The sequence below is a fragment of the Syngnathus leptorhynchus genome, chromosome 3, assembly GCF_054491065.1.
Source record: "Syngnathus leptorhynchus isolate UIUO chromosome 3, UIUO_Slep, whole genome shotgun sequence".
Lineage (NCBI taxonomy): Eukaryota > Metazoa > Chordata > Actinopteri > Syngnathiformes > Syngnathidae > Syngnathus > Syngnathus leptorhynchus.
The window spans coordinates 15,433,210-15,721,567 of record NC_141197.1 but is presented as its reverse complement, the minus strand read 5'-3'; the positions used below and the strand labels follow the sequence as shown (position 1 = coordinate 15,721,567).

The 288,358-nt window shown below is 41.2% G+C and overlaps 6 protein-coding genes and 1 long non-coding RNA gene across 12 annotated transcripts; 4 read left to right on the top strand and 3 right to left on the bottom strand.

Moving 5' to 3' along the window:
• Positions 1-38,664: 38,664 nt before the first annotated feature.
• On the bottom strand, positions 38,665-58,471 carry LOC147059492 (uncharacterized). Of its 2 annotated transcripts, none has more exons than XR_015065712.1 (3): positions 58,278-58,471; positions 56,377-56,444; positions 38,665-39,285 (listed from the first exon to the last, which is right to left on the bottom strand). It is a non-coding gene; the product is annotated as an uncharacterized LOC147059492 (long non-coding RNA). The 2 variants fall into 2 exon arrangements; XR_015065713.1 differs by lacking the exon at positions 38,665-39,285 and adding an exon at positions 52,860-53,211.
• On the top strand, positions 39,450-49,712 carry loxl1 (lysyl oxidase-like 1). Its single transcript, XM_085907387.1, has 6 exons — positions 39,450-40,566; positions 44,422-44,530; positions 45,956-46,093; positions 49,172-49,328; positions 49,433-49,528; positions 49,593-49,712. The coding sequence occupies exons 1-6, from the start codon at positions 39,552-39,554 to the stop codon at positions 49,710-49,712; spliced, it is 1,635 nt and encodes a 544-aa protein (XP_085763513.1). The 5' UTR covers positions 39,450-39,551.
• A 441-nt stretch (positions 58,472-58,912) lies between the features above and the next one.
• Positions 58,913-61,479, bottom strand: LOC147059491 (secretory carrier-associated membrane protein 5-like). Its single transcript, XM_085907201.1, has 6 exons — positions 61,469-61,479; positions 61,207-61,358; positions 60,427-60,583; positions 60,065-60,166; positions 59,293-59,410; positions 58,913-59,089 (listed from the first exon to the last, which is right to left on the bottom strand). Exons 1-6 carry the CDS (start codon positions 61,477-61,479, stop codon positions 58,913-58,915), a joined length of 717 nt encoding a protein of 238 aa, XP_085763327.1.
• A 4,288-nt stretch (positions 61,480-65,767) lies between these two features.
• On the top strand, positions 65,768-104,581 carry igdcc4 (immunoglobulin superfamily, DCC subclass, member 4). 2 transcript variants are annotated; one of them, XM_085908497.1, is made up of 20 exons: positions 65,768-66,520; positions 81,322-81,636; positions 85,617-85,758; positions 89,194-89,330; positions 89,514-89,648; positions 89,986-90,138; positions 90,848-91,258; positions 91,328-91,492; positions 91,590-91,727; positions 92,096-92,278; positions 93,353-93,553; positions 93,629-93,727; positions 94,264-94,450; positions 94,705-94,832; positions 99,574-99,744; positions 99,905-100,039; positions 101,022-101,124; positions 101,209-101,389; positions 101,456-101,575; positions 101,707-104,581. In XM_085908497.1, exons 1-20 carry the CDS (start codon positions 66,454-66,456, stop codon positions 102,151-102,153), a joined length of 3,618 nt encoding a protein of 1,205 aa, XP_085764623.1. In that variant the 5' UTR covers positions 65,768-66,453; the 3' UTR covers positions 102,154-104,581. The 2 variants fall into 2 exon arrangements, with proteins under 2 accessions (XP_085764623.1, XP_085764621.1); XM_085908495.1 differs by having other exon boundaries at positions 89,197-89,330; positions 101,209-101,575.
• A 1,340-nt stretch (positions 104,582-105,921) lies between these two features.
• On the top strand, positions 105,922-274,358 carry LOC147059488 (uncharacterized). Of its 2 annotated transcripts, XM_085907955.1 has the most exons (10): positions 105,922-106,018; positions 106,131-106,210; positions 108,271-108,395; positions 118,163-118,258; positions 133,056-133,144; positions 180,392-180,512; positions 180,883-181,017; positions 223,510-223,656; positions 265,963-266,069; positions 267,805-268,165. In XM_085907955.1, the coding sequence occupies exons 6-10, from the start codon at positions 180,502-180,504 to the stop codon at positions 267,912-267,914; spliced, it is 510 nt and encodes a 169-aa protein (XP_085764081.1). In that variant the 5' UTR covers positions 105,922-106,018; positions 106,131-106,210; positions 108,271-108,395; positions 118,163-118,258; positions 133,056-133,144; positions 180,392-180,501; the 3' UTR covers positions 267,915-268,165. The 2 variants fall into 2 exon arrangements, 1 of the variants encoding a protein (XP_085764081.1); XR_015065688.1 differs by lacking the exons at positions 180,883-181,017; positions 267,805-268,165 and adding an exon at positions 273,018-274,358.
• Positions 115,497-185,355, bottom strand: unc13c (unc-13 homolog C (C. elegans)). 3 transcript variants are annotated; one of them, XM_085907953.1, is made up of 33 exons: positions 181,181-185,355; positions 175,716-175,738; positions 175,110-175,156; positions 173,513-173,591; positions 170,624-170,629; positions 170,317-170,388; positions 166,316-166,535; positions 165,677-165,904; positions 163,062-163,203; positions 159,775-159,944; positions 157,785-157,900; positions 157,028-157,191; positions 154,828-154,984; positions 154,483-154,551; positions 149,660-149,749; positions 148,060-148,188; positions 144,627-144,760; positions 142,566-142,651; positions 134,083-134,209; positions 133,030-133,126; positions 132,275-132,418; positions 131,745-131,822; positions 129,788-129,865; positions 128,844-128,870; positions 126,570-126,658; positions 126,081-126,218; positions 124,651-124,774; positions 124,450-124,512; positions 123,018-123,098; positions 121,558-121,705; positions 119,857-119,949; positions 118,087-118,246; positions 115,497-117,617 (listed from the first exon to the last, which is right to left on the bottom strand). In XM_085907953.1, the coding sequence occupies exons 1-33, from the start codon at positions 185,220-185,222 to the stop codon at positions 117,332-117,334; spliced, it is 7,707 nt and encodes a 2,568-aa protein (XP_085764079.1). In that variant the 5' UTR covers positions 185,223-185,355; the 3' UTR covers positions 115,497-117,331. The 3 variants fall into 3 exon arrangements, with proteins under 3 accessions (XP_085764079.1, XP_085764078.1, XP_085764080.1); XM_085907952.1 differs by lacking the exon at positions 170,624-170,629; XM_085907954.1 differs by lacking the exon at positions 170,624-170,629 and having other exon boundaries at positions 170,317-170,370.
• Positions 274,359-275,275: 917 nt separating the features above from the next.
• On the top strand, positions 275,276-281,628 carry onecut1 (one cut homeobox 1). Its single transcript, XM_085907570.1, has 2 exons — positions 275,276-276,596; positions 279,771-281,628. The coding sequence occupies exons 1-2, from the start codon at positions 275,522-275,524 to the stop codon at positions 280,061-280,063; spliced, it is 1,368 nt and encodes a 455-aa protein (XP_085763696.1). The 5' UTR covers positions 275,276-275,521; the 3' UTR covers positions 280,064-281,628.
• Positions 281,629-288,358: the final 6,730 nt, after the last annotated feature.

The window sequence follows — 288,358 nt, the reverse complement described above, 5'->3', positions numbered from 1 at the left end:
AACGCAAGTCAGAATTCCACGTGGAAGATGAAGTGTGGGTGGAGATGAATGGAATAAATCTGCCCGCAAAGCATTCTCCCAATCTAATCTCCTAAATGTTTGTATTCAACAAGCTTGTCACCTCTGCTAATCCGTGCCTTTTTGCTTACTTCTCATAGGACATAAATGCTGCTTTCCCTCATGTTGAGAAAAAAAAAAAAAAGAAGTCATGAATATTTAACACTTGCACTGACTCAAAGGGAATCAATACCGGCGCCAAAACCCAACAAAAGATTTTCTTTTTTTTTTCCATGTGAATATTGCCGAGACAAATACAAAAGCAACAACAGGAATTTCTTTTTTTTTTTTTTTATTCCAGCCGTGACTCACAAGCCTAATCCAACCTCAGGCGATTTGTCCTCCCACTAGAGGAGATTGAAAATTTTGACGTGTCTCGAGTCGCCACACGCTATTCAAATGGTGTCATTTATTATTCCTGGCCCCATGACAAATCGGGTTTAATATGATATGACTAATGTGCGCCAGTCTAATCTGTATTGCATTTAAAATATGCTAAACGTTGCCTGCATGTGTGTTCTTACGGTGCATTTAGATCAAGGGCAAATACACTGAAATGCGCCGCAAGTCATACATCTCCAAATTGGAAATATCTTGAAGAAATATGCCTCTCAGGCTGGGAAAAAAAAAAAAGTTCCAAGGTCTAACCATCAAGGAGGATGTCATGAGCGACTTCTACAGCAAAACGTGTAAATCTCAAAGATTTTTCTTGGCTGTTTCGATAGCAAAATTAAACTCTTTTAGCTGGTTCGTGCAATTCCTCCATTTGGTGAGTAGATTATTGGTCCATTTTCTATAGATTATGTGCTCATTTGAACGTGCATACAATTTTCTGAATTTGCTCCAATTTTGCAATGTGCTTGAGACCTGTGACTGAAGAGGCAAAAGTGATAGCAGAGTGACTTACTCCTATTTCTGTCCTGTCTGGGAAGTACAATGTAGCTAAATCAACATTAAAAAATGTTCTTGTTAAAAAAAAAAACATATGGATGACAGCTAAATAAAGCGCTTGCAATTTTTATAAAAATAATAAAACAAAAACACAGTGACTGCAATACATGATGAATATGATCGAGAAAGACAATGTAAGCGTTTAGTCAGATGCAGCGATTTCCTAAAAAGTCAATTTAGAAGCCTTGACAGTTTATATTTATTAAGTGCTGCTGTCAGGTCACATTCACTGTTTTAATGAATATGCAAACTCCCTCTACAAACGCAAACTATTTACTTTTTATTTACACCAATGCCTTTAAGACAGACTGACAGGAACAGATAAATTTAATTTCCATTATTTTCAATGGAAATAGGTGTTCTTGAATACTGGAATTACTTTTATTTGGAATGGATATATTTTATTTTTGGAATGGATTTCAACCTATAATTTCCTCTGTACTGTAAGTGTTATTTCTTATGTTCCCAGCTCTTTCTCACTCTCTCACCCAACCCAACCCCTCCCTCCCACCCCCCACCCCGCGCCCTCAAACTGCTGCAGCCCATCCTACCGTCCACGTACTCATTTTGGCAAAAGGGCAAAAGTTTTAAAGGCACAACCACTGGAGCGCTGCGTTGCCCACGGGAAGTGACTTTTGCAGCTTAAGGGGAAAGGTGACGGAGTGAGGCCAGGCTGAACCATCAAGCCGCGGCCTCTGTTCATTATCTATAAGTGAGCCTCGCTGCAGTCCCTTTGCCGGAAAGGCCCGGAGGATGGTCGGATGATAGATCACCACGGGCGCTTTCAGCACATGGTCATTGGGCGTGTGACATCATACAGTCGTAAAAGACCCACATGGAGATGTGTCTCGATTGTGTCAATGCCATATTAGTATCATTCAAACAGCTAGCTGGTTCTCCATTAAATTTCATGGCTCCCGTCCATCTGTCTGTCCATCTGTCCATCCAACTGTCCGTCCATTCATCCATCCATTTTGCAGGGGGGTGGGTAAACATTACATTATCTTAAATGGAATTGGAGAGTTCTGAATGTTTTTTTTCCACGCCAGTGATATTGAGCAGAATAATTCTGCCTTGAGATGTAGTTCAGTTTTTGACAGGTTTTAACAACCTGTCAAATGCTGCTGAACGTTACGAAGGCTGATGACAGGGTCATTTCCTGCAAATTGGGTTCTTGCAATTTGTCTCTCCTTGTTGACAAATCAAAGCATGTGTTTTTCTCTAACAGGAAACAACTTCCAGTAAGTAACTACTGACTACAGAAGGGATCGGAATCAAAAGGGTCGCCTGTTCCAAGTACTCAAACATCACAGTCAATTAGAACCTAATATCTACCCTCCTGGATAATGTTGATTTACTCAACGTGCATGCATCTGATCAGTACCTTAGGGAAAAATAAAATAAAATAAATAAATATATATACACACACACACACACACACACACACACACACACACACACACACACACACACACACACACACACATGTACTGCCCGTTATCGACTGCGGCAATCGAGTGCATCAACGCACCATTTATGCTCATCTCTTCCCACGCGCATATTCCCACAATGGCTCTTCTTCCTGCACAAAGCTCTGATTGGGCTACTCCAATTTAATTCAGGCATATTTTTGTGGATTAACCAGAATCAGCGTGCCCTTCGATCCCAAGATGCCCTTCATCTGATTGTCCCTAGATTGGAAACCGAATAAAGGAAAAGGTATATTTAGTAATGCTGATTTTTCAGCCTGAAATGAGCAGCAAAGTAAGCTCAAATTGCCAGGACTAGTTACGCTGGGAGAATTCAAAACTACTTTCAGCAATTGACTGTCACACATGGGAACTGAAACGTTTTGGCTTCATCCCTTGATGAGGGAAATGATGTATGTTTCTCATGTAAATGTCATAACATCACAATTCATCACGTTTATCTTATAGCTGTGTTACTGCTGTCCAAAAGCAGTCATTGTGGTTTGTCACCAACTGAAAGGAGCATCATTATCTTAACTTAACCTTGTTCTTCCTGGTATACTTTATTCCTTATTTCAATCACTTATCTTGGATCTTGGCACACTGGCTTCTGACAATGAAATGCAGGGACAAAATGTTCCCTCTCTATCTTCTTCTATTCTCATTGTCTCTCCATGCGACCAGACAAATGCCAGGTGCAGTTGGTACGCTTGTCCTCTAAATTGGGATACCGGGTCATTCAATAAAAGGCAGAGATTGAACTTTTCTCCGACTAACTTTGATTGGCAGAGCAGCTCATTTCTCTCTCGCCCCTCCTTCTTTTCTCTTTCACCTGTCACAGCTCTGTTCATCCCCCTGACATCCCATCAACTCTCCTTCCTCCGGATCAAAGGGATTAAGACTGCAAGGACAGCAATTGCTCTGCTCTACCTGGGATTTAATACAGCAAATAACACACATGTACACTAGATACTGTGCTGAATGCTGTTGATGGCAACAGCAAGATTGGCTTATGACTCAACGCATTATATTGATGAATAGTTGTGCTAGCTACTATGTGCAAGTATTCAAAAGAATAGACACGGGAACGTGACCAGCAAATCACAAATGCTTTCTAGGACAAATAGTTGACTCTCTGTATCGCCTGCCAGTTCCTCAAGTGTATAATTAAATAATCAAGTAAATCTTGAATGGACGAATCGACATAAGAGACAGCACTTTCATGCAATAGACTCCAGTCATGCCAAAGCCAAAAGGTAAGCAGAGCTGTAGTGTTACTGTGAGCAAACTCTGCACTCTGTCACAGTTGTCATGGTAACAAAAGCCTGCATCGGCACTGTGTAGGGGGAATGTAACAAATGGCTCATTTGCATAGACCTGGACAGCCCCCTGAAAACCGGCTAATTCCCGAGACTAGAAAAGTTAGCCACAAACTTGCTGTTAGCCTTATAGCATAACCACCCACGTCATTTTACTTACGCTATCATTAAAAAAAGATCAATGTTTCTAAATTACATCACTAAAATAGTACTGACTCAGCATTGCCGGAGAACCAACTGACCATGTACTAGAAGTAGCTAGAGAATCCGTAGTTTAGCCCCCGTCGGTATCGTCAACTGAAAAGGGGAGAAATGTCCGTTGACGAAAGAACCCATTGGGCTGTATGCTGTTGCAAGTTGGTAACTTTGGAAGTGTGCTTGCTGTATTGCAAATGATATATCTTGTCACGTTCCTTGGCACAATGATCAATGACTTATTTTACATATGGGATCATTTTTCCCTTTAATGAAGCTATGATGAATAATATGCCATATCCTCCCCTCCATTGCTGAGGTAACTATAAAGTAAAGATATGAAGCTGACATACACTGAGCGCTATCTGATTAGTATGTAACATACAAACGCAAGTTTTTAAAAAAAAATATAATAATTCATGGCAAGATAGAATCTCAGCCGGAATGGAAATGTCCCAGGAAGGATACCATTAATCATGTTTTCCACAGTCATTGAAGCATGCATATATTTCACCATGCACAGGAAATGATATTTACATATTGCTGAATGGTGCCATCAAGGCCTGTAAATCAGAACTGCTTCATCTGTATCGTCTTTGCAGGCCAAAATTTATTCAGTATCGGTCTGTCAGACTTAAAATAAAAAGAAACCAACTTTAATAGTTTTTCTTCTTGTTTAATTTGGTCCCGGTCAGAGTAGCAGACAGTAGACGAAAAGATGAATAAATCCATTGCAACCTCTTATCCAAACAAAACAGAAGGCAGGTTCCTTCCAGGAAAGGTTTTGACAAAAAATGAATAAAAATAATTTATGGTTGCCCATAAGATAGCAGGTCGAGCTGCATCAACAGAAGAAACTGAACAGATTTTTCTGCCTTTCTTGTCCTCAAGAATTTGCGGGTTCATACTGGATGATAATGACAGAAACATTACGACCAAACAACAATCCTCAGGTCCAACCTTTAAAAGTATTTTGTGAAAATGTCAGTCGCTGCCAGGAAGAAATTTAACAAGTGTATACTGCTGCCAAATTGTTTTTTAATTGGCCTCTTTATACAACCTGTTTTGTATTTTTCATTTTTATTTTGTCTGGACCAATTTTTCCCCAAATGAAAGGGGTAACGTTTGATATGGTTAGTAGCACCTCTTTAAAGTGTAATTAAGTGTAAATGTAAAAGTGATAGATAAAAAATTAACGCCTACGTGTTGAATTTAGCATGCTAGCATCTTTTCACGCCCTTAACCGTGATCGTTTTGATCATGATAATTACATGCATGTTTCCCTGCTCTTCTTTCAGTGCAGACTGATTTATATTTCTTCTTCTCAAGCAAAAAGTCAACCTTTTTTTTTTTTTATATTTCCGGTCATAAGCACCTCTCGGGGGTACGTCCATTTGTGTGCACTGATGAGATTCCTTCCGTGAATAGCAAATGCTCAGCAAAAAGGTCAGCACAGACACGGAAAAGGGGAAATTTTTTGTGACAAGTAAGGTAAATGACTTATTAAATCAGTAAGGTCTGAAAAGGAGGCTTGGTGAATTGGGAAAAGGATGATTAAAATACTGGTCTGATGTTTGAAATCGGCCCATTTCCCAATGCAAGAATATGATTGGCTCGACAAAAAAATACAGAAACGGCGGAAAGTTCAGTGGTGTAAAATACTGCAAAATTAAATTCATTCACTATTGTACAAACATAGAAGCACTTTATAAATAGTGGGAGTTTTCAAGAATCCACAATGGTCTTGGAAATATTATTATTATTATCATTATTATCATTATTGTCATTATTATTATTATTATTATTGTTATTATTATCATTATTATTATTATTACCATTCATATAGGCAATAACAATAACCATAAAATGCAAGTCACAATTTTGTCCTTGAGCCTCAACAATGCCCAAGTAGAAAATGTTTGAAAAGAACCTCACTTCACACACAATACATATAGCTAGCAGATTTTTCATTCCGACATTTTTCAGTGTGATGTAAAGCTAACTTTGTGTCAACAGCGACACAACAAACACTATTGCCGCCACGCTGCGTTGTGTATTATAGCATTTTTATCGTTGTATATTTCCAGTGGTGCAATAACACACAGCAGCAGCGTGTACAGTTCCGCTTTGTCGCCTTAGGTGCGGAAGCATGGTGGTGCATTTGCATTTCCTAACTATCAGTATTTGAATAACTACATATGACTCTTTGAAATATGCAAAGAGTGTGTTTGAATCATCAGAGCGGTGTTAAAAACTTATGACTAACGTGTGCTAATCACAGTAACAAGAATCAGCCATAAGTAGTCTCATTATGTAAGATGAATAGAGACAGATTTGTTTCTTTTTTTAATGTAGGTCGAGATTGATTTGTTACGCTGTGATCGGTTGGCAAGTTTCAGGCAATTTGAAGGGATGCTGACTCAGTGCGCCTAGTTTGCAGCTCTGATGAGTGACCTAGTTATGTGTGAAATTCATCTGGATTTACAGTGGCAACCGGGACTGCGCAGTATTTAATATTTGACACTCTACGACTACATTCTGCAGCCTTTTTCACACCGTGAGCTCTGGATTTTTAGAAGAGCTTTTGATGTGAAATGCAGAAACACAAGAAAAACCAAAAGGTCTGTTTTATCGCTACTTGGTAATACTATCCAACACATGCTATATGATATTTAGAATGTTAATGCTAATCCTTATTTTTCAAATAAACATGGCAAAGAGTGAGATTTTGTCTAGCCCAACTCACACACTGATCAGAGCTAGCAATTCAAGCGGAAGCAATAAAAGACCTATACTAGGAAAGTAGGCAAGAGCATGAAAACATACCTGCTGAGAGTTTTAACAGAAGCAGAAAAGCTAGTGGACCAAGCTCACAATGTCATCAAAGGATTGCTCATTGCGAGGGACCTCCTTGCAAGGGACAAAGGACCACCACATTATCGTGCACTTTGCACTTATGAGCACAAAGTAACATCCGTCCTTCCATTTTCTGAACCGCTTATCCTGTTTAATAATCCCAGATGCAGTACTTCAAAAGTCTTCCATGAAAACTGCACTAAAAGGAAAGACACGAAAAATGCATTTTTAATTCAATATTATCTGAAGAAAAAAGAAGAGCAATAAACTAAACTAAATTACAAGGAACTTGTACACTATCATGAACAGAGTACATTTTCCATAATGCTGCCTTTTAATGGACCTTTCTACAAAGACACTTTTAAGTCTCCGTTTAAGTCTGATGGTCTTGCATGTTCCTCTTTGAAAAGATGTATGAATTGATTTTATGGTTGCTACGCATCACAGACTCGATAAGTGCTATCTATCGTTTCACCCCAGGGGTGGGGTGGGGGCGGAGCTTCTAAGGAGTCAGAGACCCCATCTACTAGCCAATTATCTCATCAATTGAGTTTCTAAAAGCAAGGGAGGACTTAATTAAACACGTCTATAGTCGTAAGATGTTCGAGTCCAAAGCTTTCAAGGCCACAAGTGATGATGCAGTCCAGTGTGCTCTTCACGTCATCCCAGAGGTCTGCATCACCATATTGCTCTAATGAAATCCTACTCCAAAGCCGCTGCTGTCCACCCTGCTGCTCAATTAAATCCTTTCTATCAATGCTGATGATGCTCTGGAAATCTATTTGCTATTTTTCAACAGAGCTTTTACTGGACCGCTTCCAGGAAGTACTTGTCGGCGAGGGTGCTGCAGGTCCTTGAGGGATTTAAACGTTAGATCATGGACCAAATGCTAAATCACTTGAAAGGCAGAAGTATCACACAATGGACAAGATGTTCAAAATAAAAATAGTTGTAAAAGATTACGAAGCATAGTAGTTGGGTCTGAAAACTTTTAAGCCACTTTCTTCAATACCTTTAAAACTATTTTGCCACTTGCTGTCGACTGAAAATGACATCACAGCTAACATGACCAAACATACTCATGTGCATTTACTGTCCTTATTTGTATAAATTCACACTTGATTGGCGGCCCCCACTTGTTGCCTGACTTTTTCAACACAAGCAGGTAAAAGTGAATAAGCCCTTTAATATTGTTTGGCATTTTTCCAAGGTCCAAAGGTCCCTCAAATAACATGTCAAGGTGGAAAGTCATCACACAGGTGATTCCCAGCCTGCCCACTGCCTTTTACCCTACAAAGTCGTTCTTAAGAATTTTACTCATTGATGCGCATAGAGGCGAGTCCAGTTCAATCACGCTGCTGCTGCTCCATCTTCCACAGCTCCTGTCACCAACAACGAGGAAGGCTTCCACATCCCGACAACCAATTTGCCATCTCAGGGCTCAGCGAGCTTACGCACCCCCCGTCCCCGCCGCCTCACCTTGTGATGATGCACCCAACCCAAATATCCTACACAGCAGGAGGTGTGGAAGCGCGGTGCGATAAACTGTCACTTTTTTATTTGTTTGTTTTTTTGTGCTTGACAAGACCTCATGGTTGCCATCAAAGCGTTACTCGTTCCTCTTTTTAAAATAGCCACAGTATCAAAGCACACTCCCTTCAAACTCAAAACCAGTTGCGCAATATCTTCTGCCGTCCCCACTTTGCTAAATGTCTGCCTTTCATCACTTCCTCTTGAATAGGGCACAGCAGATTCGCTTTCTTCCGCTACTCAACCTCCCTGTTTGATCTCAGTAATACGGCTAATGAGGTTTTCCCCTCTGGAAGGAAACTGGCACACGCGCCGCCAAAGATGGCGGCACTCAAATTGTGCTGCGAGATGTCCACTCGTCGTCCAGGACCACCCCCAATCTGAGTCGGCAGCCATTTCGGAAACTATCAGGAGTGCTGACGATCGAGGCATGAGAATCGTATTTAATTGCCCAATGTTGGAAAATCATCAGAGTTTAAGAATAATGCAATATAGGTCAAAGGAGACTGACTTCAACCGGTCAAGACAAAGCCATTTGCCAAGTTCAGCTTTAGCAGGTCCACTTTTAAAAAATTATACATTTTTTGAGCAGCGATTCATCTTATTTTGCCACGGAAACAGGAGAGCAGGGGGATTTGTTTTGCTTGATTAAGTTGTGTTGAAACGCAATGCCATAAAGAAGGATTTTCATGACTTTGAAATATTCACCGCATAGTCAATTGTTTCATCGGTCATGCCCCCATTCCCAGTGAGTCGGTGTCCCCCATCAATTCCGTTTCGGCATACGTCAGCGCAAATGTACATACTCAGTAAAAAATGTTTTTTTTTTCTTTTTTATCTTTACAGTGTGGAATATGAAATGTGCCAGACAGATTTGTCTCTGGAGGGCTGGGGGAACATCTGAGTCAGCGGTCTCTGAGGCAAATGCAAACCTCTCCAAAATGCTAATCTTTGATTTCTTCCAGATTAGTGAGACTCAAGCTGATCTCGGGATGCAAGAAACACAAGTAGCTGGCAGCCGTCCTATTTCGCCTGAGCATGAGATGAAAAGGAAACTTGCGGCTGCATACTGTGATTGTTGAATTAAAGAAAATGACAGCCGTGGGTGATGTTGCCAAAGGAGAGATTTCTCCTCTTTTGTAAGAGCATTGGGTTTGGTTTGCATTTATAACGTGGCGCCCAATGAAACCCTTGTATCTCCACTTCAATCATAGTTTTGGATATTTAAAGAGGGATATTCTTTGTAAAGTACTAAAACGGGTGCGTAGATAAATGATCACATTTGTTTTGAAAGAAGAGTAAAGATAGAACGTGATTAAATACAGTTCCGGTTCTTCCTACAGTAACTGAAAAAAAGTTACAGGGAAAAAAGTGACAGACGTTGTCCTAAACCACGGGTGTCAAACTCAAGGCCCGGGGGACAAATATGGCCCACCACATCATTGTATGTGGCCCACAAAGACAAATTGGACATCAAATTCATATGTCAATACTAAAATGACAATTCTTTCACTTTTAAAAAATAGAGATATTGCTAGCAATTTTTATTACCATTTATATTTTTTAAATATTTGAACAATTTATATTTGTCTCTGTTTTGAAAACTAGTTATTCATCAGTTTGTTGTGTAGCTGATACAATAAATAATATGAGACGTTCATATATTTATTTGGGTTGACAATTTTAATGGCCCTCCGAAGGAAACTATGACTACGTTGCGGCCCGTGACAAAAATAAGTTTGACACCCCTGTCCTAAACTAATGGGATATCATCACAATCATTTTTTTTAAAGAACTCATGCATGTCTCAAAACTAAGACATTGAAGTATTTTGAAAAACACTGGCAGCTGATATCAGAAATCTCTTGACAATCTTTTTCTTTTTTTTTAATGGTGTTAGCAACAAAGAAAGGCAAATCCATGAATAGCTCGATTGCCGAAGCTAAGGTCACATCTGTTTGTACTGTTGCCCAAGGTTTGCTCACCAAAAAAATGAAAGCTTTTCATCCTTTTTGAAAGCGCTTATCAGAGCCGTGTCTCCTCTGTGCCCTGCTTGACAGCCATGTCCATATCCAGGCACAGATGGCATGAAAGAAGGCATGAACCATTGAGAAGAAGAAAAAAAACTGGGGCGTCCACCTCGAGGCTCACGAGGTGGCAGTAGGGTGGAACAAACTCGATGTTCACACCATGAGGATCCAGCAACTAGGGTGCCTTTTGGACTTTTCAAATCAACCAGAGTCTCTGCTGTACTTTCTTTGCTTTAAGGGACGGTGGCATACTGTCACTGTTCTATGAAAGCCAAGGCGAGTTATCCAAGGTCAAGTCTCAGTAGAAACTACTATCGACAATTTTTGAACAGTAAATGTGCAGGGGAAAAAGTTATGTTGAAGTCTTGATGGAGTATCTCCCACCTCAGAAACTTTCAATAACTGAATATGTTGACTAAACTGGGCTGTTAAAATGACAAGTTTGGAGAGTCGGCCTGCTTTATGAAACAGAGGAGGAAATGTTTTATTTGTGAATGTAGCTTAGCTTTCAATACAAAATACAGAAATTGTGCATCATTCAGAAGATATATTGATTTATTGTTGCTGGGTTGTTGTTTTTTTTTTTTTACTCTTTCTTGTCAGACATCTTTACTCAAATGGATGCCGGAATATTTGACTACTTTTGCATCAATTACCTCATGCCGTTCAGTGAATTATAATGCAATTCAAAAGGACAACATGCAGTTTTATAAAATGCATGTAGAATCACTACTGGAAAATCTTTATCTTAAAAGTTACAATGGTTTATGAAAAATGTCACTTTTTCAGCCTCAATGTTTCATTAAATCCAACAAAATGGATGTTTGTTTATCTCCAGCAGGTATGTCGTGGAAACAAACTCATTTGAAATTCAACTTCTCTGCATGTGAGACATCACCTCGGGGAAGCGAAATGGGAGAGTAAAGCAACAAATAGACAATCTGGCAAAGCATTTACTCAGCAAATTGCTACAAGTCTCAGGTGACATATCAATCCTATTAGGTGGAGAAGACTTGTCCCAGGTGCGTAACTCTGCCTCCAAGCGAGCAACCAGAAACACGGGTGTACACGACATGAGAGGGGGATGAAATGCAGTGCAAGTGGCATTCCCTCATTAGGTGCCACGGAATATGTTGACTAAGCTGGGTTGTTAAAATGACGTGTTTGGACAGCCGGCCTGCTTTATAAAACAGAGGAGGAAGTGTTTTATTTGTGACTTTTTGACATGTAGAGTCTAAGGTGAAATTGTGTTGGAGATGCAGCTCATTTTTTAAAGCAATGTCAATAGACGGGTGAAAAAAACTTAACCACAGCAAAACAAATATTATAGATCATTCTTATGGCGTGACTGCCAGAGAAAAGCCAAAGAAAAACTCCAAAACAGTTTTAATGAACCGAGTTTTTGTTACGTCACATATGACGCTGGCTTGTACATGAATATTTTGTTATTATTTTTCAAATATTATATTTCTTTTGAGATGTCATTTTCTTTTCTTAGAAACAACACAACATCACTCACCTAGATAATATATCATCTATTTTCACACCCCTGTCCCAGCATTAAGTCTGTTTCGGATTTCAGACGACCACTAAAGTCGGTCAACTTTTGTTCTTCATGCTGAAAAAAAAAGGAAAACGCCAAAGGAAGGTGTAGTATGTTTATCCAGCCATTGACAACTTGTACCGTAAATATAGTCAAAGTCAAGTGATGGTGTGTGTAGCAGCAGTGGAGTCTGCAATTAATGAAGCGTACGTATCTGATAATAATGAGTCGCAGGGCTCCATCAGAGGGTAAGGAAGTGCTGAGCTGGGAAAATAAACGGGAGTCCCCCAGGACTCATTTGAGAGGAACGAGGTGCTTCCAAATGCTCAGAGGCCACCGACAAAAACCATTACAAAATATACAATTATACATAATTACAGCCTTAAATTTGTGGACGAAGGGACTCCTTTACCTGCCATATTGGCCCAGGACTCCGCTGTGCCACTAATTACTATTCTCCAACCAGGTTAGAGCCTCCAACTTTGACCTCCTTTGAAACTGCTTTACGAATCATGTTTTAAAGCCTGCCTATCCACCCCCCCCCTTTTCTCTCTCTCTCTCTCTGTGTCTCTCTCTGTGTCTCTCTCTGTCTCTCTCTGTGTCTCTGTCTGTCTGTCTGTCTGTCTGTCTGTCTGTCTGTCTGTCTGTCTGTCTGTCTGTCTCTCTGTCTGTCTCTCTGTCTGTCTCTCTGTCTGTCTCTCTCTCTCTCTCTCTCTCTCTCTCTCTCTCTCTCTCTCTCTCTCTCTCTCTCTCTCTCTCTCTCTCTCTCTCTCTCTCTCTCTCTCTCTCTCTCTCTCTCTCTCTCTCTCTCTCTAATCAATTGTTATCTAAATGTCAAAGGAAAAGAAAAATTAAAAAATACAAAAATATAATAGCTCAGGATGCTCATAAGTTTTCCTGACTTTGATCATATAGGAGGGGGAAATTAGTTCTCAGTATGTGCAATATGTGTAATTTTGACTGGTTGTGAATAAACGACGACGTGTTGAGTCGACGCTATTTCATCTGTGGCTATTGACTCGAATAGCAATGTCTGGCAGCTAACAGGAAGTTGGAAGGTGGCCTATTTTTGTCACTGGCATAACATACGACGTGTTCTCCGTGTTACTTTCTCCAGTGATATGTGACTTATTTCTCTTCTTATTTATCAGATCTTTTTCTTTGGTCTCGCTGTGTCATTGTTTCCCCTGTGTTACCCTGACCCATTTGCTCCGCTCGCTGCAAAATCCAATATTTGTCGATACGCTCCCTGCCTCACTCTCTGTAAATATATTTTCAAAATCCCATTGATGTTTGTGTCTTTTTTCCTCCTCCTCTCTTGCTCTCATTCTCTTTCCGTTGGTGGCTTGTAATGAGATTGATTATTTTAATACAGACGGGCGGAATCAAGCTCTCCCGCACAAAATACTCTCATCCTCCCTTTCCGCAGTGTTTATGAAGTAGCGGAGTGAAGAGCCTCCGTTTTTTTATGTCGTGACGATGTCTGAGAGGACGTGTCAACGGACGACAAAACTGATTATGTGCCAAGTGAATGATGTTTCCTTGTGACATAAATCCAAGCGTCACTCGATAGTGGAAAATATAAATCTCGGTTCCCTTTACACATCATGTCCGAGTGGCTGGAGTCTTAAAAGTGCTCTGTCCTTTAGATTAATGTTTATCTGATAGGTTGGCCCTCTCATCTTGTAGCCCTACATCAAAATGGACAGCACTTTTGAAGGTAGGCCAGGGTTCCCAAACTCTGGGACTTTGGGAAACCCTGCTCTAGGCTAGGAGATGAAAACCTAGCACCGCTCTATACTTTCCATACAGAAATTGCAACGCTAAAGTCTTTAAAAACATGTTGGCAAAAAGAGGTGATAAAGAAACTCTGCGTGAATGTTTTTAATAACCTAAACTACAACTACCTGGAGGCTAAGTTTATCCACAGACTACGATAAAATGTCAGTTGCTAAAAACATACCACGCTTAGTGACTCTACTTCTAGGAAATGCCTTTTGGCCAATAAATGGCCATAAAACTGTATTTGGAGGAAATGGGAAAATGGTGCTGACTGCTGAAAGAATAAGAGACAGAACTGACCAATAAGTGGCGCTTCAAGAATGTACAAACTAAGCAACGAGTGCAGGAAGGCAACGTCACACTACCAACCAATTAGTCAGATTGTTGGTAACGACTGACATATTTTCTGATGACGGTCAGTAATATATGCAATAATGATGAACATGTAGACCAACCAATAGAATGAATTAATGACTGAATAGAAAATTGCAAAGCTGCCTGGACGGAATAATCCAAGGAAAGCAAACAAGAAGGCCCATTTGTAGTTTTGCCTACTTTGATTGACATGTCGAATAAGTATTGACTGCAGAAAAGTGTGACAGAACCAACCAATCAGAGGTTCTGACATTAATGACTAACATTTAAACTAACCAATGGCCGCAGGGAATGAAAGGCAGCTTGCGGACTAATGACGTTTAGCTCTCAAAAAGAAATGTTACAGAAGAAAAGTCGATGTCTGGTTACCAAAGGTGGCAGAGGTAATACGCTCGCCATTTGTTTTAGTTGCGGACAGGTTCATATTGTTTCATAATGAGGTCATGACTTGAGCTTGAGAATTGCTGGACCATGAAGCAAATTCTCCGGTGCTTCATCATATATTTAACAGTGATATAATATGTTTTGATGGCTCTTGGGAGTGCAAGAGTCCCAAAGGACTTTGTAGAAAAGGAGTTGTTCCAGCAGCTACAAATGTCAGCATTACTACAAGGTAGGAAGGATGGGAGCGCAGGATCTTAGCGGGGGGGGTATGGACGTGTCATTTACGGAGCATCGTTTTTTTATTGCTTTGCAATATGGATCTACACCCGGTGCTTCGAATATGAGATAAAACAACAAGACTGTGCTGTGAGCAAGCAAATGAATTGAATTTTGTGTTGAACAAATTGTATCAGGTGCCCGATTCCTTTGTGACAGTGTTGATGTCGTTAGTCTTTTTTTTTTTTTTTTGCAGTGTATCCTGTTGTGAATGAACGCCAAATTCAGATGATTAGATGGGGAACAATGGGGGAGGCAGATATTTGTGTCACCTGTTTGAAACTCATGCAGCAATCGGGACACGATTTGTGTAATTCATCATATTGGTGATGAAGGGCAGCCCAATGGATGCCCAATGCAGTTTTTGTAATAGAAATAGCATTTCTAAATAGAATTTCTTATAAATAAACAATATGCTGGATACAAACTAAAACAAAAGCAGATTGAAAAGCAAACTATTGTGTTTACTCTCATCTCCCCGTCTATCCAACATATACAGCATAATTTCCTTATACGCTGAGAAATCTTGCGATAAGAGCAGATGTGTCCTCGGCACTTTTATGATTCTATCTCGAGCTGACGCCATTTTCTTCTCCGCATTCTACGCTGACATCATGTTGGACCAGCTTTATAAAAACGACCTAAATCATAGCAAGTGATCAAGTTGGTTCAACCACATCTTGGTGCAGGGACAAAAGAACATAAACTGTGAGGCTTGCAGATGACCCACTTTGTGAAATTTCTCAAATTTATGTGCCCTCTTGCGCTAGGGGACTAAATTTTTCATTGCGTCATATGGCCGTCGCTGGTTTTGGAGTGGAAGTGTGTCGCAGACAAACGGGTAAACTAATGAGCATGTTTGGCTCGCCGTGCTGTGGCTTCTACTTTACTGCTGATAAGTGAAGACATTAGGAGCTACTTTCTAAGAATAATAAGCAGTTCGGGAAAGCAGAGTGTTTCCACAGACCCTATTCGAGCGCTGTGACAATCCTATTAAGAAAACACTGTGTGCTGTTAGCGTGACGTAAATTGGCTACAAGTAGCCTGGCCCATCTCCAGGCATGACTCAAGGTGACGGCACCGCCTCAAAGGCACAGAGTTACTGTCAAGATCAATACAGGCATATTGATGGCGTGGGGCACACAGCCATTTGTTTAATGCGGTGTGCTCTGTAATGCAACTAAACAGGAAGGTATACAAACTGAGAGAGCTACAAAGTTTGTTTGGGTTTGCAAAATTTGGAATTATCACATTGATACTTAGCCAATAATGACAATAATATTACAACGCAGCGATGGTGAAGTAATTGATACTCAGTCTACTTTTCCCCATTACAAAAAAGTTTCCCCACAATGCATTCAATTAACTTTCAAAGTTAAATCTCTTATTGGGATCAAGCATATCTAGAATCATTTGTTCCACAACTCTTGCCATCATAAACACAATTAACCATCAATTAACCGTACGAGCAATGTTTTAAAAGGGGACACATTATAGAAAATTGACTTTTTAATTGCTTCTATAGAAACCCGGAGTGCTGGCCAAACCACTGAGTGTGAAATTTAACAACCAAGTATTTGTTAGCTGACTATTTCTGAAAATAAAGTTTCTGAGCAGGATTAATAGTGGGTTGCTGATTTTACAGACTTGAAATGAATCTGTCATACATGAGTTATATTTCACACCAATCAGCGTTGATGAGGATGCTGGTGATCAAGCAGTCAATGTTGCTAATCTGCGTGAAGCGAGGAAAAGATAAGTGAATCTTCTAACGATGATTATCGCAATGCAACACAGTGACAACGTAATGATGATGCCAAGTAAAATGGCCTCGCTTCCTCTCATCTGTGACTTCATCTTTCATTTAATTAAATCTGCAGTGTTTCGGAATTACGGAGGTGAAGTAGACGAGATACGGGTCGTTTTCAAGAAAAAACTGGCAGTCGTGCGAGAAAAGACGTGAGCGAGCGAGCGAGCATGTCACTTACATGACTGCCAAATGAAGACACGATTTGACACAACGTTGAGTCGCAGATGAAAAAGATCTCACGACTGATTCCAAGTTTTTTTTTTTTTTTTTTTTTTTTTAAATTATCCTCTTCAAAAGCTTTCAATAAGCCAAAGGAGCATTGCTGGAAATTGCATCATTTTTTATTTTCCCGCTCTAATTGCACCGCCAAAGTATTTTGGGGAGGACGGGGACCAAAAAAAACCCCACAAGTGACGCACGACGCAACAATGACCGGCCGTACTTGAAATGGGCCGGCTTGTTTCCCCACCTTTGATCCATTTCCTGCACTGTGTGACAGTCTGGGATCCCGTTGAGAAAATTCCCACAATCCTTTGCCACAATGGCGAAAGAGTGAAAGAGAGAGAATGCAACCGCAGGTCAATGCTTGCCTAATGAAATGAATTATAGTTCAGATCTGCAGAACTAAGCTTGTGTTCTCTTTTGTATTCTATTCTTGCGCTCAAACTTTTATCTTTTAATGCAACCATTCATCTCATTGTCTAACACGGCGGGGTGAAAAAAAATATCCCGTTTCCTCACAATGGTGAATAAATCATAGAATCCAGCCGGAATCCTTCAGAGTGCTGTCCTGTGAGCTATTGTAAAGTCGTTGGTCAGAAAATACTGTATCTTTTTTGCCCTCGAGGAAAATTTATTGGTGTGAAAAAAAAAACGTCATTCAAAGATAACTCGCCGTTTAACAAAGCAAAATGATGACTTCATGACAAAACAAAAGCTCATGAGTGATATTTTGGAGAAAGCTTGGGAGTTATTGGCAGTCAAGTAGCATGGTAACCGTCCTCTGTCTACTAGATAAATGAGGCTTGCGCTAGGGGTTTTTATGTCTATGAGAATTTTCTAATTTTTGTTTTTTTTACTCTTCATAGGCAGGGACCAGCCAGCAGGGGGGTGAGACTGCCTCACTTGCCTGCAATGACCGCACATTCCTGTCATTCTGATGGCGCTGCACAAGCTAGTTGTTCGTGTGTCATAACGTCAAAACATTGCTATTGTGGCAAATTGAGCAGTTCCTGTTGTTCCCAATTTTTTTTTTTTTTTTATATAGAACGTTTCTCTACCGCCACGCAAAATCTAAACTCAGCACAGGAAGTGGCTCACTGTAAAACAAACAAATATGGCCGGCCGTGATTGTTTCCACTCGTTTGTAAAGATTTTGCTAGAGGTCGAGTTTGCAAATGATACGTTTTGGAATACAGTAGTTAAGCAGGTCATTCATCACTGATGAGTATCCGTGACTCTCACGATTGCAGAGTGTCACTCTCAATCAATACAATCGTATCTCAAGCAGTCAATAAGCTGCTCCTTTTTATGTCCGCTGCCGGTGATTTGCTCTAAATGTCTCACAAATCTGCACTGTTGACTTTTTTCACACAGATTATCATCACGTCACTAAATATTATTGCCATCTTAGAAGCTTAAGCAAAGATCCTGTCGACACAAACATCCCAAAGCAAATTCATTCTTTAAGTGGCTTGTCGGTTAAAAAGAATTAAAACTGTTTTTTTTTTTTTTTCTTCAAACGAACAGATTAATCCCAGGATGGGCATCACATTACGCATTCAATAGTCGCATTAGCCTCAATGATATGGAAAGCCGAGCATAACTGAAAATGTCAAGCGGCTACACTCACCGATGATATTTACACTGATTGTGATGCCGCGGGTCCATAAAGCTAAAAAACAAGGCTGTCTGAGTGACTACTTTGGCATTAAGCAGACACCAGTGGCGATAACAATCACATCAACGAGTCTTCTATGTACATTTGGCCGGCGACCAGCCGAGGGTTTAACCCCGCCTTTCGCCCAAAGTCGGCTGGGATAGACTCCAGCTCATCCGTGAACCCAATGAGGAGAAGTTGTACAGCAAATGGATGGAGTTTTCAATATGACCGCTAATAATTGTCATAGTTCATATTTTCGGAAGTAACAGCGACTGCTATGAAGGTACATATGCGTGTTTTACAAGCACTCACGTTATACCAACGTGGCCTCTCGGGTGCCGAGCCTTGAATATTCCACAGACAGAGTGCTGGCTGAAATATTTTACGATAATTCATGAAAATGCGGAAATGTGAGCCCTTCGGGAATGAAAGTGATTATATATATATTATTTTTGCTTCCTGCAGACATAACACTTTACACCCTGTTTGTGTGTGTGTATGTGTGTGTTGTTGAAAGAAAGTAATCAAGCAGTGACTTATTGGTCATAAAATTGGATCGAGGGACATCTTTATGGCTTTATCGTATATTACTGTCATTATTATTTTTTTAGGGTAAACCAGGATATGAGACTGGCAAATAATTAAAAAGTTAGTGTATAAAACAAATCCCTCATTCATAATAGTTTTTTTGCATGGTCGTATATCAAAAACACTTTGTACATAACTAATCATACAAACTTTTTATGTATGACTGTGTTTTCATTTTAGGGCAAAGTAATTTACATTTTATACAGGCAGTGTTTTTGAAGCCCAACAAAACATGTCATATTTATCTACAGCATCGAATGTACGTTCATCCATAGTTAGAGAAAATTCTATTGAAATTGTTGTGGGGATTTTTCTTTAGAGGCCTTTCATCTTATAAGTAGCCAGTACGCCATCAAAATTATTTCAAATCGGTATTTCCAAGTCAAAAGACAAGTGCAGTTTGGCATTCTTACCTGCAATTTGATGGTCGTGGATCATGAATAGAGGTCACTAATTAGCAGACTGTGGTCTAGACCAGGACCCAAACCTTTTCCACACAGAGTTAGACCTAAAGCCAGAAAGAGAAATTCAAAAAATTGAATTATCAGCAAAACTGTGCTAATCATGCGTAAACTGCGACTTCAGTTCTGTGTTACCTGACATTACAAATGTTTTTTAATTGTACCCGATGAATTTGTTTTGATTGGAGGTATTTGATTCCATACAGTTGAATAGCCAGGCCCTAGAAGTATGAGGGTTTATTATAATAATTATAATTACGAATCAAATTTCATTGTATAAATTGATTGGAAGAGGTGCAATCGTATGGAAGGCGAAACTGTGGCATGAGGGCTGAACAAATCTGATTCGCATCCACTCAGACTGAGAGCAAGGATTTGTTCTAGACAAAAGAGTCATTTGCAATTTGAGAGAGAGAAAGAGAGAGAGAGAGAGAGAGAGAGAGAGAGAGAGAAAGAGCTACGGAAAAGCTAAGACTCTAATTTCTAGTGTGTTAACGTCGACAATATTCCGTCCGATATAATCCTCCACGGCGACACGTGCTCCCTTTCCCTTAACGTCTTCGGGTCATACTGCTCTTTTAACGGCAGAAAACAATCTCGGGAACAACATGAATGTGCTTCACTCAGCCCTTCGCCGATCCTCGGGGGGCTCGTGACTCGCAACTTGCACCATCAAGAGTAGATGCGGTTTAATTAAACATTGCCAGCAATGTCACGGACCACGGGGGCCGCCGCCACTGCTGGCTTCAAATCACTACTTCCTTCAGTAAACTTAATTTAAAGACAGCGTTCCAGAAGATGACAACGAATATAATGCTGAGTACTGTGTTGTCATGGTTACAGGGCGAGTCCAGGACGACAATATACAGAAGGACAGGGGGGGGTAAGACGGATATGAATAATTATTTACCCCAACAACTTTTTAATTCCTATGGTATTTAGACTGACAAATAGTAATTACCGGTATGTTTAATGGGTATTCGGATTAAGAGGGGGATGGGGGGTAGGCTATCTCTCCTGTAAGGAGTCCTTGAAAACCTCATGAAGTATACAAAACGTGAGTGACAAGATGTTCATGCAACAAAATCAACAAAGAAATTCATTCTAATGATTAATTCTCCAAGCACATGCGGCAATGAATCAGGTTTATTACACATTAGACATTCTTTTTGTTGTTGTTGTTTTTAAAAATCATCCAAGCAACACATTCTTATCAACTTTTTGAAATAATATTACAACTAAGCCCTTCCATTATTTGCTGAGGATTTGCTATTCACAGGGACAAAAATAAAAGAGTGTGAGGCTGTAAAGCATAAATTCGGTAAGATGAATCAACATTTTTCACTTAACCCAAAAGTCTCAAAACAAAAAGGCAGAGTAGGCCTGGTCACGGCAGTGAGATTCCAGTCAAAGCCATTATCAAGAGATCATTAGAGCCGGCCCAGTCAAGCGGAAAATGGGATGTTCAGCTGTTTTAGTCAGGTTTAAAGGGCCGATTGCTTTTTGCATCAAGAAGTACCAAAAACTGAATGAATTCATCTAAAGTTGAATCATCTCTTCCAAGAATGAATCGGCCGCAATTTCATGGTTTCACTTGGTTTGAGCATTGGAACCAGTTGTTTGTCAGTCTATAGACTTTGTTTACGTTAACAATGAAGTGAAAATTCTGAAGTCAAATAATTCAAAATTTTGATTTACAAAACAAGGTCGAGGCAAGATATCAGCTTCATGACACTTACGTTCCGTGAACATGAAAAGATTGAATGTGTGAAGCGAGTCTAAGAACACTTTCATGATCAAGATTAGTATGTGCCTTTCCAGGTCTTGGCCAACCAACTGAATTTACTACAAGTGGAATTTAATTAAGTTTAAGAACGATCGGTTTTCAACACACTTCCTGCATCGTTTATCAGGTGAGCCTTGCTCGGTTCCAGTGTAAAGCTAACGTTAGCCTCCCTGGCTGACATCATTGCAACATGATGAATAGCATATAGATTAAGGAGCGCAATTCCACGTCGCTAATATGACTGGAGGTCTCGTTTTGGAGATATGGCTAATCTTTACACGGCTCTCCATCTCCATCACGGCGCCTCCCCTGAAGCCCGAAGGAGACGCCCAAGACCCCCCCCCCCCCCCCCCGTGCCCTCCTCCCCCCCTGTGACATCCCCATTAGAGCAATCCTGCTGATAAATGCCTTGTAGATTACACACAAAAAAAGAGGGGAGGCGCTTTCATTTCCAACATGCTTCTTCTTAGGGTGCACTCAAAGATTGGCCGTAGCTTTAAATCAAAACCGCCGCTCCTTCACATGCTGAGATCGTCATACGCTGACGATGAATTATGCATCGGGTTAATCAAGGCCTTTCAGCGGATGGCCCATTGATTGATGTCTTGGATACGGCTCGCTTTAAACTTAAAACGTGACAGGAACAAGCAGCACTACCGGCTCTCATTCACCTTTTCACGTTACATTCACGCTGCCTGATTCCAATTGAAGACTCTGAGTTAGTATTGATATCTTGTGTGACCAAGGGACTAATGTCGTTCTTTTTTGTGACTGGTGGTGTGTCGAACTGTGTGTGAAGATGACACAAAGGCTGATGAACATTTTGCCGGTGGCAAAAACATTCAGACTTAAGCGTGATTGTGCAGCACTACGTCAAGATTACAAAGGTGATAATGGACCCTCACTCATACACACTCAAACAAATCATGGCCGCCCGACTGCAATGCAATAACCATGCAAATTTTGCAGCACACAACACATCCGTTTTATTTGGCCTTTTTTGCCATTTCTGTGAAAACCTTCTTAACCTTATGATTTATTTATAGATTTGCCTGTGTTTTCGCTTCTTAATGTCATTTTTGCGCATTGACCAGAATGTGTGACAACGGGCTGTCCTGTTCTTCTTATTTTATTTATTCATGTGACGTCTCGTCCTTTCGCCTCACTCGGCCGCCGCGATGCTTTTTTGATAGCGGACCCATTCGAGGGGTGCACGTGCGACTGGCTCGGACAACACCATTAATCTCCCTTATCGGCATCATTGCTGTGTCCCCGGCCCTTGAAATGTGTGTTCTGCATTGAGGTAGCTTTGCTCAAAGGATGCTAAATAAACACATTGCTCCCCGCGGCATCGCCTTTTAGTGCAAACTTTACAGCCCTCCTTGGCTGGAGCAAGCATCACTCTGAGTGGCATTGACCACTTTGTGATTGTTCTCTCCGTCAAAGTGTTGGCGGCAGTCTCCCGACACCCAATAGCTTGACAATTTTGTAATTGCATTGTGTGATAAAAAGCTAATTAAGTTATAGAAGATGGCTTATCTGTTTTATTTTCCTCGCTGCTATCCAGAGGATGACCTCGATAAGATCAGTCAAAGGCTGCCGGTTGGGTTTTTTCTTTTTTTTCTTCCCTCTTCTATTCCACACAACCAACGCCTTAATGGGAGACACTTACAACCCCGGCGGATGGAGATGAGAAAGAGGCTCCTTGATGACAGGAAGCTTTACACTAGATACAAAGATACCAGACCTCAGATAAAAGACGGGAGAGCGCCAGAAGGCAAATCATGCGCCGACAAAGTTGGACTTCTTGTGATCCCATAAACAACTGATAAGACTCGAAAGCCTAATGAGTGGATTTACTTTGGTGACACTCGAAACATGTGAGCTGACTCGTGTCTTATGAGAGGAAATGACGGCGCTCACGCTTGCCAATTTGCGTCGGAAGCCACATAAAGCGACTTTGCGAGTTAGTCTTCCGAGGCGACAGGCATAAAACTAAATGGCACTTAGTCTAAATGTCAATACAAGTGTTAGATTAGACCTCTTTGGCACGCGAGTAGATAGAGGACTTGAGCTAGGCCGTTGTGTCGCTGTGACCTTTCCTCCGGGCTTTGCGTCTTTCTTTCTATCTGCAACCTTGCGCACTTACCACTCGAAACTACTTAAGACTCTGGAGTCACACATAAAAAGTTTTCAATGTGGTGTTTTTTTCGATTAGGCTGCGTTTGTGTTTTGGAGAAGACAGATCGTCTTTCACATTTGGCTGAAAATGACTCAATGGCCATTTCTCAGAGAATATAGAAACATCCAGTCTTCTGGTAGTTAGTGATAGTCTAATACTGTGAGAATTCAAGATAAATGACGGGCAGAAGTTTGTACCAACTTTTCACAAGCAAAGTCCAAAGTAAAAATATACTCATGTAGAGTGACAATTTTTTTTCATGTTTTTGGTTCTGGGCCATGTCCCAACTAAATTATTCATGTTCTTGTTTCTGGAAACACATGTATCTCCAGCCACTTGTAGCTAGGTAGAATTCATAGGGCTTCATCATAACTGCAAAACAATAAATAAATAAAAAGAATAAAAAAGAATAATAAAAATGAATGAATGAATAAATTAATTTTAAAAAAAATACATACATTCATAAATAAATAAATAAATAAGGAGGTGAGGGTCATGCACCTGACATTTTAGTGACAGAATAGTCCTTGCTGAAACAAGTGTCACATTTTTACTTTGTTTTAAACATAATTTTTTTGTAATGTAATACACCAATGACATCTTGTAAAATGTTTAATGAGCAAATAACCCCTTCACCATTAATTGATAATACATTTGATCACAATTTGTGGAGGTATGATACAAAATAACTTTTTCAGTTTATCAATCTTTATATAATATTTATATTTAAATTTATTGTTGTTGTCATTGTAAAGTTCTGCTGTTTTTTCAGTGGGGCCTTTTTTGGCTCCACTGCAAGCATGAATTAATAAAGTCAAATCAAATCAAAATATTACAAAAACATCAAGATTTTCTATTTCAAGTGACTGCAAGAAGAAAAAAAAAAAAAAAGAGTGTATGGCACATAACTTTACACTGCCTTGTAATGAGATTATCCCAGCGTAATGTAATTCAAGTGAAAAAAAGATCTGCCATTGTTTTGTTTTAATAGGATGCAAGCGAATCAAAAAGTCCTTGGCAAGCACTCACGATGAATGAGTACACGAATATGCCGCAATGTGCTTTTTTCTATTTCAATTCCTTTGGTGGCATCGTGGCTGCTTTTTAGGGGGAATTTGACAGTGCCCTCGGCATGCATTACCTAAATGAACGGTTATCCCAGCCCCTTGCCGAGGTCTTGTTTGCTTTTCAATAATTCACAATGTTCTCTGTTGCAAACTTCCACTGCATGCGTGTCACGTCTGAGCTTGCTTTCTGCTCCTCTGAACAGAGGAGAAAGATTTTGTACATGGATGTGGAGGACCCTGTTGCCAATTGCAAGTCTGCATTGGGAGGAAGTGAGGCAGCAGCACAGAACATCCACCAGAGGGCGCCGTGTTGAAAAAGGCTTGATAATTTAAAACCGGTTTGTTATAGTAAGCGAGTAAGCATTAATTTATTCTAGAAACGACTAATAAAGGCACAATTGTCCATTCGAAGAAATAAAATGACATAAATCGACTTGAGATTTGTTATTACTCACTTAATTTAGTTGTCTGAGAAGAATACAACCCTCCCAGGGAGCTAATTGCCAACAAAAATTCCCATAATTACAAGCAGTGTAGTTTAACCTTAATAGATATCTGAATTATTTGCACTAATTGGTTGCTGACATTTCCCCCCACAGTTTTAATACAGTATTTCAACTTCAGCATCTTCTCAGCATGGCTTTCATTAAGTAATTTCTCCCGATACCAAGATGTACAGAAATCCAATACTTCTGCAATATCACTGAAAAAAAATCTTACAGACAAGTAGCAACGTGAATGTAAAAAGAGCTTGAATAAGTCCAAGACTATTGTTACTAGCCAAACAGAAAAAAACGTGAAATATTGTAAATGACTCTCTGACTGAGTGAGAGAGACAAAAAGACAAAGAGTTAAACGTTAGGGACAAAACTGGTTGTGCAATGATGTCAGTTTGGTAAAGTGCAGGTGAGGAGTTCAAATAGTGCTGTCCTTTCCCATATGTTCGAGAGGAAGGCTCTTTTCATTTCACCTTAACCCCGTGGCATTTTCCATAATGTTCGTAGGCGCATCTGAACTTAATGCCGGATTATTGCTTTGCTTGCCTCCATCATCTTGTTTGATCCATCATCTTGGTCGTTCCTCATATATTGTTTGTTTGATGTCTAGCTGTACTGACAGGTTGTTTGTTCATTGGTAAGAAAGTATTCCTCTGATTTTGTTTCTTTGGTCTTTCTATCTTGTGAAGTTGATTCCATGTGTTTATTTCTATTTTTGGCATCGTCCTTCCACTGCGGCTCTGTCCATCTCTTTGCGTTACGATTCGTATTCAGTAGTTTTTTTGCAAAAGACGCAGCTCTGTAACTCGTAGGGTCATAATGGAGCGGAGGCCACGTGCCAGAGAAGTAATTAGCCTGTTGGGCAGTTAAAAATTTCTGCAAGAGAAGGTCTTCCAGGCGAGCCGTGCTGATGGAAGCTTTGTTCGAGTGAAACCTCCTGCTGCACGCACACAAAGACCAGCGTAAAGACTAATGAGGGAAACTGGAGGTAATACTGCCGAACTTGGATGAAACTACGCTCAAACTCAGCCACCTTCCACCGCACCCATGCCTTCGAGCAGCTATCCAACAATATTATGTTCTTTTAATTACCATCTGCTTTTATTCATGCCAATACTTATATTAAAATGTGGTGTCACACGGCCACACCCTCGGTCAGAGTCACTCATGCTTACCAATAGGCCATACGTACTGGGGGAAAAAAAAGAAACTCACCAAAACCAAATATTTAACTATAACCAATAATCGTTAAAACAGAAGCGTACATTATAACATTGTCGAAACATAAATGAGCATTAGGAGAAATAAGATCCTGCTATCAAATAATTTACACAATCAGAGTAATAAATGGGTAATAAACATCACTGAATAGTGCCAAGTGTTGCAGGAATAGTTATTTTTGTGTAAGGGGGATAAACATGACATGAGGTTTGCCATACAAATTAAAGTTATGGAGCGTGTTTAGGGGGAATTTTGCGGTCAATATCGTGCTAAACGATATTCCGAAGCATCCTCAAGTAATAGCGCACTCTGGCTGATCCTCTCATCTTTGGAGTGTGTCAGGTCAAAACTACCGCGCTTTCTCAGAGGTGACCTGTTCGGCCTAAATGTGTCAGCAGACATCAGGCCGACGCGCTCACACAGCGTGTAATCTGACGACTTTGGAGGGCACAAATGTTTAGCGCCGTTCAGAATGTCACACGCTGCAAATCTTCTGACAGTTTTCTTTAGAGGCAATTGGATAGCATTTGTAGTCCATAGTCTTCTGCCATAATGCCGTGCTAAAAATATGAGTTACATCATACGGCAACCCCCCCCCCCCCCGTCATTTTGCTCATTTCCAACTTTCCCGCGCATGTAATAAACGGATTATGAACAAGATGTATCCTCACAACGTCCTAATACAATCTACAACTGATGCGCTGTTTGTATTCATCATTTGCTCCTTAATTAGGTCTCGGATCAAAGCCGGGACAGGGGAGGGAGAGAAAGTTTTCTGGAAGCAAAGAAGAGAGAGAAAAAAGAACGACATAAGCAGGATGCCAGATCTAAAGCATCATTTCTTATGGAGAGCCTGCTGAGAGGGAGATACTGCACTCTTATGTAAGTCATCATTATGAAGACAGTGGGAGAGCGTCCCCCCGGCTTTGGGCGTGGAGCGGTAGGAAAGCCCATGCCATTTACTGGTGGGTAGGTGAGAGGGAGGGGGGAGTGGGGGTCACTATTAATGACCACCCAGGGGTAGGGAGTAACACTTGGGCGTTTTTTCAATAATATCGACATGAGCGGCCCGCTGCTGGCTGGCGATCATTCATCATGCGAGACGAATCCAAGACCCCTTTGGCTCCCTTATTGTCCTTTTTCTACCTCGAGCACACGGTGGGCTTTTTGGCACAAATCTATGCTCCGCTACATCATTACTATTCTCAGTGTGGTAAGAGACCATGTAAGGGTTCATGAATAGAAAATGCTGACTGTTTGAAATAAAGGGCAAGGATTCTGAAATAACAATTAGAAAAATGAGAATCATTTTTGATCGGTTGAAAAATGACTTGTCATTTCTTTACAGTCACTTATTTTAAATAAAAATCTCAAACTCCAATTAACTATTTTTCATTTTTTTAATTAAATTTCAATTAAAAAAATATCCATTACTAAATGTATTGATAAATTAAAGTATAATAATAATAATAATAATAATAATAATAACAAATAATAATAAATAAACAGATTTGCGTCCTTCATCCAACTACGGTGATAGAGCTGCTATCATGATTGACACATGAAATCAACCATTGAGTTGTGGCTGAAAAAGTGACTCTTTAAAATACAGATAGAGCAAAACTTAAAGATAATGTGTATTACACATTACATGAATTTCTGAATATGTTTTGCTTTGAACACCTTGCTATGTTTAATCTAAGAATTAGCTGAAGCAAAATAAAGGGGGAAATGAAGCACTAAAGTTAGAATACCATTTTCCCAGAGATGGCTCAGTCTTTACAAAAAAAGGTTACAGCCTCCAATTCCATGCTGAGGTGGTGAAGTGTAATTGCCTGCTGTTGCTCTCATAAAACTGCTGTCACTTCCTGTCACGGACCCCCCACTGTAACGCCCGCAAAACCTCTTCACAGTAAGCACAACTCACCCCGACAGTTGTGTGTATTATTGTTTTTGTCGGGGTCTTCCAAACAACCCCGCCTTGCTTATTATTATTACCGCCGAACCCATGACTGTGCAGGTCAGCAGCAGAGTCCGTTAGCGATCCGTTTTTGTTTGAGGAAACGTCTGACTAACTTCTTGACATTCCTTTCACCCTCCAACTCCAAAGCTATGGCCTCTCTTTCCGGGGAATGTTGTTTTGTGCATCACCGGGGTTTTTTGTTCCACAACCCGGAATTTCCATATCATGATGTGAAGAAGAGCGATGAGTTTTGTCTTTTATGCCGGCTGCTAATTTGTTGGCAAGGCAGGCATAAATTTGGTTAGAAAATCTGAAATATTCCAAACAGTAAAACATAAAATCATGGTGTTCTTTGCACTGCATCAAATCATATTAGGCAGATGTCATTGAATCTTAATTGGAGTGAATCCTACTGTATCACATTGAATTTTGGGTTGACTCCAACACCAAATATCCCAAAAAAGAACACAACATTTTGAATGTTATATGTAATTAAATGTAGCTGTCTGGTCTTTTCTGTCTGATGGATGTTTAATATGCATGGTTTCGGAAAGTGGGATGAAGCCTGACCGACTCCAATTCAAATCCAAAGGACAAGCTAGGTAGCTAGCTAACTAGCTAGCTAGCCCTATTCGATTATAACTGGACTGAATCGTATCAAATTCACGCATACTATGATCGTATCAAAATCTTGGCAGTGTAACGATCCTCAGTCTGTTTCAGTGACAGAGAAGGGCATCCCTGACATTGACTGTGGGAAAGATTTTATGCAACTCTCCAGGACACTTGGCCTATTTGCTGCGAAGAGCAAGCCAACGAGGGAAAATGTCAGCCAGAGAATTACACAAGCGACCAGCAGAGTACGAATAAGAGCGGCCAGATACAGCGATGCACCACACTGTAAGGAAATAAGTAAACACGTCACACGTTAAGCCTGCGTGATTTATTGCAACGCCAGGGTGACATTTTCAAAAGTGGCATGAAAAGTCTTGATTTATTTATTTTTTTAGATTTTTGTTGAAAAGTACACTGAGCTGTCTGCTTATCTTTCGGGGGGGCGGGGGGATCCTGCAACTCGGGCACAAGAGGAAACTTGATAAAGAAAGCGAGTAGTGCTTGATGCATGACTGGAATAATTAATCCAGGCCAGCTATGGATATCATTCCTCAACACAGTGGTCTCACGAAAGTCAAATGTTCTTTCTATTGTCTTTGTTTTTGTCACTGAAGGTGGCCAGCGATGCTAAACGTAAAACCCGATGATAACTATAAACACGGATATTTATTGGAACATTGCAACAGTGACAAAAGTAAGGTTCTCTGTTCTGGCTGCTCAGGTGAATATGGCTAGTCAAATGCGGACTTTTTTTTAAAATGCCCTCAAAACAGCTTTTTAATTCTCACCTGTACTCCAAATAGAGTTTAGAAAAGAGACGGGGGACAGAAGAAAAAAAAAGTCTGGCAAAGTAAAACTCAAGTCAGCTTTCCAGGTGCTCAAAAGCTTGCCAAGACGTACACAATAAAACTTGTAGAAAAAAAAGGTACTGAGAATTGCTTAAGCAGGATCTCTCTCTCATGCTAAATGTTTGCATATATAGATATATACTTTTTCTTTTTACACATTGAATACCCAAATCCTCTAATATCTTGAGTCGTTTTTGCAGTAAGTTTACAAGGTTGTCATTTTAAATGCAAACACCACTGAGCTCCTTCCTTCTACATAAAATGGCTATCATTCAAAACACCTGTATTGTAAAATGCAAATAATAACAGTAATTCTATTGCCTGGGATATGCCCTCCATGATAATCCCCTAAAAGTGATTGAGCTGACACCACCAAAATAAATCATGCTTATCGTGATTACTGTGAAACATTTCCCGCCCTTTGAATCTATTGTGAGGTTCGAGTTTGTCCACCCGGTGATCCACAAGAGGGCAGCAACTTGTTGACAGTCATTTTGGGGTTAGGGTGCTTTCAGGTAAAAGTTGATGGGAGCTGAGGCTCAGAATCAATTATGATTATTTATTATTTTTAGATAGACTAGGCATGTTGTGGATTTGTAGTATATATTATATAATAGCCATTAAAGTATGTTGCATTTACTATTGGGGTGCTTTGGAAGAAGACATTGAAACCTCCAGCTGCAGTGCAGCTGGAGGTGTAGGAGACATTTTGGGCCAAGTGACGTTTAACGTTGACGTTATATGACCGTGAAGCTGCACATGCAAGAACATGTGTGGTGCCGGTGCTGGTGGGGAGTTTATATTAACAAAGGAAATCTAAGTTCATCACCTCAAAACTTTATTTACTTAATAGCAATATTATGGAACTGGCAGGTCCTGAGAATAACTGTTGATGTTGTAATTAATTGCTCTATATTGGTTTTTACACTCGTATGACATCATCACTATTATTTTGTATGGGACATGTTGCTGTAAAATGCAAAGAAACAGATTGTGTTCCAATGTATATGTAAAAGGAGACATCATGTCATATAGTCTGGTCTTTCAGATGGAGTCCACATGTTCTATACATGCATGGAAAGTCTGAATTATGGCCGCTTTTGGGGAGCAATAAGATTTCTTTGCAGTCGTCATAAACATGAAAGGTCTCTAACCCCTCCGGGGGGGCAGCCGGTGCAGCACAGCGCACTGAAGGTTTGCACCCAAAGAGGGTTAAATTCACGCTCGCAGCCCGACCAAAAATATCCGAACCTTTTAAAGTGTGACCTCCACATGCAACACCTGAACTAAACAATTAGCATGCCCTTTGTGTATGTGCCAGACGTGCATGCATGTGTGTATATAACCTTGAGGGAGGGTGGGAAGAGTGAAGAAGGGGGGGGGGGGGGGGGGGGGACTGCAAGTACGGCGGTGTGAAATCGCCCAGCCCATAAAGTCTAATCAGCACTGAAGGCCTCGCATCAGAATGACTAATGAAATCTGGCCGGGGAGGCTGGTTCCCCTTTTAGAAACACAGCCTCTCGGAGGAGATAAGGCCAAAGAAAATAGTTGTTTCGCTCTTCTCTTATCTGTGAGAACTGCATAATGTAATCTGACTCGCTGGCGTATCAGATTCATCACTCTGTCCGGCTAAAGAAGGGAGGCGGACTCGATGAAGGTAGGTGCCGGAAAATAAAGAATGCCTTGCTTAAAAAAAAAGATAACCAATAGTGATGACTAACGTTAAAACACAGAATTAGTTTTTCCACTGCCCCATCATAGCGTAAAATGAAAATCCCCAGATAATACATTGAAACAGCAAAATCTAATAGGTTTGCGATCGCATAACAGCATATTGCAGCAGTCTCCGGATCTTGAAAAAGTAAATCGTTTAAAACTATGACACATCACACCGTATCGTAGCAGTTCCTTGAGACTTTACTAAAAGGCCCAAAAAGGAATTACTTTTGCAATCATATCACGGCATATCAAGAAAAATATTACGCTAATGCCGTCATATATTAGTCAGTGATTAACCCCATCCATCCATTTTCTATACCACTTGCCATCATTGGGGTTAAAATGGAGCCTACGCCATCTGATTTGAGCAAAACCTTGGAAACTTCGACTGGTTTTCCAAGCAAACGCAAGTCACATCAAAACAACTATTTACAATCTTACCAACACCCGGTGTCATGTGTGGAAACTAATTTGATTAAATAAGAACACAAACAAACCGAGGACTCGGCATGGCAGCGGCTTGTATCTCAATATTGGCTGTTTAAATAAAAAAAAAAAAAAGGATTACAGTCTGTGCCGGGACTAAGCTCTGAAAAATACAAAAGTAATAAACAGAAAATCACTGCCCTATCATTATCCTTACATTTATCCTCATCATAGATGCCATTCCGCCCCACATCAAACTCCCCATTGCTCAATTACCACTTTACTTTTTGGACCCTTATTTCACTTAGCATGCAAAGCGAGAAGCACTTTGAACGTGACGGCGCATCCGTTACGGTGCAGAACAGAGTCATTTGAATAACATTACGCTGGCCATTTGCGCTTAATATAAGCTATGATCAGCAAATTAGCCTTGGTGGAGGGTTTGGAATTTGGAGATGCCTTGATCAAAACACAGTGCCCCTCATTGGAGGTCTAATGACTCTCTTAGCGTGTGTGTATCCTAGAGTGTACCTTTGTAAAAATAGTTATATTTAAAGGGTCCCAAAAGATCCCCCCCCCCCTCCAGAAAACGTACTCAGTTGCAACGTCTGGAAATTTGGAAAAATATTAAACCTTGGACATCAGATTCACCAGTCAACACAAAATTTGAGCACGCCTTGCATTACAGGACCCACAAAAAGGTTGCAAGACCCAAAATGTAAATTATGAATAGGTGGCTTCGATTATTTTGATGGCTGGCGTAAACTGTGAATAGCCAGTGATTCCCTGTGTTATGTTTATGTGTTTGACTCTTTTCTCCTTGAACACTATCAAGCAGAGATGTGAGATGATTTCCGATGCAGTTGTTGTCCGTCTTTGTCGGTATATCTGATTACCGGGACCTTGTTGTGTCGTCTGGAGAACATTTCCAAATGGGGAGGGAGTGGAGTGGAGTGAACAAGTTGGAGGACAAGGCGGTAAGCCACACTTCTCTGGGACATGGAGACAACAAGACATCCGTAGAGTGGATCCTTTTCGGAGCACCGGTAATGAGGTGACAAAATCGCAGGCCTTCCCCCATTATCCCCAGGAAACTGAACGGCAATGGAATTTTACGAGGTGCCTGAACCCATCTTCATTTTCCGTGTTTCTTTTAGGCTTTGCTTCGCCACCGGTAGCCGTGCCCCCGCCATCCGTAGGTAGGTCTCTGAGAGACCTAATTGGTATTCCTCAAGCAGAGTCGGAGCCGCATCTCAGGTTCACCTTACCCATTAGCAAAGCCCGCGGGGCTGTTTGCATTATAATCTACGATTCAGATTGGGTATTGCCTCGTTGCCCTTCCCTTGAGGTTGAGCCGTCTGCGCCGGATGCTGTCGTCATAATGGAGGGGAGCTCAAATTGGTCCCCATCGTCCTGACCCCGCTTGGTTGGTTTGAGTCAACTTTGAACTCATTCGAAAGAGCAACATCAGAACGTGAATATCAGTGGAGCAAGATAAAAAGATTTTTTTTAAAAAGCTAATGGGAGGTCACAACACTGCTGAGCTCAGCATATGCTCCAAATCTTAGTCTTTTAGTTTCCGTCCAAATGAAGTTTTTATTTTGTCGTTACTCGCCGGCACAATTACAGATTATTCCAATAAACATGTGGTGTGAATTTCTCTCTTTCTTGAGAATCCATCTGATTTCAGTAAGAATAGCAAAGACGTAAGCAGGGAAATGCATCCAAAATTATCTCATGGGAACAATCAGGACAATCTTGGCTGAATCGAGCTCGGAGTGGGTCTCAGAGCCACATTTTAATTGACTCAACATTGGGTTACTGTACAAAGCAATACGGGTGGAGTCAGTCTTGGGGTTTTGCACAGACTTTTTTGCACAAATGTGTACTGCGGGGCAAGTTATTATCTTTACTTACAAGTTCCCAGCATTCCTAGCCTTTTATCTGCTTTTACTGCCTTTCCTGAATTTGAACTCAGGCCATTACACATATTGACCTCATGGCAGCAGGATCTCTGTAGTAACGGTCACTTTTGTTGCAACACAGTGATGTAAAGAATGAACAAATAACATTTTGATATTTGTCCCAGCTGATTGACCGTAGTCAGGTTTGATATGTACAGACAAGCAACTGTTCACACTGACATTACCGACAATTTAGAGTCGTCAATTAACCTAACATAGAGTATTTTGAGGATTTGGGTGGAAGTCACTGTATCCACAGGAAACCAAATAAGACGTTCCAAACCCCGCACAGAAAGGCTCGGGAAGAGATTCAAACCTGCAACCAGACGTGCCCGGTAAATCAAGGCTATATAAATATAATATATTTGATTTTGGAAGTAACTTGGCCAACAGCTCTCAGAAGATTTGCAAACACACTGAGAACACTAAATCAGTTTTCCGCGCTCATTCTCGACAAACCAAACCGTCACTTTGAATCTCGTTGAAGAGAGATCACAAGGTCCATTTGAACACATAAGAGTTATCTTACGCGCTGAGGGGCGTTTGGACACCGAGCGCAGGTGCCTGATGACTCTCCTTGAATGAAAATGAAATTAATGCAAAGCAGGTGAGGACTTCAAAAGGGTGCGGACGTGAGCGGAATGGCCCCCAATGTGTTTGCAATCACCGGCTTGAGACGCCGCAACGCTGGATGGAAGTAATAATACGTGGCTATTTGGTGCGAGAGTGAGCAAAGTAGATGAAAGCGAAAAAGAACGGGTGGTGTCAAGGGAAGGTCGCACGCCTTTGTGGTGCGGCCATTGCCACCCGTCTCCTTTCATAACTAGCGTTGTTGAGACTAGTGATGACTTCATTTTTTTCTTCATTTTTTTACTGGAAGGCATTTGAATGGAAATAAAGATTTTAGCATATGTTGTCCTTGGAAATGCCAACGTTGCTTTAGTCGTGTGTGTTTTTTATGTAGCTATGGTGCTTTAATTCAATTGTCTGAATGTCTGCATGCTGTATTCATCCGTGAGCAAAAAACTTTGTGTCTCTTAAAGTGGCCAAGACAGATGGAGTGGGATGAGGGACAAGTAATTGATGGCGAACTTTAAATTTGCACTTTAAACAAACACACCGCAAACTGATCCCAAAACACATTCAAATTACAACATTTCCTGCAAAAATAAATGGCTTGCAGATGATTTGATTTGGTAAAATATGTACTGAAAAGACACGTGCCAAGCCACTTCATACCTTCCGTTAAGAACCAAGGTTAAATCCCACTCCACTCTGACATGCAGTACAAATAGGCATGGGTGGATATCCGCTCACTCTGAGGCATATGAAAACCACGAGCAAAACCACAAGAAAAAACGTATTTTGATCACAGGTAAAAAATGGATTGATTTGAAATGATGGGCTAATAAAAACAGCTTTTTTTCCCCACTGAGCATGCATGGTAGGTCATGTGTAGAGTTCAAAGGAAAATAGAGAATTCCATAAAGTCAGATCAGTAACCAACTGATGTTGGTCATGTCTGGACCAGGAGGGCCAGAAGCTACATTAAAAGGTAAGCAGAGCTGCATTGAGTATTGTGGATGCACACAAGTAATATCAATGAGATTAGTTTCAGAAAGGTCAAGGAGGTCATTATTCCAAACGTCGGGAACAGTCTAAGAGGGAAGCGAGTCTGGAATTGACATCTGAAGCATTGCCTACCAATGCTACTGCGCCAATCAAATCAGATGTTTTTGCATAAATTAAGATGACCTCCAGATTACCTCTATGGTGACCCACAACAAATGCACAATATTACTTAAAGTTTAATAATGATAAAAGAAACACGACCTAAATACTGTTTGCAGTACAATGTTCCAGTCTTTGAATTAACGTTTTCAGAAGATTGTAAACAAAATACAAAGCTTGAACATTTCTTAGATATGAAAACAGATTTGTTCATCACAAAGCTCTCTGAAGTGTAGCATTATGAATCATTGAGCAGTCTATATTTGACTGTCTTTAGCAAGAACTTTACTGTCTTTAGCAATGGGAATAAAGTTAACAACCTGAACTTAGTGCTTCGTAAGTTGACTGACTAGTGCACTGTTTGGCTGTGTGACATTGTGTATTTTGATTGTTTTAACGAGTAAAATAGGATTTCACTGCTAGTTAGCACAAAAAAGGGGTCAGATGACCTCAAATTGGAGCTAGCTAGGGGGTGATTGATAAGTGCGCTATAGCTCTGTGACTGAGCATTCCACCACCCTTCTGTCACATTGAGTCCGGAGTTGACTGCCTGGTAGCTATGACTCAGCTGACATTAACTGCGAGTAGTAGTTAGACTGGTAACTAGCTAGCTACCGTTTTAGTGTGGGCTCATTGACTTCCAGATTTTAAGGAAATTATTCTTCTAACTTTACCTGCTAATGCTAGGCGCTTACTGCATAGTGATCAGTCTGAGAGGGAGAAATTCGCTTTATTTGTAAGATTTGTATTTGGGGAAAGAAAAATATCTGCACAGGAAACTTGACTTAAGATCAGCTATGAAAATGAACAAAAACTAGCGGATAGTTGACTGACAAGTGCGGTCGCTCAACTGTTTGAGAGACCAAGAACATTTCAGTGTCAAGACATCATGTTTACGCCAGAGGTTTACGGTCTATGATGTTAACTGCTTGGGCTAGCTAATTGAGGGTTCCTTTTTTTCAATGCCTCGTTGAGACAATATCCTTCCTTGTAAGCACCTAATCATAATAATCAGTGCTGCAGAAAAAGACAAAATAAAAGGCTCATTGTAAAAACATATTTTTCCCCGCAAAATCATGGGACTTCAAGGATGTTAGGCTTTAGCAACATTCCACCATAGCCTCATTCCACTTTCCAACCCTGGGCTCTCATCCCATTCTGCACAGTCACTCCTATTAAAAGCGCTTTTTTCAGTGTAGTTCTCAGGGGCACAACGTGACAAGGCACACGGCAGCAGAGACGGTGGAGGCAACACACAGAAATAAGAAAGGGGGGAAAAAAAAAACTCGGCAAATCTCGTTGGAATGTTCCACTGACAGCATTTCAAGACATTCCCAGTATCTCTCACAGCAGTTTTCTTTAGCAGAAGAAATATCCCCTGGGATCAATCTGTAATTAAGCACGAAGAGAAGGGGGGCAAAAGAAACAAAATGCCCCAAGCTGTATCACCTGATCATTCATCATTAATTGCTAAACGAGAAAGAAAAACAAGGCTTTGACTTGCATGCAAACAAGCTTCGAATAAATCACTCTGAAGGAACTACAACTTGATCATTAGGAATGTTTGAGAGAAATGGGAAACTGTCCCAATTTAAACATTTTTTTTGCTGAGCTTACACATTGTCTCTCTGATTTGCTTTAAATAAAACAACACAGACACATATGATAATTTTTAGTACATTGCTCTAACTGGCAATCAAAATTGGAACATTAGAAGGCTACATTTTCAACTCTTAAGACTCTTAATAACATTTTGTGCAATTCTGTTCATTATTATATTAAAGTAGCCAGAGATTGTTTGAAGATCAACTAATATTTCCCATTCAAAGAATGCAGCATATCACATCTACTCGTTTCCGCTTCTGAAATAAAAACTTTAATAGCAGTTTGATTAGTGTGTCGCTTCTGAAAATGGAGATGTAAAATGTGTATGTAAAAAGAAAATGTGTGTTGGGGTACATTTTCCCCTCCATTCAAAGCATGCAGCAACAGCTATTGAAATGTACTTCAGTCCCAATTATGACTATTGATGTTGGGTAATGTTAGAAAAATATTTTCCCCGTAAAAAGCCCACATTCCGATTCTAAACTACTTAAGTAAAGGCAAAAATCCGTTGTGGTCAATAAGTTAAAAAAAAAACTGATTTGCAACATGTTTTGTCTACCTCTACCTAGCTTGAACCTGTGAGTAGTATGTTTTTATTTAATCGTGTTTGTCAGTTGAAAACGAAACAAAAAACTTCAGAAAAACATGTAATTGAAAACCACTGAAAAGGAAATAAATCCAGATGTGCAATTTTTCCCTTGACCAAATGCACTAAAGTGCCGTGTTTCTATGCAACTAGAAGGGAATGTTAAGGCCCGGAGGAATGTTGTCCTTCCTTGGCTGTGTGACATCGCTGTATGGCCAGTGGCTTCCAAAGAAAACACCTTCCAAACTGCTGACTTTGATAACAAAGGGAAGGATTGTAGTTTTTTTTTTTGTGTGTCTGCGTGCACTTCAGAATGTTTCCAATCCCACGTGAGCATGTCGTCTAATGACAAGTCTCGAAACATTTGCGCAAATGAAGTTAACTCAAGTAATGCAGCACCACTTTGATAGGCTTCAAGCGTGTTTCGGATCACAGGCTCAGGGGGTCTTTTTGCGTGCTTGTGTGTGTGTGTGTGTGTGTGTGTGTGTGTGTGTGTGTGTGTGTGTGTGTGTGTGTGTGTGTGTGTGTGTGTGTGTGTGTGTGGGTGGGTGTGTGTGTGTGTGTTTGGTTATTGATGGGTGGGGGAATGTTTAAGTTTTTGTGCGGCTGTGTGTGTCAGGATATGGGAGGAGAAAACACGCACTTCCCACTATAACAGGGTTCATTGACTATAACAGTAATAATAATATTTTTCTATTTTACTGTTATATTTGCATTATAATTTTAATTTTATAATTATAATTAAATAAATATATATTTCATACATATGTATAATTTAAATGATAATACCAGTACATTATTATTTCTTTGCTGAATACATTTAGCATGTTAATTTTGGAAAATGTGAAAAATATTCTATTCTTAATTTAGTTGAGAAATTCATTTAAAAAAGATCCCATTTTAAGCATATTTGTCCCTTTAGAAAAAACTATAAGTTCATATAAAATACATATCAGGGTAAAAAAAAAAAAAAAACTTGTGAATTACAAAACAGTAATTAGCACCACTACTTTCAGATAACCAATGTACTGTCAAATGTAATGGAAAAAGACTCAGTTAAAGGAAACATAGTGTATATTTGTTTTAAAACATGTCACATGTTGATGTAGAGCTAACTAGCTAAAGCACTTCAACCCCCGATCTGATTAAATTATGCATTTTCAAGCATTTCCGGCATGTGTATGACTCCAAGGAACTCACTGCTTGTTTCCTTTCCCTTAGCAACATGTTCCAACCATGTGTTCATTGTGTGAGTATACCCGCTCTCTCTGACAGAATGCTCACTGTTACCAATTAAGGCCTCACATCTGCTCGTCATTATTGTGGTAGAAGTTTAAAAGGTAAAGTCATAGTGTAAGAGCAGTCGTATAAACACCTGTTGCTCACATATCTGTAAATGCGTGTCTATGCGACACAATGTGAAGAGTCCAGTAAGTTGAGAGAAGTGAGGTGTATTTTACAGTACATGCCTTTGCAGATGGTAATGTTGATTCTGGAGGCCTCACGGAGGGCTGGCCCGCAGCAGGCCAGGAAACATCACTAGCACTAGGGCCATGTGGGACCTCTCCTTAAAAACAGAGAAGAGAAAAAAACTGAGATTTTTTCACAGCTCATTGTGAGCAATCAGGCAAATAGAAACTTGCAGCGCTGCAGCAGCCAGGCAGGAGCGTCTGACGTTGGACAGACCACGTATTTCACCTTCCTCTCGCTTGTCAGGAGAAGACCTGCAGATGTGCCTGAGCAGAAGCCCGGCATCACCTCAACACCACCCCAGGAACCAGGACACTCATGTTCTTTTGACGGCGCTACAGGGGTTTTGAGTCGGAAGTCACAATGCTGCCTGTTGTTTGTTTAGTGTTCATCCTGGTGGGATTGGGGCAGGCCCAGAGTCAGAGTCGGACCTCCGGGCAGGAAGGCTCAGCCACTCCGTGGCGGCAGGTGATCCAGTGGGAGAACAACGGTCGTATGTTCAGCCTTCTTAACAGTGGGTCCGAGTATGTTCCCGCTGGGACCGACACGCAGGACAGAGATCACCAAATAGTGGTTGCCGATACCCCCTCTCAGTCGTCCCGTAGATCTCAAGGAGGCAATGTTCGCAGACAAGCGCCTTCACGGGGATCCTCTGAGACTATTCGCGGGCAAGCCAGGCATCCTTTCGGTTTTGGGCAAGTGCCTGATAACTGGAGACAAACGTCGGGCTCCACGGGTCGGATACCCTTCCAGCGGTCCTCCGGCACCCGAGTCAGACAATCCACAAGCTCTTCATCTACCTACCCTTCATCACCTTATAGCATACCGTCCTACCCTCAGTATCCCATTCCTCAACAGCCCGTGTACCAACCCGTGCCCTTTGACCCAAGTTATGCGGACGGATCATACAGGGCCTACGAGCCACCCTTTCAACCGGTTCCCGGAGGAGGTTACGCCGGTGGATCGTACGCCGGTGGACAGGGGTACACCGGAGGGGGGTATGGCGTGGGTCCGCTCCTACCTGGCTCACCAATGGAATACACAGATGACGGGTACCGTTTCTATCAGTCCTACAGCTATGGGTCCAACCCTGTGGCACCCCCACAGGCTGCCCAGCCTTCATTCTCGGACAGCCTGGACCGCAGATACACCCATAGTCTATACAATGAGGACCCCGCTGCCTCCGTACCCGACAGCAGAGTGGACCAGTCAGGACCGGCCGGCCAAGCACCAGTACGAAGTCCTCAGTATGAACAGTTCCCACCATTTGCAAGACCCCAGCCTCCCTTTCCGCAGCCTGTTCAGCCTGGCAGAAACTCTCCAAACTCTGCCATTGAGCAAACCAACGTTGGGAACATATACCAACAAGAGCAAAGAGGTAAATTAAGCTTTTTTGTTGCACTTGGAGTAGTTTGCAAAAATGACAAATACGGTGTATACATTTTGTTCTGGAAGTTGGTTCTCCGGAGAGGTTTAGGAGTTTGAGGTACACCTTTAAGTTTTTTTAATATTTCAGAGTCAGACAGACTAATACTTCACTGCAGCCACTGAGGGGATTTTTACCTTTCTCATTGAAATTCCTTATAGGAATTTGAATGATGCAAAAAGTTGAGCACTTGCTTTCCCGCCCTCCTAAATATGCAATCATCATTTCTGAGCATGTTTATCAGATGTCTTAAGCAATCTTTGTGAAAATCAGCCTCACTTTTTTTTTATGGAGGAAATGGGGTGCACATTCATCTTATGCTTTGTGCCACACTACTTTTTTTTTTAAGAAAGCTCAGCACACAAGAAGCACTGTTTGCATATGAGGGGGTGCTCTATGTGCTTCACGTGCAGTTTGGTAACAGCGATGGTGACCTCATTGCGTCTGGTAAGAGGTGTGGCTCCCTCCTGCACTTGGGGACAAGAGAGAGTAAACAAGGTTTGAAAAGGGTGGGTTGGGGTGAGAAGGGGTGGTTTATACAGCAAATCACCACTCCCCATAGGGAAGGGTGATATGGAAAGTCCCTGCAAGAGTCATCAAAAGTAAAAGCCCAAGTAAATGAAACGTGTAAAACAAGCAGTACTTCAGATAAACTTGTTTTTCCTACCAATCCCTTGAGATTAATAGGAACAAACTGTATGACGTGAGATTTTTTAATGTGTACGCTCAAAATTAACATGACAGATTTGTTTCTATTGGTCTGCGCTCATCCTCGCAAAATGTTCATTCATTCAGCAGCCAATGAGCTCCCAGCACAAAATGACATCATGCTTGCAGATGTCTTAGTGAGCTCAGTCGTCACTCTGGCTCAGTCTGTTAGAGGTTATGGGAGCAACAGCGGAATTAGTCCTCTAATTGCTGCTTCATAGAAAAGAAGGAAGTTGTTCTAGTACTGGTACTGTCCCAAAAATGAAAGTTTTCATGGTGTTGGAGGCAAAATGTACAAGTACTCAGGGAGACAAGACCCGAGAGTAGTAGTAACTCAAAGAAATATTTAAAAAAATGCATTTTAGAATAATAAATTCACAAAGGTCCTCAATAAAACAAAAAATTCTACATAATACACAAATACTGGAAATAAGATACGACGCAGTCAACAAACGTGACTGACAACAACAGCTACAATGAGCCCACAAACACCGAAAGAATCCAGAGAGCTAAATACAAGCAAAGTGATATGTTGGTATGCTACCTATTAAAACAGTAAACCTTATTTTATTTCCTGTCGGTTTACAAGGCAACACAGTGTGCCGTGAAAGCTGCGTTAAAACGATGAGTCACTTGTTCGTCTTTAATTTGACCTCAATAAATGTGAAATACTCTGATGTGTCGTTGCTCTGCGGCTCATCGTCTTTAGCTTAAAAGTATCTTAAAGGCAGGCCTGCGCGTCCTTTTTACAACTTCTTTGGTATATAAAATGCCTGGCAAGGTCTCCAAAGCGTGCCCCACTTAGAGCGTAATATGTGGCATTGTCACATGCTGCTGAGAGCCGATCAGCTTTGGTCCCTCCAAACACTTCATCCCTATAAAAGAGACCCAATTTCTCATTTCCAAAGATTAGCGGGGGCAGAGAACAAAGTCTTTTTCTTGGGTGGAAGCGAGGGAAAGAGAGTGAAAAAGCAAAACTGTGGTGGTCTCACACGGTTCTTACAATGTTTACATGGTCCGCCCCAGGAAGTGTGCCCTGTCCTACTACATCGGCCTCATACAGCGAGTGAGCGCTGAGAAGCCATGTTTGCATAAGAAGTGAGTGAGCCAAAGCCCTTAATTAAACTCACCTGCATGCTAAACACTCAGCAAACACAACATGTCAAAACTTCTTACGCAGTTACTATAAACACACCACAAATATTTGTCAAGTCACTCAAGATATAGTGTGCTTTTATAAACGGTTAGAAAATGAAAGTGCACTGCATCAAATAATCAAAGAGGATTGGTATAATGTGAAAGGTTACATAGCTAGCGTGTTGACAGTTGTCTTGTGACGCCATACACCGCCAACATTTTGTTTTGGTGCTTATATTGTTTGAATTGCGAATACAGAATCTTTCCAAATCTCTGATCACATCATCAAAAACTATCTATAGCTAGATACCTCGATATCTGTGTTGAAAAGACACAAAGGCATATCAATAAAAATGAACATCTTGCCCAATGGCTGGTTTCAAAGAATATTGAATGAAATGCGAACATGCTAGCATAAAGATTTTGCACCATGCCAAGTTTTGGTATATAGGTTGCTTTCTTGCTATACGTCAACATACCAACTGTTACTTAGATTTTTGTTGTTTCTCCTTAACTGCCACATGGCACCAAGTGGATACAACTTGGAATTTAAATGTTTCCACTGGCAAAAGTGCCTGGTCAATCATGCGGCAGCAATACCGTATCGGTGATCTACGTAATTAGAAATGACAAAAATAAACACCCTGCATCAGTCTGCTCACTCTGCGTATGACACTCCTCAGTCTCGGCTTTGCTGCAGCAGTCCGTTTGCTTGCTGCCCCCAGTCTCTCCTCTCATAAAATGTGTCTCCTTCTCCTTGTAAATTCAGGAGACGGTATGTCTCCACTGTTTCAGATAGACAAAAGAAATCAAACTTTTCTGTTGTAACATTCACAGTGTCCCACTTTGAAACAAAAAACCCAAGGAAAAAAAACCAACAACAGCACTGTGAGATAACTTGTTTTTCTTCGACATGCTCATTCTTCTCTCGCATCCCTTGAGTAAAGTATGACAAACTCACGCTGAATAGGAATAAGCCCTCCCGTAAACCAGCTTACATGTTTCCAAGTAGAGCTTCATCCTTCCCCCTGAAGGTAGAACTCATCAACCTCCGCATTTTTTATTAAAGGTTAACCTCAAGTGACAGGTTCATATTAAAAACGAGCGTCAGAGTAGATCACATCACATTAGCTGAGGCAGCGTATCATCATCTGCATAAGCCATCAGCCTGATATTCATAATAAGTTACATTTAGTTAGAGGCTTAGTGTGCATTATGTTCCCTTTTGGGACAATTTTACACAGTCACACAAAATATGACCCTTTGGCGCAGTCACCCCACACTCACCCCTGGTCTGGAAAGGCCTATGGAGCATCTCATTAGAAAAGCGTGATAATCATCTGGAATGTATGATAATTAGCAGTGGAAGGCTCTCGGCACCATGACCCATTCTTGAACCGCTGACCCCTTCGCTGTTGCCCCCTCGTGTCCTCCATCAGCGCTTTTATAAATGCCAGGAAATTAGAAAATGGTGACAAATATATGATGGGACCGGATGGGCTGGGTTGCAGAAAGATTGGAAAAAATTATCTGTGTCAGATAGCGTGTCATGGCCGACTTTGATTTCTTCAATGGAATATCTGAGACAGTCTATTATTGGATGATTGACTTGCAATTCGAGCGGATTTCAAAACAATCAAAAGTAATGGAATTTAAATGAATTTGTTCAAGAGTCAAACTGTCTCCCGCATAGTAAAACCACCAGATCTTTTTTTACCATCCTTACCAATTCTAAAAGTGTTCAAGGTAAACACTTCCAAGTAAAAAGATTTGAACCTCCAAAGTTGAAAACAATCCGTATATATTAAATGAATGAGAAAATGTATGATGTCGTGTTGGGAATGTTGCAGTCATATATTTTTAGTTCCACCATTTTTTGAGACATGACAGTCTCGATTGATTGTTGTGGTATCCGAATTTCTACTGAGCTTTGTGTTTTGTCTTTTCTTCATTATTCATCAGGGTTGCCTGACCTAGTTCCCGATGCCAACTATGTCCAGGCTTCTACATACATTCAAAGAGCTCGCATGTACTCGCTGCGTTGTGCTGCAGAGGAAAAATGCCTATCAAGGTAAAATTGATGTACCGTGTGTTGATATTGTACAGAAAATGGAGACATTTCAGTTCTCTCCTCGTCTTAGTGTAACTCTCATAATTAACATATAGACTATCTTGCCTTGTTATAGTATATTTCCCCCTCATCTGCCGTCGATTATTTGGGTCTTCCAAACAACAGAAAGCAAAAGTTGTTATTTATCATTCCAGATCCGATTTCTGGCAAGCTTATGTGTTAGATAACGAACGATCTACAGGTTTAAGTAATTTTCTGACATTAGTCATACTAAGACAATGTCCACAGACAGCACGTGCCTTGTATGCCTGACATTTATTTTTAATAATGGGTTCATTGCTGTTTTTATTTTTTATTTCATTTTTAATACATGGTCTTAAAAAGACAGCAAAGCCAAAACAGATTAGAAACAAGAATAATCTTAATTGACCTAGTTTTCATCGAACTTTTCGATGAAAAGCACAATTTACACCAGAACAGGCATTTGAGCTAGTCGACACAAAATTGGGTGGATATGTGAATCATACAGGAAGCAGTAACATATCTTAAAGACACATTAACAAAACTGAAAACTTAACTGTCGATTTTGGTGCGAAATTGCCATTTCGGTCATATTCTAGGTTTTACACTTGCCCAGATCTGCATGATGAAACATTTTTGGTCCACTCCACCTTCTAAATTGCCTATCGCTGCCTAGGCAGTCTAGACCATTTCAAGTATTCACCATGAGGGCCGTGTGTGAGGGTTTTTTGATTGAGACTTGAATTTCATTATATTGTAACATTTTTTGTTTAAAGTTACCTTTTAAAGAGGACATTGTAACTATAAACTTTTTTTTTTGGCAGAGAAAAAATAAAATCACGCAAAATACCAGACTACCATTACATTTAATGTCGTTGATCCCCCAGGGTGGTAATCCTTGCTCGAGCTGCCTAGCACTAAACTAAGAGAGAATGTGATGCATTTAAACAATCTAAATCGTGCTCATTTTTGAGGGCTTGAGGCCTCTTTGTTAAGTAAACCCCAGAGCCACAGTTTTAGTATGGCTGACTCTCCCGTGAGGACACCACCGAGATGACATCAGGAAGAGCACCCAGTCATCTCTCAAAGCCCTTTCATATCCTGTCTGAGTTTGCGGCAATCACCGCCAGATGGGCAGCCGTAATTTGCCGTACGCTCCCAATGAAACAAGCGCCATAAGATGAATGGCTCGGATCTTCCGCGGTTGAGATCGCGGCTCGTCTTATTTCGCACCAAAGTGAATCCTGTAACAAGAGCGTATATCATCTCGGTGGCTTGGCTCTCAACAGGCGATGAGATGCATGTAATCTGCAGGATGAATTATTTACCATCCCGCCTGCGAACCTTTCCAAGTCTTGCTCTAAGAAAAACAAACCATTTTTTTCCCCTCTGTTCATCCCTCAGCTCTGCGTACGCGCCGGAAACCACTGACTACGATGTCCGAGTACTGCTACGATTCCCGCAGAGGGTGAAGAACAAGGGCACTGCTGACTTCATGCCGAACAGGCCGCATCATACCTGGGAGTGGCACAGTTGCCATCAGTAAGCGCTTCATTGAAAATACATGTTGGTCATTGACAGTCACTTTTCAGGAGCCCACGAAAATGTCAAGTTTGTTCAACCATAAGCATTAGCAACGTGAAAGAAAGCAAGAGAGCTAATCGCGACGACTAGGTGCCTCATGTCTCAAAATACTCTCAAGTCAGGTGTCGTTTGTATCTCAAGGCATGATAAAGGACTACTTTGGTTATCTAAAGGCCTATAGCCTAAAAGTTTGCTGATGAATACCTCACTTGTAACATTGTGTCTATGTAGCAATGACCCTGGTTACCTCTTTCAATTTGGGGGCTGGCTCACCATGAAAAGCATTCTTGTTTTGACAGGACTCCCATCTAGGTGAGTCCCTTACAAATCCCGCGTGAGAACACAAAGGCAGATTCCTGTACGCCATGTACTATAAAGACATATTACTGGCGTCCTTAGCTCCGTCCGTGGAAATGTTTGACTTGGCTCGCTGAGGCCCCCGGTGAAACAAATTGAATGTCACTCAGGAATTCCGTGTGAATTCAGTTGGGTGGGTTGTTATTGCTCTCATTTTTATGACGGTATATTCCACGTCCTGCCAAGACGGGCCGACCGTCTTCACCGAGGAGGAATGCGAGCAGCCATTAGAAGATTGGCAGTGTTGTTGTTTTTTTTTTTTTTATATTTGTCAGTCGGCATTGACACACGCCGGTGACGGCGGCAGCTCCCAGGAGGCAGCAAGCCAAGGCAATCATTCCATTGACAGATTTGACAAATCAATCTTTTTTTGGAAAAAATCTTTTTATTTTTTTCTGTCAATCCGTGACACCCGATCACATAGTTGTTTGAGTGCCACAGCGGGAATATGGGTTACTGGGGCAAAGTGTTTGCTTATGCAAGAAGTCTCTTACTATAAAATCTGCTGGCCTACATTTCTGGTCAATAAGCTCTCCAGCTGAGAACTTTATTCCCACGTAGCTTTCTTACCATAGTATCCATGAGAAAATGCTACTTATTTTTGCCACTTTTATTTGTTGCCATGGCTACCCACAAAATTTTTGTGGGTTTACATCAGTAGTCTCTAACCAGTGGTCCTATCATAAATAAAAAATATCGATACATTAATATTTTTTTATTCCTTTCAAACTTGGGTGGATTTATACGTCATAATCGTGAAATCACGGCAGCATCTCAATCAATATTTGAACAGCTGAAGTAATGATTAAAATGAAAAAATACAGTATACAGTGTGTTTTGGTTAATCTTGAACCATTCCTTGCCCCTTCTGGACATTTGGTAGCTAATCTCTCTATAAATCAGCCACCAAAATGTTTCTATATCCCAATATCAGTTCATATTTGCTGCTGTCTTGATGCGTTACGTCATCAATAAAGATTAGCGAGTGCATTCCTAGAAGGAGCCGAGCCAGCCATTGAGTTGCGAAGATTGGCTCGTATGATGGGGATCATCGTCGGAAAGCTTTTTCCATTCTTTCGCTTTATCTTTGTCTCATCAGTGCATTAAACTTACTCAAGGAATTTTGGAGGTTTGTCTCTGTACATTTGTGGCAAATTCCAGCTTGGCCTTCATCTTACTCGTGAGTTTGCATCCTTCAATGGAGCATCTGTGCTTTTTGCCTTCTGGAAGTCGTTGCTGCTACTTTTAATTGCTTTTGGGTCTGTCCTTTGGTAAGCATTCAAACATGCTGTTCACTTTTCATGGAATATCTTGCAAAAGGATTTGAACCTTCCAGAACTTAAAATTTGGGAGACTTCAAATCCACTGTAAAGGAACGTGAAACTAATACTATTGGACAATAGGACTGATTCTATATTTGGCACAAAGTTGTTGAAGTATTTTGAACTGATAGATGATTATGATTTTCTGTCAATATAGGAAAATAGATTTTTAATCTCTTTACAATTGCTTGGTTTTCACATCAGTTGCCCCTAACTGGTACACAGATCCTTTTGACTCCCATGTTTTTTTTCCAAGCCTTACACAAACAGGCACACACACACATAATGCAATACATTGTATAGAGTATGTAATATACAATAAATGATAGTTTATTGCTTGTTTATTGGCAGCCTTGCACAGGCATTCCAGAAATGAAACAACAATGAAACACATGCTTTGAAATTTCATAACAAGGGATGTCTTTGTACCACACGAGGAGGTAATTGGTCACCACTGGAAAGATTGAGAGTGAAAATGATCACACAGACACACACACACACACACACACACACACACACACACACACACACACACACACACACACACACACACGTTGATTCCAACTTGCTTTCCAAGATGTTGTTTAGGTTTTCTTAAAATTAAAATGACCGTTCCTGTAAAAATGTTGTTGCAACATTCAATATAAAGCAATGTTTGCACAATCTCAATTTGTGTGACTTTAACGGTCCTTAGCGCTTACCTCACCGTAACTCTGCCACCTGGAGGTAAACTTCTATTTTATTACACATCATATTTACTGAAACTCACAGTATATTCTATAATGTCCTTTGTTCTGGGGAGTATTTAATGGGAGTTTTTAACTGATTCAAATGCCACTTGGTAATGCGCCTTGTGCAGTTATACATTATGAAAGCCTCTGAAGTGTCATTGTATGAAAGTTTCATTAAGGATTATGAAGGTAATTATTCCTCTTAAACACATCACGGCTTCCTCTGTGGAGTTTGCATTCTCTCCCTGAGCTTTGACTCCATCCGTGTATGCTGGCTTCCTCCAACATTCCAAAAACATACCGTACATGTTCAGGTCTGGTTCTGATCTAGCTCTATTGATGTGCCAAAGCTGCACAAATATGTGCATAATGTAAGTCTTGTGTCCCTCACGCACACGTATTTCTATTTGCAAAGTACGTAACGTGTTGATTTGTCATTAATTAACCTCCCTTGGCTGTGAAAGATCTCGTTCATGTGCGCACGTCACCGCACGGCATTACACACCAAAACACATGACTTCACGATATTTACATAAACACTGTACCGCTTCATTGGAATGAGCCGAACTCAAGTTTGCGTGAATGTTTGTTAGCGACCGCTTTTATTCTCCTTTGTCTTGCCGCAGGCACTATCACAGCATGGATGAGTTCAGCCACTACGACTTGTTGGAGGTCACCTCGGGTCGCAAAGTGGCCGAAGGGCACAAGGCCAGTTTCTGTCTGGAGGACACTACATGCGACTTTGGACACCTGAAACGTTATGCGTGTACCTCGCACACTCAGGTAACGGCAGCTGTTCACCAAACTGAAAATAACTGATAATTAAAAATAAAAAAATAAAAAATAAATAAATATTATATTGCAATATCATGTATTTGTTTGTTCAGGGTCTCAGCCCAGGCTGCTATGATACTTACAACGCCGATATTGACTGTCAATGGATCGACATCACCGACATCCAGCCTGGAAACTACATACTAAAGGTAAAAACTCCGTCATTTTTTCCCCACTTTTAACACAAATCCAATTTCCTTCTGTTTTTTTTAGCTCACAGTCAACCCCAAATTCCTGGTGATGGAATCAGATTTTACCAACAATGTTGTCAGATGTAACATCCACTACACGGGGCGCTTTGTTACGACAACCAAATGCCAGCTCGCTCAGTAAGTCCAAATTGATTTTTTCTTCAGTAAATCACGTTACCATAACTGTCTTGAACACAAACTTTGACCAAGAGTTAAGAAAACAAATTACAATACAATTAACTCCAACAGTCCATTTTGCGAGGTCAAATTTACCTAAATTTAATCTCCACATATTGATCAGGTGTACCTAATGTTTTGTCCATTAGCAAGGACTGTAAATTAGGTTTCACATCATGTCAACCTACCACTGAAGCACAATTTAGAAATGGCACTTTTTGCAACTCAATGAAAAGCATCAAAGTGTATCAAATTACTTACGACTTAGTGGACTTAATGGCTTCCTCGGCCAAACTATTTGATGATTTAACAAATTATGTTCTCATTCTTCAATTAAGATTAATGGCCTCTGAAACTTTTTCTATTCTTTTTTCGCCTCGAAGAAAAGATACAGAGGCGATGAACTTTTCTTGAGCTCGATTAGCAGTACAGAAGATGCACAAAGCGCCAAAGTTGGAAATATGCTCAGAAAAGCATTTCTTGTCTTTGATGAAAGAAAAGTGGACGAAATGGCTCACTTTGTAGAGAAATGAGTCAAAATTGCAGAAGCCGATGTGTGGAGCGTGACCTCCATTATATAAAGACAACTACTTGAAATGAGCTCATCTCTATCGTCTTTGTGTCTATGTTAATCCACATTACGTTCATGTTGCAAAGTCTTAATGAAAAAAAGAAATTGTTAAAATCCATCGTATTCACATTTTCGTGTTAACAAAATAACTTAAAGGAGTTAACAAGTTTGAAGAACGGCCAAAAGAATATCAACAGACTAGAGGCTGAGCTAGACTGGAAAATTTTAAATACACAATTTACGTTAAAACCCTATTGCAAATTTCCAACTCTGATATTTAGGCGTCATGGAATAATCCTTCAAATTTGGAATATCAGTTAACTTTAAATGAAATTGTTTAAATTCATACAGCATTTGTGAAACCCCAATCATAAAGATATTCTATCAGGTTTAGTCTCGTAATTCTCACTAGGGGTCACTGTAGTATTGAAAATATCTCTAGAGTATTGATATATGGTGATCCATAATGCCATTTGAACTGTGTCGCTAACCAAAACAGTAGCACTTTAACACTGAGATGGGTTAAAACGCAAAGTCCGACCGACCCAGTGACGTAAATGCGTTCCGAGTTGAACAATATGATGAAGGGAGACAGGTCCCATACTAAAAATGAATAAATGTTCTCTTCCCTGCTTACATTGCAGGTCTTGATAAGGCACTGGAAGACCAAACGAACAGCCACACTCAAGTGATCCTGACTGCTCTTCAATTGGAATGTGAATGGGACTTGTCGGCTCGCTGTACTGTGGTTGTTTGTTTGTCTTTGCTGTTTTTTTTTTTTTAGCGCTTTCTCAGATTCAAGTGGGATCCACTTTTGGCACTGATTCAATTGGTTGGGGTGAATTATTTTAAGATGGGGTGGGAAACCTACATGGACAGAATATTTGATCTGCAATGCCATGCAAATTCTAAAAACAAAACAAAAAACCCTTGCTGATGATAACTGCATCTAGTTTTTACCTACAATATATTCGGTATGGTCCTCAGAGAACTAAAATGGCCTCTAATACTCATTTTAAAAGGGGGGGGGGCAGCCCCTGTTTTATGTGACCATATTGTACAATGCATTTTTGTTTGCTGTTAGGTTATTATGCTATGAATCAACTTCCATACCCCAGGAGAGTCCTCATACTAATATCATCCTGACAATTTGCTTCCAAACTCTGCAAAAGTATGTTGTATTGATTTTAATAGGTGTGTGCTGTCGGGTCACAGTCCCTGCAGAGTTTCTGTTTGAACTATGAATAAAATAATGACCCGTGCCAGTGATGAAAATGAAGATGATGTAAAATTTGGTCTCTAATAGATGCACATTGGCTTTTTTTTGTCACAGTGGGTCATGCTGGATTTGGCTTTTGTAGTACTAATCTTGTTTAATGTGATGACAATACTTCTTTTAACTCTTCAAAGTCCATGCGCCAGTTAATAGCTTCGTACTTGAGGTAGTTCCTCAAATAGACACCGCAATTAAAAACTCTCTTTCCCCCACCCAAATGGAGAAAAAAAAAAACTCCCCCAAAAAAGTTACAGTAGTTGCTTAAATTCATTGATGCTATTCTTCACACACATACCATATTCCCTCAGATATCGGGCCCAGAATAAGAAACAAGCATTCCTCCCCAAATGGGTCGCTCAAATTATGTCAGTTTCAACAAGATATTGTGCAAGCAGTGTGTGAGAGAAGTTCCAGAACTAGTGTCACAAAATGTATATTTAAAAACCAAAAGAAAGGTTTTGCTCTTCTTTCTAATGACCTTCGTCCCGCCCAGCACGGCAATCTTTCTTTACTGTTGGAACTGTCAGATGCTATGGCTAACACATTTGATCCTAATCTGAGAACAAAAAACTCCCAATTTGTCTTTGATCTTATCTTTATCTTTTTTTTGAATCAGTACTTGAACTTTTTTGACACCATTTGTAAACAAATGAATTAACTAGTTCATTTGAACTCAGTTGCTAACCAGAACAGCAGCACGTAAACCGTCTTTAAGATGAGGTCGGGTTGTTGTCAACGTTCCCGAAGCAATAATGTTATGTGGGGGAATCGTCAGCAATTAAGATTCCAATCCTCAACCCTTATTGATGGACATCCCAGTGTTTTAAAAAAAGAAGGTGCTCTAGAAAACAAGGCTCATGACTATTGTACGTAAGCTGTATGTTTACACTGTCTTCTTCAACTACCAACACTGGTCAGATGGCACATATATGGTCATCGATGCCTTTTTTTGGAAGAATGTATGAACAAATATTCCACTGATGCATGACTGACTTAAATGGTGGTTTGGTTTTGATGTAGTTGTAACTATTTCATTTGTTCAGTCTATGTGTTTTATAGGTTATCAGAATTTGTGCGATCATGGGGTGAAATAAAATGCTACAAACTCACTCAGTGTGATGCAGTGCCAAAAAAAAACAACAACAGGAAAAGCTTCGAATCAAATATGTTTTATTATATCTTACATTACATTCTATTTGATTTTATTGTATCCATTTTCTGAACCGATTTTCCTCACGAGAGTCGCAAGTATGCTGGAGCCTATCCCAGCTTGTTCCTTGGGGTATTTGAAAGAAAACACATATAACTGTTTGCCTTCATATGTCTTATTTAAGTTTGCCATGTAAAAATAAATGAGCAAGCTGCACAAATATAGCAAAAGGTAGGGTGAGGAGGGGACAGCATGTGCTTCAGCAAAGTGCAAAGGAAAATTTTGCCCAAGGCACGCGCGGCAGAGTCAAAACCCAGCAGACACCCACTGTGTTGCAAAGATACGCGATATACATAATGCACACTGCCAGAGATGCCAATGCCAGCGTGGTTTCTGGGAAAACTGGAGCAGCGGGAGACTTGAAGTACAAATCAGCGCTGCAATCTCCACGCGGGAGCAAAGAGAAGCTGTAACGGACCAGAGGATTATGCAGAGAGCCTTTTGATATTTGTCTGCTTGAACTCGCGGTTAAAGCCTGTATTTAGGACGGAGCTCTAGTATGACATTTAACGCATGCATGTTACATTTATCAAAGACAACAAGGCTGACTTAGCTTGTTCAAATTTAATGCGCATATGCCGCAACAGATTCATACGCTGTACATTTTTTATGATCATTTATAAATGTTTCATTATATCACTTTCAATAATAATAATAATACTTCTGCCTTGGTGCTAACTATACAACCATTACCAGAGCATAATTAAAACATTTATTAATTGGTTAGCTTGATGACGGTTTTTCTGCACTCTTCTTGCATAGATTAGATTGAAATTTATTTTAATTTCTCTTCAATGCTGTTTGCATTTCTCTTTACTTTGTTGCATTATTAATGGGAGTGTGTATGGATATATATTTTTGCTGCTGTGACAATTTCTCTACATATGGTAATGTTGAAGTCCAGGGAGGCCCACTTTCAGTCAGACTTTTTATCATCAAAGCTTTGTGTAAATGTGTTTTACAGTAAGACAATAAAGAAGGCACGTCATGCTGTGCAGTGTTTATGTCGTTTTAGACCGTCAAAGATCAAAACTAAACTGTCTATAAATGGGAGAGCAAATGTTTTTTTCCCTCCTGCTGTGATTGACTGGCGACTAGTACTAGATTTATCTTCTCATCCAAACTCAGCTGGGATAGACTACAGCTTATCCCGAGACCCGAGTGATGATTACACTGCTCAATGGCAAAATTTAATCAGATTTCTTTTACGTGTCCCTAAGTTTTTTTTAGATATTTTCTTTTAAGTTTGACCTATAAAAACTTGTGCAATATATATTTTACAATGTGTTGTAATTCATAGCTAAAAGACCACATGTTGTTGACCCTAACATTTATTATTATTATTATTTTTATTATTATTATTATGAAATAAATAAATAAAAAGGGAAAATAGAAATAATGTAAATTTATAACTATGAAGTACAGTACAAATGTGTCCCTAAAGTGTGGATACATAGGGGAAAAAAAACAAAATTTTAATTTCAACGAATAACATTTTCAACAACATTGAATTCAGTTGGATTACCGTGTTTACAAATTCCATCTTCCATATGATTTGCATCATTTGTGATGCAAAGTGTGATGGGGGTTTTTTTCCAGGGGTTCACGCTATGTAATAATATCTTGCAATACATGGAAAAAATGGCAAGTGCAATCCCGTTTAGATGAAAACAATGAACACCAGACCTGTTGGGCAACATACCACAAAACAAACAAACACGTTCTGGTTTCAAGTTGGGTGGGAAATGTTATCTGCTTGCTGTTCAACCACAGATCTTTAGGGAGACAAATAACCCCCCGGTGAGTCACATGTCGGCCCCCAGTCTCCCCATTTTAGACAACCTATGTCGCAACAAGCGTTTTGCAGCTGCAAGCGTAATTGCAACTGAGGATCAAATGTAGTGAAGCGAGACTGATTAGATCTTGCAAGCGTACCTTCGCAGCAGGGATGTCACCGACGCCGCAAACTGCCCGGGAATTCTGTTACCGAGGAAAAAAATCAAAGGAACGCCAGGAGACACCTGTTGGTCTCCAGCTCGAGTTTGCAAAACCACCTCAAGCTTGTACATCGTCACGCTTTAACAGAACGGGAAGGAGCAGTCCTGATTTCAGCTAAGAATTTAATTTTTGTTTGAGAAGCCCTGATTTTGTGTTTTGGGCGACTTTTTTGTAACTGTGTATGGCTGGGCACCAAGGCCGCAGGTAATTCATCTTGCCACTGCACGCGTCCTGGCTTTGCGACCTAATTATGAGAATAAAGATGCAAAGGAGTGACTCTGCCATTTCTACGGGAATAAACTTATCGTTGCGTGGTGGAAGTAGGAGCTGCTGGCTGTGGCCGCCTTGAGCCAGTCGGTGGGCCTCATAACAAAGACAACTTAATTCCCTCATTTTTCCTCCTTTGCCAGTTTTATGGAGTATGTCCTCCAGTTGTCATAAATTCTACGAATTAAACTCTTCTCCTTCATGGCAGCTAATGTTCATTTTGAGCACTGCATTTTATTTCTTATTAAATTATTACATTTTTCTTGTATTTAGGATCCCGTTTTGTTTTTTTTCTGAGACAGACGGTCCCTTTGGTAGAGTGATTGGCCTAGCTGATATTTGTAAAGGGGGCATCACCCTGTGACTGACTGACAATTCCAGGGTGTAGCTTTAGTTTCACGATCAATGGATGGGCAACCAATGTGAGTAGGGGAAAATTTCAGTTTTATTATTTATAAATTTATTATCTTGCCAGAATTTAATTTCAAGACTTTAAGGATCCATGGACACCTTAGATCGACGATCATCAACCGGTGGCATCAAGTCCGGCCCGCCGAACCGTCTAATCCTGGATTCCATAATTATGAGAATCACATAGAAAAATAATATGTGATTTCATTTTTCTAGCCTCCATGATGATTATGTTCGGTAGAAATTCTGTCCCTCCAAGAAATGTAGTGGGTGACCACTGCCCCAGATGTTCGTTTTGGCTATCACCTGACAACCTGCTAATGCCTCGTCATTGGATCCGACACCACCCATTGGTAGCGCAAGGGTCACACGGTTGACATTTTTACAGCTGGCATCTCCGTGGCAACCAGTGCAAGATGCAGTCTGTTGCCGTAGATGACGACACAAATGATTGCAAATTGAGGGAAATTTCCATTGAAAGACTTTTCATGTACTTGAGGACACAGCGCCAGTCTTCCTCATACCGGTCACGTCACCCAGAGGATAGCAACCCGCATTGCGCCGAGGTGCGCTCACATGAGTTTCTTACAGGAGCTTCTGTTTGAAGCGCTAGCCCGGCGGACGTTGTCCAGACGGCAAACGTACGTGCGTGTTTGTTCAACCGCATGAAAGAACACACTATCCACATCCCCCCTAAGTTGTAGAACAAAACTCTCTTTTATGCTCTGTTAGCTTAAGGTCATATATGAGCATTTTAGTTGGGGAAAATACCCAAAACCATCATTACCACGACTTACCTTGCCTCACCCCAGACCCCTTAAATATACTTTTGACAAATCATGAAGAAAATAACTCTCTTTGACAACCTCTAAGCAATTGAAATGAAAAACAATTACCTCAGTGTAGACTACCATCAACTTGAGGAATTCGTTAAGGCAACAACTTCTGTGGGGGAGGTTTTGTACTGAAAGCAAAAAAAAAGTAGAGCAAAATAACTAACGGCAAGGCGACTGTGAGGTATCCCTGTAGAGCAATCATGTCTAAGTGCCTTTCAAAGATCATAGTTTTCTTCCTTTGACGGAGACAATTAAGAGTAAAAACAGTTGGAAAATTGTGATTTTCAATTTTGCTTCTAAATACCGTATTTTCACGACCATAAGGCACACTTAAAAGCCTTTAATTTTCTCAAAAAACGTAGGTGCACCTTTTAATAAGGTGCCCCTTTTGTGTGTGTAAAAAAAAAAAAGAACACTCGAAGCCAGTTGTTAGAAAAAAAACTTTTTTAAAGTAGATTTTTAGGCTATCAGCTATGCAGCAAAATATCCAAAGCTTGAAAAAATCTTAAAAATGTTTCAGTGATTTTAACAATACATGTCTGCCTTTGAGGTCCCCTCGAATATGTGTCGACATCACTCAAGCGTGCTGTCTATCCCGGAAGGTTACATAATAAAAGAGAAAATCTATATTTGAAGTCATGTTATCATGTTTAAGACCTCAAATGGAAGCTCTCTCTTGTAGTTGTGTGTGTGTTTTTTTTTATTGATTTTAAAAATAACCAGAAATGGGAGTCCACTTTTAGCCAGTGAATGATAGTGCACTCTTGGGTAAGATATGTGTGTATGCATGTGTGCTTGTGTGGCAATTAAAGCACTGCTTGGCTCTTGTGGGAATACCGCTGCAGTAAAATGTCATCCCGGTGTTGTTTAATTATTTCACTACCGGAGAGGAGAGTCCCACATAATCAATGCAAGTAAGGTACAATTTTTTTTTAGTCTTTGATGGATGTATGAATAGTTATAGTTATAGTAGACAATTTATTTTGTATATCTGTCTCGTAAAATGCAGTTAGGACTAAAATATATATATATATAAAAGTTAAAGAATACATATAACTTTTTTTTTTAACTAAACAAGATGAGGCTATATCAGAATAACAAATGGCATGCAATGCAGTCATGTTCACTGAGACAATTATTGGTGAAGAATAAAGAAAGGAAAGGTTCATCAGGCTTGAATTTATTTATATTTCATACTAAATTCCTTAGCGCCTCCCTGTGGACAAACAGGCACATAGCCAGATGCGGGTCACTGCTTGACTGTACATGGAAGTTTATAGATAAACATCACAAACTATATTGAACGACAGCTTTTAAAAAAAACTTACAGGACTCGTAATAAACTACAGTTCAGCAAATGTTTACTTGACATACCTACTCAATAGAATTAATGTTTTACTTAAATACATCACCTGCAATAATGCAGATTGTCTTCCCAGTGTTAGAATTAATATAAAGGACTACACTGAAAAGACCAAAACCCCTGGAAATCACTACAAAAAAAAACATGGCAATAAAGGTGATCTATTAATAAAAAAATAATTACGTATAAATTGTAAAGCGGGACTTTAAAAAATACCCAACCTACTAACCAGTTGTTAATAGGACTCTAATCTTCTACTGCAAAATATTTTACACATAATACTTAATATGTAGCCCTAACATTAATTTGGGGCGTCATATAATACTGTTTAATTTTGACAGCATTAAAAAAAAAAAAGTGGCAAACTGTATGGAAATCGCAATCATACACCTGAGGTAACATTTTTCTTTCACAGTGCAAAATTCTAGTAAATGTTCACTTTTCTTTGGTTAATGCAAGATCTACAATCCACAGTCATAAACACAAATCAACATTAAAATACTGAAAATAATAGTGCATTTAAAAACTATGCGACGGAGTTGCTCCATCAGGTGCAGCGAGGAGGCCGCTGCTATAAACACACATGCATACTACGGACCTTTTTTTCCATATGTCCTGTGTCCTGTCCGTCCACACCATTCCTCCGTATAATGCACATCTGTCATCCATCGCGATGTTTTTCGGTGCACACTGGATGACAGCCAAAACATCTTGCACGCCATAGTCCTCGTGCTCCACGGGACGCCGGCGTGTGACGTCAAGGTAAATACCGGATACAAAATAAACTTAAAATAATTTTCTTATTGTTTCTGAGCAGTTATTATTTCTGTATCTATGAATATCTCGTTAACCTTGTTAATGATAAAGAAAAAATATTAGTTTAGGGGAGGGGCCAGCGCTTTAAAGGTGGCCATCCAGAAGGAGCCAGCTACTCTTGTGGTATTTGTGACCCTAACCCTAACCCTAACCCTAACCCCCACAACTCACAGGAGACCACAGTGCCACCAAATGACACTTTGGCCGGAGCGCAAAGAAGCGAATAAGTTTGTTTTACAATGACGAACAATGAATTTCTAATTGTACTAGGGTTCACTGTATGTCACGTGAAATGTTATCAAATATGAACAAGAAACAGCATGAAAACACACTGAATTATTCATTTCAAATTCAAACCAGATGACGGATGAGGCTACTGTTCAAATTTTGGCCCCGACAATATGCATCATTTGCGTGTTACATCTGGTTGTCGTACTGCGGGGCTGAGTACTGATCCTGCATGGCACCGCTGGCTGCCCCCATGGCGGCCTGCTGGGCGGCCTGCTGGACGTGAGGGTTCTTCCAGGCACCTGTGGTCCACTCCTCCTGCGCTTTGGTCATGCTGCCACCACTCCCGCGGTAGAAGTTGTGGATCTGCCACAGGAATATCAGTGTAATTTAGCTACCGTCACTGGTTTGAAATAAAACAATCAAAATGCTTTTCTTGTTGCTCGTCCCTTGAAGGCTCGACTTTTAATTTTTCTTTATTTATGCCCGGTGCTAAATGAATGAAGTGGGACTGTGCTATCAAAGAAAAATGTCACAATCAATCTAAAAAGTTTGCTTTTTCACGTTACCTTAGTGAGGGCGATGAAGGACAACGAGGCGACGGCGGTGAACATGATGGTAGGCACCAACATAATCAGAGCTATCAAAATATTGTAACTGAAAAAGGAGATAGTGGCCAACCAGCCGCTGAAAGGGAGACAAAAAAGATTACCTTTCATGCATAAAAATGACTCACGATTTGATATAAGACAATATTATGGCCGTCAGCGCCTACTTGGCCATCTGGACATTAAATGCCCATCATTTAGTAGCGGCGGATAAAAGACTTTGCAGCACTTTGCGCATACAGGTGTGCATCCAAACTGCCCGTGGTGACATTTCTAAAGTTTATGAAGGCTGTCATTTGTGGGCATCAGGCCGAATCAGGCGCCCGTTAACGGCAGCTAAAAATCTAATAACAGAGCCGTCATAAAACGTCTACGAGGCTAATTCCTAATGGTCCATCACAGTCATGTTAATGGAAATGACAGACATTGTGACAAAAGCATGTTTCATTGAGGAAAGCAGATTATATGGTCTGCTTTACACATTCTTGGATGATTTATTGCTATACACTAATGGTTAAAGTCATCTGGTTGCAGTGAATGAAGTTTAGATTTGTCCTTTGTCTATTTAAAAATTATCAGTGTACGTTTGTAGAATTGTTATCCCTAAAATTCAGTCGTGTGTGCTCCTATGTCAGTTATTTATTTATTTATTTATTTATTTATTTATTTATTTATTTAAATTATAGCTGTATTTTACTTGTTTTGGGCTCTAGTTTCATTTAATGGCTCTTACCACACTCCCCATCCCGGGATGCCAATGCTTTGAATGATGCTGATGCCCACTTGAGCCATGAAGACGAAGAAGAAAAGCATGTAGTTGAACGAGCTGTCACTCCTGAGGGTGAAATATTTCAGAAATGACCCTACTAGTTAAATAATATTACCAGTAAGACAAAATTGATTTACCTGTACAGTGAATTGACAAGGATCTAAAGCCGGATATCAATAATATTGAAAACATGCTCAAACAATTTTCTGTCATCCGGTTATTATCCCACATTGTCATTCATATCATGATTTTATGACATAGGTATTCATTTTACAATGTGTTTATTCCTGTAGTTGTAATTTGCGTGCAGAAATTGCATCCCCTACCTGAAAGCTTTGTAAATGGGCCGGAACCAGCAGACGTATGAGCAGGGTGTGAACATGAGCAGCCAAATGATTGACAGGCCAAAATTGGTCACACCCCCTCCGCCGAACATCCACGCAAAGCAGCCCACGAGATTAACTGCCAGCGTGGCGCCGTTTACTAAGAAAAGAGAAAGGAAAGAAACGTCGTTGCATAAATCAGTTCATTAATTATCAACTGGATGGATTTTGCTTTTCCTTTGACTTTATAAGATTTTGTGGGGCCAATTATTCCAAATTATGTCATTGGGTAAAACATCATCAAACAAGACTTTGCATGCTGCATATTACTGTCATAACTGTTTGTGTGTATGTGTGTGTGTGTGTGTGTGTGTGTGTTTCACTGTATAATCTTACTTACAGTTGCATCATCGTTTCAGTGCAAAACTAACAAAGCCCGAGCATCGTTTTTAATGTAACTTTGGCAGTCCAATTGCTGCAGGGAAAAAGCTTTATAGCCGATCTTTTCGCCCTGCTTGTTCACGGTGTCATAAAATGATAAAAGCACTCCCCCTTAAAAAGTTGTATAATTCTATTCCAAAATGTCCCCGCTAACCTCATCAGTTCAAAGCAAGACCATCAACTCAGTCCCTTGTCTCGTTACCAAATTAAAAGAAACACTGTGGACAGGCTATTATTGCAGGAGGGCCCTTGTAAAGCATCTCCCCTCTTATCACGAGTGGCGAAGACAACAAATCGAGTTGATTAAATCTCTTAAGTGAAGCTCTTGAAAAGCGGACTCACGCATCCACAGGTGGTACATCTTTTTGCACAAGCTGCGGTGTTGCTCGGGGATCTCATCAAAGTCCTGGTAGAAGCACGGCTTGAGCGGAATGAAACCGGGTAGCGGCGGGAAGTTGGGCTCTGCAAAATAGATGTTTGAAATAGAGCAACCACTAGGAATAGCAGAAGAAACATGGATAACGTCATCTTCTTCAAATAGTTTTTTTTATTATTTTATGAAAGTGCTGATAAGTAAGTTGTTGTATTAGTGCCGTATTGGTACTGACCAGCCATGGTGACGTTCGATGCACTTCCAATCCCGTCGCTTTAGCCTGTCACAATGCAATTTAAGGCACAATGGTGTGATACAGGGGTGTCAAAGATTTTTTTGTTTCGGGCAGCATCATAGTCACAGTTTCCTTCGGAGGGCCATTATGACTGTCAACATTATATACATTAGAAGATACACAACAAACTATTTTTTAGAGACTCGTTAAACTGTTCTATTTTAAAAAGATGAATGGTAATTAAAAAAATGCAAGCGTTATCTCTTTTCTATAAAGTGTCATTTGTAATTTTAGTATGGACACATGAAGTGCACAATTTGTCTTCACGGGCCACATAAATTGATGTGACGGGCTGTATCTGGCCCCCCGGGCCTTGCGTTTGACATCTATGACGATCCCGCATGGTCAATTTGATGCAGTGTAATGCGGTCAAATACAATAAAATACTAAGTGCAAAAAAAAAAAATCATCCCATATCTATCTCATCCAAAATAATGCGAGAAGACGTGATTAATTATTCACTCTACAGAATGTATTGAGTGCTATTATGACTTGTGACCATCATCGCTGCAGAAGGGGGGAGGAGGTGAGGGGGGGTAAAGAATCGGTTGCTATTAAAGAGATGGAGGCAAAAGAGGCGCAGAGGAAAGGCGTCTACTAACTACCATGCATCCACACTATATGGGGGAATAGGCCTAAAAAAGAGGACATTGCAAAAACGACATATGGACAGAGACATAATCTTCTTACCTTCTCCCTTCAGAGAACAGTTTGCTCGTGTGGTTTCAAACACGTCAGGAGTAAAAAGGAAAGATCTCAAAGGGTTGCAGGAATGTGCAAAAAAAAAAAAAATCAATCAGGTATTAAAAGAGAGAAAAGGTTAAGTCAATTATAGTACGTACACCAGATCGTAGGGCCTGGTGAAATCCCAAATACCCACGCCTCTGACCTGTCAATCAAGCTTCCTCTCAAAACCATTGGGTGGGATTACAGTATTCTAATCCTTGATGTCACCGCCTCCCTGTCCATGGTTCTGAATATAGATGCAAAGTACTAAAGAGTTTATATTAACACAGAGGACATTTGATGTGCAAAAAAATAAATCTAAACAATTTTAAATAGCCAAATGTCAAATTCAGGTTGTCTCTTTGTTTGCTAAGATATTTCTTTTTTAATATTTAATGTATTTATTAAATTTATCCGAAGATAAGAAATATAAAAACTCTGCAAAATCAGATTTGACACCTTTTATTTCTTGTCCTTTAATCTCAGTTTTGAAATGCAATTCTTTAGCTGAAATATGAAAGCCCTTGTTGCTTTTTATTTTTGCATTTTTTTATTCAAATGTCATTTGATTTCAACAAAATGAATTGTTTATTCAACAAAATCCATCAAGACGTTTTTTACACCTGTGCATCAAAGTGATTCCATTAAACAGGAGGTTTTCCGAAACGAAAACACAAATAAATTGTACAAATTGCTTTTACACTATTCTAAGTCATACTTATGGTGGAAATCTGTAATGACGTAATTTTCCCACGTGAGGTCGCTGTTTCACCGTAAATAAACAGCCCTTTATTACTACTTGGAGTAATTCAACGTGTCAGAAATAAAAAAATGTCTTCACAAACCTATCACGAAGCATATTAATTCATTCAATAATAACGAAGTTGTACTTTAATATTCTATTTGCAAATAGAAAAAACGTAGCAATCAAATCATTGTTTTCCAGAAATTCCAATCCATGGAGTTTACAAAGCCTCAGCGGGATCTATTTATTTAAGTGTCTGTCAAATCATGAGTAAAAAAGAATGTCAAAGGCATTAAATGTGCCATAGAACAAAATTGATGAAAAGAAAAGAAAACTGGTGTTATACAAAAGTACAAAGCACTGTAATACATGAAGTCATTAGGCTGCACCGCATTAAATTATTCATAGTCTTAAACAAGAGAACAATTATCACTGCATGGTTACTAACCATTGTGTAAGCATGTATAATTTCTTTTGTACACACCTTTGAGAGTAAAAAAAAAAAAAACTGGCTGTCTACTCGCCCCTCCTATGAGCCTATGTGTCCCGTCATTGTCTTGGTCGCCATGGAGACGCCTTTCATCTGGACCAGGCGTACTGTCCGGGGAGAGGTTTGTCCACAGTACCGCTTCGGTGAAAGGCGGTGAAATAACACTCCCATATCCAAACAAGGACATCTTACTGTTAATTTGCTCACCATGGTCGATTCAAAACAGTAAGGAATATATCTTGTCCATTATTACTATCACTACATCCATCCCTTTTGGTATTCTTATTTCATTGGAGTGAAGTGTGAGTTGGACTGTATCCCAGCTGACTGGATGGATGGATGGATGGATGGATGGATGGATGGATGGATGGATGGATACAGAGAGAGGGAGAGAGAGAGATTCCATTTTACAAAATGATCACACAGGAAATGAAGCCAAGGTAATATTTTGCTGCATTAAAGAAGCATCAGTGGATATTTTTTGGCTTGCATTCAAGACACTCAACCCGCTGCTTTAAGCTGCCAAGAGGAACCAGTCAAAAGTTTGCTGTGCTAATTGGTCTCTGTGAGATCCGCAGATATCACAATTAAGCCAGCGTGTACGTCTAAATATGTCATGCCCTGGCCACCCGGAGTCTACAAAGTCCACTGAGGGCTCTCTTTTCGATTAGTGCAGTCACAAGAGAGCAATTGCATGATATTTCAATGACAGCTGAGTCGAGATGAAGTTCAACTCTTTGGGGATGGATGTTGAATGATCGTTAAAATCGTTTAGGAAAGGCTGTCAGAGTGGAGAAGTTGGGGTTTTGTTAGGTAGATGTGGAGGTAGGTAGAAGGTTAAAATGGGGGCGGGGCTTGAGTATTTGGGGAATGGGCTTTTTTTTTAGGATGTTAGGAAAAGATGGTGTGGCCAAAACACACTGGGATTTTTTCTTTTTTTGTGCACATGGCATAAAGCCATTTACTCCCCTTTGAAAGAAAAAGAGGAAATTACAGTTTGACCACAATCACATGGGACACGGCCATCCCATAATTCACATTTGCTTTAATCATCCACCTGGGAAATGAGCGCATCCCATTTCATTTCTTCAGACCAAATCAATCTCGCATCAGCGTGGAGAGACGTGCGTTATATTACTAAAGGGAGCGTCTCCATTAAAGCCTTTAATCATCGTGTCTTTGCTTACAGTTAAAAGGCGAGCGATGGGATTTGCCGCACATATGTGCTTTGTGTTGCCTTCACTGTCATGCTGCATTCGAGGCAATTTTCTATATTTGAATTCGGACAGCAGCAGAGGTATTGTATGCATAGGCTGGCTCTTCATCATTTTGTTTCCTCGTGGAGGATGTCTTTGTGTGAAAGGCAAGCGGCCAGGCAGAGCTCCAGCTGGCTGCCCGCAATGTGTTTGCATGGACGAGTCAGTGAAGCCTTCAGTACTCAGCGATTGATTGATTGGGATGCACACCACCAGGTTCCCCGCCCCTCCCCTTCCGCCTTCTGCCCAATCTTGTAAGAAAAAAATGTTTTTTGACAAAGGCTGAGAAAGACCCATTTTTTTTTATGCTGTGTGTGAGCAGGGGTGTGCACCATCTCTGTTGTAGAGGATGGTTGGCTTAAAGGTTTTGGGAAATGCATTTGCAATGTGGGGGAAAGTGGTTGCACCAACAGGAGGTTGAAGTGGGTGGGTGCGTGGCTGGAAGAGTTTGGAAAGGCACCTCTTTTGTGTGCGTGTGTGCGTGCGTGCGTGCGTGCGTGCGCGTGTGTGTCTGAATGGGTGCGCCAACTGTGTCGAGATGTTGAAGGGGTGCTCATCTTAAACCCTTTGAGAAAGGCAGGGGTTCGTGTCAACCATCTGGTTCTTGAAGGGGGTGTGGCTTGAAAAGTTTGTGGAAATGACCCTTTTATAGTGTGTATGAGGAAGAGCCGGCGCACCGCCTCTTTTGGGAAGTTAAAGGCTGTGCATGGAGTAAAATACTTTGGAAAAGCAGACTTTTTGAGACTTTGTGTGTGCAAGGAGACCATGTGACTACTTTGTCAGGCAATTCAAGGGGTGCGACCAAAATATTTGCAAAAGACAGGCAAAAGTATCCATTTTAGGGTGTGTGCTGTGGAGAAGTGGTGCGTCAACCTCGTTAGGGCATTGATGGAGTGCGTGGCTACAAATAATTGGGAGAAGCATGCCGTTTTGAGTTTACTCATGGGGTACGCCAAATCTGTCAAGAGGTTTGAAGGGCTGGTGGGGATGGTAATCTTGCAGACATGGGGGTGCACCAACTCAGTCAGGGAACTCTATTATTATTATTATTGTTATTGTTATTATTACGCGCAGCTTGCTCCAGTGGACCTTGTCCAACCAAGCCAGGCAGTAAGTCAGTGTCAGGCAGCGTGCACGCGCACAACGAACGAGCAGAGGTGCGTGCGTGTGCAAGCGTGGAAGTGTGTGTACATGGATATGTGTGCGCGCGTGTGCGTGGAGCAGCAAGCAGAGGCACACCACACACACGCACGCACGCACGCACGCACGCACGCACGCACGCACGCACGCACGCACACACACACACACACACACACACACACACACACACACACACACACACACACACACACACACACACACACACACACACCACCACCACACGCTACTCCAACATTGGCTCTTAACATGGCGTTGACTCGCCGAGGGACAAGACGGCGTTATTGTTGTCGGGACTACTAGAGAAGCGTGAGAGTGGGGTGGTGGACAGGAGGGGGGGGGGGAAAGCTTTGGCGCGGGGTGATAGACTTTCCCCTCCAAAAAAACAAAACTACCCGCGCAGACAATAGCAGACTGACCACCCGTGGACAAAAAGAAAATGCATCGCATGTGGCTGTGACGGTCGAGCCTGGCGCGTAGACACACGGACGAGGACACCCACGCTACCCCACTGGTGGACCCCCCCTCCCCATCAAAAGGCTGTCCATGGCGGTGGAGAGCACCCCTTGGCTCATCTGTGTGCTTTTGCTCTTTTGCGCTCCATCCAAGCAAGGTAAAGGCAACATTTTCATTCACAAAAACGCATGCTTTTACTGTTTTTTTTTTTTTTTTTAGTACTGGTGCACGGAGAGCGGGGTGACTCGTGCACCTTGCACCGTGCAGGACAATACTCTGAATACTGGACAGCACTCTCGATACTCTTGTGCCGCGCTTGCATGTATTGTGTGTCCCGTCCAGGAGTTGCAGCAGTTGCCTGCAAAAAGAGCAATGAGTGAGCTTCTAAAACGGGATTTGGGCAAGTTTTGTATTGTGTCAAATGGACTCGCGAGTGTTTTTTTTTTTTTTTTTTTTTAGGGATACACTCGCGAGCTAGTGCATCTTTTGGGAGGATATGACAAGTTAATGGCATTTACGTAAAAGTACGGTACTATTGTGCAGTACGGCAGAGGTGGACCCAAACAACAACAACCTGATTCAACTCGTACTTTAGTAAAAGTAAAAAAGTGCAATCTCTAAAATAGACTATCTGTAAAGACAATGTTTGTTTTTTTAATATAGTATTTTAATCTTGTCATATACATTGGGCATGACAAGTTTTTTTTTCTTTTTGTTTGAGTAAGATTTGTCAACATCTGTTTATTTTGATGAGATTCATCATGTCTATGTAATGAATATAAAAAGATTCTTTTGTTCAGACAATAAAAGTTTTTAGTTGTTACCTTGCTGACAGTTTCGAGTGCTACTCCAGTCTTCAGAGCTGTCGAAGCAGTCGAAACTCAGGAAAGTAACAACTAAAAACTTTTATTGTCTGAACAAAAGAATCTGTTTAGAATCTGGTTTTGTTCATTATGAAGACATGATGAATCTCATCGAAATAAGATATTGTTCGTTTAAATACAAACTGTCTTTCTTTTATGTTTACTTTGACAATAAATTTAAATGCCTCAAGAATTGTTCACGATTTGCCAAAGGTCTGATTATCGTAAAGTGTGTTGACTTGAGTTCAATGAATCTATATCATTTGTTGAGGCAGAGTATATAGCCATTGGACCAAATAATGAAATTCACATTTTACATTTTGTTTCACTGCTCTGCGTTAATTATAAATTACAGGAAAAAAATAGCAGTATGATCATGCAGTTGCTAACATTCTGTTCAGTTTTCTTTGGAATCCAGTCAATACCTTCTACATTAGTCTTCAGCAGAGCTTTTTAAATACAAATCATTAAAGGTCACAGATTCTTTTCACTAAGTTCCATTAATTAAGGTCAGTCAGACCACACGATTACATAATAACGTTCATAACAAATGTCCTCATCATTAAAATATAAATAAAATCAAATTTACATTTCGACAGAAAACAATCCCTTCCTGACTCATTATAATGCCTTGTAAACATCATTAGCTGAGTATTATCAGTGGACCCATCCACAGCTAGCAAATGCACTTTGCATTTTTTATTTCATTGCACCACTGCTTAACTAAATCACCAGCTGGTGCCTCAGTGAGTCTGGTTGCAGTGGAATTTGAGAGGGTAACTTCTTGTGCTTGCTTACCCAAAATTCATTCCACTGTAAGTGACCACTTTGTTGCTTTGCTTTTTGTTGGCACCACAGATGTGACGCATACGCAATTTCAATGCATTTTGATTTGTTGTCGTTTCCTCTGAATTTTGAGGTAATGTAAAATTGGAAATTTCATCACGCCTATTGTCTCGTGGCATATTGAGCACATGGTTTCTGGAAGGGAATACAAATGATTGACAATTTTCTCCGTCCGCTTTTCTTTTAACAGAAAAGCAGGAATATGTACACTACTTTTGTGCAATCTAAGTTCCCGCAGCTGTCACAGTAAGTGTCAGTGAAAGTTGATAATTGCACTTACAGCAGTAAACTCAGTGACCTGTGTATCGTTGTCATGGAGACAACTTGAAGTCCCGGCGTGGATGTGATGATGACCTAACCAAAATTTATTTTCGATTCGGGCACCTTTGTAGCTCTATTGAGGTGCCTATGCAGAGACAGAAATGAACCTACAAATATTGTACATTCTGTAGCCATACATTAGATTGTAGCTTTAGGGACCAAAATGACCTTCCATTATTCCTTTTATGGTGTACTTTACTGTTGAATAAGTTGATTGCTCAGCCATTCAAAGTAGTTTATTCCCAGGCTTTTATAAGATACACACGCTGGAGGTGTGTGTGTGTGTGTGAGGGGATTGCGCAACGTTTGATGCTAAGTCTTTTGTAAGATCCCTCCGAGGGCTGACACCAAGAGATGCTGCAGCAGCGGATGTAAGTGGCCAACGATGCGCAGGAATAGCCAACCCACACGGCCCACGAACACGGTGAACCGATGACCGTGGAAAAAAAAGACGGCCATCTCGTGGGGTTGAAATGAATGTGAGTTGCCATTGAAAGTTGTGCAACGGTGCGTCTGGTGCTGAAGTGGTCGCGGGATGGTATCGTTATTTATAGAGAGCTCAAACAACTTTAGCCTTTTTGTTCAAGATGCTCGCGTCTGTTTTGAGGATAGAGATGAATTTGAACCACACACAGATTCTGTGTGTGTGTGTGTGTGGGGGGGGGGGGGGGGGGGGGGGTCAGAACTTTTTACAGGTTTGGCCACAGAGTAATTTCCTCATACTATCAGCAATAAGGTCCACTGACCTGGTATGGTGATGGTTACACTTTCTTAATGAGCAGTCTAGTCAGGCAACGGGGTCGTCCCGTCTCCCTCCCGTTCAAGGACTTTGCTTAAGACCTTGCTGTTCTCGCCTCTGAGCACATTTGTTGTGACGGGTTGCTTTCATTACTGTCGTGCCTACCGTGAATCATGAATGGATCATAATTTTGCGCCATGTGCGCATTTTTGTGGAATTGAGAAACAGTGTGGGAACTCGGGGAGTGATTTTGGGACAGAGATGAATCAGCGGGAGGAGCCGACGGAGGCGAATTAGAGGGCAAGGGCTACGGCTGGATCCACAAACAAAGAGCTCGTTTTGTCCGTTCTAACGATCACAGGGAAATATGTCAACTTCATTTAACACGTTATGAAGACATGAAAGGGAGGAAAGCGGCCCCCCAGTGCCTTTGTTTCTACTGTGCCTCAGAAATTGTACAATTTGACCAACGTTTTCATTAAAGATCAAATTTTCTCATGTTTTTAAAATAGTTTTTACATCCGTATATTTGTGACCTACTTTCATAAAAATATCCTGTGGATCTAGAATGCAGTCCGGATTTTGCGATCATGCTAATGGGGGCGGATCTTAATTGCGGCTTGAACATGTAAACCTGCGTCTTCTACTTGTGGGAGCAGAACCAAAAACGGGCCAAAAAGTGAGTGCCTATAAAGATAACAAATCAGCCCCCACTGCCACAAAATGGATGTCTGGACACTACACAAGTGTTGTATTTGACAAGGAGAGTAGAAAAGCTAACAAAATTACTCCGACTAAAACAGAATGCTTAGTAAAGGTCAAATATAATTGATCTCAATGGGAAACTGTCATGGATTGCGGTTGACCTTCAATATATGAGCATGGAGTCCATCCAATGCGGTTGTTATTAGAAGCCAGACTCATTTCATCAACTAAGTGAAACTGCAGCACAGCAACAGTTGTATCTTCCTGTCATGTTCCCAAATAAATATAATTTCCCCCGTAGTGTTAATAGCCCTTTAATCCACCGTTTCAGCGTGAAAGTTCACATCTTATTAAACAGCTCATGAGTCATCTTTTTTTCTTTTTTTTTTTTTTAAGGGTTGATTAAGCTAACGGGATTCTTTTCTATAGTGTTCAGCATAACTTGTGCACATAAATTAAGAGGACCGTTGGTCACTGAGCGTAGATACGATGCCCTGATTGAACAGGTATTTTACATTTCTCATGTGTCAGCCATTGGTTACTGTCCTCTCAGTCAAGTAGTTATCATGCAGACTCCGAGAGTGATTGGTTCGGTTGCAGCAAAAATGAGTTTAAAACATTTGGTGAGTTTTGTGTTGTAAGGCGAATGATTAAACTTCATCACCATCTTTAGCAAACAAAAAAGGATCAAAACTCAAATGGTTGACCATTTAGTCTTGCCCATCTCTGGCTTAAAAATTGGTAGTAACTGGGAAAAGAACATCTGGATTGTTTAAAGATCAAACAAGTTTTCCTAATGCATGTTGCCGAATCAAATTGTCTCCAGGGCTTGAATTTAAAACGCTTCCCAGGTATGTCTTTGATTGACTCTTAAAAATTGCCAAAATGACCCTAAAATGTGAGCTTCAATTTTTTTTTTATTTTTAGGCATTTTAGGATTTTTGTTTTTTCATGTAAGACTTCCAAATTTTATCCTGCTAAATTAACACAACATTTTTTATTTTACCAGGATAATCTCGCAAAACGATGTATTTTTTGGGGGGATAGGAACAAAATATTGGCTCTGGAAGTTTCGCACGCTCTTGAGAACCTTTAATGGGTTGACTCATGTTCGGCTTGTTAGACAGCCTATTTCATCTTTTGCTTGAAACTAAAAAAATAAGACTTTCTGTGTATAGTAAATCCTCATTGTTAAACTTTTAATGGGTTGACTCATGTGTGGCTTGTTAGACAGCCTATTTCATCTTTGTCTTGAAAAAAAAAAAAAAAAAGACTTTCTGTGTATCGAAAAAACTCATTGTTATAGGCAGACTTTCCATGGTGCTGAACATGATTAGATCCTCTCAGTCCTGCCGAAGACAAAGAGTTGACAAATTCATTGTGTTAGAGTATGGTAGATGCACTGTATCATGTCTCTTGTGTCATTTACTGATGCTCAAACCGTGACATTCGCCCACACAGACGGTAATCAGAACCAACTTAGGATTTTTTTTGCCCACCTTCCCTCCCGAACTGAGAATCATAAATAAAAATGCAATCAAGCATGAAGAGTTGTTATCAAGCCAGGACAGCCATCCTGCTGTCAACAACATGCTGAGAATCCATTTTAGCGGCTGATGAATCTCCCGTCCCCGGGAGAGTTTGACGCGAGCGCCGTCACGCGCAAGGCCAGAGCGACGTGGCCGACGCGCCGACAGCCAAATGTATCCGTAGGTCGGCTTATTACGCGTTTGACTCGCGACCCCTGCTCACTGTCCACACGGACTAGACGGATACTACTCGGCACAAATTTATTACGTGCTCGCTTTGTCGCTGTTATTCTAAGGCCATATAAATCACCATGATGTGTTTTCCACCCCATGCTAGCCATGGTCATCCTCGTTAAATTTACATGTGGAAGAGTTGCATTTAAAAAAAAAAAACTACAAATCACAATAAAATACAGTATTACAAAATATACTACGTCAGCTCCAAAAAAAAGATCATAAAAGTCTGTCATTTTAGTCTGATGTGGCTGCTTCAGGGACATTTTTGGTCATTTTCAGGTGTCCTTCAAAGACATCTTGTTGAACATTTGGGAAATTCAGCCTTCAGAGTCAGGTTCCAGGTGGCAACATGACATCTGGTAGGCAATTAAACATAAATGGTCCCACAAAAAAGTCTTATGAACCCATGCCTGAATAACCACAGCGGTTGTTTTAGGGTTGTTAGACATTTCCAAGGTTTGATCCATTTAGATTTCTACCCAGTATAAATTGTTACGCCCATGTTCGTCATCGATGAAGGAATAGATTACTTCTGCACAGGCAGCATGACTTCAGTTCCCATTTCAATGACAGTGTGAATGGTTGAAAAGCTGATTTCAACCATAGTGTTATAAGTAGCTGTTCGGAGTGCTGTAATTCTTTATCTTTTATGTGTTTTGACGGCAGAAGGTCAAACACCCTTAATTAAGATACTTGGAAACTCTTTGACTTAATGAGGAAAATGCACATACCATGTCACCTTTGTAATTTACCTTCATACAAGTTGTAATGAAACCTCTCCACATCACAGTTAATATGCCCCCCTCCCCACTGTGCTTTCAAAGTACCACACTCTACCTCTGCTGCGGAAGGATTCCACTGTTGTATATAATTGATGTTTATCGAACAAAATATAAATAAAACCAAACTGTTATTTTTCCCTATGGTCCACAAGGTCAGACCTTGTCAAGTTCGGTGGCTTGTTCTTCTAAAGTTTGGAGCAAAAATTACCATATGGGATTCCTGTGGCTTAAGTGACTCGGTGCAATGTGAAGCACGGCAGTGGGAGGAGGGGGTTGGTGGTGTGGAGTGACTGAGTCAACCATTTATTCCTCACGCTGCACCAAGCAGAGTATTCAGGGAGCAAAGTCCACTTTCTTGCTTAAATATCATAGAGGATGGGGAAAAAGGTCGTTGTTTTTTATGTGAGGATATTATGCAGGTCTGACAATGTGGAGTTATTGCATTGTATATGTGGTCTGCGGAAAATCACACTGGAAATTTTTATTTAGTTTTTTTAAACAAAAGGTCTCTGATAGTTTTGGGGTCGAAATACACAAATGAAAAATAATTACTGCTCGTAGCAATCTGAATTGACTGATTGTGAGGGACCGAGTTTTCTCATGCAAAGAAGCCATGACTCACTGCTCCACTACAGTGCCAATGTCATTAGTTTGTTCTAATTTATTTAACTTATTTGAAATTGATCTCGTTTATTTGCTGTTAAAATGTATTTATTTTCCATAATTGGCTGGAAACCAGTTCAGGGTGTCCGAAAGCAGCTGGAAATACATTCATTCATTCAGCGAATGGCATGATTTGTATCTATGTTCTACTTTTATCACATAGCTAAGTAAAATATTATGTCTGTACATTAAAATTCATGGAGCACAATTTATGGTCCTCAAAAAGTTTGTGTCAGATGTGCGCCATTACTCCTGAGACTTAAATAAGAGTATATTGGACAGTGGTGCCTGAGGAATAGGCCGTGACACATTAGTTCTAAATTAGGCATGTTTGCGTGTGGCTGCATTGTTTTGTGTAAGCGAGGGGGCATCAGCTGTGATTTGTCAGTGCATTTTGATTTCGACCCTTGAGAGTCCATTTTAAATGAGGGTATGTATTATTTAAAGGTGCCTTTGGCTGCCTTCCATTTGGACGTGCTTGTGTGGTGCATATTTGGATTCATTTTATTTCTTGAATATCTCAATTGCCTTACCTGGATGTATTAAGGTTCAATAATTAATTGTTTTTCATCCATGTGGGTTCTTATTTGAAGGCCCGGCTGGCCTCATTTCACTGACGTGATGGTCATACTTAGGAGAACTGAGGTCTTCTTTCAAGTGCTTCTCTTAGAATTTGAGTGAGGTCATACTTCACGAATGCCTCCCCGCCGCTGTGATCCGTTTCACATGGCAGCTCAGAGACACGTCTCTTTTTTTTATGATTTTCGTCTCCCGTGGTCTCGCAGATCTTTATCTCAGTAGGGGTTATTGAAGAGATAGCAGAAAGAAGAAAAATGCTTAACTCGTTTTGTAGAAACGTTACAATTCCGTGACGCTGCATATCCGAGTGTTAATGTGATCTAATTTGTGTGATTGATTTATATCTGCGTCTCATACTGCAGTGGTTTGCTTTCAGAGTTGTAGAAAATGAGTTCAACTCATCCATCAGACACCCATTTTCTTTTGCGCTTGTTCTCGTTAGCGTCATGGTTGAACTGAAGCCTATCATAGCCGACTTAACAGAGAGAGTTCAGCTTATTCACACTTATGGACAATTTAGAGTCTTCGATAAACTTAACATTCATGTTTTTGAAACACCTGGAGAAAAGTTATGGATTCAACATTGGAAATTTTTTAACCGTGAACCAGAACTCTGAAGCAGACGTGCTAAGCTAACTATGCTACAATGTTGTCCATCACAGTCTATTGATGACAAAATATAATTCTGGGATGATCAGCAACTAAAAGTATCTCATAACGGCTCACAGTTTAAACCTCCCAAAGAAGGAAAACTCAAAAAAACTGCAATTAACACACTATGAGATACAGACCTCATATTCTGAGAGGGGATTTTTTGAGCAAAGGTTCTCAAAACACCCGCCTCGGTTCAAGCAAAAAAAAAAAAAGTTTCTACTCCAATGGTTTTCCATAGAAGGAAGCTTTTGTACGTTGTTGTGGACTCGTGTTTACAGCACGGCACGCTTCACTCAGTCATCTTCTTATAGGAGCTGACATTGTTGCCTATGATCAAGGGCAAAAGGCATTTACCTAAATAATTCTTTTTACCATGCTCTAGCACTCTTCTTCAGTATGTATTGTAAGTGCTGTACTTACATTTATCACCCGCACTCACCCGCCTTCAATTGCTTTGTCGCGCTTGTATGTGGAGTGATTGGAATTGATAATTTCGTTGAAGCATTTGAATCAAATGACATACGTGGGTGCGACTAGGCAGCTCTAACCTTTTATCAAAAATTTTAAAAATGGACCAAAATGTCAGGCTAAGCTTTAGTGCATTACACTCAATGGTGGTTATTATTTTAACTGTGCCGTCAGGTCTTACCTAAAAACATGTTTTCATAGTTGTCTCTCTCTTTGCGGAACGGTACCTATATTTTGAAAAATGTCAGTGAATATCTTGTGAGGACCATTCTGAGTTCCTTAGCTGACTCTTCAAGTACACTCAAATCTAAAAAAAATAGATATGACTTTTTCCCTACACATCAAATCATGTCCAAGGATATGACAAGAATAAGATCATTGAAATAAAGTAACATCTTCTCGATTCTATCTCACAAGAATTCACCGAGCAATCCAATTGGTGCCAGAACCAGAGCCTGACATTCACATATACACATTTAGCTGCAAAGGAATTACTTTTTTCCAGCAGAATAAGACATAGAAATGAGCATTGACAGGACCTGATATAAAGTAATGACTTGGGAATTAGTTATTTGTACAGGAGGAGCTCAGCTGGAGGTGGTCACGTGCATGCAGATGCGAGAGTGTGAATAATAGTGGAAATGTTGATTCGTCACCGCTACGTGTTCCCCCGGTGTCAAGCCGCAGTCTCATTTATCATTCTGGCGCGAGATGCACGGAGGCATTATTAAGTCTGTGCGTGTCACCTCGGTGAGCAGGGACAGGGAGGAGAGAACTGCCTTAGACCTTTTGAGATCTCTGCCCCTATGTTTTTGCTTATCTTTGCGCCTGTTGCTTCCACTTTTCTCGTGTAGCCTCTAAACACCTTTGGGGCTATTTATTTAAAAAAAAATTAAATGCCAGATGTGTCCGGCATTTTCCTTTTTTTTTTTTTTATCTGCTCTGAGTTAGTTGGAGTCTGACTTTTTGGTTCTTGTCATGGCCATGTAAAGGCCCCATGCTTGTGGGAGGCCCAACATCCAAGAGGGGCCCCGCCTCTCTCTGATTGGCTGACGCCAGGCCGGGATGAATGAGCACTGTACATAGAGCAGGAGGTATGAAGGAGGGCAGAGCTACCCCCCCCCCCCCCCCCCCGGCACTCTCATTCTTTAGCTTTCCCTCTGTCCACTTCTGTTCTGGTTCCCACACACATACACTCAATGGGGATGCCGCAGTTTGATCGCATCACGGTTTGCCCTTCCGCTCGCCATAGGAAGGCCAATTAATTATTCAGATGATGTAAAGTACAAGCTCGATGCTGTGCTGAACCCGTAAAATCAGCCTTCCGTTTCATTAGATACTCAAGGGTTAACCGGCAGCGCTTTGGTTTTATTTGTGCGAAGGTCTTAAAATGCCGGGTGGTCATGTGACCCAAGTCAAGGACCGACCCATGATATTTTCATGCGGATCCATCCGAAGGTGTCGTTTCTAGAACCGGCATTATTCTTTCAAGGTTCTCAATCGATAGGTGCTCTGTTTGTCTTCGACGTTTGGCCTCTCTTTCGTGAAGGCTTCATCAGTTCGTGCAACAAGGTTGGGTTACCATTTGGAACAGAAATGAAGAATTCCAAATCAAAGTCCCCTTGTTAAACCGTAAAAAGAAACGCAGAGAAATGCTCTTGCTAGTTGTTCATCTTTGACAACTTAAGATATTGTTACTAGCGGCTTGCAGAAGTTGTGAACGTTTTTGCGGAGATGAGTCGCTGTGAGAAGCGCATTGAAGTTTCGTCATGGGAGGAAACGCAGCTGGAACGTCTGCGCTTGTGATAGGGCAGCTGTTCACATTGTTGAGTGAATCATAGCCTCACAGCGGCTTCAGGGAAAAAAACATTGAGACCTCCGTATGAAGCGTTGCAAATCCAACGAGATCCGATGCAAGAGCAAAAAATATCTGGTTTTATCGCAGAGAGGTTTTGATTGTTAGTAGTTGATGCAAAAACGTAATAATTCTCGATTCATGCATTTTTTTTGTACCGTTGGTCCTGATCAGGGTTATCTGAAGTCAAACTAACTGGCAGACCAGATGTCTGAGCACCAAGCTCTTAGAAGTGCTAATGGTGGATATTTGATTGAAGTCGTCTTGTTTTCCTTTAAAGCACCTTGGTATGGTTCCACTTTAGAGGCTTGCCGAAACCTGAGCTTTGGTCTCGCTGGGGTCACCGGGGGGTCCACGAGTTGTGTGTTGACAGTGAGCCTGACCCGATGAAATGTTCACTTGGCAGCGTCACTCGCAATGAACTCACCCCGCCGCCCCCATCCTCTCGGATTTTCTCTGGTCTCTGCTTCTGAAAATCCTTTGAAGAACTTGAGTCATACATTAACAGAAAGAGACTATTTCAGCATGAGATTATTATTATGTAAAAATGTGACTTGCCAAGACTATTCGTCTGGATGCCGGAGCCACTCTGTATTCTGAACATTCTTTATATTTAATACAAATAAGTGACATATGTAATACTTTTTATGACAATGCTCATAACAGTAGGTTATCACGGGTCCTTCAATCTTCTGTTGTTGTTTTTTTATATTCATCAAGCGTTGATTGTCCTCTGGGGCGGTTCTGTTTCGACTTGTTTTGAGCCTTTTTGACTCTCTACAGCCACCATACTTATCGACAGATTCAACCCAAGTTGAGACCTAGTTGACATGTTCAACAAGTCATTTGTTAGCGTTATTATCATATTGCATTTTCGAGAGAAATTAATCTTTAAAAATTATCAGGATGTTTCTTTTTTTGCTCTCACCTAGATGTTTCTATTTTGTAATATCTTGTTCCTGTTTAGTCATGCACAATACCTTTAAAATAATTTATTACATATTTGTTAGTGGAATACGTCCTTTTTCAGCAATCTCACTCTTGTGTAAAATGGCAAAATGAGTACTTCAGGGAACCATTCTATCCCCCTTCCATTGTGCTCTTTAAGAGAGACACTGGCACTTATCGAAAGGGCATACATGCACTTTGATGGCTTCATTAACTAATATACTGCTTGTCTGTGTGCGTGTGAGCGTGCACATGTGTTGCATGTGTGTATTGCATATGTCCACAAAATCAGGTAATATGAAGTTGTCTGGACTGTGTATGTGTATACATTCAGTGTTTGACTCCCATGTGGTCTCTAGTAGGCCATGTCAAGATCGGTGTTATCTAGGTTTCATGCTCTTACGTAATAATACAATTTGGTCAAGAAGTATGTGGACAGTTTATATCATTCAAGGCTTATATTAAACTTGTTCGATTGATTAATATTCAGAACAATGGAAAGGTCCAAGGTCCTCAATGAAGATGTGAAACGAAAGAGTTTAGAATTCCACAATTTGTATAGAGATTATGCATAATCCAGCCAAATGCTACCAAAATACGTGGTAAAAATATTTCAATAAATGAGATATATTTTGATAGCTCATTTAGTTGACCACAACCCAATAGAGCATACACTTCCGTCAAAAAGACCACCAAACAAGCAAAAATGGAAGGCCCATTTTTTGGCACATCTGTTTCATCACGTACTGCTTATCCAACACAAATAGTTCCCAATCTCTTGCCTTTTGCCAAGTTCTCATTGAACTGGGTAATGGTTGTTTTAATGACTTAATGACACTTAATTACTGCATTTGAAATGCGGATCAGGAGCTTTGGAGCGTATTGGCCTCTGAAATAATCTTTACGTGTGTGCCTGGGGTGCATTTAAATGCACAAAATGTATACGTTGTCTCCATTATGTGCTTGTGTGAGTACGTGTGTGCGTGTGTTTCGAGAGCATCATGCAGCCTTTCTGTGGATTACCCAACCTCTTCATCAGGAAGTGAAGGCGGGGGGTCAGGCCTCATTTAATCAAGGGGAAAATTCCATCTCCCATTAACGTAATTAATCCAACACCAGAGTAAGAGAGAGAGAGATTCAGGACATCGACGTGTGTGTGTGTGTGTGTGTGTGTGTGTGTGTGTGTGTGTGTGTGTGTGTGTGTGTGTGTGTGTGTGTGTGTGTGTGTGTGTGTGTGTGTGTGTGAGAAGAATGGGTTCGCAAGAGTAAAGTCGGAGACTTCTATAATGCGCTATAAGAGGGATGCCTAGAATCGTAGTATAACAAAAAAAAAACAGTCTGTCACTACCATAACAAGAACTTGACACAATAGATTATGCAAAAACAATATCTTTCTATTCAAAGATAAATGAGAAACAGGAGGCAGACGTGTCACAATTTCTCATAAAGATTCATTCCCCCCTCTCAGAATAGGCCATAAAATAAAGCAGAGCATCCATCCCGGAGAAGATAGAGCAGCCGATTCATTTATGAGGATCAATAAATTTGCAATTTTTAGGAAATGTGATGCAAGCGCTTCTTCAAAGTTGAGCTAATTCAACAGATGTTGGTGCATAATGGATGAAGATGCAGTAATGGTGGAAAATGCAGCAGTGGATAAACCCAATGACCTGGCTGCCTTCCAAGCACAAGATAGCAGCTTTAAGCATCACCGTGTGTGTATTTAAGTGGTCTTTTAAAGCAATTCCAGCGCAGTCCATTTTGCCTGTTCTAGCCTCGCTCCTTATGAAAACCAATCACGTGTTGGCCGCCCGTCACAGATATTGAGTCTTCGGCTCCTTTTTATCTCTCACTTCAGTCATTAGGACCTTTTATCCGAAGATTTCATCCCACAGCACCCGCCCCTTTGCTTTCTCTGAGATCGTTGTGTTTTCTACAGAACTACATTAAAAAGCACTTGTAAGAAGCGGGGAAATAAACCAAGTTGAACTGTGAAGGTCAGCTGCTATTCGTTTAAAGACAAAGCAGGAAATTATAAAAATGACAAATGCGTTCACATATGGGATAGTAAAGGTAGACAAATGAGCACAGAGGAGCATCGTGACTGCGAGGGAGCTGTGCTGACCACCAAAATGGATTGCTTTATTTGATGTTTTTTTTATTTATTATTATTATTATTTAATGTTTTTATTGTTCTATTTTAATTGTTTGATTTTTTTATTCTTTCGTTTTTGAATTTTTATTTTTTTATTTTTAATTCTGATACCATATTAATAAACAGAAAATGTTTATAATGACACACACGTGTGAGTGTATAGTTTTTATTTAAAGCACACATTTACTACATTTAGTATAACCAACAAAGGCAGAAAATAAGATATTTTTTGTCTTTTGTGAAAAGACACTCCTCCCACGGGAGTCAGTCGTTTGATCAGTCATTCGTCATCAAAGTTAAAGTTAATCTATTTTTCTGCAGTTAAACTTTTTTCAATATGTCTCCTCACTATTATTTAATCTTTAAACTTGATCTGTAATGCTGGAAGAGTCTCCAGTTCCTTGTAGCGCTAAACAGGATAAAAGTCTCGAAACTGGATGGATACATGGCTAGAAATAGGGGGCAGGTGTTTATTTGTCTACAGTGGGTGACACCCTGCACCTAATTGGGAATGGAATCCATTTAGGGACAGTCACTATTTGAGGAAGCACGGTATTATATATGAGGCATGAAGTGAAACTAAATCGGAGGAATCCGTATCCTGTAACGTTTTGTTCCAGTTCATGTCAGTGCAATCCGTAAACAGGATTAAGAAAAGACAATTCCTCTATTCATAAATAATATTCACAAAATCTCATTCCATTGCCACTTGTGTGGCATCATGTGAGTCATCTCCTAACACCTCTGGCTCTAGGACTTGGCCGCTCTAAATTTAATGTTCTGGTGATGACATCCGAATCCTTTCCGAGCGGCGGTGCCCGTTTCATTCCCCAAGCTCCACTAGCTCCTCCTTCTTAGCTCCCTCACTCTGTCCACGATACACCCTACCTCTGATCTGTGTGTGAGTATGTGTGTGTTCTGCCAGCACTATTGGCTCCATCCAAGTTGTTGTTATGACATAACAAATAGCCCGATAGCCAAACTCGCAATAATCTAATCAGTGAAAAGGAAAATTGTTACGTTTGAGTTCAAATGACAGCAAATCAAATCCTCGCTCCACAATTGTGCTAAAACACACACAAGATGTATTAGTAATCTCGGAAGCATCCGGAGCTCTCAGGTGGTCTGGGGCAGGTCTATTATTTGTCTCCAGAACTCGACCAAAGTGAATCAGAACATTATTCCACAATACCACAAAACCATCAGTTCATTTAAACCAGGACTGAAATTGTTTACTGCAACATTCTCATGAATCTATTCTTCATTGTCTATTTTAATCCCCATTCGCATATTATCTTTTCATTTATCAAGACTGTTGCTTGGTTTTACACATTGTAATGTAATTACGCGAGATGATTTTTATTACAATGTTTGCAATGCTAATCCATCCATTTTCTGAACTGCGTATCCGCACGAGTGTGGCGAGCGTGCTGGGTTCTGGTTATCTTTCTGTAAAGCTATTAATATTTTATGTAAAGCACTTTGAATTGTCTTGTGCTGTATAAATAAACACGCCTTGCCTTCATTCGCAGGCCAGATGAGTCACTTCCTCCTTTTCCCAGGTCACCATGGGCCTTTTCTAGAAATTACTGTTCTTTTCTTTCCAATTCACAGATAAGCCCGTTTCGGTGGAGCTGAGCTGCGGAGCCGGACCCAGCCATGTGGTGTTGGAACCGGGGTCCCCTCTCACACTGGACTGTAATTTGGGGGCCAGCGACACGCCCCTCAACATCACCTGGCTGCACGAGGGCCAGCCCCTCCCTCCGGGGGGTAGCGACTCGCGGCGGTATGTCAGCGACAGCTCCCTTCTCCTGATGCTTTCCTACGAGGATGAAGCGTCCCGTCAGGCTCTGGAGGGAGGCTACAGCTGTGTGAGCACCAGTGCACATGGAGCCTTGACCAGCCGGACCGTCAATGTGCTGCTGGCGAGTATGTGGCTGTCTACCGTCTATGCCAGGAGTGTCAAACTCATTTTTTGTCGCCGGCTGCATCGTACTCATAGTTTCCTTCGAAAATGACTGTCAACCCAAATAAATGTCTGAATGTCTCATATAGGCTACACAACAAACTGATGATTAACTAGTTTGGAAAATGAATGGTAATAAAAAAAACTAGCAATATTTCAATTTTTTTTTAAAGTGAAGACAATTTGTAATTGTAGTATTTATTGACACAAAGTCCTTGCACAATTTGTCTTCGCGGGCCAGAGTTTCACACCCCTGGCTATGCGATGTACATAATAAACCAGAAAAGTTTTTTTCTTGAGAAGGCTCGTTGGTGAGAGTGCAGTAGCAATTGTGGTGTGTATCTATTTCCCATGGTACATCGGAATAATGCTTCTGGAAGCACACTCCATATAATTCTATAATTCTAATTCCAAAGTATCCTGTACTTCTTCTTTGAAGAACTTTGCAAGTGAACGAGTGCAAACAGGTGCTGGGAATACTGTAAGAAGTTTGTTTTAATAAGTGTGAATTAAATGTGTTTGAAGCGTGTGAGAGGCTCCCATTAAAAAAAAAAACTCTCAACAAGCACATTCTTTCAAACGCAACAGTCAGGAAAGGTTATGAAAGAATGTCCGCAGGTGTTTGTCCCTCGGGGTAGGATCGTCGTTTCTTGGCGGGACGGGAGGACAGACAGTAGCTTTTTAATGGTCCCCACCAAGGAGGGCCTCTTTGTCAGCGGCTCTTAGGAGGTAGTCTTTATTGAGTCATTAGCTTTGTGTAAAACGAGACCGTGTACTTTGCCGATGCCCGCGCTTTTGTCAGCTGTCACATGCCTATTTATAAGGAGCTCTTGTTTGAGGGACAATAAGGCGGGCGGGCGGGCCGGCACAGAGGATATGGGACGCGGGGGCTTCGTCATGTGAATGGAGGGGAGGCGGATGGTGCCGACAAGTAGTCATGGTGAAGGGAAAGGTCTCCGAGACCATTACGTGTGACCTTCAATCTGTTTGTGTACATGCGGTTTTTGAATTAAATCAGCGGCGGCAGTTCTACGGGGGGAGATTTGATCAGCGCATTGAGAGGTCGACGGCAAAGTGCTTTAACATTGACATTGAGCGGATGTTCTCCTCTTTGCTGGAAAAAAAACCTCGACAAAAAAAACCCCATATCTCACATCGCATCTGCAAAAGCGTATTACTCAAGCCACCTGCCTCGCTGATTTTTCCCAGTGGTGCCATGCGCAGGAATGTGAACGGGAGTGTGGATTTGAATGGAAACGGAAGCGACAGCATATGGCCTGCATATTACTTTCCATAATCGTCAAAAACAGCTTTTGACATTCATTGGCCTAGTTAACCTTTCCCCTTATGGCCTGGCAAACTAAGTGTAATTATATCTTCATTCCCGTCTTAAGCTTGCTGAAAATTGGATGCTATTCCATACTGAGTTTTTTTAAATGGAAGATGTGATTTAATGCCTAGCTTGTCTGCATCACAGTTGTGAAGTTCGGGTTTCAAATCTCTGGCTTTTGCGTCCTCTCTGAGTGTGGAGATTGGCTTATCTGAAAATTCATCCAGTAAACTGATTCCAAAATATGTTAGAAATGTAGACATCGTTGAGGACTGGGTAATAAATTCACTTTTCTGGTGCTCTAATTAATAGCACAGATGTGCTCCTGTGATGATGAAATGATTAGCATGTTGTAGTCTACTAGCAAGCTAGCTAATATAATTTGTTAAATCACCCCGCCAAACATTTTATCAAAACTACCTCCCATAAACCCAATGAGGGTTTGGCTCCATTTTTCAAGTTGACACTTAGCACCATCATTTCCGTCTTTCCCAATACTCCCAGTTACTGCTCCACGTTTTCATACCAAATCAGCACAATGTTTGATTGGGTTTCATCGTTTATCACTCACTCAAAAAAGAGGTCATTAGATGGATGCTTGCACAAGTGGAGGTGGGAGGGGGTGGGGTCAAAAAGCTGCAATCCGATAGCTAAGGGGCCAAAGAGTGGGGCCACTGACTGGCACTGATACGGAGACAGGGTGAAGTCATACTGCAAATATTACGATGGTGTCAGCCATTAAAAGCCATTAGAAGAACATGTAAACGATATGACATCCATGCAAGGGTGCGAGTTCTGATAAGACTCTGGTGGACTCGATAAATTCCAAAACACAATGCATTGCGTCTTGGGAAAAGATTTAATAGATGATACCGTGCCCTCTCCCTGGTCAGCTGTTCTTCAACTTTACACACTCAACTTAACACACACACTTTGGTGCCGATATAGTTGATGTGTTTACATAATGATGTAATAGATGGAAGCTGAAGTTTAATCATCAGCTTGTCCTCCAAAGTTTGCCAAACAGAAATCAATGCCAGTTCTCAGAAAAGATCTTATTATTTTTTTTCAAAGCTGTGTCCAGTTGTTATGAATAATAGTGTGTCAGTCGGCCAATTGGGAGATAATAAATGAAAAGTTTATGCGATAAAAACTGTAGAATCTCAAAGAACAACATCAATTCGTCTATAGCTCTCAAATGAAACACATTCATTTGAGAGATAATTCAGTCCAGCGTCAAGCTATTGTAACTTGTGAATAACATGCTAACATAATTGTTATTCGTTCACATTAAAAATACAATTGAAATCACAAAATGACAAATTCATCCAGAGCTGCAAAAATATTCTCAAATGTAACTTTGTTGGAAAAATTTGCAATTTGCGGATTGCCACTAGAATTTAGTTTGACTTCACAAACAGTTGAACACTTTTTACTTACAGTATAACTTGACAGCGTCTCTCTCTCTCTCTCTCTCTCTCTCTCTCTCTCTCTCTCTCTCTCTCTCTCTCTCTCTCTCTCTCTCTCTCTTTCTCTCTTTCTCTCTCTCTCTCTCTCTCTCTCGCTCTCTCTCATGTAATCCTCTGTGCACTTTGAACAGAGAATTGATGAGTCTGCACAATTAGCAGAGAATTTAGCTCTCAAAAAATCCATCAGTACTACAAGTAAAATGAAAATACACCACTTTAGTACTAATTATCTAATATTACTTTTTGTCTTTCAATAATTGTCAAAGTGTCATTTTAGTTAGGAATGGATACATTGGAATTTCCCTCCTGTGTTTCCAAAAGGGCTGCGGGCCAAATAGTTTTGTTCCCCCCCTCAAAAAAGCCCACAGGAAGGGGTCAAAGGTAAAATCTCTTTGAATCCACCCCCCTGTCATTGTGCTTGCTGCTGCCACCTAGTGATCAGCGTCATCTAGCAGGAAGTGTTCCCCCCTGCGTGTGAAAGTGCGAAACTGTGAACACTGGAGCCTTGCCAACAAATTCCGGCTAAAGAGACCAAGTAATCCCGCCACACTAGATTAAATCCCAGCGCTTTGTCCCAATCACAACGTTTAACTTCACTTAGTCTGAACGCGGTGCAGAGAAAACTTTGGAAAGTTGCTATTTGGTAGAAACCAAAGCTGAGAACAAGTGCCTTATTAAAAAGAATTATATTTCAGAAGCAAAAGTCAATGATCCCTGTGTGCACGATTAACATTTGAGTGCAAATGGCTAATTTTATTAGCAAGGCGAGGAAGAGAAAGTATGTTGATGTTTGTATGAATAAACAATTCACGAGCAATGTTATTAACGGAGTAATTGATTATCAAAATAATTGTTGATTGCAGCCCCACTGTATTATTCATATTCCGATGATAATTCTTTTCACATTTCCATTCTTCTGAGTCTCTGTTAATTGAATGATATAAGAAAAACACACTAATTTGATTTAATAGTGAATTGAGGTAGAACATACAAGTGGATGTCGGAAGTGCCTGACCACGCTGCCTTTCAAAATCGTCTGCTTCCTATATTGGCGCTGTTGGAAAGGGATTTGAGATAATTGCATCGCGTCACCTGGCCAGCGACCTACATCACATCATGTAACCGACATGCTCTTCTTTCGCAGGTCTGTCCTCCTTCCGTCAGGAACCTTCACTTCAGACAGTGCCTGCTGGGGGGGCTGCTCGCTTTGAGTGCCAGATCGATGGCGTGCCCACACCTGTAATTACTTGGGAAAAGGACAAAGTCACTGTCCCCCAGGACCCAAGGTGACTCAGCTTCAATTGCTATTATACCTCATATTTGTAGCCTTCTCTTTCTTCGACTGTTTTTTTTCCCCCTCTCAGGGTTTCGGCATTGCTGCAACTGATATATATATATATATATATATATATATATATATATATATATATATATATATATATATATATATATATATATATATATATATATATATATATATATATATATATATAAAATCGTCTTCTGATAGCATTTTGTGAAAACACAAGGGGTGCAAAACTCCAATCATTGTGCCTCATCAAAATGAGGTGGCAGCAATAATATGTCGTTTTTTTGCAAAAGATAAATAGTAGAGGCTTGATATTGGCCCCCCATACTGTAAGTAAGTGTAAGTACGTCACCAATTGTGTTGAAATTTCCGTTGTTTTAAGTGTTATAACGTAACGACACCGATGGTATTCACTCGCTTGTCTGTGTTTGTGGGATTTGCTGCTGATTTGTGCCGCAGAAGCTCAATTGATTCATCAATAAAGTAGCACTGTCTAGACTGCAAATGATCCACTTTTATATCAACGGATGTGCCCGTGAATGTCATCCCATCCCCTGGACTGATCGCAGTCATACAATTCCTGAGTGATGCATGTTGGTCATTTGGCTAAAACTCCATTAATGTCAAGTGTTTAATTTTTTTGTTCTTGTTAATGAATGACAAAATTGTGATGCATCACATTTTCTATTAAATGTCTTCAAGAGGGGTCTGATAGAATTTATGACTTGAATGCACGGTAAAATAAAGTGAACTCTATGCTTGTGCTATGACCTTGGTTATCAAGATAATTCAGCTAAGTGGTTTTTACTCTTTGATGAATACAATGAGCGTAATACAATGCACTGAAAATGATGGGCTTATTTTCCTTTACGAAACATTTTTCTCTTTTTTAAAATTGTATTTTCAAGGTGACAAATGCTGCTAAGAAACGTTGAGACACGAACGCCATAATTCTATTAGATGACGTGATATGTCTTTTTTTCCTGTCAATCAAAGGTTACGGTATTTTTCGGACTATAAATCGCGGGTTTTTTTCATAGTTTGGGTGGGGGAGCGACTTGTATGTGAAATTATTCACATATTTTTGAAATTCAAAAATCCGCGATGCAGTGAAACCACGATAAACGAACCGCGATGTAGCAAGGGATTACTGTAATCTGAACTGCAACTGCGGCACATATGCAGCGGTGTTTTACATAATGGAAAAAAGATTCGATCACGGGATTTAATGACTTGGAGTGACACAGATGGTGTGATAAAATAGTTGTTTATAATTATATGGGTCTGTGGAATCATTTGAAGTGCAACCGCCGTCAGCAGCGCGCACGCAGCATTTTTGACATAAAGGACGATCGATGGATTTAATGATTTTGAGGGACACAGATTGTTTGATAAAGGTGTTATTTATGTTATAGTTATTGGGAAAACTGTCAATGTTACGTCAGGCCCGTTCTCAGCCCTTTGTTTGTGTTAATGTCACGATAGAATACTTATCGTTTAGCCTGTTGTTGCTCGTTCATGTCTGTTCTTGGTGTTGGATTTATCCGAATAAATTTCCCCCAAAATGCGGCTTATACTCCGGAGCGACTTTTTATGTTTTTTTTTTTCACTTTGTGCATTTTATGGCTAATGCGACATATATTCCGGAGCGACTTTTAGTCTGAAAAATACGGTAATTACTGAAGGTTTAAGATTTTAGGGGATGTTACAGAGCCGCACAGAACATATTAAGTAATACATGTAAATCTCTTGAATGTAAATGTGTGTAAATAAGAAACAGTTTTGAAACTTTGTACTGTTTTTTAGCATTTTCTTACTGTATGAATCGTAGAATCATATTTTTGATTTAAAAGATGTGAGTGCATTGAATTGAACCTTATCGAATTGTTCATGTTCACAATATTTTTAAATATGTATTGAATCGTTTTATGTTGGGGTGAGATATCTTAGAAGGAAAAGGCACATATTTCATTGGTCAAAGGTTTCTCAGATAAATGAAAGTTTGGAGTCCTAACCACATGTTCAAATAAGTTTAAAGGCGATCTTGATACAGAGACGGCTCTTGATCTTGTTTGTTGCCGTGTTGTTTATGATTTGGGCAGGTATGCGGCTTATTTGCTAGCAGCCGGTCTGTCTCAGCCATTTGTTGGTGGTTTTCAGCATTTTTCGCGCCCGATTCGGCATTAATGGCTGCCGTAGCCCCGCGTGACCTGCAAGCAGGTCGACACTTATGAGGGCTCGAGGGTGAGATGAAGCTCTGCCACTTTAGCCGTTGCTAATGGCCTGTCACTAAGAGCTGGCTTGTTGTCTTCCATCACTGCTGCTATGATGCGCCCTTTTTGTTTTTTCCCACTGCCCTATTTCTCCTTTTTGTTTCTGTAATGTCCATCCTTTGGTTCTCTTGTTTTAACGAATATCTCCTGATTGAATGAACCAATTCACAACTTACCAGTCACATCCTCACAATTTTTGGAGTGGAACTTCATAAAGGACTATTGGGTGAAACTACTCTTCCTGTTTTTGCATTGTCCGTCAGCTGATAACCAATTGACTTGCATTTGAAAAGCAGCATGCTGACAATTGATTTTTAAAACTACTTGCTACTTTCCTGTAAGCCACAGGTTTGGCGCCATCTTGTGGCATCTTAGAGCATTAACCAAAGCGCAATTAGATGTTTTACTAAATGCTGTGGATAGATTTGACTGCGTAGAAATTTCTAAATAGTGAACTGGAAATTGGCCAGTGTTCACTGATTTGATGTATTCCTGACCTGAAAGCAAAATAAAACGAGTAACAGAAAAGTAATACTAATTGTTATTCTTATGTTCACAAAGTGATGTCCTTGCACAGCCTCTGTGAAATTAAAACGTGTTTTTTAAAATCTGAATCATCAATTACTCGACCAAATAAAAAGAGATTAATCGATTCTTAAAAAGTTTAAGTTCAAATGTTTTTTAAGAAGTACAATTTGTGTGATGAACAATTTTGGAACGTTTCCCCGACAATAAACATGGGTTCACAATGATAATTTTTTGTTTGTTTTTGATTCCACTTCTTAATAACATTGTTTCAAATTGTGACAAATGAACCCTTGTCCCCAAATATATGCCCGGGCCCTAGTATTTGTTTTCAGCAATATGGTAATCGTGATAGATTCATGCTGGACACCATGTGGAATTGCAGCTCATTTTTCAATTTAATGTTAATCGAGCAGACCTCGACTGAGTCCAGTCATAACTCTCACGTTGTGACTGCACAGAACAGTCTCCTTCTTTAACAAAGACTATCGACGCCCTGAGAGGACACAGCCGGAATCCCGCCGACTCGACTCGGTGGTGTCAACTCCCCATGTGTTGTTTGTATTCAGCTTCTGACTCCCGTCTTATTTTTTCTCATCTTCCCCTGTGTGAAGCAGGTTCATTTCCCTTCCTAATGGCGTGCTCCAGATTCTGGAGGTTACCGGGGAGGATGAGGGCGCCTACCGCTGCGTTGCATCCAACTCTGCCGGGAGGGACATTAGTCACGCGTCCCGGCTCACTGTCAGCACAGGTTGGTCCGCTGCCGAGCTTTGTGTTATAGTTGTTGTTCAAGTTTCCCCCGACAGTACCTGAGAATATTTTTAATAGTGGAGGATAACCGATATAGAGAGCCTCATCAAAATCATGATTTTGGCTGAAAGAACAGTAAAGTGATTTCAAGAGAGCCTTTGCACAACTGTGTCCGTTTCTCCAGGCTCCGCAGAAGCCCTGAACAGAGTTACGATCGTGGCTCCGCCTCAGAATGCAACGGTGGTGCTCGGCCGTCCAGCCGTGATGGAGTGCATGGCGCAGGGCCAACCCAAGCCGCTGGTGTCCTGGAGCAGACTAGGTAAACCGCCCCCATGCCTTGACACAATTATCGGCCTTCATCCCTTCTGCTGTCGATTACTCATTGTCTTCCCAGAAATGTGTGCATTCTCAGCTCTAACTTACACAAATAATGAATGACATCTCAATTGTTCCATTGTTCTATTATGCGGTGCTTTCCATAGGTGATTTGTCATGTCAAGTTCAAGCACACAACTCACTCCCACATATCTTTACCATTGTCATTTTGTTCTATGTATTTTCTTAGCTGTATGCTAGTATGCTAACCCAACAAACCAACAGATCACCGGATGGTGGCTTCTTATAACTAAAAGTGTTTATTTGCTTGCTTTGATCAGACGGGAAGCCTATTTCCACAGACGTGGTTGTCCTCGCAACTAACCTGGTGATCAGAGACACAAGGAGCCACCATGGGGGAATCTACGTGTGCAGGGCAAACAAGCCTCGCACCAGGGAGTTTGTTACCGCTGCTGCTGTACTGCATGTGCCTGGTAAGTGACAAATGCCTCTTGGGGTTTTGATAGCATCAGTCAGCAAATAATTGAACAGTGTTGAGCTGTAATTGTGTTCCACAAGTGACAGGTTTGGGAGATAAGGTACCATACTAATTTGAACAGTAATATTGACCAAAAAATAATATATTTTTTGATCTGCTAGTAGACGTAAGTGCAATGAATTAATGTCAAATTAAGGTCCAAGAAAATGCAACCAAACGGGAGCCAAACCAGCTGCATTTTTGCATGAAGAATATAAGCTGTGCAAACAGAAAATATTACTTAGCATTCGTTGTAAAACTGACGTTTTAGCAAAATAGTAGACATCACCACGTTTTCTTGGTTTCATTCCACGTTTGTCATTTTTCCACTTAACCTCTGTTTATGTCAGCCTCTACTGCTAAAGGCAGCAAATAATTGAACAGAACATTTGCTATTATGCCGTTTCTCTAAGGACGGAATACAGTCAAGAAGTAGCTCCCATTTGTTCGAACCAATTCCAGTGACACAATAGGCTACAAAATTTAATAGGCCCTGGAAAAAAACAAGACAAGAAGGTCCAGTAATAAAAGACTTTCTCAAGGCTGGCCCCACTTGGCATTAAATTAATGAAATCTGAAGATGTGATTACTCAAGCATTTCTTTTTTGGAAAAGAGCAATGTAGGTCAAAACATGATTGGGACACAAGTCTGCCTGTTTCACCAGCCCCTCCAGTCATTCTTCAGCCACCGGAGACGGTGTCCCTCTCCCGGGGAAACACGGCCAGGTTTGTGTGCAACAGCTCCGGAGAGCCCACCCCGGTGACGCGCTGGTTGAAGAACGGCAAGCCAATCCGCTCCCTGCGTCGTGCCAAGATCCAAAACCCTGGCATCCTGCTCATCAATCAGCTGGCGCTGGAGGACGCCGGCTACTACCAGTGCATCGCCGACAATGGTCTGGGCACCGCCTGCGCTACCGCCAAACTCACCGTCATTGTGAGGGAGGGCCTCCCCAGCCCACCTCGACGCCTCTTGGTAACCCCTTACTCCAGCACCACTGCCCTGCTCACGTGGGAGAAACCAGAGCACAACTCAGACCAAATCATCGGATACTCCGTGCACTGCCAGCGAGCCGCAGGTGGGGGTGGGGGGAATCGGGACTGTACGAGTGTCATGATGTTATCACTTGATTTGTATTACTGCTCAGGTTCAGACAACGTGGAGTACCAGTTTGCGATGAACAACGACACCACAGAATATCTCATCAGGGATCTTCTCCCCCACACGGCGTACTCCTTCTTTGTGGTGGCCTACTCCCCCATGGGAGCAAGTCGCCCGTCCGTGCCCGTTACTGTTGACATGCTCGAGGATGGTAAGTATTATACCTGCGGGAGATGAATCTCAATTCTGTATTCTGGCTTTGTTATTCTCTTGCTTGGAAAGACTTTATGGCCTCATTTGTCTTCCAGTGCCGAGCGCACCCCCTCAGCTGTCAATTGCCAGCACGTCGCCGACGGACATTAGGTTGATGTGGCATCCGTTGTCCTCGCAGTATAGTCGAGGGGCCGTCACCAGCTACCGTATCGAGTATAGCTCTCTTGATAATGGTGAGAAAGTCTTGTGAATAATGAACGTCAGGTCACTGTTTTCTTTAACTGAAAAAAAGATTTCAAAAATGAAATCTTAAGATATCATTTCTAAAATTCAACCTAAATTAAGGTAAAGGTTAAGGTTTAAGCACTAAGAGGCTTAAAACAAACACATTTTAAGATGACTATTCAACAACAAAAGGACCTGAAGTGTGGTTTCATAAGTTAAATTTGCTTATTTTTAAATTTAAATTATATTACTTGTTTTAAGTTTCATAAGTTGAATTTGCTTATTTTTCAATTTACATTATATTACTTGTTTTAAGTTCCAAGACTGCTGTAGATATGAGCTTAGTATTATTTCAGTCAATGCTATTTTCCCACAGCGGACACCGTCTTCTCGGTGGAGGTGGGCGGTAATGAGACCCAGTTCACGCTCAGGGAGTTGCAGCCCAACCAGGCGTACAGATTGAGGATAGCAGCTGGAACAGGTGTCGGCTTCGGGGTCCCGTCTGAGTGGGCTCAGCACCAGACGTTGGCCCACTACAACCACACCAGCCACCGCATGGGTAAGCCCGAAGACTTCGGACTTGTTGTGTGGGAATTCCCACGTCTTGGGTGGAGGATTTATGTGTTTGTTTTATTGAAGAAAGACATTTTGTCGTGTTAGGTTTCACAACATGGCCTGGTTGGTTTGGTCTGACTTGCAAGAAGAGCCCATTCCTTCCCCCCACCCCCTGCCCACCTCACCCCCGCCCCCACGTGCCACGCACTCATCACAGTGGAGCTACCATCCGAGCACTCATAGACATTAGTCGGCAGCGAGAACAATGCGGACGGAACAATGTGTCTGCCAGCCTTGGCAGAAATTGCAAAGTATTCAGCATCAGCTTGTCAGCCACTCAAAGCAGATAAAATGTAGGGCACGTATTAATTTAGGGGGGAAATGTAGCTAGGTCAAGCGCTTTATTAATTTCTACAGAGCAAGCATAATGAACGTTTGCATTTAATATCGCGCTAAGAGGTGTCAGTCAGCAAAGTGTCTGCCCACCACAATGAGACGCACGCTTATATGTTGGCCGCATGGCCGCTTGAAGCCATTCATTAGAAGACGGGAGGATTATCAGACTCGACAAATTATGTTTATTTTCCATTTAACCTATTCTACATGGAGGACATTTTCTGGCTATTGTCCAGATGTTCTTTTATTTCTTTCATTTTTTGGTTTTTGAATTTCCATCTGTTCCTTCGAGAAGCCCAAAATAACGTTACCAAAAAACAGCAAATGTGTTCTTTCGACAATAAATGTCCCACTAGAGTTGTCATTAGTAATGTAAAATGTCTGAACTATTTGTCCACCTAAATCCAATCAAAGGTCCCATGTCATTAAAATCCATTTTGTTTTACTGTTTCATAACAGGTCAAAATGAGTCTGTTACCTGATAGCTTAGAGCTAACACCACGTTAAAATGTGTAATTATAAGAAATTATAGACAACAATCCAAATATTTTTAGTACAGAAATGAAGGAGGAATCGCCCTTTTGAAAAGTATTTCCATTGTGTTTAATGAATCTACATAACATAGTTTCAGGTTATTGGTCGATCTGCCAGGACACTAAAACAATCATTCCCTCATGTCCAGTGATGTTCGCTCCTACTGAGCTGAAAGTGCGAGCGCAAGCTAGCACGCTCAACGTTACGTGGCAGCCCTCACCTAATCACACGGCCGTGTCCGGCTACAAGCTAACCTGCCGAGTTGTGGACGCTGACGGGGAGAAGACGACCCAGAATTACGTGGTCAGACTCCGTAAAAAGACCAGATACCATCTCCTCACCGGACTGGGTAAGATGCTTCTCATGTTATTTTAAATGAATCTCTACTTCACAAATCTTGTTCCATATGATACGTTTGTGTTAGTTCCCGACCAGCAATATGAAGTGAGAGTCTGGGCGTTCAACAAGCAGGCAGATGGCTCCGCTGCAGTGTGGAAAGGAAGGACCGAAAAGGCTGATAAAGGTAAGAATCACAGCGCACCCCAATTCAAACAGTTTTTCGTAGTCTGAAGTGTTTATATGAAGTTAAAAATAAAAAAGTTAGGAATCCTGTTCACTATTAATTGAAATTAAAATTGCCGGTGCGTACAGTTAAAAGGCAGTCCGAATGGACTTTTAACTGAATGTTATTGTTATATCATATGACTGCATTGAATCAAACTGAATCAAATCATTCCGCTTTGAGATATTCATACTTACCCCTATCATGCCACATTTACAGTACTGATAGTTTTTGTTATATTGTAAAATGACAACAAGAATCTCATTGCATCCTACCTTTGTGAATTGAGCCATACTAAATTGAATCGCAATAAAACTGAATTCTTCCAATTGAATCATATGAGACTCCATGTATCAATTTTCCAAGCTATGGATCAAATTATTTGAGAGATTCACAAGCCTAGTTTTTAATGATGCTCGAATTTTATAGAGCTAAAGGCTGCCTTAAATCAGGCAGAAATGTCAACATCCCAAAAATTGCCTATTTTTACATTCAAGCATCCTCGCTACCCATGCGGCCACCCCCTTTACCACCGAGCAGTATTCAGGCAGCGGCCAACAGCTCCACGTCGATCCGTCTCCGCTGGGAGAAACCTCGCTTCAGCACGGTGCGAATCATCAACTACACGGTGCGCTGCAACCCGGCTGGAACCACCAACGCCTCGCTGGTCACGTATCACACCAGGTGAGCCTGGATGTCTCTCATCATTTGCATCATCAATAACGCGTCTTGGCCTCTTGGGGTTGAGACAGGGATTATATGTTTAAAGAGAAGTGTTAAAAGAATGGATAAGATCCATGGTCCCCAACACTTTTTTGCACCACATACCATTTTATACATACATGGAATCTTTGTACTACAGTGAAGTGTTTTCACTGCACCCTCTACTTTCAAGTGACTCTTGACTAACTTTTTATACTTGACATGTGATGTTGCAGTGCTGCTCAAGAGATTCTGATTGGGGCGCTGAAGCCTTTTACCCGGTATGAGCTGGCCGTGCAATCCAACGGCATTGATGCCGTGGGACCCTTCAGCAGCACCGTGGAAGAGTCCACCTTTGCTGACAGTGAGTCTTTTCTTGGTTCAAAAATAAAAAGTTATATATATAGACAACACTCATTTGTTCAGATTAATACATACTGGGCAACATCCAGACATGGAAAATTGAGTACTGTACAGCAGCATTCCCCAACCTTTTTTGGCGTCACGGACCGGTTAAGTCAGGCAGGCAGGCAGGCAGGCAGGCAGGCAGGCAGGCAGGCAGGCAGGCAGGCAGGCAGGCAGGCAGGCAGGCAGGCAGGCAGGCAGGCAGGCAGGCAGGCAGGCAGGCAGGCAGGCAGGCAGGCAGGCAGGCAGGCAGGCAGGCAGGCAGGCAGGCAGGCAGGCAGTCAAAACACCACCCAGGTGTAGGCCAAGCAGGCAGTCAAAACACCACCCAGGTGTAGGCCAGGAAGGCAGGCAGGCAGGCAGGCAGGCAGGCAGGCAGGCAGGCAGGGAGGCAGGCAGGCAGGCAGGCAGGCAGGCAGGCAGGCAGGCAGTCAAAACACCACCCAGGTGTAGGCAGGCAGGCAGGCAGGCAGGCAGGCAGGCAGGCAGGCAGGCAGGCAGGCAGGCAGGCAGGCAGGCAGGCAGGCAGGCAGGCAGTCATAACACCACCCAAGTGTAGGCCAGGCAGGCAGGCAGGCATTCAAAACACCACCCAGGTGTAGGCCAGGCAGTTGACAGCTCCGCCATTTTTCACCCGAGTGTCCAAAACATGCGTCCGCACATCCGATGACACGACTGCAAAGTCCATCCTCGAACTGCGGCCTAGGGTCTCCTGGTGCCAAATGCACACATGGACATCCTTGTTTGAAACATAATGTTCATTATTGACAATCCGTGTCTAGCACAGAAGTCCAACAATAGAACATCGCTCGGGTTCATGTCGGGGGCGCCGTTCCTCCCAATCACGCCCTTCCTGGTCTCACTATCATTGCCCACGTGAGTAATGAAGTCACCCAGCAGATCGTCAGAGTCACCAGAAGGAGCGCTCTCTAGCACTTCCTCTAAGGATCCCACAAAGGGTGGGTACTATGAGCTGCTGTTTGGTGCATAGGCACAAAAAACACTCAGGACTCGTCTCCCGACCCAAAGGCGGAGGGAGGCTACCTTCTCGTTATTACAGGGACCGAACCACCCTTATCAGTTGGCTCGGCACCTTGTACTCCCGAAGTATCTTCCCCAGAACTTCCGAGGGACACGGTCGAATGCTTTCTCCAATTCCACAAAACACATGCGGACTGGTTGAGCGAACTCCCATGCCCCCTCAAGGATCCCACCATCGGAGCCAACCCACCACCAGGTGGTGATCAGTTGACAGCTCCGCCATTTTTCACCCGAGTGTCCAAAACATGCGGCCGCACATCCGATGACATGACTGCAAAGTCCATCCTCGAACTACGGCCTAGGGTCTCCAGGTGCCAAATGCACACATGGACATCCTTGTTTGAAACATGATGTTCATTATTGACAATCCGTGTCTAGCACAGAAGTCCAACAATAGGACATCTCTCGGGTTCATGTTGGGGTCACCGTTCCTCCCAATCACGCCCTTCCTGGTCTTACTGTCATTGCCCACGTGAGTAATGAAGTCACCCAGTAGCTCGTCAGAGTCACCAGAAGGAGCGCTCTCTAGCACTTCCTCTAAGGACCCCACAAAGGGTGGATACTATGAGCTGCTGTTTTGTGTATAGGCACAAACAACACTCAGGACTCGTCCCCCGACCGAAGGCGGAGGGAGGCTACCTTCTCGTTAATACAGGGACCGAACCACCCTTATCAGTTGGCTCGGCACCCTGTACTCCCAAAGTATCCTCCCCAGAACTTCCCGAGGGACACGGTCGAATGCTTTCTCCAATTACACAAAACACATGCGGACTGGTTGAGCGAACTCCCATGCCTCCTCAAGGATCCCACCATCGGAGTCAACCCACAACCAGGTGGTGATCAGTTGACAGCTCCGCCACTCTTCACCCGAGTGTCCAAAACATGCGGCCGCAAATCTGATGACACTGCTGCAAAGTCCATCATCGAACTGCGGCCTAGGGTCTCCTGGTGCCAAGTGCACGCATGAACACCCTTGTTTGAACCATGGTGTTCATTATTGACAATCCGTGTCTAGCACAGAAGTCCAACAATAGAACATCGCTCGGGTTCATGTCGGGGGCAACATTCCTCCCAATCACGCCCTTCCTGGTCTCACTATCATTGCCCACGTGAGTAATGAAGTCACCCAGCAGATTGTCAGAGTCACCAGAAGGAGCGCTCTCTAGCACTTCCTCTAAGGATCCCACAAAGGGTGGGTACTATGAGCTGCTGTTTGGTGCATAGTCACAAACAACACTCAGGACTCGTCTCCCGACCCAAAGGCGGAGGGAGGCTACCTTCTCGTTAATACAGGGACCGAACCACCCTTATCAGTCGCTCGGCACCTTGTACTCCCAAAGTATCCTCCCCAGAACTTCCCGAGGGACACGGTCGAATGCTTTCTCCAATTACACAAAACACATGCGGACTGGTTGAGCGAACTCCCATGCCTCCTCAAGGATCCCACCATCGGAGTCAACCCACAACCAGGTGGTGATCAGTTGACAGCTCCGCCACTCTTCACCCGAGTGTCCAAAACATGCGGCCGCAAATCCGATGACACTGCTGCAAAGTCCATCATCAAACTGCGGCCTAGGGTCTCCTGGTGCCAAGTGCACACATGAACACCCTTGTTTGAACCATGGTGTTCATTATTGACAATCCGTGTCTAGCACAGAAGTCCAACAATAGAACATCGCTCGGGTTCATGTCGGGGGCACCGTTCCTCCCAATCACGCCCTTCCTGGTCTCACTATCATTGCCCACGTGAGTAATGAAGTCACCCAGTAGATTGTCAGTCACCAGAAGGAGCTCTCTCCACTGCTTCTCCCTTCTGAGACACGTGGTCACACAAATTATTGACATTTATGTACAATTTTGACATTTTCAGTTTGGGTGTACTCACTTTTTTTGCCAGCATTTTCCACATTCATTGTTATATTTTGAGTTACTTTGAAGCAACAATAAATTTACTTTGCTATCCAAGCTCTACAGTGACTACTTAACATTGTATTAAAAGTGTCATTTCTTCAGTGTTGTCCCATGACAAGATATAATTAAAACATGGCAGAAATAAAAGGGGTGTAAAAATTGATTGCGTTACATAAACAATTTCACTTTTCAAGCAAGGCAATTTATCGGGTTATGAATCAGGGTGCTCATTTGGTGAATAGTTTGCATGGGGTCCCTGGTAGAGTGTAATCAAAAATAAAACATCCGGGAGATGCTAAAACACTTGTCGTAAAGTATCACCTTTGCAAATGAGTGATAATGACTTACTTGTTTGCTGTTCTCAAGTATTCAGATCGTTCTTAGCCCATGCGTTTTAACGCTATTTGAAATGGAGACAGCCGGCATTTGATTACAACCTAGAACCAACCTAGTATTCACTGCTAATTAATCATAAAAATGAACTATATGAACAAAACGAACACGATGAACTTAAATAAACTCGTCAAATAAAGTACAAGATGAAAAAATGCCAAAATGACTTACTTTGCCACGGGGCGGTCTGTTGAAGAATTGAACCACTGCTTCCTATGTGGTCGTTTTTTTTTCCGCACCTGACGCGTGTGCAAACAACGGAGCAAACACCCAACACTGAAACGCTAGCTCGCGAGTTCCCTCTAATTGTCAGAACCCTGTTTTTTCTCAACCCAGTTTTTTCTCAATAAAAATGAGTGGGGAAGCTGGACATAGGTGTGAGTGCGAGTGCGAATGGTTGTTCGTCTCTGTGTGCCCTGCGATTGGTTGGCAACCAGTTCAGGGTGTCCCCCGCCTACTGCCCGATGACGGCTGGGATAGGCTCCAGCACGCCCGCGACCCCGAGTGTGGGGACTAAGCGGTTCAGAAAATGGATGGATATATATATATATATATATATATATATATATATATATATATATATATAAAAACAACAAATGCAACTATTCATTGAATTTGTTTTTTTTTTATACTAATAGAAGCTGTTTATGTTTGAAGCGAATTGTATGTAGCAATGCCATGTTGGTTGCATTAGAAGACAGATTGTGTCCCGTATTATCTTCCCCAGCAAATACACTCGGTGAACAAAGAATCTTTGTTGAACATCCTGGTGCTATTTTATAATACTTCTGTTGAGACTATTCTACCATCTAGGTACAGCCTATACTGTATTGTCTCACGGGAAACGTCGTCTGTCGCAAGAGCCACCTTCCAAAGTTGTCATTTTTCGGACAGGCACGGCCACATTGGACAATCGTCCAGACCCCGGACGTTGTCCGGATAATTGGAAGTCCGGGAAAGACCGTATATTTGAATGGAATTGAGTGATGAATAGGGAGGGAAGGATGGACAGACAGATGGATGGATGGTTTCTAATGTCTGAAATCGTCTGAAAGTCTGAAAGTTAGATGCTTATGTATTGGATGGCTGTCAATCAAAGTTTGGCTCGGCAGGTAATATGAGATTGTGTGTTCAAATGAAATGACCACCGCCAAACTAGCTTCCCTTGCCTCCCACTCTTCGGGCTGTACCCAGGTGGCTACAATATGAGGACGCAGATGGTTGTCACATAGCATTTCCAAACCCCCACTAAGACAAACACACACACACGCACCCCAGCTGAGAACCTTATTTGTGGCTTTTAATTACCGACTGCTGCACCCACAGCTCATTCCCTCTTGTTCTGGTTCCATCAGGGCCTTCCTCTCCGCCGCAGGAGCTGCGCCTGAGCACCATCGACTCGTCCTCAGTGCTGGTGAGCTGGCGACCTCCACTGGAGCCAAACGGTGTCATCGTAGGCTACAGGATCTTGTTCAGCAGCAACCTGAGCCAACCCGAGCATATGTGGAAGAATCTTTCTCAGGATGGTAAGGAAGTAAACACTTCAGGATCTCCATCACAAGAGATGACCATTCATTCATTATTTTTTTGCACCTCCCTAAAAATAAAAATAAAGAAGCAGATACTAACATGATTGCACTTATTACACACTCCAAAACATTTGTTTCTATTTTCTCTACCATACAGGCAGCATCACCAGTATTGTGGTGCGGGGGTTATCCAGTGGCACCCATTACTTTTTCAAGTTGGGAGCATCCACAGAGGTTGGAGCCGGCCCTTATTCTCTTGTAAAGGACACTCACACACCTCCTGACCAATACGGTATGTGCCATTGATAACCCATCTGCATTCCTTTGAAGCAGAAATATCTTTTCCTCAGTTTTAGATATTTCTCATGTGTCTTAAAATATTTCCATGACAGTCATTTGCAGTAGGTCTTGGGGACTGTGTGTAGGTGGTGCACACAGTAAACACAAAAACACACATTTAATGTCAAGCATGACAGGTGGGCAGGTACTCCAGAGAAGACACATGGCTATTTATAAACAAGCCATTAAAAAGTCAATGTTCCATAATATGTCCCGTTTAATATGAAGTCTCAGTATTATGCTTATGTCGTCGTCATGGTCTGCTGTGCTGGCCATGATGCACAATGAATGGGAATGACATAGATGGCGTGTGTGTGTGTGTGTGGGGGGGGGGGGGGGGTCCATCTGTTTCCTTTCGACTCAGCTGCCAAAAGGATAAGATGGCATAAATGAATATCAATGACGAGATTTGAATGGATTGCTATTCAATTTTAGTCTTGTCTTACATAAAGAAGTGGCGTTCACTTTTACTTTATTTTGTTCTCTTTGCAAAACAGGAGCTATTTTGCCCACAAAATTGACAAATTTGGACCGTGTAATTTCTGGGAAGTAAATTGTGTAAATAATTACCCTGTGGATCTACTGCCCCTTGGTGGATTGTTGAAAAATTGGAAATAATACCTCAAACATTTACAGGCAGATGTGAAAATTGATTTGAAAAGAATCATTCTAAATGAAAGCATTGCGTAATGACTTGAGTACCTTTCATTTGAGAGCTTCTTTGTCACTATTAAGTCACAAATTAAATAAATGGATAGATTGTTTGGGGTGTTTTTTAATTGTAAGATGAGCCTTCAACAACATATATACAATCTGGTCTTGCAGAAAAAAAGTCAAGACAATTAGTATAAATAAAGTATAGATACATCTTTATGGAATATAAAATGCAGTATGTGTGTACATCTCGGGCACTAATACTTTTTTTTTTCCACTAGAGCTGGACATACATGCAGTGACAGGCATCATCGTTGGAGTGTGTCTGGGACTCATATGCATCCTTCTCTGCATGTGTTTCAGTTTCCGCAACACAAAGACCAGGTAATGCTGCTCACTCAAAAATTCTATCCCAAGCCCAAGCAAGACAATAAGAATGGGAGTCACTTTTATGTGTGCCTCAAATAGTGGGGGATCTGCTGGCCTGGACTCCACAGTTGTAACCCCCCAATACAGGAGAGGGGGCTACCCAAGTCCCAGCCGCGCACCAGAGTGCGGCAATTGCCACGAGCTGGAGACGCTAATGCCTTCCACCGGCCAAGAGTCTGGTCAGTCGTCGGCAGAAGCCCCCGAGGAGGAGAGCCTGATGGTGAGCACCCCCGTTTGTGTTTCATGTATTGATTCCGGCGCATCCCATTATCATCGCCATTTACAGGCTGCTTGGAACGGCTCCATCAGTCACAACTGGGCCAATAGAATCACCCGATACAGAGACACCGTCACAGAAGACTCACCGGGATTCATTGCTGGGGAACTCGATGTGACAAACAATGCGGTAAATGAACATCTCACGTTACGTAATCATCCGTCAACCGCCCAGACCATCAAAAAATGACCAGTGATATTTTGTGATGGGTCAATTTGTGTTGCTGCAACATTTTGAAGTGAGAAGTTCCGTCCTTGCAGGATTGTCCAAGCACATCCCTGTCCAATAACCAGGTGGAGGCCGAGGTCATCGTCCACTCTGAGATCTCTGACCCGCTCGGCGGAAAGGTCAAGGCGGACTGCCAGCGGGTCAAGGACTGCAAAGCCACCCGGGGCCCTTCGTTAGAACAGACCGAGGAGAACCTTAAACAGTCGGGGCCGAGCCAGCAAAGTCTTCCCTCGACAAGTCCAGCAGCCGAGGAACCGGAGGTGGTTCTCGCCGGCCCGAAGCGTGACTCAGCACTGACCAACGGCTTCCACTCGCCGAAGTCGCCGCGACCCTTGCCCAAATCTGGGGAAAACGGGGATGTTCGATGCTGCCCTTCAGCACAAGCAAAGACCAAGTCTTCTGGTCTCACCCCGGTTCCTTTCGTCACTTCAGGCCTGGTCCACCCTACCTCAGTAGCACACGGTTACTTGTGCCCGTAGTCTCCGCACGCCAAACGGAGACATTCTTACCAGGGACGATTGTGACTACGAGCCTCATTGTCGGAATTTCTTTTGTACCTTGAAGGCACGCTTTCATACATATGTAAATACATGATAGTCTATTTTTAGAGGTAGAGTGCTTGTTGTCGGAGTATGCGTTGTAACCATACATTCCTCTGAGCTGCGGAAGCAAAAAAAAAAAAAAGATTCAGCGCGGTCCTCTCAATGACAGGAACCAAAACGGAAGCGCCGGTCCAGTGGGTCTCACTGAGGATCCAAAAACAATTTTCAGAATGTCCAGCACCCGTGTCTCTCTCTGGTCTCATGCTGTCTCAGGGTCACATACAACTGGAATGTGTGCCGTCGTATCTCAGCGATTCAAACCACGCACGTTTTGAAGTGTGGCGTTTCGTATTGCCGTATCCTCAATGCACAACACTTGACTGCAAATGAGCCATTGAGAGCGAGATTGGGCTCATTCCATTCTGAGTTCTATGGGCTTTATTTTCATGTTAAGTTGTTAAGTAAATGTTTCTTGTTGAGTAAATAAAAAATGAACCGCATGTGATAACCCTGCTGGCGACTTAAATCTTTCCCCACTTCTGATGATTTGAAATTCAAATTAAATCTGGATTTAGACAAATATTCTTCTGGAAAATGTACTTTTTCCCTATTTAATTTCTTCGCTTCAACTTCAAAATGACAAAAATGGAGTTTGCCCACTTCAGTTCTTAGTGGCTCAAATGCAAACCAGTAAAAATGGAGTGTCATCTGATCCTCACACCCGTACAGACTTTAGTCAAGGTTTATTTGTTTTTTGTGTTTTCTATGTTTTGTTTTGTTTTATTTACAAAGAAGTGTTACGTCCACACAGTGTAGGGAAATGGAAAAATCAACAACTATAAAGTCGGGATATTACAACAGAAAGAATTGCCATGTTGCCAAAACCCATACCTTTTGTAAACCAAACAAAAACAGTTACCAGAATCAAGTACCAAAACAACAATAAATTCAGATTTATAATACGAAAGTTGAATTGAAGCCATCCTTGTGTGAGAATAATTGTAATTTTAAGTTAAAGTAAAAAAATGTTGTGAGAATAGTTGTAATCTTGACTGCAGACAAACCTAATCCCGCTATCAAGGGAATTACATTTGTTATATGAAATTACTCAATCATGTGGTAAGTATTTTAATTTGAACAAGTGTTAAATAATTTGTTACTTAGCAGTATTATGGGAACAGTTAGGTTTTTTGTAGGGGGGAGGAGTCATGTTGCGAGAAATGACAAAATTATTCTATAGACAGGTTTTTTTTTTCCGTGTCATCTTGCGTCGATGGTTGAATTCACAAATCTAGACACAGCTTTATTTTAGTGAAATTACAACTTGATACTGACATGTTCTAGTTGACTTGTCAGAATTATCCTCACGTGAATTTGACTTTTTGTCATTTTAACATCATCTGATAGTTTTTGTTGTTGTTCTTTTCATTGTGGCCCGAATACCTACTCTGTATTTTTTCAAATTTTAATATCTGATTTTGAGAAGCATGTGGAGCTTGGTTTTATCATGAGATGTTGCTGCCACCTGCGGGTATATAGGTCACAACAACAAAAAAAACATCCACATTCTTCAGGGATCATTTGGGGGTACTCAAAAGTAAAATTCAACACACTTAAGTTGTCAATAGCCAAACAAGTATTTGAATTGTAAAAGTAATGAAGTAAAAAAAAAAAAATGAACTGGTGCATTCCGACTCCTTATCAACCACACTACCTCTTTTTTTTTTTTTTCAGTTCAGGTCTTCGTTGTGACTTTATGGCATCAGTGTAGCTAGAACCTTTTCCAGTGTTATTCTTTTCATATGCCGAACCACCGCCAATTCAAACAGCTGATCATAGCATGGACCATGTTGCTGTGTTAGAGCTTTTGGGGATTCTCCTATACTAGGAATTTTCCACCATCGTCAAAATGGGGTCAAATGGTCCATCCCAAGTCTCAACCCATTTGTGTATTCTTACATTTTTCCAAATGTCCATAATTGAATGGTTACATTTTGCATTATGTTGATGCATTGTGCTGTTTCTAATGCTGCATTTAAAAGAAAACAAAACTGAAAAATGTGATTTTTACTTTTTTTTTTTACTTTACTCCCAGTTGAGAGAAGCACATGGGCAAATTCATCTATAACCAGCTTGAAGAAATTTGACTGATTATACCATACAGTAAAACATTTGTGTTATGTTTTTGTTGTATGAGACATCATAGTTTATCACAGCTATTATGGAAATTGGCATGACAATATGTCGGTATTTCCGCTAAAGAAAAAAATTAGTAATCGTGACTGCATTTTGTACTTTGTACTGTATTTTTTTTTTCAAACGAGAATCTCTGAGCAATTTGGGCAAATATGATGACTCAACTTCAGTCTCAGGATGCTTATTTCATTATTATGGAAAATGACTACATTTTGTGCTAGATAACAAATATATATCTTGATGAATGGCACAATACCCGTAATATAGATTTGGCGATTTGGTACCACCTGCAGGCCATAAATCTTTTTTTTTTTTGCCATGGTTGTGGTTATTCTTTTTTTTCTCACTTTCAATTTGGGCAAACCTTTTTCAAGTCTTTGGTTTTGATTTGCTTAGCTGGTTACCAACAATGGAACGAAAGTGTGTTTCTTATGTTTGCATGTATAATTGTGTTCTCACAGGTGGTACCTCAAAACCTGACCATGTACAATATAAGTACATCCCAATGCAATACAATTGACTTTTTTAATTTTTTATCACTGTACATAACAGGAGTAACACAAGTGGAGAAAAATGAATGTGTTCAAACCTTATCGCTGATGGTCACTTATTGGCCAGCTTTCACTACGCTTGAACTCTGTCAGTTCCATCTGGTACTGTATTATTTCATGATTGAGTTTATTGCAATATTTCTACACAGAACACACACCGACGCACGTTCATAACTGTAAATAAATATTGAATGTTCAGAGAATAGCGCCACAATTAATCCAAGGGAAATATTACATCTACATATATTTCCCAGGTACATTTCATTTGTGCATTTGTGCACCCCTTACCTCACAAAGGCTTTCTGTAATCGAACCTCTTCTCGTGATAATTTAATAGGACTTTGTACAAAAACACAACATTATTAAAGAAAAATGATCTGTTTGGGCTAAGGATGCCTTTCTTAATCGTTTATTAAATATATTCTTCCTGTCTGTGAGAGGAAATCAGGCTGTGTTTTTGCTTCTTTTGGAGTGATGCGCTTGAAGATGGGCAAAGATGGCAAAATAGTAACAATAAATTGGAAATTTGCTAAATACAACATTTATGTGAAAATCTAATTCAAGGAGAATTCTGATACCGTTCTTTTATTGAACCTCATAGAAGTGTACCTGTACCTAAATTTGTGACTGCTGGACATTGTTGTCATTTATATTTCAACCACAAAGGGGCAGTGTGGTCATTCCTAAAGATTTCCTTGCAGCAACCGAGATAAAAAAAAAAAAACAGAAGAAACGTGCCACTCCTATTAACAGTTTAATCTTGCAATTTGCGTGCTGTGGTGAGCTCAACAGACACGCTTTTAAAAAATGTATTTTGATGACGTTCAAAATATAAATAAGCCTGTTAAGGTGACAGTCAAGACAGACGGTTATGTTCTGACGTCACATGTCAGAATCCTTGGAGAACTCCAATAAAGGCGCATGCAAAACACGTCACTCATCTCTGCTCCGGTGACAAGGTGACATATCCCCCCCCTCCCATCATTTTAGTCACCCTTAAAACAAAAACGGTGCATTTAGGTGTAAAAACAACTTGACCGTTGGAGACATTAAATGTAAACTATATGGGCACATAGTGTAATATTTTTTTTGATTGCTTGCTGATAAATGTGTGTTCGCACTTGCATGTTTACATCATTGTTTGCATCTTGTGTATTTTCCCTCCAGCTGCTGAGAACCTTCCAGGCCGCATCGTCATTGCATTTCATCTGAGAGTGGAGCAAAGTGTGCGGCAAGTCAAGTAAAAAGTGAGATACTATCTGTGACAGGAAATAATGCTGCAATCACACCTTTCATTTTCTTCTTCTTCCATTACATTGGCCAACAACTTATTACTATATTTTTTAATCAGTTGTGCAAGTAAACTTTACTTGATGAATTTTTCAAACTGATTCAGAATCTGCATTCATTGCTTGACTACCTCTTATGTAGCATTGCATATAAGACAAACGTTCCTCAAGACAATGTTTGTAGTTAGTAATATTTAATGATTTTTTTTTTTTTTTCAATTAAACCCTTTGCATCAGGTTACCCGGACAGAGCATTTACTGGCTTTTTGATTCTCTTCGGTTTATGTCCTGCACTCATGCATTCCATTCTGCAAAATGACTTTCAACACCTCTTCCAGTTAAGATGCATTTTCCTCTTTGTCAGCGCAACTGTGGGCTATAACCTGCCAATCAAATATTCCCTAAAGCAAACAGAGACAGAATTAAGAAGATTGCAATGGAAAGATAAGGGAGGAGGTAAATGAATGAAGTCTGGGAGAGAGGGATTTGGAAAAAGTCAACTTCAATTAGACTTCTTATCTCCTGCCTTAAATTCTACATAAACATCCAAAATGGCCACTAAAATGAAAGGTTGTGGGGGCACAGCTTGCCAAAAAAAAAAAAAAAGGCAGGAAACTGGCACTAATCCTTCTGGAGGGTCAAGATTTTGCATTGCTTTTTACTACTGTCAGACAAATTTCTCTCATTATATACATTATATGTCTTATGTTTCGTCCCATATATCGATTCTTCCACTTTTGGACTATATTGTGTTATTTTAACAAATCAAATTTAACAATCTTGTCACTTATTTCCCAAAGATTTCAACACTCCATTAAAGTAGACCTTACGCCCCTTCCACACACACACATTTTAAAAGAGTTCCGAGTCTCTGACATGCTTTTGTCAAATTGATATTTGTGTAATTGGCTCATTTTAGCGGCTCATCAATTTCATTCTTTGTGCCAGTCCTCGTTTTGCTCTACATTGCCGGGCTAAACGGATGCAAGTGCTGTATTTCACAAGCTAATGCTGTTATTATAACCACTGCAGCTTTGCTTACTTCCTGGCATTGGCAGTTTACAAATTCACGTAATTGCTCACTCAGAGAAATTTTCAGTTCTCAAAAGATGTTGGAGTGCCTCTTAAATGTCACACTTGAAGAATGGGCAGGCACTCCAGAGAGCAAGTACAACATGTTATCCTTTTAACTTGTATTGACAACTGGCTAAAATGGTGAGTGATTCACCCAACATGAAAACCAAGATGAAATGTTTTGGATAAACCAGCCAGCGTTTGGGAGAGTAAGCAGCCTTGCTGGCAGTTCCCGATGCAGGAAAACTTAGTTCCACATCGGCGAACAGTACAGGCGGACTCTCAGAGGGCCGGCTGACCCACTTTTCAGCTCTCCAAGTAAGCGTTGCGCATCGTACTCGGCCCATTATCTCAGCTGCCGACCTCGCGCAACGGCAACAACGCATGGCGGCCATTAACGGCTCATCCTGAGAAATATCATTACAAGTCATTTGTCTTTGGGTTCTACCGAGACTGTCGCTTTACTTTAGTCTTGTCATTGGATGTCTGTGAAAGAAGCAACTAAGCTTTCTGTTATGAAACGTGGAAAAAAAAATTTTTAACGAGTATTTTTTTCAAATAAATTGGCCTTCAGATCATGTGTAAAATTGAGCAACAAAGCAGATATTTTATAAACACAAAAAAGATGTAAGCTGTTCTGAATTTTACCAAATTGCGACACCCCACTCACCTAATTTACATAACAACCTCCTCACATGGGAATTCTCTACTCATGACTCGGAGGCTGGCCTAGGGGAAGATTCGACACATTCAAGAAGTAGCAAATCAAAGCCAAAAGTGAAGTGAAGTGGAGCTGTGTTGTTTTCAGGGTTAGCTTCTGATAAGCAGCACATATTACAATGTTCATTGGCATTATGAAATTCTTACATGTTACATGTAATTCTTACACTGTAAAAGTATGTCCATTACAAATCAAGATCAAGCTCTTGCTCTGTATTGTCCAGGTGTCCCTAATGAGACGTCGCATCGAATCACCTTTTTCCGAACGTTGACTGCCCGAGTTGGCATAAAGGTCAATTCGAGTGAATATCGTGAAGGCAGCTGATGTCCGACTGATCTTCACATCAAGGTACTATGATATATGGCTGTTCACTTTCATGTCAAGTGTGTTACCATGGTAACCCAATAGGGCTGCTGATTATTTGAAAGACCGTTTAGGCGTAAAGTCCATATGTTCATGTCATCGGGATTGCGATGCTCAGTGAAGAAAAGACACAGTGTAACTAATCATTCCGTGGTCTTTATGGCGTGAGGAATAGTTTCTGGGCTCTGAGTGAAAATAAACACAGGGCTCATTGCATACAAGAGAGTTCCATTCCATAAAGTTTAGCCAACAGAAAATGTGACTGTGAATTGACGGCTTGGCTCGTGATTCTTTGTCTGCTAAACTGCTGGCACATTAAAATGTCATTAGAGATATCGGTCGCATTCAGCGGGGTTGTCACTGCCTGGTGTTCGTCGAATGTGCTTTGGGAAAGCGTATACCTAGAAGTAGGAAACCTGTCGTTTCTCCTGATATTCTTAAAATGACATCCATTCTTATAATTAGACTTTACACAATGGAGATTTTTGGGAGTTATTAAATTAATTACCGAGCCACTCATTTTGTAGACCAGTAAAAAACATCTATGTCTTGAATTTGGATGTATTAGTTTTTTCGCTAAAGAGGGGTTTTGGTGAATGCGCATATAAAACTGGTGGGGTTTGGTACCTCCAATAAGGTTAAGAACCACTGCGTTAGATGGACAGATGGTTGGATAGTTAAACCAAATAAACAAAAAAAAAAACACCTGACGAAGAAAATGAGTTGTATTGACACGAGCTGCAAGGATCACACTCCAGAGGCAGACTCAATCTCGTATCGATTTTCCCCACATTCTCCAGAGACCGCGTTGTCCTTTTGGACTGGAGCTCGTCTACTCCTAAGGGGGTTGAATCACATAGATGAGTTGATTGCAGCTGCAGTTTGAAGAGAAAAAAAGGGTCAAGTTCTGCTGCGAGATGAGAAACTCGTCTGAGAGAGGGTGAAAGTGATGAATGGAATTCTGCTGAGCGCACACACTCACTTTTGAGGGATTGCCTCCGTAAAGTTAGAAACTCGTATGTCCACATGTGGGTTTGTGGAGCACCTCTAAAAATATCGATAGTGCTGACATAATTATCTCGGCTCACATACGTACGCACATAAATCAGATGAAGGCACATGAGCCAGGTCACTTGTATACGAGATTCGTCACTTCACACTATTGTGGGACTCGAAATCATGATCAAATGAAATAAAAATGGTAAATTAATTATGATGATGATGTTGAATAAAATAAATTATTAAAATGATGTGTTAAAAATAAATAAAAAATAACGGCCAAGTGAGATTCGAACCCTCTCGGGAAAATGGCTCATGTTGAATGTGCCATTCTTTACTAACTGAGGTAAACAGTGACTTACTATTCAAGTGGTGGAATGATACTAAATCATAAGAAATAAAATGATTAAATGCAATAAAAATGGTAAATTAATTATGATGATGATGTTGAATGAAATAAATTATTAAAATGATGTTTTAAAATTAAAAAATGAATACATGAATGAATAAAAAATAACGACAAAGTGAGATTCGAACCCACTCGGGAAAATGGCTGGTGTTGAATGTGCCATTAAGAATGAATGGGGGATTTTAAGGCGCAAATTTGCTAATTACGCAAAAACGGTAAATGTTATGAACAAATAAAATGGTAGTAAACATGCTGTGAATTTTTGGAACGTGTGAAAGTTGGAATGGGGTGAATCAGTTAAAGCATGTGGGAGTAGTTAGGTGTCAAAAAAGTGGGAGGAATAAGTTGTTTAATAAAAAAATAAAAAAAATAAAGTAGAAGAACAATACTGTGAAGGCCTTCACCTTCACACTAATAAAAACAAAATAAAAAACATGTTTAGTACCAAATTTTTTCTGAGCTTTTTTTAATCTGAATATCTAGATAAACTGTATGTCATCTTGTATGAATGCTGATGGTGGGAATATGTCCATTATCGTTTTGGCAAAGGCAAGGTTGGATTATGGGTGATGTTGTCGCCCCCCCCCCATAAAACATTATTAACAGCACTGATAATGTTTTAAAGAGGGACATTATGGAAAATTGTCTTTTTAATTGCTTGTATACAAATGGTAGTTTCAATCAAGTAGCAAATTAAATTGCATAACAGTTTTTTTTTTTTTGCTTTTTTTTTTTTTTTTGAGCTGCCTAACTCCCAAAAATGCACAAGCCGTTCAGGAATGACTAATTACTAGCACCACACGCACAACTCCGTACACTAATAGAGTCCACAAGTGAGGTCAAATTCCATCAAGTTTATTTTACATGTAACAAAAAGTTCCTCTCGACTGCATATACACTCCCCACCCCCATTGACTGAAATCCATTTCGTGTACTCGACATGTGATCCTTCGTGTCGTCAGCCGTGTGCATTAGCGGTATAATCCAGATCACATATATACTCACTCTTAAGGCAGTTTTTTTTTTCAACAGCGGCACTCTGCATGTCATACATCACAAAAGACAGGATATGCTTGTCCCATTGTGGCCATTACCTTGAATTGCGTTCAATGACATATAAAGGTTCTGCTGTAACAGCGAAACCATTATTTCGACCTTTCTCGCTCCATGCAGCTCCCTTGAGTCATGAGCAGTAAATAAATAATACAGTTCAAATATTCATCAGCAAAATTATACCTGCTCAATTTTTTCTTTCATTTTTTTCCATTATTTTAATTGTAAGCATTTTAGTATGAAAAAAGATTAAAACTACAAAAGATGCTTTTTTTGTTTCCACTGAAAAATAGCAAATGAGTAAATAGTAAACCACCAGTGGGTAGAGGCTCAGTGTTCCAACTGTTTAAACTTTTATAAACATTATCTAAGCTACAGTTATTCCAGACATGACACCAACATTCTATTCCAGGTGAAAATAAACACAATTAATCCTTACGATTACTTGAAATGCCACCATGTTTGCAGTCCGACATTCTTCGGGAATCTCAAATGCCAAGCGCTCGAGCACATGCACACTTAACCCCATAAGTAAATATGCACGGGCGCAAAAAAATAGCCTCACAATATCTTGATATGAAATTATTTATTACTATGGAAATGAGGCACTCACCTTCAACGTGGAATATGAAGAGTGAAAGGTGGCGCGACCCCAGCGACTATGATTAATAGCAAAACTGTCAAAGTGGCATCTGAGATAATGCTACGCTGGCATTTTGACTCGACAGCCAGCATATGCAAACGTCTCCATTAGTACGTACGTACGTAGTTTTTATGATGCTTTCTAAATATTATGGCGACATCGTGCACAAATTCAAGAGGTATTTTAAAATAAGCTATTTGTCATGATTAAACATCTGAAAGCTCACATGTAAACTGAAAAAAAATCAAGACATGTTTGCCTCATGTGAGTCCTGCATGAATATTTAAAACGCTCTGGTTTTGACTTATTTAAATCAGGCCGAGTGCTCGTGTTTCTCTTTTTGGAGAATTTAAGTCTTTAGTTATGTGCATTGAAACTTTATTGAGATGCTCTCGTTTTGCAGTGAGGAGGCAGTTCATGAAAACAGTTGTGCAGTTGCTGCTTTTCAATCACTTGAATAGGCGGATGCATTGAGGTGTGGAGACGACAAAAATGCTTGGAGACACATCGGAGCAAAACAAGACTGTTTTGACAGAGCGGAAGTTAATTGATCCAACACTGGCAGTTACGAAACCAAATTAACACAAATGCCTTGGGCTGTGGCATTCGGCAATTTCGGCTCTGTCAGTCGACAACCAAAAACAAAATACTCCATTACATGTAAATTTTATGAACACAAGTCTCCCATTTGAAGGATATTGGTGACCATTCATGTACTGGGCCTCTGAGGTAGAATGTGCCCCAAATATTCTGAGACAGAGAATCCTCGCCAGATTTTGCCTTGTGAACTAGAAACGTAAGAGGGCCTTCGTCAAACTCAGAAGCGCGTAATACTTCAAAATCATTCGAAACGAACTGAAATTTATCTTATCGTAAGTTCTGATTGATAAATGAATCAATTAAATGTGTGTGTGAGTCAGCGGGGCCACACTGTTGGCCCGCTGCCCCCTTGGCCAAGAGGCCGTCGAACGGAGACTGCCGAGTGGAAAGTGATGACACCCGTGAAGATGTAATTACGCGAGGAGCAGATGGTCTTTGCAGGAGGACGCGCCTCCCTCCCGGTCGGGGGCGCTCGCCACCCTCAAAGTGAGTTGAACCCCTTTAAAAGGGAGCCTGGCATGCGAAGTTTTGTGGAGGTGCTCCATCTCTGTTACAGCTGCCCCACTGCAATACATCAAATCAGGGGCAGGAAATAAAGACGCTGACTCATTGTCGGGATTTAGCTCCTTTTCCCATGCTGGTCAAAATCTCATAAAACAGGCAGTGGGAACTCTGAAGTGTTCACCAGAATTTTTATCGGAACCCTTCGTGACACGCGGAATATTTGCTTTTATTAAAAAGTAGCTTAGCATACCAAATGTGATGCTTTGGGATTCATTCTCCAAATTTGAATCAAAGCAGGGCTTATTGCAAAAATACTAACCACAAAGGCGCAAAACAACAAGTGACCTGCCTTACAAAGATCTGTTTTTTAATTTCATTTTTAAGAATAGCATTATATTTGTGTCCTCACTCGCTTCTTCTGAATTCCAATATATACGATTTTCCTCATGCGCACTCCCACAAGGATGAAGACGCTTACTGTGTGCAGCCATAACCTTTTATCATCTGGGTCATGAATGAGAAACATTGTGTTGTTCGTTGGGGTGGAAATTTTAAAAAATATTTCATAGCCAGAAAGAATGTGTCAAATCTAACTTCATGCGGAGTAATTAGGGATGTCACCGCATGATTAAGTGGAGTCCCAGTGCAGGGAAAGAAATATAAGGTGCAGGCATTTATCTTTGCTCAGCCCCAACAGTCCAGAAAGTTTCGAAATATGTGTATCATCCATTTTCTGAATTCCAGATGGAGTTATTTGTCTTATAGATGTACCATGAGTGTAATCGACTCACAATCGGAATAGGCGTTTTAATCTCAATCAAACGGGCACACGTGTGTCAGTTGAGAAGAGCGTATTGCAGGAATAAATGACGCTTCCCCGACCTCGTCGGCAATTGTTTGACATAAAACTGCCATGCGGTGGAATCAATTACAGCATTGTTTGCGCCCATGACATGACATGGCATGGCACAATGCATGGCTGCCCCTAGAGGCTTCAACAACTCCATCATCAAGGCTGCAAACAGCAGGAGGTCAATGGGACTCATCTAATGGCCTTATGATCTTGTTTTGTTGTCACTCAATGACAAAGATGACGAAGGTTTGAGTCGCGATGCAGTGCTGTCCTAAACCAATGCAGACTACAACAAAATAACATAAAATTCCATCCATCATTATTTTATTGGTGGTGTAGAACTGCACTGCATCATACCGACCGCTGCTTCTCGTGTTTCTCATATTTTATGACACATGTTAATCTATAGTTAAATGTCAATGTTAATTGAAATACATTGCGGAATCTTGAATTGGGCTCTCGTATTGGAACTCGTTAAATTGTGCAGGTATGGGTGGCCGAAAAGCGACTGAATTGTTCAAAGCAGTATTCATAAGTAACGGACAATTCGTGGCTAGTTTTGCAGCGATTCCAAATTTGGAATCGCCATTTTACAATGCCGCAGAGGTAACAACAAATCAAAAATGCCAAATAACAATCAGTATGCGGATAGCCTAAAGCACATTTGTTTTCTTATTTAGGGCTTTGCAATTGTTGTTTTTTATTATTTGTATATGTTTACTTTAGCAAGTTGTATCAATTTTATAAAGTTTCTACACTCTTTGAAATGATTCACTTTCGAGCCTGTTAAAAAATAATCTGTCTGTGAACGAGTAATCCATCCCTGGAGGTAAGCCCCGTCAATCTTTCCCTTGAAAAATAAACAGCATCCGTCTTTGAAGGGCACAGCAAAGTCCACGTTGGATGCTACATATAGACAGTTTGTGTATATGTTGACAGGTATACACACAAATATGTGACTATACCAAACTGCTGAAAAAGAAACCAACATTAAGAACAAAATTACAAAGAAATCAACCTCTAAAATACAATATTGGTTGTTCTGCATATTACAAATCTGCAAACAATATCTGCCCTCTAGTGGCAATCGGTGATATTACAACTTAAAACAAGTGTTGATCTCTGTATGTTCACAGTTTGTCACTCCGATCCGCATATTTGCATATGTTCCCCATTTTTACCTAAATGTTTTCATATTTTGGATTTTTCTTTTTTCTCAGATTTTATTCCCGGCCATTTGTATTGTATAACATATATCTAATGTTTATGACAATGCTGTGAAGTCAAGTTTGTTTATATAGCTCTTATCACAGACAAGTCTCAAAGTATTTTGGTTATTTTTGGTATGTTCATACAATAAGTTGACCTTTTTTGGAAATATTATTTAGTCACATCATGGTGGGAGAATACATGTCTTATAGTTTCAGAATCGACTTCTTCCATTAACACAATTTTATCGCTTATTGCTTTCTTCCCGGCTTGGTGTCAATTTGCGCATATCTCCATATTTGGCTGAGAATGCTCTTCCTGGGATGAGAAACGAATATTTCTGCTTTCGGGCTGATTGGCGTTATCTGGTCGACCCCGCCTCTAAGTGCTATGGACCGAACGCTCTGATAACAGCTTTACAAGACCTATTAAGTGCGTTGCTAAAAAATTGTCAAGGGGTGTGATGATTTTTTTTTTTTAATATATTGCCCGAAGATCGGGATCGCTTTGTGCTTTTCCATACAAGGTTAATTGTGTTATCAGCATGCTTTTCACCTTGCATTTATTAAACTAGCTACTATGTATTGGTCTTTAGTCATTATGTGTACAATATTAAATCGGAATATACTGGTAATATAATTTTGAAACCATGCAAACATTTGACTCTCATTTATAGTTGAGTAAATAAAAGAAAAAAATAATTAATTAAATATAATGTGTTGGAAATGATAGCTCAAGTGCGTATTTGTTTTGCAAAATGATTGAGATTAGTGACCACATTTGCACATACTTTATGCACATAGAAGAAAAGTAGACTTTTTGTACAATATCTCACTAAATATATTTACATGACATACAATTTGCCATCAGTGCAATACATAGGAATGTTGCATATTTACCAAAATGTTAAACTCTTTCCTTTTTTAGGAAGAAGAAAAGTAATGACAGAAGCTGAGTGTTTTTTTTCTCTCTCTCTCTCTCGCTCTCTTTTAAAGGAACATGTGCAACTCTCATTTTGCTATCATTACAGCTTCACAGCAAATAAAAAAAATAAAGTCTCGGCATCACCCTATGCACAGTCGGACCACATGTACATATATAGCTCCATATATGGAATGGATTGTGTTTTTTTGTACAAAGATTCTAAACAACTTTGGCAGTTTATCAGGAACTAAACTGATCCGAAAATATATGAAATAATGTGCCGTAGGCTTGCCTTCCAAAGCTCATGTTCACAGTGGTCATTCAGAAAGGCCAGAAGCTAACGGTTTCAAATAAACATGGAAAAGGACAACAAACAAATGTATCCATTCTTTCTGGAATCTGTTGGTATGGTTATAAAATTGCAAACACCTATGAAGGTTTAAATAGCAGTCATCGCCATTTCAAAATAATATAAAAACAAATGTTATTTCCTGGTGCTGGACTTATTCGATTCAGAGTTTGAAGGGTTGGGGGGGGGGGGGGCGGGACCCTGCTCGGTGTTACCGTGGGAACATGGGAGAGACGCCACCGAGAAACAACATGCAACAGAGCTGGGTGGGAAAAACAAAATCAATTTGAAAAACAACTTACTCCACAACAGTGCTGTGACAAACAAATATATAATGTAATAAAATAAGAAACTTTAAAACAACAAAGTGTGAAACACAAAAAGTGAAATATACAGGGGAGGGGGGGAGATTAGACAACAGTTCCAGATTAAAAAAACAAAAAAAAAGCAAAAAAAAACCATTATAAGGTTTCCACAGCAGTGTGGGTGGAGAAAAGTACAATGAATAAGGGAGTCCGCTACAGTGCTGGGTGGCCCAAAAATGAATTCATTTTCTTTTTATTTTTTTTTTCCATAATAGTGTTGGATGGCTCAGAGAAGAAAGGGTTTTTTTTTTTAGAGAGGGAAGTGAAGAAAAAATATGAATTACAAAAACAAGGGTGTAACGAGTGCAATGTGTCAAGAATAAAAACAATCAATGAATACATAAAATAAATTTTGAAAAGTTGAGTGGGAAGTGACGTAAAAATAAACAACAAATAAGAATGCAGGGTAGCAGAAATGGAAAACTATCGACAGCAATTGAAAAAATGCAACAATACAACACTGCTGGGTGGCAAAACATATTTAAAAAACAAACAAACAAGACTGACTCTGCAACAATCAAACGCCACACAGTCATAAAGTGACTTACACCGGATAATCGAGCAGATTTTTCCAACATACTAAATTCATCGCCTTAATTCCTGTACGTTTTGTTCTTTTTTTGTTCAGTTTAGTTTTTTTATTGTTGTTATTACACCTCCACTGGTTTGGCACTTTATTGGAACAAATCTCAAAAAAGACTAAGTGTACAAAAGGTATTCTGTCTGCTCCAACGTAACCGGTAGAATATAGTACTTAATAGTAAGCATACGGTCAGTAAACACTTGTACGTACTTGAGTAGTCAAATGAACATTCCAACAGATGTTTTTTTTTTTTTTTCTTACGCACATGCACAAAAACTAACAAACAAACAAACAACTCCTTCGCAAACTTCCTGTTTTGGATCTTCTCAAGTAGAACAACCCTCCACTCATTCTCATCTGTAGGACAAAACCCACTGGGAAGGAATACTGCATTTTATTTTTTCCCCACACACGCACCCTTTCGGTCGCATTACGACACTTCCTCGGCCGAGCGCGTGTCCGTCTTGAGACGCACAAACTCTTTGGCCACCTCGTCGTTGGTCCTTTGCGAGAGTATCCGCATGATGGTGAGGCCCGTCTCGTCCATGGCGATGCTCTTCACCAGCGGGTAGCAGGCGGCGCAGCTGCCTGAGTCGGCCAGCTCGCGCAGCTGGATGACGGTCATGCCGATGATGCGATCCTCGCGGGCGAAGCAGTAGTCCTTCACCGACACATGCAGCTCGTATGCCTCCGGCCCGTGCTCGTTGCTCAGGACGCTACGGGGGCGAAAAGGAATGCAAAGCTAAGATCTCAAACTAACATTGACCTTTCGTCTTCTCCATTGCACCATTATTCATGACAATCGTACAACAATGAAAACTGCTTTCCTGAAGCTGCAATGGTAGTGGACCAATTCTTTAATTTATTTCATTTATCCTTCCTCCAGGTGAAATTTCCTGGTTTCCCAATACTTTTGTCAATAACATGTGAAAAGACACTGTTGTTTGGTTGATTCAATCTTGTTTCTTGGGCTAAATTGATGATCTAATAAACCCCACGGCCATTGTTCTAATCATTCCTTGGAACTCAACAAGTGTTCAAATTCTAATTAGGATGCTTGTGAATCTATAAAGTCCATAAAAATGGCAGCTGCCCTCTGATAGCTTGGCTTAGATTGAGTGGAGATTGCCAGCACTTAGATTCATGATACGCGTCTCCCTACGGTGTCTTCCCGTCATTACTTACTATTGGAATGTTTCGTTGTACTTTGGAGACCAGTTGTTGTTCTTGGTCTTGGTGCTGAATTTGCGCTTCTTGTCAGCCAGGTGCGGCCCGATGGCGTTGACCTCAACGAATGGCCGGAACATGGCGGTGGTCTGCCATTGGAGGTTGTTCACGCCGACCACTGATACACAAGGTAAGGCGGAATCAAAGCTCTGGGTAGTTATGACAAGTAAGTAAAGTACCCTTGAATTGGAGGACTTAGTGAAAAGTTTGAAGGATATTGTAAGAAGCAAGCTTATTGCACGTAAACTTTACTACTTCTGGCAGAAATCGGCACCTATTAATCTTTGAAGGGTGGTGTAGTCATCTCATAAGGTGTTTGCTCAAGTTTTGACCTTGTGGAGTTTTCATGCTATAATGACAAATCATCAAACTTTGCTGCTGTGCATTGACAGAAATTGTCTGTTCAGTGCAGTGATTCCCAACCACTCGACCAAGTTCACTTAATTACTTTTTTTTTTACTACTAACGAGAAAAATGTCAATGCTCTTTCACCAGAACGCAGAGGTTTCAATTAATATTTGTATTCATCAGGTACAATTTATACAACTGAATAATATATATTTTTTCAACTAAACAGGTGCAAATTTTACACTAAATAATTTAGCAAGTTAAGACAAAATCATCATTAATTTCGAATACTTTTTGTGACACTTATGTTTGGTAAAATACATTGCGAGACACTATTAGTACAAATCACGTTTTTAGAAAAAAGTCTTCTGGACAAGTATTTTCCTGACCACTGGAAATTGCAAAAATTACTCCAAACTAAGCCAACATGGAAAATGTCCTTTGTGTTTTTAAGCATGCTTCATTTTTGTGGGTCTACTCATGCTAGACATGCCTGCCAAATTTCACATTGCTCTATGCAACTGGCTTTTCAAGCTGAATTTTTAAAAAACAAATCCAAAGTTGGACGAACTGACTTTTGTTGAGTGGAAAATATATGTTATATACACGGTATTTTTAGATGTCCAGACAATACCACAATGTATTATTTGCTCTGCACCATGGAGACAGACATGACTGATTGGCACAGTGGCTGTTTCAGACCATAAAGCAATCCGAATGTAACTTCACTTTTGATGTTGTGGCTGAGAGTGAGCACTAAAAAGGGCTGATGATGGAAGATTAGGGCAAAAAGCAGCACTCAGCCTCTTGTGTTGTGTGGTGTAATAACACACTAATGGCACACCCCACATGTCGTCATTACAGTTGCTGACAATGTGTATCATTCAGGGAGATAAAAGAAGGAAACAAAAAATGTCCATTTAAAAGAATCAGCGCAGTGAGACGGTGCGCAGCAGCAGGGGGTAAATGCTTAAAAGTCATCTGCCTCCTGTTGGTAAGAATGACCATTAATCATAATTGATTGGACGGGCTATTAAACAGCAAGAGCCCCACCCACATATTGTAAGTGTTTTTCTTTCTAGTGTTTACTGTACCGTAAATGACATCATTAGTGCTCTACTGTAGCTCACTACTGCCAAGCATGATTTTCTTTTTCAGGGGATAAAAATATTATTAGATTTCCAGAAATGGCTCCCCCTATTAATGCCAATGCCTTCCCCCGTCTGCAGTTGAGTAACTGGCCTCCTGAGCTAATACGGTATATTTGTTTCTAAATGGAGCCATTTCCGGAGCCCCGGCAGCACAATCATATCGAGAGTTCCTTCAGGCGAGCCAGCGCGAATACATTTGAATCGAAATGACGGGCAATCCAAAGCTCACCCTTCACGCTGACTTTGTGCTCTCCGGTGCCCGGGTGAGAGATGAGGTTCACTTGGATGGACACCTCGCCCACCGAGCCGTTGCTTGACTGACCTGAAAATACAAAGTAGAAAAACAGAGTGGAATTCAAATTATGAGACGTAGCCAAGACTAAAACAACAACCAAACAAGTTAACCCCCCCCCCCCATAAACCTGCAGGGGAATCAACAACATTGGCCTAACATTTCCTTTTGCTCAAGGCTGAACAAAAAAAATGAGGACAGTGACAAAAAAGACAAAAAGCAGACATATTCAATCTAGATTGAAGCCTAGGGAGAAGAATGTGGTGTGAAGGCATGTACTAAATAATAAATATTCCTTCACAGTGAGGTCATCTGCCAAAATGCCAAAGAAACACCAAGACAAGTAGCCAGAGAGGTCCAATCCCGATCAGATTGCTGAGCACGTCCGCTTTGCAGCAAAGTGAGGACGGATGGCGAACGCCAGAAGGCTGCGAGTGGGCTCTGGTACGACGGATGATGGAGCATGTCTGGCCCATAGCTGATCGATACGTGCCAAACACGCCGCATGTGTTACGCCACTAATGAAGAAACAAGCCAAGTGATATATTGTAATGCTACTCTGATTGGGAGGGGTCCTCGCTGCATAATTAAGATGAGAACTTTTGGTAAAACAAAGAAAAAACATCACAGCACTTTTAGCTCATGAATGTGCTAATACAATTACACAGCTCCTACATTCCGGCTGAAATATTACACTCAGCCATTAGTTTAATGCTACATTAGGAAAATTTAATCATCCGGGAATAGAATTCAAGTTCAAATCGGATGTCTAAGGGACTGAATATTGATAATGTGATAAAGCGCATTGTTGTCTACTATTAGATATTGATCTGAATTTGCAATGCATTTACTGACAAGTTTAACCTTTAATATGAATCACTATTCTAGCTATTCTATAAAACATTGCTATCTTTATCAAGTGGCTTCTGCGTTTAGCATCATAGCCTATTGTTGGGTTTCAATACCAGGTATTTTTTCCAGGTGGGGAATCTAGGTGCAAAAATACCCAAGTATGACAGAGGTTTTGTCCACAAAATAAACTAGGGACCTTTAAGGGATGACGCACTTAAGTTTGTCTTTTAATCTGACGCTGGCGCGACAGACTTTACCTTCTGTGGAATAAATTAGTGCACACCGGGATCTAAATGTGTCGCCGTCATGAGCGACGGAGCTGTTGTTGATTAATAAAGCAGCATTGGCGAGCCAGTGCCTCGCCACGCTGTTTGCTGACCTAATGTTCATCAGCCAGCTCACCAGCTTCACTCTTTTCCAACACGGACTGACTGGTTTGCTGTGTCTATATCGAAAGGCAGGCCGTCAGTTAGCAAGGCAGGGCTGCTCGTTCTGCCTGGCTGCCTGAGTCGATGCAACCCATGTGTGTGTGTGTGAGACATACACTTCAGCAACTTGGGCTGAATTCCCTTTTGAACATAGGAGGTGTTTCATGTGCTTTACACAGGGAGGAGGAGAGGTCGATATAAACAAAATGAAACTGGAATGAAAGTGGGGCAGTGATGATGAAGGGAGAATTTATGAATTCATAGTATTCACGTATTCCGTGCCTCTGACAGTTATGCTACTACAACAACATACTATCAAAAGTAAATTAAATTTGGTTGCTGTAGGGGGTTGTCTTACCTTGAGAGGTTTGGGTGCAAATATATTTCTTGATCAAGGCATCTGTAGGTTGAGTGTAAAGGCTAAGAGCATATTTGAGGGACTTCATATCAGGGCTCTTCTCCAGGAAGGTCTTCTTTAGACCGTTTCCTCCAGCATGGAAATATTGCTAGAGGAAAAAAAAAATACATTTTCAGAGTATACATAGGACGCCGTGTTGTACGATTGTTGCAAATGGCTCGGGGGATATGTGGAACCGTTGCTGTTTTACGCACACGCAGGGGGTGGGCAAATGCATTAAGCCACATTTGCAGCTAATTAGCATGTATGTAAATGTGATAGAAGCATAAAGTGAGAATAAAAGCCACAATAGATTTAGTTCCGCTGTGTGTTTCGAAATCATTTTAATTTTGGTTACATCTGTCCACAAACATACCTTGATAGACAGTTGCTTTATTGGTTTAGGATTTGGCATGAGACCTGTAAATTATTACATTTTGTTCTGAATCCAGGGCAGGGCATGTATCTGGTATTTATATGTTTACTTACAACTAAGATTCAGCAAATGGATGACATTTCATTGTACTGCAATTGACAGCCAGTTTGTATCACGCATTATTGCAATTCACGGGACTGAAGTGGAACAGTAATGGCATTTGGTTTTAATTACTTTGTTACAAATGCTTGTTTAACAGCTTGAAATGATGGCACAATCACTATAGGGAGAAATCTACCTCCATCAGTGCTTGGGCCAGTGAGAGCTATTCTGGGCTTTCATAATCTCTTATTTTTATGTGCATTCCATTAGCTGAAATGCTAATAAAAGACATTTCCAGCATATCAAACTTGGTTGGCGAGATGGAGCAGCTGCCTCTCTATCATTCTATACAGGGCGGAGGTTAGGGGGAAGCAAATGTACATTATTGGAAATATGTCTCCAGAGCTCACATTCATGTCATGTGTGGACTCTTATATGCTTCTGCGCATTTTTCTGTCCATTAGTACAGGCAGGTTTAAAGTTCAGTGTGATTAAATCCTAGCACATGTAAAATCCAGCTTCTCTGAAGGACATAAGATTTTATGTAAATGATCCTGTCGTTTTCTTTTAGCAAAAATGGTTTAGATTGTAACAAAAGAGGAAAACAAAAGAGTTGTGCTCGATCACTCTGATTGCGTAACTTCCCCAAAGCAATATTGAACTGCGCTAACTGACTGTTCTTGATGATAATAATCTCGCCAACATGATTGATCCAAACCACAGGGTAGTTGCCTTAGAGTTAGTGCAATCAATCTTTTTTTTGCTGCGCCACAGCGCCCAATGATACCAACAAGTTTACCTCTTCATCAGAACTGTCTGTGGTGACATCACAAAAATGCCCAAGAAACCTCCCGGATAATTTTTTTAATCAACCACAGTGGCTTAAAAGGTCAATTATATGTTGGTTCTGGGTTAATATGGTTCCCCCGAACATAAAACTCACCTTGATAGTGGGAAGCACGAGGTCCATGGCCGCGCACTGACGTGGAGTCAGACTCCTGGCTTCCTCGCGGATTACGTGCTCCTGCGGAGGGATGCGAACATCAAGATAAATTCCGATAAAAAGTTACGATTTAATCGCTCGTTGAACTGAACCATAACTGCAGGCGTCGCAATTGACTTCATTGTGACATTTGATATCAGGATGGGAAAAACTATTTTAATCACGAGAAGCACAAAAAGTAGTAGGATGTTATAAAATGGCTCAACTTATAATGCAACCTATGCTGACATTTATGGTGCAGTGCAGAGAAAATGCACATCCGGTCCTTAATATACGAACCTGTAGATGAAACACAAAACCTTGCCTGACTTTCTTATTTTGCATTTAATCAGAGACAGCTTTCAATTGATTTCCACGAGCCAGCGTGAGGCTGCAAACAATTTAATCAACATCACCGCTAAAATGCAAGGCAGGTTCCAAACCGCGCCCATTTCATTTTTATCGACTACATGAGGCAAGGTAAACCCAAACACACAATGACGTGGTAAACCACCTTAAACAGTCAGATGAGTCCTTTTTCCTTATCGAGGAAAAAAAACGAAGGGCAATCGCTGCAATTATTGGAATTCAGATCCAACGCTCACATACTGACATGAAAAATGTTGACCAAGTGAACTCCTTTGCTAACTAAAACAGCAGTCCCTCCCGAGGCAACAGCTTTTCTATGGTAAAAAAAAAAAATGTTTACTGCAGTTGAGTCATAAAGGCCCCTGGCAACCATTTGTTCCAACAAATCCTTCATACGAGATGATTATGACTCATGACCAGCATTAACAAGAGGATGATAAACGTCTTTAACGCTCGAGGAAAGGTACAGACACACGCCCATCTGTGCGCTCCTCTCCAGATGTCGCTCCTCCAAGGATGGCAGAGTCTCACAAACAACGGGGAATAGTTAACTATTCAAAGGAATTCAAAGCATACATTAAAGCGGGCACCTGTTGCGTCATTTGCAGGTTAAACGCTGACCTATCAAGCTCTCGTTCCTCATGTCGCATCAGTAAATAAACATGACTGGCTTGACTGGATGATGCTGAGATATGGTAGTGGTGGACACATGTTATGTTTTAACAGATGTTGTCAGCTAGCATTCCTTCTTGGACGTTGCATAATCTTGCTGAGCACGGTGTGAATACAAGCGTGAAGCATATTTTACATGCACTCAATGTTGCACCGCTGCAGCTAAAATCCTTGAGGACATGCAGAAAAATGTTGACCTAATATATTAATTGGACCACATGATTTGTGTTGCGCTTTGAGGATTTGTTTCTGGATTTGTATATGAAAATGTAAATCACAAATTACCTGAACATAATCCCATAATATAAATCACCCAAAAAGATTTATGAAGCAAGTGAAGAAACTGGATTACCTTCAATTTGGACAATTGTCCCAAGTCCTTTGCCGCATTGAAAATCATCTGAGCTCCTTGCTGCTGGAAGACAAAAGACACTTATTTGCCATATAAAACAAAAGAAACGCATGCTACAGTACATTACCATGAAATACATTATTGGCATACAACAGAACCAAACCAGTGTAAAAGTTTCTTCTCTGAAAAAGAAAAACTTACACTCTGGTCGCTCAGCGGCGGCAAAACAATGGTCCTCTCGATTGTGTTCAGCACGATCTTCCAAAGCTCTTTGAGAACACGTTTCAGCACGGTCTTCTCACAAATCTTGGCGAATAACATCAAACTGCAAAGAGGTGTTGAAAAGTGTTTTAAATGCTGCTTGACATCTTCATAAATTTGTTTAGATTAGTCAAGAGCTTATGAGAGTGACTAGTCACTCGTTACGCTATTTTCCAACTTAAGTCAAACATTTGCTCTGAGTAATTCACCATGAAGTGTGTGTGTAGGGGATTCCTCCCCCCAGTATACGATTCACACTTCATCTTATTACCATGAAAATTCCTTTTACAAGTCAACATTGGTAAGAAAAGAATGTAATGGAGTAACAACAAACAATAACGAAGAGTTAAAAGGGCCTTGCAGTCTGTTGGCCGCTTGCCATCGATGCCACACAATGCTCCATGGATCAATTTTGCCCGAGTCAAGAAACCGCCGCTTAATATCATCGTGGCAGACCAATCAGTCAAACCGGGCGGAGTGGAAGGATTCCAAGTTTGGGCAGAGCGATTGTTGGTATCTAAAAATATATCTTGAAGGCTGCTCCTGTTAAGATGGTTCATTTTAGATTTTAATGAGCGAACGGCCTATCATTAATATATGAGCGAAAATAGCAAAAATCCACGAGGATAATTGTCATTGACACAAAAGGTTCGTAATTGCATTAAGATGCGAAAAGATGAGGGCAAATTACTTTTTTTCCATTTTCATATTACATAGCATTCTGTGAATATAGAATATATCTAAATATTTGGGGGATTGCCATAGATTGCTTACGTTTGAGTAATTCATGTTTTATCATGAGCCCGCATCTATTTAACATTTTAGAGAGGGGCACCTGTTCAGCCGAGTTTTTAATCACGGCATGGCTCGATCCTGATCTCCCTGAAATAGCCGGGGGTATACCGTAATCGCAAATTGTATTATTGAATTCAATGATCACTACCTTCAGGGGCAGAAATGAACTCCTACTGTACCCCTTTTTGTCGAGGTATATTATGAGTGAGGATTAGCATTTCCGTACCATAAAGAGGATTCCCCCTCTAAAATTCTTTTGACCTCAATGCTTCTTTGACAATGGCTGAGAGGGATTTCTAAACCTCAGATGAACTATTTATAATCTCAATGGTTGTTTCACGAATGGCTTGTCTTTCACACAATCTGTATTTCCCCACTCATTGTTGCGTGAGTTGTATTACCAAGAGGTATACATCGGTATTCATGTCTCTGCAGGGAGCAAGGTTCCCTAATAGTCACAGCTGTACAGGACTGAGCAGCAAAGTTGTTCAAACTAGGCCCGTCATCAATTTTTTTTTTTAGAGGCTTAGCGTATACAAAAAAATATTTGACAGAGCGCTTTAGATGATACCTACTTTTTATCGAGGAGGTCCATAAGAGGCCGGAGGACAGTCTCTGCATCCATAGCGGCGTTACTTCCTTTGGCCGAACCTTTCATCTGGACCAGCTCCTGGTTCATCTGCTTCACACAGTCCTCGATCACCGGTTTGAAACTGAGGAACAGAAATGGAGCATGTACTTGTTTCCGTATGATTTGTGATGACATTTTGGGGACATGCTTTTTGGAAAACAAAACCAAACTGCCATTCAAGGTTTAATAGCAGTTGGCCTATTTTTCAGGAACAGGCTAGGTCGCTATTTAACTCGATAACAATCCTCCGGTAGGTAAGACAGTGTGATGGAATTCCGTATATTTGCCACACAGTTCCTTACTCCCACATTGCAAATACATGCATTCGTGGAGTCAAATTATAAATGAAGATTACGGCTGTGTGATGCAAAGCAGATTAGCGGTGTAATTAGTCCGAACGAGAAGTTTGTACATGGCTTGCGCTAATGCTCACCTGGAGCCCAAGACACCGCTGAGCTCATCCAACACTGTGTTGAGTTTGTTCTGCAGCTCCTTGAGCAGGTCACTGGCCTCTGCATCCAGCTGTCGCGGTACAAGAAGAAGATGGACAGTTACTGCATGGTTGCACTCTACAGAGCTGCCACACCGCCTTACAACTCTGCAGGATGCCTTAGCTGGAATGAAAAGGGGTGGGGGGAAGGGGTTTGGTAACCTGTTTGCCTCCCGCTCGATCTACGTGCCATCTGTGCCGAGCGTCGCTCTGAATACAAATGGATGGCTCCGAGCCGAGCGTGGCCATAAGACATGGTGTTGGCAAAGAAGAAGCAGCCAGCTAGAAGGCGTACACATGGGTGACGCCGCGTGCACTAGTGCGTGCCGTACAGTAGTCACAGCTGAGAAGGTAGGGGATCAAGGAAAGAATAAGGCAGTGAATTCCTATATGGTCTTAAATGAGTCTGTCATGTTTTCCCTTTTCAGTTGGCCATTAAAGAAAAAAATACGGTATAAGCTGGGGAAATAGGCCACGCAACAAAAACAGCCATCTATTCACTATCTGAGCCACTTCATTTGGATTCCTAATGCAAAATGCAAAGACCGAGCGATGCGCCGATTCGCATCAATGTCCTGGCGACTGTAGTTGGTTGGTAGGAACAAAACATTGGTTTATAAGTACTGATACCCTAACAAGATGATTAGCAGGGTAAACAAAAACAAGATGATCCAATTGAAGTTGAGAATTAAATAACATATGTACACTGTCAGATGTTATCGTTCTCTTGTTCTGATTCAGTCATATATTTGATGCACTACTGCCTGGCTGCCCGACGGTCACAAGTAGCAGATGTTGGTGCTCACCCTTGAACTCAGCTTAGAAAGCTTTTTCTTGGGGGTTCTTTCTACAATTCTTTTTTTGTTTTTACAGTTTACATTTTGTAGAAACCCAGTGATAGTCTTGGTACTATGCTGATTTATTATAGCTCAAAACAGTGAGGAAGCATCTGTCACAATGGCCTGGTCAACATTTTTTGCTTGACCTTCAATCTGTTGTCTGGTAGTCTTTGGAATAGATTTTTTTTTCTCTGAGAATCTTAGTGAGGACAATACAAGCTTGGTGTTTTATACCCAATGAAACTGTCATACCCTGGGAGCTGAAAATTAAATTCTGGCTTCAAATGATCATTGAGACTTTGGTCAGAGGTTACAGTCTTGCCTGTAATGTCGTTTTCTGAGAGGTCGTCACAGATCTTCCATATCATCTGCGGGTCATGTCTGTGTAGCTTCTTTTTCACATTTTCTTTCAAGAAAGACTACGAATCCTTTAGTCCTGTCGGTTTTCCGATAAAGTTTCGAGAAAAAAACATTCGGAAGTAATTTAAATACCGTAGTTTCCTTGAATTAGGTATAACTGAATATAACCACAAAATCCTCTTGTATGAATCCTCAAAATCAAAAATGTCCATCCTATTCTGGTAAACTAAGTGAATTCAAAAGAAGCTTTGAATCTGAACTAGCGGTTTGTGGCGGTCACCTCCCGACTGAATAAACTCTCCTTTGGCTTTCAGCCTATCAACAGAAGCCAAGCTTTGCTTTCATTTGCCTGTTTCAACACTTGCTCGTGAGGAGCCATTCTGAATGCAGTTATTGAGTAAATAACGGGTCGATGAACCACTGTTTAAACCAAACATCGCCTACCAAATTCTGAACAATCAAGACTAAAAGCAATCTGTGGATGTCAGGAAACTAGGTCAGCGTCTGCTTGCTGCGTCATAGCTAGGAACGTGAAGTTAGGTGAGTGTTTGTCATGCTCTTGAAATCTTAATGTGAACATTTGTAGCTGTAGCCTGGATGACCTCATCCAAACCACAACCAGACTAACTTAAAATGTTTCTGTGCGGGGCGGGGCGTGGTGGGGGGAGGTGGTCAACAAGCTATGGCGCGTTTCTTTATTTGCCAGTGTTAAAAGACTGGCAAAGAGGTGGGCAGGAAGCAAGATAAAAAAAAAAAAAAAAAAGATGGTAACGCATGTTTTTCCAATCCACTAACCCTACAGTGCCAGTGATGGTGAGGTCGAGCAGCCTGTCCTGAGGGGAGATGGGCAATTCAGATTCCATATGCTCTGTGGCACATGCTGCTGGAAGTGATTCATACTAAAGGGGTGTGGTGGAGTGAGAAAAAGCGCATGACAAGAGGCGGCATTCGTGCTTTTTTTGGACATCATTCGTAAAATGGCGGAAAAATGGCTTTTGGCGGGTCCTGTTACACACACCTTACAGAAGGACACAACCCCCTCCTCCTGGAGAGAGAGAGCACATAAAGGATATTGGGAAAAGAGGAATGGGGTATTGAGAAAGGTGGGGATCATGGACCGGGAGGGTGGGAGGGGGCATTACCATAAAAGACAAAATGCAAGGCGAGACAGAAGGTGTTAGATAGTTCGAGAGAAACATGCACTCAAGTCAGAAGAAACCACAGGGGCTGCATCTCCAGGGTCGGTGGTGAGACGCACACATTTCAAGGGTTTATCTATTTGATAGATTTGGGGGAAATCGAGTCCCGCCTCGCCTATATCTGGAATCCATCAGACAGGGCTTACCTGACCTAAGGTCTTTCTGATTAGGTAATGCAGTACCAGCAAACTGATTGACAAAATTATGTTTAAGGTATGAAGGTAGGGCAAGCAAAACTAGGCAAACAGATCACAGCTGACGAATACAAACCCAGATTTCAGCCTGGGTTTACTAAGTTAAAAAAAATAGCTGCCCATTGACCACAATGACATACCACTCTTTGGCATGGTTGGCGTAGTCACAAATGGGATAAGTGGTGAGCAGTTTGACGATTTGAGATTGCAAGTGGAGATGAGAGTCGGGAATATACGACATTAGCTAACTGACGAGGCAGATTAGTGGACAAGGCTGCTACACGGAGAAAGCGAGCAAAGGATTACAGCACAACACTATCGGGGTCAATGCCTTTTCACTTTCAATAAATGTCACCCAAAATTATCATATACATAATCATGACCTAGCGCTTATTTCTCAGACCGAATGCGCCGGTTTCTGCCTCCATTGCTAGCTGATAGCGAGTCTGTTCTGGTGTCCTTGAAAACGACACGGATTCCCTTCAAAGCATCAGGAATCTGACAACCAACCACTGCGCCTTGTCCTCGTATTTCATTATGAAGGGCAAAAAAAGGCAAAAGAGACAGACCTGCTTGCCTCCCATTGACTCGAACATCTTCTCCAACTGGACTCTGAGCTGCTGAATGTTGTTGAGAAGAATGCAGGGCTGTCGAGAGGGTTAGAAAACAAATGGGCATCAGCGCACAATACATATTTAATGTTTACGTCTCTCTAAAATAAATGACAGCGCCCCACTGCACAGAAGCATCTTGTGAGGTTCGACTCAAATGTCAACAAAAACAAAAACAAAATCACACAATTTGCAATGATCCATCAGTTTGTATTTCCCCGACACATCATCTATACAAGAAATGCGTCTTCACAACATTGTCAGTCAGCGGAGTAACGTAATACCACAGGGAGAAGAATGCCTGCGCTGAATAACCCCGGACAATATCGATTTTTTGTCTCCCTGACAAATTTAACAAATGACGAACATTAATCACAAAACTTTTAATGCTAGCCTGACAGTCATTCTCATTTTTAAGTCTGGCAAACATTCCGCGGTGCTTTTACAAAGGAGGCGAGATGTAATGGATGAAGTTATGATTGTGTTAACCACACAGAAGTGATTGTTGCCTTTCAACCCCCTAAAAGCAGACCGGGCGAACGTTCTGCACATGCAGTAATGACTCCATCTTCCTTTGCAGTTCTCCTTCTTTGGATGGAAGAGCAAATTTGAATTGAGTTGTTAGAGAGTGAAGAAAAGGAATTCTCAGAAGGCTTAACTGGTAGAATAGCGGATGCATCTGTGGAATATGTTTTTTTAAGCTGAATATTTGAGTAATCTTTCTTTATTCATCTCATTGAGGTCCCAGTTTGCCTTGCACTGAAAGTGTTTGCCGAAAATAACAACACCGTGTCGAAGGACTCTGGTAACAACAGTCACTGCTCACCTGTTGTCTGGTTTTGGTCATGTGACGCTCACAAGATGTTTGACTTGTCATCCCCTCGGATCTTGTTTTTAAACTGCCAACATTAGATTAATTGAGATCCAAGTACTAGATATGAAGACATACTGTACATTATTGGAAAGGTTATCGCTGAGCATCTCAGTTTTTTTTTAATCATTGGCCATGTTTGAGGACGGAATTTGTGTTAAGTACGTAGAGATGATTACAGAAGGTTAGCAATGTACAAATTTTGTTTATATTGCTGCCATGGAAACGTAACTTAGTGAAACCAAGGAGCTATTATGTCTCATTTTCTTTTCTAAGTATGTGCCCTGCCAACGACTCACACCCACACATTGTAGCATAATTCTCAACATGTATGGTTCATAACGTTCACAATACAGCATCAAGATGAAAAAGTACATAAATTGGCTACTTTTATAGAACATCTCTTAATCTTCACTGAGTAGCACAATGTGTTCCTGACAGGTTGACTGATTCTATATGCGTGGGGGGTGTTTGTTAGGCCGTTCTTTTTCTGCTCATGACATTTATCAATGCACTGCAACAATACTTGTGAGTATATCTTTGAGTCATCTAATTGCATCTCCGCATTTATCAACTCTGCGTCACAGTACAAAGAAAACAAACATCATTATCGTGATTGCATTGTAGTTGATGGATTACTGCCACCGCACCGCTCGGATGCCTTATAACTTTTTTTTTTCTTTGTCATCCATTTGTCGAACAGGCTAACCATTTTCTCCGGAGTCAAAACATACAGAAATAGTTTGTAACCATTTGATTTATATTTCACTGCCACTGCAAAATACTACTGGGGGTAATTTGGGTCCTAAGAGGGACCCAAAGTTGAATCTTTGCTCATCTGTCACATTAAATCTGACACAGAGGCCAGAAAATACAACAACTTTGGGCCAACAGATGAGTAATTACGCTTTAAAATGCATTAGGGCTCACCGTGCTAAACTCAACCGAGAATAATTCCATTTGCAGTTAAAGTTGGATAGACTTAAAATATTTATCCTAGAATAAAAAGTTGTCACATATTTGCATACAACACAATGCACTTACCACGTTCTCCTTGTTCAAATACAAAGGGAAGTCCTTGGAAATGATTGCACCATACTGCAGAAGCACTTTATTGATAGTCTGCATGAAGGGAGAATGGGAGGGAGAGAATCAGAGTTCTAATTAGAATTCTTTGCCTTTGTCTTTAACGAATCACAGCAATATATTGGAAAAAAATACAAGCAGCTGTCCTCGTAGCATGAAAGATCAATACAGTCAGTACACAATGTGATGCCAGTGGATTTTTTTTTAAACTTGGTTGAAATCAGTAAACATAAAAAGGGTAATCACCTTCACATATATAGCATGTATTTACATTTTATGAGCAACAGTGATGACCTATTTTTTCTAGACTTCTATGATGGTTATGAATGTTATATCAACAAAAACAATATTGAACCAAAGTCTGTACAGTGAATATATAGTAGTAGGCTTTATGATGGCACAGTTTGAACTTGGAACATATTTCGACTTTCTAGTTGAAAAATAGCTTCAAAAAGCAAACAAATCTATTGTCGGACAAGCAATCTGACCTTGGCAAAGCGGCACATGAAGTGAGCCAGGGCCTGGGGGTTTGGACACTCGAGCTTCTTGATGATCTCAAAACTCTGGTTGAGCTGCGTGAACACGTCCACCACAGAACAGGAAAAGAGGGCGTGTTCGGACGTCTGCTGGAACTGCGGAGAGAAACATCAAAATGTAGTCTTGCTTTATCCGAGTGTCATGTCAGTTAGAACTCTGAAAAAACTCGAATCCACTGACTGAGATTTTTTCATGCATCCATCCAAAATTCCTGTCAGCTTTCTTTGATGTATTCACTTTTAATTATCTTTGCAATGATGAATGACAATGATAGCAAACTAATTTGAGCTATGAAAAATAAAAGAGGTCATTTAAATTTTTGTACATTTTTCTTAAAAAATAACTCATAAATCGCATTAATATAAAATATACAGCAATACTGACAGGAAAGAAGGGTGCCAGAAGGCAAACAGATATATTCCTTGTTCTCATTCTCTAATATACTGCCAGCTCCTTTTTATTCTTCCTTGAAATCGCAGTTTGTTTTTGTTTTATTCCGTTCCATTCATATTCTTGTCGTGCGTGCAACCCGAGGCAAAGAGTGTCTCTTGTCTGTGAAAAATTCCTTTTTATCCAAGAGACTCTGTCCTCCTGGAGGAGCACAATTCTTCTTAGCGGGGTTGTCCTTGGTCCATTTAAATAAAGCAAGGAAGTCATTGAGAACTACAAGGCGTTTTTTTTTCTGCTCTCTTTCATTTTTACTCACTCCGTCTTTCTTGTCCCTCTCCAAAGCGCCGTTGAGGAAATCCATGGCCACATCCTCATTCTCGTCGAGCCACTGAATGACAAACGGCTCAAACCACCTCAAGAGAAAATAACAGGTTTGCAATATGTGTCATGATTGTGCTCGGGTGAAGTCAGGTGAAGAAATCGTTAGACTCAACATGGTTTTATTTGAAGTTCATTTTAGAAGACAGCCGTCAGCTTCCACTTTAATAGACGACTTCAATTAGTTGCCTGGTGCAATTTTGCCCTTCAACAAATCCGCTCATCACTAGGTGTCTTTATTAGCATTACGACCGATAGCACCATGTGTCGCGGCAGATGTCTTTTGCACTCATGCATCTTTAAAGTGAAAGTTTATGGTGGTACTTCAACATTTTGAAGTGGTAATATATCCTATGTCTGACTATTCATTTTGGCAAGTGAATATCTTTTCTGCCCAATGTGTTGATATTGAAATGCTGAAGCAGTTTTTGCCAGAATAACTTTTGTAAAAATATTTTATATTAAATATATCAGTATTTTAATGACTGATGGCCAAATACTGTACCAAACAAAAATCTCAAAGGTACTGCTAAACTTCTGCTAATACTTATTTTTATTTTCTGCGACCTACCCCAGGGTTACTTTTCCTTTATGTCCCCCCCTTTTGTGTATTCCATTGAACATTGACATAATTTAATTTATGATTCTCCCGCCAAGAGTATTAAGTCCCAGACAATGTTGCGTCTCCCGCAGTTGTCCAACTGAGCTGATAAATCAGCTGCGCCAAAGTCATTGATTGACGTTCCCCTCCTCTCCGTCATCTTGGAAATGCATTAAACCGTATATTGAACACATGCTTAATTTTCTGCGGCGCCTTAAAGTGGTCTCTGAATTAACGGATGCAAAAATCTTGGCACAGTTTGATCACAATTGAATTCCATAAGGCTATTTCGCACCGATAAATCACAACGACAGCATCGGTTCACCCGTCATCCATTTTGAGTATGTCCAGTGTTTGTACAATTTTAAGAAAAGAGGGCATGTTACTTACAGAGAATATTCTGGAGGAACCCCCTTGAAGGCTGGCAATTCACGCACATATTCATTATGAAACCATTTGACTTTGAAGTGAAGATTCATGTATTCCGTGCTTTTGCATAAGCGGTGCTTATCGTGCTCTGAAATGCAGATTAAAACACAGGGAAGGGAAAAACGGTTAGTGCAAACACTCCATGTCTAAATTGTAAATCTTGCAGAAAAAAGGATGTTAATTTCAACCTATAAAATTATTTTTAAGTCGCTCAAAGTCCAAATAAATGTGCAAACGTATTCACTATAGATACGTATGAGACTTAGGTAGTCGTGTTTGATTTAACACAAACATCTTCACAGGCACAATTATCCCAACAGTCTGCAGCTATTGAAAGCTTTAGAAAATAAAAAGCAGCCAAAAGCTCCCTTTTGAAAAGCTCCAAAGCCCTTGAATGACTCCAGATGAATCCGTCCTTCTTTGGCTGACGTTGCCGCTGAATAATTAAGTGTGGCTCATTTCAGACATTTTGGAACAATTAAACCTTTCTGTGGGATCAGCTCGTGATTGAATGTAGGGATGGTTTCAAAATAAAAAGGTGAAATCCAAACAATGACTTTCAACCATTTACCCCAAAAAATATTTTCAAAGGTTTTTCATGTGACGGTCACTTGTTGCTAGGTACAACTTGTACAGAATGATCATTTTTAGGCCAGTAAAATAATTGCCATAAGAGTTTGATTTTGATTTTGGCGCTGGCCTCAAGACAGAAACAGGAAGTTTGTATGACCAACAGCAACTTTATGGACAACTTTATGATGTTTTTTTGATAGGAGGAGTACACATCAAGTCACTCCCCAACTATAGGAAAAGTGCTCATCTTGAAAAATAGTGCTATATCTAAGTGATTCCAAACGTTTGAATTGTACCCAGTGTATATCTCGCATTTGAAATATGACTAAGACTATAAAAACAGCATATACAGTAAGTGCTGAGCTGTTTTTTTCTTTACGGTCTCTGCAGTGGAACGACAAAGGTAATGGTGCATTTGTTTCGTCTTAAAAAAGACCATTTTAAACCATCACTTGAAATATCCCCTAAAATTGAGACTAAATTGTCTTCATGTTGTGAGTAAGCACCTTTTACTAGCAATGCAGTGACATCATTTCTGCATCAGTCTTTTTCCTCAGCTTTGAATCAGAAAACTTTCTTGGGTTGGCAATAATTATCAATGGAAAGTGGATTGATGTGAATGGAATAGTCTTAACGTCAGAATAATTTTTAGAATATTTTAATTCATCTGCGTTTGTAGCCTTGAATTAGACTTCCAATACAGAACGTCTTGGATTTACAACTGAGTTCTGTTCCAATGGCGGCAATGTAACCTGAATTTTTACATTAGTCACAAACCGATGTAGTTTAATTATACTCATTGTAAATATATGTATGAAAAATCTCTGCTATATGTTAAGCAATCAAATTAGAGCTCGTACGTACGGCGTAGGTAAAAACCGTCGAGACCGTGTTTATGGTCAGGGCATTGTGTCAAACAGAGCTCAAGACGTTAGCAATATGAAGGAATTAATCTATAGCTGCTTTCATTTAGCTCATACCGCCTTGACGTTAACTGAATAGACGGTTGGAATCCAGCTCGTTGCACTCAAGCTGTCACGCCTTAATCCTGATAAGAGCCATGAGTGCTTAGCCTGATGAATAGCGCTAACTAAGCCTGCCATCCTACACTCTTCTTTAAACCCAAAGAAAATATTGCCGGGTGCTTAAAGTTCCATTTTTTGACATACACACGCTTGTTGCATTCAAACAACCAAAGCAATACAGATTCTGAGGGCGATGAGTGGCTTTTACAGGAAAAACATCAAAAAATAGAAGCTGCACAGCAAATGTCACGTTTGTTTTCATTGTCATTTTATCATGAAGCCACAAGTTGTGACACAACAAAAAAGCTCACTCTGCAGTTTGTGGAGCAAAGCTTTTTTATTTCCTTTGCTGCATGCTTTCATTTTTACTTCCAAACTGTTGCGTTCGTTCAAATTGTATATGAATTTTGACAGTTTGGCAGGGATCCCAGGAGCCCCAGTAGAGGACCTTTTTAAAAGCTCTGCAATATCCTTCCTGAAATGAAACCAGACAACGTTTTACAGTTACTTGCCCTCTGGGATCGCTGCTCCCATCCACACCCTACCGTCATGGGCCAATTGCTTTTGACTACACAGAGAAAAGTAAAAGTTCACTTGGTGGAAGATTTGATAGTAGGTTGTTTTTACAAGAAGGCAAATCCAAATCCTCCACAAAAATAACTCACGAGAACTTTATTTTTAAGGTTTTCTTGATAACAGCCGACATCCCTTGAATTTTTACATGAATAGGAAGCTTGAATATGCAGACTCCACACATGTAGGCTAAGATATGAACTCAGAACCTTATACCATGAGGCAGCTGTGCGAACCACTATAGTGCCATGTTCCCAGTTTTGTCCAAACATAAACACAAAGTCACCTGGCAACCTACGAGGAGCAGATGCTTGTTTTAAAGAAAAGGTCAGCAGGTGTTTATCAAGTGTGTGTTTGCATACATTATAACGTCATGAATGTTTTATCCATCCTTCTGAATTCCTTAAGTCAGTACGTTTCAATTGTGGAGTGCAACTGTTCTCGAAATGGTCGGAAAATCACAATAGTGGTTCATGGCACTTTTTAAGTTTATGAAGTTGAGCTCAGTTAAAGCCCCCCCCCCCCTTCATGTCTTCTAAAACCAACCAAAGCAGGCTTGACATAGAAGCTAAAGGGACCTCTTCTTTCATTCATTGGCACTACAGCCCGGGGCCTTGGAATAGAAGGGAGAATCCGAGGGAAATGAAACGAGGCCAGCGGGAGCGGTGCGGTAAAACACGGCTGAGGCTTCGTGACTTCTTCCGAGTGAGTCATCAGCGTCATTTTTAGAAAGGCTTTAAATGATTTACATCCGACAGTTTCAATCGGGAATGTAAGCGACAAGTGACTTTGTTTGTGTATTTAATAATATACCCTACGGCGCAACGCATTAACAATTAAAACAGTTCCTTGCCTTCACTTCATCCACTTACTGGCAATTGTAAGCTGCGGGTACCTAATGAAGTGTCCGGTGAGAACAATCTTCTGAGGCCCGGGCCCGTCACCACGCTTGTACTGTCGCTCGTGAAGGTCAGTCGGTGCATATTCATACTTGCTTATGTAAATCCATTCTCATGAGGTCCTCTCCCGCCGCAACACGGCAAAGCAACCGCCTCCATGCGCATGTTTGAATGTTGAACAAAGACGAGAGAAGGACACCCTGCAATATGCTATTCTCTTTTCTTGACACATCATCCATTTATGTGGTATTTTCCTCAAGTCTCTATTCAGTGGATGGGGAATGTTCAGTTCAAACAATTGTTGCTACGACAGAAAGTGATGGGAATCCCGTACTGATTCCAAAGACAAAGGTTTGTGTAGAGTAGATATCCTGAACTTGGCATTTGCCTTGCTCTTAATGTAGTAATGACTAATCACCACAACAAACAGTATTTTTGTCCTGCTTCATGGTGGTTTTCCAAAACGTTTGGCCGCATGCCTGTAAACAAATGTTCCGTTTCTTGCTAAGCCTGTGATTGGGAAACAAGTTCTTTTGTGACCCCGCTGGTGGTTAAACAATGCCGACTTCCCTGAGGGAGGAGTTGGCTCAGCGTCCCTGGTGAGGATGTCATTTTGTCTGAAGCCCCCCCACCGGGACTGATTGACTCACATGGGACCCATCTTTGTTTCAATATCTTTGATTTAAACGGCCTACGTATGAAATGTCGCGGCTCACTCCAATTAACATCCAGTCATCCTCCACAGGATTGAACGGGCATGCGACTATTTGCAGTTTTTAGCTTGACTCATTTTAAAGCAGCAAAACAAGAACTGTTTTCATGAATACCTTTCATGAATCGATTCAGGAATTGATGCAATTCAGTAGCTAGCTTCTAGTAGCTAGCGCCTTAGTTATCCCTCCCAAGCTCAAAGATGTATTATTTGGTGTTTTGGCAGCCAATTTCAAAACTGGATGACTGGAGGCATATACAAAGCGATAATGCCATTAATTTGTTTTGTGCAAATTGGAATTAAAAAAAAAAGTGGCTTGAGGAAAGAATATTTTTTTTATTGAAGCTGTTGTTTCGAATGTCATTAGGCATACCAGCAACAGCTGCAAATATAATATTTCATGAGATGGTAACCATGTTCCAATTATTTGCCGCCTCCATCGTCCTGATACAGCAACAAAAACAAACATCTTCCTCAAACTCTGATGTCTCTTATAAATGCAAATATAAATTTGCTAACCAAAACAGCAGCACCTACTATATCACGTAAGCTCACTCATTTTGCAACCGATTCTGTGTAGTAATACGCCAGCAACGGAATCTAAAATTCAAAAACCCAGGCCAGACCACACACATTCCATCGAGTACACACTGGCGAAAAAAACAACAAAATGTCGCATGTATAACAAAAATAAAAAAGAGATGAAGTGTAGCAATGGAAAGCTGTGATGAGGTTTGGTGAGACAGACCACAGCGCTGATGAATTCATGCTACGGTAACTACAGCAATACGTCATTCATTTATGTTTAATGAAGCCGCTCCAAAAGGCGGGATATGAGGTAATGGCCGCCAGAGTTTTGCACAGTTAAAAGATGCGCTTTAGTAACGGCGATGAAATATCTTTACGATAGCTTTGCAGCATTTATTCTCTGAGCTTTGAAATATATTCCAGTCCAGCTCTGTTTTAATAAAAGAGCAAGATGAGTTATGGGAACAACTATAATATCAGTATAATATACTGTGCATATTGGGCTGCAGTTCTGAAATGTAATTTGAATTCATTATTTTTTTTTTTATGAATATTTGATCACCTATGGAAAACTACTACGGGTTAACGCTAGTGTATTTGAATTTTGCATACCGAGCTTCTGCACAGAAAAGTCTTTGGGAAGCGAAAGAAACTGTAATTGCCTCGCACTCCAGTCACGTCTACGCCGTAAACAAACATTTTGCAGCTCAAGCGAATGTCACAGCTGGTGATATGCTTTTGGCAATATGTCAAATGTTTTCATTTATTTGAAATGACATCACACAAAAAGTGAATATCAGTGCAGCAACAGGGGACGGGAAAACTCAAGCAGTGCAAACACAACTATCAACAATATTTAAACTCTCCGGGGCTTTTAAGATGGAGGTAAAGCAAAAATAAATACTGTCGGTGTTTTTATTGCGTAATTCTGTTACTATTTCATATTGAGACAAACGCTTGGTGTTGCACTTTTTTTTTTGATTGATTCAAGGTGTTTGTATCAAGTTTTTGTTTGGGTTTTGTTGTTCATTAAATAATCTTCCATGTATTGGATAGTTTACAATAAACTGTGTTTTTACCCATTTTAATTTTCAATAAATCTTTTTCTGTTTAGATTAAAAAAAAAAGCAGGAATTTTTTTATTGCATTTTTTAACTTACTAAATCAACTTCAACAAAATAGTAAAACGACTGAACTCAGTTGGAACAAAATCCATTTTGGAACACTGCTTTGTCTGGATTTCACAACTATTATTGATTTAGGATACAGGTGACATGCATGGTGAGACTTGAGCGGCTTCTTTTTACGTATTTGGGGAAAAAAAAGTGGCCTATGAAATTGACTTTGCACTAAAACCCCCCTCTGTACCGACGAACATACGAATGAGGAAGCACAAGGAAGTGTGCTCATTCATTATTTCACACCCTCCCCTTGTGTCTTTTTATGGCTCTCTTTGTCCTCTCTCTCGCACATTCACATTCACACAGAGATGCTAATATTAGCATCATCCCCGTTTTGTTGTTTTATACTGCCGCACCGCCACCACGGCCCTCTTTGCAGGAAGCAGGAGATGCTTCAAAGCCTTGATTAATTCATGCTCATGTGCTGGCACGCGTGCTCCATCTTCTTATTCTCTCCTATTCATTCTTTCTCTGACGCCACATAGGCGCGCAAACAAACATGGCGGCATCCTTCAGGCTCACTTAGCTCTTCTTGCATAATCTCGACCCCCCCCCCCCTCCGTGACTGACTTCCATTAGGTGTCTGACACCAGCAGCTCAATTCTTCTCACTCCTTGCATCCATTATGGCTCACTGAATGAAACAGTGCTACCTTCAACACTCAAGTGTGAAGACATCCATACGAGGCCCATGGAAAGTAGATGTAGAACAAGCAGCCCCTTATGTATGTCACAACTATAGTGTATATGTGTGTGAACATGTTTTTGTGTGTGTTGTACGGCTGCAATTGGCAGCGCTTTCATTTTGGTAGCTGGTTGCCATAGCAACGCAGGACGGTGTGGCATGGAGAAAGCAGCAGCAGCAGCAGGTACACGCTGTGGCTGTGAGGGCATTAACGACCCTCGATATTTGAGTTTGACATCTCTGACTATCATTATTAGAGGAAATGTGTGCAGAAGGTACACATTTGCACGAAAAAAAAATATATGTATATATATATAAGAAAAATATAGTTAAACATTATATATTTTAAAATATACATGAAATATAATATTCATCCATCCATCCATTTTCTGAACCGCTCTGTCCCCACGGGGGTCGCGGGCGTACTGGAGCCTATCCCAGCCGTCATCGGGCAGTAGGCGGGGGACACCCTGAACCGGTTGTCAGCCAATCGCAGGGCACACAGAGATGAACAACGATCCGCACTTGTACCTAGGGGCAATTTGGAGTCTTCAATCGGCCTACCAAGCATGTTTTCGGGATGGGGGAGGAAACCGGAGTGCCCGGAGAAAACCCACGCGGACACGGGGAGAACATGCAAACTCTACACAGGCAGGGGCGTAGGTGGACTCGAACCCGCACCCTCCTAACTGTGAGGCGGACGTGGTACCCAGTGCGCCACTGAGCCGCCATAATATCATATTATTTATTATAATTAAATAAAAGCCAAAGAAAACAATTAATACATCCATCCAAATTTCAACAGCTTGGAAATCTTTATCCTCATCCTCCATTTGAAATTTTTCGCACAATTTTTTTCTGATTGGCTCATCCTGAGGCATTCGGCATTGTGTGAACACTCGCTGAAGTAACCGCATACGGTTCTTTGCGAGGGTAACAAGATGACCTCAATAAACGGGCTCGTAACTATTTCATTCAGTCAATTAAATGTGGTATTGAAGATGCCAACCTGTCCTTGGTGGCAGGGAAAATGCATCCCGACAGACTGGGAGGCATTCTAGATCCATAAAGGCTGACTTTGACACGAGGGGATCAGGCAAGACAACTGAGGCGCACCTGTGTATAGCATGTGCTATGTGGCGACACCATCTTAAATTGAATATTTGCGCCCTTCCGATCAAAGTCAGTCAAGATTCTCAGACGTTTCAAAAGGGGACTCACACTGGAAATCATCCATTTTTACTTAATTATTTGGAAAATTATAATAATGTATCATCTGTTCATCCATCCATTCCAATACCTTGATTGACAGTTTAAGAAAACAGTTAGCCTAGCTTTTGATACAATATGTAAAAATGTGTATACTTTCAAAGGTGGCGAGCCCCGCATGTGTAGTTTAACACATCTATTGTTAGATTGATTCAAAAGTCTCTTCTGTATCCCACTGACATGCCGCCGATCCACATATCCTGAGGGGGTGTTGATCCGCGGGACTCTCACCTAACAGGAACAGCTTGCTCAATCACCTTCAGGAGGTATTTGCTGTCTTTCGGGGGAATAAGATGTTGTAGCAAGAGCTTTGGCTTTGGGATTTTAAGCTAGAAGCCACGTTTAAACCTGAAGCATCTGTCTAGTGGCATGAAAGCAGCTCAGAGATTTGTTCCGTGATGGCTGCCTCGTTTGAACAAACTCTAATTAGCTTGTTGACACATGACACATTTAAATTAATCAGTTTAATTAAATTGTTGTAATTATTATTTTGAGAAGTTTTGAACTCCCTTTTTCAGGTTTCAATGACAGTCCAGAAAAGTATTGGTATTTTGTTACCACAAAGTGATGGATTATAGAATAGATGGATAGAGTTCATATTCCAGAACCATCTACTACTAATCACTTAGTCACAAATGTGTGCCACAAAATGCTTGGACCAAAAAATAAAATCTGTTACTATTGTGAGCATTTGGATTGTAGCCACAATCAGTTGAAGATCTCGACTCAGATTGTGTGAATCAATAGTGTGTAATCAGTGGGCAGTGTGGATGAGAGCAGCTGATGAGCTCTATTGTGACTACAGCAAATGGACTTGAGGTTAGGATGAATGATGAATGAATGAAATTGTCGATGTTACCTCGTACTTGATGAGCGCATTTAGTAATTAGTGCTTGACGAACAAATTGCTTGAAACTTAAATATAACGAGCCAACATTATTGGTACATTGTATTGTATTGAAATACCAAGCCAATATTTTTTGGAATGTTTTAGACTCACCCTCCATGGCGTACTTCATATCCAGAGCAAAGAGGTTCCATGTAATCTCCGCGCTGATCTTACCCACGTTGAGCTCCTGCGGAAACCTGTCAGAAATTGAAATGGATTATTTTCAAATTCATTGCCTGAGAACTACAACTTCTGCTAGGTGACCCAAGAAGAAACCGTAATGATTTTGCAAAATGATACGGTTGACAAGGTTTCCCGCTGTGTAACAAGATTAAATATTATGACCAGAGAATAAATGAATGTAAAGAATGAATTTATATCATGAGAAATCTTGGATTATTAACAATGGCAGGAATTAATACCCCAAAAGTAAACACGCTGCAATGTCTCCTTTCGTTGCACTGATCAATATCATTGATTAAGTGGCAAATTATGACTGATTCACTTTCACTGATTTTGCATGAAATGCAAAATATCTGCTGATCCGATCCAGCTAATCAGGTCTGTCCCATATGAAACAAACATTAATTATGGGTAATGAAATAAGAATAAATCTGAGATAGAGGCAACCAAACAATCTGATCCTTGGAATTCTGTCGAGTGGCAGTTAGAGGTTGAATGCAAAACATCAGCGGTTTAATTATCTGTCTTCCCGGACAATGATGGGAGGACATTAATACATGAAGGGCTCCCTGGCTGGGGGAAAGGTCAGTTCTCCGGGAAATCCTTCACGTTGATTTTTGCAAGCACAAAGTATTGTTCCCCAGCGGAAAGCATAATGCCTCCGATGTGCAAAATAAACACTAAGCGAGACGAGGAGGCGGATTTGTAATGTGAGCGGCGAACGAAGGAAATAAAAAAACGATCCCTCGAACAATCATTCCTCCTGCTTTCATGTCTATCATGCTTTATACCTTTGGCATACAAAAACAAAATGTAAATCTGTGTGGATGCGTTCTACCGCTATGCGAAGTAAACAATCTATATGCGGGATATCTGTCTTTCTTCGGGAATAGTCTCTAAAGCTTCTAATCTTTTGTGGGCATCATTAAACACGTAGTTATCGCTGCAAGATAAAAATCCATCTTTTCACAATTGAAAACAAATTAAGTTGCTTTTTATTATTTGGCATCAAGCCCACATTAAAGTTTTACCATAAAGGAACGGTTGGGGTCCTTACGGTCCTGAAACTTGACCACAGGAAGAGAAAATGGAGGAAACAGATATAATTATTGCAGAGCTATCATTAGGCAGTGTGGGAGAGGCTAGGCAAGGAAGCTCAGGGCATAAACATTCGTAATGAGCATCGTAAATCAGCCACCCGCAGAAGAAAAGAAAAAGAGCTAAAAATATGAATGCATACAAAAGGATGAGAGGGTATGGAAGATGCTTAAGTGGGGCAGCAATGGGGGGGTGCGGGGGGGGTGATCATTTGCTGCTTTGCTGAATTTTGCTGTTTTCGTGGAATGTGCAACAAGTGCTCAGCGATTACAATCTACTATTTAGTCGATGCATTGTTAAGGAGCTATTCATATAAGTCGCAAGACTGATGGTATGAATTGCCATCACTGAATTGCTTTGGTTGATTACGAAATGAAATCAACATATCCATCCATTCTCTGTAGCGGGTCCCCTTTTCAAAGTTGCGAGTGAGCTAGAGTCCATCCCAGTTGAAATATGATCAAGAGACGAGGTATCCAGGCAACCACAGGGCACATACAGTGCCATAGTAACAAATGGACACATTTGAATAGTCTTCAATTACCTTAACATGACTTTTTTTCATACTATGAGAGCAAGTTCCACTGCAATGCATTTTTTCCTTGTAAATGCAACTACCATATAATAAATAATGATCATTTAAAACCCTAACCTTAGTTTGAAACTCGTTTGAAACCATAAGCCTAGTTTGAAACCCTTATTTTAGACCCCAACCCTAGTTTGAAACCCTGACCCTAGTTTTAAATAACAGTAAATGCAGTAGAGATTTTTGACACGCTCTCAATGTCAAAGTAAAATTATTATTTTTTTAAAGAAACAAGTGAAGGTACTGTACCGATTTTAATGATTGGTATGACCATCCCTAGTTCATGAGTGTATCGCAGTACATACTGGTTGATGACGGGCGTGTAAGCCGTCCTGTCCTCGTCGATGACCGACACCATGAGGGTGATGAGTTTGGGCCAAAAGTCCAGATTCTTAATGGATGGTCCCTGCTCCTCACGTGGGAGGTCCTGCTTCCGGCTCTGCAGGGAAGGAAGTCAGGAAACCTTATGCTACTTCACCGAGATGACTTTCTCAGACCGCAGCAGAATCATCAACAGTGTATTTTCCATGCAAATACATAGCTCCACTGACAATGACAAATAATATTTGACATAGCCTCCCGGGAATTGACTTCTTTCGTTTTCTCCATTTGTTTATGTAAATTGTTGGAAACGGCAAAAGCGGTTCGATTGTGTTCCTGAATTATTTAGTACGAATTATCTAACAACCTTCAGCGTATTGACTTTGATGCAGCACACAGAGGAATTGGAATTACAACATGCATTCATCTATTACTTGGTGTCGATGATTAACTTTGTATTTTAGGTGCCGTGTCAAAAAAATTCCGTTGCATGTTTCGCAGTGTGGGCTAGGGTGAGCCAGTTTAATCTCACTCGAATGATGACGATTGTGTTACACTCAATTCTGGGTTGCCTTCCTTTTAATCATTTGGCTTTGGGATTGCCAGAGTAATGAAATGGGATTACGTCATTCAGATAGACGCTTCGTTCTTATATTTTTCATTTGCATTTTCTACTGTGTTAAGATGTGAAAAATGCTCTGTGGCTGCAAAATATTCAGAGGCACTTTGAGCTTTCGATTCCCAACTCTCGAGACTTGGGAATTGCTCGTTTAGACTCTGCCAACGTTAACAAGCTGGAGACCCAAAAGAAAACAATAATATTATACTGTGGAGAAATAAAAAGCAGTTTATATGAGGGTGAATTAAAGGGGATATTAACCTCTGTGGCAAAAAAAAAAAAAAGTCTATAAGCAGCCAGTCATTTTTGTTTTCTATTCACAGCAATTGCCAAGTGTGATTGAGTGGCTCATGTTGAAGTGGTGCTACAGCAAGTGAAAATACGAGTGATATGTGGCCGGGTCGATAGAAGGACTTGACCAACAATAAATCTTTGAGCCAGTATTTCCTAAACCAGTCAAATTTCAGTTCACGCAGTTACAGATACTTTTATTTGTTTTTGTAGACCTTTGGGTTGCTCATGTTTAGATAGTAGTGATTTGCTCTTGGTCGCCGAGGTAACTCATAACTATACCGGCTCGTTTCGTATTTTTGACAGAAACATGGCACACGATCTTAATCAGACACTTAGGCACTGTTTTCATTTTCTTCTTGAAGATAATTCTTCAAAATGTTTTGCATATTAATCAACTTGGGAAATGTTTGAAGGTTTAAACACTAACAACCAATGATAGCAATGGGAGTTGCTCGACGTGCGTGACCAATCTCATGTTCAATATGGAAACATGAATAATGAAAAGAAAGTCCCTGCAGGGGGGGTTAAGTCAAGGAAAATTCTCGCCGCGCAGGTACGAAAGTGAAGGACACGTTTGAAGGTTGGCACTACGGGCTGCATTTGGTATTCTGTTAAAACTCCCTTTGCTCACTTGTATTTGTCTCAAGTCACAATAATCACAATGTTGGACGTGATGAAGTTGCATGCTGTTATTTCTTTTTATTTTTTTATTACACAATCTATGGGGGTCCCAATTTGTTGCTTCAGCATTTGCATGCAACTGGCTCCCCGTGAAATTCCCTCGTCAATTCTCACAGTGAAACTCCAACTTAGAGTCCAAATGGAAGGATTGCTTTCTAGTAACGTCCTTGATTTCATGGAAAGGTGTTGGCAAGCATAGCTGAAGTTGAAGTTTTGGATGGAAGGAAAATGAAGTCTTCTCACAACTGATTAGCTGTCATTTAAAATAGAATGGCACAGAGTGGACGTCTCATTAGTGTGAAATTAGTCCAACAAATGATTTCAGTGCCTCACTGTTCCAACATTCTTGGAGGGAAGTGTAGTGAAAAAGGTTCACAATGAATGAACCACATTTTTCCCCTAACGTTGTCATTTACCATGACTGATCTCTCCGCATTTTCTTGTTGAAAGCATCCATTTACCGTGAGGATGCTAGAATTCGTTAAGCCCCAACTCCCCCCCCCCCCCCCCCCATGTTATTTCATGCCCGGTCGGAAGCGGCCAGCTCGGCTGTCACGTTACGCAAGACGCCTTGTTGTGTCAGGGCTACGTCTCGGCCTGCCTCGTAACAAGACGGGGCTCCCAAATGACTTGTAACCACGGCGACAGCGAGGGTACCTCGTGTCTGTGACCACAATAATTTATAGTCACGTTGGGGTTAGCTTTAGGGCAGTGCCTTTTTTTCCCCCTTTCGTCTAAACTGTCTACACTGAAACAAGTGTAAAAACGTGAAATTAGCAAATGTGCCTACAGTATCTCGCCCGAGTGATAATTGCCTGCAACACCTCTGGCAGTTCAAAGAAAAGGAATGCTTGATCCTATTATAGACTAAAATCGGACATCATCGTCCGTGGTGTGGCAGTCATAAAAATTCAGAAGAATCGCCTGATAATCCACCCAGATGTGGCCAATGAACGCCCGGATGTCTTTAGTGCAGCCAAGTGAGGCAGTGTTTCTCCGTTGGCTCATTTAAGAGCCTCCAGGTGGTCCCGGCAAGCCGGCGATATTCATGAAGACTTTCAAAGGTGGTTATTTTTGCACATTGCATAAACACTGCCTGTTGCTTCGTTGGTCTCCTTTGAGTCTTTGGCACATAATTTTTATTGCAAACTGGAGGTGGGAAATGATGTGGCATGAGAGACAGGTTGCGATTTGAGCTAGTCTGAGCTGTTAAACAGGAAGTAAATTTGAAGTGAATATTTTATTCAGTTCATTATTAGTCTCACAGCATTAGGTGTAAATTTTGTTTGACTTTGGAAGCAAATCTTTGAGATTGCATGAGGGTGTTTTTACTAGCATGCGTTTGCTGATGTTGTTTTTGAAGCGCCGCGACAACGCAAGGGCGCTCATGCGTTTAATATCCCTACAAATGCAATTATGTTGCCACAAATAATGTTCACAATAGCGCTCGTCTTATTGTTTTGCTTCACTTTACACTCCGCATTAATAATTACGATTTTGAATTATTGCTGGATACGCCAAAACAGTTGTGGTTTCAATTGCCATCCGAGAGATTTATCATTGCTATTTCAACAATAGCTAGTTGTGTTTATTTACTCAACTGCATTGTGTTTATTACAGGCAAAACTTTTATATGATAGGATATATTTTATTTGTAGCACAGTTCCTATTATCAGTTTTCTAGTTTTAATTTAATAATAAATCCCATAATTTGAATAATTTATCCCAGATGTGACAACCTCTAGGCCAACATTTTTCCCTCTTTTAATGACGTTTAACTTAAAAAATAACCCGTGTACACGGTCAAGATGACAACGGCTTACCTGGTCCAGCAGCTGATTGTAGAGCTCGTGGCAGTTATCAAAAATGTATTTGTACGTGGAATCCAGGCAGGCTTTCACACAGTCCCTAACCACCTGGCTGGCTCTGGGCGGACTCTGAAGCTCTTGGACCTACGCAAACACACACACACACACACACACACACACACACACACACACACACACACACACACACACACACACACACACACACACACACACATGCACACGACCGTTAATGTAAATGAAGGCTTTAACTCTTTGAGTAGATTGTGAAGGTCCAAGACCTATGCTGGAGGTAATCTCATCAACCACATCTCTTAGTCTTCAGTCAAGGCCAATCAAATCACTTTGTGGTCTATACATGTGAGTGAACACTTGACAAATACGTACTAAACTCGGGCCCTTTTGTCGTCCATTTTACGAGTACACCATCTATGATATTGCACCCGTTCTGTGAATACATTTTCAAAGAAAGCAGCAATTCTGGCCCATTCAGATCAATTAGATAACAGGGCCTGGAAGAGCATTAGTTTATTCGTGTGCTTCAACAGATTTGTAAATTTTGTAATCCCTTAATGGACTAGCATTTCAAAATGTGTCCTGCTTGCTGTCCATGTATAATTTGTGCAAATTATTCATGTTCACTTACTTTGCTATTTTAGTTGTTAACTGCCACACAAAGTATTTAGACAAATGTATTGAGACCGCTTATTCAAATAGGATCTTTATGGTTTTATGGTAATTCACTATGTTGCTGATGTCATGGTATCATCTTCCATTTTTCAACAGTGTGTTTATATATGACTTTCTGACAGAAAAGGACAAGCCACTTACATCCATTATGCATACTACAATTGACGTGCAGCGCAGCTCGTGCACATGTAAGAATGCTCAACATGCTCGTGACAACAGAGCAAAAACCATGGCAAGCCAAGGTGAAATTTTTCCTTCCTTTGCTCACATATGCCATTTTAGCTATGCCTCTCTGAGCTTCGGCACCGCCACCACCAAGTGGGAGCTGAATGGGCCTTTTCAAACACACGCCCTTTAGAGAAGCGGGGGTGAGGAAACAAAGCGTGGAAGCTGGAAACGTTTTTAGAGGCTGTATAGGATCCATCGCATAAGCCTTCAGTCAAGGAGTTGGTGGGAACAAACATTTGCTTTTCAATGGCCTACAATGTTGTGGAATGTGGAGGAAATTGTGAGATATCAGAAATTGTGGGATTGAATTGAATACGGTGAAATGAAAGGAGCCCCAAATCAATGTTTACAATGAAACGCTGGCAGGATTGTAAGCAAGCGAGCAGTATTGAGCTTCAGAAAGTCAAGGTTTTGCACGAAAAGCTCAGATGTGACAGAACGTTAGGTATTACTGTGCTCCATCATCATTTAACACTCTTTTCATTTCTATCAACTTTTTTTCATAATTAATTACCATACCTACACAATAACACCCACAATAATCGATACTGGTAGACAAGGCCAAGTCTGCATAACTGGACACCACACTGGATTCAGAGAATTTATTTTTTGGACCTACTTGACAAAATAAAATTGAGTATATTCAACCAAAACGTTTTTTCCGTGGGGAGATTGATACCTTCATCCTGAAGAAGGTGATGCTCGTCAGAAGATCTACAGTTGACTTCAAATCATGGAGACGATCTTGGTTTCCAGCGGGGAAATTGTCCTGGAATAGGGAAAAGGTCAAATAAATAAACTGATTTCAAAAGCCATTACCACTTCACTGTCATTTAGGCCCAAAATATTAAAATGGATTACAGATTAACGCCCCGCAGTCATAACCGAATGAATGTCCGTCCAATCGTTTAGCAGACCAGGGAGGTCTCCTGTGATGAAAACTTCGATTTCGGCTCCATGAAGCCATCAGGCGGTGCACGGAGTGTGACGACGAGCATTTAAATCCCTTGCAGCATTCCGGCACCCATACGCTATTATCTTCTTCCCTCTCCCGCTCGCTCGCTCTGCTCTAATACAATTTTGCCAGTTTCCTCTGCCTCCTCTACCTTTTAAAATCAATGAACAGCCAACAGTTGGAGCATTATTCTCAGCCACGGGCTTCGCTGCCAAAACACACCTAGGATCAAACTTTAGCGGCACATGTGAATTTAATAATCCAAAATGTGGTTTTCAACAAACACGGATTAGATTTGTGAAAAATCAGCACTGGATGGTGACATCTGTCATAGTTCCTGAAATGACCGTGTTGGGGCAGCCAACAGCAAAACATGTGTTTAATAATGCTATCATGGTTTGTACTAAAAGGCTACGCAATTCTACTCCGTGCTGTATTATTTGTCTTTCGGGACCTCTTTGCAGTCGATTCACTGGAGGTGGTGTTATACTTTGCATGGAGCCGTGTTGTAAGACACTTTTTTGGGAGTGTGTGTGTGTGTGTGTGGGGGGGGGGACACCGTAGAAATTCTGTGCTAGGATCTCTTTGAGTGCTGCATTGTGACTTTATGCATAGATGTCTCCGCTTTGGATTATTTACTAAATCAAAATCATATCAGCAGCAAGAGATCCAAACATGATTTGCTCTCTAAGCCGAAGCATACGTCGATGCGATTTCTTATCACCTCCACGGTGTCATATTCAGTGACACAGTGACACGATATTTTAATCGCTGCAGCTCTGTCAACTTTATTCCTATCAGTAGAACAATGATAAATTGGGTGGAGAGTCACGGTGCAAAAAATGTCTTTTAATCTCATCACGAGGTGACGTTTATCAACAAGAAGAATGTTTGCCTGATTTTATTTGTACATTTGTATTTGACTTGAAACATACTCCTTTCTCCATTGTATATATTTCCTGTCATGATGAACACAAAACTGAAATCCGTCTCTCCTAATAGACCAGTAAATATCCCTCGCTGGAAGATAGCTACATTCATTTTATAAAACATGCCAAGAATGTGAAATAGTTTTTCCTCACCTGAAGTCAATATACCGCGCACGGTAAAAAACAATTTGTAACAAGTCTGTATGTTGGTACGTCTAAAAAGCAGAGTGTATCCAGTTCTGTTGGCGCGAATTTTTTACCACATTTTACCTAATGTGTCAAAGTTTGTGAAGAAAATAACCACCGCGTTTTTACTACTGAGGGAACTACTGTGCCAAACAAACCATAAAAATGTTTTTTTCCCCTTCAGCTGACTCTAATACAACACTCACTCAAATTTAAGGGCACAATTCCCACGGGTGTTTGCTGAACAAGCGTGACTTTATATCAATGTGTCCAAACAGCGAGCAGGATTTCAGAGAACCTTGCAGATCCCCCGGGGGACGGCGCATAGGGTACATAAGGTGTCACCGTACATCAGGTCACTTTGGTCCACACTGATTCAAGGCCTCTTGTTTTATAAAAGCAAACTCAATCTCCCACGGAATGTCATTAGGAGGGGGAGAAAAAAATGGCTGGGTGAGCCAGATGGGAATCGTATTCCTTTCCAATTGTTGTGGACTGGCTTTGCTCAGAGAGAATGAAAGCGAGAATGAATACTGCGCACATGTGTGTGTGTGATAGGGACGCAGCAGGGTGGTGCTGGCAGGTGATTTTCTGTGATTTTGTTGTGTGTGAACGTCACTGCCAAGAAACCGGTTCACGGGAAAATAAAAGGCGCAATCAACACACACCCACACGCGCACATGCACACAGCATGCCTGCTTTCAATCTAGTCCTGTCATCTTTTTGTGCAATCACTTCTCCTCACATTCCATCCTCGTATTTTGTATTGTTGCCCGCATTGTTCCTCTTGTTGCTGCAGCATCAGCTGCTATCAAGGTGCTCACCCACTCGTGAGTGGGTTCACTACACGGCGCCACCAGCTGTACATTTGTATCCGAGTGGGGTACTCAGGTGCACGCATCCGGAGAGGGGATGGCAAAAAAAGAAAAAAGGGGTGAGAGGTCATAATGTACCTGCATGTGTACGGATGTGGGTGTGGGTGTGTTGGAGCTAACAAGATTAGCAGTCATGGGATTGTTCTAGAAGCTTATGTACTAAATGTGTGGAATTCAATCTGCCAGAGTAGAATAGGGCAGCACCTTTGGCAGACTGACGAGCTTTTCCAACTCCACTACTGGAGATGCAATTCTATTCGATAGCTGGAATCCAGCTAGCTGGCTGGGTTAGATTTAGATTAGATTAGATTAGATTAAATTAAATTAAATTAAATTAAATTAGATTAGATTAGATTAGATTAGATTAGATTAGATTAGATAGATAGATAGATAGATAGATAGATAGATAGATAGATAGATAGATAGATAGATAGATAGATAGATAGATAGATAGATAGATAGATAGATAGATAGATAGATAGATAGATAGATAGATAGATAGATAGATAGATAGATAGATAGATAGATAGATAGATAGATAGATAGATAGATAGATAGATAGATAGATAGATAGATAGATAGATAGATAGATAGATAGATAGATAGATAGATGGATGGATGGATGGATGACTGCCGATCTTCCCAACCACCCCAACTTTGATGGTATATCAACAGAAAAATCAATAGGACTCTCACTTTGGCATGGAATGATAAATCCAGAAAAGTTTAAAGGAGATTTGTTGGATGTTACAACCAGCGTGCTGCTGCCAAGAAACCCAGCGGACGCGAGGCCAAGTCCTAATTGCGATAGCATCGCTGTACTGTGCATTACTGTAGTTTATTGCACAAATAGATCACATCGATGCGTAGGGACACCCTGTGAGGTAGATAATGCACCTCCCTAGATCTGCCTGGAGGGTATAAAACATGAAAGAGTGGCACAACGCCTGCACTTGTCATCCAACACGTGGCGTGTCGCTAACAGGTCAAGTGGAAAATGCTCGACATACAGTGGAACATCTGTGCTCGGGAACAAATGTTGGAAAGTCACCAAACTACTGACCATAAAGAGTGAATCTACATACTGTAGCTGAAACAAACAGCCAATAGATGTGGGGCAGAGTCCTCTGTGGGAAAATATTCCACTGAACTGCCACTTTTCATTTTGCACTCTGTAGTTTTCTCTGCATGCATGCTCCCTGAGTCATTGGAGGTAGCCCATGACCTTGCTTGTTGGCCTGATATGCAGGAATAAGATTTCAGTGTTATCATTCTTTCAGGTTAAGTTTTTAACAATACCACTAATACTTGCACTTCAACATATACTTGCCCGTATCGAGCTTTAACTGTCTATAATGTCTTTTGATTGTCACAAGATATCTTCAGGAGTCCCCAAAAATGACAATATCCCATGTTTAGGCTCTGTTCCAGTTTACACATCGCAAATCATTATTGTGTAAATAAATTAGCTGTATCTAACTTTGGTCCGAAAACGTCAGACATAAAGAAAAAAACGTTTTAGCAAATTCAGCTCCAAAGCATCGACCCGTTGTTTTGCTAGTGGTTGTGGTGTAAACAGAAGTCCTCTAACCTTTTTTCTAAATTTGATCAATTGGCATATCTACTAGGTCAGACCTGTCCATTGATAGATACCAATAGTTAATAGCTGAACAGTTCAACTTGACAACCAAAACGCGTAACAAGTCGTGTGAAGACTTATTTTTGTTTTCTATTCTGTAAAATGTTAATAGCTTAAGCCTCCAGCCAGTTTGGTTCATGCTCTTGGCCACTATTTGCCCCAAAATGGTCTTTGAATTTATAAACAGCCCACAGCTACGTTCCAGTCGACAGGACATGTGGACACTCCACAATTCTGTGTGTGTTCATGTTTATAATCCCGGCACACAACCACTAAAGTTATATTGGGAATATACAACATTGTTTGCAAACATTTTTTTAGTTGGATGCTGTTTGACTTAATTTGACCAGCAGGCTCACTTATTTTTTTCCCTTCTGGACTCAGTAATGTTGTCTTTCTATAATTTGCCCAAAGTAATGTTGTGATTGATCATTTAGGCCTCTTCAAATGCCTCCCCTCTGGCTTTTGTTTTCTTCCGATGCAATGACACGATGCTATGAAGGTTACGCGTCTGTGTTTTGATTGACTTTATTACTATGGGACCTGAGGGGTTATCATGTGAGGCGTTGTAAGGTGACCTTGATTCTGTTTCATTTCACACATACACATCCACATTGATGTTGATAGAGTGTTCTTGATGGTTTACAGAACATATTTGAAAGCGGATATGAACATAAATGATGGGTGGCTGTACAATTTATACCACCAATGAAAATTCTTTTTAATGGGACAAGGATAGAAGACGTAAATATAAAACATCTCAGTCTTATTTTACCCAGAATGTGCAATATATTGAAAGCACTGTCATTCATATCAACAACCATTTTAACAATTGCTTAAATTGTAAATTTGCTAATGAGTTGGCTAATAAGCACATTTCCCATCACGCTGACAAAGTAACAAAGAGCTGAGACTTACCCGATATTTGGACAGGTCGATCCTCAGCGAGTTGTGCAGCTGATCCAGTAATTTCACAAATTTCTCCCTCTGTCGAGATAAAAAATCGATTACGATTTAGTCACAACTTGGAATTAATTGGCCAGCACACACAAATACTTGAAAACATTAAGAAATGCAGTCTTTTAAATGCTTAGCTTGACTTCAACCAGCAGAAGTGCAACTGGTTTATAGCCTGAAGAAAAATGTGACGTCAGAGAGGCCACACAGAGCTCTCATATGGAGAATTTAGATATTACCCTTTTGGTTGACATCTATTCCAATTGTTCCAGATTCACATTAAAGCGTGATCGCTCCGAAACTCACCCCAAAGTTGGAGGCGGCGAATCGATCCGAAGCTGACGCGGTGGTTGTGGTGGTAGTGGTTGTGTGGGCAAAGTAGGCGTTGATGTTGGCAAGCAGGTTGCTCATCACCGCCGGCACACTGGGACACATGTACTTGGCGGACAGGCAGGAGAAATGCCTGCCATGGAAAATAAATGGCAATTATACTTGTGAGTCGTTTTGGGACGTGGACACAATTAAGAACAATAAACCCGGAAACAATTTGAAACGACGCAAATGAACTCTAAATACCTTGGCAGCTTCATAACTTTATGAATCGGTCTGCGCTTAAGTAATCACTGTATTATTGATGTTCCCTCTGATGAGTGATTTCGTATTTGAAGGATCCTGAATGAATAATGCAGAGGTGTGTTGTAAAGCAAAGGTGTGTATGTGGGAATACCCTTTGCATTAGAGATGAAACAAATCAAGCTGCTTGGACAGTAAATCAAAGCTTTTTATTGTTGGGGTGTGACTATAACCACCATTTTAGTTGTTTATTTGTCCATTTATTTACCAATATAGTCATTCTGTGTATCTAACAGAATCGGAATTGGAATCGGCATGTTACAATCAACATAATGTTACTAAATTAATCCATCATATGGGCTATTCAGAGTTTGGAATTCAGCTGATAGTGTACCCTGAGAAAACTCTTCAAACTCAGCTAATTTATTTTCTAAAAAAAAAAAAAAAAATCAACATTTCTACTTAAGTCAACATTACCATGGAAACAGGAGGGTAAAACATTCAATTTGCAATTCTCCTGTCCAACTCATACAAATAACTAAAATTCATCACATACTTTTCCACTGCACCCAAACAACATTTCTAAGCGATAAAAAGCATCATTATACATTCATGAACATGAAATAAGTTCACGCTCACACATGCATAAGGCCGGGCGTGAATTGCAGAAACTCAGCCACAGCCCAGAGTTTCTCTGAAATGAGGACGGTATGCTAATACAAAAACATGAATGGTGCAATCTGCATGACTGCTCGCAGGACCTATAAAACTTTTGCTGTTCTACATTGCAGGGCATAAAAATGAAAATGTGTAGTCATCCCCAAGTTCACGTGAATGCAGAAAAGAGTATAGCAAAGGTGAAGCACCCTGCTGAATCCAACAAAACCCCTGAAAATAGCTGCTTTGCTTTGCCGATGCTTTCACCGAGGAGATTTTCTCATTGCAGCATTTTCTAAGGGAAAATGTCTGAACTTGAAGCATTATTATGCTTCCATTGTAGAAGAGTTCAAAAGAACATGCAGTTTTCACATCCGACTAAATTCTCGAAACAGGCTGCACACAAACATGCTCTGATACAAATGCCTACTTAATTACTCTGCTTTCAAACGCCAAATTAGCCAGAGGCGATTGTTGTGAGGGGTGCGAAAAAGAAGAACGACGTAAAGTGACTGATGATTGCATCTGTTCTAGTCCTGTGGTGCTTCGATAGTTAAATCCCGAAAGCCATTACTCCCTCTTAGTGACTTCTTTTCCCCACTGAATATAATCTGGGGGCAGAGGAGAAAACATTTTCGGGGAGACAGTTATTGAACAAAAAAAAGTGGACAGGTTGAGCCTTTTAAGTATTTATGGTGAGTTGTAACATCCTCAACAGGTTCTGAGTTTGAAGCGTTTAAGAGAGAAAAATGTTTGAAACCCAATCAATGAGATCTTATAGAAACTGATGTATTCTCCGTCACATTTGTGAGAGCAGCTAGGCAAAATGTGAGCACAGGGTAGAACGGTAACACTCCGAGCGTTGTTGAGCCTCTTTAGGAAGACATATTTCCAAACATTTAAATCTTCTTGGCCTTTGAAGAAAAAGTCACGATCTCTCCGCTAGAAAGGGTAAGTTCCTAAGCACATAAATGGATGGACGGATGGACAGAAGGACGGACAGACAGATGGCGAGACGAAATGGGATCAATCAGTAAATAGTTTGTGCGTATTTACAATCAATCTGACCAAAGCAGATTTCAAAGTTTTTGCTGGATGCCAGCAATGAATCAATCAAGCTTAGAAACTCAATAGTCCTCAGAGCTCTGATAATGCTGAGGAGACACTACTGTAGTCCTCATCATCTTCTTCCTTTTCTCTTTCTGCCCTCCACTCTGTCCGATGAGACAGTGAGCGATGTCTGAGGTACGGGACCATAGATCAGGGCGGTACTCACGTCATGGCCTGATAGATGGACTCCACTCCGTATCTCATGGCAAACTCGTCCACTATCTCCTGGGAGACGTCGTCAAAGTAGACTTTCCACGCTTCTTCGCCTTTCACCTTTGGGATCTTCACCACACCATTGTTCTTGCCCTCGGTCAAGTAGTGGAACAGGTTCTGCAAGTGGGATGGGAGATAAGGACACGGTGATGGAGAGTGGGGTGTCAGTGTTGAACTGTAGCAGATACAAAGCGTCAATGTTGACACACCTTTACTTGAAATATATGGCCAGTACCATGTGTAGTATTTGAAGGAGTAGAAGATTTGGTGTGTGCACATAAATAGAAAGAATCCCAAAAAACTTCAATTAAGGTGAGTTGTGGCAGATCCCAGCTGGCCTTGAGCGAGAGTCGGGGTTCATCCTGAATTGGTTGCCAAGCCACTCACATTTACAATTTCTGCTCATATTTCTGCACGCATTAGAGCATCTGTTCAACTCAAGGCTCGCAGATGAAATGTCTTGCTGTCAACTGAAAGTGACATCACAGGAAATAAGGGCTCCCTATCTAGTATCTGAGCCACCATCAAAACTGTCAAGATAATTTAGAGAATAATACGATCTCAGATTATACTAATAAAAATATTCGGACACATTGGTTGTGATGTCTGCACTGTACGAACATAAGAAAAATAAAAGCTTTCAAAAATGTTCAAACTTTTCTCAATCCTGTGACAATTTATGTATAAAAGTTTAAAATAATCAAGGTTACCTCATGTAAACATGTGTACTGGCCGTGAGGTGGCACTACATTTTCCTCCCCCTTCATCTCCACACTAATCTTGAGTCTGATTGCACCGGATACGGCCGACTTGTCGGTCCTCTTATCTGTAAAACACAACCGGCGCGACTTAATACGAAACAGAACTGAGGGTGTGATTGGAAACACTCAAATAATAATCACACTAAAACAAACTCTAGTTAAAAGTTTTACTTTGTTCTTGAACCCGTATTGGACATTAGGTGTCAAAAGCTACTAAACGTAAAACTATGTGTGTCATGACAAATTCCAGAGTGTAACATTACAGTGCAGTCACAGTCCTCTATTGTGTAAATGTGTCCTTGAATGCATCATAACAACATGACTTATAAAGCAGTGCCCATAAATCAACCAGCATCTATGAATTACATTGTCTAAAGGCAGAAGAGCAATGACAAGAATTATTGATTGAATGACTTCATGTACTGTAAAACATCAATGCTGTCGTACTCTTAAAAAGTGTATAATCAACAAGAAAACATTAACATTAATCATGTCAGGTGTTATGTAAATTGTGGCACACAATATTGACCTTCTGGTCATATTTCAGCATTTCCCCTTCTAGCAGTCATAGTCAGGAGTCCCGGATCTGCTTAGAAAACTATTTGGTCCAACAATCCTATGTATTTGTTAAACCTGTTCAATTTACAATTCTGAGTTAGGCTGAGACAACATTTAAATGATTGTAGCATAAACGTGACGATTTACAATCAGGATACAACCTGAAGCTTTCCACAAGTCATTCAACACAAAATTGTTATGGAAGAGTCCAGATAAGATGCGAGTCTGCCAAGCTACTTTTTTTGCGAGTATTGTAAATAAAAGCATGCACGGTAAAACACACAGTTAGTCTGTTGCTAAACTGCAGACATCAACGGTAAACAAAGATAGCGACATGCTACTCCTTACTATGGTCAATAATTAGGTTGCAAAGCAAATGCGTGAGGTCTCGTGCATGAGAGGCACTTAAGAGGCTTCAAGAGGAGAGCAGCTGGATGGGTGATCACCCACCTCGGGAAAGGCCTTTTAAACATTCATCACGGGTATTTAAAGAAACTCTGAACCACGCCACCGGGCACGGGGTCACTCGCAGCGCAAATGGCTTCCATTTAGTGAGAGAGACAAAGAATACTTTAGCTCCAGTCTGCACTCCTCTTAAGCCGACATTTGAACCAACGGCAGGGCGGAAATAGGGGAACACTCAGGATGGGAACCACAGAGCCCATGCGTTCTTTGGTACTTGAGGAGTATTGATGGGCTCCCTTGGAACACACTTGATCTGACCATAAATTTATCCTGCTATCTTTGAGGATAATGGTTATTGGATGGGAGCGGATATAATGGTTACACTGTGGCTACTGTGTAATGGGATTTTGTAAGAGAGGCCAGGAGAAGGAGATCTATTTGCTTGTCGAGCATAAACTTCGTGGCCTGATGAATGGCCGATAATGATGGGAAATTAAAGGGACAGCATTTTGATTTTTTTTACTTAAATTATTAAGTTGTGTAATGGACTAAAAGGTGCATTTGTTTAAATTAGATCTACCCAAAGTCTTTATAGTTACTGGTTATCCTCCTCAAATTTTCAGAGAATATTTTCCTAATATCCTACACCGAAATACTGCTCCACCCATGATGGTTTCATTATCTGCCAACTCTGTTAAAATGAATCGTTGACGTCTGTAGCTGACAATGGTAGTGAATGAGTTAATGGGAATTGTAAATTTATGTCTGTACTTGTAGTGTTCAGGACAGCAGAGAAGGCTTTGGTGGCCCTGGGCACTCCACCATTTTTGATGTTTGACGCTTGAGGTACTTTTGGCACAGCGGTATTTCAGGCTTGGTTGCGTGCTAAAAGCCACAGTTTAGTAGTTGGAAGAGTTGCTGCAAGGCATTTTGTTGTCACCTCGTCTTGCGTGTCATTTGCGGTTACAAAACTTACCTAGATTGTACCAAACATCCATTTCCCCACTGAGCGTGCGGACCTCGATGATGGTCTGACCCAGGAAGTCATCGGACTCTCGCTTGAAATGCTGCTTCACCCGCGACTTGATGTCGTCATCCTCATCCCACACTCGCACCTTGATTCGATCCGTGGCATTGTGACATTCGCTTTGGGACGACACAAGGAAAGACACGTCGGTCAAAGCAATCAGTGGAAGACGATGCCACGTTTGGCTGTCAGCTCATCGGGTCAAGGCGTTTAGCCGAGCAGAATGATTTGATGTTGAATTCGCAATTGGAGATAAGACGCACATTTCCGAACCCTTTTGTTTTATAAACTGAGAACAATTCTTGCCTGTCATGAGATAAAAATCTCTGTGTGAATGGGCACGCATTTCATTTGTGTGTATGCCGAATCTTGTTCGCTGCCTGTCAGGGAGCGTCACCCCCAAGACGCCTCATGACCTTTTCTCTGCATGACTCTCTCGGAGCGCATGCGAAGATCATCAGAGTGGAGCTGGGTGTTACACAAGAATGACTGCGTCGCGTTCACAAGGAGGATTATCTATTTGTGAAAACATTGTTATGTGAAATAAATGTCGCTTCTGTCCGACGGGCTAATGCATCCCCGCCCAATACTTAAAGAAGGGGTCAGACCGTCCGCCCTCGCAATTATAGCCAACAGATTAGGACGTGTACTAATGACATCTTGGGTGCAAAATCCACCGGAACGCCAGCCGCAGTATTTCTGCGCTAATCCCTTTCTTTGGGAAGCCCCGCATGATTGCAGCTGTGCTCGTCTTGGATTTTGCTCTTTGCTAAGCACATGGTAATGTATCACTCTATTAATCTACATCCCTGTAGTAATAGGAAAGAGTTTTATGACAGCCACCGCTGGAGCCTCATTACAGGTGTGGAGGTTGCATGCAAGTGCCAAAGGCAGCAAGTTGCAGTTGTTATTTCCATCACAGAGTTTCATTTGATTGTTTTGCATGCACAAATATTTACTGTAGATGCACAATTTCAAGATTACGTAAGAAACTAGCTTGTGATATATGAGTATTATGTCACACAAGCGTAGTTTTTCATTTTTATTGGGTTATAATAGTGGCAATAAAGTGTTTTAAATTGAAAGATTTACCGTCATTATGTCTTTACTAATCATAGACAACTGTGACTTCCAACTTACAAAATGAGAAACTTCACATCTCATGCAGAAAATATAAATAATTTCGTTGTTCTTGAAAAATGTGCTGCTTTACTGTACAAAAAAAATCTGAAAAATTCACATTGTTCCGTAATGCCCCAGTCATAGTTGATCTTAATCTCAAAATATAAGATATAAGGATGCACGTAAACCGCCGCGGGAATGATTAAACCCAAGCCCTTCACCCGAGCGTAGCATCCTGGCAAGTAAAACGACAGCTGAGCTTGCGCAGTGATTCATAAACACCGTCAGACTCCCACATTATGACGATCACGGTTGAGCTCGGCGTCAACGGTTGGCCAAGCGCTTGTTGTCTAGCGCGGGGCATCAAATGCATGAGGAGATTTGTCGCTATAAATCTGCTTTCGGAGACAAGACCTGCTTGTTTTTATGTTGATTGTTGTACGTTGATGAATGCCACCCGATCCCATCCTGCTGCAACTCACCTCGATTTATTAACTCGTATTACCGAAATGAGTACTTGACAGAACGACACTTGAACTGGAAAAAATGCTTGAACTGTTCTTATTGTCGTGGGATAACAATTTTGAGTTTATAACCAGATGTGTGCTGACGTTTGCGTGATTCAAGAGCATTCTCACAGCATCCGAATACAGTGACCGGCCTCAATGCATAATATGCACGTCTCACTGGCTACAGATTTATCAACATATCAGTTGCTGAAGGGCTTTTTGGGAAGCAGAGCTTTCCATAGAGCAACTGAGGACAACCCTTACGCAAACGCTAGTTTGTGAGTCATACGGTATCACCATGCCACATATTTACATGCACATTAAACATGAGATTCTACGGATTAAAATACATCCTCCGGTTCAATCATAATTTTGTATTTAATGAGCTGTACTTGTTGCTTTTTTTTCAGACTGCGAAGGTAATTACCGAGTTAGTTACTGTTTGATGAAACCTGGCTGTTTGAAATGTTTGACACTTTTTCAACTTTTGAGATGGAAAATGAGCAAGAAAAATGTGCCAGTCATTAGAAATTGCAACTGTTAATTGCTTATTCGCTATCTCACAGACTTTTCATTGACTTATAATAATGAATGATTGCCATGTTTGAATAATTATTGAAAAATTCTGTGGATTGTGTGCAAATAGTGTTCTTGTATTTTGTTAGTGCTCTACGGGAGAAATGCTCTATAAATAGAATTCACTTAAAGTGTCCTCAATGCCATAGTGTGAAATTTTAGTGATCTAATTCTAAACATGTTTGATGACGGTTGCTCAACTTCTCTGAGCATAAATGGCTCTGAAGCCAACTCCTCGTTGATGCAATGCGTCTTCACTTAATGCAGCAACATTAGCGATATCTTCATCATCAGCTATCAGCACAAAGGAAGGTGCTCAAAAGCCATTAGGCTGACAAAGACACAGGTGTAAACAGATAAGACCCCTTGACTTGTTCCACTTATGACTCACGGCTGGGGTTTTTTCAGCTCCAAAATGGGTAGAAAATGATTAAGTTGTGCTTTAATATGCACGCTGCTATTTGCTTGTGTATTGTTGCTATACCATTTTATCTATAGTCTTAACCGGAGACAAATGCAATGACTGCGCCACAAAAGCCAAGGACAAGAGGACAGAAAAGCAGATATTCAGCATGTCGCCTTCCTCTTGCACACCACGTGTTGGTCACAGTATTCCCTTACTTTTTTTTTTTTTTGCTGTTATTATCAAGCAAAAATAGAGGCAGGTAGCTAGTAATCAGTCAAGAAATGTCTGGGACTATTACACACCCTCTTCAGAGTAGGAGAAAAAGAGGCAGATAGATGGGACTCTTGGGGAGGACATATTATGTCACCTGCATTTTATTTGGTTGGAAAAGACACGCGGATAAGAACTCCCGTGCATACCCTGGCAGGACCGGTTTTAGCAATAGCAATATTGTGCGGCAACTGCTAAATTACAACGTCTATCAAATTGTGCTCCTCTAAACTATTAATAACCCAGGTCTGCATGCTAAATAATGGATTAACCCCCCCCCACCCCCCAAAAAAAAAAAACAGCCTTTGCTGGAACCAAAGAGAGAATGAATTGTGCAAAAGTAGTCTACTTACAAGTAGAACCTCTCATCCCACACTGGATTGAGGTTGCCAAAGATGGTCTTTGTCCGACGCTTGGTCTTTCCCACCTGGACAGTGACGTATGGGTCGCTTGAGCCCGTTTTATCCTTGGCCTGGAGCCCTTGAGCACTCATGACTGGAAGAGGAAGAAGTGAATGATGCTAAGAAAAGTGAAGTTCTCAATTTTATGTACAATGGCTTATGGTCTTGCTGTTATTGTCATGGGATTGCGGATTCCCTCCTTCAGTGGTCTATCATTTTGATGAACCAGCCCTCTAGTGTAGTATCAGTGCAAGGATTGGTGCTAAGCCTGTGGTAAATGTCAGAGGTGTGTGTGCGCACAGACTTGTTAAAACAGTGGTGAAGGTATTCCAAGATGTAATTTTAAACTGGCTATTCTAAGATGCATTTTTTAAACTGGGTTTTAGCTTTGAACTTTGAATTTGCATCTTAACAAATGGCCATACAAGAGTTTCTACTTGAAGAGCCATTATGCATTTTTGTCATAAAATAGTTTTTGGTAAAAACACCGCAAGGCTCAGTAGTAGGCGTGTCCCAATAATTATTTGGTTGAGTCATTTTACATTTGATGCTTGGACAAGCAATTAGCAAGTACACTTTAATCCAATCACACATGGATTTAAAACTCACCAGTAAGTTTGGAGAAATCATCGGCAAATATGTTTTTTTTAAAGTTTCGAGAACATTTGTCAAGCAGCAATATTTTTTTGCTCACTTCTTTTGTTCAACTTCATGCTTGATAGCCAGCGGCTAAAAATTAAATAAATAATCAGCTCTGACTTCAGTGACAGGATTGATATTCCTTTCATTTTGCACATAGTGTCAAATTGATCTATAATTAATTATCTGTCCGAGCAGCGGACTAGTGATTCAGAATCCTATAGTTCTATACACATTGAGGACGATGCAAGAAGTAAGTCAGTTATATTTCAGCGCCATAAAGGGGTGATGGAGACACTGGGTCATTAAATATGCAATAGACAAGTTAAATAATTCAGTTTAGATGTATATCCAGGGCGTGACTCGAGAGGGTCGTACCACGGTGACCTGTTTACTCCCAGAGTACACATAAACACGATGTCTTCTGTGGTAGAAGAACATCATCCAAAAGAAACAAAGTATGTCTTACAACCTATTTCTGTGTACGTTCCAGGGAAAATCTCTGCTGTCACTAACAGATTGCAGTCACACTAACTTGCTCAATAAAGTCCAGCCAGGATTGAAGGTTTTACGATGGCCCCTTGGTAATCTAACCTTGGAAGTTGCTGTCTGATGAGAAACTTTACACTATGTCACTTGGTCCCCATCGTAGTAAAAAAACTGTGTGTTGATGTTCAATTTGATTAAGTGTTTAGGAATGAATGGGTCCAAATTAAAACACAGACAGCGTGTGTCTTTAATGACACACACTTATATGTACTTCTGGTACTTCTGGTGATATGTACTTCTGATCTATATAGTAGATTCTTCTCAGCTTGTACCTTGTTGGAAAATGAAACAACACGATGGCCGGTTATTAACTACTCTAGAGATTTAACAGTATATGCTAAAGAACTGAGAACATGATAATGTTAAAAAAAATCATCATCTACTGCAGATCCAAGATTTTATTGATGTTAAATTAAGAAGCATAGAGGCAGAATAGATCTTGGTAGCTGTCTGGGAGCTGCGGACTCAGTCGTTGCTTATTTCATGAATGATGACTAAATAACCAATCAATACCCGCATTCTAAAAAGGGAACATTCAATAGGTTCTTGGGATATCGCCAGCGGCAACCCTTGGTTTTTCCAAAAGATTGCTCTCTTTCTGTTTTCACTCTTCCAATCCAATATTGGCGCTCTCTATTTGTGCCTTACTTCCTTGGCCTCTGCTGCTCTCTCATGTATTGACAAAGCCAAAACTGCAAAACGAGCACTAACGGACCTAAGCCTGACAAACAGCAGTTACCATAGAGATGGATTGGGATCCTGAGAATCAGGCTACCCTGCTGACATTTCTTTTCTATTGTTGGCCCAAGTGTCGTTCACAAAAAGGGCAAAGACCGGGTTTTGTTTATAGGTTCCTATTAAGTGAAATATCTGTGAATGGGGAATTTTTATCAATGGCACTCTGACAGTAGCTAGTAACGGTCTCTGCTGTCATCATTGCATTTTTACTAGAAAGGTTGGCAAAGACGATAAAGTTCATGACGAGGGACGGATCGTCAATTTCCCTTTACAACCAGCAGAAAATGTTAGGTTGTATTAAGCATGAAATAACCCATGAAATGGAGAGAGAGCTATCCCGAAATGTATGCGTATTTAAAAAAAAAAAAGAAAAATGAAGGTGCATTCAAGAGCTGTCGTGTCAAATTCCATTCAGGCACTTGACATTTTGATTGGCATCTCAAACTGCTTGCTGGTGGGCTCATTTTCAGAGCTCACCGTGTAAATGTGTATGAGGATATCCTGTTGCGGGATTAACCTGGAGATGAACTCTACAAAATCTTGCACATTGGTACTTCTGGGAGGGTTTTTATTTTAGGCATGTTTAACATTTGCCAAAAGCAGCCAGCGTGTCTCTTGTTTTTATTGGAGCTACAGCTTACCAGTGATGCTGATTTTAGCCGACCATTTGGAGGTGCCGTCCAGCACAGCCTGCTTGGCTGTCTTGAGATGGCTGGTGAAGTCCTCCTTGGAGATGTCAAACATCTCCTGGATCACTTCAAACACCTCGGGTCGGTTCTTCTCCCGGATCTTCATTCGCTCCTTCATAGCCATGATTATGTTTTGGGTCTTGTCCTCTGCCCCGTGTTTGGAGCTCTTCTCCACTGCCCCTAAAAGAGATGGCAGATTTGGAATTATAGACAGAATGTGTCCCCGAACAATAGAGTAGCTTTCTCTGGAGTTTAATTTTTTTGATGAACTGACTTTCATCCTCAAAAGGGCTCATAATTTAAGATTTGATTCATCTTTATCAGATTGATAAGGATGAATCGTTGTTTGAGTTGGAGAAAAATTGCTATGCTAATATCACACTGTTACAAAGCATCACGTTTAGGTGTAGCTAATCTCTTTAACTGTGAATAGATTGCCGCTACCATGCTGCGGCACTTTTTTTTATTATCCGACACTGTTACAAACGGGACATCCCTGATTACAATGCCGATTGGATAGGATAATGTGTGAAAGTGTCTGAGCGAGACAATTTTTCAATTGATTGTTGACGATTCAATTTTCAGACTTACTCTGTAAACAGTCTGCATTGAGCAGGTCTTGGCACTTTTCGTGGCATTTGACACCACATTCAGAGCAGCGCATGCCTTGGCGGGCGATGCCCCACAGGAGCCCCTCGCATTCATGGCAGTAAGTGGGTGCAGTTGCCGTCCACACCTCAAAGTTGTGTGGTGTTGTTGAAGAAATCGGGTATATCAAGGCCTGCAGGGTCTTCTTAAAGACGTGAAGTTTCTGAAAAGAGCAAATTAAAAACGTGTAAGGATTACCATAGATTAAAGAGATTGAACCAACTCAAAATTCACTATTTTCTCTACGCATGCGCAGCTGCGTACCCCTGACTATCACCATGCAAGTTGGCTTGATCAACTTCTAACTATAGCAAAGTTCAAAGCGTATGAGAGTAAATCAGACTTCGATCTCATTATACTCAAATTAACAACATCTTTAGCCCCAAAGGCTTTGTTCCAATTGACTGGTTGGCAGACTGAAGCCTCTCTGTGCCAAAACACTCGTTGACAAGTCCGTCTTGACAGAAACCTCCTCAAATAGAATGTTTTACTGCAACAGTGGCGCCATCAACAATGGGCAAGCCCTGCCAATTCCTGACGGAAGAATCGATGTGAGCTTTAAAGAAGGTTTTAAAAATGGGAATGATCCAGATTGAGATGGAGTGAAAGTGGTGGAAAGACAGGCAAGATAAATCTCAACTTGTGCTCTCCCCATGTGTTAAACAACTTTAGAGCAGTTCACACTGCCCACTTGTACAACCAAATGATTAAATGCTGCCAGATGACGAGACAACGAGGCTAAACGCGAAGACTCATGCAAAGAGCTGAACTCTAGTGGACCTTTAATGAAATGCTAAGGGAGACTTGAGAGATTTCTCTTTTTAATCTAAAGGCAACGAGATGTAGCAGATGTCTAAGATTTATTCACAGCCTCTGTAATACAGTTTGACAAGATTTTTTTCACCCCATTGTTGATCACCCTTGCTATAATTTGTGACAGCATATTTTGATACTTTTCAGTCAGTGTATCGTGTTTTTTTTTTTCATTTTAAACTTCAAAGAAATGAAACAGAGATTTACCATGCAAAAAAAACAATTTTAGGCTCAGATCAAAAATATGAAACAGAATACAGGACTGAACATTTTGTTGGATGTTTTTACGTGGACTGGAAGTCTGGTAACGGGATTTGCACAGAACATACTTTAGCTTGTTAGCCGCCACAATCGATGACATATGCACACGATTCCTCATGAATGAAAATGGAAAGAACAAATACCCAGTACAATTCTCATCCACTGTGCTCTCAATGCTGCCTATCACACCACTCAGCAGAAGTGTGAAGAGCACTGGTGTGAGTCACCCTGTGAGGTAACCCTGGCTCCGTTGTGCGAGACACCAACAGAACTGTTTGACAGACACAGAGTCTAACTGAGCGCAAGGCAGTAGCAGAGTCAAAACCTTGAATCCCCTTTGACCTTTCCCTTTCACCACCTGTTGTCTGTGCTGTCTGCTACTCTGTCCAAACAACCACTTGCAAAATCCAATGGTACATTCAAGTCACATTAGTTTCTATTTCTACTTGTGTTGTAAGTCTGGAAATGGGTCTGAAGACCACTTTTTGGTAGGGCTTGGAATCAATTCTCTTAACTTTTTGTGATCTTGGTCTTGCTCTCAGCTGCTTAGGTTTTGGCCTTGCCTTGGTCTAGAACTGACTTAGTCTAGGTCTTCATTTGATCTCAACTCTATATAATACTGACCATATAGAACAATCGATTCTTGTCCTTAAGGAATTCATGCTTTCCTTGGTTCATATAGAACAATCGATTATTGTCCTTAAGGAATTCATCAGAGCAATTAGATGACTAGATCCTTATCTTCACAGGGCTTCCATTAGGGAGCTTTAGGTGTTGAAATATACTTGACAGATAAACACAACCCAAATTCTTCGTATTGATGTTGTCAACACAACTGAAAAGCTGTGAATAGCTGACACATACACAGTTTCACTCTGCCCTAAAAAGCTCATCAACTGGAAACATGATTCAGATGTCTTCTACGTAAGCTGATTTGAAACATCCATTTAAGGTAATACAAAGTGGTAGACAGCAGCCATTATGTGTAAGATAGAGAGACATCTCAAACTTGGGAGTTGAGGGGCAGCTTGTTCAACGTGCACGCCCAATCGTTCATGTCAACGCCACCGGACTGCGATGAAGAATTACTCCCTGTCTTTCTCCCCTTCCATTCTTCTTTCATCACCCTTTTTCTCCAGATCCACTCCCTAACGTCATTTGATTGTTTGTACGTAGCTCTCCCCCCCTCCCCACTCGGCCACCCTCCAGCCCCCACTTCTAGTCCTCACATAGAAGCACTCTCCTGGACTTAATGCAGCAGATAAAACTCTGACATCTGCTCGGCCTACTTACAACAACCGCACAATCTGCAGCCTTGCTGGGAACTCGACCACAAAAATACACAACACTCTGTTTGCCCTCTGTCTGAATATACTTCTCGACAGCTGCCCCTTTAGGTCCCTTGCTTACAAGGATGCACAGTCTCAAATTATAAAAGGGGGCAGCCCGGCTCCACTAATAAACACAATGAATTTTTCATGTCTTCTCCCCCATCTGGATTTTCCGTCTTTAAAACCCTTTTAATCTCCCACACTGCTACCGCATATCATGAAATAGTGACCTCAACTCCAACAGACAGCAATCCCTTAATTAGTCAATAACGCCATTATCTTCTTCAAAAGATACACACTTTTTCACAAACCAACAGTTCTCAATAGACCTAATTCATGAGTGTACTTGGGTTGCCAGTTGTTAGCAATGTTGTTAGCATGTTAGCAATTCTCATTTGAAATACTAGCCGCTGGCGTCAGGGCAGGAAGTGAAATGCTTGTGGTTTTTGTGTGCTCGGTCACCACTCGTTAACATACTGACTGTTAACATGCTAGTTTTTCCAGCAATTGTAGCTTTTAGCATTTTTCTGTTTTTCGTATTTGCAAGGCAAATGTTAAAATCAGTAGACAGGACAAGCATTGGATACTTGATCTTTGGAAATGCTTCCATATTTAATGCAGGGAGTTCAGTTCTCACGTAGCCTCAAGTTAAACCTGGTTTGCCTGTTGTTCTGCAGAGAAAGTGCTCTCACTCCTGCCTGCTGTAAATCCACCTCTCCCTCTGGGAGAGACGAATTGCAATCAATTAATACAGAGACAGCTTTGGAGGTCACCACAAAAGTGTCTCTTCCTATTGACTTTTACATTCTGCCTGTTCTCTATTACAGTAGCTCGGCCTTCCATGGTTGCTGGGTTTTTTATTAATAATTACTGGATGTTGTCAAATTTGACACAGCAGTAGCAAGTTTTAATGAATGGCAGAAAATATGTGAATATGTGCCAGACATGCAAGTAGGGTTATTTCACAAAACCTAATGAGGACAAACCAAGTTTAAAAAAAAGTCAAATCTATTACGCAGAAATCCACCATTCAAGTTGAAAACGATGTTTAAAAAAAAAAAAAAGGCAATTAATGATGAATTACAGCAAAATTTCATACACATTTACTAACAAGAAACATGAACATAAAACTGTGATCTGACTGTCGTTAATACTGTGTAAGATCGCACACTTTATTTCTGTTTGCGTTTTTTTACATGCATCAGTAAGTGCTACTGTTTTGGTTGTCAAGAGATTTCTAATAGGCTCAGCACTTTAATATTTCATGTAATTGTGTGAACAATGACATCTATGAAATGAGGTAATGACAGACCCAGGAGGACTATTTGTTTGTTTCCAAATGGCAAAAGGGAGCTGTTTATTTGGGGGGTAGGCATTTATTTCTTCGAACTGGCACACAGCGCTGATAAACAGAAGATGCACTTAGGTTTCTTTTAAAACAACCATCTCCCGTGGCTTCCCCAGTCTGGGGAACAACCTCATCTGAGAGCTCAGCTGTAACCAAACAATAAAGGCCAAGCGTGCACAGCGGGTACTCACCAAGTCCTCGTTGTTCAGGGTGGAGCGATTCACCAGAGCAAACGAGATGCCTGCCTTTCGAGCAGTGAGGGTCTGTGAGCAGAAGTGGAACAAGGTGCGTGGTGATGAGGAGCAAAGAAATCAGTGACCTATTTTTGAGAGATTTTCTGCAATTCATCACAGACAGACAATGCATCTGCACCAACATGTAAAAATAAGTATTCAGCTGGGAAAAGTAGTTCCACAATCCGTACCAGCGTCCTGATTAGATTCCACCTTTACAAGTATAGTCTAGATTAACTTGAGCAGAGACACAAAGGAATCTTACCAAAGCCTGCGGTTTCCAGGAGTCCACCAAATGAGGATGAAAGAGAGACACAAAAGAATTAGACAAGTTGCAGCAAGTCAATTAGGACTGAAAGCACTAACGGCAGAGTCGTTGTTTTCCAAAGTGAGCGTACAAGTGTCTTAACTGCCATGCAGGACTGCTGATTGTTTTGCTTTACAGCCTTTAGGCAGATAACTCGTCATCAGAGATCACAAAGCCCATTGCATGATGTTTTTTTGTGTGTTTTTAATCCATCCATGCACTAAATATTACTCATTTGCAGTCATGCTTGACTTTTTTCTCTCAAGCTCGCCGTCGAGTGAAGCTTTTTTGCTTATATGTTCAGCTGTATGCTCTGCACAATCATTTTAGAGAAACACCGAGGGAAACACACACAGACGGACAGTACGGGTGAAGCCAGCTGTGGTACATACACCAACCTGACGCATACACACTTGCTCGGATGTTCACAAACACACAAATGGTAACACGCATATAGACTGGGGTGGGAATCGCAGAGGAAATTGCAATGCTGTACACTGCCAACTACGTATTATCATGGTATCGTTGTTATGGTATGAATAATTGATTGGAGGGGGGGTCAGCTAGGATGGAAATAGAAGTAACTCGAATACGATACATCAACCGTTTTTCTCCTAAGGACCAGTTCACAGTAGTACAGTTTTCTCAGACCGGCAACTTGACATGTGCGTACGTGTATTACCAATCAAAAACAATCGCCGATCACAACTATGCGCTCAGCTGCAAAAAACAAACAAACAAAAAATATCTCCACACGATTTATTCTACATTTATTTATTTATTTTATATTTATTTATTTATTTATTTATGGCCATACCAGTCCACAGACCAGTACTTGAGAACCTCTGCTTTCGATATTTTGTCCCACCTCCAATATAGATGCAGAGATACACGCACACACACACATATATATGTGATAATGACATTTGTTTTTAAATGAACACCCTCTGAATCTTTGAACTCATTGGTGACACACACACACACACACACACACACACACACACACACACACACACACACACACACACACACACACTACGGACACTGACAGCTGACAATAGTGGACCGGTCTTTACCACCAGCCTCTTCTATGGTAAAGATCAACAGACGGCCATGGAGAACAGTGGAAACAACCTCTACATGAACTGCGAGCGTTGATGTAAGTTTTTTGATTATTATTATTTTTTTTTAATCAACATGCACCAGCACTGCTGAGGTTGCTGCAGGCAATCCGACATGACTGATTGGATCTGATCAGTGGCGATATCACTGCTTTTTAAATCAATTTCCATAGTTGGATTTTTTTTTTTCCTATTTGTACGTCTTCATACTGATATGTTGGTGAACCCCACTGCTGCTGCCCTGAAGCAATCATACAGCAGATGAGGGGGGGGGGATTGACAAACGCATGACAAGAAGGGGGGGGGCCGGGCACCAATTTTTTTTTTGCTGACTTCATCCCTTGTGTAAAAGGCTTGTCGAGCGTCACTTTTACATGATTTAAAAGTCGCACACCGTTAAATCAAGAGTCAATGAAGTCTCTCCCGTAGATATATTTTTGGGTTGAGTTGTCAACATTTCAAGTTGAATCCAATAACAATCAGAAAAAGTCATCAAAAAAAGGCTGAAATCTGACAACTCACTGAAAAATATCACCCATAGCTGTGATGGGTCTTGTGTAGGAATGGCAAAATATACACGCAAAATCCCAAAAAATTAACAAAAAAAATTATAATAATTAAGACAACAACCCATACTTACCAAGACAATGTTGGTTATTAATTTCATGAGAGACATGGACAAATACAGCATCAACTCATGTTGTTCACTGTGATATAAACATTTATCAGCATCCTTAGTAATCCAAGCATTCAAATGCACCTATTCCATGAGTTTGAAAAAGCCTCCATAACTGTTAAGTATTTAAGTATTTTTTCAAATGATTTTTTGTTACATGATTACGGCTAAGGTACATGATGATGAACAACGTATGCACACAAGAGACGGTCACAGACAAACAAGAATAGACACAATTATCGTCATTGTTGTTGAGAGACGTCGACCGTGTGTCGCTAAAGTGGAGCGTCGGGTTTATGTCGGGTATGTTATGACACATTATGTGCCAATAAAAACAAATGTGGGAGCATGCTCTAACAAATCTAAATTTCTGTGTAGCTCAAACACATCACTGTAGTCTCTGCAAAGCAACCAGTTTACACAGCGAGCGTCGCCTAATCCACTGAGGTTTGCACTTGAGTTTCATCACTTCATTATACAATGCCAGAGTACTGCAAATTTCCTGACTAGATTATTTGGATCCGTTCACTTCATTTCTATTGTGCAATGTAGCCGCCGGGTGCCATGAATAACTGACAAGACGACTGATCACATTATTAATGAATTAATTAATATGGCATGCATCGTTCAAGACAAAGCAGTCAACTTTTTGAATTCTGTAGCTATTTTTTTGTAGTTCATTTGTTTGTTTATAGTAAATAAAGATTGCACGACAGTCATTGTTTGACACATCTCTATCGTGTGATGGAGAGTGTCGTAATCTTATTTTGATTTTGAGAATTATTTCTCATTGTACTGTGTTTCTATTGTGCAAGGTGGATTACATGTGATCATTTCGGATATTTCCATAAGTTTCGTTTTTAACCACTCTACGGGACTACACGCGCACTACACGTTGTTATTCAGGTTGCCGGTAAAGCTGCGTTTCTATTCCGCTCTTTCAGTTGATACTCACACAATGTGGAGTTCCACCAGCGGGACACACCATAAGGTCACTCAGATAGCTTTGACATAAATCACACACAACCCTGTTAAAGACAGATGACTCACCAGGTCTCGGACAAGAGGCACAGTCCTTTTGCGGCGTAAATCTGGCATGCTGTCAATACCGTAAAGAATACTGCCGGCCCTAGAGAAGGAGACAGATTTAAAGTGTATTAATATCATAATAATGCCACGCGGGGGGAGACATTACTACTATGAGGACTTTTGATTTACGCGGGCCAACAAGCACCATGGATCATGCCTCCTGCCTTCACCTGTCTCACCTTTGGATAGGACTTCATTGCAATCCATTGTGGTACTGCTCTAGATCATCTTAGCCACATCGCTGGCGTCGGGTGGGATCAAGTGCCTTCAAAATCACTTTTCAGAAGAGCCCAAAAATAACATGTTTGTTCAACCATTGGCTCATCTGTGGCTTCTTTAATGCTCCTCCAGGAATTGTAGTAACAGCAGGGGTGTTTTTGAGAATGTAGTTTCTTTGCAACAGATGCCAAGGAATGGTTGGATTTTAATTAAAATTTAATAACCGACCAATTATATTCATTGCAGCACGTTTATTTCAGCAATCAATTTGTATCGTGGCGACACACCCAGAATTTCGATTTACGTAGGAACCGACACCACCGCAGCAGTCAAGTCATTATGTTGTGACATTAAATTCAATTCCTGTATCCCATTTTGTCGAGGATACCAATTGTTTCTGTCGTTGTGACATTTAGGTGTTGATTCAATTCTCTCATGGTGCCCTAGGCCCGATCTGCATCCTTTTCCCCGCCGTCCCACCAGCCTTGTTCCTGCACTAGCAGGCTCTGAGCGGCATCACCTAAACTGTCACTCAAAGCCTCTCTAATGACCTCGACGGCAAGTTCTTCCTTTGCGCTACTGGGGCTCCTCAAGCCTTTTGTGTCAGGCCCCGAGTTACACAATGTGACGAGCAGCCGGGCGGGCCCATGCCTCACCCCAGGGAGGGGGGCCCTTTGACTGCTTCTATGCAAAGGTCGTGCTCCGGATGGCCCAATTGTGAGATGGGGTCATGTAGGCTAAATAGTGGTAACCTTTTTTGGTAACTTTTGGAGATTTGCAAACAGAAAACTGAGCAAGCATGTGGATCAAATTTCTGGCTCATAGGCTAGCAATGAGAATTTTGCTTTATCCTTTCTTTGTGGAGTTTGTATGGTCTGTCTCTGCTTGCCTGGGTTTTGTCCAAAAACATATCCTTGGTGTATTTAAGACTCAGAATTGTTCCTTGATGGTACCGTGAGTTCTTTGTGTAAATACATGTGGCCTTCGATTGGTTGGTGGTCAATTCAGGAGTCAAGTCAGCCAGCGTAAGCAACACTAATGTGGAATATTGTTTTAGAAATCATCAATTCCCTGGCAACCAGTCCTAGTACGACTATGCCTCAACGTGAAGCCCAAATGTTTACAGTCCACAGAAAATAAATTGGCCTAACTGTTCTAATACTTTGTGTATCGCTTGCCCTAGTTCACAAATTCTAGAGTGTATACTGCCTTAACTAATTGGGGTGCCTGGCAGTGAAACAAAAGATCCTGTCACATTTTGCTGCCTCTGTTTGTGTGGTAAAATAAAAAACAGTCCAACCAGAAACTGTGAACCGATTAGACATGAGCTACCACTCACCCTCCAGACTGCAAGCCGAGCAATTTGGGGTCCAAAATACTGCGAGGCTGCAAAAGAAAAGATAAATGCAGTGTTAAAAACCACCACAGGTTCCGAATTACGTGGCCAATCACGAAATGGCTCATTCATAACAAAACACCCCCCACGTTCAGCAGTCAATTCAGGATAAACTAAATGATGGCCGAATAGAAGGAGGAGAAGACGGAGAGCACAGCGGGAAGGGAGGGAAGCACCAAAGGCAAAAATGGACCAAATTATTCCACATCAATGTAATTTGTGGGCTCAAGACTGAAAATGATGTCGCTCTTGGTGCTTCGGGCCCAGATATGCCTATTGTGTAATGCTCCCTGTTCACTGACCAAAATAATATGACACACAAATTCCTCAGGAAAAAAAAAGGAGTAGCGAAAAGGATTATGACTGGATGACGACATGGATTTTTTTTTTTTTTTTTTTTACACACGTTGGATTTTCTTTTGAACACCTGACAAATACAGTACACTGATTTTTCACATTTGGTTTCTGGATGACACATTCCACTACGCTTACACAAACACATGCACATGCGTGAACATCACGTGTACAAGAAAAACAGTGACTTAAAACCTGAGTATCCAAACCACTGCAGTCTGAAAGGAGAAAATGACAGCAAATTCAATCAAGGGCATCTTACTTGCATAAGCAATTAACGAATGAATAGGGCCATAACTCATTATGTGAGGATAATGGTAATGTCACAACATAGACTTTTTGGTGTATTGCAATACATCATTATAGATTTACAACTAAAAACTCATCAACGGTCTTAGATGCATGCAAATCTAAGGCTTTGTCACTTTTTGGCCCAATTTGATCTTGATTATAATTTTAAAATACATGGCACCTTGACAGGAATATTTTTTTTTATTAGAGACGGTATAGATAATAGTTGTTACTGAGTAAAGCAATTAACACACACCTCAAAATGGAACATATAGATTTCTATATTCTAATGACACAGGAGGGCTGAGCCAAATGAGCAACCATGCACGTTAAATACCTCGGATCAATGCAACACGATATAAACGGCATCTTTGATCGAACGTGTGCACCTGAATTAACAGGCATGTTGACACGCTACATTAGACGGGTGCGAACGGTTTGGTATCGGATGGCAATTTTTGCAGAAGAACCTGCTCGGAGAACTTAGGCCGGACCACAGAGACGTAATTAGTCCACAATTGATCGGCATATGATAGATGGTGGTGTTGTCAAAATGTTATGTACTACAAACTACACACAGGTGATCATAAGAGGGTGATTAAATTGCAGCCGTAACTACAACAACCCCAGGCAATTTGGTTTGCTGTTGACATGCTGTCAAGAGGACTGCTCAGACAATTAATGATTTAAATGTGACAGCACAGAACTACTAAATCTGCTGTTTTCCCCAGGAATGCAATCATCTAGCAAAAATATCAAGGAATAAAAATGAGGATTGGAAATACTGCTGAAATCAAAATAAGCCCTGAAACTTGGACATATCCTAACTCTCAAATATTTTTCACCCAGACAATTGTAATCTTTTCTATTTTGAGTCATCTTTCAATCAACGCTGGTGGTTCCCCATTGAGACTTTCATCCTTTTTGTAAACATGGAAAATCAACACAGTGTAACTTCTTGCCTTGCTGTGTGGCCAAAGCCACAATATATCGGATGTGGCTGCACCCAAGCGGAGGAGCAGCACTCAGCTGTGTGTGCAGGCAGCGCGGACAGCAATCAGCTAAGCTACTTTGAGCCGGAGCCTGACAAGATTGAGTCATCGCTCGTCCACAGTTGCACGAGATAAAAGCCTTACAGCCGGTTGAGATGAACCTCATTTCACAGGTGCCTTAAATCTCGCAGGGGGCAAAAAGTAACAAAGATAGCGCCCAGGTCTTTTCCCATGCTGTGGGCAAAGGTGTTGCACGAGTAACAATGGCAGTAAATTTAGCATCTTGGAACCGACACGCGTGATCACACCTCGCGTAGATCAGCGCTCACCAGAGCAGAAAAGCCTGCTTTTGGCTGATAGTGGGAAATACACAACATTCGCTCCAGGATGAACACACTAGACACACAAATATATGCTGGTGTGTTTCTATTTACTCATACAGGCTGAGGCGGGCGCACATCGGGGAGGAGAGAAAAAAACAACATCCTTAGAGCGGGTGAACCAATTGTTACGTAATGAAAAAACAAGCCCCCAATTCAGTAATAGCTGCATGACACAAGGCTGTACTGTAGTGACGAGCTTTAACCTTGTCTCAAACTGATGGAAGGGATTTTACTGATGCTTAGCACGTCAGGTCACATCTTACCAGAGGATTTGATAATGCCATCATCAAAGGACAGAAGTGGGATAATGAAAGTACAATAATTCCATTTTTTCACAGGGTTGCTAGCAATTGCATAGAGCAGTATTTACGAAACAGAGTCAAAACATTTTCAATGATAAATTAGCAGTCAGAATTGTCGATCATCCCTTGAAGTGCAAACCTTTGTGGCTGCTGCCGGTGGTTTACTTCAAGTGCCAGTGCTGTTCTCAAAAGAAGTGAGGTCATTGGGTTCAGAAAGAATTGTAGGCATGAAACCAGCTAAATAATGGTCTTCATGCTCTGTTGCGCACCCTGGAACTGACACAGAGGGACCACACTGAGCGCGAGGCTACCGGGCCATGCGAAAACTCAATCCCGTTTAGTAAGTGACAAAGGATAATAGCAAGATGCCAAAGGATGACATTTTCAAATGGTGTCATCAATAAAAGCTATCAGCAAGTAACTGTTGTAGCATATTTTAGAATTTCTCTGCTCACACAATAACAAACAGTGCGTTTCATCTGAAATGAAACGAATACTTCAGTGGGTAAAGTGCTGAATGAGTCAGAGGGATCAAATGAAAAGTGAATTAATGTTTGTTGTCTTTGCCTATCGAGACTTCAGAGTGTAGGATCTGAGAATGTAATTACTGATCTTGGCAAGCACGATGACAAATCGTTGAAAGTATTTTCCGCAACCTGTTGGGTTCTTTTCAAGTGGACCGGCTTCAATGAGGGTTTTTGTTCTGATACGAGTCAAGTAGTTCACCTGCCAATGAGTGTTGGCAAGGGCTACTCAATGGCACTCTTTTGACATGTTGGGTTGTCAACCCAAGCGAGGTGGCGGTTCTGTAAGAGTCCTCATCAAGATGACTGTTTACCTTCATACGTTTTTTCATTGACAAACCACACAATGAAGTCGCGAGCTGTCGTGCATAAAGTGACACTGAGGTATTTCTGGGTGGAAACACTTTCAGGAAGAAGGAACAGACAGATATGGTAATCAGGCAGCTGTTGCGAGTTTAATTGACGTCTGCACATTGCTCAAAAAGCTTTGTTCTTTGGCTCTAAGCTTTAGTTCCTTCACACTGTCTCAGATGGCGACTGACAGATTTGGCTCTACACTAAGGTCAATTAATGCTGGATATCAACTGCAGGTCTAAGTCACCACTTCCAATTTACTGTCTGTTCGTTTTTGGACAGTATTTCCCAGAGGTGAGGGATAAGAGTCAGAGCAGATCAGCCTAAAATACAGGTAATCAACTAGTGATCACAAGTTCAAGAAATCTGAGTACTGATCCAGAGCTGATGATACCAAATTGAATAATACACATCCAAACGAGGCCATATGAGAAAAATTATTACAATTTCTCATCCTGAAGTCTCAGAGTCCAGTTTATTCCTGTAAACTGCCAGTGTCCAAATACCTTTTCAGCCATGATATGCCCCAGACCCAGAATTAAAGTGATCGTGTAGCCAAAATGACAGCACACACATTTTCATATATGTGTGGAGGTGATGCCGCTGCCAGGCTGAAATCATAAAAACTTCAAACAAATACCTCTACCCCAAAGAAAAACCTCCTCAGCAGAGTTAATTAAATATCTGTCATTTCTAATACGGCAAACGACTTCCATGAGAATTAACTTGTGACAGAAAGAGAGTTGTGTTGGGGAATTCACAGCTCTCTGGGCCCTATAATCATAGCTTCGAAAAGACCCTGGAGTCATTAGTTGCGGGTTGCTTACAGCATTCATTACATGCTGAGACTTCAGCACTGTTGAAGGAGCAAAGCAGGAATGAACAAGCCCTAAAAATTGCACTCACATTAACTTAACCTTAACTTATTTTAAATCTCAATTTATTATTTTACACATTTGCCGGTTACTGTTGTGAGAATAAATTTATATTCCATTTTTCAATCAAAACAGGGCTTAAAGGGGATTTTTTGTCGCTATGACTTAAACATAACTTTGGATTTTTCAACAGTGTAGTAGTTTCGTAATACCTTGTTCTGATTTACATACAAATTAGTTTTAAGTTACCACCTTGGAACACAATCCCATCATAAACAGTAAACCCCTGTAATAATCTACCCCAAGACGTCTTTAAATATTTGGCTGCTCTTCACAGTAGCTCCTACTTGTCCAAAAGTGCATCCAATAAACGAAGCAACTCAGTACAGATGGTGAAAAGAGCGCCATAATTGCAAACACGTGCATGCATATTCCACCCCTCATTAGCTTGACACTTTCATCCTATGTAGCCAATGTGTGTACTCTTCATGAGTGCACTCTGATGCGTGCTGGCTGCTCTGTGTTGCGAGCTGTGAAGGGAGTCTCAGCAATGCTGCCTGCCACTCCTGCCAGCTCGCCCTTCTTCAACTGGCTATAGCAGTGTCTGTATTCAGATGCTAATTCACGCTCCCAAGGGCATTCTGTAACCAGGTCAGCCTTGCTTGGAATATTTATAGAGGTCCGCCTCTAGTGAAGTTTGAAGGAGGTACACCCTTTTTATGCTTAGTGCATCATTTCTTAGGAAAGTGTGGCTATGAAAAATGCAGTTACAGTGAGAGAAGAGCCCGTGGTATTGTGTAGGTGCTGGCCCCAGATTTCAAATTTTACTGATTCAGTAGAGCCATTTACACCGGGCAAGATCCACAAACTTTTAGAGTGTTTGAGTTGTCTCGTCAGGTCTTCAGAAACTTTCCCAAACAGAATATCAGGCTCAGAATTTCTCCTAGACTTTCAGAAGTACACGGGGGGGGGGTCCTCGAATTATGATGGTACCAATGTATAGTGCGGCCCTTTAAGGTTACAAACGACACTATGAAGTAGTTTCCGCATGTGTGTAAGGTCAATCAGGATTTCGGAGCAGTAACATTAAGGTACTTTTGACGAGGGATCATGTCCCTTATTTCATATCCTGTCTCTTTGTGTATTACAGATTAGTACTGTGGAAACCAGCATGAGCATGATGTCGATGGTTTCAGTCAGTCAAGAGGAAAACATGACTAGACAACACAAACTAAAAGGAGAAAACTGCTCAAACTGTTTATGTCAAAAAGGTAAGAAAAAAAACAGCCAAAAGTCAGTAATCCGCTGCACGGTTTTCTTACAAGTCTTATGCCTGGAGTCTCATGCATGCATCACCCCGAACATGCAACACTGAGGGGTGATTCAGTCTGTTAGTAAGTCAGTCTTGTCAAAGTGGCACTTCTCTGTTAGTGGAAATAGTCAACACAAGGTAAAATGCAGTGTCAGAGATTTCAGTAGTGCGCTGATTATATATTTTATGCAACTGTGGTTACTGACAGTTGATTCGAAATATACAGTACCGTATGTAGGCACCCTGTAAAACTTGTATATCAAATGAGCTCAGCCTTCATTGCCCCAGTAGCCTCTTTACGTTTCTTTTTTTTTTTTTTTTTTACATAGATCAGTGGATTGCCAAATGCGTTCTCATCTCATGCTGCCAAATAACAAACCATTTAGCTTCATTCACATTTTAACGTGTCCCTCACTTCTTACAAGCAAAATACAATTTGATGTCATGGTGGTCACTATAACCAGGTCAGTATGATTTTTTTTAATTCCAAAGAGTGATGCAAATACATCTTAAAGTGAAGCTCTGTGAGATCAAGGATGATAATGTCTTGGGAGATTTTTGTCTTCCCTGCATGTTGTCAGAAGCTACTATGTCAAAGTGATTGTAAACAAAGTGAAGGAGTCCTACCTCCTGCCAGGATCTGTTGCTCCAATTCAGCCATCTGTTTCCGGTATGCCCTCAGAGCAGCCTCTTTGAATGTCGGTCGTACTCGTTTCTTTGGTGGTGCTTCTGCAGCTACGGGCTTCTCCTCATCTATGCTTTTTTTTTCATCCTCTTCATGTTCCACCACTTTCTCAGACACCTCAGCAGTCTCCTCAATCAGCTCCTCGATCTCCTCGATTTCCTCTTCACCCTCTTCCATTTCCTCGGTGATGTCATTGTCCTCTGTCTCATCAGGTTCCTCGACATCCAAATACTCCACCATGGCATCGTATTCGGCCGTGTCCTCGGTCACGTTGGTTTCATACTCCTCACTGTACTCCTCATCAAACTGCTCATCCAATCCGCAGTCGTATTCTAGGACATGTGCTTCTTGGCTTGCTTCGGTGTCTCTTGTGGTGCTGAAATCTTCTGTGATCTCTTGAGCGACATCATTGTCCTGAGAAGCTTGGATGTCCTCGAATGCATCATTGTCCTGAGGAGACTCACATTCTTGCACAAATTCTTCAGTTTCGTTAACATTAGTCCTGTTCTCCAAATTAGCGAGAACCTGTTCCATCACCTCAACGTAGTGGGTCTCGCCATCTTCTGATTGTTCAACGGCTTCCGTCTCTGCAACTTTTTTCTCCTCCTCCTCCGGTTTGTAGTAAACAGGTTCTTTGTGAGCAGGTGGGTCTGGTGCAGAGGGCGCGTTGGAGGTGGAGATTGTGCGGAAACGCCCCATGAATGAGGGAGATGGATTTGTGGGTTCTTCAGGAGGTGCGGGAGTATTCTGAGGGCCAGATTTCCACACGACCTCCAGAGCTGATTTAGCCCTTTGCAGCGTAGAACCAAAGCCAAAACCAAAAGACTTTTCACTGAGGTCTATACTGAGCCTGCTGCTCCATGACTTCGGTACTTCTTCGACTTTTTCAGTTCGAATCTCACTCTGACTGCGGTACATAGTTGAGGATTTACTTTGAGTTTGGTGAAAGCTGTGATTGACATCGATTTCAGGAAATGTTTCCTTCGGAACTGCTTTTGAGGTTTCCTTGTGGGCATCTTTAGCAACTACCTTTGGACCATCTGGAGAGACTACCTGAGGTGATTGACTTGGAGATGAAGCCTGGGTGGCTTCTTTGAGCGACACCTTTGGGGTCTCTTTAGAAACTGGTGCTTCTTTGATTGGAATGCTGGAATCTTTTTTGGGGGGTACTTTATTGTTGTTGCTCTCCTTATTCTGTACTTTAGTAATCTCTTTTGGCAGTACCTTCATAGCTTCTTTGGTAACCTCCTTAGAATCAACTTTCTGTGTGCCTTGTAGGGGTTCTCGGACAGTGATCATCGGAGACTGTTTCGGGGATTCTTTTGGGGACTCTTTTGGGGACTCCTTGGGAGTTGAAATTGGGCTCATTATCGGGGTGATTTTAGGGCTCTCTTTTGGTGACTCTCTTGGGCTTTGTTTGGGTGTCATCTCCTTTGAAACCTTTGGGGGTGCTCTGCTGACTTTAACTGCCTCACTGCAAATAACCTTAGGCACTACTTTAGCTACATCTTCAGGAGCAGGCTTTGTGGAGTATTTAGTTGTAGGTTTTGAGTTGTCTTTGGGGAAGGACTGAGGAATCTCTTTCGTTGATTTCTTCTCTTTTTGGATGGCATTTGAAGTCACTTTAGATGAAGTCTTTGCAGATGTTTTTATAGTTTCCTTTTCCTGTATTTTGGGGGTTTCATCTTTAATTTTAATTTGTGTGTTTGTCGTTTTAGTGATAGCTTTTGAGGTATCTTTAGGTGATACTTTTGCACTTTCTTTTACTACCCCCTTGGAACTCCCTTTTGACTGGCGCACATGTGCTTTGTTGGACTCACGCTCCATAACGGGTGTAATAATGTGGGTAGTAATTGGTGGCAGGGTAGTCTCTCTGTCAAGCATCATGAACTCCTCCTCCCCTTCAAATTGTAAATCAACTTCTTGGCATTTAGTGATATTCTCTGGAAAACCTGGAATGGTAGAGGGGTCAAATGGACTGCTGACCTCTATGGACACTTCCAAACCTGAATCGGCTCCTTGTTCTATGTGATGCCAGTCTTTCCAAGGTGAAAGATCAGCTTGCAGAGAAAGTTGGGAGCCACTGTAGTGGCTTCTGTCCCCAGACATGCAAACGAGTCCATTGCTCACCCCGCTGTCAACAGTCTCAGTCGTCTCAATCTCATTGTGTTCATAAGGTTGATTCTCGTGGCTGAGTGGGTGAGGGGGGCTAGCATACCAAGAGGAAGCCATGTCCTCTTGTTTCCTCTGCCACAGTTCCTGATCTGAGGAGGATAACAGAGAGCAGCCATTGGCTCGCGTAAAGTACTGGCTCTCTGAAAAATCCTCAGAGTATGACTGGCAAAGTTTTGAACAGTCCGATTCCGAGCGGCTTAGTTTGGGCGTGGAATAGTCACTCTGAGAGAGCCAACCGGAGGTCACATCAGAGTAGTAAGCCTTCCCGTGCTTGTCGGGGTCATAGTATGTGTCATCGGCATAGTGAACTGCACCTGAGTAACTCGCTTCCTCCCCTGACCGGCTGTGGTCGTGGAATCGTCTTTTCTCCGATTTGCTCTTGTGAGCGGGCTTTGAAATCACCATTGCATATTTGTTTCTGCTTAGCTCATCTAATTCCTTGTCACTGTCCATGGAGTCCCAGTCATCGCTCTCTACTACTTTGTCTTTCGCCGATACCTTAATATCCATACTTTCGTAGGTTTGTGAGGAGGACATTGCTTTGTCCTTTCGCTCTTTTCCTTCCCGAGTTAAGCTGTCGGTCGAAACGGTAATTCCAGTTCCTTTAAGTTTATAGCATTTTTTCAAGACTAAATCCCTGTCTTGGGGTGTTGCAAATATAACTATAATGGGACGAGGTTTGGCATTAGAACATTCTCGTTGTTGTCCTAACCTGTGAGCAAGCTCAATTTTAATAGTTTTATGGGCATCGGCGAGACCCATTTTATCTTTTAGTAATTTATAAATAAGATGTTCTGTTTTCTCTGACCTTTCTTCTGGAACATTGAGGAAACGCAGAGTAGAATTATTGGCCTGGTGGCTAATTTGTTTTATGTAGTCGTGGATGTCACGGGTTTCCTTTCTTGACTGCACAAATCCAGAGCGCAGTTGCTCGATCTCGCTCTGAACTACTTCCACGCTGCTGGAGATCTCGTCAATCGAACTCTTCAGGGCGTTGACGTGGCCACGCAGCTCGGACAGTTCCGTCTCTATTTGGCTGATCCCTTGAAGTTCCTTGAAAATCATCTCCATGACATCCTGTGTCTGACTGATGCATCCAGTGGAGGAGGAGCCGGGTTCCAGAGTGGAGCTCTTCTGCTGCCGTCCCGCCCGGTCCAAGGACTTGCTCCGGATGCCAAGGGTCTTCCTCCAGTTGCTCACCTCCGAGTCTGAAGAGACACATTCCTGACTCTTTTTCCATTTCCTCAACTTGCGAAGAGCTCCCAGCCGGAGAGTGTGCAGACTGGAGCGTTCCACTCTTTCACCCTCAGAGCTCCCGTCGGAGGGAGCCAAACTGATGAGGCTCTTCCGGTTCCGTCTTACTGGCATAGTGTGCGATTTATGCTCATCCAGCCTCCGTATTGGCTTCGCGTCGCTCAGTATGTCGGAATAGCTACTGTCGATTGAAAGAACCTCGGGAAATATGCTCTCATTGTTGTTATTCAGAAAAGGGGCGGTTTTAGGGAGTCCATTTGCGATGGCCACGCGATAACTGAAAGTAGGGGACAGGGATGAGCAATCGTTCTTGCTGTCGTCGTCCTCCAGTGATACGTTACGTGCTGAGGAGCATTTGGAGATCTTTTTAACAGTGGTCTTCACTGTATTAGACAGCGTTGGATTGTTTGCTTGTAGGTCAGTGGTCAATTTTGTTGGCTCTTTATTTTTACTTCTCTCTTTCTTCTTAATTGGGTTTGCCAATTTCTTTGTAAACATTCCTTTGCAAATCTTTTTAATGTAAGCTGATATAATCTGGATGAGGGTAGAAACCATGGATGGCAACCCTGAAGACTCTGTAGCATTAGCAAGAGAAGGAGTAGATAAAGAAGAGAGCTCTGGCACTGTGAAGATTGTTAACTTGTTTTTGTGAAGAGCAGACCACTTTTCTCCAGGACCGTAGGGTGGATCAACTATGGGTGTGGTTTAAATCCAGTAAAGTTAATCCCCCTGAAATGGGAAATAGAAACTCATTAAAGTTCGGTTTTGCCCTGTAACATAGATGATTTATTCATACAGCCATACAGTACAAGCAAACATATCATTTGTCAATGGTAAAATGAATGAGAAATGAATGAAAGGCAAAAACGATGACAAATTATTAATTTTCTCAAATCAAGATCCGGCGTAAGACGAATGGAGTTGTCAGATGCACTGCAGCACTTTCCATTTATTGATTACAATAGCAAGTATGACGTATGAACTAATTAAACATTGAAAGTTAATGATCTGTGCTGCCATTTGTTCCACGTGCAAAGTCACGGTGTGTACAGCTTAGTATTCGAATCGATCATGTGTTGATAATACATGTGTGCAGCAGACTGTACGCTTGCAACTGCAGCATGTTGAAAATTTAAACAGTCTGGAGAAGCTGCTGGAGCCGTTTGTTTACCAATGAGAGAACCCGGTCAACTGAGTCGAAAGAGCGGTGTTTGTCATCCAGGGGTTTTGACAGCTGCTTCATATTAGTCCCGGGATTTACAGTGTTGATACGACGGTCTACTACAGCCTCATTCCTACAAAGACCTGCACTTGTCAGAAGAGCTGTAAAGCATAGACTCACTTTTTGGCTTTAATGGAGAAGGACATCAGCATGTACTTTCAGTTGGAGTATGTATGGTTGTTGGTTCTTGCACTTTAGATATGAGATTTGGCTAGTTGTCATTTTTTATGTAAAATATAGAGAAGTGACATTTATTTGTGGAAGGGTCGAACATCTAAAGTCAAACCCATTCGGATTATTTGAACAGCTTTTGCCCAAGGAAAAAATGGTCTTAGTCTCTTCTAGGTTCGCGCCTTTACACTTTTCAATACATTTGTCCAGTTGCTGAAAGTGTCAGTAGTTTTTGCAAAACTCTGTTCTAGTACGTAAAAATGAACACTAAAAATCACAACGGGACAGAGACATAATAAAATACTCATCCTAACTTCAATGGCAAAATGATAATGGGAAAAATAATTAATATCAGATTCGTAACTGTCATTCCCAAATTAACGTTATTAAGGGTATCGTTAAGTTACAAATCATCCTTTACTTTGACAACACAGAGTATATTGTTGCTTCAAGTGAGTCCAGTGACTATATGTAACGTCTAGTTAATGTTCATGTTCACCCTCTTTTCTTACATCATTGTTGAAGCAAGCAAAAGCCAAAGAAAAAAGCAAACCAATGTGTTCATATGACTAAAACTGCTGTGAAAATTGCTTGCCTGCAATACTGATACCTTTTGTGAAGTTTTATATTACTATGTTAATTGATACAAGTAACAAGTTGCCTCTATTTTTTCAAAAAAAAAATATATATTTTTCATTCTGATTATTCAAAAACTGTCAGTTGAGTTCAGAGATAGCGTTCCATACACCTTGCATGAAAAAACAACAACAAAGATTTGATATGTCCTGACATTGCCACACATATCAAGAAGTGACGTAATACTGCTGTCTGACTTTGATTCGGTTAATCAGCATTGCGCTAAGGGTTCTTTGGCACACCTTTTAAAGTGCCTCATGTCGAGTTAACCCATTAACATAATTCCTCCTGGACTTCTTTGTTTCCATTTGAAACATCACAAGCCGTGCAGTTAAAGTCCACCTACACAACTTCTACTGAGTGACCTCCTCTGGAGACAGTGTGGGCACAGATAGCACTTGATTGACATCTTCCATCCACTGTTCTTTTCTTTTTATTGGATCTGAGTGTCTGATTTTTTTAAACTTCATTATCATGGTATTAATTCAGAGGCCTGGAGAGATATAACGCTCTTTATAGTGCTCCATTTTCAATGCCAACTTTTTTTTTTTTTTTTCAGCCAGCCTCATCGGAAACACTTTTGAGTTTTGATGGCAAGGACTTTAACTACTTTTTTTTATTTTTTACATATTTCCTCGGGGCTCTTGATTGGGGAAAGGACAGACAAAATTAGGCTCACAATTTAGAGGGCGAAAAAAAAATCTATTTCTAATTATTGCCACTGCTCTGAGTTCTTGTTGTATATTAATCATATTATCATATATCGCCTACGGTTTGGGCTGTTGGCCCAGAATTATGATAAGAATTCTGGGGGGGTGGTCCTCAGTTCATGACAGACTTTCTTTAGTATGGCATTTCTTTTGAAATATTGATAGAAACTTCATTGATAAAATGATGATATTGATGCTGCATGTATATTTTGAAGTCTAGCTAACGGCAGTTTACCTCAGGGTCCAATGATTGGCCTCGTTGGGCACATTAGTACGAAACCCTCAGGAATTACTCGAATCCTTCTACAAGATTATTTATGACAATCTGATTTGCACACATTTATCGTGTTGTCTAATGAGTAGTTGTCGGTCATCTCGAATGGAGCATTTCTATAAACTCACCCCGAGTAACAAACCTTCATAAACTAATGAGCACCCTAATCTACACTCCCCACAACCCTACAGAACTTAATTGCCAGTTCCCCACTAACTGTTTAACTGCCCAGCTGCAACTTTACTGTTGTGCCTTGCTACCTCATTCATCGTAATCCAATAAAAAAAAAAAGTCCAAAACACTAATCACCTGACCAGCTCACGGCATACCAAAGAGGCAAACACATTCTCATATCCGAAGGGCGGCACAGGTTGATTGCCAATTATTCTCCAAACAACCTCTTGTCTACGAGTGTTGTTGACACCTCCCTCAATAGCATTTCCCGTTTCGACATAAGTGCAGCCAGCCAGCATTTTTACACGCTCTTGATTTCGTTCCTTGCTCTTACGTGCATAAAAAGTTAGTTAGTGCTGTTTAAATCCCCAAATGAGCAATTGACACATGGCCTAAATATACCCCAAACTATGATTCCAAAATACTGTACTTTAACATTTCCCTTAGCACCTCCTCCACAGGTCAACATAGACAGAACAGAACATATTGCTCATGGACACGTTTTCAGAAACAGATAAGGAGGTAGCCGGTTGTTTTGTTTCCCACTTGATGGGTGGGCGGGAACACCTGTAACCAAGCTATTTGTAGACAATCCTTTAAAAAGTCAATTTACCCTAATATATGTCCTTTAAAGTGTGTAAGAGTAGATGTCATGAGTAAGTGACTGATGATCCATAACCAGTTTGATAATACAATCAGGAAACTATCATTATACATTCATCAGATGAACCAGTTAATTGGAAAGGGAAAAATGTCTAATTTAATCTCACAATCTAAAATAAGTGCGTTCCTTTCCAGCGGTTTCCTGTATTGTGACTTGTGCACTGAAATGAGAGTAATAATTGAATATGATCTGCACACTTGAATTATACAATGTAATGAGCAGAAAAAGGGAGGATACCGGAGCCAAAGTAAAATTGGGGCAAATAATGAGTGAAATGAGGTCAATTAGAATGAACAAAGTGAAGGAAAAAGGGGCGGGAATATCTCTGTGTTGTCAGTGAATTCAGTCATGAATGGAAGAATGTAAAAAAAAGAAAAAAAATCAATAAACGTTCATCTTATGAACAAGGGCCGCCCCTCACCCCTCTTCCCGATGTCTCCTGGTAATAGATCCAGTCTCTCTGCTCCCGTTTCAGGGATAAGCCTCGCTGCTAATGGATGGTTGCTTTTCAAACATGACGATGTAGTATGTGACCCAATTCGCCAAATCCAGCCGTCCAACTAAACATATTTTGAGGGCTGTCAGGAAAGTTCCAAGACTGGAGTCACAAACGATACATCCAAACTACAAGTTGTTTTTTCTTCAAATTAACTCCTCTGGGGTCTAATGGGCTTCCTCAGGCCCTCTCTGCCATCCCTTAGATGCCTGCCTTTTCATCCTCTGAAAAAACAAAACAATAACTAATTATTCAATTCATAGACACTATGTTTCACATTGATTGCTTATGTGCAAAATAGTTGCAGTGACATCATGTCTGACATGACAACTAAGTCAAATCTTTTGTGAGCTGCATATGGAAGTAAATGTGTCTGTTTGAATGGCTGTTCAGTCTCTGCGATATCAGTTTGACTAATTTGAATAATACCGAGTTTGGCTGGTCGCCATGTTCCTTTCGACCAGAGAACACAGAAACCAAAAGCCACCCAGAGCTGCATTGAATAGCGTTGACTTGGCATCCATCCATCCATCCATCCATCCATCCATCCATCCATCCATCCATCCATCCATCCATCCATCCATCCATCCATCCATCTTCATTACAATACATCTTGTTCTTTTCTAGTGGTTTGCATGTCTTCCTCTTTTCGGTGTTTCTGGGTGTGAATCTCAAAATATCGGGCCATCCGGTCCAGCTAATCTGTTTTAAGTCTAGTGTATACTATGAATGTGAACTGTGCTTATCATCTGAAAGAATTTCAGCTCACCCGCGACTCTAATAAGGATGATTAAAATGGCATGGCCTTTGACACCTCCCCTAATCTACAGTTTCTTAAATGAACACGCCCCGGCCCCTTCATGAGGAAAACATAAAGCACGTTCCATGTCCGCTTGCACACGCCCACAATCACAGTAAAAGAGCGGTCGTCTTCAACGAGTGCTGATTAACAATTAGTGCACCGCCTGGCAAAGCTCCATGGAGCCAACATCCTGACATGTGCATGTTAGGCGTTGACAAATGAAGCATTCAGCCTCTTACCCAAGCTAGCGTCGCCACACAAATGACTCAATAATACCCGCGAGGTATCGCCTGCATTGTCCCGTTAGGGTGTAATGACGCAGGAATTAGGCAGAAGGGATGAACGATGTCTGTATCATCTTATGCACCCCATTTGCATTTTATCAGTTTGACCGCCGCATCCAGCAGACCAGCTGCGAATGCAACGATCATTCATTACCAGCCATCCTATGTCAGACAGGTGAAATGATCTTACAGCTCAGCTGATCGCCCTCTCAATCATTCTGGCCATAGCATAACGTGAGTGGCTTTTGAGAGGTTCTGATCTTGTATCTCCGTGTGTATAAATAACCTCCAGTTTGTCGTTTTGTATGGAGACGGCATGATAATAACTGCATAGATTTATTGATGGTTAAGATTTCGGTCTGTGTGTGGAAGTGATTGAATAGCAAAACTTGTCTGCAGCCAGCTGACATGGTGTCGATTCAGTCTCAACTACCGTAATTTCTGGACTGTAAAACGCACAAGCTAAAATTAGGAAAAAAATCCTGTTTTGTTCACGTATAAACCATACTGGACTATAAGACGCAGGTTATTATTTTTTTAATTTTCATATATACAAGAATATGCACAAATCATACAATATCATGAAAATCATGACAAATCCACAGATAAGGTGTGCAGTATTCAAACTTGTGCAAAAGGTAGCATCTTAATGACCGGAAAATACGGTAATCTGATTTTAAAAGAGAAACCAACTTGTGAGTTGATAGTCGACGTATGGACAATCATTACCTCCTCAATTTTGCCACCTTATGACATATTTTTGCTATATTTAGTGACTTTTCTGACACCTCTAGCTACTTCTCCTGGTGTAATTGGAGACTTCCGGAGATTATGACTCCCTCCAGAGCAGATGTTCACACCTTTGCATCCAAACTGCAAATGAACAACACCGCCACTAGCGAATTTAACAGCAACCGGGCAACGGAAGATCAATCATGGAGAAACGTGTGCAACATGTACAGTTTTTTTCATAAACACGCAGATAACAAAATGTTTACTTGGTCGAAATTCATTACACATGACCAACTCTTTCATCTTTGATTATTTTGCACATTACTTTGTCTTTTGGTGGTTTTTTTGCATGCGGGCAATTAGAAACGGCCGTTTGCATCGTTGTGGGAGTGAACACAGCTTACTTGCTTCCTGGCTAAAGGAAACTGCTTCTCTCAATACTTTTAAATTCAACTTTTTTCACGGGTAGGGGATTGCAGCAGTCAACCTGTTTAACATTTCTTTGGCTTATTTCGTTTTTTGTGATCGCACCACAGAAGGTTGCCCTTAATGTCAAAGAGGGGAAAAGGGTAAATGGAACATCTTGCGACAGGGAAGCGGTAAATAAAGTCACTGTCCTGACAGCTCAGCACAACATGGCTAAATCACCAATAAGCCCACATCAATAATTAAAGCAGTGAAACTGAGTCAGCTGCCTGCCTCCAAGGCACACACAAAATAATATTTATTTCCCTTAAAAACATGGCAAGAAATAAATAGGTTTTCTGGATGGAAAGTAAATGTAAATATTTATAGTATGTCCCCTGAAGACAGCTGGAAACTGTTGTGATTTCTGAGGAAAATAGCATACTATGTTTCCTTCAATATATTTCATTGATTTTACTGGCTCACAAATTAAAGTTGTCCCCTAAATCGCCTGACTTAACAATTAATCATTTCTAGTCAGTGTGAAACTGGAAGTGTTGACTCACATTTACTTATCCCCCCCCAAAAAAATCAAATTTATGAGGTCCAGCCGAAAAATAGTCTCGCGTGTGTGTAATGAATTTCTGCGGTCCTAGTGCCAGTCCAGTTTGGGAAATCACCAGAAGAAATTAAACAAAGAGGGGAGCCACACCTTCTCTCTGGAGCAAGCCCGAGGCCATCATTACAAGTATCCAGGGACCCATTTCCTCCATTTCCCTTGAGGGGCATCTGATCAGCAGAGCACTCTCAACCACTCCATTTGTCACACAGCTCTGCAATATGTGTGCCACTCTCTCTTGCTAACCCATTTCTCCCAATTGCCAGATCGGGGTCATTTGTGCTCATGTTTTAGGATTGGGTGAGCGGTTGGGTTGGGGGGGTGGTTACTGTATACGCATGTGTGTTACGTCATGTCTCCAGGAGCACATGATCTCACGGATTACGGTGGAGTGTGGATGAATGTGGGCGTGTGCGTCGCATCTGGCACATGCATGCACACACATGTGCATGATTGCTTTCTGTAGCACCCATGCAAGAGAGAGAGAGAAAGAGAGAGAGGGGGAGAGGAACACACCACTGTGACGGCGGGGTGGGGGGTTAGCATCTTCAGATCATATTGCCTAGATTATAAATCTGCATTTTTTTGATGAATCAAAAGCATTGCAATGCTTTGCTCATTTTTTTTTAGGAGCAGGACGAGTGCTTGTCATTGCAGCCGCAAAGGAGAGAGTGCATGGCATGTGCACTGATTTTTTTAAAATTTATTTTCCCTCTTGAAATAAAATGAATGCCATCTACATGGTCCCTCCGCATTCCGGTCAAGCAGCATGTCATAGATGCAATGACAGGATCACAGAGAGAGACAATGGCTGGATAAAAGGTGGTGCTAACAAGAAATGGCTCCATTCATCCTCACGCACGCTTGGAGATGTCACACGCAAAAAATACCTGTTTGCGTCAAGTTCCCGTGCAGGACGCCGGTGGCCGGTAGTGGTGGTGTTTCCGAGTCCCCGCGTTCAAATGAGTGCTGTTCGGTGATGGTGGCGAGGTGAGGGGAGGAGAGCAGAGGAGAGGAAAGGAGGGGAGAGGAGAGGGAGGGGAAGAGGGCGGCTGGGTGCGCAGCTCACGGGAGCCTCTCACAGAAGCGGCATCATGCTCGCTGGGTGCCCGTCAGACAGCACGCATCCCGCAGCCGCGCCTCCACGTCTCTCCTCCTGCATGTTTTCTCACCCCTATCCCCCCCCCAAAAAAAGCCACTCTAACCTCCTCTATTGTCGGTCTTGGGTGTGTATAGTCCGAAAGGTGGATGCAGACTGGTGGTGGTAGTAGTGGCAGTAGTAATCGGGGGAGGCAGACAGCAATGAAGATGCTGCTGCTGGTGCTGCTTCTCCTCCTTGCTGGCCAGACTGAAGCTCAGCTCCCCTGCTTGGAGAATGTCTGTCCCCTCCCTTGCATAAAGCTCACTCCCTCGCCATCCTCCCCCTTTCTCTCTTACTCGCTCACTCGCTCTCTTTTGCCACCCTTTCTTTCAGCACAAACCGAGATGTACAAACTCATTGCAAAGACCAGGAAGGTGTAAAAATAGGCATTAAGGCGAGAACATATTGTAGTGAGAAAATGAGAAAACATGAATATCTAGAATATTTCAGATTCAAATGTAGAAGAATTGCTTTGTTATTTGCTGGTACACTGGTATTTAAAAAGTTTAGGGTCACTTTGATTGTCCTTGTTTTTGAAAGAAGATTTTTTTTTTTCCTGGACAAAATTTCTAATTTATTACATTTTATTAACAAAACAGACATTCTGAGTGTCCCCGAAGTTTTGTATTTTCTGTATAGTATGAAAAATTCAAGGTCATAATTACTAAACAAATCACAGAGAACTAGAATGAGCAAACTCCATTTTTGTCATTTTGCTGGAGAGTGATGTGAAGTTATATCGCTGCAGTAAAATCTGGGGCGGGGGGTAATTTTGTCTTTGTGATTTATAGGGCTATCTATCTAATCAATCAGTCTTACATGAAAGATGATAAATGTTCACTTATACTAACATGCAGATTCACTGGCACCCAACTAAGAGTGCGACTTAATTTATGAGTCTTTTGTCAGTCTGAAACATACTTTCTGGGATATTTCTGCAGAAAGTGAAGCCATATGAGAGTTGGCACAGTGTTGCACGATTGTATCAAAAAACAGTACATATGGCAACATTAGGACAAAACCTCAATTTAGATCAGTATTTATCTTGAAGGTATGTCTTATTTTCATTTCTGCATGTAACTTAAAAATGACAATGACAACAAAAAGGTTAACCCATGTATTTTTTTTCCCTCCCAAAATATCATGGTATCGTGATTTACAATGTCAATTCCCATCACCGAGTTTCTTATGTGAGCCAACCTCGAGTTACTAAAACTAATCCCCTATGTTGATACACACTTGCACAAAGCATACACACACACACATGCGCTATTCTTATTACATCAACATTAATTGCTCATTCGCCTCGCACATTAGTCACGGACGCACTCTGGTGTATTAAATAAAACCCGGCGTCACGGTGTAAATATAGAATTTCACAATTCTAATTGTATTGATAGAAATAACACACCTTTAAAAATACTGATAAGACAAGTCGGTATGTGTGCACCCCACGTTCATTGAGCCCTTCATTTTGTGATGCCAACAAATGGAGAGAGGTCACGTGACTCCCCCCCTCCCCTCCCTCTCTGTCAGCTTGCCTTCCTCCAGCAGCCACTAATTGTCTGGCCTCCCAGCGAAGTCACATCTCTCCCTCCCCATTCCCTCGCTGTCAAATGGGAGGAAGGAAAATGTGGGAAGATGGAGAGAGGGAGGATGCTAGTGGTCTGTGCATGGCCCCCTTTCACCTCCTGCTGGTGACGGCTGTGACTGCACCCTCAAACAAATCTGACCGCTTTGACTTTTTTTTTTTCTTCCCCCGATTGCTCAGCCAAAGAGAGCAGAAGAGCAAGTGATTTATTTAAGTAATGTGCCGTGCTTCACTTGGAGTCTAATGCGATCCAGAGTAGGATAATGAGAAGATTAGCTGTGTCTGAGAAAGACCATAATGGAGGAATTCGGTTGTAAAATATTTGTCTCGTCAGTGCGAATCCATTTTTTCACTCTTGTCTTTTTGTGCGTCGCGGTGTAATATCGGAATTCACTTTGTTTGTAGCGTAACGGCTGCATACAAATATTCATCCCGATCCGTAGCGGTGATTACATCTTGTCTTTTGTTTTCATACTGAGTTTATTTCACATCATAGCTCAGATTATTAAAATTGTCTTCAAGTGCTGCGTTTTGCAGTTGACTGGGGAAATAAAGAGAAGCAGTTCTTCTTATTACTATGAATTTGCAGCCCAATGTTTGCATGTTGCAACAATGAAAAAAAATAAAAATCCACTCTGCTCCAGTGACCATTTAAACTCCATCCAAAACCATTAAACTGGATTTAATAAGCATTCATTTGCTTTAACTCAAATGGGCCTCAAGAGGTTTAAGCACTGTTCCAAACTGTCCACTGTATTTTATGAACTGTACGGGCACTACAGAACTAGAGACTACTGTGTGAAAGACTTTCATGCAGAAACATCTTCATCTGCCTTGGGCGGTCGTTGTCAAAACCCAAACAGCAGAGCAGTATTGAGATTTGTTGGATGGACGCATTAGCGGCATACTTGAAATTGTCCAAGCAGTGGCTGTGGGGGTTTTGTGTGTTGGCTAATATATCCATGTGCCACATACTCTCAGTGTACTGTCTGAAAAGTTTTTCTATGTGTGGGTTAGTGATGGGCCGGTACCAGATTGGTTATACTTGACTTATTCTGCAGTATCGGTCTCAACAACATTGAGCAATACCAGGTTGCCCTGTTGTGGCTGTTTTATGATCAGGGGCTAGAAATAAATAAAATACAAGGATAGAAAATTGCAATTTGAAGGAAGATTACTATAATTGGGTATTTGCTAACATTGTGTTAGCTTCTGATAAGCGCCACATACTTGAATGTTTGGCTAAAAAGTAAGTGTTCAGAGAGTTTTATTGAGACACCCGGGAACTCTTTTTAACCGTGTACACAAAAGTATAATTCATATTTCCTTCGAATACTAATAATTCTGTGTGTGACAAAACGAGAGGCAGAAGACTAAACCACAGACAATCACGTTCAATTCAAACAGGCTTCAAGGCTGTGACTTTTTGCATTCCCCAAGGTCACACTTTCAGAGACATGAAGCTTTCATCTTAACCCAGAAGAAACACACACACGTTAAAAAAAAAAAAGATGAGTATATATCGTTCAAGCGTCTTCCAAGACAGACCTTCATCCTCTGGAGGCACAAACGCTGCAGCATCAGCGCTAATGAGACAAGCAGATGGCCTTCATGTTGCTCCTTTGGAAGTTCAAATCCCTCCGTTGAAGCGTAAAGGGCTCACGTAGCACTAAATCCATCACATGGTCGCCGGCTTAAAGGAAAACATTGTTTTATTTATGATGAGAGGAATCCCCGAATGCCTCGAAGGATGACACCGCATTAACGTATGCTGCCTTCAGCTTCATCATTATTTTCATATCTCCTTATCTCATCATTGGTAGTCAGCGTTATTGGAGGAATATACACTCGATGGAAACTTGATTTGGTACCCCCGAACAGAGGGCTATTAAACCCCAAACAATAGGCTCCAGTTTTTGCTTTATCAGCAGTTCTGTAATATTAGTTGCATTGTTTTAACCACTTTTCTCTGATCATTAAAATGTATTATATTTGATTTACAAAATAACTTCATGTCCGCCTTTAGGACATATAAAACTGGTGTATGTTTGGATGAATGGATAGCATTAATATTTTATCATTAATATGTTTTTATGGTACAGTACCATATCAGTTTAACAAACTAATTGGGGGGAAGGGATTTTTATTTGATTTGACTGTATTATTGCTTCGAATGCAAATCACTTTGTGTCATTTCAGGGCAGTGTTAGTCACATAATTTAATTTGTCTATTTTTTCTCTAATCAATCCAAAAACATAGCACACCTCTCAAAAGAACGTTTACAACTTTGGCTTTCCACAAGAAGAGCACAAGTTGTACAAAGCTTTAACAAGAGACGCTGTCCAAAAGACATGTTGGACCTTTCACACAGGGCTTCACATGGGTGGAACCAATATGGATTTCTTTAAGCCTCCACGCTGACTCTTCTTAGTCATGCCGGATCAAGAAACGGCAGCGACCTGGATTTCAGACAGCATTTGGAGATGGAGTGTTCTCTTCGGATCTTCTGAGCACGATAGAGATGCTCCCAAATCAATGGGTGGGGGCTTAAGTCCTTGGCGCAGTCAGAGTCTGCTGCCCGCTTTGCTCGGCTGCTGCATTGCAGATAAAAATAACAAAAGTTTATTGCAAGGTACCTTTTACCGTACTCTGCTTAACAATTGCACTTGACTGCTTGGCATATAAAACAAAGAGAGCATCAAGTACCTTTAATTCTGATGCTCTCTGTTTCATTGAGATTTTGACAATTTACAGTTTTGAGCAAAAATGAGGGGCGATGGATGGATGGATGGATGGATGGATGGATGGATGGATGGATGGATGGATGGATGGATGGATGGATGGATGGATGGATGGATGGATGGATGGATGGATGGATGGATGGATGGACGGCAAGTGTTTTTATGCTTAGAATTTTCATCCACTAGAGTCTGACTGGCTTCATGAAGATATAAATTACTTCCAAGGAAATTTGTGGAAGATCGTTCTCATAAACCCGATAATTCAGCCCAAATGCGTCTCTAATTTTATTTTGTTTCTTCTTATTTTTGCTTCTCGCTGTGCCTGACAGGCAAAAAGTCCGAATGATTGCTTCTATTGAGCAGGCTAACTCGGAAACTAACTCAACCGTTCAGTGTTAAAATAAACAATCAAGTTCTATTTTGTGAGTTGCTAATTTCTCTCGATGGCTCTCTGAGTTTTTTGCCGCATGCCTAATTGTCAGCTTTCTTAACTGGCAGACTCACCGTGTGAAATTACAGGCAACATTATTTGTACAGAACAAAGTTTGAAGATGGCAGATAATTGCACATGCAAGGAAGTTTGCCCTCTCCTAATGAAGTCAACGCCATGGGCAGGAGACCGGCTCCCAGTGGAGTTCCTCTGACAGTGCAAGTAACTGCCACCTAAAAAATTGCTTTTGAACTCTTGTAAAGGAATCATTAGGGAAGCGGTCCAGCTTCAACCGTTATTTCTGACCTTTAAAGGCGCCAATGAATGTCTCACCTTTGAATCTCATGCGGTCGGTCCACACTGTTCACTTAATCATATCCTTCCCAAGAATTTAAGGGTTCTTTTTAAAAAGTTGCCCTATTTGTGGCCTGAAGAAAGTTTTAGTCCACCTCAAGCTTTTTGACAGGCTTTATTTAGCAAAAACCACAAGTCACAGTCTTACGGTTTGAAATCACGTGAGAAAGACGCAATAAATCAGTAACAAAATTAAAAAGCATTTTTAAATCACATTCTATCCATAAAAGCTTTAACAAGCCTATTGTGTCCCTGCCATACAATATCTTACTTCTGAGGAGCAGCGTTCCCAGCAGCACGAGCGACTGATGCCACAACGGGCAACGGCCGTTGCTTCAGGGGGTCTCCCTTTTTATTTATTTATTTATTTATTTATTTATTTTTTCATCTCCCAGTGCGCTTTGTGATTCTCGTTATCTCGCTCCCGCAGCCCCGCTGCGCGACTTAAACGGCAAACAGGAAGTGCTTTGCTGACACGGCGATGCCCCAGACACCGCGCACTCTTGCCGAGCTCATTTGAATGATAATCAGAATCTCACTCGCTCTCACTCATTGTAGAAACATTATAGCATTGGCACCTGAGCGCGTTCCGGTGTGTGCGTGTTTAATATAAAGGGCATGGCAACATTTTATGGTTATTTTGTGTGTATTTGTGGGAGGAAATGAAATGCGGCCTCATTACTGTATAGGCGTCTGTAATGCCTTATGACGATTATGCGTGGGAGAAACCTTATGGTTATGTTTGTGTGCCGTACTGTTGTAATATAGTGTATATATTACAGCATGCCGTAAAGCGAGCTAGAGCAATGAGGGCAATGGAAATCAGAAGCGGCTTGACATTATTTTTAATTGTCTGAATCGCTGCTACTGCTGCTGTGTAGTGGCTGAGGGAATGCTAATTATGCTAATGAGGTGTTCCAAACATGCTTCTGGAGAGTAAGCACCTGGGCACACCAAAATTTCATAGTTGCACACCAATTATGTGAGGTTAAAATAATAAACGTGTCCAGTTTGTGGACTGGAAAGCGGAAATGTTATGGGAACGTTAGCGTTCATAGCTAGCTTAATGCTGATTTTCATAGTCCGAGCTTGATGTTGCCTCCAGTAAACCAAGGGGGCTCTTGAGATACAAGCAGAAATTTGAGATACAAGTACATCTGGCCACAGTGTGTCGATGAACCAATTGTTATGACTTTTAATAAACCAAGTGCTATTTTCAGTTCCGTAGCAATTGTGATGTAAATTGCCGCAGGTGATTTGTCACCACGCAAAGCTTCCAGAATTAGCCTCCGTTTGGTACACACTGATGTTTGTGCATGAGTCTGTTGTCCTAGAATACGCCTGCCCTTGCTACAACAGACTAATTATGTTCCAGCACGTGTGATGAATGCGGGCCGGCTTTGATTTACTTCACCGCTGCTCTTACAGTATTCATAGGCTCGTCGTCATCGGACGCATGCATCAAGCCTCCATTCCCCTTGAGAGCAATTATCGCCGACTTCTACAGTATGGACCCGAGTTATTAATCTCTCTGTCGACTTTTGCCGCGACAATACAGCACTTTCCGCCGTTATTTACTGGATGAGTCTGGGACCGTTGCTTTTACTGCAGCCTATAATTGCGGGCGCAAATAAGCTGACGTCAAGAAAGCCCCGCGGCTTGCTCGCTCGCTATTGGCGAGTGTTGAGGGACGATCAACTCGATGGCCGGTGGAGTGCCTCAGCAGCAATGTCATAATCCACTTAACAGACCCTTGTTGAGGCTGCTCTTTCTTTTTTGGAGAACGTGTTATGCGGTCCGGCTATTAAGAGCCGAAGAAAAGCTCGCTTGCTCCTTTGATGCTCACTTAACAGATTTCTCGAGTTCTTCGTTTTGCGAGACATCGATAGAAGAATGAAATCACTTTTTATTTTTTTGCATTTAATTGATTTTCCACTTTTAGCTAATGACAAAGAGCATTAAAGAACATTTGATTTTTTGCATAACTTGCTGTTCTCCGACAAGCTGAACAGCAAAAAAATCACAATCGTGTTTAATACATAAAAGCACTTTCTTGTTCGTTTATAATTTGCATTTAAACAGTCCTTTTAATCTTTCTGCTCACATCTTGGAATCAATAGACCAAAGACATTATTCTGTGAATTGCCAGACAAAATGGTTTTATAGACTCTGAGACGTCTGTTGTGAACCAGTAACACTGCACCCTCTCCATCTTTGTCACAATCTTCTCTCATGCAGAGTTTTTGGCAAGGTCAACAAAATGTGCGGGTAAAATATTTCAAATATGTCAAAAAGTTTCCAAAAATGATAAATGACTTCTTTTGCAAGGAATAATTGGGCACTTTGGCAATGTTCAGTGCAAATCACTTTGTGATCACCCTTCTTGTTATACTCTAAACAATGTGAAATTAATACGATTTACGTTTCTTTGTGAAAATGATCTTTATCAATCATTTTGAAGTATCAATTGACTGTCTAGTAGTATTTTGCGTTTCTCATGCTCTAATAAACAGGAAGTGCAATATCCTGGTCATGTGCGAGCCATTGATTAGTCATACGTGGTGGTGGTGGGTTCCTGGCTTCGTGTGGTTGTTATTGTGCAGCCAACGGAGGAAGTCCAGAGAAAGGCCATCTGTCACGCTCTCACCTCGGCTTGCTTTCCGAACCCCCGTCGTTGACCCTGTCCTCCGCCGCCTCATAACTAACCTGACTCACCACTGTCAACCGGGCCAGTAGACATTCTGGAAATGTTGCCTCTGGTGGATCGTGTTATTGTCAGTAGTGACTCCACCCACCTGCAACTGTATGGCAGTTTTAGGAATGGTGACGGTTTTTGTCTCAGGGGACAAATGAGTGAGGATAATTTTTTTGTGTGTGCGCATGAAGCTTGAATTCTGGGTGAATTTTACACTTGATGAGTGGGCAGGCACTCGAGAAACTGTGTACAAACAATATATCGCCTTTAATGCATAGTTCATTGACTTAATGGTAAACCACATCAGCATTGAAGATGCCATTACCCTTCTTGTCACAACAACTCCATCGGCAAATCTCGTCGTACGTGAACATGTGACATGCTCGACTTTGCGGAACAACGCAATGTTTTCACTCTGTAAACGTCTTACTCCGTCGCTGAGGATGTTCCCTTAAGTGTGTGCGGTTCAGTTGTGTTGTGCAATGCATTCTGCATTCCTTCAGGCGCTCAGAGCCGTCAGATGTCATCTCGAGAAATTATGGATGGGATGAACGGATTCCGAGCGCCAGCCAAGGTCGTGTATCGCAACATTTCCGTGTGTGGATCATCCTTCGTCGCTGCACGTTTTTTGGTGTTACATATAATGTTCATTTTAAACAACCGATTTTTTTTTTAAAAAGCGGACATGCAGAGGAAACAATGGTAAAATTTTTCTTACTGCTTGAATGCTTTTTGAGCAGATCAATGAGGAAAAATGACTTTCTACACATTCCACACCACAAGATAATCACTTAGGATAATCTTTTCAAGGCATCTGACAATCAGGCCTTTTCTGACTTTGATAATGAAAAATCTGAGCCAACTGAAAGAGACAACCTTTGTTTGTGCTGAAGGAGCATGTTTGAGCATGACTCATGGCGGCGGCTCTTCATGTGATAAACATATTCATGGTATTTGCTTTACGTAACCATGTTAGCGTAGACGCTTGTGTACTGTATGCGGGAGACAAATGTGTGCAGATGCAAGCGCTGCAATCTACAGTGGAAGATGCCTTAGGAGAGGACATTCCCGATTCTTCTTTGGCTATGAACGATGTGGACGGCGAAGAAACGCCACAAGTTGTCTGTGATAGCTGGTGACATCTCAGATTACCGGTCAACGTGAAGGGCATGCGCCACCGAAAGCGACATGGTGGAATTAATTGATGGTGCCTGCAATTGAAGTGCTTCTGACATAAACGAATAATCAATACAAAGTCTTTTTCACAACTTTGCGCAAACATGTTTGGGTTGCTGCCACTGTTCCCTTCGGAGTATGTACGCGTGCATTTGAAGATGCGAGGGGGGGGTTGCATGCCCCCCTGGAATTCAGGTGGGAAGACTGAGATCATAAAAATAATGATAATGACTCTGCTCTTCCTATTTTGTCTGTGTGACCATCTATACCAAGTCACGAGGTTTCTGGTGTGTGGTTGCCAGAGAAATGAGACCGATGGGACTTAATCTGGCGTGACACTCGCCCACGTCTTGTGTCCCCCCCCCCTTCATCCAAGCAACAGAAACATTCACGTGACTTTCACAGATAAAGTGAATGTGCAAATTCAAAATGAACACTTGGGGAGGGGGAGGAAGCAAATTGTTCTTTTAAAAGGAAAAGACAGGCAGTAAATTTCGAAAACACAAAGTAGGATTTAACGAAATGAAATAAGTGATTGTGTCATTTACGTGAAGTCTATTTTGTGTAAATACGGGAAAACAGTAATAGGGATCAAGTAAAAAAGTCTACTCAGTTAAGGCTGGATTTACACTGAAATGCCCAATTCCAAATTAATGCCAGCAATTTAATCCAAGCAGCCATCATACATCCCATCCGTTCATATGTTGGTTTTACAGCAACTGCTAAAGGCTAAATACTGCTTACAACCACTAGACGGCATTTTTATATGATCTCTCGAGTGGTTCCATGATGTCTTTAACGGTGATGTAGTGTCAAATGAAACGTAGCTCTTTGGCTTTTTGCTTGCACCGCACCATTTCAGAGTGTTCACAGGCAATTCCTCACCGCAACATAATTAGCTCCACAGCTTCAATAAAAGTCAATTTGCGAAATTGTACAATGCCGCTTATTGGAAGAGAGACAGAAGAGACAAAAACATTGTGGCAGGATCATTTCTCTGAGAGGCTTCCAGTTGTCAGAACCTGATAGCTCGTAAACTCTTTCCTCCGTTTGCCACACTTCCTCTCTGGCAGCTCCCACCTCACCCGACGCCCCTTCTTCATCCTTCCCTCCCAAATCCCCCAAGGCAGATCGGGGGGCTTCTGTTTCAGGAAGGAATTTCCAAGAGGATGAGATGAATGAAGAATTTGAAGATCACAGCTCCGATTTCTTGTTGCTTTAGCCCTTTCTACAAACAACCCGCCCTCCCTCCTTTCAGGAAGTGCTTTTGAAGACATTGGAAAGGATGTGGTGATGTCTCGTGTGTGTGTATGTGTGTGTGTGTGTGTGTGTGTGTGTGTGTGTGTGTGTGTTTGTGTGTGTTTGTGTGTGTGTCTGTGTTTGTGTGTGTTTGTGTGTGTGTGTGTGTGTGTGTGTGTGTGTGTGTGTGTGTGTGTTTGTGCGCGTGATTCTCAAATTAGAAGCTTCCCACAAACTCCACTTGAGAAAACCCCTTTTTACGATATGAGGCATTAACGTAATCCATTTGGTTTAGTAACCATGGCAACCACAGTTGAATGACAGCATATACATAAATTAATAGAGTAAAGTGGTTGCTTGCCTCACATTAACCGGGCCTCACTCGATCTATAACACTGTCACATATGTATGGACATTGTTATTTTTAGACTCTCCGAGAAACGGCTTATGTTGTTCGCTACAAACCGTTTAATGACTGGCTCCATTATCAGATTGAATGCCGCTTCGGCATATGGCGTCAAGGTCAATACCTATTGATGAGTGTGTTAAACCTCACAATTCTCTATTTCTGTGTAAAATTCCCCCAAACAAATTTGATGATCATCCTTGGCTCTTTGAGACTATTTTGGGATGTTCCGAGTCCTATGTGTGTTTTCCTATCCATCTTATCAGAATGTAGTTTCTGAAAGTTAATTTCACTCCACTTAAACTCAGGAACCACTTGATGTTTTAAGAACAAATAGCCTTTTTGTAGCAGCCTTGGCTTTGTAATTTTCCATCCACAACGGTTAGGTTAGGCTTAACCAATCTCCAAGACATGCCATATTGAAAGTTGGCCAAACCACTCAGGGATGATTGACAGGAGCTTGCGATAAACATCTGCAGCTGCTCCATGATCACCGATTTCCAACTGACTACACGTGCGTACTTCCCCAACAGCCAACAAAGATTCAACTTTCCAATCTGTTTCCGTCCGTCTTTTGTGAGGATAGCATCTCATTCCAAAGGACATCTTGAGCGGTGCTTGAAACCGAGCCACTCCGGAATGCGGCACAAATGAGCAGCCTGAGATGAAAGAAAGCCATTTTATGCAAGATCCCGTTTGACTGATTTCTTATCTACCGACATCCTTTGCGGTGTCTCTGAATCCATCTGCCTTTTTGATCCATTGCCTGAAACCAATGAGAAACTGATAAAATGGAGCATATGGTGTCATCACTGATTACAAGGGAACAGGTGGAAAACCAGAACATTGTCAATTTTTGTTATTATCTTTACCTCTGAGAGTAGTGTTGGTTTTGTCTCATCAAATGAAAAATGCAGTTTTTGACTCATATTGGAAACTTCTGACGATTCCCCCTAAAACAGTCTTTTTATAAACCCCTTAAAATGATTTGCTCGATAAATTGTTAAAACAGTTTTATTTTTAAAATAAAGAAAAACTCTGCCAAGAAGGGAAATTGATCTAAATTGGCCATCTTGTGTCAGTCGTTGTAGAGAATGTCAGACGTCAATCGGGTTCAATCCTTCGAAATGAACACGCAGAATCTGCTGCAAGACATGAACTTATCCTCCAGACAGTCAACACTGGTTCGAGTTTAATTGCATTTGGAGGTCAGCGTAGTTTGTGGCCAAGCGGAGGCGTCGAATGAATGTGTGTTTAAGACCTCGCCCGCATTCATCAGTGGCAACTGGTTGTGACAGTGTGCGCGGGCTTGCAATCATGCCTGCGGAAAACTTTCAAAAGTATTACCATGGAAATGCTTTGCAAAAAAGAAATTGGTTTCTTATTATTAGTATTGGGACTCAGACTTCTTGTGCAGAAATATAAAAGTCAGATAAAGCCTTGTATTTATCTTTGATAAATAAAGACATTATTTTATTATTTTATTATTTTATTATTATAGCTCCAGACCAAATTGAGCAAACTGTTATTATGAGAAAGCCATTTTTTCCTTAAGAGGTTAGATAAGTTCAGGCTTAATTTACCTCCCAAAAAAGCAAAATGCTACGCGTCAAAAGAGATGTCACAGTGCAAATTACCTCCTTGGCATTATCTATCCCACATGGCTTATAAAACAATTCAATGCCTGAATGTCAATGTCACTCATCTTCTAATTACTACAATCGAGTGACATGAGATTGTTTTTATCCTCCGTGTGGAAGCATGCATTGAGGCAGATCGGCTCTGTCTCCAATCGTTTCGTTTGTTTGAGATGAACTAAAGTAATGTGATGGCTAAAAATTTGAAAGGGAAAACATTGAAACAAATAAATGTATTATTTTATCCTGTTTATCACATAAGTGGTTCTTTCTTTCTTTCCCAATTTTCCAAGATGAACCTTCAAATTTTGACGACAACTAATTTTGACATCCAACAACGATTAAGTCGTATGATGTAACCGTTTATCGTCCATGGGGTGTCTCTTGATCTGATATCATCTGACTGATAAATATATCATTGTCTGCGTGAATTATCAAGCTTGTTGAATGGTCAGATGGGTTAGATGAATAATGTAGTATGAGGCAGCTTTAAAGAGAATACAGAGAAGAACCTCGGGGTGAGTTGCGTGCTAGCCTGCCATGCCTTGCAACAAGTGTAAAGCACGTTCAATAGGACCTGCTAAATAATAGAAGACGATGAGATTACACCAGATGATTGCTGTCATGTAGATTGTTACGATAGACAAAGGCCTCAGGAGGACTGTTAGATTGGCTCGGACCTACTTGACTGTACCATGAATAAACAACGCGATCTGCAAGATAAGTGCTGTTTGTTCGGTTTTATCAGGAGCAACGTTGATATATATGTAGTGTGTATATAAGTGTGTGTGTGTTTATATATATATATATATATATATATATATATATATATATATATATATATATATATATATATATATATATATATATATATATATATATTTATACACGTCTAGTAATACTTTAACTGAAAAGATCGCCATATGCAGTATTATGACTGTAATGTCATCACATTTGTACTTTGATTATGTTCACCTATCGGTTTATCTTCGTTCTCGTAATTTCTTTGTAGTCCTCATTGCCGTTCGTATGAAACCACAGCAGTTAAAATTGATTTATTTTTCTATCAGCAAGTGTTTCCAAATGAACTCCAGAGTTTGTAAAGTGCCCAAAAGAAGTCTAATAACTTTAAGTGTGTGGGAGGTGAGATGCTAACTGTTTTTGGGGTCGACCCTCCACAGGGAGATGTCGAATTGGTGCCTCGGGCTCCTTCCGGGTCCGAGGTGGCATTGGCTGTCTTCATTACCGCCTACACTCCCTCAGCTGGATGAAAAGTGATTTAAGGAGATTTCATGTTATATAATATCTGGTGACAGCCCATCTTTGACAGCATCAGCCAGAGGGGAGAGGGCCACGTTGGTGTTATAAGGCAAGCGTGGTCTTCTTGTAAACAATGAGAAATAACTGCTGTCTGCAAAAAAACGGCGCTCATCACCACACCACGGTGACAATAGATGTAAATATGGATTAGAGTGATGATGAATTTTATTTCCCCCGGGAGATATATTTATATTTTATAGATATATTTATTTATTTATATATTACATTCCCAATGTGATGCGTTGGTTCGGTTTCCGCGAGCGGTCCAGTGTGTGAGTGAATACTTGATATTTTATTTGGGTGGGAGATGCAAAACATAAGACTGCTTACCCCATTCCGCATACTTGTTGAGACCCCAAAGTAGACTCCTCCATTTTGTTTCAATACCTTTAGAACAATAATAATGAACAATCAATTCCACATGTATGATTAATTCTTCAAGCAACCTATACCACAATATGTCAACCATCCAAACCATTGAACTACATCATCTTTTACAAGTTTATCACTCCTCCCAATCATATTTTACTTTTGTGGTGAATATCCTGTCGCTGAGTGATGTCTTGAAAATTACACAAAATCCTGCTATTGACATCCCCTTTGCAGACCTGTATTATGTTTCGATTTAAATCAATATTTGACCCATGGCCCAGTTGCCTGACTTTGAGCGTGACTTTGGCTTTCTATCTTCATGACGTACAGCCGGACTGAGTGTAATCTCTCTTCCTCGGTAGCTCCGAGCTATAATCCCCTGTGAGATGTCTGATGATTCCTAACCTTTTGAGCTCCAACTGGTTTCCCTACCGTGTACAACGCAATTTGAGAGTCATTTTAAGTGCATGACTTCAGTTGGGGAATTGAGAATGTTAAGTCTAGAAATGTGCATTTTCAACAGCCTCTTTGCATATTAAATAAGGATGTTTAAATCCTTTAGGATATTTTTCATCTGGCATCATTAAACACGGAATCCAGCAGTAAACATTTCAGTGAATCCTCTAAAGAGATTCAAGTCAAACCCATTTATCGGTTCATTATGTATGATCAGTATACTGTGACGTGGGGAATTAATACAGGTCACGCTATTAAAATAAATATGTTTGAAAATATTTTTTTAATTTTATTTCATAGATTAGTTTTTTTTTAGAAAAAAATACTATTCATGGGATAACTTAGATTAATTTTTTCAGTTTTTTAAATTAAAAAAGACGTGTATATTCATCAACAACATGGGGAATTAATACAGGTCATACTATTAAAATAGATATGTTTAAAAATGTATTTTTTATTTTATTTCATAGACTAGTTTTTTTATTGCTATTCATTCAATAGCTTCAATTTATTTTTTTCATTTTTATAAATAAATATGTATATATTCATCAACAATTCTTAAAAAATATTCAAAGTAGAATTAGCTACAAGCTAATAATCATCAGTATTGTCAATGTGTGAATAGACACTAGATGCTAATATACTGCCAACTAATTTAAATTTAAATGTCATTAAATATATTCCCAATGTACCATTTACATTGAGAAATCATCACCTTAAAACCGACTGTGACTTTTGTTCTCAACCTCGAAATCATGAGTTCCTATCCAAGTGTTCTTACTCACTTTATGGATGATCTTGCATACGTGTGCAGTAGTGATGAGAGAAGTGATGAGTCGCGTGTACCACTTGCTGACTGCACGCTGTCTGCAAAGGAAATGGGAACTGGCGTATAAAATGCGCACAGCATCATCTTTACTGCCAGATCTACGGAAATCTTCCAAATGGACAATTTTAATACTTCACTTACTGCTGAAATGATGATGTGAAAGGAGTGAATAGAGCTTATGTGTCAAATCATCCAAATGATTTACAACAGAAGACAAACTGCAGCACTGTGCCGGCACTTTTCAAATGTCACATTATGCCACAAAAGTAACTACAAAGGCCACGTTTTGGAGCGTGGAGTTGGCCCAAGGCCGAATAACCCAAAATGCAAGTCTATCTGATTTATAGATTATTTATTTTAATTATTTTTTTATTTTGCTTCAAAACCCACTAATTAGATGCTCTTGGCGATGAAATCCTAAAAGTATTTAGGTTTCCAGTCATATGTAGGGCATTCGTGGGTGTAATGATCTAAAATTAACCGAGTTCTTGCTTGGATATGTGGAAATAATCCCTGAAAATTCAAATCACCAACTTCTAAATCTATAAGAGCATTATGTCATATCTTTTGGGCCCAAATCAAGAGTAAAGTGAGAAAATCCGCTGAAACGGCACACTAATCGATGAAATGACAAACAACTAGCACGCTATAGTGCACGTAACATACAACACGCACACCAACTCAAGGACCTGCAAGATGTAATCTGACAGCGTTAATCCCGCCAGCACTGTACAAGTGGGAGAGTAATTCTCGCATCCAAACTCGGGATTAACTCCACATGGAACACACACATCGTGTACAGTACACTCACTGCGGGCGTCCACATGTGCACATGTGCATGTGTGCAGGCTCACACACACACGCAAGATTTACTGTCGTTTGAAGCCTGATGATGAAAACACTGTGAAACCACACACGTACTGAGGCAAAGTTGTCATCTGTACTCTTCCTCCATTTCCCGTCTCTGTCATCCGTCACCTCGCCCCAATGTTTTTCCATGCAAGATACACGTAGACTATACAATCCATAAAGTGGATGATGTACATTATGCGAGAGTACAAGTTCCCCCGGAGGCCCCCTTTAGCATCAAGCTGCGGCAGTGCAGAATGTTGTTCACGTTCCTCGTAAATCGCGAGTGGAGAGTCGAACAGCTTGCTCCTACATCGTAATCCTTCTCCACGCGCGTGTGTCTTGTTGCCAGCCCCAAACAAATATGTCCTTGTAAGTGTTGTGCATTTGCATCTTTTTACATTTGGATTTTTTATTGTGTAGGCATGCACAATGCCAATGTTGGCATGTTAATATTCCACGCGGTGTCCGGCCAGTCTTGTGACACCTGGTCATGCCTTCGAGCGCCAGGACTTTGCTTGTCTCCCTCCCCACATATACCACAAACATGATATACTGTACCATTTATATCCAGTTCTTTTTGTGGTGAGTTTAGCAGAACTTTAATATGCTATGAAAAAAAACACAAAAACATTGACGTTTTGGTAACGATGCAACAACGATGCAACAATTCTTTACTTTCTGTTATTATCGACGTGATCTCATAACCGTGACCCAATGTTATGTGTGGTTAAAAAAAAAAATGGAAACATTGAATAAATGCAATCACAGCAAGACTGTATACAAAATATGATATATATGTATATAGATGCACAGTATAAAGATCATTTTACCATCCCTTCTGGCAAAAAGAATGTCTTCACAGGGCCAAGTTAGTTTTGATATTGATCTGCTGTGAGAGCGAGATTACTGATTGTTTGCTCCAGTAGTATCACTGGCTCAATTTTGCTTTCGTATTGGTAATCCATGGCGCTGTCCCTGGTGCTGAAGTCAAATGCGTTATCCCTGCTTCCTGTCAGGCTCACCTTCGACCTGAGCAATCCCCCGAGGACTACGTATATGTGCACTATAAATATCCACCGCTGTGCTATACTATAGCCTGTAAACAAGCATGCAATGGCACGTGAAGCTCGAGTCACGTGATATGTTGTGTAAAAGGACAGTTGTGCTGGCAAAACAAACAAATTGCTTCCTTGTATTATTTAGTGCCTGAAGGTACAAAGTCAGGTCCTGTTGCTGTCATGGGAAATCAAAACCTCATATATGTTCCATGATTAGAGAAGTGATCACGTTGTATCACTTTTAAGTGTTACAGAAATTAGCAGGATTACTTTATTCAAGACATTGCTGACATTTCAAATTGTCTTTGACCTCTATGGATGATAAGGATTTTGTTACATCTAAATCCACGACAGAGCAAAGCACAACAGATGTAATCCACCCTCTAATATATACTCCGCAGAGGTCATCTTCACTCGCCGAGCGCTTTGTCTGAAAAGCAAAGGAAGGACAGAATTGATATTCCTTCCGCTGCATGGAATTTGCCAACTTTTAGAACTTCAAGGAAAGATTGTTGCAAAGTCTGCACACATTTTCTTCTCAAGGACTTCAGTTGAACGGGAATTCCATTTGGGAGACATACAAGATTGTATTTTAAGAATATGTTATTGTGCCACGTATTGTGGACTTTAAGACATTAGACATATTCTATGGACAAGCTAACTTGCTATCTAGCTGTTAGGTATCTAGTTTTCGAGCTAACTAGCTTTGCAAGCTAGTATCCATCTAAGTAGCTAATATATCTATCATTATTTATTATATCACCAGCTTCATCTGTAGTAGCGATAGTAATACATTTCAACCCTGTCATGTTGATAAATGTCGTGACCACAATAATTTGAAATGGCTCTAGATATTAAGACTGCAAAGAAGAGTTAAAAAAGAAATGATTGCCATGATTGGTGTCTTATTCCCAACCCTGCATTTATGCTCAATATTGATGTTCCAAAGTGTAGTTGCAAGAAATTGAAATATCAATTTTAATGTACCATTTATGATAGCTGCAGATGGCAAATCATTGCTGTAGCGAGGGGAAAAACGTAATGGGAAAACTTCTCGGCAAGTGTATTTGATCAAAAACAGAATCCGCAGTGAATAATTTCGCTTGGGTTGCATTTTCAAAATCAATCCTGTGGCTATTTGAGCTCTCATTTTAATACATATATTCACTTGATATTAAGTTTTATAGCACAGTCAGTTATTTGTCAACCTTAAGGTTAAGACAAGAAATGGATATATTTCAAATACACTTTTGTATTCTATCAAAATTATATTTGTGGTTCAACGCACTTATTTCTGTCCTTAATCACTCTTAGATGACTATAAAGAAAGTAGAAGCTATATAACTGATACTTGTTTGCAAAATTAAAATACACACTGGCCTTGTAAGGTTCCTTCTTCTCCCGAAGAAAGTTTAAAGCCACTCAGAGGACTTTAACCAAGATTGCAGCTTGAGAAGTTTAATTGGGCTCATCCGACACAGACAACAATCACGAGCAAAAATTAAATATCCATATATGAGCTTGAGCAAATGTACTAAAAGCATTTTAATTGAATCACAACCCTCTAAATGGAATTTATTGTCTCGTCACAGCATCCTCGTGACCAATTTGCATGACTGCAGTCTGTTGATCTTATTCTGAATATTTAATTATTGTGCCGACATAACTAATTCATAGGACATAAACCATGTGCATGTTTATAGACTCTATCTTCGTCCACAATGTTGTATCTTTTTCTATGTGATTGTTTGTTTAGCAGTAAATGAGGATTCGAGTCATAAAATCGTAGCATTACTGTGAAAGCGGCTTCCAAAAGTATTTCACAGTTTGCAAAATGAGAGGAAAATAAAGGAAAATGATTGCTTCAAGTTTTTAATCGAGGCCATTCTAAAAGTTCTCCTCTAATTTGCAAACAAATGGTCGTTAGTTACTTCTCTTCACCTCAATCTGCTTCATGCCGCCCTCCAAACGTATTTATTGAAGAGGGCGTGGAGGCCACTTCCAGTTCAATTAAGCAGAGCGCTGGTTGGCCACGTTCAGATACTTGTGTTTTTCACAAAGGTCCGTAAGCCTCTCCAACTCAGTGGCGGTTCGTGTCCAATTCCCAACAGCGACGGCATCCAAGGGCAATTTTGGCCCTGATAGTGAGTGGCCGCTTTCCAATCCCAAATAAATGTGTGATGTCACTTCCATCTTTTCATCCTTTGAAAAATTTGCCTGCTTTTATATTTGAACACAGTTTGCCCATTAACAAAGCATTTAGCAAGTGTATCCGAGTGTGAGTTCGATAATCCCTCAAAGGGATTATATAATAAGATAAAAAAAATGTTTTAATTAAATCTATTTTGTTTGGTGGCATATTAATTTGTGACAGGTGAAGCTAATTGAGTTAAGAAAATCGAAAGAACAGTAGGCGATTTTTTCCTACCTCCGTGCGTTCAGTCATTAGCCCGCTGTCCTGATTAAATTACTATAATTGGGTTTATTTCAAGCAGAAAAAAATAAAATAAACAAAAACATGCTCTCCTTCAGAGGCCTTTTCAAATTTAAAGGGGGCCTATTTATTTATCAATCTATGTATCTATTTAACTGAGTGTCAGGGAACTCCATGTTGCATGATTTCCAGACAGCCTTCACTGCCTCGTTTGCAAATACGCCGTCATTCACAATTTACACGCTTTGGTTGTGTCTAAACAAAAATAAAAAGTGTGCCTGACTTAGCATGAGGTTAAGCATGAAAATGAGAATCGTGCCTCTTGTTGGCAGCTGTCTCTTCTCTCTTCTCCAATACTTCCCTGCTACATCTAATAAAGTTCCAGAGCACAGAACAAATTGAATCGCCATGTTCGTCTTTCTCTCACAGCCTGTGTTTGTTTCCACTTGATTGGTTTTGTAAATCCAAACTGCCCAACAAAGACAGCAAAGTGATGCCTCAACACAATGTAACTTCAGCTTTATTGAAAATGTTACTTGGTTATTCTTGTTTCTTAACACCTATCATAGTTGTTTGACATTTTTCAGTTTTACGTTTTACAGCGTCCCAACAAATATTTAAGTCTCCATTTTGTCCACGCCAAGCACACGCCCTTTCCTCAATCAACATCTCGCTCATGATGGGCTTTCCTCTTGCCCTCAAACATAGCGGCATGCTAATGAAGACAGAAACCCTGAAGTGCGGCTTTCCCAGTGTACCTCGGCAGCCAATGCTCCGCTCGCTCCCCCGCTTGTCAGCTATGATTATCAGCAGTGCCCGCCATTCGCTTCAGGAGCTTCTATTTTCAACCCCCACCCCAACTCGTTTGCGAGCGAGCAAACATGGCTGACGCTCACTTGTCATTCTGATGTAATCTGCCCAACTCTGATTGTTACGATGGGCAGAAGAAACGAGATCTCCTGAATGTTCCATTATGAAAATGTTGTTGTCGGATGCACGTAGCTACTTGTCTTGATTGTGTTTGGATGGCCAGAGGTGTAACATTAGTAGAGCCAAATGCCCCAGGAAATTGGAACTCGATTGTCCTTAAATCTGCCACGAAGGCTGTATCAGCGCCACACGACCCCTCCCATCCCATAATGCTCTTTTAGCTAGAAAGCGATGTTTATAATGAACTGAAATTTTTGCTTTTTACATTTTTTATGTATTGCTCAGATCTGTTAAACCGCCATTGAGCTCCTGTTTTTAACTTTAACTGCTTAACAATCGTATTAGTCTGGATTTACAATCCAGGTCCACGAGGAGTTTGTAAAACGTCTTTAATCGAGGATCGAAATGGATGTCGCGTATGAGGCTAGTTTTTATGAGTTACTTTTCTCATTTCAAACATCATACTCTAGTTCCAGAATATTGGACCGTTAGGTCATATCAATGTGAGACCAGCAATAATGCAGAAATGATGTCATAGGCATCTTATTGGCGTCTGGGGATTGCTATGCTAGGTCATGAAGTGGGAACCAGTCCTCGATTTGTCGTCGTTGTGGTTGGTGGGATCACTTTAGTCACAGTATTTTACCTTAAAATGTTTAGCTATATATAATAGCTTCGTATAACATCTCTCTCGAGGGGAGGGGCTAGTCAGCAGTGCCGCATCTACATGAGACAAGGCCACACTCTAAAACAGGTTAATTTCAGCTCGGCTATAAAGAAAGGGTGAGAAGTGTGCGATAATTCTTGATTTTTAATGAAAAATGTCAAAGGAGTTTTATGATAAAATAGGAATTGTTTTAGATATGTTATCAATATTTGGCCTTGGTGGAGGTCCTCACTCCAGTGAAGTAAATAACTTCCTGTTGGACTTTTTTTTTTTTGCTCCACGACGAGTCAAAGTGTAGAAATCTCATTTACAAGTGAGCGATTCTCAGCAGAGGTGAAAAATGGATCTTTTTTTGCTTTAATCTGATAACGCGTCAGCCCGTGCCACAACATGCCGACCACAGTAATGAGTCCGCCACCTCCAACACACACACACACACACACACACACACACACACACACACACACACACGCACATCCAGCGTCAGTAAGGCAGCAGCTGGTGCGGAAGCTGACAAGTGATGAGACCTACAGAGAGATAAAAAGTACATGCGATGTGACCACAGTGACAAATGCGCTGCATCTCATCCGGATGACTCCAAAGTGAGCGTGGTCCAAGTGTCAAATCGACACTGATGTTAGATACACAGAGGAAGAGAAGGAGCTTTAGTAGACTTTGATTCATGGCCATGTTTACTGCTTTAGAGTGGTGTCACCTTTCATCACAACACACAATCCGTTAGGTACGCTTGCAGGTGATACCACTTCTTCCTCTTCTTCATCAAAGCTGTTTAGCTTCTTCCACACAGATTTCCCCCACTCAATATAAAAGAACAACATTTAAACAGAGTTGATGCTTTTCAACAAGATGAACTCAAAAGCCACCGGAAGCCATATTAAGTTGAATGATTTTATTTACATTATTATTTAAATAATATAACATGTTTGTTGCATCCATTTTGCCATTTCCTCTTTAAAATTATTATTATTTTTATTTTATTATTTAGCTAATAAATTGGTTACTTTAATTATTCTTAGTAAGAGCATTTTTTAGGTCGAAATGTTCAATGGTCTAGTTCTGCTCTTTAGCTATTGTACCATTCTAGCGGGAGCCCAAACAAAAGTGCAGGAACACTTTGACCTAAAATGTGTTGTCTAAAAGCCGAACAAAAAGTCTACTTTGCAAAACCTGAGAAAGTCTTTATGCTTCCCCTTCGCTGCACTTGAACATTAGTCATTATTTCTGGTCAGTACACTGTAAAGCTGAGCAGTTAGAAGCCCGATGGTGCTTTGTGGGCCCTGAGGCCATTTGGGCTACACTGAGCTCATCCCTTCAGTTCTGGCATAAGCTCCCTCTGACCACTTTGAATTGGAGATCAAACTTCACATTTATGCTGTACGCATGAAGTTGCATGTCCTTGTTTCGCTTCAGACTAATTTTTCCCGATGGTTTTACGTCGTATGACAGGTTGGTGCAATTGGATACACTTTACATGAGTGCTCAGCAGGATACCTGTCATCGTATACGAACGCATTTATTAAATATTCCCCCTGGCCAGTGGTTGAATTTTAAATGTTAAATTCATGACTTTTCCTTAAGACTTGGTCTTAATACTCAGGTATTGCAAATCTATCCTCATGAATGAATTTAATCAGCTAACCTGGGTTACAAGTTTGGATGGGTTTATTTTATGTATGTAGGTGTTTGAAATCTGAAATCAGGTGCCGTGTTTGTGTGTTGGCCATCAAGACTTTTCAAAAATTATGAAATTGCCCTTGAACTATCCACTGTGAAACATTGTAGAGGCTGCTTTACAACTTTAGGTACTGCTTGGGTATCTTGAGTCTTGTAGGGTATCTTGAGTCTTGTACTTTTAACATTCAACCTTTTAAGTGCTTTAATAGCTGATCCAGATGCACCTTTGACTTGTACCTGAAAGCAACCATGCTCCTCCTTTCTCCATTAGTTAACCTTCAGGGTGTTTTTATACAGTTTACCGACCGTTGCTTTAATTAATGTATCTCGCGGCTGCATACCATACATATGAACGCTGAATTAATGCAGACATGACCTTACTTTAAATGCGGTCATCTTCCCTGTTCATATTAGTGACACTCACATGGGGCAACAAGTAACCCCTGTAAATGATCATAATGGTCTTAATGCTGGTGGGGCAGCTTTATTTTATTTATTTAAGATGTGTGTCCCAGTGCAACAAGGATGTGTCATTGGATTTGATTGAGATGCATTGAAACAAATTATGAGCTCTGTGGACGTCTGGTGGATGTTAGACAAAGTTTCATTCATAATGTGAACATCAAAGCCTCTGAATTATATTGGATTTTTTTTTATATTGTCTCACTGGGCGGCAGCACAGTTTTTTGGGGGGGGTTTGGGACAGTTGTCAAGTGCACATACTGTATGTATGTATCCACCTGGTTGAGTCTAGTGCGTGACTAGCACCCCCCATTTGAATAGAATAAAAGGAGCCGCTTTGATATGGCCATGATTGATGTCGTTTGTGACGACTCTCACTACAGCGCAGCCCTCCCTCTTGCAGATCTGCTACCATGTGTTCATTTGTGAAATTACCAACATTGTGTCTAACCTGCCTTCGCACACATATCTGCCAAACACTGCGTCATATTTATGGCGGTCACGAAAATCCCAGTGAGCTCTCAAATTCATCTGTACGTTTGGCAGGCTGATTCTTGTCCTTTTGCCAGGAAAAATCTGGAGATATAACAGTTCACTTTGACACATCAGCAAACACTAATATTCCCCAATCCACCACAGCCACTTTCGCCTGTAATCAGAAGCTAATGCGAATCAAAACTGAGTTCTCCTTATCTTTTGGTTTTGAAATGATAACGGGTGACACACTTGGGTCTTTCTATATGAAATGGAAAAGGTCCTTTTTTATTATATATCTTCTTTAAAAAAATGCCAATCTAAACCAGATAATGTCATTCCATTGCATTTTTATTTCAATTTTGTATATTTTTAAACAATTTTACACTACAGTATGTTGTCTCTTCGACCGGGGTCTTAAAGTTATGCAGATGCTCGGCTTGGATAAGAATTGAAATTCTCTCAAATTGTCAGCGGCATTCCTCTCCAACTTCCCGGTGGAGAGAGGCAATCAAGAATGGTACCGCCAATTATGTTTACGCGTCTACGCTGAACTCCATTAATACTTCATCTAAATGCATTTTTTAGTTTGCTCCCTACCAAATTAATGACAATGCATGTGCGTGTGTTTCCTATTACGGCATTATTAGATTAGATAAGATTAGATGAATGCTAATTCGCTCAGTGACCTTGCTACCCATTGGGAGGGAACTCTGCTGTGGGTGTGTGGGTTTGTTGGGGGGGGGCGTGTTGTGGGAGTTGAACACCCACATCACCCATGTCAGATTTCTTTTTTTTTTTTTGATATACTTTATTCATATTCCATATTGAATTACATACAAAACAGAGATGCCATTATATCCTTTCATTTCATCTGAATTGGACCTAGTGGTGCCCTAACCAACAGATGTTGAGCTCCTTGTCAAAGAAGAGCAATGCCGCACTATTCGGAATTCCCAAAGGAACGTCTTGCCTGTCACGAGTGTGTGTATCTTGCTTCCCTGGAATGCAGCAACACATTAAATCTCACATGTGCGAGTACGGCAGCGAGGGGAAAAATAATGTGGCAGGAATCCACTTGGATTTGTGACATTTCTTCTACAAAGTCGTATAATGAATTAGAGTAATCAATCAAGGGTCATTCCATTGTCCCTGAAACGTAATTAGCCATCAGCTCACAACTGATTAAGTTCGTTAGTCCTAATTATTGCTTTGTGTCCGGAAACTGGTGTACGACTTCTCTGAGTAGTTAAATTGCAACTATATTTATGTCAAAGTCAAAAGTCAAAGTCCGCTTTATTGTCAATTTCTTCACATGCCAGGCACACAAAGAGATCGAAATTACGTTCCCCACCGTCCCACGGTGACTAGACAGTACACAAAACTCGCACCAAATAGCACAAAGAGTAAAAACGAACAGACAAAAACGTAGTCAAACGGTACTACGAGAATTCCGCAAAAAAAAAGTAAAAATGTTCTTGCGGTCTCTATAAGAAGAATTTACAAACCACGTCAAACCGGTCAAAGTTGAAAGGCAAATCTCAATTGTTTTATTTCACCCCAACCCTAAACCACCAAAACCTCATCACTGTCCAAATACTTCTGAACCTAACGAGAGCCTCCATACATAGCAACTAATGTACATACTGTATGATCAATATTATGATTTGCCGAACCTCGCCTCCGCGGCAGGCCGAGCATCCGACCAATCAGGATGATAAGTCGAGGTCGCCCATGTGCTCTCGCGCCAGCCTCACGCCGAAGACTGTAATTTATGACACCACCGGGGCAGGCTTGCTCTGACACAGTGACCAGCATTAAACAGCAGTGTGTGGACACTTGTGTATATACTGTATATAGTCTTCACTAGCCTACACACAGACACACACAATAAACAGCCTGGGGCCACTCATCCATTCCAATTGCAACAACTCGTGACAAGGCTGACGTTGGCCTTTCCCTGTTGCTTGAAGGCTAAAAAAGTAAATACCCTGTTGCAGCCTATTCCGTTGTGCGTGCAACAAAAAAAACTCAAACCAAAGCAGCGCTTGCATTTATTAGTTGTATCATTTATTTATTTATTCATTCACTTTCATGTTTCACATTCAGGTATGCATGATGTGATAAAAATTCAGTTTTCAAATTTTGAGATCACATCACAAAGGTAATTAATTTTTTTTATGTTTTGTTTTCTCAACTGGAGTTTTTTTTCTCATGCTTATGAAGAGAAAGGGATTTGTTTGGATTCAAAACAAAAACAAAATCAGCAGTATTATCATGTCATAATATTTGACCTTTTGGTGTCAGGGGTTATTAATGGACAAAAGAGGCCAATTGCTTCTATACTAAACTCATCCGAGCATGCTTTTTATGGACCTCTCCAACTTGTCCCACAAAGTTGCCACAAAATGTCTTCGGAATTACGTATTAGTCAGAAATGCATAGTCGTCGTCAACCGCAATGGATCTCATAATCTGAATTTTCACTTGCGATCAAAGCCACACCTGACTACAACTAAATTTAAAATGGCTGTCCATAGTCTCAGTAAATTACGGTCATCATCCCTACCGCATTAAAATGTCAAATTGTGTTATCAAGATGGCACCTATGCACTAGGTATCAACAATGAACAAACCTCTCAAAATCCAATACGTCCCCCGCATGTCCACAATGTTTAACTCAAAGGTGCAATTTACCAATATTGTCACTCTTTTCACTTCTCAGCCTTCCTTCAATCCATTCCACTTTTCGTCAATACTCCCTTCCCCAAATTAGCTCCCGGATTCAATTTGCTCACGCGCACCCCCGTCTGTTTGGCATCAACAAACAGCTGACGACCAGTTTTTGTGAATCCCTGCAGTACAAAGAAAAAGATATGTGTCGACTCAGCAGGTAGCTACCTTCCCCGCCAAGATTATTTGTCATTTATTTATTCGGAGTAACATCACCTTGCTCCAAAAGACCCTGCCCTAGTGCCAGCCTTTGTGTGCTGATCGAGGAGAGGATGTTCCCAGCCATTGATGGAATGTGTGGGGAAACGCCCCAAGTGATGGCGACAGGGTAGAGTAGACAGGATAACAGTGACCTCTAGTTGTCAAGAGCGACACACGCAGTCTTCTGGTTTCAGCCATTTAGTAGTCATATACATATTACATCAAGATCTGTGGTGTCAAATACGAGGCACACAGGCCAAAACTGGTCTGGTAAGGCTTCAATTTGGACCACATTTAGTAGTTAAACTCAATATATAATTAGGACCACCCCCTCATTTGAATAACCGTTATTTCCTTTTGCATTGCAGGAAAAACTACCAGAATATAAAATACATACATAAAGGTGAAACTAAAATAAAATAAAAATGTATATATATATATATATATATATATATATATATATATATATATATATATATATATGTATATATATATATATATATATATATATATATATATATATATATATATATATATATATATATATATATATATATATATATATAATTGAACGGAGTTAAAAAAATGTATATATTACCACAAAAGGAAAGTAAGCCACGACCCAAACAGTTCAACCTTCTCAGTCACGTTAGTGATCATTTGCCATCTGATACAATCACAAGTAAATTGAAATCGCTGTAAAGAAAAGCCCTAATGGAAAAGGGCAGGTCAAGTGCTGTCGATCCGCAGGTCAAGTGCTGTCGATCAGAAAAAAATTGCTTTAACTTTCGCTACACAATATGCTTCTCCAGTATATTGAGGTCAACGAAGGAGGCCGAGTGGCATAGTTACTCTTAATGAGATTGCTGCCATATCAGACCACTGGTGTATGATTGTGGTTACAAATGGGGTGAAAGTGCAATGTCACGGGAATACGACCATATTATTTACAGGAAAAAAAATCTCCATTACAAATCCAATGCAAATATTAATAAAGTAGTTGCAAATGAATTGTAAGATTACTATAATAATAATAATAATAATAATAATAATAATAATAATAATAATAATAATATGTATTGCTCATATTATGTGAATAAAATTATATTGTCATTAGAAATAAACTATGATTTATTATGAATGTCTTATGATAAAATATTTGTTATCAAACACACCTCTGGCTGCAAATAGTTGCAAAGCCACTTGACATCTTTAGATGGCACTGTAATACAAGTGATGAGTTACGTATTTTTCCTGCTTCATTGAGCACAACCTGCTTTATTTTTTACCAGTGCTGCACTGCTTTTATTTGCGTGCATCTGGAAGGTGCACATTAGGCTCAGCTTTTCATTCTGCAGGCGGCCAGTCATAGTATATACATTCTTCCATCGTTTGCTGACATTTGCACATCTTGTTCATGCATGAATTAATGCAGAGAGCCATGCATATTCACAAAACCAACACTCTCATCTGGTGATCTCCCCAGGAGCTCTCGACATCACTCAAGCACTTTTAGGCTTAAAATAAAACGTGTCTGACATACTCAACGTCATGCAAATTATTCACAAATGTACAATTGTCCTTCATTCCCTATGGATAACAATTCCTATACTATGTTTATCGCAGTTCATCAGTCACATTGATTCTAAAGACTTCAAAACATTAAACATTTTAAAACACACAAAAAAATGTTTAAAAAAATAAATAAAATGTTAAAAATAAAAACACACAAAACTACAGTTTTAAAAAATATTTTTAAAAGGATGAAGACAAAATAAATGTAAAAAAAAAACACTTAAAAAACTCCAAAACGTTATATGAAGAATCCAAAACATTGAAAAAAAAAGATTTAACAAATTATGTATTAAGATATTCATTTACTAGGGCTTAGGTCATAATGTCTACAGAAACAATGAGGACCTTGCAGCATAATGACAAAATGAGCATTTTTACTCTTAAAAGAAATCCTTTGCAATGTTGACATGCAATAAAATTAGGTGTAAACACTTTTTCCTTGGTGCAATAATAAACTTGTCATATAGTCACAGTTGCACAGTTTAACCACTTAGAGGAGCTCTACCTCCGTAAAGGGCTATGAAACTAGCCCGACTTGCCTGCCTTGGACTCCACTTCATATTATAAATATGTGCTACTCTTTTTTTTTTTTATCAGTATGCGATCAAGGATGTCACCTTACAGCTTTGACTGAAGAGTTTTCACGTACACGTTATCTACCATTTAGGAATGATTAATTCACCTGAAAGATGTTCTTTGGTACATGCTGCTGTTTTGGTTAGCAACAGACTCAAAATAGGCTCAGCTCTTTAACAGTTGTTGTTCATGAAATAAGACTTCATTTCAGTTACTTTCTTTTGTTTTGCCCTGATGGGAGAAAATAATCTATTTGAATGAAGAGTATATTTGTTTTATTGTGTTATTTCAGTTATTTTGCAGGTATAAACTACCGCCCCCTTACAAAAATGAAGGCAAACTGACATCAAACATGAGAGGAAGGGACTTAATGCCACATCCAGTAAAGATGGTGCAGGGCCCGCATTTTATTTACTTGGCCGCATCAGGAAGCCACATACAGTAGTATTCGGAAGCCTCTTTAATTGCTGAGTAATGGTGCGACTGCTCGCAATTTGCGCCGGCGAGCAAATACTTATATCGCGCTTATATCAAACAGTAGCCTGTAAAAACATGACATTTACAACAGAGTGCTATAAAGCTGCGTAAGCCGATCAATAATCCCGCGCACACACACACACACACGTACACATGCAAACGAGCACAATTCATGATTTAATGTCAGGCTCGCCGCATGGAGCCATGCAGCAACACAACACATACTGGTCCTTGGTCACTGGTCATGTTCAGCGTATTTTGGGAGGATAGGGGGAATACAAACCCCTATCTTGCACCGTAGACTTTAATACTATACCATATTTGACTATTTTACACCACACAAACACTCTATAGTCTTTACTGCGCTAGCCCACTGCTGCACTATACCATACTGTAGTAATACGAAGGCATCGAGGCACTCTGGGCTATCAATCAATGGTGCGTTTGGCAAACAGCAGCTCCTCATGCCATTAACTTTCCCTGCTGGTGATTGGATGAGCAAACACACTGCAGTGTGTGCCTAATGTGCTCAAGCACCATCATCAAATCACACACTTTAGCCGCCCGGCGTCGACTATCAGGTAGAACAACATTGTAAACGGGCACAGGCGTCATTTTGTGCTCCGGGCTGATAACACATCAGCCACATTGCTTTGCCGTCTGCTTGTCTGCATCCTGTCTGTTGATGTTGTACAGCTGCACACCGGAGCGGCACTTTCCTTCATCTTTATCTCCCAAATTCACTTGCCATTATGGATTTCTGATCAAAGTGGAGACTTTCACCTTTAGAGGCAGTGTTGACCAATAAATAAAATGTACTATTTTATGCAAATTGTTTTACTTGGATAAATATTTAATTCGGTGTACATTATGGTTATATGACAAGTCCTAAATGATACCTTTTTTAACCCCAGGTCCCCAAGCTTAATGCTAATACACAGTGCAAAGTGCAACAGATGGGCTAACTAATAATGCCAATCTTAACACAAATGGTGGAGCAACACGCATAGACTGATAATATATTAATCTTATACTGCGTAAAATGACTAACAAACTTAGTTACTGTACGTCTCTATTCATTTATACTTAATAATTATGGTCTGTCTATTTTTTTCCTCTCTTTTCTTGATAGAGCTTTAGCAATGATGAAAATGGCAATGACTCATCAGACTACTTTGACTTTTAATCACTGGAGAAGGGATTCAGCAATACATGCAACTCCTTTTGATACAAGGGTGGTGGGGGAAAAAAAATGTCGCAAACCTCCAAACTTCACAAGGTAGGACAACTATTACATTCTCAAAGTAATTATGTTGATATCGTGCCTTATGATTGAAGCTCTCCTGACATATTTGTGAGGGGAAATATTGCATGAAACATTAATGAGATCTGTCACATGTATGCATTATTAAAGCAGGATGCACATAGTGCACATCAAAGCTGTGCTAAAATGAACGATCTGTTGGTTGACACAAAAAAGAAAACTTTCTCCTGAATGCTTGCGTCAAAGACTGTGAACTGAATAAAGCAGTCAAAATTCCTCAGACATGCTAGACAGTAGATACAACTGCTATTGTTAAAAAAAAAGAGAAGTGTGGGAGGCGGGGATGGAAAAAATAAATAAATGGATTAAAAAAAAGAGAAGAAAATGCCTCTCGGTGTAAACGCTGCAATTTGCCTCTCAGCTGGTCGAGGCAGCATCGACAATGGCTAAACAGCTCAGAGGCACAAAAACAATCAATACAGATTCTCTGCTCCATCCCGAGCCCACCTGCTCTCTGCTCACAGCCCCGCACGGGGGGACCACACCCCCACGACCACCCCCCCACCCCTCCTTACCTCACATCACTGCCACACACACACACACACACACTTATACACACATTTTGCAGCAACGTGACTCTCACACAGATTAAAGTCCTCACCTGGTGAAAAGGAACATTATGCAACAACTCACGTCATGTGCATTAGGTTGTTGTCTTTATTTAAGCTCACACACTACTTTGCTGAAATATCTTGAAAATGATGAGGCTAAGAAATCTTTTACATGCATATCGACAATCCAAAATGCTTCCGGGACAACGTTGTGACGATTGGACTGATATTGATTGGAATTCATTCTCATGTCATCATTTAAAATGTAAGTTCGGGATAATGTACATAATCATCACACCTGTTTTTTGAGTTTAGTTTTATTTTGCTTTGTTTGACACTGCTGCCTACATCCACGTACTTTAAAGGTTGTGCAAGAAAATATCCAGATAAAGGAAAGCGTGATTTTTGTCCAACCCATTTCATTTGTCTATTTTTAAGTAAAATTCCTGCAGTACATTAATATGTCTGTGACTCAATTTAGCTTAATGCAAAATATTTGAAATCATCTGTTAACAACAAAGAACAAAGAATTTCCGATCTAGCAGACCTGATGACAGTCCATTGTTCAGGTGTCCTCACATCACTAGCATTTTTTTCCCCCCGCTCGCCTCGCACCCATTTGAAGCCCACTTCCTGTAAGCCCATTCCCTCTCACGCTCCTCTTTGACTCGGGTCTTTTTCATATTCAGTCGCCGTTGACGCATGTGTCAGGCACGAGGGTGCAGGTTGAACTGATTACATCAAACTCCAGCGTGGTGAAAGAGCACAAAGGTGTCAGTCTGGGCTCTGTGATGGGAGATCAGTGGAACAGTAATGCAATGGTAGTGAGTTATTAAATGAATAAAGAGGGGGGAGCTGCCGAAGAGTATTGATTTTCCACGGCTCCCCGAGGCTTCGGGGCCTTTCAAGGCAGGGGAAGGACACACACACACACACACACAGATATGGGTACACATATGTGCACGCATATACAGGCAAGAGGAAGGTTCAAGAGTGAAAGGATAATGGCCTCACCAGTTGCAGTCTCACTTAAAACACAGTTTGGGCTCTCAAGGTCTCCCACTGGGCTGCCCAACGCCTGATAAAAGGACTCATTCTGATCCGCCAAGGTTTTGTTCCTGCAATGCACTCGATGTTTTGCGAAAGAGGGAGAGAGGCGGTAGTCGCGCCGGTGCCAACTGTTTTCGCCACCTGGGTCTCATGATACACCAAAAAAAAAAAAAAGGTTATAAGAAGATTAAGTAAATTTATAAAAGCCCAAGGTGCTGAATGGCTTCGTCATGGTTAAGCGCAACGATTAATCCCAGAAGGGGATTCAAGTCATTCAATGAGAGTATCAAACTGCTGTTTTGTTCTGCGAAAGCTGCATTATTACTCTATTATCTAATATTATCTATTAGAACGCTAATCGATGAGCAATAGCCTTGCTCATAAAAACCCATTGGCATGAGTGTAAAGACGTTTGTAAGAATACAGTACAGTGAACACTCATTTACCAAGAATGATAGGAGACTATATAAAAGCTTTTTTTCAGTTATTCCCCTCCTCTTTTTAAACATATTTCAACTTGTCAAAACACACTTCTTAGCACCTGTTCTCATATTGATAAAAGTGTAGTTTCAGCTAACACAAATGTGCTAACTTAATGCTGAACAAATAATGCCAAACATTTTAAATGGGTTCATAGAAATGAAAAGTTTTATTATTTTTCTTCCTCTTCTTTTATTCGTCTATTCCAATACACTTCATTGCTAACCAGGGTTAAGTTAGAGTAACCAGTTCTTCCAAATTCTTTCACCTACTGCAATGCTACTGCAATGAACTGCAGTAGTTACCAAACAAACTAACAGTTAGCCTAGCTTCTTTATTTCGTCTTTCACTTCTGTTCTTTCTAATGCTTTGCATTTTCTGACAGTCTGTGTCACCACACTGCCTCTTGCAGGTAAACCTTTGTAGGTTTTCGGAGGCTACTCGCAATTGTCAGTGACCAACCCAAACACTGCAATAACATTTTTAAAAATCTGTATTTGGCCATACTGTTTGTCCGCATTGCAGACACACACTCATCAATTCTTCTTCGACGACTTCTTATATTCCTCTTCTCCCATGTGTCATTTTGATGAATGTGCAGGGCCTTTTCAGTGGGTGCAAATGTGAATGCACCCAGATCCATCTTGATTTGGGGAGTCAATCAGAGTCCATAAGGGGAGGGTCCATGTCCATCTGTTAGCCGGAAGTGACACGGGCCGCACGGACCAACACAAAAGGAAAAAGAAAGACCCCCGAGACTTGTGCTCTGACCTCTCTGTGGTGTGTGTGTGTGGGTCATACTTTGTGTGTCCGTTGCAATTTCTCAGTCATTATCTCCTAATTTCTATTATGCTGTTTTACATGCTCATATATGTTATCTTGTAAAATATCAGGGCTCACCTAACTTATGGAGCTAGTCTTCACTGATTGATTATGAGGGCGACCTGGCCAAATAAGGTATCACAACTATCCAGCAACTATTTATGTTTTGTAGATTTTTAACCCGTGGAAGCAATTTGACCCACGATTTGCTTGAGTGGATTAAAAATGTACTCGCTCTGTTTGTAGGCGTAAAATGCATGATACCTCATGATCATGAACGATATTCAGCTTGTACTAGGAGAAAATTGAAAAACTTTATTTCCCAAAGTATGTCGGTGGTCGTTCAGGGGTTTGAAGTTGCAAATGCAAATCAAGACAGAGCGCTTGCAGCCTTCTCAAATAGCGATGACAGAGAGACAAATAGAAGAGACGCACAAAAACATCCCACCCGATCTCACACGCTCACGCTGTTTCGACAGCAGGGGTTGGGAGATGGGGGGGTTAAAAAAAAAAAAAATAATCAATAGTGTACTTGCCACATACAGATGAATTTTTCCAAGGAGTTGTGTGGTTGGCTGAGGGATTCCACATTTGTGCATTCGGAAGAAGAATGACCTCTCAAACCTTGAAAGATGAACAACAGTGTGAGTTTCTCTTTGCATCTTTATGATGTTTGGACCACAAAATCTCCCCGCCCTCATATTTTGTATTTTGTTGGTAGTGTAGATCTTTATTTGACGACAAAATTGCTTCCTTCTGAGAGAACGATGGGAATGCATCTAATGCAGCTGTGGAGATTGCTTCCATTTACATTCATGCCAGAAGGTAGAATTTTTCATGTGGAAAGATCGTGGACAGCAAAGTACAACTTTTGACATTAGTGAAGTTCTGCCGGACTTCCTCGCGGCCTGGCCTCCCTTCAGAAGGTTGCCGATGGGGAGCTTCCCCATTGACCGTGTCCGAGGCTCCTAGCAGCGTCTGTTTGCTTTGCTGTTCAGACAGTAATTACAGACAACGGCTCGCAAACGTGTATCCACAGGTGCCATATATCGAACAACACGGTGGGGATTTAATGTAGTTAGTATGGGCTGTCTCCCGCCGTGTGTAGCGTCTAGCATAACCCAACAAGGCCGGATAATGCGGAGCAGAGCGATCGCGCGATCGCGCCCTCTCGCCTGTTTTAACATAGGATCCTTTAATGCAACCCTAACAATGTTTGGCGAGTATTTTTAAACGAAATGAAATTGCAGAGGCGCCACCCCCGTCTGCCCTGGTCCGGCGTGGGATACAATTCCCGCCACCCCCCCGCTCGAGCACTCCCCTCATCGTGCTCAGAGAGGTTGTTGGAATTTTAACTTCGACTAATGATGACAGAGAAAGTGCTGCTCCCTCACAATAGGATTACATTGCGAGTGTCATGCTGTCCAAATGTGCTTTAAAAGATGCAGAGGTTCCAAACTTTTTAAGCGATTAACCCCCCCCCCCCTTGCAAAAATGTAGCAATGTCCTTTTGTATGCGATTTAAAATGAAGCAAATTAGTAGTACATAAATTGGGTTGACTTTGAAAATAAACCATAGAAAGGCCCAAAATGAATTTTTTGTCAAATCTATTTAAAAAAAAACAACAACAAAACACACCTATAAACTGAATTGAGACATATTTGGAGACATTTTATGGTGCTTTAAAAACAATTTCTTCATCACACGTCGGTGAGTTGTTTTTGTCAATATAAAACAACGATCAAGATTTATCGCTCACTTTACCCACCCTATTTCTCGTCTTGCTGAAATCAGCCTCCGCAATGACAGCTACAGATTTTTGTGCATAACATAAAACTCAATAGCCAAGCATTGCTCCAGCAATCACTTGAAAGCCGGCCGAACTATCACAATAATTGAATGAAAATCTTCTTCAGTTAGTGAGGCTCACTAACACATTTTCAGATTAAGGAAGCTCACAAAGAGAATACTTGGCTGTCATTTCACACTTGAGTGTCGGACAGGTAATTAAAGATTTATTTTTTCCCGTTTTATGATCCTTTTACTCTGAAAGGTCCCCAAAGAGTCCCTCAACACGGACCTCTTCTGTTTGTCTTGTCGCACAAGCTTCGGCTAAATGTCTTGCGTGTGAGCGTGCATGAATGTCACCACAGACTGTATCACCCCCTTTTCCATGTTTGGTGTGACGAGGGGGGCGGGGGACTTTGGGCGTTGAGGTCAAGGGGGTGTGCTTTGACATACTGACGAGAGAAAGAGAGGCCCCGGCAACGAGAAGGACTTCTGATGTTTGTCCTGTCAATGACTTTGCTCAAGGGAGGGCTCCGTCTCCAACGGCGCTTCCAGTGGGCTCCTCTTTGTCTGCCTGCCTGCCGCTAAGTGAACCTGTCTGCTAGCTCGTATTAAGTGCCAGTGAAGGTATTCCACCAGATAAAAAAAAAAAAAGGGAAAACCCAGGGGTACAAACGGCGGGTTTGCTAATCAGAACCTTTTTAGGCGCAAAATACGAGTCTGGAATTTCAAGGTGTCGCACTCTTCCACATGCTACTTCATTCCGCACCGTTTCTAACTTCAAACAACATACTGTACGGGGAGAAATGTCATACCAGAGGCTTATAGAAAGGTCCACAAAATAAAACGTGCTCGGTGAGAGAATCTCCAGCCGTCGTCGTGTGTTGTGTGCTGTTGCGTCGCGCCAAGGCTTCTCGCGCCTGAGTGTAGCCACGCAGAAGCCACAAGATAGTAATCCATTAAACAAGCCTTCCATCTGGGGATTAGGTTTGGCCATCACAAGATGGCTCCTTCAATCTGAGAGCGGGCCAAGGCGCGGGTCAAGCACTTAGTAATAAGCTCCAGTGTGCTGTAGTGACTTGTTACCAGGGTTACCCTGGACAGCGACACCTCCGCGAGCGCGCGCGGCTGCAGGTGTTTGTGCGCATGGCCGCACACGTGCAAGTCCATCATCCACTTTCTTCACTTGCCTGAATCTGCGTGGCTTGTGTTGACAAGGAGCTGTGCTTCCTGTCCTGCGGACACCCCCCCAGAAGAATAAATGAATGGTTCCATTTAAGAGTGCCGCTAGTCTTTTGAGAGGGATTTAGTTGTCAACAGAGGTGGAACATGTCTGGCTGTCTTGGCGCAGAATGCTGATGCGCCGTTTGTCTGGGTTGCATGATGGATGACACGCATTGATGCACAGCCTCTAAGCGATTGGGGAAGATTAAAGGTGTCTAATTTACGCCATGTTTGCTCACCTTTCTATGGGTTGCAATCAGGTGGGAATCTTAATCAAAGGGAAAAAAATTCGATGAAGGATGTTGCACAGTCGCAAACTTAATTTGGGGTATTGTTCACCCAGCTTGTTCTTTCAATCAGCTTTGAGCAACTAGGAATCCGGAACAACACTCTCAGTGGCCCCTTGAATAATTAAAAAAAATATATATATATATATTTTTTTTTGTGGGAGGCAAATAAAAAACATGTTTCATATTTGGGTATTCTCGGGCCGGCCAGATCCTTATACCACTTAATTATCATGTCGCACTGTAAAGTTTTAAGTTGCAATATTACGATTGACCCCTAGATGGAAGTATTTTTTGCCTTTTACTACAACTTTAGTAGGCCTAATGCGTTTTTACAGATTTGAACATGCAGGACAAATGTAGTACCCGAAATATAAATTTAGTATCGTAAAGTTTCTCTGGAGCTCAATTGTGAATAATAAACTCGGCAAAGTCTTTGGAAGAGTTTTCTTCATACTTTTCTGCACTGTCTCGCCTCTTCTTGCCTTGTTTTTATTGAAGATATACACTTAGAAGATCTCCTCTCAGTACTTGAAGTGCTCTGAGAGGTTCCACATTACAGCTAAAAAAAAAAGTATGAAAAAAAGTATTGATCATTATATAGGAGTGCAGGATGATGACTTGTATATTTGCTTGTTTTTCTCCTCGGGCTCCTTTCAGCACACAGAATCATGCAACGTGAATGCGGCAGATGATTTTGTCCTTGATTGATTTTTTTTCTTTCCTCACAGTGCCAGCCTGATTTTCTTTTGATGAGCCGCTAAGTGATTTAAGTTTGGACAGGTGGATAAGAATGCTCTCATGTCTTACTAGTACATCCAAACATGTTTTAGCCGCCACTAAGATGTGTATGAAACCATAAAAACAAACTTCTAATGGACTTTATAATGACGGAAATAATCATTTGGAAAGTTTGTACTTATTTGCGCTCATACTGACCCAAAAAGTCTTTAATACTCCGAAATACAAATTTGGCTTTCAATTTTCAGTTGAATGCTGCAAGGCGGGCAAAGAGGCGGCTTACACCACTTCAATATGGTGAATGGATTTGTTCCCGAGCTTGATTGGTTAATAATGCGTGCTGTATAATGGAGAACAGACCAATAGAATTGATTTGCGGGGAAAGAAATGTGAAATTGACCGTGTTTGGACATACGAGATTTCCACATGACAGCGATGATTTTCAGGTCACAGATTGATCAACACGACCTGTGAAGTTTTAGTTGTCAAGTGGCGGCCATTACTTCAATACTTATTTTGCTCATTGTGATCCACATTTTAATATTTTAATGCTGTGTTTGTTTTTTCCATTTTTTGGCTGGTGTTCTATTTATTAACATAGTCGAGCAGAAACAACAGGGGATCAAAGGTGCAAATGGGATGCAGTCGCTCATGTTTGCCCCAATCCCCACCCCATGTTGCGCAATCCCCTGAAGATGTAAATGGCCTCAGGTGAAAATTTTGAAGTGTTGAATGACAGTGAAAGTATCTTTCATGAATCTGCCATTGATTTTGACTTTGCTAGAAAGGACGTTACCCGAGGCCATGTGCCACAGGTAGCTGCTTTAAGCACTTTAAAAGAAAACTTGCGTCGGAATTTTGCTCAGGAGAAATTTGATGAAAGTATTCTTTCATAGCCGCTTCATAAGACACCCTGCAGTGATTCCTTTCTGAAGGTTTTCTGAAATATTTTCCACAGAAATATTTTTTTAAAAGCTGGCCTGACCTTTGGAGGCTATTTTTTTTCCCCCGAGAGGTGAAGTAAAATTAAAGTACATAGAATGTTTATCATTTACCAATTACAATTCAATTAAATTGAAATTCTCCGAATTTCTGACATTCACGTCAAACTCGCCATTTGTGTGCAACGTTCTCTACGAACCATTCAAAACAACCAGACGACAAGCACGCCAATGAGCCAGACTGTAATTTCCCTCATGCATAGCGTAGCGTAGCATAGAATAGGACCGGGGGGCGGTTGCCATGGCGATGCAGTATGTCTCCAGAATTGCCGCTATTGATCCGCCGAGGCTTCAGTGGCCAAGCAGGAGTGAGAAGAAAAATGTTTGGGGGGCAGGGGAGCTGTAAGGAGGTTGAAGCAGGCACACACACACACACACACACATTAAGCATCACAGTCCACTATTGTCACATTTTGACCAAGTGATGACATGTATTATGTTTGTGCGTTTGTAAAAAGTGTGATTTTCTGTCAGCTAAACCCCGAACCCCTAAAACCCTCAAAGATGTTCCCGCAATCTGATTTTCACCTACATCGTTCAATGCGCAGTGATGGAATCAATACCACGAAATAGCACTCGAGACAAGCAGCCTGTGATGTAATCCCGCACGTCCTATGCTGTATTACTGGCGCCGTGATTTGCTTAATACGCTTCAAGGTTTTTAATACTTTTTGCACAAAGCATGTTTGAATTCTAGCACAAAAGTCAACCTATTCACTGCAGAGTTGCTATTATTCTGTAAAAAAAAAAAATATCAGTGAGTGCATTCGTCAAGGAGATGAATTACAATGGAAAAAAAAAAAACAGTTCCCTTTGAGTTGTGGCGGTATGAAAAAAAAGTTGGAAAAAACAAAGTGAAGACCATTAAAATTGTCAGATGAAGGGAACGCGAGGACCGTTTGGAGTGGATGTGCGAGCCTAATTCCTCGCACGCCGTTTGAAAAGTGTTATCCCAGCCGAAAGGTCAAAAGTCTCAGCAGGGTTTTTTTTCTTCTATTTTTTTTTTTGTGTTTGTGCTGCCATTTTAAGCCCCCCGACACGCTTTGTACCACGTTCAAAGCACAACACGAGGGGTCTGTGAGGGGATTAAATCGCAATGATGACTGCATTGGAAGGTTGACGTATGTCGATTCACGTGCACGAGATGGCATGTCCAGTATGTACTAAAGTGTGCTAATATTTCAACTCCCGATTGAAGGATAACGATTTACTTAAGAGAATCCTCGATTTGGCCGAATGATCCCAACGCGGCCGTTTGGGTATTTTCGCTCTCTGGCGCTCTCGCCCGGTTCACGTGTGGTCGATGTTGTCATAATGAAGACTCATTAGATGGATGAAGCACACATTAAGCACGGCGCTGGATGAACGTTTTATTGGCGGGATCGCAGTCGGTGCGGCGATGGAAAAAGGGCACAGCTCAGCACAAAGCGCACGCCGAGGATTGCACAACACGTCTTCGGCCCGGAGGTGCACCGGAGGGGGATTTAAGAGCCTCAATCACTCTGGAAAAAAACAACACAACTAATCTTCTGTTACCTCCCCAACACAACAAGCACCTCTCCCACACTCTCCTGCCCTCCTTCCTGCTCCGCGTTCCCCGCAGGAGTCGACGGGGGGGAGGGACGGCCCACACGGTCCGCACAGTACGCCGCGTTTGTTTGTCTCTGCGGCGCGCCCGTGATTTGCGCTTGGAGACGCCGTCAGGGCCCGGGCCGAGGCTCTGCGGCCGTGTGTTTGAGCTCAAGGTCTCGGCGCCGCGCTCCCGAAAGCTCCACTGTGCCTGAATGAGCCGCTAACCTTGGCATCAAAATCGATAGCAGCCAAACTCTTTGAAGGATCGCATGTGGGCCCGGCCTCTGCTCTGCGCTTTGTGAGCGCCCGGCGTGTGTGCGCGCGTGTTTGTACGTGTGTGTGGATGGCTGTAATTGCTGCTTGTCCAGAATCCAGAGAGTTGCACACTGGAACTCCAGGATGGAGGTTCAGGTTCAGATGAAGACATTGAAACTCTCAACCCGCCTTCCCTGATAATCACAAACCTTCATTCCAAGTTATCTATCCATCTATTTTCTATCGCACTTAAACTCAAGCACGTGAGCTCAGCAGCTTCTGCGTCTAAATTGAAAAATGTTTTGCTTGAGTCAGCACTTGGAGACAGAGCTACACAAGCAGCTTTTTAGAATCATTCATTACCAGACTTAAACCCTGTAGAGCAGCAGATCTCTCTATTTTGTTTATATCTCTCGGATGAGAGAAGATTTTGAAAGGAATGTTTGAAAATTCCAATAGCCACATAACACGCTTTGGATGAATGCATTGTGCCACCCGTCATTTTTCTTTGTCTCTTTCCTTTTGCTCTTCTCTCTCATTCCCTTCCGCTCTCCCGCTGCCCTCATTATTTATCTTTAGTCTATTCCATTACCAAGCCTCCCTGCATCCCCATGCCTTCCTGCCTTCTCCTATTGATTTTCATTTATAGGTTTTCATCCCTTTTCACTCCCATTTCTCCTCGCCTCACCTCGGCGAGAGAGAAAAAGTCGCGGCCGTTTCTCGTGCTGTTCTTTTGTCCAAGCGTCACAAGGCCGCGCCGCCACAAAAAGCGCGCCGCGGCAGGTGAAGAGGTCCGTCAGCGGCGCGGCTCCATTCACAAGGCAGAAAGGTCACCTTAGCGCTCTCGTGCGCAGGTGAAAGGGAGCTGGCGAGCGTCCAAAAAGCTTTCTTGGGAAAAGTCGTGAGCGGCGGATGAACAGATTTAGGCTACACTTAGCATTTAGCTACACTGTTTGTTTTGACTCTGAGCCAACAAGGAAGTGAGTGTGTATCAGCGGATCCAAATGTCAACTATGAAGGCCGATAACGAAACGGCGGCATTACGCTCGTACTCTCCTGCACCTTATTCAAACACGCTGATATTGATGCGGGTTATTAATTGACCAGACGGGCTTATCGAAGGATGTAGTTTTGATAAGTACAGACGCCGTCTCCGCTAAAACCAACGCCGACACTAAGACGCCACTTGCAAGTCTTCTCTATTAAGAAGTGTTTTTATTATTATTATTATTATTATTATGTTTTAGGAGGAAAAGTATTTTGAGTTTTAAGGTGCATTTCTTGGCCTGGTACTGTACAGCTTTGGGGGACGTTGGACTTTTGAGGCTTTCAAGGCTGTGCGGTTGTGCTGTGATGGGATCAACTTGCGCACTTTGCCACACTCACCTCCAGCGCCACTTTGTCGTTTTCCTACTTACTGATTGGACAAATTTGCCATGTCCAGTAAAACGGGGCTCTTTGCCCCTGCAGCCTGGCATTACCAAGAGCCCCATTATTATCCTCAGCGATCGCTCTGAGACGTGACAACACACACGTGAAAAATGCCACATTGATCATACACACACACACACACACAAAGAGAGGAGAAAAACATTGATTCCTCCTCGCCCCTCCCTCCCTTGTCAGAAACAGGCGTCCAATCTCGGCCAGTCTGTAATTTTATGGCACAACAAAATGAAAGGGTAATTTCAGTGGCGTGTGGAGGTAGAGGCACAAGTGGGAAGGGGGATAAAGGGACAAAGTTTGGCGTCTGAAAGGGCTGCAGTGATGATGATGATGATGACAATAACGGCTAGGAGGAGAATAAAGTGGTGAGAGAAAGGTGCTTTGACGCCAGCTGACAGCCTCACGCCTCACTAGTCATCTCAGTGGGTGCGCTAGGCAGCCGAGCCGCTGAAAAACCTTGCAATTTAGATAGTTTGCCGGCCTTTGTCAAATCATATATGGTGCAGTCGGCTGAGAGGTTTTAACCGGTTTAATGTCATCCTCTCGCTCCTTGCTTTCTCTCCCATTTTGTTTACCGCTAAACGTGAACGCCGCTCGTTCATTCACAAAAGTTTGACGGTTTTTGAAGAAGAGCTTTTGACGGATAAGAGATTGCCATTTGCTTTTCTCTCCTCGACTGCAATTCAACAGCTCTTTTAGAAGCTTATTGGCAGCCACATGGGGAATTTGGGGGCCATCTCTGGATGGATGGATGGATGGATGGATGGATGGATGGATGGATGGATGGATGGATGGATGGATGGATGGATGGATGGATGGATGGGAGGATGGCTGGATAGAGTGATGGAGGGAGGGATAGGAGGGATGGATAGATGATAGGAGGGATGGGACGGGAGGGATAGGATGGGAAAAATAGGCTAGTGCAATAAGTGGGGAAGAGGGTATAGAGGTCGTAACCTTGAGTATTGATCAGGTTTTGTCATTTCCATGGTGACCAGAGGCTTGCTCGCTGTTTTTTTTTTTACTCACACACACATGGGCTCTCTCTCACTCTCATACACACTTTCTCTCTCACTCTCCCTCTTTGACCTGCTGCAGTACATTAGACCGGAAATTCATAATGCCTGTTTGCTTCTTCCTTCAGTCTTTCTTTCTTGCTTTCTGTCTTGCTGTCTGTCTGTCTGTCTGTCTGTCTTTTTACAGGCATAGGGTATACCCACACACACACACACACACACACACACACACACACACATGCACGCTCACACACACAGCTGCTCATCCAAGCACAGGAAGAAACTGAATTAAACCTTAAAAACAATCTAGGCTAGCCAAGAGCACAATTCATCATGATCTATGTGTGTCAGAATCGTGAACATGTGGTGAGTTTGTGTGTGTCGGCGTGTGCGTGCGCCAAACACAAAGGTGTCTGAGCAATTGGCTAATTCAACTTCATCGCTCACTTTCTTTGCTCCACATTTCCATCTGGCAGGATTCACTTTGAGTTGATTACTCTGTACTGATTTCTTCCTTCACCCCAGGAAGGACTGCACTAATTATTTTTTCCACTCCCTGTTCTGCATCCTCATTCATTCTTCTCTCATCTACCCGAGGCTGAACTCCGGCTGTTTAGTTCGTTCGGGGGTTCTCGGAGTCGAAGGGCGGCCCCCTTTTGTGAGGAAATGATTTTCTCTGGGCAGAGGAGGACACTCCAAATCATCTCCAGCAATCTTGGTAATGGCCCTGAGATGCCGCCGCCTTTGTCCTGTAATGGTGACAGATGACTGGCCGGGCAGACAAGGGGGGCCGTCCTGACGCCTCGCGAAGGGCTGACGAGCACGTGCTCGCACGCAAACACACTCACACACTCGCAAACGCTTGCATAAGACACCGTGCCGCTAGCAGTCGGCAAGATTGCGGGTAATTGTCCCTTCTTGTGCTACTGTGGTGCTTGAACGATCCACTACTTGGTTAGTCATGGAAGATTTGTCTAGAAATGTATACGATCAAAGCGGAAGGCAGTCTCAAAGTGTCCATGAATGCAAACCAAGTCAGATATGTTCCCACCCACAACGGCGCAGAATGCCCTTTGTTCTGAGAAACTACCAAAACTAAGTCGAGCCTATCTCACTGGACGTGAAAATATTGTACAGCCCTCAGTCTCCATTAGCTTGTTAACTCAGTTCACCAATATGTTGTGACAGTCTTGCTAGATGTAAAACAATTTTCGCACACTTGTCTCGAGAACAGCACTCAAAATCTTAAATGTGTGTCAAGTCCGACTTTTAGTACAAACACATGTCTGTGATACGATCAGTGGCCGTAAATGGAGGACGTTGTCCCGGGGTTGCCAGATGACATCTCAGTGTCTAAAGGTGTGAACTTCACTCTTACTAGCTAGCGTTAGCTGTCTAGATTTTTCGCAGCACAATATATTACACATGATTTTCCATACTGTTAATCGGTTTTCTTCTCCCAATGGGCTAAATATGATTAAAGTCATGAGAATTTTTTTACTTTAGGTAATTAATGTTTGATTTAATTCCCATATTTTAGTGCCTATTTAAACATGGCCCCATTGCATTTGCCTTTGAGTGCACCCCCCACCCTCTTCAACTGTTGCAGTCTTTGTTCATTCGTATTTAATTGCCCCTGTCTTATTAGCACATGTCACCAATAAGAATCGAAGTGGAGAGGATGTGGTCAATGGTGGAGCTCTCATTAGGAGATGGCCAGAAGCAGGCCTGAGGGCAGATTTAAAGGCCCGCTGTAAATATTGGCGTCAGGCGGGGCGTGGGAGGGAGGCGGAATTATTTGTTGACCACCGAGGTGGGTGTGATGCACCTTTTCCAGCCTGTAGATGGCGCTTTGTGCGAGTCTGCACTCTGCAGAGTCAAGTTTAGATTGCTAGACTCAATTGTCAGTGGAAATATTGGTGTGTGTTTGGAGGGAGGGGGAATGCGTGTGTGTGTTTTATTGGTCAACTAGAGTACCCCATAAACTATGAGGGCAGTAAAAAAAATAACTTTTAAGATCTAATTTTGCTACCATCTGTGGAATCTCACATTTCAAAATTCAGTAAAGATGTTAAAAATGTCCTCACCCCGGTTAAGAGTCAACATCTAGCCAAGAATCTGGCAGACTCAAGGACAAGCTGCTTTGTTCACTCTCCAAAGTGAAAAAGTGTGTTGTTGCAAAAGTAACTGGTGGCTTCTGACTATACAAATCAATCACATCACCCAGCATAAAATGGATCTTCAGTGCTGACCTTCATCCTGCTTGTTTTGCCGTTAATAACTAGCGGCTCTTCCACTGCTTATGCACTGTCCACTGTGGCCTAAATATTTGGATGATAGTACAAATAAAAGCTCAGTGTGTGTGTATGCGTGTGTGTGTGTGTGTGTGTACGCGTGTGCAAGGGGGCTCACTTGATAAATGACGGCAAGGTGGAATAGACTGGCGCTGCGATGGTTTCAGCCTTGTAAAGATGTGACAAATGACGGAGCACAAAGTATTGATTTCAATCTCTCTCTGGCGCACTGTTCTACTGTGAAAGCCCTGCTCTCACACACACACACACACACACACACACACACACACACACACACACACAAAGATATGTATACGTATATCTGTGGTTTTGTGTGTATGTGTTTGTGTGTGTGTTTGTGTGTGTGTATACACAGTTCTTAAAAGGGATTAAGTTCAGTTCATTGTTCATTTTTGGTTTTGAATGCTAGATTTACGCGCTGGTAAATAGGTCTTCATTAATTATTCAGCCAGCAGTGTCTTGTGGTTGATGTAAGCAAGCTCTTAGCCTCTTGCCTGGCCGCAGAAAAAGTCCCGCGAGTACCCCCAATGTCAGGGCAACGACTGCACGCATAAACAGTTTGTTTTAGTTAAAAAACTTAGTAAACAAGAATCTGCGTGATCTCACTCCCGCAAGGCAGGAAGTTATTAATGTGATGGATGGATGGATGGATGGATGGATGGATGGATGGATGGATGGATGGATGGATGGATGGATGGATGGATGGATGGATGGATGGATGGATGGATGGATGGATGGACTGTCCAAAAAATAGGATGGAGAAAAATCATCACTGCTTCAGTGCAGAGGTCAAAGGCATTGAGGTGACCCTTCCTTCCTCCTCCCCCCTCCTCCTTCTCATCACTTCGTACCAATCAAAGCCTTCACACTTCTCCAATGATGTTAAGCTGAGAGGCATCCAGGCATGCTCCAACCTAGCCCATCCCCCCCACCTCTCTTCACCCATGAACCTGCTCGTTGGTCGTTGGCGTTGCAATGGTGGTGGTGGGGTGCGAACCTTACTCCCGACCTTTGAACCGGTGAGAATTGACTCTTCACCAAGCCCGCGGGGTCGCTCGCCCTCGACCCGTGAGGTTATCCAGTCAGAGGCAGCCAATGGCCATTGTCTTTGCTTGGGTGGGGGAAGACGGTGGTCGTGTATGGGGGGCTAGTGGGGGGGATGACATGGAGGGGCAGGTGGGGGTTTGCGGGGTGTTAGCTGACCATGAAAAGCTAGCTCCCCTGCTGCGATGGAGCATATGTTGTGGCGTCTCCATAGAATGGCTGACCAGTATGCTTAGCTCTTTTGAGAATTTTGGTGTTTTGAAATATGTTGAGAAATTCACTAAAATTTCAAATCCGCAGGAAGGTTTAATCCCTAAATTGTATGGTATTCCCATAAATTATTATTACTATTAGTAGTAGTAGTATGTTGAGAAATTGATGCTTGAGCTGCAGGATAATGTGATTTTTGTTTCTTAATCTTTTTTTAAATCAATTTAGACCTCTCGACTCAGTCATGTGTTTTCTTTTGTTGGTAAAACAACAATAATAATAAAATCACCATCATTTTGTGGTTTTCAATTATATTCAAACTACTTGAATAACATGACATCTATTTCATAAATATACTTACCTTTTTGATCAAATTATTCTCTCCATATTCCACCCATATTCCTCGACCTAAACTGCTGCAAAGCATTCTGGGATGTGTGGTCTGTAAAGCTCAGACTTCCACTCATACTTGTGAGTAGCCTCATTCCAAGTGTGTTTCTTTTGTGTTTTGTGGCTGAAATATGTGATCCAGAGAACTAGGCATGAGTAAAGCCTCCACGTCATCTTGTCAGATTTAATACACAAGCAACCAGGTCAGGATTGAAGGAGTTTTCCTTGCCGCCGTTTGGCCTCCCGCTGCTCTCGTGGAATGGACTTTACTGGAAAGTGATGGAGCATCCTTACGGTCATGACCGTTGGTGTAATCTAATGACGGCTCACTCAGGGCTGCAGGGAGGAGGAGTGGACATGTTTGAGGGTGCGGGGCTTGAAGGGTGGGGTTGGGGGTGGGGGTCATCTGAAGCGTCCGGCCGCTGTTGACCTCTATTCAATCCAATCAGATAATATAAGAGAGCCGCAGCTTTCTTGACGGAGGGCTTTGTCCTGTCGTGCGCTTTCGCAGGTTCTCGTTCATCTCTTATGAGAATGTGCCATCAATTATTTAGGGCGGCCACTTTGTAATTGAGATTAACCTTATTCCCTTACATGGCGCTTTGAGGATATTTGCTGCAGACTTTTTGGAGTCGACTGTTTGTCAGCGTTCCAGGAAGGAGGGGGGAGCGAAATAGGGCTTATAGCAGAAACGTAACACGTTCATCGTCATATTAAGAAATAAATGAAGATTGTTTGAGCTTGTTTATTGACCAAATTATTATTATATATATCCATCCATCCATTTTCTGTACCCGCTTGTCCCCACGGGGGTGATTATTATATATATATATATATATTTTTTTTTTAAATATTTTCAAATTTTGATCATTTTTCATGATTTGTTTTATTATCAGAGGACAATATATTATTTCAATATATTACTTTGAATAATGTTTATTTTTATACATTAGTTTTTTCCACAAATAAGCAATTTAAGGGATGACCCAGATCAAATTTGAAGATGTGGGGTAAACATTTTACATACTGACTTACTTATAAGTTATTTTTTCATTCAAATTAACATAATTTTGGCTATTTTTTACGACATATTCTTCTTTTAATAGATTTGTTATATCTATTCTCTTTGTATTTGTGTAGATTATCTAAATTTATCCCCTTGTTTCTCTTGATAGCACAAGCCTAAATATGTGCATTGTTGTCACCTAGTGCAATAATATATGTTTAATTATATATGATTTTATATGAATTTTTTTAACTCCTAGTTTCTGTAAATAAGGCATCCGTCCTATTGACAAAATTCCAATGTGAAAGGTTGGTGGAGCTCCATAATCGCTTTGGAGAAGATTTGCCTCCATCTCTGGTTATTTTTTATGCGCGGCTGGTGTGACCTCCAAGGATTTATAGGCTGTAAGTTTGAGAGCTTTGTCACAGAGGTAGTATATCAGAAGGAGGCCATTGTGTTAATGCAGTGTGCATCTTCCTGCTGTTTTCTACCTACACGCTTCCGTGCATGCGTGTGCACGCGTGTTTGTGCGTGTTGGTGTGACAGGGACTAATTCCATTAGTGCTCGAGTGCGACGAGAGATGAGCGGGGATTGACAGAGCTGCAATCGTAATGAATTGGCTCTGGCAGCATCGCTCGGACCAATAAGTTCTCACTCTAGGCCCTCCCCTCCCTTCCTCCTCCTCCTCATCTTCCTCACCCCCCCAAGCGCCTGTCGCCAATCAACGCTCTCGCTGTCGCTCCCCTTATGGCTGCTTAGGAGCGTCGTTATCCGCCTGTCGGAATGAAATTAGAACAAAGTTTGATGCTTTGTTTTAATTAACTCCCTTCAACTGGCTTCACGCGTATGTTCTTGACGTTCTTCCTTTTTCACTGACTGTGAGTTTCGCTGACTGTGCAGAACTCTCTATAAAGTTTTCATTCTGATTCAAGATTCAAGATTCAAGAAGAATTAGGAAAGAAATCAGTCAGTGTAACAAACTATCAGTTAATCTGGGCCTCGCAATTAAAAATCTGTGCGTGTTCTCAACCTCAACCATCTTGGATATGGATATCCAATAAAATCAATAGAGATCTTGCTGCACGACAAAGCTGTGACGCCTAAAACTTTGCAGACGATTGCTTGAAAATTGAGCTCATCGATTAACTGGCCATAGTTAAGGCAAACATCTTTGTTACTAGATGCCGTTTAAAAATTAATTGAGTTCGCTGTCTTCATCCACTTTAAATATCTTGAGTTGGACATATTATAAAAGAACAAAATACCCTCAGAAACTGGTGTGAGTTGAAAATAGTGGCCTGAAATTACCCCCCAAGCTAAATCTACCCCCATACAACCAGTCGTGTTCTTACACTGACATATTGCAATCAGATAAAATACAAATATAATTTAAAAAAATTACAAATCCCAAAAATGAGGAAATGTCTCCCGGTCAGACTTAAAACATTGGAGAAGCAATAACGTCCTCACAAAACCAAATCTCAGAAACAATAATCAGTTGAAACCTATCAATCTGACTTTGACCTGATCTACTCCAAGCCTCTTGGGTCAGCCATATTTCAAAATCAATATGTTTCTTGTTCTGAAATAGAATAACAATCCCTCAGAAGATCAGAGTCTTGCTACATCTACTTTAACTTTTTCAAAAAGGGTTCCAGCTGTCATCTCGACCAATAATCACCAACACATGACAGCGGCCATTGCTACCTGTTAAAATCATCACGGTTCTTGCTTGGGCACGTCCCCAAACGTTTGCAATTGCAAACTGAGTCAACTAACGTGTGTCATAGTCTTAAAAATCGATAGTCCCTTAAGCTTAGCTTAAAGTTTAAGTGTGTTTGTGTCCGGTGGACTTAGAAGCCAGTGGGCAACATCGGTGACCTTTAGGGGAAGAAAGCCCCTATTCCTGTCGTGGCGGACCCACGCTGCTTTGCTGCATGGAAAGGGCACAGCATGTCGATACAGGAGTGGTCTTCTGGCTGGACCCCCGCCGGCTCACCGGCGATGTACACACTCCACGTCTGGAGGTCTTTGTGTTGTCACTATTGTGGGTCCTGCGTGGGTCCTGAGGAGTTTGTTTGGACAAAACAAAAACCAAAGCAGGAAGGTACACTGAATGTTGCCATCGTCGTAAAGGCTACTGAGATTATTCAAACTGACATCAAGCAATGACAATTAAAATAAAATATAATAAATTTAATAAAAATAAAATGAAATGTAAATAAAAAATATTTCAATCGGAAGAAATAAAATGTAATAAAATGCTAATTCAGTCACAATACAACAATTGATAAAAAATAAAATAACATTTCATAAAATGGTTTAATATTATCAAAATCAATGGCATAAAAAGTATAGTAATTAATAAAAGCGCTCCAGTGGAAATCAAGATGAATTACTCAGAAAATATCCAACATCCCAAAAGCATCACATTCTTAGATTTATTTTATTTTTATTTTTATAAAGGGATGTCTAGACGTGTTTTGCCATATCTGAATCAAAGTGTAAGTTGCCACATCATTCCTCTCCGTTGAGTGCAGTATACCAGCAACATTAATTCCCAAGAAAATATATTTCCATCTTCCGGTGTGATATTTCTCACTGGTCATCTACTGTGATGTCCTCGGTCCTTGGAATGATGTCGTAAGGACATTGATTGTGTAAGGTCATCCTCTTCTCTCCTCTTCTCTCCCACCCAAGAGACTCTTTCATGTTCCCAGCAGCAGGCCAACATCTGATCTGGATTGCGCCCGAGTCCATCCATACATTTCTCCACCTCTGTGATTATCTGCACCGGGATAGCAATATTGACACCAACAATCTTTACAATTCACCCACAACACCCCGCTTGACTCGAAGCACATGGAGGATATTTTTTTATGGGATAGACTCTGAACGATGATAATCTGTAACAATGTCATAAAAACACCACATCGAATGTGGAGAGGCCGACGGGGTACGTGTGTGTGTTTGTGACACATTTATTTGGCTTCATCCTTGCCCAGTGCTTTGCAATATTTGGTGGTAATCACTCACACAATCACAGTAATTCAAATAGCCTTGGGAGGAGGATTTCAGAAAAAAAGTAAAGCCCACATTATGTGCGGTTTGTCTTTTATTAATTCCACCGATAGTAAAATCACACTCCATGTGCATGAGACTTCTGAAAAGTGTGTGACTCGGTTGTGTAATCATTTGTGAGATTAATGGCTAATTAAGCTACACATCTTTTTCAGAAATTAGGGCTAATGTATCTTGTCTGTTTATACATTTGCAAGATAGTGTGCCCTTTTTTTTTAATCTTTTTTTTTGCCTTGTGCCAATGGATCAAAACTACTTCGTTTGAGTCTATTTTGATTAATAATTATATATCTTTTTAATCAAAAATAATTTTCAAATATTTTTTGGGCTTGTGCAGAAAGATCAAAACTAATCAGTCAGTCAGTCTCAAATTTTTTTTTTGCCGAGTGTTCATGGAGGTTTACTGAAGTACTCATTATGAGGGGTAATTTTAGTTTTTATTTAATTTACAACTTCCACCTCTGGTTGCTCCCGGCCTCAGTGATGCTTGTGTTTTCGGGCTTGTTTTTGTACTTTTGTTTGTGACACTTGTGTCAGGAGTGCGCATGCATCAGTGAATCCATTAGAGGAGAAAAACACCTCAAAGCGTCTCGGAGAACGACGACTCCACCTGACCGGTGTCTTATTGTGTGCTAATGATGTCTTTAAGCACACTTTTCCGGTGGCGAACGGCTCCATATATAAAGTACCTTGTTAAGCAAAGGTGGTCGATAGCGTCGACGGCGTTTGTGTGTCCTCATTATCTGCAGGATGTCCCTCAGTAGGAGAGGGGAGCCGAGGAGGCCCTCATCGATGATGAGCCCACGCCTTTTGTGTGCGGGAGCCATCACACTCATCGATCCCACTCATAATCTCTCCATGACCCCCTAAGCAGCATGAATTACACCAGTGGGCAGTGTCTTCCATGTGTGTGTGTATTTACGGGGGGGTATCCATAATTACAGCTGATGGAGATGGTATCGCAGCGATCCTCACACGTAGAGTGAGCGAAAGTGGATTAAGTGGAGAGCATGAAGAGAACGCTGAAGTTTCCTCGTGGCTAGGTCAGATAATTCTGCAGTCTTACGAAGGTGCTCTTTACTCAATGCTGTTTGTCAAATTTGGATATTTATCTTTATCTGTTTTTTTTCTGGGCTTTTTCCGACACTGCAATAGTAAAGACAATTTTACATTAATTTAGTTCATTTTTTAAAAAATGATTGCAAGCCTGGATAATGTTTCAGAGACATCCAAGAGTCAGACCCTTTCTGACTTTTATAGCAAGGAAGGAAAAAATGCTCCAATTTTTCCCTGTGTGTATCCTGCTTTTGAAAAAACAGCATTCCCAACCCATCAAATGTTCAGCTTGAAATCTAAAGTGCCAATTCCAAATGCTGGACAGTAATTCTCACGGCAAAACAGCCACAAATGATTGTCAGCCGCACAGAATATAATAAGCTTTATCGCTCTTTTATTTTTACGACACAATTTCAAGAATGGCCTCTCCTCGACTCTTTCTTGTTATTTTCCCGGGGAGACGGGAAAAAGGTAAAAAGGCTCGTGTGTCATATGAAGGTTGTCATTGGAGTGGGCTCGTACATCAAACCGGACGACCTCAGCCTCTCTGACAGTCACCGTAGTGATTGTGAGTGTGCGTCCTTGCACATTACAGAAAAGCTTGTAAGGCTCCAGGCGCCGACGTACATTACAGGCGGGGATCGTCTTTTGTCTCCTGTCCGCGTCCTCACCTCGACGACAGAAAATGCTAAGCGCGCCGTTGAGGTGTCAGCGAGGCAACTCCTCAAGTATCGGCTTACACAGGTGGAAGATTATCATTGATTCGCTCACGCGGCTGTCAGTCGGCGCTCAGCCACCAGAAGCGGGTTGAGTGACAGGCGAGCGCGGGGATGCGGGGATGGGTGGCCCGCAGCCAACCACTGGGAAGCATTTTGCTTAGATGGGCCTAGGAGGATGGAGGGAGATTGAAGGAGGGATAACGCACAGGGATGGAGGGTAATTGATGAGCGTTTGGGTTGGGGAGGGGGGTGGAGTGAGATGGACTGAGATGTCCAGAAAAGAGAGATAGGGGGGGAAATGAGGGTTGAGAGCTGAGAAAATGCAAGTGATGAGACACACTGACAGTGGGGGTATAATCCTTTGTGGACTGCCACCCAATAAATATGTTTATTTCACTTGATGTGGAGCCAAAAGCAATGAAGCTGTTTTACAGTTGCAAGAAATAAAGGATATATCCAATTTGGAATGATCTGGATTTATGCATGGTGAAAAAATGCAATTTTGATCTTTATCGAAGTCACAATAGTTCGTTCATTCGCTCATTCATTCATTCATTTATTCATTTCATTTTTGAACCAAACTTAAAAATACCAATATTGGACCTTAGTTGTCAGAGTCTCCATTGTTTTTGTTTCATTTGTCATTTTGTTGCAATGGCATGCTTTTTGTTGCAACTTAAAGATGAGATCACATTTTTGGACCAATTTATGCAAATTCCCAGTCAAAGACTTGACATACTTTTTGTTGCCCTCAACTCCTATTTATTTCAATGTATTTCCTCCATGAATGCACTCAGACAGTAAAACAAATTAGCCAATAAGTATAAAAGTAACCGAGACATCTCAGTCACCCTGCAACTTTTTTTTCAATGTCTAGTCCTCGCCCTAATCCGATTTCCGTCCTCTAAAGTGTTTCCTTTTCTACTGTATCAGAACGTACAACATTTACATGTCAGGCATTCGGCTAATGCGCTCGCCACAGAGGGAGCGGAATGTATGATGAATGTGGAGGAGTGACACCTCGTCTTCATCGTGCAGCATCTTTGAGTGTGTATAAATCTTGTTTGCAAGATGCCGTCAGTGTCTCTGCACACGTGTGTTGTATATAGAGCACTTTAATCAACCGGCTGCAACACACACACACACATACGTGAATTTCTCTCTTTGCTCTGTCTCGCGCACTTTCCACACAAAGCAGAGATGGCCTGAAAGACTCGCCCCCATATTGTTAAATGTCAATGATTCATGATTTTATGTGCGAGCCATTAACCAATCAAATGTGATTGCTTGGCTTCCCCGTTGAGTCTTGAAGTGCAGGACAAGATGGAGGCAAATAAATGACACAGTGACTTACGCCGCACCTCAGGTCACAAGTTCTGTATTCATTTTTGAAGACGCAGCAGAAAAAAAAAAGTGTTTTATTGTCTGTTTTTATCAGCGCCTTGCCGCAATCTTGTAAACGTGATTGTGATTGCAGCAAGTGTGTTTTTTTTTTTTTTCATGAAATATGATTGAAAACTACAAAACCTTTCTTGAACATGTTATGCGTGGCTGAAATTTGTCATAATTGCGGACATTTTAGCATTGAACTGTATGTTGCAGTGCAGTCCAATGTCTAATTTATGAAGTAAAAAAATATAATTATTACAACTTGTATGATTGTGCAGTTGCACAACTAGTTATTAGCGACTAAACCGCCAATGCTACATCAGCAAAGTTCCAAATGATACAACTTCACGATTATTCAAATATTGACTGATGTCTGTGTCGTAAAAAGTTCAACCACGGCTGAAGCAAGCTCATGATGTCACTGCGACCATCAAGTGCCAATGTGACCTCCATAAGAGTTTCATTGTTTGTGCAAGTGCGGCCACATTATTTACAGGCGGCCGCCGGCTGTCTCTGCAGCACCTCAAGGTGTTTGTGCCACACTCACACGCCCCGCCCACACCCAGGAAAACATCAGCGCCACCGACACACACGACAGGCCGCTAGTCCCAATCCTCTTGTCACACAACCCCTGCCCCCACCTCCTTCCATCCCTTTAGCCTGACACTTTTCTACTACCACCTTTCTCTCTGTGTCTGTACCTACATGTGTGTGTGTATGTGTGCATGACACATGTTGAAATATAGAAGTGTCTGTCTATCCCGACACTCGGAAAGAGAAAACCATGATAGCGACTGATGGAGAAAGACCATCCGGGACAAAGAGACCGAGCGGTCCGTACAGGTCAAACTTGGAATGGAAGAGGCCAGGCAGTCACGCACTGTTGATCACTTACTCACAGAGGGAAGAGTGCACAGTCGCCGCAAAAGGTCGCGTTTGTCATGAGAAGAGTCGGGAAAATGTAAGCACCAGATCAAGGCCTCCTTCAGGGATGATAGCACACGTTTAGGAAGTGTACGTTAAAGGACAGTGTTTGGATGGTTCGAGTGACTCTTCAGCATGTTTTTTTTATTTTTTATTTTCAGCACAACAAAAATTAAATGAATAAACAGGTTACGTGAGGGACGTAGCCTAATGCTCGACATCAAGAGTGGAATCGGGTTGGCCCACTTTGACTGGTTAGTCTGCACGTGAGCGATTTTTATTTGGGTTTGACCATTTTTTGTCCAAAAATGGCTCAAAGTGCATCAGCCGCTATTTTGGATCATACAAAATTGTAATTATTTGACATATCATCGTCTTGCTTTCACACATGGGACTGATTCATGAACCCGTACTGAACTTGAATTGTGCTGAACTCGTGTGAGCCGAAAGTAACTATTGATCCTCGTAAAGGACAAAACCACAGACGTTGTCATGTAGCTTTTCAGCCCGCAAAGGTCTCGTAATATGAAAAAGATTCCTCTTGTGGATTTTTCATTTTATATACTTTCTTGTTGGGTTAGGTCATGTGTCTTGCTTTCTATGTTGATGTACTCTTTGCCTAAATAGAATTATGGAAAATGGATTCCAGATTGTAATACATTGAGTGCCTTTTGTTGGTTGGAGTGCACCATTCACAGACATGTCATGTTGTGTCACTGTACTTGCTCGTTCAAAATCCACTTGAGAACAGAACAGGCACTGTTTAGTCAGATTTCTAAAAATGTGGCATTTGTTGGTTTATTTACATAACCATTGATTTGATATACAAAGAAATTGAGTTACAATCCTGCTCACAGAACAAGTTTAACTCCTAAGAGAAGGAAACGCTAAAATTCTCTGTGTTGAAAAACGACTCATTAGTATCCGTCTGTGTTGCGTTCAAGAGCACTTGACAGGCCGGCCGAGTGTTAACAAGCGACGGAAGTGTTACTCTGTAATCTGCCGCGTCTCTCCGGTGATGGCTGGGAGATGATGGAGGTGGATTATGTTGAGAATGGAACCACTCAGGTGAAATCCCCCTTTCCAATCTCTTACTTCAGGCCCGTCGCCATGCTGCAGGAAGAAATCAATTATCACCCCCACCCCCCCCTCGGTTGCAAATAGCCACACCGCACAAGAGCCTGGGAAGATTCCACAGCAACATAAATGAAGGAATAATGAATTATTCCATTTCGGAAGGTAAAGGGAGGGCTAGGAGTGACAGATGTAGGATGCGTTTAATGAAATGCAACTGGGCTGTCAAGCTATTCAAGCAGAAAGGATGCGGATACCTCCTACGGATGCTCCGCAAACAGGATGCTGGAAGTCAGCCTCGGGCCATTCTCTTGTTTGTGCCTCGGCCTGTCATTTGGTTTATTTGAAATTGTCTTATATTTGCACCTTATTAAGGGATAGGCTGGACTTGTTTAAGCAATGTGTGTATACATTTAGGAAGTCTTTAATTTCTTTGAGTGGTAAATCGCCCCCTTGCAGTTGTATCTTTCTGAAGCTAGAGGGAGCTCATCCTTCTCCACAAAGCCTCCAGGGCAGCTACAAGGGGCCTACCGGGCCAAGGCCAGTCCAGCAGCCCTCGGGGAGGGTCAGAAGGGGTACCTCAGCCAAATGCAAAATACACACACATCAGCGAATCGAAGCTGGAAATACAATAGAGAAAACATTGATGGAGTTCCTGGCAGGGGGCTTTGAGGGTCTGCCAGGAGGGTGGAAAAAAAAATCCAACTATTTTGGTATTTTAAAAAAAAAAAAGTCACCACTTTATAGATGGCTTGTTTGGTGGGTTTAAAAAAAATCCAAGGTCTAAAGCTAGTCTGCAGTCTGAGCGCTAAACATCCATTCTGTGAATTCTGTTCTTTAAATGGGGAGAAATATTGATCTGGCTCAGCTGGCCTTGTAATGCCTTCTCTCACTATTTGTGCGCGTGTGTGTGTGTGCACGCGCGCACGCTTTGTCTTTTAGGGCCCAGTGGGGGTGGCGGCGATAGGGTGTTACCATGGATACGGCCTCAAACTCCCCCCCTCCCACCCCACTTACCCCCCAACCAGCACCATCACCTTCCCACACATGCACATGCATACAGTCACTAGGTCAACTAGGTGTAAAAAGTGCACACGTTTAAACGCACAAACACGGATGGAGTCAAAAGATGTTAAACATTTCTAAAGGCGTTTCCAGACATGTCACTCTCGTGGACCGGCAGATAAGGATAAAAACTAAAGTGTAGCCTCGGGCGACTGGTAACACACACACACACATCCACACATTCTACAAGGAAACAATGATGGTGGAAGGGGAAAAAAAAAAAAAAGCGCAGAACACTAATGGGCGACACAGACTCATCGCTCATCATTTCCTTTCAATTTAGCCTCTTTGTCTTCACACACACACACACACACACACACACACACACCTAGTGCTTATTGGGAGGTATGCACGATATGTATTGATCCCTTGATGCTTTACTCACATGAAATCTGTAGTTTTGTGCACATCCGAAATGCTGCCACACACACATTCACACACCTGTCTTTAGGAATGAGACATGAGGATGACTGCTGGGTAAAGCAAAATAAATGTCGCTCATTAGAACGGTGAGAAAGGTGTTTTGTCTCAGAATGGCATCATTAGACACACACAAACACACACTCGCTGAACTTGTAAACAAACAACACACACGGTAATAACTGGAAACCCGCACCCTATGAGCTAGAGGCTGCCCATGAAGGCATTTCATTCAACTTTTCCAAAAAATTAAAGCCTCAAACTGCAATGAATGAATTTCATGGGGAGTCCTCCAAATGATTTTGACGCTGTCGTCCGTCCACGTTCGATGGAATTAAGCCTTATTAGAAAAATGTCACAACAGCGAGAGAAGCTCAATCAGACGATTTCCCACGAAGTAGTCAAATCATGTCAACGAAGCAGGTGTTGGTAGCTAATTTGTTTTTTACTTCATCAAACTTGGACGCCTGATACGAGCAGACAGAGGTTTAGAAAAAAAAAAAAGTCTGAGAATTTAGCATTGACCATCTTGATGCATTGAAACAATTCCAAGAAAGGCAACATGCTCTTCATGTAAAAGAATCAGAATCAATCGGATTTTTTCATGAATTTAACCCGGGCGGACCGGAACAGCCCCTGATCAGAAACAGAAAAACGCAATTCAAAAATCCCCCCCCAAAAAATAATATAAGCTCTGCTGCTTCTCTAGGGTGATGTCGATGATGAACGATTGGAGAGGATTTCATTGCGAGGCAGGATGTGGCCGCCGCTGGGGAGGGGCACGGGAGGGGGGGATCGATACGCCCGGGGTCAGTTACAATATTTAGGGTCACATGATTCCAGGGCCAAAATAAATCAGGATGTGGAACAAAAGAAGAAGAAAAAAAGGTGTGGTGTGAATGTTGGGATGGGCCCAAATGGAAGACTGATGGCTTGGAATGAAAGGCGGAAGCCTCGTGGACGCATTTCTCATAGGAGGCTGCAAAAAGCATCAGGCTCTGTTCGATCTGCTGGAATCGTGTGACCGTGCAGCTGCGGTATGTTGATTATTGATTAGAGAGCGAGCGGTGATTTTCTGACACCGTGTTAAACTGTTAGCTAACAGCTTTGTTGAATGCAAATGCATTTACAAGAGACTGGTCAACCTCAAAACAATTTTTCCCAAAGGAAATACGGAATCTATACCAAGGTCGATGTGTGGACGCACCATTTTTCTTTTGGACTGATACCAGACTGAGTTCTCGATTCTTGAGCAGTCACCGATATCAAGTACCGATACTTTTGATACGTAAAGTTTTCCTTGAAATTAAGTTAATGCCAATTTTCTACTCTTCTAATTTATATTTCCTGATCATAAAAGGTATTCCCGAAAATCCAAGACTGAAGAAAGGTGACTAATATCCCCTCATTTTTTTCCGCCATTTCGCAATGGCTTCAATCCGAACATGTGTGAGCTTCTCACAGGCATCTCCTCTTTGTGCTTTTGCAAGTTTCAGTTTGTGTTATTAATTGAAGGCTTTTGTGGCTCTATTGAAGACTGCCTGACCTCTGAACTCCTTAACAAGCCTCCTCCACCCCCCTCCGGGCATTAAGTCTCTCAATCTCACACTGCTTTAAAAAAAATTAGTCACACGCTTAACCACGCGCACGCCGCCTATTGTTGAGTGACTTCGAAAGTGTGTCAAAGAGGTTTCATGGTTCCCTTAAACAGCTCCGCGGTAGCACACGAGTCCTCGACCTTGGAACGTGACCCTTGAAAAACAAAGAGATGGGTAAAGACTGCCCTCACACACACACACACACACACACACACACACACACACAAAGACACGCACATCAGCAATGGCTGGGATGTTGAAGCTACTATTGACTACATTTTATAAGCACAATAGAAATCCGAGCGTGACGCCTGAATGCAGCCGCTTAAAAGCGCTTTAATACACAGCTTGGCCACAACGTTGCTTGTCGTGTCAGCTCATTTTCTGTGGATTTCCCCAAAGTTGATGTTGCATGTGTTTATGATACAGTTCTCATAAATTGTAAAAATGGCAATTTTTGGACGCATGAATTGAGGTATATCATTGGGCAGCGGACATTGACTTCAAGTTGAAATAGCGAAATTTTTGAATTTGTATTTCTTTGGAAAGGTGATAATGAATTTGTAAATAATTGATCAAAAGACTTTGAATTCAGAAGTAGACGTTGAATTGATGAACGATTCCTGTCCGCGCATGTGCGCAATGGTTACATTGTGCGACTTTGCATCAGGCCCGGATGGTGATTGAAAGTGTGTACCGGTTATTGATTTCCCACGGAGAAGTTGCTAAAAGTCTGGCAGCTAATCCAGACGGGCAGTAGATAATGACGCGTAATGAGCTAATGACTCGCTGAAATATTTAGTAGCGCCTCAATAAGGTTGCCCTATTAGAGATTGGCCGGGTCGTTAAGAGAGAGCGTCTGACGAATGGCACCTTCGATTAGTAACGCCCGGAGCTGTCAGGCAGGTACACACACACACACACACACACACACACACACATCGGAATACTCGCATGTAGGATAGACGCAGCCTCATGGTCAAACATGTGAAAGGAAAAAACATGGCCGCCCGCAGTATCAGTAGTTGGACCATTGATCGGTCAGCTTTTAAGAGAGTGACCTTTTGCAGAGGGCTCCTCTGGCCTTGATAAATCTGATCCGGGGGGCCATCTGTGTCTGGGTGGGAGCGGCCTATCCGGGATGGGACCCCAGAGAGGAGCGCAAGGGAGGAAAGTGGTGGACGGAGGAGGGGAAAAAAGATGGGGGGAGAGGGAAGAGTAAAACAAGGAAAAGGTCAAGGGAGGAAGATGAGGGAAGAAAAAGATTGCGTTGGATGGTGGACATGTGATTTTTACTTGGACTTAACACTGTCACAACTAAACACAAAATCAGGTTGTTGTTCCTTAAGGTGCATTCTACTCCAACGTACCCCTCGGGGGGCTATTATTGGACTCTGATGCAACCATCGTAGCTTTTGCAGGAGCTCAAAGTTAACACGTACGTTCCCACGATGTAAAAGTCAAGTGTCAAGACGACGAAACCCGCAGGACAAGTCATAGTATAGCCTGTAAAAGTTCAATGATTTATTTGTGTTTACGACTTTCTAAGAGTACAATACTACGACTGGACTGTCAATATAATTAACTGAATCCCACATTGGACTCCTGACAAGTTTAAGTATCCCAGAGTTGGCTATAGGAGTTAGTAAAGGTTACATCCCCTTATGAAATTGCCTTCATACATGGGTTGGGAAATTACAACAATAAACCAAAAGTTTCACTTGAATGAACGTGTCAAAATATTTTTACATGCATGAATATTAACTTCAACACACTGCCAAACCGTGCGGCATTTCCGACAATTCAGGGAGCCCCAAATTTGTACACAAGTCACTTAACACATCAGTCTATCTGTTTGGTTGTGATTACTGTGGATAATTGTATGAAAACAACTTCTAGAACCTAAATATATAAACAATCAAATGTACAAAAGGAGAAATGGTGGCAATTGATTTGGTATTGTCTACAGTTTGTGTATTGTATGATATCGTCTCTCCAATTGAGACTATAAATGGCTATTATCAACCAGAAGTGTGAAAAAATAAATAAAACTAGTTGTCTGCTCAACTAGACTTCCACAGTGAAGACAGATGGTGGAACAATTATAATCACTTTTAGAGGACATTTGGCAAATCTACAGTAGTTGTCAGTTCGAACCTATTAAGATTATTCTTGCCGTGATTTTTGGAAGACATGTTGGGAAGTGGCTTTCCCAACTCTGCTTAATTGTGACACAGTGGCTATCAGGAGGAGAAACTTTCCGGTACCACAGAAGTGAATGAAGTGTGTGAGCTGCCTTGCTCATCTCATCTCAGCCTTCTGTGCCTCAGCTGGCCAGGGAAATCAAACTTGTGGCCTTTTGCTCACAGGCTGCATTTTAAACCACTCAGCCATGATTTCCTCTCAGCGTGCTTTATTTATACAAGTAGGGGGCTGGAGACCAGAATGTCAATTTGAGAGGAGGCCAAAATACAGGTTAGCACCCATTTATGATATGATTATCTTTTGGAATTGACCTTCTACATTTGTGGAACGTTCACATAATGAGCCAAATGACACGTTTTGCCACATTGTAAAAAAAACAATGTGTATAACAGTTGGAAAAACTTAAGGATATAAACTCTTATTTCTATGTTGTAAAAATACAAGAAAGCAAATTTTCAAAACAGCAACATTTAAAACATGTAGTTGGAGTGCCCAGCGTTTGTTGCCTTGTAATTTCAAATTCACCCTTAGTCTGTATTCCTCACCTTTGCTCAATGAGGAATTCTGTTCCGAGAAACATCATAATCCCCATTTTTATGGTCCTCTCGGTTTATATTTTTGTTCCGCTATCTGTGACAGCAACATACAGTGACAGACAAAAGCATGATCCACTTGTTGCCATTCACACAACAGAACAGCTTTGCATTCATCCTAACAGGGCCAGAAGTCAATTTCGAAGTAAATTGTCTAAATGTTTTGGAGTAGTGTCGATTTTTTTTTTCTTGTGTGAAATCCATGCCTTTGTCAAATTTGGAAAGAATGGTAAATGTCGTGTTTGAACGTGAATGCTCGTCTCCCAGCATTCTGAAAACCGATGTGGGCTAATAACAGACCCAGGTTGTTTCCCCGCAAACACATGTGAATTCTCAACTCCACTTTTAGCACACACACACACAGATGCGCTCACACAGACCATTACTCTTTCTTTCTCTCTATCTCGTACGTTTAATTCCCTTTGGAAAAGACAGGTGCAAGCCTTGATTGAGCCTGAGCCAGATTTAGCCTCGGCTCTCAGTGTGCGTCCAGCTGCACTCCTCGACCCACTGAGATCGATGTCCAAGCAGCCAGCAGGCAGGCAGCCAGTCAAGCGGGCTGCACCCAGCGGGCAGAGGGGCCTACGGCTCTCCCCCGGCCCCGCATACGGCCGCGCTTCACTGGGCTCATTGGTCAGACCGCAGCGGGGCACCAGCGCCGTGCCAAGCCCAATCACTGCAGCCCCGATGCAAGCGGGCAGGATACGCTGCGGGGCGAGGAAAAGGGAAGCCACCACACACACCACCCTCTCAAAAATAAAAGCATCGGACCTCCACCTTTGGAGTGTTTCCCTCCCAACTCCTCCTGCAAGCTTCTTCATGCAAGCCTCCACTCCCGGCTCCATCCATCTCAGAGCTGCTTTGATTCCGGGCTCTCTCTTCCAGTTTCAGCCCTTCTCCAGCCAACCACAGTTTCCTATTGATTTATTGATTGCTGTCTGCCTGTGGGAGAGCGGCCGCAGTCTCCCTCCGCTTCCCCCGCACCCCCACTGCATGGATTTGTCTTCCGCCTTCCCCTCCTTTTTATTCTCCCCCTCTCCATCTCCCGGTCGACGCGGGAGCTCTGAAACATGAATTAGAGAAAGCAGGAGAGTCCAATTTACTGGGAGAAATCAGATTCACCTTTTCGTGCACTCATTTCTCCTCGCCGCTGCCTCTCATGTCCCACCTGTCTTTCCCTTTTCTTCTTTTTTTTTTTTTTAGACCCTTAACTGGGATATGTTTAAACTATGTTGCTCGTTGAAATTCTACATTTCGACCGTGAAAGAGAACCTGAAAGAACCGTGTTTCTATTTGTTATCACAATTACGATTTAAGAAGAATACTGCCGTGAATCCTCAGGCAAAGATTGGAGGTGGGCTGGATGAGTTTGAAGGGAGGCACATTTTTCATCAATCCATCTATAGATGCTATGCTAACTGCTTGTAGTTAGCGGTTCTGACATTTGGGGTTCAAATCTCAATACTGGCATTCATGTGAGGGATTGACACATTTTTGGATGAACATCTTACAACTGTTTTGTTTCGGGAAGATCGTTCTACTAAACTTACTTAACATGAACACAGGCAAGACATTCAGTCAAGCAGATACTCACATGCTAATTTTTGTAGCCTAGCCAAACTCTAATCACGTTCAGTCTGTTTTGGGTTTGGATTCTGGGGGGTTCTCCAAATATTTTGAACGCTTTATTCCATGACGGTACTGGACCGAGCAGAATGGTCAAACTGGAAGAAGGTGTGTCATAATGGAGGTCTGCAAAGATGTAGCTAAACCTGTTAGCTAACGCGTCATGTTTTTCAAAAACTCAATGGTCCTTTTTTTTAAAATACTTTTATGGAAGTCTGTTCTTCACAAATTCACGCAGGCTATTATTTTTCTCCTTCACCATACATGTTCTAGTTTCACAGTCTGGATCCAGATTGTGTCGACACCAGCATGTGTTGTGTTGTTTCACGGAATGCTGACTGTAAGTCGATTTAACTTTTCTGCATCGCAGCATCCCCCTGTGAAACATCCAGCTCGTCCCTCTCAAGGCAGAAGAGCTACGGGTTGTTACAGGTCACGGAGGAGAGCATCTGATGATGTGACCCACTGGGTCAACCTGCAGCCCCTGTGCAGGCTTGCAACAATAGTGTCAGCACTAATGGACAGACGGACTGAGTGGACATGGATGAAAGGGGGGGCATAACCCTAAGTCGATAAAATTACCTTTGTAATCGCATTGTGTACAATATTTGACCACATTAAAATATCATAACGTCATAAGATGTTGAGTGAGGTGGACCCAAGTGGTGGAGGAGGTTTTAACAAACCAACTTGAAGATGAATTCCGTAGGATGGAAAGTGGTTGCGGAGAAAATTAGACTCTTCTGTATTGTCGGCCTTTTGTGGACTGAAAAGTTGGACGAGATGCTTTGCGGTCGCAGATCAATAGTTGAATTGGGCTTATGATGATGGATAGATTTTAGTGCTTTTGTATGGAAATGGCTACAAGGACCTAAAAAGATAAAATTGTACAACGGACTAACACGACTCTAACTTGCCATTTTCTGATTTAGTAGGATGTTTCACAAAAGAAAGTTGATTATTTAGTAGTTGTTAAATGACAATTTTAGAAATTAACAAATGTATGGAAATAACCTTGTCCAACTGAACAAACTGGATTCCCACCAGCGTCCTAGTAATTGCATCCTACAATCTACATTTATGGCCTAGAAGTCTCTAACACTTATTTAATTAATCAATTAATTAAAGGGCATTAGCGTAGGATAGTAGATGATAGCATTCTAATTTCAGTATACCTGACCATAGAAACGACAATCCGTTCCAAACCGAAGACAAAGAAAACAGCCAAGAACTTTTTACGTTCTGCTGGATGCATTGCAAAATGCAAACCGGATAGCCTCAGACATCCACCACTATAGCTGCCTACAGACAATCAACAATTTCTCATCTGTGGAAGAAATTTTATAGGAGTGACCAAATCCCAGATGGCAGGCATCATGTTTGAGTTTTCAGGAAACTGTATCAGCAACAGCAGTTGTGTCTCAGAGCAATGAGGCTTGCTGTATCGATATCTTGACCAAAAAAAAAAAAAAATGTCCCCATTCCTGAGATGTGTCTGTGTCGACCAGATGAGTTTCTCGACCGGAGCCTAGTTGATTCCACTGAGGAGATGACGCTCCACACCTGAGGCCCCCGGAAGACAGGGCAGTCAAAGGTCGAGTTCAGTGGCAACACACATCCACAGAGGCACCACTGTCCTTTGGTCTGACGCCAGCCCGGTCAGAGCACCGGGGCGCGGGTTAGGTATCTGCGGGCCACAGAGTGGCAGCACCGGGACAGACGTCTGCCTGGCTGCCGACAGGTCCGATCGATCAATAGGCCGACTCTTCCCTCCTCCATCTTGCTTCCTGTCATCTCTCCCTGCCGTCTGACAGCTGCTTTTCTCTCTGTCTCGACGCCGGTTTTCCAGGCTCATTTCTTCCATGTGCTGGACTATCGTATTCAACCGTTGACCCTGACTCAAAGTTGTCTCCTTTCCGCTTCCTCATCCTCCTTATGAATTCACGACTTATATCCACTTCAGACAAGGAGGAGCACGTATTTAACACACTTAAGGCATTGTGGCGCCAGAGGCCTAAAAGCCAACTCACCAGTCGTTTTAAATAGTGTATTAAAGTTGATGTAGTCATGAAATTCAAAAATGTTTTTCATGTGTCTGGAACGGATTAATTGAATTTCCGTTCAGTTTCATTTGGAAAGTGGATTTGAAAGATGAGTGTGTTGACGAGGTAACTGATCTTTGAATACCAATAATATTTTTACTGCTGTGGTATCTAATTTATGACATTTGTCATTCGTCGGATTTACTGAAGCGTCAAAGCATTTTGTGTATGCGCGTATGTGTGTGCGGATTTGTTTTTTGGGCATGACCTCACCCAGCGAGGAGCGCTCACACGTCCCTAATCATTTTTCCGTGGGATGCCTCACCTTCCCATCAAGTGCTTCTTCTCCTGTTGGCCCCTGGGTAATAAAGATAATGGTGTGAACTTCAACTCCATCTCAGAGCAATTTCTGCTTTTTAAAAAATAAATATCCGCCGGCTTTATCCATTTGAACAGGGTTACGTCGGGTGAGAAAGGAATGATATCTTGGAGAAAATGTACGCATGGCCTTTGATTTTTGTCTACTTTCGGGCAGTATGTGCTCCTTTTTAGCGTAATAAAAATTGATCTTTGGCTCTTGGCACATTAGTGTTAAGCTTTGAAATTACATTTGCAGATCGTGTATGTGATCTGGATCTAAAAATCAGGATTTTGAGATATAGATCGAATAGCACGAGTATGTTTAGATTATTGCGCAGTACACTACACTCACTATTAAAATCTAACAAAATAGAAATAAAAATTGAATAAAGTTATATTTTTTCCTTTTATTTTGTCTAGATCAGGCAGACCAGAATGCTAACTTGCTTTTAGCATAGAGAGCTAAGTCATGGATGGTTGATGTGAAGTGTATGCTGCAAACACCAAAGTTGTTTTTCAAGCAATCGCGCTGGATGTTTTTGCCTCCAGCTAAGGTAAAATATCGCAAAATAGTAATAATATAGCCAGCTAGCGAGAAAAGAGGTCGGGTTTTCACTCGTTAGCTTTAGTTTTTTTTCCCATCATTGATCGTTTCCCTTTTTTCCCCTTTATTTACTGGCTTCAAACTCTACTACTTTAGCCTTAAGGAGCTAGAGATAAAAGCAATGAGTCCATTTCCTCTCTTGTTCTTCATCATCTTCTCCCAACTACTCCTCTTCATCATCAACATCTTGGTGGTGTGCCTCTTTATTTCAGTGAAAGCTTATTTTAAATGAATGGCGTCTGACGCCAGGCCTGTTTGGCTCTAACTTCACAGCGGCTTCCTTGAAGACCAGCAAGTGTCCTCACACACACACACACACACACACACACTCCATTGTGTTTATGGGAAGCCTTGAAGTAGTAGAGAAGCTTCTTAACAGCATGACGAGAGTTCTAAGAGGGACACACACACACACAAACAAACACACACTAATGGCCTTGTATTATCCATCAGCAGCGGCACACAGACGCGCACACACACTCACAACTAAATATATTTCTTTTTGGAAAGTCTACGAGGGGAAATAACCTCTAAATACTTCTAAAAAGACATTTGACGACAATGTTGAAGATTTTATTTTAGGCCCGCTAAACTGTTACTAACCAAAACAGCAGCACCCACCAAGGGATATAAAGTCTTACTGCATTTTGTAAATGAGTTAACAAAACTCTTCAAAGGTCACAGTGTGGTACATATTTATTTTACATGGACGTTTCCATAAAACTTTATTTCATTTAGTTTTAATAAAAGTTGCTGTATTGCTAACCCTCACCTATCAGAACCAGTAGATGGCGCTATGGCAAAAAAAAGCTACTTGTGTATGCCAGCTGTTACGTTCTTTGGAATATTCTTTACCGCCACCTACAGGATTTCTCAATCAGACATCGCAAGGACTCTGACCTCAGTTTCACGCCAGCACTCAAGGACAAACGCGGTTGGCCTCCTTCGGTGGCCCGCAAGCGCAGATCGTTGTCAGAATATTTAGCCAGTGCATCTTGTTGTCGAGTGGACTTTAATGAAACTGGCCTGCTGGGAGACATGAGGCCAGTGAGAGTAAATTACGCCTCCCGCTCTCGTCGCTCTCAGCAGGTCTGCTTGCTTACAACAAGCAACCTACTCTGGATTGTTGTGATTTCCAATGCCGATGTTGCTGTTGTGCACTTGCAAGTCCCAGTGCGTGTGTGTGCATGTGTGTGTGTGTGTGTGTGTGCGTGTGTTTTAATTATTGTTTGGTTTTTAATTAGTGTTTTCACCAACACACACACACACATGGCAAATGGATGGCGGCTGAAACTACTGCTGCCTCTGCTGACAGGGGGGGGGGGCATTGATTTTTTTTTTTTTTACTCCCCCCCTCTGTTTTTTCTGGGATTTTGACAGAATCATAGCACCATGGAAACAAAGAAACTGCTTTGTGATAGAGAAAAACCTTTCATTTTGGTGCAGGCCTGAATGGCGGCTTGCCACTGATAACAGCATGGACAATCACACAACACAACAAACACACAAAGGTACACACACGTATACACACAACACAGCACATATACGCTTAAGGTATGATTGCGAACGCAAACAACAAAGTCTTTTCGAGTCAACTATAAGCTTCAGCTCAGACTCCCAATCACAGTCACAATCAACTCGAGCTTGATAAGCTGTTTTTTATTGCCGCACCGACAAACATGCACATCTTCAGATGTTAAACAACCAAGTATCTGTCGATTTTTAATACAACTTTTAATTCATCCATGGACCTTTGATTTAAAAATTGCGTTTTAAGTTCCATCTCTATTCAAAATCAAGACAATATTTCAAATTGAAAGTGCAGGAAATGCACAAGCATGAATTAATGCTTAGTGTGCAAAACAACATTTAAGTGTCTGTAATAGCTCGAGCAGCGACCTGAACCCCCTCGCCCCAAAAGGTGCATGTTTGTTGGGTTATTGAGACAATTTCCAAAGGTCTGCTCATCCTGTGGTGAGAAAAAAACAAGAACAGCCGGCAACAACATGCTGACAGCGTTGCGGCACTAAACAGTGAACATGCACAACCAGATTGCTCTTCATTAAGCGATTTGACCCGCGGATATTAGATTTCCGCAGATTTTATTGCATTTCGCATCTTTTTTATCATTATTGAGATGACGAGGGATCAAATCGATTCTGTGTCAAATTAACGTGAAGAACACCAGACTGCCTGGCTTTTCTCTTTGTGTGTGTACAATTTTGTGTTTGTGTGTATGTAGCGCTGGATGTGTGCGTGCGTGTTTGGTCGCTGCAGTATGTCGAGTTTGTCTCCATTGAACTGTTGGTGTAATGTGAACTAAGACAGACGTTTGAAGAAACAATCTGCTCTAAATATGATCCAGTGTTGATAACAGAAACGAGATTTTGATACGTTTTCCTGTGAGCATTGAGAGAAACAATTCTGGCCAATGTGGATGTTTTGTCCTTTTTATTTTATTTAATTAATTTTGTTCAGTTTTATTTTTTATTTTTATTTATTTTTTTTATTTATTTATTTATTTATTTATTTATTTACCTTTTTCATGCCGACGCCCATAAAGACAGCATGAATTATATTTTCACTAGCGGAGGCAGCACTTCATCACCAACACACCAAAGATTGATGGTATTTACTAAAGGGTTCATATTTCTGGGACTGGATGATTTCTTTTGACATTCTTTCCATATAGAAAAATATTTCTTCATCCCAAAATGAATGAAAGCCAGATTTTAAAGACGTCGCAATTTTTAGCTTACATTTACAGCATCTCGGCATCGTGGTCTTTTCCAGGATGACTCATCGCATCCGTAGCCTTTCACCTCCCAACAAAATGTCCCATCTGCTAACATTTTCACGTTTCTCCGCCTTCAATCAATAGCAATAACACACACACATAGGTCCTCTTCTCTTTGTTAAATGTGATTGCCATCGCCACGCTTCCAAACAAAACATGTTGACACGCGCCACCTATGCTTTTCTGAATTGCCATCCCATCATTGCATTGATTGTTTCCTCTCATTCTATTATTACCTTTTTAAAAAAACATACACACACTCACACGAGCCCACCTCCATTTCAACTTTGCGTGATTGTTGACATGTGCATAGATCAATCGGATTTTTGGATGCCTTGTCATTAAAGTGTCCGGATGAGATAATGACTCCGCGCTCCTTCTTAGTTAGTTAAACACGCGTCAGGGATTATGATGTCAACTAGATTAAATGATCAATTAGACACACATTCAAGGCGGAGTGTGTAACCCCTCCCGTTCAACACACACACACACACACACACACACACACACACACTCACACATTGAGGGATGAGGCCCATATGTGTATGTTGGTCAGTTGGTCGGGGTTGTGGAGAAGTAGGGGGGGGGGGGGGGGGGCATGGCTTTTTGACCTTGAGCTCAGGGGTCAGGCAGCAGACGGACGGCCAGCTGGACATTTCCATCTCAAAGACCCCTTAGGACCTATCACACACACACACACTTTACACAGAACCTCAGCCACCTCCTCTCACTGTGGATGCTGGGATGCTTTATGAGTGCAAAGGAGCGGCAGCCATTCATTTCTTCCTAACTCGGGTCTAATGGAGAGGCCTAAACTGGAAACCTGAGCTCTTATTGAGTAATGAGCCGCCCCTTTACTGTCATGCGTGTGTGTGCGCATGGTTTCCAGTGCGGCCAACATCTGACCCTGTAAATGATGACTCTCTCCCCTTATCCACGGTGGCTCTTTACTGCTAATAACCTCTGATCAGATCTCAGATGGCCGAGCCCTCGGCCGGGTCTGGACTACCTCCAACTTAATGCGCCGCGATCAAGCGTGGGCATCTCTAGCAAGATCCGCCTTCAACGCAGCCGCCGATGCCGACTACTAATATCTCCATGAGGAGGGAGGTGCTTTTCTACGGGCTAAGTTGATCAGTCATCCCCGACCAATACTAACCATGTCGCCGGGCTCCTCAGCTCCCATCTCCTCCACCACACAGGAGACAGCGGAGAGCGACCGTGATGTACATTTACCTGCAATTAGATTTGCAGCGGCCAATGATGAACGCTTCTCAGAGTTGCATATGGCAACAGCTTGATCTGCTGTGTGTGTGTTATTTCATTGAACAGACTCTTCATTTGATACAACTATCATTTCAAGAGCTGCTCAAAAGACAAAGTTTCGCATACAACTCTCGTATCGACATACCGATGTTGTGTCTCAACTCGGATCACGTGTGCACTTTCATCTCTGGGTCACACGTTGAGGCCCGGTGCCTGCTCGGTGACAGCCCGGTAGTGTTTACATGGCCCTTTGCAGAGGCCAGTGCATGGATAATGATTCAACCATTGAAGATTAGTGATGGGATGAATACAATGGAGGCGCTGATAGCTGCCTCTGTCTGTTTGCACTGGCATTGCTGGGAACGGCGCAGATAACACACACACACACAGTAATGTTGAGAAGTCAGTCCGTGTACACGTGTTCTCAACGGAAAGCACTTTAACAAGAGGCTCATGTCTACGTGCGTATGGACAGGGCTGTGTAAGCACATCAGTTTCGGGCAGACACACACGTTTTAGATTTCGTCGTCCCTGAACCTCCCCTTCTAATCGCTCCTTTTTTTTACATCCCCACCTCGGCCTCCCTGCTGTGATTTACCGGCCCCTCCCCACACCTCAGCGGCACATTAAGAGCATTTAAAGTGTGGCCGTTACTAAACAGGGCTCTTGATGGAAGCCAGCGAGCACCTCTGAAGCCCATTATGTCTGCATCAAAGTGGCATAACGGTGACTAATGAGCGATGGATATCATGAGAGACTGTTAAATCTCGATTGGCTATTGTCGGGAGTGTGTACGTGAGTGCGTGTTGCCGATTGGGAGCTTTCAGTTCAGTGCAGGACACACAGTGCATTTGCTCATATACTGGCAGCGGGGGGGGAGTCTATTTACTTAACTGCAAAGAGTACAGAGTACAAATACTTGCCCGACGGTGGATTTAGATCCGCTACTGATGTCCGTTTTTAGCAACAAATAACTTTCTAAATGTTAGTTGAAGTAAGTTCACATGGGAAATAATGGCAATCGAATAATACGTTTTGGAGTCAAACTGCTGCCATGTTCAAATATTCAATGACCGTATGGGCAATGTTTTAAGAGAGTTTTCCTTTATGCTTATATTGAGCCAGGCCATATATTTATAATAAATATAATTTTCAAACCAATTTTAGTCATCTGAAAGTGAAAGTCGGTGATTTAAGCAATGCTGGAATGTACTTACAATTTTTTTAAGTTATGGTAATAGAGTAAAGTGGAGTATGTCAATAAGTGCGTCTTAATGGCTTGTATAGCAAGTTTTGTTGTGTGAAGTGCCTCATGAATGTCCCATTTCTGAAAATGTGTCTGTGAGCGAGCTATTGTGCACTTTCAGCCCACTGTTAAGTTAACTCTTATTAAATTAGCCCGTCGTGTCTTCGCACGAGTGTCGTTCATTTGCTGTCTGGAAGCCAAAGGTGACATGAGTCATGTTTTTGTTTTGTTTTGCATTGTTTTGATTCAATTTACTTTTGTTGCATCTTAAATCTTCCGCATACCGGAGCAATCTGCTTAGCAAAATGTCACTCAAGTATGTTTTCTCCGCAGAGAGGCTGTGCATAATTTTCCATGAGGTTTCTGCCCCATGAAAAAAATGCATCTGGAATATACTAAAAATGAATCTATTTAATCTAATTAATTCAATAATTTATCAAATTAATTACTTTATATCACGCTCTTATTTTTAGATTTCCTGCAGTGTGCAGTTGACCCCCCCCCCCCCCAAAAAAGCACTGGCGGAGCTAGAAGGTGCCCTGAATTATGCTTAACATTTGTAATTAGTTACTATTTACCCTAAGAAGCATTACTGTAAAAAAAAAAAAGTTAAAATAATGAAACATTTCCTGTCACATCTGTAGTGTAATAATTTACCTGCCCGTGCGAGAATTCACCTGTGAGTTCATTCCCAGTTAGTGTGACTCATGGTCCTTTGCTGCAATGCTGATGAGACAAGATGGAAGTTCTGGCTGTAATCCCATAACGGCCGCTATTCAATGACAGGGGAAGCCATGTAATCCTCTTTTAAATGCAGCGTTTGTTGTCCTTATGCCACACACTTTCCCTATTAATCCCACGCGGGCCTGCCCTCACGCAACCCCAATACAATTTGTATGGATGCATTTTCCCTTTTCAACACTGAGAGTCACGCATCCAAACAAATATGCTTTTGTTATAGGAAATAATGTTCATTCTTTCTTTGTTTGTCATTAGAGTCACAGAGAGCATCTTCACCCCAGAAGCAAAGTGCTACGTTCTCATCGGTTTATCTTCTCGGAGCCATCAAAGGAGCCTGATAACTCACAATCAAACAGACACAAGTATGGCATTTTATCTTTTGCTTTGAGAAATAATTGTTCTCTTGTTGCTACATGAATCGCAATCAATGATCATTTCTCCGTCTAAATGGGACAGTCTTGTCATCCTCGGAAATCCAGGAAATGGGTTAGTGGACAAGCAAACCCAAATCTCTTTAGCTACCCGTTTGTATAAAGTTCTTAAAGCCAGTGTCATTAGATTTAAAATGACGTGACATTTCTCTTAGTATGAAATTCTACAGAACCCTCAAACAAATAAACAATTTGCCACCATCTAGACAAACTGCTCACAGTCGTAAGCCGCTCACACACACACACACACACACACACACACACACACACACACCTGAAGAGACAGAGGACATAATACATCTGCTTTCTGCATTATGGATTTTCAAAGACTGGTAAAAGACGCCAATGCTTGACATAACCACTGAACGCCTTGTTAAACGCGCACACGCTGCACTCCTGACTGCCCGTCCAGCCTGCCTATTAAACGTGCCACTTTCCTCGTGTAAGTGGCTGAGAGGGTCTTAACCGATGGTGAGGGACAAACCGGTTCCTGCGGCATTATTAAAGAGATCGCCGCCGCCGAGCTTGTTAGTTTCTCGGGGCATGCCGCTGTTCATTGAACAAAGTTGGCATTAACTCTTTTCAGATTCTATCAGGTATCAGAAATTGGCCCACAGGGGGTTCCCAATTTTTTGCTGCGGTGAACAAGTCAGGTGAGGGAACCAACATTTGTCACCTAAAACTAACCCCAAATCTAAAATCAGGAGAGAACAGTCATGCGCACACTGAAGCAACGTTGTAAAGTTGTGCGCAAACAAGTGAAAGAACAACAAAGCCATGAACTGTTTTTTTACGGCAGCGTTACACAAACGTTTGCTAAAAGGGGCTACTGTTACTCATCAAACTGCATCTGAACAGAGGTTGACTGGATTTGTTTCAGGGTCGTACTGAGTCCAACTAGTTAGCATTCTTTATGTCAGACAAGCGCAAGTTAACCAAAACAAATGAAAAAAAATGATGTATCATTTTAATGTGAGTGCTGCTGGTACGTAACACAAAAATACTAAACATATTACTTCTCCTTACGTAAGTATTGGGACAATTAAAATCACTATTGACATCCCCTCGAAAAAAAAAAAAATCACCCAAATAATTCATGATATCCTCATAGTAATATAAGATATTTCTTTATTTGTCCCACATGGGGAAATTCCAATTGACATGTTATATAAGATTTATGGTACTGTCATACAGAGTGACAAAAACAGATGAGAAGTCCTGTAATTGGCGAGAAAGAAAATGACTTGCATCTCAAATAAGAGAAGTGAGCAAAGCCTCTTAACGATGAGCCAGTGCCCCCCGTTCAATCATGACGCTGACAGTGCTGACAAATGACTGATCAATGCTTGAATTTGTATTCATACTCGACAGCACAACATTCTGAATTTTAAGTGTACTAGGTGCTATTCTACCCAATTGCAACTCCGACTCGATTAGAGGGCGGCCACTAGTTGAGAAAATCCAAATCATGAAACTCCAGCAGGTGCTGCTGTTTTGGTTAGCAATTGAGTTCAAATAGTCTGATTAATCAAGAACCTTGAATCCAGAGAGAAAGAAAGAGAGAAATTGGGTGAGTGTTTTAGTGCACTGACCATGCAGACCTTCCTCAGGACAGCGCAAGGGGTTACGTGACCCCCATTCACCTCTGACCTCTTTCTACCCTCAGCTGGTCAAACTCTAACCCTAAGACAGATGGATAACGCACTGGACGCTTTATCTCCTCCTGACCACACGCTCGGCCGTAGCCTTTGCTTTCACCTCTCCTTGCCCCCTTGATTGCATTAAGTCTCATCCTCAATATGGACCACAACCTTAGGTACACCTGCCAGAAGATGCGCCTGTCAAACAAAGGGGTCGAATTTTAGAGAACAGCTTTTGGGATGATTCAGTGTTAACCACGATTAAAAAAAACAAAAACAAAAAAAAACATATTGTTACATTTTTCTTGGGAAAGGAACCAGTATCGGAAATGGAAACCACACACACTATAAGTCTGTATAGAATCATGTGACATCAACAATTATTATAATGGGAAAATAAAGAATCATAATAAATCTGTTCCAATACATATTTTCACATTTTTAATACTACGGTGATCATTTTCAGATTTGTGCAAAATGGCAATTATTATGATGTTGACTTCAAAATTTGGGTGAATAGTGACAACAATATACTTGTTTGTATTTTTCATTTTTAGTTTAGAAAGTGAGCTATTTGCTTCATGCTATGATCTTATTATTAATAATATTATGTTTGCGTGTTGTGGAGGGTGACTTGTTTTCGTGCATTTGGTCCACAGGCCTTAGGTTTGACACCTGCTTGTAAATTTTTGATATTTGAATAATTCTTATGTTAAAGTCTTTAAATTGAGGTTAACTGTGCTTGCATCAGCTGTATATATATATAATATTTTTTTTAAATCATATTTTGTTTACTTTGTCATGCACCACGGCAAGCTATATACCATAACCTCACTTTTAAAGACAAGGTTTCGACTCTTTTGAACGTTTTATGTTTAGATAGGAGCATCATTAGTTTTTACACGTGCATAGTATTGCAGCAGCCTCTCTATATCCAAAAGGGAGGCTGACGCTGCAAGGCGGATCGAACCTTTCGATTGATACTGAAAAATTTGCATATAGTGATTCTCTTTGAGCGCGGCGCGGATCCATAACGAGAGCGGCCGGCTATTCAAATGCAAGCACGCCCGGAGAGAAGCACCAGACGCCGGGGCAGGAAAACCTCAAGCTATTTGCCTTTTTTTTTCCTGCTTTTTCTGGATCTTTTTTCAACGCCATGGATGCTGATTGTTTTATCCCGCGATAGAATGGATGGATGGATGCAACGTGGACAAAAAATGCCGTAATGGGGAAACACGCAGAACGTGGAATGAGCAGAAGGGTGGTGGGAAAATGAGGATTTTCTTTTCAGAATGATGACATGCCGCACGGAGAGCTGCGTGACACATTCTGGCTATGCGGTAAATTCTGGCTTGTCTGTGTGTGCGTGAGAGTTGTTGAATGTAAGTGTGCGTGGGCTCGGGTGGTGCGTTTACGTGTCATAGCGAGACCACTTGAAAGCATGAAGACAAGACCTCACTGCCTTGTATCCATCCGCACGTGAACTTGAACGCACCACAGCCCGATGAGTTAGTGCCGCACTGGTTATCCATCCCCCGCCCGTTAAATATATTTTGTTTTCATTTTTGATTTCGAGTGAAAAATTCGCTTCATTCAATGCCCTAATTATTCGTATTATTATGTTCCCGTGAGCGCTATTCTAGTGAAACACTTATTGATTTTTCCTCCGTTTAAGGCAGCCAATATGGAGACTAAAAGTGCTCATACAGGACGAAGACCAAACATTAGGTGCACTTACAATGCGATACATCTAAATAAAATAAAATGATTTGTTTTACTATGATTATTTATCATAGGTAATGTGGCCATGCATCTATATTTTTTTAAAAACACTGGAGGCCACTTCATTAGGTACACTCTACAAGATCCAGTAATGTATCAGCATGATTTTGCATTTGACTCAATTATTGATTGATTGTCTGCAAGGGAGAACACGTGATGACGACCAAGTGGTCGATGCTAAAAACTGTAAAGATGATCTTTATTCGTTTTAGCTTTAGATTTCTTCCTGCAATCGTCAATTTGAGCCTTTTTTTTGTTGTTGTTTTTACATTTAATCTATAATCGGTTCATGTATACCAAACGGGAAATTATATTTTATTAGGATATTCACAAACTTAAGCCGTTAAATACAATTCATGCAAATAAATCCCACATGTTTAATAATCCCGCTCCCTTATTTCATGCATGGATTTTACAGTAGTATTTTCTATTTAAAAAAAAATATATATATATATATATAAAGAACAGCTCCCTGTATCCTGTTTAGGTATACAAGGCACGATTAAGTATCGGGTTAAATAAATGCTTCAGAATTGAACACAGGGGAGAATTTTGTGTTGGTTAAAAGTGTACTTATAGTGTCCAGTGAGTGTATAAATCATTGAATGTTGTCAATTTTTGATGAATAATTTAAACCCCATTTTGTAACGTGTTTAAATCATTTGATTTGCAGTTTTTTTAAAAAATGCCGGAATGAACGCAATTAAAAACGTGATAAATGAAGCGTGTCTTGCGCTCATTAAATAGTTTGCGTTGATCGTTGATAATCGTTAACAAGGTTTGTCGCCTCAAGTGTGTTGCCTAATAGTTGGAGTCAGTGACAGCATGCAGCGGCATATGGAGCCTCTTAATGTCAAACGAAGCCTCGTTAATTGCACATGAGAGTGCACGAATGCAAGCAAGTGACGCGGAATAACGTCGCACACGCCTGCATGCAAGCAGGAGGCGATTACTTGACTTTCCCGTGAGCAAGGCAGCACTCGGTCATCTAATTGATGAAGGATTGAGAACTAATCATTTGCAAATAAATACACATTTTTGTTCATTATACTGTATCCCAAAAATATATGTAACAAGTGTATTCCTTATTTTTATTTGAATTATTTATTACCATTCGGACAGTTAGTCATTTCGAGATTTTGATGGGAGTTTAATCAATATTCTCCGTCTCTGTTGGGTTTTTTTTTTTTTTAAACCGCAAAGGTGCTGGGAATCCGTTTTTATTTAGTTTTATTTGAGATTTTAATAGATTAGTTTTTTTTTACACTTTGTTGTTTTATACTTTGAATAAAATATACATTTTAAATTTGTTTACAAACCAACACACAATATTATTTTTTACAAATAAGCTATCTTTTAAATTGTGTTTCATTGCACCAAGTTTTTTTCTTCAAATGGCATATTTTCTGACTTTGGTTAGTTATCATTTTTACTAGTTTACTTTATCTACGCTATAATATAGTAAATAATTTTAAAAATTCAATCACTATAGATCATATTTAATAACGGATTCCCGAGATCAGCTGGGAATCATTCTTACTCTAAACCTTGAAGTTTTTATTATTATTGAAATGCAACACGTGGTTCTATAAATAAAAAGAGGAATATTTGTTTTAGCTTTGTTTATTTATTCCACCAATTCAAAGGCCTCAGCTTGAGCCCCCCTTCAGGAATTCTAAATGTATTCCGTATCGATTATGCTGTGTTATCAAGGCCTGTGCACTTCAAATACGCAGTGAAGGCCACGCAGCCTTCGCGCAATGCACTTTTCCCCCCTTAAACTCGAAAAATCGGGGGCTTTCCAGCATTTTCTAAACATATTTACTAAAGACTTTAAACGTGAAGGATTTAATCCTAAATCGTATTTAAAAGGCAGCTTTACCTTGATGGACGTTTAAAGGTAAAGTGGTATTTTGTTTATGGGTTCTTAAAAAGGATCATAACGAAAGGAATGACATTTCTTTTGCAAAGGCTAATTCTGTTTCCTTTCAAACGAGCACATATGGGTTCATTTGTTAAATTTTACACTGGCAAATGTCATTTATTGCCGCCCCCTCCCTCACTTTCAACGTGCGTGTGTGTGCGTGTGTGTGTAGGTCTGTGTGCAGTACGTGTGACTCACTATTGATCTGCGCTCCTCATATTAGTCCACCTGCACGGGAATGGTGAATAATCAGCGTGGAAGCCATCCTACAAATCACTCACGCTGCCTTCACGCTGTTTTTTTTTATTTTAAGCATCACAACTGCGCATGCGCTTAATTAATGTGCGCGCTGCTAATCGCTTGCTAATTGATGTAAGTTCATGCAGGGCGGTGCGTGTTTTCCTGCAAGAAATAGTGTCTGTATGAAGAAAATGTCAAGCGCACACGCACACACAAACCCGAGGTCCTGGAAGGATGCATATCGATCCGTATGAGAATGTGTAGATGGCTTGTAAGGCCAGCCTTTTAGTATTTTGTTTTATCATCCAGAGAGAGAGAGACAGAGAGAGAGACTTTTAATAATGAAATGTGCAGATGTTGAAAAGGTTTAGCGATACTGTTACAACGGCAGCATGTTGTGTTCAGAGGTATATGGTCAATTTATCATTATTATTATTATCATTATTATTGTTAAAATATTTCCAAAAGTGTGCTTCAATAGGTTTCATTGTTTAATGTGTGTAGGATGGGTAAGACTATTTTTAAATGTTTTCAATATGATCTTTCTGTCTCACCCACTTTCTTTTTTTGGGGTCCGGATAGTTACCTTCACAAAAAAATGGGGTCACCATCAATTGCAGTCAGGCTAAAGAACAGAGCCTTGGTTTAGGATGTCAGAATGTGTACTGTAGATATTTGTATGAAAACACCTCGAAACCAGACTTGTAAAACAATCCAACGGAAAACAGTCTGGCAATAACTGAACATAAAACAAAACCTGATATATCCAGGGACTTTCTATGTACAAAGACTGTATCAACCTTTAGTACATTGACATGTACCTATCTGTGCAGCATGTGAATGGTGGGAAACATATGGCCAGTGGGCCATAGTCAGCCCATGTAAACGTTTAATCTGGCCCGGTAAGTCTAAAAATAAATATGCTACCTCAGCCATGAATGCTCATAGTATATATCACTTTTGTAATTGTTATGTTATGTTTTCTATTATTTATTTATTTATTTATTTATTTATTTATTTATTTATTTATAAAAACTAAAATGACCATTTGTATGTCAAAGATTCCCAAGCCTATGAAGGAAAAGAGTCATATTGTAAAATTGCTGATAAACTTTGTGTGAATTTACCCCAAAAGTCGTAATACGTTCCCTGACAGCGTGTTGGCATTTCCAGTTAATTTGCATTTGTGTGTGTGTGTGTGTGTGTGTGTGTGTGTGTGTGTGTGTGTGTGTGTGTGTGTGTGTGTGTGTGTGTGTGTGTGTGCTCGTGTCCATTTTGTGCATGCTCGCCCAGACGCTCTTTTTCAGGAAAGAATTGAGTCTCCTTCTGTCCGGACACACGTTACACACACGCCGTTGGCATTGACTTCACATCAGAGACGGTTTAACTTCTGTAACTCCTTTTTTTTCTTTGGCATCTTCTTTTCTTTTGTTTGACTCGTTTCAAGCGAGCGCCACGTCCATTGTCGGGACCTCCTGACAGATGCGGGGGGCCCCCTTAGCAGGTCCGGGACAGGGAAAAGTCTAAAAGGTTAATCTGTTGCCCACCCAGCGGCCCCCGCTCTCCTACACACTCGCAGATGTTGGCTTTAGGAGTCTTGAAGCGTCACCTTTGACACGTCCCCCCATTCAGTATCAAGGGGGGGTCCAGCAGGACACTGACCGCTGCAAGCTGTCACCTCGCCTGCCGCCATTTTAGACTAAACGGACCCTGACGTCACTTTAAAGGGGGACATATTACCAAAAATTGACTTTTTAATGGGTTGTACACTAATAGTTGACTTTTGGAGATCCCTGTCCACACATGATGCGTGAAATGACAAATTAATTGAGAAAAGAAATTTGAAAAATCTATTTTCTTGACCGCACATATTTCAGAGGTCCTCTGTTCTATTTATTTTTCAATAAAAGTATAATACACACCCCAAGCCTATGTCGGAAGTGTGAAATTCGTGCAAACGTTTTGGAAAAGTACATTCTAATCTATTCAAAACAATTCTATCAGTTGTGAACATCTCATGACCAAAGACAGAAAGCAGGTGAATGATTGGTCATTACCTGGGCTTGAAATCTCTAGTTTTGTTGCTACTTTCATTTTGGGAAAAGAATAGTGGGCTATGAAAAGTTGCATTTCTCTTTTTATTTTTGAGACACCTATTGCGCTCCTGTTGTAAAATGTATTTTCTTCCATGGCTTTGGGACAATGGAAGCTTATGGAATCATTAGAGAGCTGCTCTTTCTTGTCCAAATATTTTTCCATACAGAAGGATGCATGTGGGGGACATGAGGGCGTTTGATATTCTGTATGATCTATTTTTTTTCTTAGTTATGTCATATAAGAGTATAAATATTGTCTTGTGTCGAATGACCAATCTGATGATCGGGACATACTATGGTCAGGCAATTTAGATGCTGTTCCAAATTTGTTGCAGTTCAATTACTTACAACCAGTTTACAGAAAACTGATTTCTTCTATGCTATGGTCATGTTGTGAGAAAATATGAAAATGTTAGAGGTGCATTTCTTGTAGTTTTTCCCTTAAGCAAATTAAAATCCTTCTGGAGTGCAATTTTACATCCTCATTTATTATAGACTTAACTTCAACTGTGCATTTTGTATGACCCATGACTATGAAACCAAAATAAATGTGCAAAAATGATGATTATTTTTAATATTACTCCTTTATTTATTGTTAGAATGTGCAGTTGCTGCAACTTTTCCATGGCCCTACTTTGACTATGGCACAAACTAGGTGTTATTGTGCTAAAACAGCATTTAATTATCAAAAGTATTTCTTTAACTTGTAGGGATCAGTGTGACATATACAAACACACACACACACACACACACACACACACACACACACACACACACACACACACACATACAGTGCTCGGCTTGGTTCGTTAAGCCTTGTACTTGAACAATAGACACATCTGCTCATCGTTTTCTATCAAAGGCGACGGTACCGCAAACTAATGTCCCTTCGTTTGGTTTTAACTGTCACATTCTTAGAAAACTGGCGTTAGGAGCGAGGTGGGGGTCATCCAGGAGGGGGGCTACAACACTAATGAACAAGTGCCAGTGAACTTCAGAGGCGACCATGAATCCAATCAATGACGTGTTTCGGTTGTTTGCGTGTGCCAAGGGGTTAAAAAGTATTTGAATGGGGGACAGAGGGCTGCAAATTAACCCGGAAGTTGATTGGATCTTAATTGCGTGATTTAAGGTGGATTGAAAATGAAAGGGGGTTATTATAGCGACTATTTAAAAAAAAAAATCTTCCAAATGAGAGAGGACGAATTAACTTTCAATTATGTGTTCAATGACTTATTTTCCTTTCAAATATCCCCGACCAGAATTGAAACTGCGTCCAAACCAAAATGCTACCTATCTTCTTTAAATAAGGCGTGTGACGTCACGCTAGGGGCGCGACTCTGCTGGGGAGAGAGAGCGCGAGAGAGAAAGCTGCGTAGTGCGCATGTGCAGGGGCTGCGGTGGTGGACCCAGACAAACACCGAGAGAGAGAGATGGCGCGGCACCCGACCGGAGCGCAAGGACAGCTGGCTGGTGGTGGGGGGGCTTTATACAAAGGAAGGAAATAATACAAGAAATTTGAAAAGATATATTTCTATTTATCAATGACGAAAACGTGGATTTAGACGCTGGAACCGATGTAGTGTGAGTTTTCAAACTATAAGAAAAACAACAAAACAACTTTGAGGACTTTCGGGGCGGGGGGGTGGGCGCAAGCTAAGCAGGTCACATAGATGGTTGGTCCACAGAACCGCCTGGACCATGAATGCCCAGCTCTCGATGGAAAATATAGGCGACCTGCACGGCCATGACTCCGTGAGCAGCCACGGGGAGCTGCTGAGCGGCCACAGTCCGCACTCTCGTCCGAGCCCGCGGGGGCTGAGCCACCGCGCCATGGGCATGGCGACTCTCTTGGACGGCGGAGACTATCATCACCACCACCCGGGACATCTCCACCCGGCCATCAGCATGTGTGAAGCCCCCGGCATGAGCGCGAGCAGCACCTACACAACGCTGACCCCGCTGCAGCCTTTGCCCCCTATCTCCACCGTGTCCGACAAGTTTCCCCCGCCCCATCACCACCACCACGCGCACCCGCATCCCCATCACCCGCATCCGCACCAGAGGATCCCGGGCAACGTCAGCGGCAGCTTCACGCTCATGCGGGAGGACCGCAGCCTGGCTCCAATGAACACTCTCTACCCCGCCTACCACCACAAAGACCCCTGCATGGGCCAGAGTCTCTCCCCGCTGTCCGGCTCCGGTCTGGCGGGCATCCATACGAGCCAAGCCGGTCTGCCGCCTTACGCCCACCCTGGCGCCGCTATGCCCGGGGAGAAGATGCTGACGCCCAGCGGCTTCGAGGCGCACCACCCAGCCATGCTGGGCCGTCACCCGGAGCAGCACATGAGCTCCACGGCGGGGATGGTGCAGCTGAACGGCCTGCACCACCATCCGCACGCCCACCTCGGAGCGCAGGGCCACGGCCAATCACTGGGAGGCGGCCGGGAGCAGGCCTCGGCGCTCGGCCAGCAAGGAGCCATCAACGGCGGTGGAGGAGGAGGAGGCGGCGGCGGACAGATGGAGGAGGTAAATACCAAAGAGGTGGCGCAGAGAATCACCACGGAGCTCAAGCGCTACAGCATCCCCCAAGCCATCTTTGCCCAGCGGGTTCTGTGCCGGTCCCAAGGGACCCTGTCCGACCTGCTGAGGAACCCCAAACCGTGGTCTAAGCTCAAGTCCGGCAGGGAGACCTTCCGCCGCATGTGGAAGTGGCTGCAGGAGCCTGAGTTCCAGCGTATGAGTGCGCTCAGGCTCGCAGGTGAGCGAAGCCTCGGTAAATCCACATTTTATTCTATTTTCTGTGTTTGCATGCAGCTATCCGCATTGACTCTCGAGGCTACTCTATTATTAAGCAATAATCAATAATAATCAATAAGCAGGTCAAGTGGGCTGGGAATTTTTACTCATTATTATGTTGTCCTAATCACGGTATGGGCTACATACATAACGTGATTTACTTTGTCATATTTAGATATTCGTTGTGTTGTTTTGCGTGCATTTTAATTCACGTAGTAAATATTGATAGTATTTTCGGCTCTTTGGTGATTTATTTTCCGTGCCCCAATTCTAGTATTTGACTTTAATCGAAATCGAAATGCATGTTGGTTGTATTTTTGCATGCATTTGCATTGGGATTTTAAAATGCTAGTTTTTTTTTTCACACGATCAAATAACAGCGAGTAGCCTCCAGTGTCAATATAATTTCGTGATTTTTATTTTTTTGTGTATTTTTTCCCATGTATTCCAAAATCCAATGGCCTACTGATGTATATATTTATCTGTGACGGGTGTTTGTGTGCATGTCGTTTTTGGTATCGTTTTACCTCCAAATATCGACCCGTGATCTTGTAAAGTAAGTCGATCCTTGCACGAGGAGTGAGTGTTTATTTTGGTATACATGCAACCGAGCAGCCTCATTTTCTGGCCTTGTTCTGGGTGTAAATTCGAGTCCAGAGGCCTTTGTGTAAGTGGTGATTTGTATACCCTCCTAAGTGGGACTTTATTGTCCTACAATGCACTGCAGTTCAGTGGTAGTTATGTTTATTTATTCCGGGGTGGGGGGGGGGGGGGGGGGGGGGTCCCGTCTAATTAACTGATAGACCTCTGTATTAATTTGTCCCTGTGGTAGTCAGGAGTCAATTAAGGCACGCACGCACGCTGCACATTCACAGAGCTACAAATGGATTTTTTTTTCTTCCTAAAGTTTATGAGGCTAATCGATGGGTTGCACATGTGTGGTTTTGGGGGTTTACAATGAGGAGAGGTCTGCAGACTGGATTGAAAGTGCGTGCGTGCGTGCTTGCGTGCGTGCGTGCGTGCGTGCATACGCGTTTGCGCGTGTGTATGCTTGTGTATTTAATCGCAATTGATTAGTTCTCCGGGATTCTGCCCTTGTGTGCGTGTCTCTGAGAAATGTATTTACAATTAACTGAAAAACCACACAAAACGCATTTAAACGTGTGTATGAAGGGAAATTAGTGTATTAGTAATATTTCATTGTTTTATTTTTTATTTAATCTTGTAACAAACTGTCCACTTATAGGGCTCTTGAGTCACTATTGCATTCACCTATCTTCAAATAAGATTTTATTATTATCATTCAGAGTATGAGAAATGTTCTTCTTTCTTTTTAATGGCTCACAAATCAGTTATGAATAGGCATAGGTTAAAAATAAAAAATCATGAAACATTTAACACATTTTGTACACACACCAAAATATTAACAGTATTCTGAAAAATTGTTTCAAAGTGAAAGTTGTGCTGGACAATTTTAAAATTATAATTAAAAAGAAAATAATTAGTACTGTGTGTGTGTGTGTGTCTGTGTGTGTGTGTGTGTGTGTGTGTGTGCACAAATGTATATATAATAAATGCATTGTTACTTCTAGTCCCCTCATCGAACCACAGTGTGTAGAGTTATCTTTGTTGCTCTTAATGATTAGCAACCACTGTGTGCGTCTGTGTGTGTAAGTGCGTACGTGCGTGTGTGTGTGTGTGTGTGTTGCGAGACGTGGTCCAGGCCTTGCCAGGTCTTTCCCGCTGTCTGCGTGGCCTTCACTCCAATTGATTTATTATAGCAGCTTTTGCACTAGCAGTTAATATTTAGCAGTCTTGGGTGCAAGTATTGCTGATTATAGTAATTGTTGTTGTTGATGTTGTTGTTGTTGTTGTGGTGGTGGTGCTCCTCTTTTGGTGTGCTTAGATATATGAGAAAACCAAATGTGATCTTGAAGATAAGCTGATGGAAATGACTGGAATGTGCTTTGACACATCGTCAGAGAGATGTTTATTGAGCAGCATGCTTGTATTTTGGATTATTTGTTTATCTACATATCAAGCAAAGCATGATGTTGGAATTTATTTGAATCGGCTCCTATCAAATGCACCTAATGTGCTTAAGAGCAACCCAAGTCTGCCCCCTTCTGGTCGGTTACAAGTCACTCTGAATGGGAGAAGTCTTTTAGAAAGCAGCACGTGACAAAAATGGCAGTTTTTTTTCTTTAATAGAGGCTCTGTGTGATGTTTTACCACAACCGCCACAAAGTCAAGTGGTTTTGTCCGGGCTGTTTGGAGTTTGCCTGTTGCAATTTTTCAAGTATTCACATTTCAAAAATATGAATAAGTGCATTGATGGCTCTCACCTGTGCATAGATGTATTGTGATGACATTCATCTTGTCTTCTTTTTTAAAATGGGTTTGAAGTTTTGTTTTTCAGACCTGCTCACTAGCGAGTTTTTGTGTCTTCAAAGTTGAGTGTTTTCAGCACCATGGACAGCGAATGACAGTATTATATACAATTGAACCCAGTCCACACGGGAAAGCTCGCTCAGATTCGAACCCAAAACCTCTCAACAGTGATGCTCTAACATGACCTTTTAGCTTTTTATTCTTACATTAAATATTTTCAAATAGTATTCCCTTTATTCTATTCGTCTTATTTTTAGTCACAAAGAGTCAGTATAAGGCAGCAAATTTCCCACAGGGATCAATAAATCAATGATGTAGCAGTGAATTTTCAATAATTACGCGAGTGAATTGTGTAAGAGGCTTTTTCCCTGCCTTGTGGCTCCATTGATGTTCAAAGTGTATTGACGTAAGTAGCTTTTAAGGTCAAAAGACTTACGTTTGTTTGTCATTGTTGCAGTGCTATAGAAGTAACTTACATCGTACTGAGAGATGTTTCAAATATTCCAATGATGAGCGATCTGACTGCTGATGAATGAATGAATGAATGAATGAATGAATGAATGAATGAATGAATGAACACAGTCCAAAGATTTTTGTTGGGGTTATTCTATCATTAGCTAAATCTATGTTTTTCATTTTAATTTAATCATCCTATTTGAATAATCCGATCATTATCTTTTGTAATATTTGAGTAACCCTGAAAGATATCTCTGACAACTCACATTCCCGGTTCCTCTTGTTTTTACTGGCCTCTCCTCAGCGTGCAAGCGTAAGGAACAGGACCACGGCCGCAGCGAGCGGAGCAACCCGGCGGCCAAGAAGCCCCGCCTGGTGTTCACGGACGTGCAGCGGCGAACCCTCCATGCCATCTTCAAGGAGAACAAGCGTCCGTCCAAAGAGCTGCAGATAACCATCGCGCAGCAGCTGGGCCTGGAGCTGGCGACGGTCAGCAACTTCTTCATGAACGCTCGCCGCCGCAGCCTGGACAAGTGGGTCGACGACGGCTCCGGCCACCCGCCCGGCGTCGGCCTTAGCGCCTGTACCAAAGCCTGAAGAAGGAGCGGGAAGGCACTTTTGGCCCTTACTCATGGACTCGACTCGGTGGAAAAGCTTTAAAACTTAAAAGAACCTTACAAAAGACTTCTCGTTTTTGCCCTTAAATCTGTACTATATTAATATTTATAGTATCCAAAGATGAGAAAAAAACAAACCAAAGACGACTTCTTTCTTGTTTGACCTGCTTTGACATGTTTGTGTTACTGCAAAAAGACTACTACCCCCCTCCCCTTTTTCCTGTACTCACTTACCCGCACCGGTCTCTAGCTTTACGACAACCCCCTTCCCGCTGTCACGATCTGACTCCCAAAATGGAGGTTCTAATCAGTCTGCTCTGCAGAGCTCCAGTGGGATTTGGCCAATCAGCGTTCAAAGAAACGTAAATCCCACAGGAGCGACTGGATTGTTGCTTTTTGTTTTGTTTCATCCCTGCTCCGTGGACAATTTCGAGGGGGCGGGGGGCAGCCCATCCCATAGCATAGACTGCAAGCTCAAAACTCCCACCCCGGATCGCGATGTAGTGCTTTCCTTCCGACATGCTGAAACGTCGTTTTTAAACAAGAGAAACCAAAGCCTCACTCGTGCACACACTACACTTCAAAAGGTAGCAGTGCTATTGACCAAAGATGATAGTTTGTAGTTGTAACATTCCTAGTCATGCATCCTTTCATTCTCTGTTCAGGGTTATGGCAGACGCTGATTTAGGGCTAAAGTCAGCTATGTGAACCACTACATTATCCATATTGTTAAGTCACCTGTTTGTCCGTTTTCTTTTGAGGTTTATTATGTACGAGGTTCTACTGTGTGCGTATGTTGCAATATTTCTAACCACTTATCCGTCCTTTTTTTTTTATTATCATATTCATCGTCATGGTAGTTTATATGTACGGGGAGGGGGGGGGGGAATTCCATGAGAGTCAACGAGGTAAACTGCTACAGTAATGCCTGTGCAACATTTGTAATCCTTCCATTTTTTGTTTTTGTTCATTTTGTTGGTGTCATGTTAGACGCTGTCGTCAATCTCAGCTGTCATATTCAAATCATCTTTATACTGTTAATAGTGAAACATTCTGAGTGTCCCTTCATTCATCCATCCATTCATTTTCTGTAGAGTTTACACTGTTTGGGGTATTATTGGGTATTATATTAGTACCACAGTTCACTATGTGAACCACGACATTGTCCATGTTGCAATATTCTTAGTCTATCCATTTATTTATATTTTTGCATTAATTGTGTTCAGGGTCAAGGCAGGAACAGGAGCTGATCCCAGCTCACATTTAACCAAAGAGAAAAATGTATGTGAACTAGTAGTGACTTTACACCCGTAATCATTTTTGACTCATTTAACATGACAGGAGCGTCAAGCTTTTTGCCTTACAGATGCCTTTTTAATCAGTTGTATCTTCGCCGCGAGCGGCGTGAATGTTACTGTTAACGCTCGCTGCGAAGGCCAATCAAAGCGTGTTGTCACTGTGAGCCAAATTTAGTGTTTTGCTTTTATTTATCGTATTGATTTGTGTGTCCATCAAAGGCGTCAAGTGGAGAAGATCAATGGTCCAATCACCTTTCTTTCCCTCCCCCCCCCCCCCCCCCCCCCCAACAATCCAAAGCCTGGAAAGCTATGCATTTCAGCACAAGGAGGAAAGCACTACACAAGGGGGAAGAAGCATAGCCTGTTTGATAAATTAGCCAGCCGGGCCCCTTGTCATCTTGCACCTCCTCTTTTTCCTCAAGGCCACGGTTAGCAGCTCTACATTTATCAGAAGGGGCAGAGAGGGGGGGAGGGGGAGATAGAGACGCTTCCTCAACACCCACCAAAACAACGTGTCACCTGCTGATGTTTTCTAGTGTGAAACCAAAGATGCTACCTCACTCAAGTTCCATATGTGATTTCTATCACTTTGATGATACCAAAGATAACCAAAGATGTTGTTGCTTTTTTTTTTTTTTCTTCAATGCACGGCCTCTGTGAGTGGTGATAAAATTATTATTGTACTACCACCCCGCCCCCCCCCCCCACCCCCCCGGCCCCCTCCCCACATACACAGACCCTATCTTCGCCAAATGTGTTCCTCGATTATAGCTCTACAGATAGTCACACTCGTAGTCAAAAATATTATCGTTATACAACAAAAGCATTTATTTTTCAAATTTTGTGACCGGGGAAAAAAAACAAAAACACAAAATGTGGAGTTGTTTGCTTTTTTTTTGTAAAGATGAGTAGATTATGCTGATGGAGCTTAAGACATTTTTCACATATGTAGTGGTTAACCAAAATTTAAAGAGGAAGTTAGGTCAAAATTTGTATTTACGTTTTCTATGCGCTCCCACTCGTCTAAACACGGTATTACATGTGTCGGAATGAAGCCGGAAAATCCATGCTTGTAAACGTCACATGACCAAATCAAGAAAACATATGAGGCGTATTCGATAGGTCGTTACCTGAGCCCTTCGGCACTGTAAAATCGGAATATCGTGTTTAGACTAGTTGGGGCGTATTATTGCAAAGAAAATATTGGGTTGATTTTCCATTTAAATCTCCAAATTTGGCACAGAACGTGTTAAAGCTGTCAAGAAAATTATTAAACGTGGTTCTTTGCTAGTAGCCATACACAGTGGAACCTCTAAGTCAAACCAAACTCTTTAAAATAAGTCACGTCAAAAGTTGTCTTGTCCTTTTTTTATCCATTATCGGAACCGTTTCCATTCATTACGTTCATTCTTTGAGGTTGTTGGCCACATTTTTAGAGCAATAGTTCTTAAACCTTTTGGACCAAGTACCAGCTAACAGAATGCTTAGCTCTAAATGTTCATTTGATTCCTAAAAACTTTAATATTGCTGTAAGCCCATTGTAACATTCGGTTTGAATTTTGATACTGTGCTTGAATATAGGTAAATTTGAAAACTACTTTCCTTACAGATTCACTTGAAATGTATTAGACTGCACAGAAAAGTTCAATACAATTTAAAGATTAAACGTAAATGAACTTAAAAGTTAAATACAACTGAATTGTACTTAAATTTTAGTGTACCACTAGAGGGAGCTTGTGTACCACTTGGGATACTCATACAACACTTTCAGAATCAGTTTGTCTTTTTGGTTTTTTTTTGTGCTAAATGTTACTCAAATTCCAACTTTCATATTTAGAGGTTCCACTGAGCGTCCTCCTAACGTCTGCCTCCTGGTTGCTGACCCACATCAACCTCATCGCAATCCCCCTCCTTCACATTCCCAGGACGAGTGCCTTGCTTGAACCAAAGTGTTGAACCGCTCTTGACCTCGTTTCTCTCCTTTGACTTACCTCAAGCCTGTCGAAGGGCCGCCACTCCCCAAGGAAACCCCGCCCCCTGTTTTTTTCTTTTGTTTCAAATCCCACTATGGTGCTTTTTTTATCGCCAACGCATGCAATGAAAATATACCAAAGCGACTCTCCCCAAAATCTCCCTTCCACTTTCTCTCACCCCTTTTTCTCTCTCTCACTCTGGCCGTGCATGTTATTTCCACGATGTCTCTGAATACCTCATGGTGACGATTCCTTTGCGTACTTTCTGTGACCGTGTTTTTCCATTTTTGTATTTTTTTTTCTTTTAAGAAGTGTTTCAGGGTTGATGTATATTGTATGGCGGGAGAAGCATATTTTTGATCATTTTTGAGTCATTGAGAACTACAGTTAGCTAACTCTGTTTTTTTTTCTCCCTAATGGTTTTGGGCTGACACCCAATGGCCGCAAGTAAAGATTTAATACAACTGTTATCTACAAAAGGCAAATATAACAATATTTCATGCACGAGCATGGATAGCATTCAAACATGCACAAACATTACCCAAGCAGCGACAGAAAACGTGCTCAAAATTGGAAATAATCGACTATATTCCTACTCTATTCATTTCTGCACTTAAATGATAAAAAGTAAAAATTGAGTTAACCCATTCTAGTTCTCAGTGGTTCAACTGTGATAGTAGATGATTGCTTTTTAACAGGGTAAAACCAACTGCTGTGATGTTGTGTTCCGCCACCCCACACTATTTTTTCCCTCTACTGTGTTGTGGTTGCTTAAGTTAAATGATTTTTTTTTCCTCCTTAACGACTGGGTTAATTTAATTTATGTATTTGTAGAAATTCTAGATTTGTATATAGCAAGGGGGAGAAAGTAAAGACAAAAAAAGTTTTGTTACAGCGTTACGCTTGTGAGGCATTTCCATGTGTTTTAAACACTGCTGCCAACCCCCTCTCAAAAAAAGCAAAACTTTGTTGACCAGTGTTTGTATGTATATGTGTTTTTCTATTGTTTTTAAATGGGTATTACAGTACGGCACATCCAAAGATTTTTAAAACAAAACCAAAAAAAAAATGGCGAAAACATGTATAATGTTGAAAAGCACTGGCATTCGTGAAGTAGACTTTTATTTTTATTTTGTATTTGATTTGCCATTCTCACGGGTATAGAATGTAGAAGGCGTAGTCTTGAAGGGGAATCTCCTGTCCAAAATGTACAATCTGCTGAAAAATTAGAGGGCTGCAAGTCCTGCCCACTTTGCTGCCTTCATGTACACACACACGAGTGGCGGGTGGAGTGGAGGCCGGGCAGCCGGTCTGCCAAGAGGGGGGCGCTGTGCCACGGAGATATTGTTTATTGCCTTCATTATTATTTTGTAATTTTTTTTTTGTTCCAATAGCCGTGGCCCCGCTGCCTTGCCTCTTCGAGTATCTGTTTTTTAGGTACGTACGTACTTGTGTCATGAATATGAGCAAAGTCTAATAAAAGTGCAAAAAAAAAAAAAAAAAAAGCTTATCCGAGAAATAAGTTTGCAAGTGTGTGGATTTGATGTATTTTTCTGTATTATTTATATTATTTTTGTAAGTGTTTACTGCATACTGTTGTAGGAACGATCTCCTCTCTGAATTGTCATGCCAAAGACTTCAAAAGATCATCACTAGAGTTACAAGTTGTAAACTTTCCATGGGAATAAACTGGAAACTTTGATATTTGTTTTAATTTGAAGCGCAATCTTTAGTTTTTGGTATTGGTACTTTTGTAGTACAAGTGTTTTTTTTTATTGATTAACAAAGACATTCCTGTCATCTTTAAATTGTTATTTATTAATCAAAAAATGGATGGATGCATGGATGGATGGATGGATGGATGGATGGATGGATGGATGGATGGATGGATGGATGGATGGATGGATGGATGGATGGATGGATGGATGGATGGATGGATGGATGGATGGATGGATGGATGGATGGATGGATGGATGGATGGATGGATGGATGGATGGATGGATGAATTACTTTGATGATTACTTTAGTATTTAATTGACTTCAACTTAAATTTGTATTCAACGTCATGAATTTGTATAGCTTTAAAATAATGAATTATGTACCTAATATAGCTTTGAATGATCTGATGTCAGTTTAATACAATTAAAACGTCATTCTTTGAAATAATTTTGAACTTTTTGCCCTTTCAAAATGCTGTAATTTTTTTTTTTTTATTTAAGTACTTGTGGTAATGAATGATTTTTAATAACGATTTGGTCATCTTGTATAATCTCCCGGTTGACTGATTCCCATGGAAAGTTTCAGGACATATACAACCCATGTCATCAACCAAATGCCACTAAATAAAATAATTAAAAAAAACATAGCTTATCATATTTCCAACCTATTTGTGATATTTTTCCCTCCACAAAAATATTGTTGAAAATGACTTTAACACAATCTAATAACGTGAAATGGTTGAAAAGAAAATGTCAGACTCATGTTTTCATTTAGTTGTTGAATTCAATAATGTGGAACCAAATCACTTAAAACAATGAAGTATAGTCAACGTTTTTATTAATGACACTACCGTCACAAAATAGAATGCAGGTTACATTGTTATGCAAAAGACCTGTACTGCGTTTGTAAAACAACAGTTGATTGCAAGTGGACCTATTTTCCTGCATCCTCCAGGACCATGCCTCTCATTTTGTCCATTTAAGGAGTTCCTGTGATGGCTACTTGAGGCCACAAGTCTCACAACAAACAGGGCGCCTACGACAATCATAGGGATCTCTCAACGCTGCGGGACGTTTCTCACTCATGATGGACTTTCCACCCGGTAATTCACAAAGATGTTGTTTTTTTGTTGTTGTCGTCGACGTTGTTGTTGTTGTTGTTTTAAATAAACAACTCTTCTTTGGTCATAAATTTAGTCTTAATCTTTAATCTTTAGTCTTTAATCTTTGTTGTACATCAGGGGTGGGCAATTGACTCTACTAAAAAAAAAAAAGGTTATGGGTATGGGACACTTTTGGGTAAAATTCCCAAATGACCCTAAAAAAAATCTATTTTATACAACTAAGTTTTTGTAACCAAATGTATGCTGGTCATTTACAGCCCACCGCAGAATTTGATCTGACCCGCAATGAAGTTTGAAACTCAATAAAACAAACAAGACAACAAATACTCTATGTAATTGGAAGAAAAAATCGCTTTCAAACTCTCTAATATGCATGAGGAATTTTTCGGACTTGGCTGGCCCACTTGGCTGCTTGTGTATGTTCTGATGGAGTGGAGCAGGTTGCATTACTTGCATTTATCCACTAAGCGGCGCTACTATCTTGAGTTTACAAAGACATCGCCATCTCTTTGTTCTACCCATGTTTGTTCAGTCCGGAGACTGCATTCAAGATCTGCAGTCAGTTTTCATGTTGATATTATTCATGCAGGATTATTAACTTAAAGATAGAATTCACTAGCTTCAACCAGTTCAAAATGGCTTGTTTAGTTTTTGCATCAAATAATCAACTCTTAAGTGTATTCCTTGCGGCTATAATTTATTTGATCTACATCAAATTTATTTAATCTTAATTAGTGTACATAAGTGATATTTAAGCAAGAGGCGTAAAATGTAAAAAAAAAAAAAAAAAAAAGAATATTAAATGGGTGTCATTTAACCAATTTTGAGTTAATCCAACATCGACATCGACGGTCTCAAATTAGACCCTCATTTTGGCAGAAAACATTGTGAACATGGTAAACTTTGGTCCTTTGTTGGATAAAGGCCCATTATCAACTGCCTGTTGTTTGGAGTTGTCCTGTAAACTTTGACCCTATTTCTTTCACTCCTTTGTCTGTGGTACCAAGTTAAATAGTGATGAGGACCCTTTTTCTTATCAGGGGCCATTTTAGTTTGTAGAATGTTGAAGCATTTAAAAAGGTACTACTTGTGATGACAGCTGAGTGTGTCAGGATCTAAAACAAAGAACAACACAAAGTGAAAACAAAGACACCATGACAACAAAGAGATCCCACTCTACTTTTGAAATACAATGCAGTACTATCTCTTCTTGGAAATAGCAGATTATTTCATTGTAACGTTATGCTTTTAGTATTTTTGTATCAAACGTTAATACTTGGTCACAAGAGTGTTTTGAGGGGGGGGGGGGGGGGTCATTTGTGTGCAAAAGAATCTAAGTTATTGTATGTACTCTGCGATGGGGAAACTCCTTGTTAGGTTTATCACCAAAATCGAGATGAGGAAAATATCAGTCGTGTAAATTTGCAACGCCCTTGATAATTTGCAGCTACCAAATGGGGCTTATCAATTTTTGGGGGATGATGGTTAGTGTGACTCACTTTTCTGGGCATGGAAGTGACTCATTATGTCATACATATTCATTAAATTGTAAATTAGAATGTTTTTTTTATTATTCTTCAAATGTCCTCAAACATCCCTGTGAATGGAAATAAAAAAGGCAGAAGAAGTAGTCAATAGCATGGCATATTACAAAACTATGCGCGCATGACATTACTTATGGATTTTGATCATCGTCCAATTACCTGAGAGACCCCACTTGGTGCCAGCAAAGTGTCAAGCAAAATCAAGCAGCACATTGTCTTAATTACCATAGACGATCTTTGTGCTCATACTATCCAACCACACGCCAGAACAAAATGTTCATCGCACGTGCGCACGTGAACACACTCCCAAATCCCCGCCCAACCAATCAGCTGGCAGATTGGCACGCCGACCCGCCCCCATTTCGCTTTGTTGTGATCATCAACATGACACCAACGACGTACAATGTACGCCATGCATGATGGTTCTTCATGAAATTTTTCACTTTTAAATGCTTGACAGTTGCCATGGTTGCAAGCTCACGTGGAGGAAAAAGAGGGAAGTGACGACCAGCGGGGCTGTTGTTGGGACACGTGACGAGAGCTGCATGTGTTTTGACTCTAGATGGGCATTCGGGCTCACTTGTAGTGATTTGGATCATTTGATCCGCTGCAGTTCGA

What these genes read in the sequence shown, in the direction of transcription:
- LOC147059488 (XM_085907955.1), top strand. An exon ending in AAACCTCCAAACTTCACAAG is followed by an intron (nt 223,657 to 265,962) that starts GTAGGACAACTA and finishes GTTTGTCATTAG; the next exon opens with AGTCACAGAGAGCATCTTCA. An exon ending in TCACAATCAAACAGACACAA is followed by an intron (nt 266,070 to 267,804) that starts GTATGGCATTTT and finishes TTCTACCCTCAG; the next exon opens with CTGGTCAAACTCTAACCCTA.
- unc13c (XM_085907953.1), bottom strand. Translation starts at nt 185,222, where the DNA reads ATGGTTTCTACCCTCATCCAGATTATATCAGCTTACATTAAAAAGATT. An exon ending in GCAGTGGTTTGGATACTCAG is followed by an intron (nt 175,157 to 175,715) that starts GTTTTAAGTCAC and finishes TTTCTTTTGCAG; the next exon opens with CCTCGCAGTATTTTGGACCC. An exon ending in ACAATCAGCTGCTGGACCAG is followed by an intron (nt 144,761 to 148,059) that starts GTAAGCCGTTGT and finishes CCTTCCCTGCAG; the next exon opens with AGCCGGAAGCAGGACCTCCC.
- onecut1 (XM_085907570.1), top strand. Translation starts at nt 275,522, where the DNA reads ATGAATGCCCAGCTCTCGATGGAAAATATAGGCGACCTGCACGGCCAT. An exon ending in CGCAGGTGAGCGAAGCCTCG is followed by an intron (nt 276,597 to 279,770) that starts GTAAATCCACAT and finishes GCCTCTCCTCAG; the next exon opens with CGTGCAAGCGTAAGGAACAG.
- loxl1 (XM_085907387.1), top strand. Translation starts at nt 39,552, where the DNA reads ATGCTGCCTGTTGTTTGTTTAGTGTTCATCCTGGTGGGATTGGGGCAG. An exon ending in GAGGAAAAATGCCTATCAAG is followed by an intron (nt 44,531 to 45,955) that starts GTAAAATTGATG and finishes TTCATCCCTCAG; the next exon opens with CTCTGCGTACGCGCCGGAAA. An exon ending in GAGTGGCACAGTTGCCATCA is followed by an intron (nt 46,094 to 49,171) that starts GTAAGCGCTTCA and finishes GTCTTGCCGCAG; the next exon opens with GCACTATCACAGCATGGATG.
- igdcc4 (XM_085908495.1), top strand. Translation starts at nt 66,454, where the DNA reads ATGGCGGTGGAGAGCACCCCTTGGCTCATCTGTGTGCTTTTGCTCTTT. An exon ending in TGCTGTACTGCATGTGCCTG is followed by an intron (nt 90,139 to 90,847) that starts GTAAGTGACAAA and finishes CTGTTTCACCAG; the next exon opens with CCCCTCCAGTCATTCTTCAG. An exon ending in GCACTGCCAGCGAGCCGCAG is followed by an intron (nt 91,259 to 91,327) that starts GTGGGGGTGGGG and finishes ATTACTGCTCAG; the next exon opens with GTTCAGACAACGTGGAGTAC.
- LOC147059491 (XM_085907201.1), bottom strand. An exon ending in CCCATTTACAAAGCTTTCAG is followed by an intron (nt 60,167 to 60,426) that starts GTAGGGGATGCA and finishes TTTCACCCTCAG; the next exon opens with GAGTGACAGCTCGTTCAACT. An exon ending in ATCCCGGGATGGGGAGTGTG is followed by an intron (nt 59,411 to 60,064) that starts GTAAGAGCCATT and finishes TCTCCCTTTCAG; the next exon opens with CGGCTGGTTGGCCACTATCT.